Source organism: Heteronotia binoei, chromosome 2, assembly GCF_032191835.1.
Source record: "Heteronotia binoei isolate CCM8104 ecotype False Entrance Well chromosome 2, APGP_CSIRO_Hbin_v1, whole genome shotgun sequence".
In the NCBI taxonomy this organism is placed as follows: Eukaryota; Metazoa; Chordata; class Lepidosauria; order Squamata; family Gekkonidae; genus Heteronotia; species Heteronotia binoei.
Window position 1 is genome coordinate 86,649,508 of NC_083224.1, and position 267,210 is coordinate 86,916,717.

The following is a 267,210-nucleotide window of genomic DNA, read 5'->3' on the forward strand; positions in this document are numbered from 1 at the left end:
TCCTGCCTATATAAGACAGGATCTACAGAATAATAGTGGTTTGATTTCATTTCAATGTAAAAATCATATGAATTCATGAAGATCCATGTAGATCCGACTTTTACCCAGACCCAGTAGGTAGCTTTGGTCAAAGCAATGCATCTCTTGATGCCTGCTTTCACAGTGCTGCTGTGAAAATACCATAACATGTTTTACAGATTAAGTGTCTTCCCGGCAAGAGCTGCAGGCTAAGAGTATGAGCCATCAATATCTCCCCCACTTCAAACACAAACTTACTGTTACCCTCTGACAACCTGAAAATCTCAAAGCATTATGAAATCCAATATACATATTAGAGACGAATTTCCCAGTCTCAGAGGGATTGTGTGTTCTTGTGATTGCGTTACTTATAGATGTAACAACGCGAGACACGCTGTGATCTACAGCTTTCTTGTATGAGTTTTCAAAATTCGGTTTCTGACCGCTGGGAATACCTAGTAACCAAGGTGCTTTACTTAGGAAAGAAGTACAACAAATTCTCAAACTTGGAAAAAAATCAAATCTATAGTAAATCTCGATACTTCTCTATAATACCCCAGAGACCAACCAAAAAAAAAAAACCACCTCGCTTTCCCTTCTCAAGAAAACCTTCCTATACCAGATGCTCAATCGCACTACTCTGCCCTTTGCCAGCACTTCACGCGCCTCCTTTAAGAACAGCGGCGGAGTCACAGAACACCCTACGCATGCGCTATTCCCTTACTCTCCCCGTATGATTTTTACGCCTGTTTAATATCGGCTGTGCCGCAAATCCGCAGCGACAGCACGCCGGACATCATTCCCAAACGCGCCTGCGCAAATGCGCCAAAGTCTAGCGGCGCGAGCGGCTCGAGTTCTACCTTGCGCGGCCGTGATCGGCTTTCCCACAGTAACCCGTAGTGATTGGTGCTCTTCTCTATGGTCCATCCGCCCCATCAGGGATAGGAAGACAAATTACTACATTTGCGTAGTTAAGACCACGTGAGCAGTCTGCTGGGGTAACGGGATCGCGCCGCCCAAGATGGCGGTGACGCGGTACCGGCGCTTCTTGAAGCTTTGCGAGGAGTGGCCCGTGGAGGAAAGCAAGCGTGGGCGTGACTTGGGCACTTTATTGCGGCAGCGAGTGGCTCAAGCCTTCCGGGAGGGAGAGAACACGCAGGTGGGGGCGGTGGGGCAGCAGGGGCAGATCTAGGGGCTTTGAAGTTTACTCCGTGGGGCCTGCTGCCTAGTAAGGGTGTAAAGGATTATAGTCGCAGAATGCTTCTCAGTTCATATTGTTGTTCGTCCCCTCAAGATGCAGAATCAGCTTTATAATGGGGAGGGGCAAGGGTCTGAAGGATCCTCTATTTTCTTGCCCGTAAAATAGGATTCGCCTCCCTCGCGGGCGTCTAGTGAGAACACATTAATGTCCGTGATGTTAAAGTCCGCATACGGGCTTCCAAAATGTTTCTACGCATAATTGCTTCAGTTTAGGAGTGTTGCCATATAGTCATCTTTGGTGAGGGCCCGTGGGATGCTTACTTGTTTTGTTGTTGTTCAGTCGCACATTCGAGTCCGACTCTTTGCGACCCCAAGCACTAAATTGAGTATCAGGCACTGAGACAAATGAATGGGTTGCTTTTTGTAATCTCGTGAAGGTCTTTAGCTATTTATTGCCAACTTGTACTTAGTGTCATTGACATATCTGGATCCTTCTGCCCTCCAATATGGTAATTGGTTCAAGCATCCAGTTTTTGTGGATGAGTTTTCTGCTGTTCTCCTGCCTTTTAAGAGAGAAATCATGGTTTTCTTCTCTGCAAAGCTGGGGTGGGAATACATTTTGTTCTCCAGTTTGTGTGCTATGGCATGTAGCCTGGAGCAAGGAAAGTTTGCTGGATGACATGTCTTTGGCTGCTTATCTGATTAAGAATATGAGTATGCCCCCCACAATCCCAGGACAATATATGAGTATCCATTGTCACAAGACATCAACATGTAATGGATTCTTCATGGGAGAGCATATACTGTACAGTTGTTAATGACACAAGGTGCAACATCTTTTGACTGTCCTGAGTGTGCCACAGGAATTAATCTGACTCCCAAAAATCTCTATTGAGGGGTGGCCAACGGTAGCTCTCCAGATTTTTTTTGCCTACAACTCCCATCAACCGCAGCCATTGGCCATGCTGGCCAATGTTTAATATTTAAAATACGTCACTGGAACAGTCTTCTGTATGCATTTCAGATGGCACTATTCTATCATGATCAGAAAAATTCACTTCCACACTAACTTCTTAAAACTGCCATGCAGTTTTGAAAAACTTTTTTTGAAATACCATTTCTGCTTCCCATTTAATCACTATAGTGCTACAAGGGTTTTTCAATATAAATACAAAAATATGTAAAGGAGATTGTGCAGGCAGACTGCTCCATTTTCCTGAATTAAGTATTGACCAATATCCGATGCTGGGAAAGAGGAGCCCTTGTATAATATTCTGACTTGCATAATTTTTTTACTAGAGGATTGCTTTCCAAGGTGACATTATTTAGGGAATGAATTCCTGCCTAGCTAGTGATCATTCTAGTAATTGCATTCTATTTTCCCCTCCAGAAATAAATCTTACTCACAAAAATCTCTATTTTAAATATCTATTTTGTGTCACCAGGAGGCCAAAACAATAATAAGTTATAAACTAATGTATAAGTTAGACATATAGTTTTTTTTCTTTGACATGAATTCTACCTCCATGCCTGCATATGACCCTGGGGTCTGTTTTATCCACTTATCTAAGGCATCTAAGCCACAGCTAGACATTAGTGGGTTGCATGAAGTTATGGCCATTAAAGAAGATGGGTTTTACTTATAGTTATTGACTTGCTGTATTTATAGAGTGTGGCTTCTGGGTTTTTATTATATTTTCCCATTAAGTGTCGTCTAAACTTACTTGCTAGCATAATCTGGAATGTGGTACTATGCAAGCACATCCTAGCAGTACATCTGCTTTTTATGACATGTACACAGGATTGTGTAGACTGATCCATGGGAAATTGACCAATTGATAATCTTCCTTGGAGTAATGTGCTAGACTAGATGACTTTCTAGTTCATTTTTAACGTTGTTCTTCTGTAAATAGGAATGTAGATCAGAATTTGCATACATCATGTTAATTTTTGTCTAAAACATGTAACAATCTGTTCAGTGCACATTTTGTTATGGACATTCCAGGAAGAATGTGTTTTCTTGCAGATTGCTGATCCAGTGACTTGTGATGAAATGTATGAGAGTCTAGCTAGAATCCATACCAACTATTATAAAAACAAGGTAAACTCTGAACTTGGGGTAGGAAACTCATTACACTATGTTAGAAGTTGATGTGCAGCTTCTAGTTGCCCTTTTGTAATAGCAGTCTTAAGCAGGCTATACTGACTTTTGCTGTGCAAAAACTGTACATAAGACAAAATCAAGACAAAACGAAATGCCTCGGCTGCTTTCTATTATGTATTCTGTTTCAATAATGCTTCTTTCTGTGTATATGTTAAATCCCATTGGGTTCCATTTGTACGCTTGGAGATGCTAAGAGAATGTTGTATTATTTAACAGATTTCATTTATTTCAGCATGCAAGAGCAGTAGCAGTATGAGAAGGGAGAATAACATTACTAGGAGAAAAGGACAGTGCCATATTTATAACTTTTCCCCCATTTGTTTTGCAAGTATCCACGCTTGAAAGATACCAGCTTCACTGGAGTGACAGTGGAAGAATGCAAGATGGTCCTTGCATCAGGTATTTAGACCAGTTATTGCTTGATCAGTTGCTGTTTGGGATGCAGTTACTCTGAAGCAGGATTTTGTCCTCTGCAGAGCCATCCCATCCCCAGTCCATTGTGATAGGGCAGAAAACACAGAAAGTGCAATGTAGCTACTTCTGTATTTTCTTCCTACTGTTAAAATGCAGCTTTGTATACTTGTACTTCTTCCACTGATGTTGTCTTGCCTTGTGCAATTTTCTTACAAATGAAAAGCTGGACTTAGATTTTTTTAAAAGATGCTTATAAATAAGCAGCTGGATTAATTTATGACTAATAATATATTGGCTTAACATAGGTAACAAGCTAAGATTTTCTAAATGAATGTTGAGTTCCCACAACTCAGGGACTCTTGTCATACATAACATATGGGATGCCAGTTGATTCTGGCAGATACTTCAGAAGAAAGGACATGTACCCAGAGTTCATGCACCTCATACAAACTTTGTCACATACAGGTGCTAAATAGCATGGGGGGCAACCTCAGATGACCCATGGAGTCACTATTTGCAGGCATGTTTCCCCTAATAGGGTAACAGCAGCTTCAGGAGACTGTGTGAGATTATAGAAATGATCTTGGAGTAAGCTTAAATGCCTGCAATCTTGTTGGGGCTGTTATTTAGCAATCAAAATGTGCTGAAAGTCCAGTCATAGATCTTTCATCTAGTTTGACGTGGAGGCTGGAACACCACAAAGTATGGAAGAATGTGCCATCGGGTTGCCATGATGGCTCATGGCAACCCGAACCATGGAGCATTCAAGGCAAGAGGAACAGAGGTGGTTTACCATTGCCTTCCCTTATGTAGCAACCCACATTCAGTGTGCTTATGTTGGTTTCCTGTCTTTCTGTGTTTGTAACTTGTGCTTGGGACCAAAGTACTGGGTAAAATAGTCTAAATGCATACCTCTTCTTATAAGGAAGATGCATCTTTAGTTTGTTGTACAAGGCTTGAAAGTCTGCTGCTAAAATTCAGATGTATTATCTTGTTTTCTCTTGGCTTATTCTGATTTGCTTTAGTTTCTTTGTCTGCAAAATCATCCTATGAAATAAGCATCTGCCCTCTAAGTATACATGAAGTGGCAGATAGCTATAAGAGCTGCCGTTCCACCTGGTCCCTGACTTCAGTTGCAGCACGCCTGTTGCCAGTTGTTGCTGGCTTGGTGTGTGTCTGCTCTGAATAAAGAGAAAATGACAAAAGAAACTGATTAGGTTTAGAGCATCCCGTATTTAACAAGCTGAGGGCTAGCTTAATCACCCCTCTACTTAAAAATACAGAATTGCCTAATATGACAGTTCAGGTGATCTGGTTACTATAGGATACAAATGATTCTGTTACCCTTCCTGTGGCAAAATATATAGGGGCAGTAATGAAACACGAAGGAAATAACATTAAGTAAGGTTTTTCCCATTTTAATTTCTGCTTAAGGCAGTAGATGTATGAGCATGGATGAATGGATGGATACTGATTGGGAAGAAAATTAATGACTGCTTCACATTTTATGTTTTTAAGGTATACCTGTAAAATATTTTATGGATACCTGAGTGTTAATTACATAGGCACACATATCAGGGTTGTGGTTGCCTATTCCATGTATAAATAGTGGCAAACATGCACTTGCCTCCATGTATTGGGTGAAACAGCCTTTAGAAGAAGCAGGCAGGAAATATAGAACTGTTTTTACAATGAACATTACATTTCTTTGTCTGACTTTTCTCTGTCTCCTTCCCCTGGTCACAGATAGTTTGAAACAGATGGAAGAAGCAAATAAAGGAAAATGGACCAAACTGCGTGAGAAATTCTCTGCCAAGCTTCCTGAAGAGGATTCCAAGTGATAATTTTAGTGTTTATAAGTCACTGTATTTTGCCTGTATAGATAAACCTTCTTAAAACAGTGTGTTCTTCACTTACAAATGTTGCCAGCTTCCTTAATCAGAGAATCAGTTTTGGAATCTTAGGGACTGTGCTGGAATGTTGGTAAAACATGATGAAAAGTTATTCTGGAAGAGCAATGTAACAGCTACATAGATTTAGGGAGATTATTGTTTGTTATATTTATAATACACAGAGTTGACATGGTTGTCAATATGATTAGGTGTTTCTGCATTCTGCCGATTGTCTGCAATGTGGGATGTTACTCTCTTGCAGCTGAGATGATAATTCAGTCCCTGATAACTGGATTCAAAATTCAAAGAACCTTCCTGTGAAACACATGGGTGTGGGAATGCTGGTAGCCCTTTAAAGAATATTACATAATACTACGAAAAATCCAAAGTGGCCATAGCACAAGGGTTTTCCAACTGCTCTATGGATTCTTGTAGTTTTTGCATTAAGAAAATCAGCAATCACGGGTTGCTCATGGTTACAAGCTTTTCTTTGCTGTATAGATGAAGGGTATTCTCAGTTCATATAGGACATGTGTAGAGGACTAAGTGGCAGAGCATCTGTTTTGAATGTAGAAAGTACTAGGTTCAGACTTTGACAGCTCCAGTTAAAAGGATCTGGTAGCAGGTGATGTGAAAAGATCTCTAAATGAAACACTAGAGAGCTGCTGCCAGCCAGAATAAACAGTATTGACCTCCATGAGCCAATGGTCTGACTTGGTATAAGTTTTGTGTGTTCCACAGCGAAGCCCAATAGGGCCTTGCCCTCATTCTGCAAGCTGAAAGTGTACATGCTTCTGCATATGTTTAGCTGGGAAACAGATAAATGGAATAATTAATTCCTTTCCAGTAAAGAATTTGATGAAAATTTGCAGAAAAGTACTCCTTAATGAGACTAAGCAAAATCTGTACCTGCCTATGTGACTCTAATCAAACCTAGTCTTTCATAAACTTAACATACCACTCAGTCCAGCTTATGCTCTTATGGTGTATCAAGGAAGGGGGGGGGGGTCATTAACCTCCACTTACTTTTATTATATTTGCTAACTTAAAGAACTTTTGCACATTATTCTTTGAAACATTGTTTGTACAATATACAATGTTTTGTAAAAGAAAATGACAAAGCTGGATCCTTAACTAGTGACATTCCTCCCTTTAAATCTTTGTGATAGTCTGTACACTTGAGACTCCTGGCTGGAGTAAGAAACCAGGCATTCCTGATCCTCTGAAGTCTCACCAAGCAGAATGCCACTCTGGAAAAGTGACCAAAGTTGCTTGCAGAGCCAACCTAAAGTATACCTAATAAAGCCTTGCTTTGCTTACAGTTTGGGCTGACTGCAGTCCAGTAAGAAAATGGGTTTTCCCATTCTCTTCAACTGGACAGTGGTCCAGTCAGTAAGGTTGGTACATAACTGCAACACAAGGAAACTGAATTCATGCCTTGAGTTTTTCTAGCATCACCCTTAGAATCCTTTTATGTTAAAAGGTGTTTTTCCCACATAGTCATCTCTTCCTTGTGTCCTAAACTCTACACAATGGTGCTTTAGTACCAATTCTAACTGAGTATTAGAGTTAGCGAAGGCATATTAGTACTGTGCTTGAAATATTTCAGTTTTGCAAGCTCTAATTGACTAGAAGTAGGACATATCCTAAATGTACAGTCTGGTACTCTACTGGATTTGGGGGGGGGGGGGGGGTCTTTCATGGTGTAAAAAACATGCAATCTTTCCCACTTAATGTCCACAGGATCTCTATGAGAGCAAAAGTTCTTTTCATTTCCAAAAGATGGAATCTGCCTCCCATCTTCATTTGAAGAGTGAAACTAATAGTAGTTTTCTTGTAGTTGCTTGTTGGATTACATAGGATTTTTCACATGAAGGAAAATGCCACTGACTCCAGAGGATTTGAGATGATAAACTTGTAGAGGTCCATTTATGTTCATGTTCCTTGAGCACTCCTGGAATAAGTTAAAATGTAGCAAAAGGCTAATTACTTAGTAACATTATTCTGTTTGCACCTGGCTCAATAGCCATCAAAATGTAGTGCAGCATGGGGGAAAGGTCAGGTTCCTGCAATGAAGTTGTTACAGCAATTCCCAGCTGCCTGGTAAACTATATATCCATATGAAGCAAAGAATCCTACTAGTCATTAGCTTCTCCACTCACTGAATGTGATGTCTGCAGTCAACCCTAAAAAAGATGTACAGAAGCTTGTGCTGAAGTTCTGCTGTATGAATCGTACAACATGGATCAGCTTTCCTTGGTGGTGACAAGATCTGTGCAGGGATGCTAGTACCAAATGTCCTCCTCAGGACACATTCAGGTAGAGATTACAGTTCTGAGCTGGTGAAGCTGACTGCTGCTTCAGTTGTTCAGAGTGTTCTGGACATCCACAAAACCCATCCGCTGCCTTCGTTTCCTTTGCTCTGTCATCTGAAATTAAAAGCAAATTTAGGGGCTGGTTTGGTTCTGACCCATTTTCCACTTTCCCCATTCCAAGCCTTTATTGAATATACAATTGTCAGGGGCTCACAAAATGGTTTTCAGGCTTTCTGACAATTGTCTTTACACTGACCCACCTGCCACAGAACCTGAATGCTGGAGAGGTTTCATAGGTGCACTGTAGCTCCATACAGCATGCTAACTCAATGCCTCATATTTGTGTAAATCCTAGAAAAATATTGGTACTTCCCTGTCATCATTTATTTCAAAGGACGATACAGGTTATTCACTATTCAGAGGAATGGTAAACAAGCTGTCCTTGTCCACTGTTGTTTTTCACTCTAAGGGGAACATCTAACTTAACGCCAATCTGGGTTTTCCATGAAACAAAGTTGGAAAACAATTGTTAAGATGATGCAAATAGCCTATTGGCTGGATTATGTACTTGTTTTAGGAAGAAGGGAAGGTCAGTTTGAAATTTAAGGACGTTAGGAGACCCTCGGGTAGTGTCCTGGAATTCTGGTTGTGAAATAAATTTACTAATTCACAATTCTTATTGTGAATGACCAGGCTTGCTCAGAAATGAATATATTTACTTGGCACATTTATCTTGTGCCTCTCTACAAGCTTAAGGCAGCAGATCTGTAGTGAAAAGTTTTCTGTTAATCCTGAGCCTTGACACTCAACTTGACATCATAGCCAGATCCACAACACACAGTGTAACTGAGATGTTACAAAAGTGGCCCGTATTACCTGACCCTTTTCTGGAAGTGAGGTCCAAAAACACTTGTATCATAAATGTAATCAGCTGCTTAGTTGTCAGGTAGTTGGCTCCAGGATGTCATGATTGCCCTGCAGTTTATCTAAAAACAACTGAATGTGGTCCAAAATAATTACGTTTAGTTAAGGGGCTCACAAACAGCCGGTTTTATGACAATGTGTCTGAAGATCTACTTTTGTTTGGCCTGTTGTGTGGTCACTGATTGGCTGGACAAAAATGTACACACCAACAAGCAGTCCTTTTCTTGAAACTTCTGTTACCTGCTCCTTCAGCTCGTTCAGTTGTGATGTAAGGTAGGATACCAGCTTCATAGTGGAATTCAGTTTATCTTGTAGACAGCGGATCTCATTCTGTTCCCCTTCTCCTTCATTGCTGACTAATGACATGGCTCGCATTCGAGGGAACCAGTCTAGATTCCTATTCTGAAATGGTTAATGAGAAAACAACACTTTAAAGGAAGAAAAGGCTAACCATGAAGAATAATCTATCCAGAGGATTGAGGTAGTGCGTGCATGTCTATGTTAAACTAATCTCAGGTCTTGAAAGTTCCACTTGTAATGTGTAGATCAAGATCGTAGCCGTGTCAGTCTGTCTAGCAGTAGAAAAAAGCAATAGTCCAGTAGCACCTTAAAGACTAAAAATGTGAGGAAGTGAGCACTGACTCACAAAAGTTCATACCCTTCCACAAGTTCTGCTAGGCTTTAAGGCACTACTGGATTCCTATAATTTCTAGATACTCTTAATCAAGTTTCTAGTAATTTGAGGATGTTTGCATGCAGACACTCAAAATTATTTTTCAAATTCTGTCTTTTTCTGGGTGGGCAGGAGGGAGGTGGTAAGCCTTCACCCACTCACATCTTATTTCCATTCTCTCTCAGTTGGGCTGCAGTTCTGGAAGTGAGTTCAGTTGGGGGGAAAAGGCTGGGAAGTGAGACTATATGGAAGTAAGCTACACGTGGGTGGAGGGTTCATACCCCCCATGCCGCCTTTCAATGTAGACCCTGCTTTAATTTTGATTTAATAGATTAATATCCAATTAATATGAATTCGTTTGAATCTTATGGATACAGTCAGTGTTCTTGCACGGCTTCATTTCAGCAGGGACTATCCAGGAGAATCTCCACTACATCGTACCTGTACAATAAAGTCAAAATTGCTCATTATTGATCATTATTCTGATACTATATTGCAGTCTTAACTTATAGATAATGGCTTATTGGCAATATCTGAATTAGAAGGGATCAACCAGAGGTTTACTTTTAAGGTAGGCATGACTAATCTGTATCAAGTATTTTTCAATATACTGTCTTAACATCATAAGTTCCTTGCTGGATCAGATTAAAACAGCAACAGCTGGCACTGCATGATCTAACAGTGAACCATAATCTACCTTCTGCCCATTCTTCACCCACTTCTTAAACATCTTGCAAAAAATGCCTTTTCTCAACGTGAATATTTTCGCATCATGTGAGTATGCATCCTGTTATGCATAGTTCACACCTTTATCATCTGTGCTACGTAGCTCTCAGGTCCTGTGTAGTCAGTCTTGTTCTTCACTCGCACCAACACAATGAAGTACAGGTAATTCCACATGTTATGCTCAAATTTAATGTGTTCTTCAAAGGACACTGTCTTGTTGTCAAATTTGTCTCTTTCAAGCCCTAAGGAGGCAATGAAGAAAAGAAAACTGGTGTTTATGCACTCCTGTGCCCCTCCATAACGTCAATTCAAAGCAACTTGTTCTGCAAGTGTATTTCTGTAGGGCACCTGCTATGACATGTAATCTGAATACCACAGGCCTAGCATCCCCAATCTCGGAGAGCCTGTTTTTGGATTTTTCAAATGGGAAATGAGCATCATTGCTACCACGGAGGATTAGAGTCAATCACAAAATGTTGGGAGGTTGCCTGATGGAGGCAGTCGTTTCTGAACTGGTGCTCCTTGTAGACACAGAGGTGATATTTCCTAGGTCATATTTCTTCCAAAGCATCTCCTGCTCCAGTGACAATATGCTTTGGAGAAGAGATGCTTTGCAGACAATGGGGTTGATTAGGCATTCTCCTAGACTGTTTGCAGTGGAGCATTACCTTTCAGGCAGTTGTACATAGATTTTGCAGAGAAATTATTAGAGGCATGACTTAAACAATAAATGGATGAAGCAGAGTATGCCCACTTTAAAATAAGATTTAAGATTTAAATGTAAAAAGAATAACGTAGGAAATGTAAGATCTCAAACACAGTGTATGCGAGGAAACCTATCCTGCCCACAAGCCAGCTGAAGCAAAATGTTGTGATTTGAGAATTGCAATGGGACCTCTACCTCTGGATTTACTGGGATGTGGCCATCTTTCAATATATTCTGGACACAAATAGAACTTTGAAGTACCATGCCCATGTGTTACAAGTAATCTTACCTGCTGTAGACACATCACAAAGTATGCCGTGGCTTACAAAGCATACCTACTCCTTGTGGCATGCTGCCACAATCCATGCCTTGCATTTTTAGTTTCATATTAGAGAAGGAGACTTTTCCCTCTTGTTCTAATAATGGATTGAAGGATCTTGGGTGGTGCTAGTTGACTACACAGAGAAATCTGGTAAAGATATTTTGTTGGGTACATACCACATACAAAACATGTTGTTTTCAGGATCTCTTCTTTTTTCTGCTTCTCACTCCTTAGATCTGCAAAAGTGTCTATAATGACACCAAAGATGAGGTTGAGGACTATGATGATGACAATGAAGAAGAAGAGGAGGTCGTATATCACTCGAGCAGGGAACAGAGATTCCTTTAGGACAGAAACATGGGCAGTTGTTAAAGCAAGCATAGATTTCTCTTTCCCTGTGTTATACTCTGATATCAAACTTCTCTGCCCTCTAGAAATTTAGAAGGCTATCCAGTTGTCCTAACAAGTAGGGCTAGATAGAAAGTAAAGAATATGACAGGTTGTCAGAATACCACAGACCACAGGGTGTGTAGATTTGGTAATGTAAAAACTGAAGCAGGTAGCTGCAGAGTGATTATACAAGATGTGTAAAGTAGGACTGGCAATATTTCACAAAAGGCTAGGAAAAGCAAATCATATTGCTCTGGCAGCAAATGGAAATGTGATGCATCTGGTCCTCTTCTCAGTATCAGGGATGAGAACCTTGTAAGGGCATATCTATGTCAAAGCACAGCATTCAGTCTGGCACTCCATTAAACATTTCAGTGGGATATAATCCCACTTTACAGTGCACTGGACTATACAGGCATCTTTTACTTATATATAGATTGCTCCAAGTGAACTCACTTCCTTGGATGGCTTCCTGAGGATGTCACCCACACCACCTCCATTTCTGAGGCCATGATTCAGGACTGTGACAATGCACATGAGCAGCGTGTCACAGGCACGTTCTGTATTATCTCCATCCTCTTCTGGAACAAACAAAAGCACGCTCAGCAGAAGAACAGACCAGTAACCCATGGCTAGCCTTCAGAATGCTGTTTTTTTTCCTGTCTCTTTTAGCTGTATTGCTGATGTCTACAGAATGTTTGGCTGCTCTGCCTAACTGCTTGTTGCTAAAAGACATGAAAGTAAATATTGGGGTAGCTCTCAAGACCCTGATGTAACAGTTCTACTTGTTCCAGTGAGTTTTTGGAAATCCTTTCTGTGCTCTACTACCTGCTGTCCTTGATCCAGAAGAACCTGTCGTTCTTTCCCATTAAGTGTTAGGAATGTGCCAGCAAAGCACCTTGGACTCAAACTAGGAAATCAGCCTCCATCTTGGGCCAGATCACAAAAAGCAATAATTGCTTCTTGTGCTAATTTCAGGATTCACTATCACAAAGCACGTTGTAGTGGTTAAAGTGCCTGATTAGTTCCTGGGAAACCCAGCTTGTTATCCCCACTCATGCTATGGATGACCATGCTGGGTGACCTTGGGCCAGTCACATCCTCTCAGCCTCACAGGATTGTGAGGATAACACAGAGGAGAGGAGAAAGAGATAAGTCGCCTTCAGTTCCCATTGGGGAGAAAAACAGGATACAAATAAAGTAAGTAAATCTTCACATCCTCAAACACCTCTACTAGAGTAAGCTGCCAAATGATCCTAATTACCTGCCCTGCCCTGGATAGCCCAGGCAAACCGAACCTCATCAGATCTTGGAAGCTAAGCAGATTCAACCCTGGCAAGTACTGGGATGGGAAACCTCCAAAGAAGCAGGCATTAGAAAGCCACCTCTGATGTCCAAGCCCCAGTAGGGGTCGCCAGAAGTCAACTATGACTTCCAGGCATGCATGCATGCACACACACAAAATACCTCCCCCCAAAAAGAAAGAATCCCATTTACCTTCTGTCACTTCAGGCATAACAGTACCAGAGGTACAGCTAATTTTGTCACTGCTGCATGACTCCATAAAAGCATCTACATTTCTTTGCATTTCAAAAGGTGTAGCTGTAAACAAAAGAGACCATAGCATTATCCAAATATTGCCTTTTGAGCATAACAAAAGTTCACTGTAACTAAAGTTATGCCAAAAAGCATTTCAAATCAAACAAAAGTATTTTGTTTAACCTTGGTATTCCATTTTGCCTTCTAACCAGTGCCACTGACCGCCATTAATGGCATTCCTCCAATGGTAAATCAAAATGTGGCCTGTTCTAACCCACTGAAACCATATTCCATTACACTTGACCAGAAATGTCCTCCTAGTAAAAGAATGTTACAGAGTACTGTCAAGCAAGATTCTCATGTTGCATCTCCTTAACTTACGTGCCAAGATCTTCAAGTTAGTACCTTTTGGAACATGGAGAAGCTAGCAAGGACTGAGCATTTAGTAGTTATTTATCCTTAGTTATAAGGTCCAGTGCAAAGCCAAGGTGAAAACACTTTACAGTAGATGTACCAGAATAACACACAGTACCAACTGGAGCTGTTTCAGGAGCTGCTGCATCTATAAGTCCTTTTTATTTAAATCTTTATTCATTTTCATCCTTCTCCCATTTTAAGACATAACCAACTAATTGTGAACCCAAGTCCAAACCTTTGCCCTGTTAAAAACTGAAGTCGCAGGATTGCAAGGGATTTAGCTTAACATAATTTAGCGAGACCACCCTGTTCTATGATGCAGTCCTGTGCACAATTAGGGTTGGATCCAGATTAAAGTAATAGAATGGAACTTTTCTTCTGCCCACTCACCTCCACAAAAATCCTGCTGATAGGGAAAAGGGGTCCCCAGGAACATCAGGGGATGGGATCTGCCATATGAAAGGGAGTTGGTGGAAAATGACTATTTAGTCTGGATCCAGTGTTTACTTGGGAGTAAGCGTGACTGAATTAAGTGGGGCTTACTTCTGAGTAAACATGGATAAGATGAGCTACAAGTGAAAAATTCTTAAATTTCTGACTTGGGCATGAAATATTTCATGAAATTAGCAACACCATTGTTTCAAATAATGCAGATATTGCAGACGGTTGTTAAACCTCATTCATTGGTATTTCAGAATCAAGTGGGGAGGGGTTGTCTTGAGAAGTGGATGGGGGCAAAGACCTTTAGATTTGATGTTGGGCAGTGGATCCACTTCCATGATGAAGTCATCTTTTAGAAAGAGAAAGCCTACAATGGAGAAGAGGTAAACGAGGATGAGGGCCAGGAGGGCTGTCAGGAGAATGGAGCGTCCATTGCGTGTCACGCTTTTGATGACATTAAATAAGGTCTCCTCTCGATAGATTAAGTCAAACAGCTGAAACATAAAAGAAAAAAATAAAATAATTAAACCAAAGAGGAGGGGAGAAGAAAGAATTCCTCTTTTATCCTCAGGATGATGGGCTGCTGTTTATTAGATCATTCTATTGGACATTAGCATTCCACTTTGCTGATAAATCAGGTGAATCAACATGAACAGCTTTCACACAAAAGAATGAGACCACCTTTGGAGTCTGGCATTCTGATTCCCAGTTTTTTCCTTGGCTGCACAATTTCCCTGAATGTGAACCAGTTTTTGTTCTGCTCTGCCAAACTTGCCAATCTAACCATCAGAATGCATTTCTCTCCAGCAAGCTAAGAAAAACAAATATTTACAGCCTCAGCTATCTTCAGAAAACAACAGACATAGATAAAATAGCTTTGTAAAACAGGTAATCCAAAGCAAGAAAGAAAACTCACTACTTTCATTAATAAACCACCACTATGTAGACATGATTACCGTACCAAGATGCTGTAGAAGAGTTCGTGTACAAAAAGCCCCAAAACGCTGGTCAGGATGTAGGCGACATGATAGAGAAATTCCACATCCATGATCATGGCCTTATAGCCTCGGATGAATGTCCCACGGTTACCCACAAAGCTCACCACAAATACAATCTTATTTGTTAGCTGTAAACAATCACAAAGCAGATAGAGTAGGTGAAGGCAATGAATTATTTTGTAGTGGATTTACTACTTTGCCTTTATGATCCACAAAAATCAGTCAGGCTCAGGTTCTGCATTCTATTAATACTGAGGTAAATTCCCTGCCACTAGATCTGTACAGACAATAATCAAGGCTCAGAAATAGGAATAATCTCAGTTCCTGCAGCCCAGTTGCTGTAAAGGCAGCTAGTTCTTTTGGTGGACTGTTTCAGAAAGCTTTGACTAAGATGCTGAAAGGTTCACTTCTGACCTCGTGTTAGCCAAACAACTTACATTGAGAGCTCCCAATATGTTCAAAGTGAGGCCAATGCCCAGGTGGTAGATGGAGCGCAGGATCAATGCCACAAGGAGTGGTCTGATACCATAGCGCCGGGTAAACAGAGCCATAACAGAGAAGCAGATTAAGGACCAGGAGAGCAGTGGGATTAGTGGAGAATCCAACAATCCTAGAAAATGATATACATATTAATTAAACAGTCCCCTTTGTTAAAATAAGTTGTTTATTGTAGTCACTTTATGCAGCAATCTATTCAGAGAATGAGAGAAAATCTTGGGAGAGCAGTTAATGACTGTGCTTTAAATGAATATCATGGAGAAAAGCACACTTATCAGAATATTAGCAGTAAAATACAGTGGGAAGCACTAAACAGCCTCCAGTGCAGAGCAGTGACCAAGAGGAAAAGGAACTCTATACTCTTACCAGCAGGCATCTGCTGAAGACAGTCAAAGAAGCAGACAACCTGCACAACCCATGCAGTGCCAGTGTATGGTCAGTGGATCCAAGTATTGCTGATGGCATCATCACCCTGCATCCATGTAGAGTACTACTGGGCTGGCCATTCATCAACAGTGCATCTGCCCAGTGCTATGCCTCTGCTCTGAGATGCTTTCAGAACATTTATTGCTTTTGGCTTCACCTAACCAGGCACAGCAGCCACTGATGTCTCTCTGTACCAAAATCTAAAGCATTTGCTTTAGGGGATCACAGCAAGCTGTATGCAACCAAGCAGCTATTAGACTCCTAGCATTATTTACATGTTTTGCTCTCTATGGCCAAGTGAAGGATATTCACTTAATTCAGCCCCTAAGCTGTCTCATGGTAACACATCCATGGAATAGGTCTTCTAAGAGCCAATTCAGTGTAGTGGTTAAGTGCATGGACTCTAATCTGGGAGAACTAGGTTTGATTCCCCACTCCTCCACATGTACCTGCTGGTGTGACCTTGGGTCAACCACAAGTTCTCAGAAGTATTCTCTCAAGAGCAGTTCTTGAGAGAGCTCTCTCAGTCACATCTTCCTCACAGGTAAGGGGAGAGGAAGGGAAGGAGATTGTAAGCCGCTCTGAGACTCCAAGGGAAAGGAGGGGTATAAATCCGATTTCCTCTTCTTCTTGCTATGATCTGGCTTACTAAGAACATGCTGACTGACTGTGCAGAAAGGCTATTTGTGGAGGGGGAGGGGGGTTGGTGGGGCTAGGGGGGAGGGGTTTACTGACCACAGAAGAAAAATCATTGGCTAGTCATTTCATTAGAGCTATAAAAATGCCAACCAGTTGACAGCAAAGCCCTAGTTACCAAAGTTTGCTGAAGCTTCTCAGCAAGCCAGATGATATATTTTGCAGAGGATATTAATGGGAAAAAACATGTCTACAAAGGGGTCAGTGAATGTCAATGGTGTTTGTGTAAGAGGACTACTGTGCTCCTGAAAGTGATCATGACTGAGTACATACCCATTGAAGTGACCTCGACATAAGGATAGAAAAAAGCAATGATGATGTTGATGAAGACCGCCAGATTGAAGGAGATACTTCCCCAGAGTGTCATTCGGCGGGAAAACCAATACATCAGTGGATTGCCTATGGGGAGAGAGAGAAGCAAAGCTGAGTAAATCTCACCCTTTCCTTGAGGTGGCATTGGCCTCTCTCCACAGAGACCCAGAAGCTTCAGTGCAATTAGTCACAGAGATTAATACTCCTGTGTCCTCAGCTCAGCAGCTAACGCTATCAATTGCCAGAAACTGGGACATGTTAGATTTAATCTAGTTTATTTTAAGTTCTTCAGAAATTTAGTCATGTGGCACACAGAATGATGTCCTCTTCTTTCCTTGTTTCCGTATCTGGGTTGGAACTGTTATTTGTAGTAAAAATCTATGACAGTTTTCATAACTTCCCATGACTTCCACAGAAACTGCTCAATTTGTAATATGACAGGTAGAAGCTGTCAAAAACACATTTGGGAACAGATCATCACATACTGGCATTGTGGAATGTCTGAGTTAGGACGCTTCACTATCCACAGTCAAGAGCAACTGATACCACACAGGACGGTAAGGACCTAAGCAGTTAGATATTCCAGATAATATTTGGTTATGAACAGCAATCCTAAGAAAGCCCTCATCCATGCCCTCAGCTTACTGCGTAGTTTCCTCTGCCACTCCATCTCATTATGGAGAAAGGATGACTGCTCAAAGAAATCACTGACTTTGCTGCCCTGCTCATCTTGCTCTGTAGTGGTAAACAGTCGATACTTTGTTTCTTTGGTCAGGAACTCGCAAATGCTGGGCACTGGGAAGATTATCTGTTCCATGCTCCGATCCAGGCGCACAATCTGGAAGAAACAATTGGCTAATTTTTATCTGCAATTCATATACAGATGAAGTGGAAGGGATCCTTTTGGCCTACCACATCCCAAAAGTACATAGCAGGTAAGAGTATTTTAAAACATCAATATGTATAAAATACCTTGTTAAAAATGACTGCATCCTTTTATCCAATAAATATCACAACATTAAATAAGTATTTATGATGGATGTGAGCAGTGGCTCAGTGGTAGAGCATCTGCTTAGCATGCAGAACATCCCAGGTTCAATCCCCGGCATATCCATTTAAAAGGACCCGGCAGCTGGTGATGTGAAAGACCTCTGCCGGAGATCTTGGAGAGTCACTGCCAGTCTGAGTCGACAATACTGACCATGATGGAACAATGGTTTGATTCAGTATAAGGCAGCAATGTTAATATGCACCTAGTGCCACCAGACATGGGAGGAGGGTTCCTCCCATAGGGAGGCTGCAATTCTTTCAACTGAGTTGCATAGGTCAATGGAAGTAGTGAGGCATTTTCCTCCTGCAGTGGAGAATCTGCAACCATTCCAGCTAAATTATTCCTGGAATGAGGTTTCTCTTTATGGATCATCACAGTAGTGACTTAGGGGCATTGTAGAGAGCGTGATGTGTTTGCCCTTGCTTCACACATGCTCCTGATGATTGACAGGGCAGCCAGCATCCAAGGCTGCTAGGCACTAGCAAACTGACTACAGCAAGTAGTCCAGCCTGCTGCCTGGGAACAGTAGACGTTGAGCATTGCCAACTCACAACTAATTGTTGGGGAACTTGAGACTCCAGACAGTCACTCAACCATGACATGGCTGGGCCCAATGTCAAGCCTATGGCACTTGTTAGTAGAGGAGACACCAAAAGAAAATACATTAACACTCTCCAAGACAGAAAAAAATGCCATAATGCAGAAATCCAAGTAAAAATTAAAACAGACTGACTAAATCTGAATGGGAAGAGGAGGTCAAAGGAAAGACAATCATGCTATGTCAAATAATTGTGCTATACCAAGCAAGTGTTATCTGTCTGTGGCCAATGGCTTTTCACCGAAAACTCAATAACTGTGCAACTAATTTGTACCAATACATTGTCACTCAAAAGCCCTTGGTATGTAAGACAGTATATATACAATTTAACTGACTACAGAATTTCAATTCTCCCGAGACTACCTGAGAGCTCATTTGCTTAGTCCCATGCTGCTCTCTTGCTCTGTGACATCAAAGCAATTAAGCCGTGGTGGACAGGGAGGGTTATTTATTTAAAACATGTACTAACCACTTGCAGAACTCAAGGCAGCTTACAATGTAAATAAAACAATGATGATTTTTTAAAAATACCTAAAAGACCACAATGTAAACTCAATTACAACTGCCAATAAATAAAAACTAAAATTAGTCAAAGGCAGTTGCAAATAAAACTCTCTTCAACTGCTTCCTGAAGGCTGAAAGTGAGGAGCTCAGGCACACCTCTCTGGGGAGGTTGTTCCATAATCATGGGGCTGCCAACAAAAAGGCCCTCTCTCAAGTGCCCACCAGAATAGCTTCTTTGCTTGGTGAGACAGTCAGGAGGGCCTCTCTGTGTGATGCTAATTCCTGGGCAGGAACTTATGGGAGAAGATGGACCTTCAGATACCTTTGTATTGTACCTGCAAAGCTCACTGTGAATTCAGAACAATCAGCCCCTTACTGTCAGACAGAAAATAATGTTTCACATAAATCAGATTATTCTAAATGGAAGCCTGGATATCAGACATGAAAAAAATAAGTCTGAAATAATGAACTGTAAACCTAAAGAGGCTGCTGTAGAAAAATGAATTCTACCTCTATCTGGGATGTGTGCTTCTCATAATATGCTAATGGGTCTTCCTCTTCCTCTTGGACAGGAGTTGTTGATTTCAGCATTTGAGTCAGTTGCTTGTTGTGCAGAATAAGCTGGGTGGAGGAAGAAGGAAAAGTTAGATATCCTCAGAGAGCTTCAGCTGGAAAAAGCCTAAGGGAATCTCCTTCAACTACATATTAACAACACATTTTCTTGTATTTACCAGGCCCAAAAAATTTAGGAGAAAAGAGGAACAAATAAAGATTGTATAAACAGGGCCAGTGATTCCTCTGGGGAGACAGTTATTCAATTTTGCCATACTAATTACAGCCAAAGACCACTAATCCCGAGATTATAAATCAGTGCCCATAAATCTCCATAGAAATAAAATTACTGCTGAATAGTAATCATGTTCTCAGACTAAGCTATGCAAGCAAATACACTGTCAGCCAAATAGCTGATTTTCCTGTCTCAAATAGCAAAGAGCAAGACACAGACAAATCTCACCTACAAATGCACAGGGAAATTAGGGAATGTGTATCAAGAGGCCCATGTGTCCCTGTGAAAGGGGCACAAGGATCCAGCAAATTCTAATGCTGGGTTTTCTGATTTCTTTTTCAATCTATAGCCAGATACCAAGTAGCCACACACCCCTCCCAGTTTCCCTCACTCCTGTAATAATTATGGCTTGAGTACAAGATTCAAGATTCTTTGGCAGTGGCAGTACCTGATGAATTCCTACTGTAAGAGACATCATCATGTTTTAGAAAATGAAAATGTTTTAACTTTGCACATATAACCTAGTAAACTAGGTGTCTTTCAAATATCTCTGATAAGGGGATGCCATGCATGGAGTGTTTCCACAGATAAGGCCTTAGGAACCAGCTGTTCCACTATAGCCTATACATGGAATATGACCTGTGAATGCAGGGCCATTGAGATGATTTCAAATATCAGGCAGGTTCATGTGTGAACAAACAGTCCTTAGAAACTCTGGTCCCAAGACAGTTGGGTTTCACATGCCTCTGAGTTCCCTCAACAAATTGATATTTCACTTCTTTCTTAGCAACTGGACTATTGGCAAACTTTCCATTCTGAACAGTTTCATTCCTTCAGCAGTTAAGATGTTTATGAACATTCATGATACAGAAGTAGGGGTGTGCATTAGGTATAAAAGTAGGGGTGCAAGCTTGGTATAAACCCATATCAATATTTTTCAGGTATTACTTGAACCACATACAGATCAAAAAGCTGTATTCAACTACTGATATCACTGAGCCTGAAAAAAATATTTTGTTTTTTTTTTAGTTGGATCAACTACCAGATGGCTGACTCCTCTTACACCTTAGTTGAAAACAAACTGCAAACAGGAGCCAGGCAGGCAGCAGGAGCCAGCTCTGTGCCACCTCAGTTGATCCTCTCTTGCAGCTACAAGCTACAAGAAAGGATCAGCTGGGGCAGTGTGGAGCTGATGGGGCTGGCTCCTCCTTGCAGCTTGGTTTCAACTTTTGCAAGCCATGCACAACTGAACTCCAAGGTGCACTTTGCAAAATGTATTTAAAGGGACCATGTGCCTTTAAATGCCTTTTCCCCCTCTCCACTGGAAACAATGGAGGATGGGGGCACTTTCTCTGGGGGTGAAATATAATTGGAATCCCTGGTCCAATCTTTTTGAAACTTGGCGGGGGGGGAGTGAGGAGACGCCCCAGCAGCTGTGCTGCAAATTTGGTGTCTCTACCTCAAGAAACAGCCCCCCCCCCAGAGCCCCAGATATCCCCAGAACAATTTTCCATTATAGCCTGTGCGGATCACATTGCTATAGTACCATAGCAATACTGGGATTTGGGAATATCAGGAAATACCAATATTTTGGGGGATCAATATACCCAAACCCAGAAAATGCTGATTTTTTTTCTGTGTTAATCCCTATACAGAAGTACATCAGCCAATTTCTGCCAGACCAAAACACTTCAGCGCAATACAATATAGCTTTAACAATATCCATTGTCAGCCCAGATAGTGACTATGACCCTTAGTCACTGTCATTAAGGGTTCAGATCTTTGAAGTATGAAGTATCACTGTCTTCACATTGCAACTCATTGGAACATATAAAAAGATTAAAAAAATTAAAACCATGGCAGAGTCATAAAACTCTACCTAGCCAAAACTGGCTAGGACATTATGTGGTTGTTTCTGTTGCTTCTTTTTTTCCAATGAAGACACTCAGGGTAAGTACTTACCATAGAAGAAATCCCTTCCTCCTCCTCCTCCTGGATCCGTTTCACAGGTTTCAAGAGATGCTGGAGTTGCTTGTTGTGCCGAGACAACTGGAGGGGGGGGGGAGGATTAGTTACAATCCAAGAGCCCAATAGCTTACTGATAGATGGGTCAGAACTTGCTTGTACTAAAACCAAAATTTCTAGCAGTTCCAACCGAGTGTCAAAACTTTCAGCTGCCCTTACATCAATGCACAATCCAGTGAAATCAAAAAGGCCAGTTAAAAACACTGGCTACCATGGGCTAAAAGTATACCATGGATCACTGCTATATATAGTCATTAACCATGCACTGGAGAAATCACTGTTAGCCTTGCATTTGATTCTAAGGGGAGGATATCACAGTAAGAGTAGTTTAGCAGTGGGATCAGCTGCTTAAGGAGGTGGTGAGCTCCCCCTCACTGGCAGTCTTCAAGTAGCAGCTGCACAAACACTTGTCAGGGATGCTGATTCTGCATTGAACCCCCTGGATGGATTAGATGGACTGTATGGCCCATATCAACTCTGTGATTCTATGATTTGGACACTGCAGAGAACTAGAGGAAGGGAGAAAGTGCAAGTGACCCTCCATTCCTCTTCCCATGCTTCATTTCAGTGTTTAAAGTGGTAGTTCACATCTTATTATACAAGAACAAAGTTCCTATTTCTTTCCATAGGAAATGGTTTATAGCCCACTAGTTATATTAGCATTTCAATCATGGCAGCTTCCAGAAAGAAGGTTGCTGGGTTGGAAAAAATAGTTTAATTAGTCCTAATGCATGTTAAAGTAGAATCTCTGTAACAGCATGGGGACATCCAAAGAGTGTCTACCTGTAGGGCTAAAATGTAGATGTTGTGCCCAACTTCCCGGGGAGAAACTTCAGAGTTCTCACACTCCTCTTCCTGAAGATAGGCTCTCTTAATGACATCAACCTGTGAGACATTTTGCACACCAGAATTAGTAATGGAAGCAGGGACCTGATATAGGCAAAGCTTGGATCTATAAGTCTGATATAAGCATAATGTATTCTGCATGCCTGTGGCCAGCATTCTGTGCTATGTGGAATCTAGCCCTTAGTAAAGAGTTTGGTATCCTGAGAATTCCATTGCTCATTTGTTAGAAGCAAATTTCTATTTCTAGTTTTCGTACAGCAATTATTGAAAATCTCAGACTTCAGAAATTAGAGCCTAGAATTTTCAGTGGTTAGAAAGGAAAACTAATGTTCTAGACAGATCCTTATTTGATCCATATGGCAACTCTGTCCCTTACTCTAGAGTCTAGAAATTCCCAGTCTCCACACCAGCCCTTTATTTTGTCCTTCTGTTCCTTGCCAAACCTTTGGAAACCATAATGGATGGACAGGAAATCGCAAACTCCCCTCCATTGTTCTGCAAGAGTGCATCAAATTCTATCCAGAGGAAACGGTACAGTTACCCATTTGTCCCTTGGCACTTCTGCTAAGGAGTTTCCAGTACTCATCTATTATGTCACAGCCTCACACAAGCTGCTTGGGAAAAACCCTATTCCACATGACTGAAGTAGAGCCATCTGTACTCTTTTCACAACTCTAGCAAAAGGAAATATGTTGCAAAACTGATATAAATATAAGAGGAGGGGGGCTGTTTGGGAACATATGTTCCATATTCCAGTGTATCTCCATTTGCTGAAAGAATAGTGTGTAATTCTAAGTTCCTTACTCCCTTTCCATCCTATTGAGAAGTGCAGCACATCTTCCAAAAGGAGCCAGGCTACAAACAGAATGTACAAAGCCTCCTGACTTCCTTATTCTTCTTACCAATTCTTGGGGACGAAGGCTGATGAGAATCCGCTCAGCATTCTCACTGTCATGCCTGCTCTCCATCAGGGCCAGCAGAAGTTTGGAAGCATTGTCCTGGTGAAAAGACACCACACCAATGGGAAATGGTATAGACTCTCCCTACATAGGAACAAGGGTCTGTAACACTTCAGTCCTATGTAATTTACTCCTATCTAAGCGCATTTATTTTGATGAGGTTACTGGAGTAACTGCATAGGACTGCATTGAAATTTACTTTGCAGAGAATCAAACCTCCATCAAGATTACAACAGAGAATTAGAAATTTAGTTCAATCAGAAATCAAAAAGGGTAGGGAGAGGCAGAGAGGAGGGAAGTCAGCAGAACCCAATAAAGTAGGCCAGACCAGTGGGTGGAGTTGATGCATCACTGATTTCCTCAAGCGAGGATTCCTAACCTATCTGCATATAGGGGGCAAAGCTTTGTGCTGGAGCATATCCTTCGCAGGCATTAGATCTCAGTTCAATCCAGGCCTGTAGACACAGGGGGCCCTGGCCCCTCTATTAAACCCTCTCTTCCCCCTGTAGGGCCCCTCCATTCAGTGCCTCCTCTTCTGGCCCACCGCCCCTCACCCCTTCCATTCCCTTTGCAACCCCCCCACCCAGCGTGCCACCTGCTCGCCCGCCACCACGGCCTGTGCCTTCTTCGCCGGCTCGCCATGGCCGCTACCGCCACCTGCCCCTCCTTTCCCATCCCTTCCCTTCCCGTCGCCTCCTCCCCCCGCATGATCACAGCAGGGCCCTGGGATCATGCGGGGGGAAGGGGAAGAGATGGGAAAGAAGGGGCGGGTGCCAGTGGCGGCCACGGTGAAGGAGGCACAGGCCGTGGTGGCAGGCGAGCAGACAGCATGCTGGGGGGGGGGGGAAGGAAAGGGTGGGCGGCAGCAGGCCAGTGGAGGAGGCACAGGCTGCAATGGTGGGAGGGCGGATGGCTCACTGGGGTGGAGGGAAGGGAAAGGAGGGTTTGACAGCATCTGGCGGGTGGGCGGAGGAGGCAGGGAAACTCGTGGAGTTTGCACGAAGGGCTCCTCAAGAGAAGCCCTCCATGCAAATGGGGCCATCTGGCGTTATGCCCCCCCCACACCAAATTTCTTACCTCGGGGGCCCCTCCACCTAAAATTTTCTGGCTATGAGCCTGGTTCAATCTATGACATCTTCAGTTTAAAAGTACAGAGACAGATGAGAAAATGATCTGGCAGAGTAAATAGGCTCATGTGCCCTGGGGGCTGCCAGTGTATTACCCTTGTTCTTGGGTATTAGAGATAACCCTGAGCAGAGATAGCCTACTCAGTGGGAGCATCTTGGTACATGTTTCTGTATCATTTGCAAGATCTGACTGATAAGGATATTTGAAGCTTGGAAGAAAATTTCCCATGCATTGTATTTGTTAGCACCCATAAAGAGCTTTTTGCCTTCCCTTGTACTACATGATTTGGCTTCCATGCTTGAATCCATTCCTTAATCTGTTTCTTAAATCATACAGGCAGCCCTAGTATGCAATACCGCTATTTGCTCTTGTCCTTTACACACTGTGATAAAGAGGGTAATCTGCTGTGTGTTTACGGGAGGGGAAGTGGGAGTATTTTGTAGCTCCTGCCATGCTACAAGCAGCTAGACTATGATTTTCAAACCCCTTCCACTTCAGTGAGTCTGTGATCATAAAAATTTTGCATCCAGGGCCACTTCAGTACTGCAGCCATTAATGTAGTCCCCCTCCCTCCCCACCTCACCATCACCTTTCAAGCTGCCCAATCTACCTTCAGCTGAAGAACCAGGTCCATTCTGTATTTGCAGAGGGGACTGATGTCATTGAGGATCAGGGCTGTGATGATGTCAATGCCATTTGATTCATGTGTCACAATGCAGCTCTGTAGATTAAATCACGAAGTTATCCAGTGGGCTCCAACCTTCTTCCAGATCCCTGCTCCAACTCAGGTGGTCAGGAGGGCCTGGGAACACTGGTGGTGTATTCAGCAACTACCCATTCTGAGCAAGGGACCCTAACTTAGCCTTCTCCACCCAATCAGCAGTTTCACCAAGTGACATTACTGGATTATATCCACAGGTGGGCTGGTGTTACCTGATTCTCATGGCATGGCCCCTGGCAATATTCTGTCAGTGTCTCCAGAGTCTGAGTAATGAGGGCCACATTGTATTCATTAATGTAGAGACCCAACAAGCCCAGCCGTCCTGTGGTGCTGCCACACATGATATCTAGAAACTGCAGCGTCTCACACACCAGGTTGTAGTTGGTCTTATTGTTCTGGCAGCGGAGAAAATTCTGTAAAACACAACAGCATTTAAATTGCATCTAGCAAGCAGACTGTTTTCCACAGCACTTGTGTGGGATTCACACCAATGGCAGGTTTAAATGTAATTTCCAGAGGCATAGCCTTATGTGACTATTGTAGCAATATAAAACAGAAGTCTAGTAGTACCTGAAAGACTAACAATATAAGGCACCCATTTCACTGCAGGATAACTCACCTGGAGGTCCCGGTTGTGATTCTCACAAAGCAGCTGTAGGAAGCGAAGAATTGGCTCCATGATCAAGACTGACATGCCCATTTCATTACTCTGGCTTCTCTCTCGTGACTCATGGCCAGTACGGAAACCTACACCCACTGGGTAACGGGAAGGAGCACTAGGTAGCATGAAGGTTGTTACCCGTCCTGCAAAGAAATCCATGTTTGATCAATTGACAGCACTTGATTCATCCAGAATGATTAAAGTCAGGTTGAAGGAACTCAACCTGCTTGTCTCTTCAGACAAAAAGCCACCTGAATGCTTCCCTCTTTGCTACTCTCAGCCTTTCCATTCCTATATGCATCATTCAGATAGGCAATTCCTTGGCATTCCAGAAAATTGGCCCATAAAACCCATGGAAAGTGTAAAAATATAAGGCTGGCTTATATGTTATTCTGGGGACATGGCTGAACTATGCAGTTATAGAGGGCTATCTATGTGAATCAGAGTAGCCACACCAAGGGAAGCCTCTCCTCCCACCTTATAATCATTATGTATTTTCCTATATGATTCCTGAGCCACATAGGCTAAACAGGTATCAATTTGTCTTTCTGTCTGTAACCTGCATTTGCTGGAGTTTTTGCATACTGATGACTGGTTTAACCCAGCTTTGCTTGAACACATAAGATAACAGTCAATGGGAGAAGGAAAATAAGGCTAAAGTGCTTCTGTTCTGCATTTTTCAAGAAGGAATCACCACTCCTCAGTCCAGAGGCTGAGCGCCTGTACCAGTTCCAGAGACTCTTACTGATCTAATACAAAAAACACTACTTCCCTACTACTGCTCAGAATGACTCCTCTGTTTAGAATGAAATCCACATTTTCCACATTACCTTTGCTCCCATGATCTGGGGAGTCTTTATCCTCATGGGGCTTGTTGCCAATATCACTCATGTTCACAGTCACAGTTGACTTGACTTCCTGCTGTGCCTTCTTCATCCGGTCATGCAGAACTTTGAAGAACTTCTCTGACTTCTTGTCACTGTTCATCAAATTATAAAAGGATTTCTATGAAAAGGAGCAAGGGATAAAACAGGATCAACAGTTAGACATACCCCTGGTAGCAGCCACCATTTCTTTCATGCCTCTTCTACATATTTAGCAAACAATGAAGTCTTACAATATGCGGCTGAAGTTTAGCACTGCTGTTCTCAAATTCCAAGGTATCCCTGCCCTGCAAAGGCCAATAAGCAAGTCTCATGCCGAAATAAAGTTTAATTATATATGTATCCTTTTCTTCCTTTCAAGAGCACAAAGTGGCATACTTTCTCTTTTTTATCTTCACAACAACCCTTTGAGGTAGGTGAGATTCAGTTAAGTGAGGGACTCGCTCAGAATCACCTGATGAACTTCATGGCTGATTAGAGACTTATATTCATGGTTCCCTAGCCCAAATTAAACCTCTAATCATAAATTCAAGATGATGTTCAGTGTGGTACAATGGTTAGAGTATCAAACTATAATAAAGGAGACCCAAGTTCAAATCCTAACTCTGCCATGGAAGCTTTCAGGGTCACATCGGGTCAGTCACAGACTCTCACCCTACATTGCAGGGTTGTTGTGAGGATAAAATGAATGAGAGGGTAACAATATAAACCATTTTAGGTCCCCAATGTAGGAAAGGTGGGGTGTAAATGAAGGGGGGAAATCACTATACCACACTGGTTCATATTTCCCATAATAATAAATGATAGCAACAGAAGAAGGAAATATGTTTAACAGAACAAGTGGCTTGTTCCACTCTTGTTAGCCTTATGCTATAGTCTCATTTTTAAAGTCACCAATTTCTCCTTGACGTAGCTCAGTTAGAAGGTACATGAACTCCTTATAATGGATGAAAACTATAGCCCCATTAGTTTCGTCATTTATTTTGCATGCTTCCACCTTCAATGAAACCTTAAAAGCTTAAATTAGAACAATTCCAGAAACATGCATTTCAGAAAAGGATCATATTTCTGAAATAATTTTAAAAGGGCAAAGCCAAATAGCCTCTGCAGTTTCCTATAGCATGCAATTATTAAAAAGGCCCAGCAGAGGGAGTGAGAGTTATTTTTAAAAAATGGTTAATACAGTTAACCCTCTCAAACGAGGGATAAAAAAAAAAATCTAGCTACAAGTCTTACCAAAAGTTTGCTTCTAGTTCTGCCATCAACCAACTGCCCCTGTAATATTTTGAGGCAAGTTCCCACAAAGGGATGTTTTTGCATCTGCTATTCTGGGGCACAAACCACGCAATAAAACAATGTCTAATTTCAAAAAATGTTATCAATAACTTATGCATGGAGTCACATTTGTTACCCCTGTCCCTGATATAAATTCTTGTATCATACAGCTCCTGTATGTCATTACACATTCAGCTATGTCTACAATGTGTGAGGTAAACTCTTCTGAGATCTTTTAAAGATAAATTACAGCCATGTGGGACCCCAGTTCACATAAGGGCCATGTGAAAAGAGAAAAGGTTTAACCCTGCACAGTTTTGCTAATCAAAACCACACACACAAAGATATGCTCTGATAACCCTTACAAGAAAATAACATGAGTTCTTTTTTTCTTTTAAAAGCTAATAACAACATTGGGAGAGGCTTTTTTGGGGGGAGGGGTTTTGTAATTTTGTCTATTTGTGTATGTGTGCATGTGTGTGTCTGCACCCGGAAGTCATGGTGACCTCTGGTGACTGACCCCTACTGGGAGCCTGGAGGATATTCAGGCTCTCTCAACTGAATATTTCAAGGGGAGTCTCCCATCTAAGTATCAGGAGGTGGTGGCGGCTACAAGCATAGCCAGCTTCAACAGGGGGTTAGATAAAAATATGGAGCAGAGGTCTATCAGTGGCTATTAGCCACAGTGTGTGTGTGTGAGTGTGTGTATGACACAGAGTGTTGGACTGGATGGGCCATTGGCCTGATTTAACATGGTTTCTCTTATGTTCAATCACAGTTCCACCCTGTGTAACTTCCAAGATCTGATGAGACTGGCTTGCCTGTTCTGATTAGTAAAAACATGTGGGGACAGAAGGGCTATACTCCCTCTCCTACAACGTCACAGCCCTGCATGGCTGTACTTCAGGCTTAAAAGATGTTGGGACAATCCAATCATGGATCCACCCCCAACAGTGTTTTGACAATTTGGCAGAAGTCCCACTATCAGCAGAAGCTATCACAAACACAATACTTGTATCTCTGTGTTTCCCCCATCAAGTAATCGGATGGCTAAGCGGATGCTTTCTTGAAAAATCTTCTCATTTTTGGTGTTCATGATAAGATCCGAAACCAGCTTGGTGGCCCCTTCTCTGTCCAGCCGGCACTGAACAGCTGCAATGACCGACCAATCCTGATCTGGGCCTGTGGGGAGTGGGAAAGAATATTATGGTGAGAGCAGAATGACGTTGCTGAACAGCTTAACATTTTATAGTTAAACTAATATAAGGAGAGGAAGGCTGACTCAGTAATTGATCACTGTTGGACATGGAGAATATGGAGTTCAATTTAATTCTTTCCTTCAGGCAGTTTATGTGACAGGCCAAAAAAAATGTGAAAACCTTTGGTGTGATTAAACTTTTGGAGGTCTCTATATTAGCACAGGTAGATGATAATGAATAATTTGTGTTAATAAATCACATTTGCAACTTCAGCCACTCTGGGCACCATTTTCCTTACTGTTTGGCTAGGGGGAACAACATTCATCTGCATCACAGGAACAATTTGATGGACAGGTACTAAAAGCCTTCACTGAAGCTTTGACAACTTAAAACACATCAAACTGAATGCTACCTACCAGCCCTATATGGCCGACCACCACAGGCTTGTTACCTTGAAACCTTGGCATTTATTTATTTTCATGTGAGAAGTTGCAATTAAATGCAAACCAGGGAGAGTCAGAAAAACAGGAATTGGGGTTCAACAGGGAAAAGTCCATTTGACCTATATGCCAAACGGAGGAGATGAATGCCAGTCATAAAACCCTGATGCAAGGGTATTGGGCCAGCATGGAGAAGGAGAGCCAGTGTGATGTTGTGCTTAAAGTGTCAGCCTAAGATCTAGGTTCAAATCCCCACTTGTGCCATGGAAGCTTGCTGAGCAACTTTGGGCGAGTCACACATTCTCAGCTTAAGGGTTGTTATGAGAATAAAACAGAGGAGAGGAAAATTATGTAAGCCACTTTAGGTCCCCACTGAGGTGCAAGGCAGGATATAAATACAGTGAATAAACAAATAAATGAATGACCTGATTGGGAGAGCTTGGAGTGTATCCTACGAAGGGCAGAATTCCTAACTCTGGATTGGGGGAGTGGGTTGTCACCCAAGCAGGTAGAAGGTTTAAAAGGAATCTTCCTTTGTTCTTTGTTCAAATAATTTGCCCAGATGCTGTAATCTACTCTGGTAACTGCATTCCTCTGCAAAGGCTCAGTAGGGAGTTTGTGGAGTGTTTGCTCCATCTTAGGTAGCTTGTCTTGTGTTGTAACTTAGCTAGACTCCTATTTATGTTTTCTTTTCCTTAGATATGTGCTCTAGTTTAATCTTTAGTAATAAAGCTTTTTTCCTATTTGAAAAAGCAGACTGTGACTCAGGATCACTCATACCTGCCAAAGACATGCATGCACAGCGGATGGAAGCTAAAGTTATTGGAAGCTCTGCCCTTTGTACCTGCTCAGAGGCAGCCTTACCAAGGTTCTCCAAGGCCCTGGTTATATGATAGGCTATCATGTATTTTATATCTTGCGGTGGTGGCATATGCTTTCACATGCAGGCGAACATGCAACTCGCATGTGAAAACACAGACCCAGGGCGAGTTTCTCATAAGGCTTAATAAACATCCCATATTTACTGCCTACCTAGGACAGAAGAACTAGGACTTTTCAAGCACCTGGCAGGCCACAATGCATGGCTGGAATGGCCTGTCTGGCACAGTGGGTCACTATTTGCAGAAAGATGCTTTAGGTCCTAAAAGCTAGCTTACATCTCTAAAGTGGCAAACAAACATTAACAGGAGCCCTAGTCTTTGAGGGGCTGCCAGACTCCTGTTTATTTTTCCTGCCAAAAACTAACATGGCTACCCTTTTTGGAACATTTATTGCTTTATGTGCCTTATAAACAACAGCACTGTAGAAGCTGCCATATGACTATAAGAAAGGATGGGGAGGAAAGCCTGCAAGAAGAAGAGGTGATAAACCACACCTGCAGGCTACTTACCACTTCCAGAAGAGTCAACAATCTCCCCTTTGGAGCCAGCCCTTTTGGGTTGCAAGTAATTTGTCAAAAGCATCTTCCTCAATGCATTGCCCTAGCATGAGAAATAAACTAGATAAATCATGAATTTTCAACTAAACTTTTTTCATTAATAATTACAAAACAAAGCAGCCAGTATGATGACTCTGTATAAATCAACAGTGCAGCCCCATTTGGAATACTATGCACAGTTCTGGTCACCACACCTAAAAAAAAAATAGCATTGGAAAAAGTGCAGAAAAGGGCAACTAAAATGATTAGGGGGATGGAATACCTTCCCTATGAAGAAAGGTTAAAAAGGTCAGGGCTCTGTAGTGTAGAGAAATGATGATTGAGGAGTAACATGACAGAGGTTTACAAAATTACACATGGGTTAAAGAAGGCAGAGAAATAAGTACTTTTCTCCCTTTCTCACAATATGTGAATTTATGGGCCCTCAATGAAATTAATGAGCAGTAAGCTTAGAATAGATAAAAGGAAGTACTTCTTCACCCACAGAGTAATTGACACATGAAATTCACTGCAACAAGAAGTTGTGGTGGCTACAAGCGTAGACAGCTTCAAGAGGGGATTGAATAAACATGTGGAGCAGATGCCCATCAGCAACTATTAGCTACAAGGTATAGATGGAACACAGTGTTTGGGGGCAGTGATGCTCTGTATTCTTGGAGCCTGGAGGACAAAAATGGGAGGGATTCTAGAGTTCTGGCCCTGCTGGTGGACCTCCTGATAGCACCTGGGGTTTGGCTACTGTGTGACACAGAGTATTGGACTAGATGGGCCATTGGCATGATCCAACATGGTTTGTCTTATGTTCTTATAGTCCTTTAAAATAAGAAACTCAAGGCTAACTTGTTTATGTGAGAGCAAAAGCCTCTCAGCTACTCACCCTGTCTCCATATTTGTTCCTCTTCACCAACATCTGCTGTAGTGTCCTTAGCACTTTAATGCACAGTTTCTCCTCAGTTTCCATCAGGTCTTTCGTGTGCTGGATCAACCTAACCATCGACAAAAAGCAATTAACATTCCTTATTTCTATTACACATTTATACACCATGTGTAGAACTAACACTCAAAAATATCTGCAACATTGTTCCTAAATATACTGTTTGTGAGCCACCTTGGCCTTGCCAGGTTTTTGGTTGAAGTTCCAAAACAGTAGGTCAAGGGATGGGACTGATTGACCCAACAGTTTTACTGAGCAACAGAGACCTAGGATTTTGGATTACTCCTCAAAGGATGTTAGAATACCATCTTTCAGGACTCACTTACTTGGAGAGGAAACCACCACTTTCACATCGCTGGTAGGCCTCAGTACCTTCCATGAAAAGCAGTTCTGGACGGTGCAGGACATCCACCAAGACTGAAAGTTCAGCTTCAACCAATGGTTGCAGACGCTCCTCTAAAGAATTGATGATGTCCTGTGAAAGCACAGTGGTCTCATGCATTTTGTGATTCCAAGATTATGTTCTGCAAGTGTGGAATTCAGCTCTGAATGAATTCAGAGTGTTGAAAATCTTATGGTTTTTTTTTAAAAAGCAAGTTTCTCTTCTTTAAGCCTACAAAATTTAGTGTGTATCTTGAAAGTGTATGAGCAAAGTCAGAGAATGGAACACCCAGTATCAATGTATATCAGAACTTTCATGCAGGCATAAATGTTTGGCCGTCCCCAAGAATAACAGAAGTAAAATAAAGAACACAAAAGAAACAAATTAGACACATAGCACATGAAAATAAGCAAAGCCACTTGATCAATATTCATAATATATGTTATATGACAGAAAATATGGTCTCCATTTTGAAGAAGAGGACAGACATTTCTATAGAGAGCCCCACTATCTTAGGCACTCAGAGAAGGTAACAAAAGGCTGGAACAAGCAATCTATGTTCCTCATCACTTGGCCAGTTGCAGGAGCCAACAAATGACCAAGAATCAAGGTATGTTTGTTGGAATTGTTTTCAGGTTCATTTTATATGTAATGGGCTCTAGTTTCTTCACAGAAGCTCTCTATTTTTTTCTTCAAGACTCTTGCTTCATAACCCATTGCTGCCTCAGTCAACTGCATTATTCCTTCCTCCTTATCCTTACTGTTCCAAAGGCTGAAAGCTGTACTCCTCCAAGACAGGGTTTCTCATCTTCCCCAGGTCCTACTAGGGCAGTTTGTGGTGAGATTCAAGGTTCATTTTCCTTATGCTTCCTTATGCCAGTTTGGTGTGGAGAGCCAGTTTGGTGTAGTGGTTAAGTGTGCGGACTCTTATCTGGGAGAACCGGGTTTGATTCCCCACTCCTCCACTTGCAGCAGCTAGCATGGCCTTGGGTCAGCCATAGTTATCACAGAGGTTGTCCTTGAAAGGGCAGCTGCTGTGAGAGCCCTCTCCAGCCCCACCCACCTCACAGGGTGTTTGTTGTGGGGGAGGAAGGTAAAGGAGATTGTGAGCCGCTCTGAGACTCTTCGGAGTGGAGGGCGGGATATAAATCCAATATCATCTTCTTCTTCTTATCTTCTATGTCTACTGTCTCCACTGACCCACCCACCTCTAACAGGTTCAGCTTTGTGCTTAGAAGGAAAAAAACAATGTTTCATCCTTGTGGAGCCAAATTACATGGGCACTGCAAGTCTATAACAATGGCTTAATGGTTGCTAAACATCTGGCCTCCTCTGGACAGTCCAACCTCAGTCATAGAATAACTAAAACATCTAGGACTAGCTAATGACAAGACATTTGGCAGGTCATTAGTTTACAGGATGGCCATAAGTTGGGAACATACACACACTAGGACCAGCTTGCCAGCCCCATCTCTACTACACCATGGAAACTGTTTCTGTTAGACTTTTGACCTTCCTTGCAGAGCCCCTTATGGACCTGCCCATGATATCCAGGCCCTAGTTTTGCCACAAGAAGAGGATTTCCATGCCCAGCACTGAGCTCCAACACCACTACAAAGAGCCTGAAGATTCCACGTAACCAATAAATGCATTGTCACCCCCCACCTGCAGCTTTTCAATAATGTTCTTGTAGTCCCACTGGTTGGCTGGAGCTGAGACACGAGGGAAAGTGCGTGAGGCTGTCTTGTAGCTGGAAGCATTCCTCTGTGCATTGCTGATGGCACTGCTGTTCAGCAGGGAGCTGACATGGGCATCGAGGTCCATGGGTAATAAAATGGAGCGGCTCTTCGCTGAAAGAAGAAAAGTCTTATATAAAGGAAGGAACTCCAGGGTAGTAGCCCAGTCCTAGTAGAATGCTCATGATTATACCCCAAAGCAGAGCCACATATAGCACTGCTCTCATACTGCACACTGCTCCCAAGAGCAAACAGGTTCCTTAATAGAGGCCATAGTTACAACCTGCACAATTGCTGCCATGCAAATTCTTGCAAAACCCAGTATGCAACTGTGTAAATTTTGATCCAATAAAGCAGCTCAAATCAGATGAGTGTAAAGTGAGATTTATAGTTCTGGTGGCTGCCACACCTTCCTTGCATTACTCCAGATTAAATCCCATGCACACCACCCCTCTCTCTTTTCCTAAAGCAGCTTCTGCTATATATGGCTACGGCTCCGAGTCCTTACCGACCATAGCCAGAGTGCGAATGCAGACTTCCACTGAGCTTTTGTGCTGCTGCTGCAGCCAAGGGCACTCCAGGAGCCTTGTTGTAGACTGAAGAAGCTGCACCACAATAGTCTGATGGGTCTGCAAGAGCAAGAAGGCAAAGCCTCATGAGGTGGGAAGCATCTGTTAGGGCCATATGCTACTTCTAATGCAAGTAAGCCTGACTCAAGTGAGACAGCTTCTAGCTAGGCAGATGCTTTGGCTTTAGACTTTAAGATTTACTCAACTGCTGCTTGCTGTCTTGCTTTAAATGGTTTAAACTTTAAAAGAAAAAATATATACAACATGCACACTGAACCTGTGTATGGCTACCATGAATACCCTGCTTCTCCCTCAGTAGGAGATACTTTGCTTCTCAGGGATTTCCCTGGACCTTTTTGCCAACATTTTCCATTCTGGCATGAAGCCTAATCCAGGTGATCCATGCATCAGTTCCTCAAGACAGAGAAAAGAAGCTTGATGTATCAGTCTTGTGTAGCCACAAAACTATGGGATAAGATTTTGTTCCTCGCTGTCTCTGTGTAATCCTCTAGTCTTTATATCAGTGGCTCCAAAGAACTGTGAGACATGGGGAAATGATTCAAGATCCAGCCTATCTGTACCTGTAGAGAGGTGCTGTTCTCAGAAAAAGGGGAACTGAAGAAGGCATTGATTGTGTCCAGCACCACAGTGAGCACATACTTCTCCAAGGCAGAATCTGACAGGCGCTTCTCACGTTTCTTGCACACCTGGGGAGGTGGAGAAGTAAGAACAGCATTTTAATAGTACATTTTGAATATTCAAAGCACATGCCATGCATTATCATGGAAATATAATCAAGTCAACCACTGTAATTTTACTATTTTAATCTTATTTTAATGTGAACCTGGCTGTTTTATTCTTCGCCGTACATCATTCTGAAACCTGTTTATTAGGAAGAGCAGTATAAAATGGAAACAAATAAATAATCCTTACAACAATCTTATGGGGTAGGTGAATATAATGATGCAGGGAAAATTGAGGCTGGGAGATTAAGCAGCCTGATTCTGGGCACCTTGTGAGTTCACAGACAAAGTGAGCTTTGATTTGGGAAATCAAAATGAGCTTCTAGCTCAGGCTTTTGCCTCCTGTACAATACCTGATCTGTAGAAGACAGAAGGTTCTGTTACTTGTCCAGACATGTCAAACATACAGCCCAGGGACCAGAATTGGCCCATCCAGGCTTTTATCTGTCCTCTGACCAACTGGGAGGGAAACCAGTGTGAATGCTCCAGCTCATAAAAAACTTCTAAAATGTGTTAATCTTTAAAGAGCCACGAGAGTCTCTGCTTGTCACACCTCTGCTTGTCTCTGCTTGTCAAACAATAGTTCTCTGTGTTGTGGAAAACATCTTGTGCATACTGAGTAAATGGTGTTTAGTCAGGTCCTGAAGAGAAGTGTGGGTCACAGTCAATGATAAAATATCTCCAGTACCTTGCATTAAGAGCCCCGTGGCGCAGAGTGGTAAAGCAGCAGTACTGCAGTCCAAACTCTCTGCTCACAACCTGAGTTCGATCCTGGCAGAAGCTGGGTTCTGATAGCCGGCTCGAGATTGACTCAGCCTTCCAACCTTCCGAGATTGATAAAATGAGTACCCAGCTTGCTGGGGGGGCGGGGGGAAGTGTAGATGACTGGGGAAGGCAATGGCAAACCACCCCATAAAATGTCTGCCATGAAAACGTCATGATGCAACGTCACCCCAGAGTCAGAAACGACTGGTGCTTGCACAGGGGACTACCTTTTTTTTTTAACCTGGCATTACATTTTATGGCACACTTAGCCAGCCTGGCACTCATAACACATGAGTTCAACACCTCTAATCTAGACAGCCCTGTACAATATATCCTAATTTAGTGGTTAGAAAGAGAGGTCAATCTTCTGCTTCTCAGCTACATCTCAGTCTAGAAATATTAGCTTCATGTTATTTTCCCTTCAGCCTGGTGTGAGTTGACACAGATTCTCTAATAACTGGCTCTGGCACACAGTCCCTAATACTAAAACTATTTGCCAAGCAGGAAAAATGATGACTATGTGCAGTCATAATAGTGCAATATAATCTGAGAAAGTAATTCTTTGTCACACAGAATATAATGACAATAAAACATCATCTAGCTTAGAGAATGGCACACAGAGCTACAGCACGAATGCAAGAAAGCCGAATCCATCTAGCTAGGCACTTCATCTTCCAATGGTTGCTGGCTATATACCAGAGGATGTTCGTAAGCAGGGTATGATGGTGATATCTATTCCCAGCTGACAGCCTCTAGCATTTGACAGAGTTTTAGTGTCTCAAAACATGGACGTTGCGCCAAATATTTCAGCTAATAACTTGCAGTACATCTATCCTTCATGTGGTCATTAAATCCCTTTTAAACAAAGACAACAAGCAAACCATTTTTGCTAATGGCTCTTAAAGTACTTTTAGCAATGAGTATCTCAAATAGAGGTGTTCTTGTACAAGAAATCACCCTTCCACCAATTTCTCCAATTAGCTTCTCATGGAGCTACTATCTGCAAACCACCAGCCTACACTAGAAATTAAATGGCTTCCATTTCCTAGAGTACTTTTTCCTTATTATTTCAAAAACATTTTAGGGCCCAGCACCCACCCTGGCCATGTCAAGGGTGAAGTTCTCAAAAAGCATCCAGATGTGGTTGCTAGTGTAGATCTCCTTCATCTCCACCTCGGTGTCCACATAGCAGTGGTTGACAAAGTTGACATAAGCATTCTTCACCTGAAACAAGGCAGCAAGAGAGATGAGGGTTCAGAGTCCCTGTACATAGTGTGAGCAGCAAGATAGAGAATACCCTCCACATTCATTAGACTCTCCTTTCTATTCGCTCTCCAGAACTAAACTTCCAACTCTACAAGGTGACTTGACCACCTGCACTTCCAACATTCAAGACCCCAAAATAGTTTTTATTTCAGGCAGCATTCAGTGGAGGGTTAATTGTCTGGGCAAATGCATCTGTGTCTTTATCTTGTTGATGGACTGTTATATTTTTGTAGGTTCACAACATAAAGCCTTGAGTCTAAGAAAATCAAGCAGGATACAAACATTTAAAACAAAATAAATAAAATGTGGCAACAGCTTCATCATCCCATTCTCCCTTTCCTCCAAAACGCTCAGGGCCAAGATAGAATTTTAAGAGGTCTGTCCTCCCCAGCTGTTTTTAAAGGAAAAGAGCAGCCATAGAGCAGTGGTCGAAGTGTGATAGGGACTGTGGAGGAAGGCTGCAAAGAAGGGGCTTAAGCCTTCCTCCATATGTGGTCTCTTAAGGTCTGGAAGGGACACAAGCAGTCATTTTCTCTTTCTCTGTCTTCTTTTGCCTAACAGAGCTATTAATAGCATGGGGAGTTAGTTTCAATTGGTGAACCCACCAGCACAGACAGCCATGATCTAAATCTAGACTCTACATGCCTGCTATTTCTCTTTAAAATGCCAGAGATATCTGTTCACCGAATCTCTCACTATCACATTTAGTATGGTCCTCATGGTTAACAAACAGGAACACTAATCTAATTCATTCTCAGAGCCACCTTGTGAGTGAGTTCAGATTGAATGGGCCAAGATTATTGAGTAGCTGAGTCTGACACTTCACCCATTATTCTACCACTTGTTTGGAGCAAACCTGGGCTGGCAAATGTATTTTTGAGATACATTTTTTCAGGTAGCACAAGGACTTAAACACAAGAGATATCAGCTAAGAACATCATGGATTTCTTCCATAAAGCCACAGCTTTTGACTGCCCAAATCTATGACAGCTACCTGCATCCTGCCATTACCTCTGTGATACAGTCTTCATGAGTGACTACTCGTACCACATCCTCCAGTGGAAGTAGAGATGTGCACTTGATCTCTGTGTATACATTTTTGCCCTCAGCACAGGCTGCCAGTAGATCCACCAGAGAGATATGATACATGAGGGGGCTGTTCTCCTCTACGCCATCCTGGGCCGCTGTCATCATCTCTAACATATTGGCAAGGGAGGTCTTATCATTATAGAACACCACCACATCATCTCCAGCATTGGTCAACTATAGAAAAGGGACAAAAATTCTAAGAAATATGACTCCATGGGGACATCAGTGGCAATCATTTGCCCAGGAATAATCACAATCCAACCTCTCCTACCTCACCTGCTATAAAAAGGCCAGAGAAAAACTGAAGAGTGCGCTGGTTCTGCACAATGTGCAGATGTCTGAGAGTATGAAATCTCCTTTCCCTCAGCTCCCTAACAAACTTGCCTCTTGATCTGTCCCTCCACTCCACCCTTTTTCCCTGAGTTTTTCCACTCATCTCCTGTCGCAGAAGTGAAGCCTCACCTCAGTCATTATCATATCCTGGCACTTCTTGATGTATTTGCCCTCAGCTTTGATGATAGTGTGCAGAAAGTCGAGATATTGCACATGGCGCCCATGTGTGGCCAGACAGTGGATGAAGTGCTGCAGCACAGTCTCACTGATCTCTGAGCACAACTGGTAGTTGTTCAGGAAGATGTGCTGCATTGTCTCTGCCTCCAGCAGCTGTTAAGAACAGGAAGAAAAAAGAATGGAGGTGGAACTACAGGAGGCACAATGGCTAGCATAGCCCATGCCTTTCTAGACTTTCCTCAAGATAAGAAGCCCCAATCTTTCTCCAGAGAACTATTACACCATCATCTAGAATTTCTCATTTCTTTACTCATTCCAATACCATCTACTAATTTTATTCATATTGTTCCTCAGAGCTGCAAACATGGGGTGGGATACTCTTGTTATTTAGAAAATGTATATGCCACCTCTGCAGAGAACAGCTTGAGTCAACTCACAAGATATACCAACACAATAAAATCATTAAAATCACAGCATACAATTATCAAGCATAAGTCATGAAAATTAGGCAGGGTACAAAACCAGCACAAAACAACGATTCATCAGCCAGGTATCCTATAGGGTAAATTATGCGGAATGACAGTGACTACCCCAGCTCCTCTTATTCAATGGCAGTTAATCCTCACATCCCAGTTGAAGCAATGGCGCTATTATAGGATTACGAAGCCTGTTCTGGCAATGTCTGGTAGCATTATGTGGTCTGTCAAAATAAATCTTTTTCCCAGCTGCATGCAACTATACATTTGCTAGCCTGATTCACTTTGCCCTTTTCTCTTACCCCAGGAGTGAGGAACAAGCTGAGATGTTTGTGCAAAAGGGCTTGGTTTTCTTGGTTGCCAGCACAGAATTTCTGTAGGAATTGGTGGGTCAGTTTCAGAATCTCCAGCATCTTGGTGTCACCCTGTACAGGTAAAAAACAAGTCCCTGATATAAAGGAGCCTGATCCTTTGGGAAAAGAAGGCTGGATCCTTTACATCCCTTAAAATATTGCAATTTTCTTGTTCTATCAAAAATCAATAACAGTTAGCTACTCTATCTGGACTGCCAATCTTCTTCCCACCTTTTCATAGGGGATCTGCAATAGGTCCAGCATCACTTTGTGGGCATCCATATTCTTCAATAAGCGCTGCTGCTTTTTTCGCATCTGCTCACCCACCCCACACATTTTATTTAGCCGTTCCAAAATCTGGAAAAAAACAAAGAGAAAATTCAACCAAACTGAAGATAAACTAATGGCACAGCAGATTCAGTAATCTTAACCCAACATCTAGAGATGGAGATGGTGGTGCTATCCCATGTCCAAACCCCTGCAGAACTGAGAGACATGGCTCAGCTCAAGGTGCCTCGGGGCTGGAGACATCCCAGCTCAGTCTATGATAAGGTGTTCTTCCATCTCACAGGACATCATCTGACATCCTTCTCTGTCGTAGCCCATTTAACCAAAAGTTGGATGATAGTCTCAGCCATTAAGAGACTGAGTTGTATTAGGCTTTGTAGCATAAATCTCTTTATACGTGATGTGCTCTAAAGATTCCCCAGTCTTTTCTGACAGATTCCCTAAGGAGAATGGCAAATGCAACTGCTTACCCCTTTAACCAGTTGATAGTTCTCACTGCTTTTCTCTCCAGGGGTCCCAGGATCCTCATCTGTAGTACGCTGAGGGTGGGGCAGGAGAAGAAAGGATCATTAAGGTGGCTGGACAAAAGCTAAACCAGAGGAATATCCATTCTGATTCAATATCCATTGTCCCTCCTGCTACTATATAGAAGTCAAAAACTAAGGTAGCCTACATTTTATTCACACTAATGTATTAGAGATATATCATGGCATGGAGTAAATAAATAAAGAGTGACTCACCTGGGTTTACACCATTACAGTAAAGCAATTCTTGTCTGTTGGTGTTACATAGTGTAACCCTGTGCAGAGTTACTCCTGTTTTCAGCCCACTAATTACAATGGTCTGGAAAACTCTGCATAAAAGTGACTGTGTCCAGAGGTCTTCATGGCTGTATTGAACTGTGATTCTCTGCTGGTCTACAGCCAATTCAGTCATAAGGAAGCAACTACTTTTCAAACTCACCCAGTCAGTTCTGCCCCCTCCCAAAGATTTAAGGTACCAAGAAGGGCAAGGGTCATACATGCAAGTAGTAGTTTTTTTGATTAAAACAATTTTATTGGTAACATATGGTAATAAATCTATTTCTTACATCTTTAAAAACTTCTTTTATCTACTCCATATATTACTTTCTACCCACCCCTCCCCCCGTTACTTGACCCCCACCGGTGTTATTTACTTAAAATGCCAATATTTAAAGGTACCCTTAATTATTAAAACAAAAATTTATATTCTTCTTTTTTCTTTTAAACTTAATCATTATCAAAAATTGTTCAATGTCCTTTTATTTTCCACTCTTTTTCTACATATCTCCTAAACTTTTTCCACTCCATCTTAAAAACTTCTAAATCATAGTCTCTTAATATTCTTGTTAATTTGTCCATTTCACTCCATGTCATAACTTTTATAATCCAATCCCATTTCTCTGGTATTTTTTCTTGCTTCCACAACTGCGCATATAATGTCCTAGCAGCTGAAAGCAAGTACCAAATTACAGTTCTATCTTCTTTTGGAAATTTTTCCATTTGTAATCCCAACAGAAAAGTCTCTGCAACTTTCTTGAATTCATATACCAAGATCTTAGAAATTTCTTGCTGAATCATCTGCCAATACTTTTTTGCTCTTTCACAAGTCCACCACATATGGTAGAAACAACCTTCATGTTTTTTACATTTCCAACATCTATCTGGCATCTTATTGTTCATCTTTGCCAATTTTTTAGGAGTCCTATACCATCTATACATCATTTTAAAACAGTTCTCTTTAATACTATGACACGTCGAAAGCTTCATAGAATTCTTCCACAAGTATTCTCAAGTTTCCATCTGCATTTCTTTATTTACGTTAATTGCCCATTTAATCATTTGAGATTTCACTACTTCATCCTCCGTAGACCATTTTAAAAGTAATTTATATATTTTTGAAATTAATTTTTCATTATCTCCAAGCAGAACTTTTTCCATTTCCATTTGTTCTCATCTTATTCCTTCAGTTTTAAGATCACTTTCCACCAAACTCTTTATTTGTTGCATTTGAAACCAGTCATACTTATAATTCAGTTGAAATAAAGAAAGTTGGAAAGACACCTGGACCAGATGGATATACAGCAAAAAATTTTAAAATGCTTAAAGAAGAATTAGTACCGAAACTTCAAAAATTGATGAATGCAATAAGATCAGATGGGAAAATACCTAATACATGAAAAGAAACTGTAATTTCACTGATTCCAAAGGAAGATAGAGATGTCACGAATGTAAAGAATTATAGACCAATTTCATTATTAAATAATGATTATAATATATATACAAGAATCTTGGCAGAATGGTTTAAACAACATTTGATAAATTTTATAATGGAAGATCAAGCGGGGTTTCTTCCCAAAACGCAAATAAGAGACAATATCAGAACTGTTGTAAATATTGTAGAATATTATGAAAGACATCCAGAAAAGGAAGTAGCATTATTCTTTGCGGATGCAGAGAAAGCATTTGACAATTTAAACTGGGACTTTATGTTTGCAGTAATGGAGAAAATGGAGCTGGGAGAAAGCTTTACAAGAATGATAAAAGCAATATACACTGAACAATGTGCAAGGCTATGTATAAATGCAGATCTTACAGAAGATATGATAATCAGCAAAGGTACAAGACAAGGTTGTCCGCTTTCCCCATTGTTGTTTATAATGACTCTTGAAATATTACTGATGCAGATCCAAGAAGAAAAAGAAATAGAAGGATTTAAAATAAAAGGATTTACTTATAAATATAGAGCATTTGCAGATGATATAATGTTTATAAATGAAAACCCCATACAAGCTACACCTTTGTTAGCTAAAATACAAGAATATGGGGAGTTGGCAGGACTTTGTATTAATAAAGAAAAATCAAAACTTCTATGCAAAAATATGCAAATAAAAAAGCAACAAGAATTGCAGAGACTAACGGGCTGTGAAGTCACCTCCAAGGTAAAATATTTAGGTGTGGAAATAACAATGAAGAAATTGATCTGTTTAAAAATAATTATGAGAAGTTATGGCGTAAAATGGATAAAGATATGTTAAAATGGAATAAACTTAATTTGTCACTGCTGGGTAGAATAGCTGCAATTAAAATGAATGTTTTACCAAGAATAATGTATTTGTTTCAAACTATTCCCATTGTGAAAGATAGTAAACAATTTGATAAATTGCAAAGGAAAATTTCAGAATTTGTGTGGGCTGGGAAAAAACCAAGGATCAAAATGAAAATTTTGACAGATGCAGAAGAGAGAGGTGGATTTCAACTACCGAATTTAAAATTATATCAGGAAGCAGTTTGTTTAGTGTGGATAAAAGAATGGATAACACTGTTAAACAAAAAATTCTTAGTGTTGGAAGGTCACGGAAATAAATTTGGCTGGCACACCTATTTGTATTATGGAAAAAAGAAGATAGACTTTTTTTCTCTCACCATTACATAAGAAATAGTTTGCTAAATACATGGATGAAATATAAGAAATATGGAGATGAGAGAAGACCGTTATGGATAGTGCCAGCTGAGGTAATAAAAATAACGGCTGAGATAGGTGAAGAAAAGTGGTTGTCATATAATCAATTATTAAAAATACAAATTGGCAAAATAGAATTGAAAACTGCTGAAGAGTTGAATAATAAATATGATTGGTTCCAAATGCAACAAATAAAGAGCTTGGTGGATAATGATATTAAAACTGAAGGAAAAAGAAAAGAACAAACATGCAAGTAGTAGTTTTCACCCCCTTCTTCCCATCTGTTCCTCATCTCTCCCAACCTTCTGTTGAAGACACTTACCAAGAGCTAGGATTCACTGCAACTCTCTGGCCAGTCCAGTGTGCATATAACTGATTAGATCCATATAGCATGTAACTGATTAGATATGTGGAATGATGCATTAGGTGCCTCTATGACTTATGGCTGTTCAGCTCTTACCTCTTTCTTCTCCTTCTTCTCTCCTTCCTGTCCATCGTCTCCCTTGGAGCTTCCTTTCTTTTCTACCCAGAGCTCTGACTTCTCCACCATCATTCGCAGTTTGTCAAGCTCTGACTTGATCACTTTATAGTTCTCGACATCCTGAGCAGAGATAAGCAGCTGGACCTGGATTAAGATACCATAAAGAACATCAGCCTAATCTTTTTATGGTGCTAGCTGCCAAAAGAAAAAAACCTGGGAAGGCTTAGGTTTATTAAAATGGAACATGAGACTATTATCTTTCTCAATTATTCAAGGGTTCCTCATATTGTTATCATACAAGCCATGAAGGCCAAAATCCAGTGCTGCATGTATGCAAAACAGTGCTGTAAGCAGAACAGAAAATATCTCGTGCAGGGATGTTGAAGTTGCTTAGTCACATGATTATGTACTTGTGCACATGTCAGCACACATGTCTTTTCTCAGTGAAAGTCTAGAGCATGTAAGACCTATTGGTGGTCTGAGATGATGCCAATATATTGGCAGTGATATGCAAAAGATCCAAAATGCCCCAATGATGACCCTGTAACTTTGACTGCCACGCTCCAACTTGACATTTCTGATATTTCCTGCAAAAATGACTCACGGTTTTGTGTTGTTACTGTTATCACACCATCTGAACTATTCAACAATGATAAAAGATTGACCCCATTTCTCATACTTAAACCACTACGGTGAGCTGAGGAGCCACCTCGCACCATTTTAAATTTTTTTACACTATATGTTAGAATTCCAGGACCATAGTAATGGGGCCTTTGTGGATGAAATGCCACAAGTAAAAAACATTTTTTCTTTGTCAGCCATAGGTGGATCCACAAAGACAGAGTTTGCATTTAACAGTGACAGAAAGGTAGCCACCACATGTCAGCTGTCACACTAGTTACTCTGAAGAAGAAATGTTCAAAATATGAATATAAGAATATAAGAAGATCCCTGCTGGACCAGACCAATGGTCCATCTAGTCCAGCATCCTGTCTCACACAGTGGCCAATCAGTTCCTCTGCACAGCCAACAACAGGGCATAGATGCCAAGGCCTTCTCCTGATGCTATCTCCTGGCTCTGGGATTCAGCAGCTTAGTACTTCTGAATGTGGAGGTTTCCCTCAGTCACCATGGCTAATAACCATTGATAGGCTTGTCCTCCATGAATCTATCTAATCCCCTTTTAAAGCTGTTTATTCCTGTGGCCATCACTACATCCTCTGGCAGCAAATTCTACATTTTAATCAATTAACAGGTGATGGGGTGGAATTTATTGATCTGTAGTTCATACAGCACTAACAGTTACCTGCTTAAAGGTGTGCAAGACCTCCTGCCTTTGGCTGAAATGTTTGAAGAGGAGTTGCAGGGAGCCTGACACAAGTGGGGGATAGTCATGCATCGTCAAGTGGATCAGCACACGAAGAAACATCCGTCCTCCTTCATCATCCACTTCTAACATGCTGCTTGTTTTCCTTTGATCAAATTGAAAATAAAATCACCTTGAGGTCTTCAGAATAATGAGACTGAATTGGTTTAATGAGACTGATTTCCCTTCATCTGCATGTATTAGTAAATAGCAGATAATATCCTTGATAACTTTTTAAAAATAGCATCTTCTGGTTGTCCTTGTTACCCATGCTTTGACTTCAACCAAATTTGTACTTTATGGAAAAAAGGATTAACGTGTCTAATGGAAGAGTTACAATACAACAGACTTACCCAATTCCAAACATGGCTTCAGCCTGCTCACCAATCCGGTCCAGGTTCATTGCTGCAGCTGAAGGAAAAGGGAAAACATGAGATGGGAAACAAACTATCTAAGATGCCAAACTTAGGAAAGTTCTAGGACCCACTTAATTGCAAGAATGGTAATGTGACACCACAGTCACATGACAGGAAAAGTCCTGACTTTGTTAAAAATAAATCTTCTCCATGATCAAATGAACTCACTTCACCATTCTGGTGCTCCTCTAAATATATGTCTGTGTTCTCTATGGATATGCACAAACAAGAAATCCTTCCAAAACCAAAAAAACCCCAACCATGGCGGATCTATAAAGGCTGGTGGCCCAGAAAGTGGTGCTCTGTGACCCACCTATATGTTCTGAGTCTGACTCACAGGATGCCTCATTGTGTTAGTACATCCTGCATTCCCACCTTTTCTTTCTAAGCATTATATCCAGCTGTTTTTGTACATACAGTCTACAAACACAGCCAAGTGGTTAAAGCCATACATAGAAGAGGATGGAATAACCTGGCAGAACTCACTAGAGATAAAGAGAAGAAGTACTTCTATTAAAAAACACTTCTTTTTTAAAAGTGTGTGTGGGGGGGGGGGGTGAAGATGAAGATCAGAATCCTGACCAACCATAACATCCTTCCATCTGTCTTTTCTAAAATAGCTTGCATTAGCACAACCAAGAAACAGACCCCGGGTGGAGCTATGCAGAAAGGAACATACTTTATTCTCCTTAACTGGGGTTATTAGAAACAGATTTACCTCCCCAACACAGACATCCTAATAGTTTCCCTAAGAGTACCATTTGGTCTTCTGCCATAGAAAAAAAGGTGGTTTCTGTTTATTCCTGTTGAGAAAACTAAAGCACTGCATTGGAGACACTGCTCCAATGAAGGTAAAACTACTCTTCAGCCCTAAGAGTAGGTAATTTGGGTACTGCTAACAGCAAACCCAAAAAATGTGCACAGCTGCACTGCATCCCACCCTCTAAGACTGAGCAGTAAACAAGGCTTCTTTCTAAACACTCACTACTCAACATAACAATGGGCATTTTGCTACTCAGAAATACTAGACAAGATGATCATTAGCCAACAGATAACTTATGCCATCATGCATCTCCTGGACTATTCTGTGATGCTCTTTAGAAGAATTTTACCTTCCCTTGATCCTTTGGGCTTTTGATTGAGTACAGATGTAGAGTAAAAATTCTGTTCACAATGTTGGAGATAGGTTGAAGATGACCTATTTATCACATAAAAACCTACACACCAAGGTAACTTACCCACTGAAAAACAGTAATCAGTATACATCCACTATCGCACTGCTATCTTTTATTCACCTTCTTTGTTGTTGTTCGGTCGCACGGTCGAGTTCAACTCTTTGCAGCCCCATGGACCAAGTCACAGCAGGCCCTCCTGTCTTCCACCATCCTCCGAAGTCTGCTCAAATTTGTGTTAGTTACATCAGTAACGCTGTCCAGCCATCTCATCTTTTGCCGTTCCCTTCTTCTTTTGCCTTCTGTCTTTCCCAGCATCAGGGTCCTCTCCAGTCAGTGCTCCATTCTCATTTGATGGTCAAAGTATCTGAGCTTCAGCTTCAGCATCTGACCTTCCAGGGAACAGTCAGAGTTTATTTCCCTTAGGACTGACTGATTTGATCTTCTTGCAGTCCAAGGGACTCTCAAGGTTCTTCTCCAGCACCACAGCTCGAAAGCATCTATTCTTCTGCGCTCGGCCTTCCTTATGGTCCAACTCTCACAGCCATACATTACTACTGGGAATACCATTGCTTTAACTATACGGACTTTTGTTGGCAGGGTGATGTCTCTACTTTTTATTATACTGCCTAGGTTCACCATAGCTGTCCTTCCAAGGAGCAAATGACTTTTAATTTCATGACTACAGTAACCATCTGCAGTGATCTTGGATCCCAGAAATATGAAGTCTGCAACTACTTCCATGTCTTCCCCTTCTATTTGTCAAGGAGTGATGGGGCCTGATGCCATGATCTTATTTTTTTTGATGTTGAGTTTCAAGCTTACTTTTGTGCTCTCCTCTTTCACCTTCAACAAGAGGTTCTTTAGGTCCTCCTCACTTTCTGCCATTAGAGTGGTGTCATCTGCATATCTGAGGTTGTTGATATTTTTCCCAGCAATCTTAATTCTGGTTTGTGCTTCATCCAGGCCGGCATTCCGCATGATATACTCTACATATAAATTAAATAAGCAGGATGACAATATACATCCTTGTCGAACTCCTTTTCCTATTCTAAACCAATCAGTTGTTCTATATCCTGTTCTGACAGTTGCTTCTTGACCCTTATATAGGTTTCTCAGGAGACATGTGAGGTGGTCTAGTACTCCCATCTCTTTAAGGACTTGCCACAGTTTGTTGTGATTCACACAATCAAAGGCTTTAGCATAGTCAATGAAGCAGAGATAGAAGTTTTTCTGATATTCACATTCTTTCTCCATAATCCAGCGAATGTTGGCAATTTGATCTCTAGTTCCTCTACATCTCCAAAACCCAGCTTGAATTTCTGGTAGTTCCCGATCTACATACTGCTGAAGCCTAGCTTGTAGGATCTTTAACATGACCTTGCTGGCATGTGAAATGAGTGCAATGGTGCGATAATTTGAACACTCCTTGGCATTACCCTTCTCTGGGACTGGAATATAAACTGACCTTTTCCAGTCCTGTGGCCACTGCTGTGTTTTTCTTCTACTTTCTCCACTAATAGATGAACTTCTCTACCACCTGTGTGAGGTGTACAGGGACATGCCAAAAAGCAACCATGTGCAAGATGGTACTAGCAGTTTTTAAGGATACACCATTAAAGACATAGACTTTCATTTAGAAATTTAGCATATCTGTTTTTGTACTATTAAGGCAAAACAGAGTCAAAAGGAATTCCATAGCACACTTGAAAGAGAGAGAACATAAAGAAAGAAGCATAGATTTACTTGTTGAGTCAAAGGCTGGAGCTGTTCCATCAGCCCCACTGTCTTGCATGGGGTAGACTTCCACAAACTCTTTCTTGAAAACAGAGAGCAAATAGGAAATTCTGTAATCCAGCCGTACATTCAGGATGAACTGGGGAAGAGAAAAGAGGATGGAATCATTCAATCTTTTCCACTTTTATGCTTTCTAGTATTTTATCAGATCTTCCCATTCCATTCAAGTTCCAAGCCCATGTTGATTAAAGGATCATCAGAAGCAGCTGCTATGTCACAGGATCACACAGTGCGAAACTCATATTGTGGTTGTCTAGAATGATGGACTTTCCCTTACCTGTAAAATCTCCAGTATTTTCAGCTTAGTTTCCATCACCACGATATTTTCATTTTCTATGCTCCTTCCTCTGTCTACTGGCTCAGGAACCACCACAGTATTCATAGTTGAGGGACCAAAGATTGATTGTTTCCTGCTCAGCACCATAGTAGACATCATCTGACCAACACCATGGATGGATCTCCGGACGTTCTTTCCTGGAAGAGCAAGCAAATTCAATGAAAGCAGGAGCTAGCTCGAAATTGAAAATATTTGTTCCATGTCCTTAAGGACAAAAATGGTTTTATTCTTACAGTGATTTACAGGATTTTTTTAATTACATTGTTCCTATACATTTTTATAAGATTATCCCATGCAAATTCATATAGGATGTCTGCCAAATTATATACTGGATGTAGAGGACAAAGCCGATGTTAATGCTGTGTTTATTAGATGCCTGCATGAATTATCAAGAATATATCATGTAGACTAACTTTTCTATTGAATTACATGTTTAGTAAATGAGAGGGAAACTATGAGTGTAATATTTATTTTTTTCTATTTATAATAATAATAATAATAATAATAATAATAATAATAATAATAATAATAATAATAATAATAGATTTTATTTGTATCCCGCCCTCCCCGCCTAGGCGGCACAGGGCGGCTAACAACATTTTATGCATTTACATTGATAGATAAAAACTTTAAATTTAACAATTAAAATTAAACATATAAAAACCAATTAATTGAATTAAAATACATGATTTAAGTTAAATTAAATATATCTGGCAGCAATAAAGATATTCTGGCGCTGGTTCTGCCAGTTTAAATAGTTCCATAGTAATATAGATGGCGGTTCATTATTCAGAGTAATTCAGCAGTCGATGTCAATGTACGCTTGTTTAAAAAGGACGGTCTTGCAGGCCCTGCGGAACTGGTCAAGGTTCCGCAGGGTCCGCACTTCCTCCGGAAGCTGGTTCCACAGTGCAGGGGCCGCAACTGAAAAGGCCCGTGCTCTGGTGTTTTGGAGCTTGACCTCTCTTGGCCCGAGGATAGTCATTTTGTTTTTTCCAACTGACCTCAGTGCCCTCTGGGGTTCATATGGGGAGAGACGGTCCCTTAGGTAGGCTGGTCCTCGGCCATATAAGGCTTTAAAGGTAATGACCAACACTTTGTACTGGACTCGGTATGTAATTGGCAGCCAGTGCAGTCCGCACATCCCCGGCCGTATGTGCTCCCGTTTCGAGAGCCCCAATAGTAGCCTGGCTGACGCGTTCTGCACTAGCTGCAACTTCCGGGTCCGGCACAAAGGTAGCCCCAAGTAGAGGGCATTACAGTAGTCCAATCTTGAGGTGACCGTTGCATGGATCACTGTTGCAAGGTCGCGACGCTCCAGGAAGGGGGCCAACTGTCTTGCCCGCTTCAGATGGAAAAATGCTGACTTGGCAGTGGCTGCTATCTGGGCCTCCATTGATAATGAAGGCTCCAGTAAAACACCCAAACTCTTTACCTGGCGCGCTGATTTCAATGGTGCGCCGTCGAAGGTTGGGAGAGCTATTCCCCTTCCTAGGGCGCCGCGACCAATACAAAGGACCTCTGTCTTCGCTGGGTTCAGCTTCAGCCCACTCAATCTGAGCCACGTCGCTACACCCTGTAAAGCCCGATCTAGGTTCCCCGGGGCAGAGCCGGGCCGGCCGTCCATTAGTAGATAGAGCTGGGTGTCATTTGCATATTGATGGCAACCCAGCCCAAACCTCCGGACAATCTGGGCAAGGGGTTGCATATAAATGTTAAACAGCATTGGGGAGAGAACTGCTCCCTGAGGCACTCCACAATCTAGTGTGCGTCTCTGGGATCGCTCACCCCCAATAGCCACCCTTTGTCCCCGACCAGAGAGGAAGGAGGAAAGCCATTGCAAGGCCAACCCCCCAACCCCGATGTCGGCGAGGCGGCGCTTTAGCAACTGATGGTCGACTGTGTCAAATGCCGCCGACAGGTCTAATAACATCAGTACCGCAGCGCCGCCCCGATCCAGTTGCCGCTGAAGGTCATACACCAAGGCGACCAGCACCGTCTCCATCCCATGGCCCGGTCAGAAACCAGACTGGCACGGGTCAAGAACGGAAGCGTCATCTAGGAACCTCTGTAGCTGCAACGCCACTGCCCTCTCAATGATTTTACCTAAAAATGGTAAATTAGACACCGGACGGTAATTCGCCAATTCAGCCGGGTCTGCTGTACATTTTTTTAAGAGAGGGCAAACCAACGCCTCTTTCAGAGGCGTTGAGAAATGCCCCTCTGTGAGGGATCTGTTTATGATGTCCCGTAAAGGACATCTAAGCTCCCTCTGGCAAGATTTAATCAGCCAAGAGGGGCAAGGATCCAAATCACATGTTGTTGGGCGAGCAGCGGAGAGGATCCCATCGACTTCCTCCAGGTTGAGTGGGTCAAAGTGATCCAGTACCAAACCTGAAGACAGGCACGGAGCCTCAATTTCGCTCACTGTTTCCAAAGTGGTAGGCAGGTCTTGGCGGAGCAATGAAATTTTATCTGCAAAATATTTCGCAAATGCCTCACAGCCAATCTCCAATTCTCTAATATTTGGTTTGCCTTGTGGCAATGTTATAAGAGCCCCAATTATTCTAAACAGTTGTGCTGGGCGCGAATTTGCAGATGCAATCTTGGTTGCAAAGTAGTTTTTCTTACTTTTTATTTACTTAAAACTTTTCTACACCACTTTTCCACCCAAATGGGGTCCCATGATGGCAAACATCAAAACCTGAAAATATTTCAAAATTAAAACATTTAAGACATGAACACAGCAGAGTGTATATATAAAACTTGTAAACAATTCAAAAAAATCATAAACCTACAACATACATAACAGAATCAGAGAGAAGGGCCAATAAGTTTTGGGGGGTATGCAAAAAAAAAGGCTTCACCCACTGACAGAAGACAATGATAGAGGGAGAAAGATATTTGTAGCTAGAAACCTGCTCTAATGAGTCTCCATTAATAGCCCAAAGTCTCTTCTTTTGTCTATTCCCAAAGGCCATAACCTTGGTTTTTTGATAATTTATTTCTTGTTGGTTCTCGCTACAAAAATCAGCAAATTTTGAAAGAGCTCTCCTAAGACTGATTGGTGTCTTAGCTAGGATCACAGCCACACTAAGCCGCCCTGAGTCCGCTTGCGGAGAGGGCGGGATATAAATGTAAAGTAATAAATAAATAAATAAATAAATATGTTACTGCCAAGGTGAGTTGATTATAAGGTATTCCAGACATCTTGTGTGGCAAAAGAAATGGTTTGTGTGAGGGCTATCCTAAACTTTTAAGCACACCCATCCAAAGAATGCAGGTTTAGTAGTTCTTTCTGACCATGGCTGTCATAAACTCTTGGAGTGTGCATATATGTACCAACTTCTAACAGAAGATCTAGGGATTATAGTAGGTCACAGACTGAATATAAGTCATCAGCATTGTGTAGTTGTGGATTTGGGGATGTACTGACTCAGGTTGCCAGGTCTCTTCGCTGTCATGGCAGGGGCATTTGGGGGGCATTCTGAGGGTGAGCATTACATTAAATGTAATGTCCCCAACAAATGACATCACCTGGAAGTGACATCATCACATTGGTGACATCACTCATGACACTCTGGTTTTGGGGCAAAACTATACAATGTCACTTCTGGGTGATGTCATCATGTTGGGGACATTGTGCACCCACCCCCAGAATGATTTCCCCTGCCAGCCAGCTGGCAGCAGTGGATCAATGCCCCCAATAGCAGAGGAACTCCCACTGGGACTTTGGAGCTGGCAACCCTAGTACTGATCCAAATTTCCAAATCACTGTGATGCTACTTGTAGGTACTAAGTACCAGCACTTTCTGGGGAGGGGGCTCTTCTGAATTTTGAAGGAGGAATTGGTGGAGATCAGTAAACCCTTATACATGAGAGCTTGCACCTCTTTTTCTCTTGCTTTTTTAAACAAAAAAGCACTGCTAGAAGTAATAGTTCTTCTTTATTGTCCAATGGTCAGACCTTATCCAGAGAACTATATTCACTTCCAGATACTACATTTTAGAGAGAACATTGATAAGCTGGAACAGTTTCAGAGGAAGACAGCAACGAAGATCAGGTGCCTGGAAACCAAGTACTGTAACAAAGGGCTAGGAAAGTGGCTCATTTAATTTAAATAGCAGACAATTAAGGGGAAATATGCATGCAGTCTTCAGATATCTGAAGGGCTGGTTTCCTGTTGCTTCTGAGGGCAAGACTTGGAATAGTGAGTTCCAATAACAGGAAAGCAAATCTTGTCTTGCTGTTGGGATGAACTTACTAGTGGTGATTGCTATGAAATATGATGGGCTCAATTTTGCTAGAGCAAAAGCTGGTCAGCCATGTCAGAGATGCTGCTAGCAGGAATTTCCGGTACCAGGCAGGGATCAGACTAGATGATCTTTGACATCCCTTGCAATTCTGTGATTCTAATGTTTATGATATACATAAATGTAATGAACCAAAAACAAAATTTAGAAGACTGTATAAGCTGGGGTTTGATGGTCCAAAGTCACTGCCCTGATCAATTAATGTTTATTTAACTAAGTTTATCTTCTAGCACAGTAGCCTTTAAAGCTAAGAGAACCTAGGGACATATTGTGTCAACTGACTTTAAGTACAAGAAATCTAAATTAAAATAGGGCATATCTTCTTTGAAAAAATGAAAAGTGATTCATACAACTGATGACTCTAACATTCAACTCAATAAAATCTATCTTCCTTTAAGGCTTCCTAACTTACCAGTCATATCATCATTGTACATTGTCTGCATCAACAGTTGAGGGTTCTGGACACAGTCTATGATGCCAAGAAGAGTCCGTGTCAGGCGCAGCAGTTCACTAAAGCTATAGAAGCCAAAGTAGATAAGGTTGTGGGCGAGACTGACAACCTGGGAAAAAAGACAACACTGGGTAGGTGAGGCTGAAAATACCCCAAAGGTTAAAAATGCTGTACATCTATCAATAATATAAATCAGAACAGGTCTATTAAAAACTTCAGAGCTGCAGTTGACACTAATTCGACCAGACAAAGGCAGCAGCAGGAGCAAGTGTCTCTTTGGTCTCAATGTTAGGGCTCAAGTCATGAACCTTTTGCCTTAGGAATATCAGGTCAGGGATCCAATCTGTGCACAAAAACCAAGTTCTGCCCAAATAAGGGAACTGCAGGCTAGACAATCAGAGCAGCAAAGAAGTGTCTGGCACAGCAATGGATCAGAGGTGGCCGTGTGATAATGCCTGAGTCAAGCTTGATTTCTGGTATCAGTAGCAAGAGGACTCAGCTTGCAATCATTCTCTGGCACAGGCTCACTTGCATCTTCATCTCTGCTTTGCTATCCTCCAAGGAGTTTATTCTCTGCTTGCTAAAAGCAAAATCAGAGAGTAACCTCTGAAGCCATTTTACTGAAAGTTTGTGGTAACTGAACACATATTCAATATTCATGAGTAACAGAAGAAATATCTGGAAAATGTTGTTTGGATTATAGGACTACACTAAAAATTCTACTATTCTGAGGAGAGACAGATTTCTATATTTCAAAGAGGAAGAGGGGAGTCTCTTCTCTGTTTGTTTTAACAGTTCGTCTACAGTTCATTTTTTTCCAGTATGCTACAAATTATTGTGAGAAATGCACTTAAAAGAATGAGAAACAAAACAAACACACTACACTATACAACGGAAAATGCCACAAGTATCCAATGTGGACATGGGGTGCATTGGGAGGTGCATATGACAGGAAGCAGGCAAAACAGATGCAACAGCAGCAGGTATGAACACATGAAGCATCAAGCCAGACCACTGGTCTATCTAGTTCATAACTGTCTACTCTCAGCTGGCAGACCTTCTTCATGCAAAGCACGGACTGCATGAGAAAGGCTTGCCTTAGGCTACCAAGTGAGTTTTGGGCAGAGATCAAATATGTACCAGGACCTCCTGAATTGTTCATTCTGCCAACCACAATGCAACACTTTTAAGGAGTCAATGTCTACATTAAATGACCTTGTCTCAGAAGTGGGTAAACTCTCCCACCCTGTAGCAAAGGCAGGTTCCTCACCTCAAAAGTGAGCTTGTTCTTCTCCTCATTAGCAAAGGGCACTGCCTCACTGACCACATTGTTGAGATAGTCCTCCACAAATTCCATGGTGCTGGCAAATTTGTTCTTCTTGTCATCCCGTGAACTATTTAGATTGGAGTCATAACTGCATATGTGAGAGAAAAACTGAATGAATCAAAGCAGTACCTTATCTCCAGCACATACTATCTCTAAGCCTTCATGAATACATTGAATTATGCCACTTGTGCAGATTTTTTTTTATATCAGATACAAACACAGACACAACTTTCAGCAAGGTTATTACACCTGATTACAACACACCCCTTTGTTTGTCACCAGTGAAAAGGTGGTATAAAGAACTAGAAGACTCTCCTAGGTGCTATGTTCTCCCCTAATATTCCTGATATTCTTTATGTGCCTTACTCTTTGATTGTGATGGCTGTAGGAATCTCAGTCCACAGACGTGCAAACTTCACTGGCATAACTTTCTCCTGCGGGTCCCTATCTACATGTACATGCAGCATCAGATGACAGAAGGAAGCCCTGAGGTCAAAAGGCAACATTTCATCTGCCATGCACAGGAAGATTAACTCTACTCCCAATTGCTTGGAAATTTCTTTAATGGCCAAATATTGCCGGTCCATGCACATTCGAGCAAACAGCTTCAGTTGGTATCTGTGAAGAGAGAAAAAAGTGTTAAGCACTGTAGGAGAGTCAACAAATTAAAAGGAAAGGGTAAAGAAAACATGAATGAGAGCAGAAGGAAAGGGGGCAGAAGAAATTCATCACTAAAAGGACAAGATTTCTCCAAAGCAGTTCCTTGCCTCTTAAGTACCACACAAGCAGTGCCATCCTAAACAAAATTATATCTTCCTAAGCCCATTGACTTTAATGAATTTAGAAGCATATAACTGTGTCTGATGGCACTGATGGGCTACTAAATGGTATAATGGTTGGTCAAGGACCAGGCACCATAAACACAGCTGAACAACAAGAAGCAATATAAGAACTGTTGTGATTCAACAGCAGGAGATACAAAATCAAGATCTTTCATGGCATCTTTCCCTAGCTTCCATAGGGTGAAGTCTCTGGCATAAGTAGTACTTATAGCATTTTCAGGACTGCAAATACATACAGGAGAAGTGGAGAAAGAGCACTTTTAGGTCAATTGTTTGACTCCTCCTACATATTGACCTTGCTTGAGAAGGCTGTTGTGCCTATGTAGGAAAAACAGGGACTCACACAACAGTCTGAAGAGATCCATGGCTAACACTTCCTAAACCAGCTGCCCGCTCAGACAGCTGGCACTTAATATATTTTATTTAGTGTCAAATGCAATACTCCAAGGTCATGCAGCCCCAGAATAGAGCAAATTTTAGGTTGGGAAAATGGAACCCCTTCTCATCCCATGCCACAGCCCCTATCCAAATTGTGTCCTGGCATGTTTAGGAATTTAGTTTCCTGCACACATTGTGATAGAATCCGAGCCAGACTGTGATAGAATTAGAGCCAGTTAAGGTCCAAAGTAGATGAGACTAACTAATTAAAAATAGCAGTAAAGGACTGAATCTATTCTGGAGTTCAACACACCCTTTTGTCATCATTCTCCCCAAAAGTGAATAGACAGAAACATCATGCCTCCTCATTACCTGTAGTAACTCAGAACATTCTCATCATGAGCATTGCCTGCTCGTGCTTCCTGGGCCAGCTGTCGGATGCTCTTCTCATGGTGTTCATTATTCCTGTCGCTCCAAGTCAGCCAGACCTCCTCCTCAGAAAACTCAATACTCAAGTACTCATGAGTCTGGGACATCTCCTTCACAGGCCTCAACCTGAAAATCAAAGGGGAAGGATTGAACCAAAGAGAATGTTTCACTTCACTATTCAGACAGAGCAAAAGTTGTAAGAGAAAGGAGGGGAGGGTATAATTTAAAACTTGCCAGTGCCAAGCCAGTAAATAACTCCCTCTCAAATTCATTTATGATATTCTAACTTGCATTTCAGGCACAGAATGGGCCCTCCTAATAGGTAGATACCTAATTATTGAGGGGGGTAGTTGCATTAGTCTGTTGCGGCAACAATAAACAGGAGACTTGTAGCACCTAACAACCGCCTAGTAAATTTACAGTGCAGTCCTAAACAAAACTACTTTTTTCTAAGCCCACTGACTTCAATGGACTTGGAAGGCTGTAACCCTGCTCAGGATTGCACTGATGACTGAGTTACTCTTTTAGAATACAGTGGATCTTTTGTAACTGATGTTGTGTGTTTCTTCCCTATAATTAATACTGCAATATATTAAAGGCTGTAAAAACAAATTTGTAAGAAATTCATCTTAATGGAAGTTTCATCTACATTTCTGAGAATGATTCCCAGTAGACAGCCATATCGGAGCTCTGAAGAAGCAAAATAAGACAGGAATCCACTAGTAGCACCTTAAACAAAATTTATTTTAGCATAAGCTTTAGAGTGCCAGGGCTCACTGTGTTCAATACATGAATTGTACATTCATTAAGGCAATCCATTAAGAAGATCCAACCAGAAGGCAGGAGGGTTGTTATGGGAAAAGGCAGCTCTACTCTTTTTTGGCTTAATCTCTTTCTCAACTAGCTTTTCTTTATAACTGCACCTCTTTGCACACAAACATACACTTTACAGTTGTTTGTGCATCTGATTAAGTGAACTCTGACTCACTGAAGTTTATGCTAGAATAAATTTTGTTGGTCTTGAAGGAGCCACTGGACTACAGTTCTATTTATTACCAAGAATGGTATTTGGAAGACAGCCATCACACATTTGTGTTTGTTTTGCATCATAACTTGTGGCTGGAACACATCCATGGCAGGTGAATATACAGCAAGTTCAACTAAGCAGCACTTCTCTCAGAGACACTTTAGCAAACCAATTTCACAATATCTTCACTAATCTGAGACCATCAGTGTTAAAAATCTACAAGTCTCACCTCCACTTCTTTCCCAGTCACTATCTCTGGAAGTTACTTCTTAGAAGAGAGGATGATAATATCTTAACAGAAGAGGAAGATGGATTCAATGTTCAAAATACAAGGGGCTCTTTGTATACTCACTCAGTTTGGATCAGGATGTCAGTGTTCTTGGGGTCTAATACACACTTGCAGATCAGCTCCTGAGTGACGGGAATGGCTACATGATTTGACACACACAAGTCCGATAAATAGTCTAGAAACCTGTGATGCATATGAGAGATTCTGATATTACCCGCCATCCAATGCACTGGGGATAAGGCCCTTTTGCCCGGTCAACTGCAGAGCTTCCTGAGCCGCCCACAGCTAAGCAAATCAATCCTTCTCATCACATTTCACACAGCAATCAAAACATTATAATTCCCAATCAAAACTTCTCCAAAGAATTGTTTTGGAAAAAATCCACCTCAAACACAAATTTTCTATGGGGAAAAAATTGACCATGGAGCAGCAAATCATGCTGAAAAGTTTTAGTCATTCCTATAGCTTTTTGTCTAAGAAATAAATGTGAATATCATTTCCACTAGATATGCTCTCTAGATAGGTCATTTTCTACTAGGCCTACTGCAGCCCAGTCTGCTAATCCCACCCCCAAACATTGAATAACCAGCATATCATTGATTCTTCTTACTTTGTAGCTGCTGCCCCTTACTGACCATGATCAGCACCTTCAGCAATGTAAATAACACATTTATTTTTCAGCAGTCTCCAACCAGACCAGTCCTACTATATTTAAAGCTGTTTTAGATATTTTCTTCTAACATAGTGACTAACTTGTGAACTTTCACAACAAGCATTTAAGAAACAAAAGAAGGAATGAATGCAGTTCCTGAGTGTGGCAAACAGCATTCTCCCAGGGCCATTTCAGGTTGGGAAAATGATGGGGGGAATTGAAGCCCCTTCTTCTTCCAGGTCATGGAATCAATCCAATCCAGAGCCTCAATAAGTTTCCTCATACCTGATCTGTGGCTGTCTAAGTCAGGTCAGGAGAACCCAGGCAATAACTTAGAAATCACAACATGTAGTGTAGCCCTTGGTGAACTCCCTTACACTCACCTGGGCTCTCGATTCTTGCGCACCAGGCTCACAAAGGTCTCCACCTCCGTCTTGGTGATGTGCTTCTCCAGCAATTTGCGGTTGTTGTGCAAAAGGGCAGTGATGGTATCCTCAGCCAAGATGTCATAGCCAATCTGGGACTGCATCATGCCAAACTGCTTGGCAATGTGTTCCTGAAAGAGAAGAGGTCACATGCAGACAAACTCATCAGCCCTATTTAAAACTACTTGCCTACATCAACAGCAGCTGAATTTTAAGAGCCCCCAATTTAGACACAAGATAAGGGAGTTCCACAAATATTATTGCTCAAATGATGTTCTTTTTACAGACTAACTGAGGAAATGGATGTCTTGAGTAACTGAAGTTTATTTGTTTTGTTTCCCACAAGGATCATCTTCTTTTTATGCCTACTGCCCCAGACAAACAGCCTTTAAATCTAATCTCTCCCACCAGTTTATTACTTACTGCCAGCCAACCCATATACCCTGAAGTAAAGGCCCACCTGGTTCTTCCGATAGTCCTCCTGGGAGTGTCGCAATACCCTATAGCAGAGCCGGAACATGTATTGGTAGGGAGCATTCTTTTGATCAGACAGTTCCTCCAGTCGTACCAATGGACCTTCCCCACCTTTGTCCTTGAAAGGAGCCTTCAGAATTCCAAAGATCTACGCAGCCCAGAAGGAAAGTTATCGGTCAGACTGAAAAGTACCTTCTACGGATTTCTTTTCCACGATCAGAGCTGTGATTTTAAGATGTTTCATGTGCTTTCTGTATGCATTCATGAATAAATTCATCCAAGTTGACTGTATGAAATCAATATGTGACTGTAGTATGGACTGGGTGAGAACAACAAGCCCTAACAGGGCTCAGATCTAAATGATTTAAAATTCAAACCACTGGTGTAATTCTATAGGTAGAGATGCAGCAGGTTCAATAATGCAAACAACTGAAGAAAAATCTCAAGGATGTTTGCAGAAAACCCTGGTCAGTTTGCATTTCCATATATTCTCAGCTCTCAGAAGAGTCTCTTATTTCACATTAAGGTTTACCACAACATTTCAATGGCTACTCTTTATTTATGCCTGACACCACCACTCCAGCTTTTATAAATGAGCCTCTACACACACAGCTCAGCCAACACACACCACCACACAGAACTTTCTTTGCAAGTTCAGTAAACAGGTAGGAATACAAGGTCAGAGTGATTTCAAAGGGCATTCATTCAGAAATCAGTGATCAGTCCATCAGGAACAGCATTCAGGTTTAGAAAAGGAAGGATTCTAGCCAGTGAGTTTGGGGGGGAATGAAGTCAGGGTGGAATTCAGAGTGGCCCATTCTGGTAGTGGAAAGTGCCATCAAGTCACAGCCGACTTATGGCTACCCCACAAGGTTTTCAAGGCAAGAGACATTCAGAGATAGTTTGCTACTGCTTGCCTCTGTGTAGGATCCCTGGAATCCTTGGTGGTCTCCCACTCAAATACTAACCAGGGCCAACTCTGCTAAGCTTCTGAGATCTGATGAGATTGGGCTAGCCTGGGCTGGGCCCATCTAATCTGATTGTTATGACTTCATTTAAATCTTTACTTGCACTAGGCTAATAGAAAACAATAGAAATGTTTAGAAAAGTAAATTTCAGTTTATTTTATATTAATCAAAACATTAGACTAGAGACTATTAAGCAGACTATAGTGGTTAGTTGTGTGTATATTTCTAGTTTTCAGGCCTCGGATTCAGTGGGAGCTCACAGGAGCACAGCTCCTGAACCTTTCTGAGAGTTCCACCTCCTTGTCCATTGAATAGTATGTGCAGCTGCATAACAATCCCTGGATGAGCTCCACCACCTATTTCTCTACAAAATGACCTCTGCTAGTTCTTGTTTTATGCTCATAGCCGACCGTGCTTGTCTGGATAATGGCAAATTGGGAGAAGTAGTCTCATATCTGTGGGGGCCCAGTTTCTCCTTGAGTTAGAATTCCACCCCTCAGCGAAGTACAATGCCCAAGAAGCTCTTGTACGGAACTCTATGTCCAGTAGTTAGAACAGGGAAGAAGCTAACTTTGTGACTCAGGTCAAGGAGTCCAAACATCAGTTCAGCCTTGAACTCATGTCAGCAACTCAACCCAAACCTGTGATAACACTGACTTATTCTAATACATTTCTTCTATGGATAACTGAATCAGTATATGAAAAATATTTTGATAACTCAGGAAAAGTGCTATTCAGATGCTACTATTATTGATTGTAGTAGAAGTAAAGTTAAAGTCTGTGACCTGAAAAATGCTTGTGTGTGTGTGTGTGTATGCATGGGAAATGTAGTATTAAACTGCCTACCTGCATGTTATTCTCCACACTCTCCCTCTCAGCCATTCTAAGGTCCCTTTCAGAAGGCTCTATAAACCATCTAATGAAACCTTAATCCAGGCTTTCCAAAATTTGTTTTGAGCCATGTTTGTTGTTGTACTTTATCCTTTAGATATCCTATTTTAAAAATCTGTTTGCCTTTAGAAGCCAAAGTTCCTATGAAAGGAACTTAAATCTTGCAGTACAAAATTCACTTCTGGAACTTTCAGCACTGCTCACACCAGAAGGCAGTGCTGTTCCATGTGTGTTAATTCTGTATTTATTTATTTATTTTTCAATAAAACTGTTGAAGGGGGGTGAGGGGAGTAAGATATTATTTAGAAAAGCTCTTCAGCTGCAAAGGAGCACAGAACTCTCAGGCTTAATGCTACCATGCTGATCTCCAGCCTTTCTCTTCAGCCTCTTCTCCCAGTCACCTGTTTCAGAATATTCTGCTCCCTCATGAGTTTCTGTCTCTCCCGGTTGGGCTTGGTAACAACAATATCCAAAACATTCTGTCCATTGTTGGATACATCACTGACAAAGAATACCAAGTCCTCCAGCAGTTGGATCACAAACCTGCCAGACAATCCAGAGTTAGAATCATTGACAAATGAGCTCCATCTCCTTCAATGTTATAAACATTTGAGAGCCCTGAATATGTAGTTCATGGGAAACTAAAATAAAACAAAGGCAATCTATAGCCCTAATTAATTCCCCAGTTCCTTATGACAAAGCAATTCTCAATCAAAGTTTCCCACACTGTATAGCAAGGCTTTCAAAACATGTGTCCAAGATAAACTATGTAAATCAACACAATATACACAGGCTACCTCATGGACATAAAAGATTCCCACTCACAGAACATAGGATTCTTTTTTGCAAAAGAGAACTTGTCCTGGCTTCTAGTTAATTTCAAGGAGATATTCTGACTGCCACAGTTACTGATTTGATCTGTCAGCGGCTCCTATTCTTCTATCAACCTCCATACAGCATTCCACTAAGTCTCCACTTAATGGAGCATTTGGTCCTTTTACCTTCGGTCATTTTGGCTGAGGAACCCTTCATTCATCTTCTCCACCACACTGGCTAGCATGTAGCTGGCATCATTGGCAAAGTCCAGGTCTCGGATTTCTGACACAGGCACCGAGACAATAGCAAAAGCCTCTTTGTCCTCCTTGGTGGGGCATGTGCCAAGCTGGGGAGAGGGGGAAAGAAGCCAATCATCCAGTGATATTATTTGCTTTCTCCCTATCAGGGTAAAACATAAATTGTGGATTTATGTCACCATTTCTATGCCAATAATCTGTCTAGCCTAGGAAACTCCAATCATGTTGTGTTGGTGCACACTTCTAGAGTGTAAAAAAAGGGTACAAGAAATCACCATATAATGATTGCCATGAAGGGGCAGGACTTACCACAAAATGGCTGCCTTTGGGGATCTAGCTACTTGCTTTAGTAAACAGCTTCAGTTTGGTTAAATTTCCAAAGAAAAGGGAGGGTTTGCTTCCAATATCATGGAGAGGTTGCCAAGCTCATAGATGTAAGAAAACCTGTGCTGGTGAACAAGCCAAGTCATGATGTGCCTGCCCGAGATGAGTTCAGTGCTTTGCTAGTTAGCTGGCTGGTAGGAAAAGACTCCCTTTTCCCCTGTTTAATTCAAGATCCTTTGGATTTCATTCTCAAGACTCAAGAAGTATCTAGGCACTAGAAATACATTGAAGGAAGCCATGGTGCACATGAAGGCATAACTGGAGTTTGCTGCAAGCTGCAACCAGTATTAGACATTTCAGTGGAAGTTTTCAAAACATACAAGGGTTAAGGGTTAAGAGTTAGTTTTACAGTAGCTGAGCTTGGTTTTTATTTTTGTGTTTTTATGTTGTAATCCACCCTGAACCCGCTTGCAGGAAGGGTAGGATAGAAATTAAAGATTGATGATGATAATGGTGATGGTGATGACAGTGACGACAATAAATACAACACTAACAGTTTCTTGCACAACACTAACAGTTTCTCGCACACACCACTGTACAAATAGTTTAAGAATGAAGTTGCATCTAAGACTTGAAGATTTTATTAAAGTACAGATTATAAAAGTACAAAAGTTACAGAAGAGATACTGAATCACCATGAAGTATGTTTTATAAAGAATGGCAGCTTCTCCTGACATGGCGCTACAGTGGTGGGAGAAAGCACACCTACCAAACTTCTCCTTTCTAGATTCTATGAAATACATCCTGTCACTTACTGGCACCTTTCCACTGGGGCCAATCCCTCTTTATAGATGAACCATAATGGAGAAACATACCATGAGGCGAATGGGCCGCTCTTCATCAACATCAATGGGCACGTTAGTGCTTTGGATCCAGGTGTTGGTGCAAAGGTGACGTAGTCGGACATAGGAATTCCTGAAATCACCACAGAATGGTTTATACATTTCTATGGTGCCTTCTATAGGTATCTGAGGCCCTGTTCACACAGCATGTTGAGTCCGTGTTAAACTGACCCAGTTCTGTTCTGAATATCTTTGTTCCAGATATTATCGATCAGACTGCCATACTGCAATTCAAATCACTCCACAGTGAAACCACCTTCTGCCATCCACACGATGGCACCATGCAGTTTTTTTTCTTCCACTATTATGTACATGTGTGCATTATGTGCATATGCGCATATGTGCATGCGTATAGGTTAAAACATTATGTGGTTATGCGGTTATACGCATATCGCTAAGGTAAAAAAAATGGCGACCGTAAACCGGATGTCTGAGGCTCCTTTTGCTCTGGGACAGCCTTCAGAAGTTGGCTAATATCGCAGTAGAACTATCCAAACAGAGAAAACTACGAGGTGAAACTGAAGAACTCAAAAAACACCGCAAAAGAGCAGGTAACAAAATAATCCGGTTCCAAGAAGGATTGGTAGGGCTACCACGAGTTAATACCGGGAGGCCGATGTTGCTGTCTGATCAGCCACTTTAAATCCAGAAGGAAACAGCAGTGACATCTGATTATACTGTGTGCCTGAACAGGGCCTGAGAGTAGTTTTTGGATTGTAAGCTTGTGACCTGCATCTTCTCCTCCAATGAGAAACATTCAGTTCAGAGGCACATCATCACCAAGCCTATATATGAGATTTGTGGGACCAAAAGAAGTCATGAAGGCCTTGTAAGTCCCACTGACATGAACATGACTCAAGCAGGTCACAGCATAAATTCCATTGATTTCAATGGGATTATACATACTCTCTGAATTTATCAACTATCCATTGAAGTGATAGTCTTTTCATTACGTGGGTGTCTGTGCATGCATATACATATTGGAATTTGGAGAAGTGACTTCTGACATGCTTCTTTTATTAATTGTTACAGCCAACCTGTGTCTGTGGTCCTACCTTCCTAATTCCACTTTAACTCAGAGTGTATTGAAGCTGAGCAGTTCATTCTGAGTCCTAGCTTCTTGTCAGTATCTCATGACATTTACTCTGATGCATATATTTTCTTCCTGTTCCACCTCTGCTCTACACGGGTTGATAGATTTACATGCAGAAATTGCTCATTTCCTACTCAGACTCCAATCTAGCTCAACAGGGTCAGATAAGGGTGTGACAGATAGAGCATTTACCGGGGAACAAAGGAGTCAGTCTTCTGCAATGTGGTAGGATCCAGTTCAAAGAGGGAAGCTATGTCATTGCCATGGGGCACAGCTACCAGCCGGTACTTGATCTTCTCCCCTGTGTTCCTCCGACTGGAGCGACTGGCTCCACCCTGTCATAAGGGAAGCAGCTTTTCAGTCTTGTGTTAGAACGGTCACCAAATTTCATACACCGTATCATAACAAATATGCTCTGGGAACTTGAAGAATATCCAAGGCATGGTTTGCAACTTCTTGTTCTTGGCGCTGAACTGGGACTGAGCAACAACAACCACCATCCAACAGTTAATATCTGGCAAAACCTCTTATTTTGATGGGGGTTTTATAAATGTTTTTACATTAAAGTTTGACATTTCTACATTGTAGTGAAAATGTGCAGTGGTTCGTACCCTGATAAAACTTACATCAAAACATGATTCCTAACTTTTGGTGATTTTGCTGGCTGTAAAAATACCTATGCTGTCTTCTGCCATTGTGCAAGTTTTGGACATGTCATTCTCTTGCCCTGTTGCCACAATTCCCTGAAGCTCTAAGCACTGGTAAAGGCTTTCTGAGCTACACTTCCCAATCCTAGTCAGATGTAGCCTCATTTAACTTTTTTTCTGTGCAAAGCTTTGGGAACCCAAATTGGGTGGAAAGGCAGCATCAAAATGTTTAAATAAATTAATAAATCAACAGTACAGTCTTCAGCAGAGTTAAACCAATTGAAGACAATGGTCTTAGAAGAGTATAACTGTTGAGGATAGCACTATAATGCATGCATTTCAGTGGGTTTAGACATGCCTGCCTTGGCATTGGACTGGGTGGTTAAAAGGTATCCAGACAGCAGTAGGTCAAACCATCCGCAAGCAATTCAGATGCAGCTGAAAGCTTACCGAACTCTTGGGCTCTCCTGTGTCACCTTTGTAACTGGGGTTTTCCTTAAAAGTTAAAGAAAAAGAGCATTTTTTAAAAAAAAAGCACAAACCAACTGATCTCAACCTTTTCAGTTTCCAAACATGGAGACTACTTTTCTCACACTATTATTATGTCTTTCATCAGGCAGTGGAAACCTACAGAGAATAGATGGTCCGATTAGATGATTAGAGAGTCCCCAAACTTTTTCTGTGCCAGCTGCTCAATGTATCAGAGTGCCAGTATGCTGAAATATTTGGGAATCAATATATGAAGGTTAAGGAAGCATGACTATGCTCAAAATTCTAATGACTGGTGGCAAATTTTCCTGCCTCAAATATAGCTCTCATGCCTTCAACTGGATGTTTGGAGAGGGGCTGTGACTCACTAGAAGAGCATCTAGTTGGCATGCAGGTTCAATCCCAGTTAAAAGAAGGTGATGTGTGAAAGACCTCAGCTGAGACCCTGAGAGCCACTGCTGGTCTGAGTAGACAATACTGACTTTGATCAACCAAGAGTCTGATTCAGTGTAAGGCAGTATAAGGCAGCTTCATATAGAATCATAGAATTACGGAATTGGAAGGGACCTCCAGTCAACTCCCTTGCACAGTGCAGGAACTTCACAAATACCTTCCCCCCACACACACATCCCCAGTGACCCCTGCTCCCTGCCCAGAAAATGGCAAAAATTTCCAAGATCCCTTGCCAAACTGGGCTGGAGAAAAAAAATGCTGACTGACCCCAAAGTGGCAATCAGCATTTCCCTGGGCATGTAAGAAAGGGTCATGAGAACTAAGTACTGATGCAACCCTTCCTGCCCTCCTCCCTCTCATGATCTGCCTAATTCACAAAATGAGCATTGTTGTCAGATGGCCATCTAACCTCTGTTTAAAAACCCACCACCTCCCAAGGAACCCTGTTCCACTGAGGAACCACTCTAACGGTCAGGAAGTTCTTCCTAATGTTAGCTGGAAATTCTTCTGATTTAATTTCAACTCTTCTGATTTAATTTCAACCTGTTAAACATATGTTCATCATATCTTAGCTGTTGCCTGTGTGCAAAACTGATTGCTTTCTTAGTCTTCTTTCTGACTCAGTTATCTCTGCTTTAAATTTTTTGGATATAGAGAACTAGTTGCATGATTCTTGGGATCCTGATGTATGACTGAAGCTCTCCAACCATATTACTAAGTAGTCAAAAGTAATCATTTTAAAATCAATGGAGTTACTCTTAGCCAAATTAGGTGTGAAATTTTAAAGAAGAATTTGGTCATTCATGAGCCTTGATCAGGTCTGTAGCATGGCACTGCCATTTTGTTTCCAACACTGCATATTTTAAAGTGACCCCTACTGGGGGCCTGGAGGATATTCAGAGAGGCAGTTTTAAAAGAAGCAAGAAATGAAACAAGATCACTTGTTGGCACCATGCCATGGGCAGGATCACGATCAAGCCCTCATGTCAATTTTTAAATGGTTAAATTATTGCTCTAACATGGATAGCCCAGGCAAGCCCAGTATTGTCAGATCTCAGAAGTTAAGCAGGGTCGATTTTGGCAAGTACTTGGATGGGAGATCTCCTTGGAATACCAGAGCAAGGAGAGCAGGGGCAGTCTTTATTCAGCCACCTCTCCAAATATCCTCCAGGCCCTGAATAGGGGTCAGTCACCAGAGGTCACCATGAATTTCAGGTGCACATACACACTCACACAGGTGCATGCACACAAAAAAATACCCTCAAAAGAAAAGGTTAAAGTATCCTTTAAAATGGCATTGGCAACCATGGGTAGAACTTATCACGTCTAGTTTGGCTCTCATCCAAGAGGCACCTGTAAAAACTCATAGTTGTTTCCATTGTCTTGCCTAGATCACTGTGCTATCCTAGCACGCAAGGAAACTGGATTTGAGCAAGAGAACTTTGATGTGAACCTGCCAAGCTACATTTTTAAAGCTACCTAAACACTGGAAATAATGCACGAGGAGAACAGATTTTAGCTTAAAGTGAACAAATAAGAAAAGGGGGGAAAGTCCAAAGTCAAGGACTTTGTAGAGAGAGTTTGATGAAAGAGCTTGTAATAGAGTCTGCCATGGAGGGAAAGAGCTGGATTTTAGCAACAACTATTCTTTATAGACTGAGTCCCAGGGCTTCGCAGAGTTGGCAACCCTATGAATAATCTCTATGAGAGTACTATTTGCATATGCTTAAATGCGAGCAAGGTCTATGTGTGAATTTAGTATATACACATTGTTGGATCAGACCAATAGTGCATTTAGTTCAACATCTTTTATTCCCTGTGGTGATCAATTAGATGCTTTTGGAAGGCCTACATACAGAGCACAGAGTCCAAAGCCTTCTCGCTGCTGCCCCCAGCAGATAGTTACAGAGATGTACTGCCACTGAGTGCTGCTCAGAAGTCTAAATGCAGCATTTCAGCTACTGGAACAAAGAAAACTATTATAATAACCAGTATAAGGAAATGGAAGAGAACGATCAAAAAGGAGAATCAGAGATCTGTTCCATAAGATCCAAGAAATCAAGGGGCAGTTTAAAGCACAGTTAGGCATGATGAAAGAGCAACACTGAAATAATTAACTGAATGCAACAAAATAAAGAAAAGAGATTGAGATTGGGAAAGGGAAAGGGAGCCAATAAACAATAAAAGATTCTTAAGGATAAGAATACATCAGTGGTGACCAAGATCAAAATAATTCATATATGATAGCATTCCCCATTTCTATGTATGGATGTGAAAGTTGTACAATGAAGAAAGCTGACAGGAAAAAAGTTGATTCATTTGAAATGTGGTTTTGGATGAGAGTTTTACAGATACCAAGAACCACCCAAAGACAAATAAGTAGATTCTAGATCAAATCAAGCCTGAACTCTCCCTAGTAGGGGTGGCCAAACTGTGGTTTACAAGCTACATGTGGCTGTTTCACACATATTGTGTGGCTCCTGGAGGTCAAGGAGGAACTTAATGCAGGCTTACTCTCAAGTAAGAGTGCTTAGCACTGGGACCTCAGTTAGCCTCTAAGCGCTGATGTAAGGGTAGGCAACTATTTCTGCTATGTGTGAAGCAGGGGTGGAGGAGGAAATAGGCAGGCTTGCAAGCTCTTCACCACCACCAGAGGTCACCAGGAGACTTAGACCAGGGAAAGGGAGCACAAGAGCCGAAGGAGGGATGGAATTAAAGAGGGCACCACAGAGTTCCCCTAGTTTCATAGCTCTTGTTGGAGCTGTTTTTACTAACCTTGGTGTCATGGCAAAGAGAGATGCATAATGATGCAAATAGTGGTCTGTGATTTATACAATACACATGTGTTTCCTTCTCCCACTGGTGCCAAAAAATAATTCCCTAACCTTTCCCTATGCTAGACTTATAGGGACTGTTATAGCCAGCATTTGTTTTTTAAAACTAGTCTCCTCCTAGCATGGTCATGTTGTAAAGTGCATACATATGTATTTTATATTTCTGTGCAAAGGAAGTATTAACAGTCTTAATAAAAACTTGTGTAATATTTGTTCATGTCTTGCAGCTTTCAAACATCTGACGTTTATTCGATGGGCCTCTTACGTTAAGGAAGTTTGGCCACCCTTGAGCTATAATGACTAAATTGAGGTTACTGTACTTTGGTCACATTATGAGAAGACAATATTCACTGGAAAAGACAATAATGGTATGAAAAGTTGAAGGCAGGAAGAGAAGAGGAAGACCCTGCATGAAATTGATTGATTTATTCAAAGAAGTCACAGCCTTCAGTTTGAAAGACCTGAACAAGGCTGTTAATGATAGCACGTTTTGGAGGTTATTAATTCATAGGGTCACCATAAGTCAGAAGCAACTTGATGGCATATAATGCACGACACACAGTACTGATGACTTTTTTCCCTTTCAAAATCTCCCAAACTGGATGTTCAAAAGTAATAAATAAGAAAAAAATTACCACCACCATGGAATAATGTCATTATATCTTGAATCAACTAAACATACCTTAAAAACAAAAATTCAGGTCAATGACAAGTACATCAGTTTTTTGAAAGTAGAATCACAACTAAGCAACAAAAACAATAACTGTCCCTCTCCCCAACCCACATTAAGTAGAATCAGATATTCTAAACATTTGGCAAGAAAATTTGGCAGAAGTCCCACTTTTGGTGTGAGGAATAACGAATATCTGAAAATGGATAGTGGCTCTGAGCATGGGAAAGCAAATTATAGCAACATGCTTTCATTCTAGAAAGTCAAAATAAAACCAGTATATGATTTTGTTGTTGTTGGTTTGTTTCAGATAACAGGGAGATCATGTCAAGAACCGGTTCTTGCCAACACTGTATCAAATGTTTCTGTGTAGTTCTAAGATCATTTATATCAAATGCGTCTGTGTAGTCCTGCTTTTTGAGCTAAGCCTGTGTATTATGTCTTTGGAATGATATCATAAGTACTTTCTCTACCCTGGCTGCAGAAAGACTCTCTGTGAGCTAAGACACATTTCTCAGTGCAGCTGTGAAGGTCATCTGTTACCTGTACAGCCAGATACAGTAACTTTTGGTTCTTCTGAAAGCAGTCTAGGCCAGGGCAGGGGGCCGGGGGTATTCTGTCTAAGTATACCTTTTGCATTTTCTTCCCACATTCACTTTGTGCCTAGTTGCTTATGTGACTAACAGTTGGGATAAGGAATAGATGTAAGTTATTGGATGATTGGCTACATAGGAGGGGTGTGGCCTAATATGCAAATGAGTTCCTGCTACAAAAAAGCCCTGAATATACCCAATGTTATAGTAAAAAATCCAAGGAAAAATAGTTGGCACTTTTAATACCAAAATTACCATTCACTTTGTAATGTTTCCTACTTGTGCTTTTGTTTGCTTTGCAATACAAGGAAGCAACAAAAGACAAGCTGTTAAAAATTGAAACCAGCAGAATTTTAAGACCTTGTGTCTCTGAAGCCAGTGAGATTGTGCCCATGGCTTTCAAAGAAACCCAAACACACAGCTATGACAGTTCCTCTCACCTCTGCTGCTAGATAGTTCCCAGTGGCCAGGTGTTTGAAGCGGTATAAGCCATTCCAGTGTCCTGCTCCACCACGGCAGGGATCATGATGGACCACCTGAAAAGAGAAATCCAAGCTGTAAGTCATATATATGTACTGTATTTGTACTTTCCTCTGCATAAGTTCCAGCAAAAGTACGGAAATCTGTCCAGGCCATTTGACTCCATGGCTGAACAACCCATCAAAGTGTTGGTCAGCACAGCAATAATGTGTTTTTAATCAGACTACAAATGGTCTGTACATTTCATTGAGGGGTACTATAAATCTTCCCTGCTAGGTAATAGATCAGATGATGTCTTGATGAGCCTCTGACTGAAAAGGGTGGAATCCTTCTTTTGTGTTCTGTACAATAAACTCACACATCCTCACATGAACAGTTGCTGAGATAATGGGAAATTGTTATTTTTGCTAAATTGGCCTTCCCTTTTTATTATTAAACTCTGAGTTCTGAAGTCCCAGGATTCAAACTATGACTTTTTCTTTCCATTTCAGCAAAGCAAAGAGTTCAGATTTACTTGGCAGAAATCTGATCTTACCACTTGCACCTCCAAGGAACCATCATCTCCAGGACCAGTGATCTCCCCCCTCCTCCCTTCTACATCAATGGTAGCCAACCATTGCCTCCTGCTCATGAGGAATAAGTCGTCCCTATATAACACATATGATTTCAAAGTTGTGAACTGACTGGTTTTAGTTACCTTTTGGTCTGGAAACACTGCCCCTTAATCTTGGATATGCAAAGACTTTGTCTACTTATCCTGTAGTGAGTGAAATGCTCTCCTCACCATGTTCAGGGGCACTTTCATATAGTCTTGGGCCATCTGTTCCAGGGTTAATCTTTGGCATTCAGAACAGATGTTGAGGTTGAACTATGATGCAAATTAAATCCTTTATGAACCCTGATTTAAGCCAACTCAGAAAGAAGTGATGTTTTCTGTCTTTCTTTCTATGAGATTGCCTTTTCCATTATTGGTCAACAGTAGGAGTTACAGTAGGGAAATCAGCCACAATATCTACCATGTAATCTAAATTTTAGAGTAGATCCAATGCATTCAGATTAGATCTAATCCAACATGGGATGAAACCAGGGCTTTCTTTGTAGAAAAAGCCCAGCAGGAACTCATTTGCAAATTAGGCCATACCCCCTGATGTCACAATTGATTCACACAGGGCTTTTTGTAGAAAAAGCCCAGCAGGGACTCATTTGCATGTTAGGCCACACACCCTGATGCCAAGCCAGTCAGAACTGCGTTCCTGCTCAAAAAAAGCCCTGGATGAAACTACTTGCAAGCATGCTGAACCTGCAAACACTTCTGCTACTCACTTCAACTTCCCAGAGGGCATTGGAGCTTGTGGCAGACGTGGCTGACTGTCGCAACGTGGTTCGAAGAAAAACGTGTAGTTTGCCTTTGTACTCATCACAGGTGAGAAATTTCTCCTGTTCAGCATGGAAAAGCCTGACCACATCCCCCTATCAGGGAAATACAGATATTATGAATTGCTGCCTTGATTAACATAAGATTCATTGAGACAGTGAAAGCAGAAAATAAGTCTAGTCTGACACTGGTATCTCCAAACCTAAACCACTTTAGGAACAATATCAAACATGTGAATCATATATCACATCTGGCAGTTCATTGCGAATAGTTGTGCTGAGTTTTGTTATGTGATGTTTATATATACTATGTGTTAAACTTCTCTGGAGGCCAGACAATAATATAGTTAATTGATTAAAATTTGCTGAGAATCCTCAATCCTTGAATCTTCCAAAAGAAGGAAAGAGAATTTCCTCCATTCATCAGAGAATACCAGGGCTTTTTTTGTAGCAGAAACTCCTTTGCATATTAGGCCACACACACCCTGATGTAGCCAATTCTCCAAGAGCTGACAAGGCTCTTAGTATAGGGCCGACTGTAAACTCCAGGAGAATTGGCTACATCAGGAGGTGTGGCCTAATATGTAAAGGAGTTCCTAGTACAAAAAACCCATGGATAATACTAAAAACTATCAAAAAGGCAGCTTCTAATATCATATGTTATATACCTCCTTCGTACTATCATCAAATTAGAAGCTGCCTTTTACTAAGTCACACCATCAGTCCCTCCACCATTTGAAACTGTAATTATTGAATTTTAATTGTGAATTGGTTTGGTTTTATGCTTTTTGTTTAATTTCTGTAATTGTTTTATCTCTGATGTGACCCGCCCTGAGCCCATTCGGGAAGGGCAGGATAGAAATGGGAAGAAATTAAAAAAAACAGAAGTTTCTCCCAGCTCCGCAATCTAAGATCATTTAAGTAGACAAGCTATGGGGCATTGATTGTCAGACAACTTTAAACTTAAATGGCTTTCCTCTGCTTTCTGCCTTTCAATAATCACATTCTTACATGTCACACAGAGACTAAAAGTTGTTTGTGAAAATGCCCGTTTAAAATACACAAAAGGAACAGTATACTATGAAGCATGTACGCAACTGCCTTCCACATCTGCTAAAAAAAAACAATAGATACATGTTCATTACCCCCTTAAGCACTTCCTCCATGTGGTCCCGGAACTGCATGAACAAGCTGATCTTCCAGCTGGTGTTGCAATTGACAGAGTTTACCTAGGCAAACAAAGACATGCTATGCATCAGAAATTAAATCCCACAAAGACAAAGAAAAATCCAAAACAAGTTAATTGTAATCATTATAACGCACTCTCCATCTTCAGAACCCTTTCCTCCCACTCTGCTCTCAATACCTCTTTGCATCCAGGATTGTCAGCAAGTTCAAAGTTGCTGGCGTGCAATGGCTGCCCAGCATTCACAGGATTCAGGATCACTTTGTCTCCAACAACTACCTGAGAAAACATGGTAAAGGGGTTAAGAATGCTGGCCTGTGGCAAAGAAGGCTGCCATACTCTTTTCCCAAATGAACAAGCAAGGGTTTGAGGTCTGATGAACTAGGAAGCCTACATTCCCTTTCCACATCAGTTTTAATTATTTTGTCCTTTGCAGATGTTTTTATTGACAGATTTCAGCCTGATGACCATTTTACATTTAAGGTTGTTTAATGGCTTGTTTCATATTTATAAATGTATGGTTGCTTTTATGATTGAACTGTATTTGTTTTACTTGGTGAGCTACCTCTAGCAGGTGTCTGGAGTGGTGGCACACAAATGAATAAAATTATACCTGCACATTCCAGTTTCAGGCTAGTTCACACATGCAATTGCATTACCCAATAGTTGATCAGCTGGAGAACCAATGTGGTATAGTGATGTTAGACTAGGACTCAGGAAGTCCAGGTTTAAATACTCATTTGTCCATGAAACTCATTGGATGCACGGGACCAGTCACTCTCCTTTGGCCTAATCTACCACATAAAGTAGCTGGGAGAAAACATCAGGAACGAAAAAAACATGTATGCATATCAAAGCTCTTTGGAGGAATGCTGGGATTTTTAAAAGAAGTTACACTCACATTATCTCCATTGCTCCTCAGTTTCCAGAAAGGTTGGATGAAGAGCCAAGAGCCTTCATTGCCTGTAGCATCAAGTGTCACCCTCATGGCATTCTTCTCCAATAGGGCAGGGAGGCGCTTATTCACAGTTAGATATTTATTACTCTTCATATGGAGAAGCTGGAAAACCAAATTTAGAGCAGAGCAGTTCCTAATTAGAACACTGCACAGTTCATATGAGAGGAAATTGGGTCTGCCCATGATCAACAACCTCAGTGAAGAGAACTCTCTGTAATCTTAAATTTAATTTCATAATTATGGGGAACACCCTGCCTATTAGCCTTGACTTCATATGTTAACCAGTTTATCTCTTTTTATTGCCTCATCTTATCCTAAACCAAATCAAAATCACCAAACAGACATGGATTCTTTGCACAACATGAAGTTGATTTCAAGGACAGTTAACAACAGTGTTTGCAAGAAAGCAAATTCCCTCCCTAACCTTCCATTTGATTTAACAGTTGACAGGTACACGACCTCCTTCCTTTTAAACAGAGGCTAGATGGCCATCTGACAGCAATGAAGATCCTGGGAATTTAGGGAGAGGTATTTGTGGGTTTCCTGCATTGTTCAGGGAGTTGGACTAGATGACCCTGGAGGTCCCTTCCAACTCTGATTCTATGAACTAACCTGCAGCCATTCCCACACATATCAGTGTCTCACAATCAATATCTCCCTCTATTCCTTCAATAAGACAAGGCCATGTTTTCCAATGAGAGTTTCCCAGGAGATAAATTTTCAGCCAAACATAGATAAAGAAAGGATTAAGTGAGGACTGTATCCAAACAATCAATGGCCAAACCCAAGAGAAAGGTTGTTCCCACCTTCACTGCCTAATGCAACTTCCCAAGTGCAGAGGATGACCTGAGTCACACAGTCAATATCTTACAGGTAAGTATCACTCACTGACTTTCAGTCGAGCATATGAACTATTTCTACTGAAAAGTCATTCAGTGAGATGATGTGACAGATTCATATATGATGGTCCAATCCATGAGGGCTGTTTCACATATCCATCAGTTTTCCAACCAACCTTACCAGAAGGTGAAATGAGAAGGCTACCTCAGGCTGTAAGTCTGCCCTAATGGCAAACATTTAAATCTCTACCTAAGACATGCTCTGACCCAATGGTTGAAGTTAGAGTCTCCATTGGTATACGTGCTTTGTGGTGGAGGCAAGAAATAATGGGAGGGAGCTGCATAGCTGATATCTTTATGCTCTATCTTCTCTGAAATTATGGGGCATAGACTGGGCAGTGAGAGGAAAGATATCAAAGTCTGTACCTGTATGACACTTCCATACTTCACCACATCCCCATGCACCTTCTTGTTCTCCGTTTCATTCTGTTTCTGTTCCATCTGAGCCGCATGCTGTTGGGAAACAGAAACCATTTCAGAATGATTCTCAGTCTGGAAAGGAGAAACTGCAGAAAGTATTTGACAGAAGAGAATCAGAAGTTGGGCACTATATACTGAGCGGATAAATGTATGAGAAAACAAGCTTTTATATGCATTTCTAGCTGGAGGAAGGCCAAAATGTGCAAATGTTCTATGTTCATAGTTCCATCCGTGGTCCAGCAACCACTACCCACACAGAGACCATCCAAAAAAATCTACAATCCTGTTAATGTGGGGGGGGTGGGGAAGCTGGATGCAGTTTTCACTTGCACCCTCCACTGAAACAAACAGATGACTGGTTGGATTTTAGTCCCTCTCATGGATTGCTGCCTTGACATGGCGAGAGGGCTTGTGCAGTTCAGTGAGGCTGTGGGCTATGCCATGCAGGGCCATCCAAGATGGACAGGGCACAGCTGAGAAACCAGACAAAATGCGATCCACTGGAGAAGGAAATGGCAACCAACTCCAGTATCCTTGCCAAGAAAACCCCATGAACAGGAACAAAAGGCTAAAAATATGACACTGGAAGATGAGCCCTTCAGGTCAGAAGGTGCCCAATATGCTACTGGGGAAGAGCGGAGGGCAAGTACAAGTAACCACAGAAAGAATGAAGTGGCTGGGCCAAAGCCGAAAGGATGCTCAGCTGTGGATGTGTCTAATGGTGAAAGAACAGTCCGATGCTGCAAAGAACAATACTGCATTAGAATGTGGAATGTAAGATCTATGAATCAAGGTAAGCTGGATGTGGTCAAACAAGTGATGGCAAGACTGAACATCGACATCTTGGGAATCAGTGAACTAAAATGGACAAGAATGGGTGAATTTAGCTCAGAGGATCACTACATCTATTACTGTGGGTAAGAGTCCTGTAGAAGAAATGGTGTGGCCTTTATAGTTAACAAGAGACTGAGGAAAGCTGTAATGGGATACAATCTCAAAAATGACAGAATGATCTTGGTCTGCATACAAGGCAAACCATTCAATATCACAGAAATCCAAGTCTATGCCCCAACCACTGATGCAGAAGAGGCTGAAGTGGACCAGTTCTATGAAGATCTACAACACCTTATAGAATTAAAACCAAAAAAAGATGTCCTCCTCATCATAGGGGACTGGAATGCCAAAGTAGGAAGTCAAAAGGTAACCAGAACAACTGACAAGTTTGGTCTTGGAGAATAAAATGAAGCCAGGCAAAGGCTAATAGAGTTGTGTCAAGAAAACAAGTTGGTCATAGCAAACATCTTCTTCCAACAACCTAAAAGGTGACTCTACACATAGACATCACCTAATGGGCAACACAGAAATCAGACTGATTATACTCTTTAGTCAAAGATGGAGAAGCTCCTTACAGTCAGCAAAAACAAGACCAGGAGCTGACTGCGGCTCAGATCATGATCAAGAGCTGCTCATTGCAAAATTCAGGCTTAAACTGAAGAAAACTGGCGGAAATATTAGGCCATTCAGGTTTGACCTTGATTGCATCCCTTATGAATATACAGTGGAGGTGAAGAATAGGTTTAAGGAACTAGAGTTGATAGACAGAGTGCCTGAAGAACTATGGACGGAGGTTTGTGACATTGTACAGAAGACAGCAATCAGTAAAAAAACAAAGTGGCTGTCTGATGAGGCTTTACAAATAGCTGAGGAAAGAAGGAAAGCGAAAGGCAAATGTAAAAAGGAAAAATTCACCCAATTGAATGCAGATTTCCAGAGAATAGCAAGGAGAGATAAGGAGGCCTTCCTGAAGGAACAATGCAAAGTGATAAAGAAAAATAGTAAAATGGGAAGCACGAGAGATCTCTTCAGGAAAATTGGAGAAATCTAGGGAACGTTTCATGCAAATATGGCCATGATAAAGGACAAAAATGGTAGGGACCTAACAGAAGCAGATTAGGAAGAGGTAGCAAGAACACACAGAAGAATTATACAAGAAGGATCTCAATGTCCTTGACAACCATGATGGTGAAATCACTGAAGTCGAGCCAGACATTCTGGAGTGTGAAGTCAAATGGACCTTAGAAAGCATTACTAACAAAAATGATGGTATCCCAGTTGAGCTAGTCAAAGTCCTAAAAGATGATCTGTAAGGGATGTACACATTATATCAGCAAATTTGGAAAACGCAAAAGTGACCACAGAATTCCCCCAACTAAATCTTGGGGGAAAGCCGACAAGAGATGAAATGTCTCTGGTTCGGGAGGACTCGTCTCAAAGAGATGAAGGGTTGGCTACTATCTTTCTACTGGGTAACGGATCAGAGTTGTCCACTGTGATGGTGACAAGCAGTATGGACAGAGTCTCTGCCAGAGTCTCGAGGCGGCAGGAGGAAGGTGGCGGGCCTAGCTTGCCTGGGAAATTATAGATGTTTGTATGCAAATGCTAGAAGTGTTCGAAGTAAAATTGGTGAATTGAAATGCTTAGTGTTGGAAGAAAACATAGACATTGTGGGAATTTCAGAAACTTGGTGGAATGAGGAGAATCAGTGGGACACGGTGATTCCTGGATATAAGTTATATCGGAAGGATAGGGAGGGAAGGGTTGGAGGTGGGGTGGCTCTGTATGTCAGAGAGGATATACAATCCAGTAAGACTGAGGTCAGAGAATTAGATTTCCTTTTAGAAATGCTTTGGGTTGAAATAGAGGGACGAAAAGGAAATTTAACTATGGGAGTTTGTTATCGCCCACCAAATCAAAAGAGAGAGGACGATTATAATATGATGGAAGGATTAAAGATAGCGGCTAAACGTAAAAACTGTGTCGTAATAGGTGATTTTAACTACCCGCAGATTGATTGGGTCAATATGTGTTCTGGTCGAGAGAAAGAGATTGAGTTTCTTGATGCTCTCAATGACTGTGCTATGGAGCAGATGGTCTCAGAACCTACCAGGGGTGGGGCGATCCTGGATTTGGTCCTAAGTAATGCCCAAGACTTGGTGAGAGATGTAAAAGTGATTGCGCCGCTTGGGAGCAGTGACCATAATGTTATTGATTTCACCATTTGTATAAATAGGAAGTTGCCCAAAAAGACCAGCACAACCACGTTTAACTTTTAAAGGGGTAAATTCTCTGAGATGAGGAGGCATGTGAGGAGGAAACTGAACGGAAAGGTAAATACGGTCAAAACCCTTGGGGAAGCTTGGAGACTATTTAAAACTATAATCCTAGAAGCTCAGATAAAATACATACCACAAGTTAGGAAAGGCACAAACAGGCATAAGAAAAGGCCTGCATGGTTAACAAACAAAGTAATGGAAGCTGTAAAAGGTAAGAAGGACTCCTTTAAGCAGTGGAAAACCAGTTCAAGTGAGATTAGTAAAAGGGAACACAGGCTGTGGCAAATCAAATGCAAGACTGTGATCAGGCAGGCAAAAAGGGACTATGAGGAGCATATTGCAAAAAACATAAAGACCAACAATAAAAAATTCTTCAAATATATTAGAAGTAGGAAACCAGCCAGGGAGGCAGTGGGGCCTTTGGATGACCATGGGGTAAAAGGATTACTGAAGGAGGATAGGGAAATGGCTGAGAAGCTGAATGCATTTTTTGCCTCCGTCTTCACTGTGGAAGATGAGAACTTTTTGCCCACCCCAGAACCACTAATTTTGGAAGGAGTGTTGAAAGACCTGAGTCAGATTGAGGTGACAAAAGAGGAGGTCCTACAACTGATAGACAAATTAAAAACTAATAAGTCACCGGGTCCGGATGGCATACATCCAAGAGTTCTGAAAGAACTCAAAGTTGAACTTGTGGATCTTTTGACAAAAATCTGTAATCTTTCATTGAAATCTGCCTCCGTTCCTGAGGACTGGAAGGTAGCAAATGTCACCCCCATCTTTAAAAAGGGTTCCAGAGGAGATCCAGGAAATTACAGGCCAATCAGTCTGACTTCAATACCGGGAAAGTTGGTAGAAACCATTATCAAGGACATAATGAGTAGGCACATTGATGAACACGGGTTATTGAGGAAGACTCAGCATGGGTTCTGTAAGGGAAGATCTTGCCTCACTAACCTGTTACATTTCTTTGAGGGGGTGAACAAACATGTGGACAAAGGAGACCCGATAGATGTTGTTTACCTTGACTTCCAGAAAGCTTTTGATAAAGTTCCTCATCAAAGGCTCCTTAGAAAGCTTGATGGTCATGGAGTAAAAGGACAGGTCCTCTTGTGGATCAAAAACTGGCTGAGTAATAGGAAGCAGAGAGTGAGTATAAATGGGCAGTCTTCGCAATGGAAGACGGTAAGCAGTGGGGTGCCGCAGGGCTCGGTACTGGGTCCCATGCTCTTTAACTTGTTCATAAATGATTTGGAGTTGGGAGTGAGCAGTGAAGTGGCCAAGTTTGTGGATGACACTAAATTGTTCAGGGTGGTGAGAACCAGAGAGGATTGTGAGGAACTCCAAAGGGACCTGTTGAGGCTGTGTGAGTGGGCGTCAACGTGGCAGATGCAGTTCAGTGTGGCCAAGTGCAAAGTAATGCACATTGGGGCCAAGAATCCCAGCTACAAATACAAGTTGATGGGGTGTGAACTGGCAGAGACTGACCAAGAGAGAGATCTTGGGGTCGTTGTAGATAACTCACTGAAAATGTCAAGACAGTGTGCGTTTGCAATAAAAAAGTCCAACGCCATGCTGGGAATTATTAGGAAGGGAATTGAAAACAAATCAGCCAGTATCATAATGCCCCTGTATAAATCGATGGTGTGGTCTCATTTGGAGTACTGTGTGCAGTTCTTTTTTTTTTTTTGAATAAACAATTTTATTAGTAACATATGGTAGTAGAACTATAACTACAACTTATAAAAAGCTTAATATATATTAAGAAAAAGACCATCATTCTACCCCACATCTTACTTTCTCCCACCCCTCCCCCAATTACTTGACCCCCGCCAGTGTTATTTTCTTTAAAAAAACAGATATTAAAGGTACCCTTAACTATCAAGAAAAAAAACGAAACAAAAAAGAAACATAGGGAAGAAGAACCCCCTTCAAGAATTGTATTGTTATCTTAAAAATCTTAATCCTCAAAAATTGTCCAATGTCCTTTTATTTTCCACTCTTTCTCTACATATCTTCTGAATTTCTTCCACTCTTGGTTAAAAAGTTCTAAATCACAGTCTCTTAATTTTCTTGTTAATTTGTCCATTTCACTCCATGACATAACTTTCATAATCCAGTCCCATTTTTCTGGTATTTTTTCTTGCTTCCACAACTGCGCATACAATGTCCTAGCAGCTGAGAGCAAGTACCATATTAATGTTCTATCTTCTTTTGGAAATTTTTCCATTTGTAATCCCAGCAGAAAAGTCTCTGCCTCTTTATTGAATTCATATCCCAGGATCTTAGATATCTCTTGTTGAATCATTTGCCAAAACATTTTAGCTCTTTCACAAGTCCACCACATATGGTAGAAAGAACCTTCATGCTTTTTACATTTCCAGCACCTATCTGGCATCTTATTGTTCATCTTTGCTAATTTTTTTGGAGTCATATACCATCTATACATCATCTTAAAACAGTTCTCTTTAATACTATGACATGTTGCGAGTTTCATGGAATTTTTCCACAGATATTCCCAAGATTCCATCTTTATTTCTTTATTTACATTAATTGCCCATTTTATCATTTGAGATTTCACTACTTCATCTTCTGTAGCCCATTGTAAAAGTAATTTGTACACTTTTGAAATTAATTTCTCATTATCTCCAAGCAGAACTCTTTCCATTTCTGTTTGTTCTTTCCTTATTCCTTCAGCTTTGATATCATTCTCCATCAAACTTTTTATTTGTTGCATTTGAAACCAATCATATTTATAGTTTAGTTCTTCTGCAGTTTTCAATTCTATTTTCCCGCTTTGTATTTTTAGTAACTGGTTGTATGATAGTTGTTTTTCCTTGACTGTTTTGGCCGTTAACTTTATCACTTCAGCCGGCACTATCCATAAAGGTCTCCTCTCATCACCATATTTCTTGTACTTTATCCACACATTTAATAAGCTACTCCTTATATAATGGTGAGAGAAAAGACCGTCCATCTTCTTTTTTCCATAGTACAAATATGCATGCCAGCCGAATTTTTTTCCATGGCCTTCTAACATTAGAAGTTTTTTATTTAATAACGTTATCCATTCTTTTAACCATACTAAACAAATTGCTTCATGATACAGTTTCAAATCTGGTAATTGGAATCCACCTCTCTCTTTCGCATCTATCAGGACTTTCATTTTAATTCTAGGTTTCCTCCCGGCCCACACGAATTCCGAAATTTTTCTTCGCCATTTATCAAATTGCTTAGCATCTTTCACAATGGGGATGGTTTGAAACAGATACATAATCCTTGGTAAAATATTCATTTTTACTGCAGCTATTCTACCCAACAGTGACAAATTGAGCTTGTTCCACTTTAGCATGTCTTCTTCTATTTTACGCCATAGCTTTTCATAATTGTTCTTAAACAAATCAATATTTTTCATTGTTATCTCTACCCCTAGGTATTTTACCTTAGAGGTAACTTCACAACCCGTTAGTCTTTGTAGTTCTTGTTGTCTATTTTTCTGCATATTCTTACATAAGATTTTTGATTTTTCTTTGTTTATATAAAGTCCCGCCAACTCCCCAAACTCTTGTATTCTCATTAACAACAAAGGTGTAACTTGTAAAGGATTTTCATTTATAAACATTATATCATCTGCAAATGCTCTGTATTTATAGGTAAATCCTTTTATTTGTAGTCCTTCTAAATCTTTTTCTTCTTGAATCTGCATTAGTAAAATTTCAAGAGTCATTATAAACAGCAATGGCGAAAGCGGGCAGCCTTGTCTGGTACCTTTACTAATTTTCATTTCATCTGTAAGATCTGCGTTGATGCACAGCCTTGCACTTTGTTCAGAATATATTGCCTTTATCATTCTTATAAAACTTTCTCCAAGCTCCATTTTTTCCATCACTGCAAACATAAAGTCCCAATTTAAATTGTCAAATGCTTTTTCTGCATCCGCAAAGAATAGCGCTACTTCCTTTTCTGGATGTCTTTCATAATATTCTACAATATTTACAACAGTTCTAATATTGTCTCTTATTTGTCTTTTGGGAAGAAAACCGGCTTGGTCCTCTTTTATAAAATTTATCAAATATTGCTTAAGACGTTCTGCCAGAATTCTTGTAAATATTTTATAATCATTGTTCAAAAGTGAAATTGGTCTGTAATTTTTCACATTTGTAACATCTCTTTCTTCTTTAGGTATCAAAGAAATAACAGCTTCTTTCCATGTATTTGGTACCTTCCCTTTGACTCTTATTGCATTCATCAGCTTCTGTAATTTTGGTATTAATTCATCTTTAAACATTTTAAAATACTTGGCTGTATAACCGTCTGGCCCGGGAGCTTTATCATTTTTCATCACGTTGATTGCTGCCTCAATTTCTATTTTTTCAATTGGGTCATTCAAAATTTTTCTCATATTCTCAGTTAATGGCTCAATTTTTATTTTCTGTAGATATTCATCTATCTTTTTTCTCTTTACTTCAGCACCTTTAAACAGCTTGGCATAATACTTAAAAAATTCTCTTTTTATTCCCTCTTGAGTAACTACGTCTCTTTCATCTATCACAATTCTATTAATTATTTTATTTTCCCTCTTTTTTTTCAGCTGCCACGCCAAGTATTTCCCCGTCTTATTTGCTCCTTCAAACGATTTTTGCTGGAGCCTTTTCAAGTTCCATTCTACTTCTTTGTTTAATAAATGTCTTAGTTGAGTTTGCAATATTGAAATTTCCCTTAGAATTTTCTTTTTCCCTGGTCTTTTCCTCAGCTCTCCTTCTTTTTTCTTTATTTCATTTTGAATATCCAGTAGTTGTTTTTCTTTTTCCCTTTTATCTTTATTGTTCAAAGTAATCAGCAACCCTCTCATTACTGCTTTATAAGCATCCCAGACCGTCTGAAAATCGATATCTTCTTTATCATTCACTTGGAAAAATTCTTTAGTTTCTTTTCCTAGGAAAGTCACTGTTTCTTTGTTCTGTAGCAAGTCTTCATTCAATCTCCATCTTCTCAATCTTTTGGACAGTTTTGTAATCCACATTATTGGGTTATGGTCAGTGCCAATTTTAGGCAAAATCTCTATCTTTCTTGTTATGAGGCCTAAATCTCTGGTTCCCCATAGCATGTCAATTCTAGAAAATGTCTTATGTCTTGCAGAAAAAAAAGTATAGTCCCGCACTTCAGGGTTAAACTTTCTCCATATGTCCTCCAAATTTTCCTGTTTTACTAATTCAAAAAAAGACTTTGGCAATTTTCCTTCTTTTCCACTATTTTTTTTCCCTCCGGATCTATCCAATGAGTTCTCAACTGTTCCATTAAAATCTCCCATTAAGAGTATTTGATCGTAGGTCAACTCATCTAGTTGTTGTGTAATGTCTTTAAAAAAAACATCTTTTGCACCATTAGGTGCATATAGTCCCAATAACAGCGTTTTTTTCCCATTTGATGTTATTTCCACTGCTACAAATCTTCCATCCTTATCTTTAAATACCAATTTTGGCTCCAGGTCTTGTTTAATATAAAAAACTACTCCCCTTTTTTTCTGGTCAGCTAACGAAAAAAATTCCCTTCCCAATTGTTTGTTCCATAAAAATTTATAATCCTTTTGTTTAATGTGGACTTCTTGCAAACAAATTATATTACAATTTTGCTTTTTAATCCAATGAAAGGTTGCCCTTCTTTTTTGTGGTGAATTTAGTCCATTAACATTCCAAGACAATAGTTTGTAATCCATCATGGTGCAAATTCTTTATTTTCTTCAAAAAATCTCCTCAGTTCTCGGGCATTTGTGATCGTGACTCTCTTCCCCTGAAGTTCAAAGCTCACACCCTCGGGGATTATCCATCTATACCTTGTGCCATTGTCTTTCAATTTTTCTGTCAACTTTTTATATGTTCTCCTGTCATTTATCACTTCTTTCGGTAGCTCCTTCATAATTCTCACTCTGCTACCTCTTACTATCAATGATTGTTCAAAGTTTTTCTTCATAATCCTTCCCACCATTTCCTTTGTCATGAATCTTACAACCACATCTCTTGGTAAGTTATTTTTTTTGGCATATAGCGAGTTGACTCTATACATGTGATCATACATGCTTTTAGTCTTATCAGGGTCTTCTTCTAAGAATTCTGCGATTATGTTTGTTATATATCCTTTCAAATCATCATTCTCTTCCTCAGGTACTCCTCTCAAACGTAGCTGATTTTCCATTAATTTGCAGTCGTGAATCGTCACTTTTTCTTGTACTTTCAGCAAGGTGGTATCATGTATTTTAACTTTCTCCTCCACCTCCTGTACTTTCTTGTCTATTTTCCCAATTTGGTTTTTGAGGTCATCCACTTCTTTTTTAATCACTGTAGTAAGTTCTTCCTTCAACTCTTCCATCATTTTCTTAACTCCTTTCATAATCCTGGCTTCCATAGCCTCCATTTGGTCTTGCATTTTATCTAATGAAAGGGCTCTTGTTCGGGGCTGCCTGGGCTCTGACATTTAAGCAAAGAGCAAGGGGGATGCAATTAAAATACCAAAAATTTCCGTCGCACAATTTGCAAGTTTGACTACCAAGTTCAGAAGGTCTAAATTTTCTCTCTCAATTAAACTTTGTTCTGTTTTCTTCTGAGCTTCCCAGGCCCAGATATAAATTTTTGAAGAATTTTTCCCCTTTAAAAAAATGACGAAATTTTTGACCTCACCAATTTAAAATCTGACAGTCAGGTTCAATAGAGCAGGGCTTGCCCTTTCCAGCAAGCCCAATTTCGCTGGTTTCTGAGCCCCCAAAGCAAAGATATTTAACAAAAAAGTCTTTAAAAAATCCAAAATGGCGGCCGCGATTTTTTTTCCTTTTAAAGATTTTTTTTCCCCTTTTAAAATCACCCCAGGAGCCCACCAATAATGTAGTCAATAGTTCTTATCTTCTTACCCTTTTCCCTGTCGTTTCTGTCACTTTTTAAAGTCCCAAATCTTTTTAAAACGATGTTTTAAATTGGACCTCCCAGCAATGGCTGCCGATGTTTCTCTATGATGTAGAGTAGGCTTTTTTCTTTACTGCTTCCTGTCTCTGTCACCTTCAACCTTATAGATTGCTTGACGCACTTCCTGTCTTGCTCAGTAGAGTTAAAGGACTGTTCCAGTATATTCCTGCGCAGTATGGTTGTTTACATTCCACAAATCGTAAGTAGACACAACAATGATTTCTCTTCAATTTTTAGCAGTTTTTAACACTGTCTTTTATGTCAAAATAGTCCAAACTTCACCCTTCCCTTCTTCTACTTGCAAGTTTTATATTTTCCCCTTATTTCCACCTTTAAAACGTCTCTTTAGTCTGTAAATAGCTCCGGAGTGAAAGAAGAGTTTCTGTACCTTTTTTCCTCTGTTTATCCAAGTTCCACTGGTCTTCCAAGACTTTAGTTGTTTAAAAATGTCCCAGAAGGTTAGGATCGTGACGAGCTTATGCCAAATCCATGGCTCTGAGAGATCTTGCAGACGATAATTTTGCAAACTTCTGAGACTCCTCAAAGCCTCAAAGGACCCTTCTCCAAAGCTCCTTTTCAGCCAAGGTAAATCTCTTCTAAAGTTTTTAGTGCAAGTCTTGGACCTTTCTCTCACTGAGAAAGGTAGGCAGTGGGCTTTGGTTTGCCCTCCACTACCCCGAACAAGACCTTCAGCTTGCTCCCGTTACGAGAGACAACTCAGCTCGCCATTTTCCTCCCCGGAAGTCTGTGGAGTACTGTGTGCAGTTCTGGTCGCCGCACCTCAAAAAGGATATTATAGCATTGGAGAAAGTCCAGAAAAGGGCAACTAGAATGATTAAAGGGCTGGAACACTTTCCCTATGAAGAACGGTTGAAACGCTTGGGACTCTTTAGCTTGGAGAAACGTCGACTGCGGGGTGACATGACAGAGGTTTACAAGATAATGCAGGGGATGGAGAAAGTAGAGAAAGAGGTACTTTTCTCCCTTTCTCACAATACAAGAACTCATGGGCATTCGATGAAATTGCTGAGCAGACAGGTTAAAACAGATAAAAGGAAGTACTTCTTCACCCAAAGGGTGATTAACATGTGGAATTCACTGCCACAGGAGGTGGTGGCGGCCACAAGCATGGCCACCTTCAAGAGGGGTTTAGATAAAAATATGGAGCAGAGGTCCATCAGTGGCTATTAGCCACAGTGTGTGTGTGTGTATAAAAAGAAATTTGGCCACTGTGTGACACAGAGTGTTGGACTGGATGGGCCATTGGCCTGATCCAATATGGCTTCTTATGTTCTTAATTGGAAAAGATCAGTTTATATTCCAATCCCAAAGAAGGGAAACACCAAGGAACGTTCAAACTATTGCACCATTGCACTCATTTCACATGCCAGCAAGGTCATGTTAAAGATCCTACAAGCTAGGCTTCAGCAGTATGTAGATCATCAACTACCAGAAGTTCAAGCTGGGTTTCAGAGAGGTAGAGGAACTAGAGATCAAATTGTCAACATGCGCTGGATTATGGAGAAAGCATCAGAGTATCAGAAAAAAATGTCTATTTCTGCTTCATTGACTATGCTAAAGCTTTGATTGTGTGGATCACAACAAACTGTGGCAAGTCCTTAAAGAGACGGGAGTACCAGATCACCTCATATGTCTCTTGAGAAACCTATATAAGGGTCAAGAAGCAACTGTCAGAACGGGATATGGAGCAACTGATTGGTTTAGAATAAGAAAGGGAATTCGACAAGGATGTATATTGTCACCCTGCTTATTTAATTCATATGCAAAATACATCATGCAGAATGCCAGCCTGGATGAAGCACAAACCAGAATTAAGATTGCCGGAAAAAACATCAACAACCTCAGATATGCAGATGACACCACTCTAATGGCAGAAAGTGAAAAGGACCTAAAGAACCTCTTGTTGAGGGTGAAAGAGGAGAGCACAAAAGTAAGCTTGAAACTCAACATCAAAAAAACTAAAATCATGGCATCCGGCCCCATCACTCCTTGGCAAATAGAAGGGAAAGACATGGAAGTAGTGACAGATTTCACATTTCTGGGATCCAAGATCACTGCAGATGGTGACTGTAGCCATGAAATTAAAAGATGCTTGCTCCTTGGGAGGACAGCTATGGCGAACCTAGGCAGTATAATAAAAAGCAGAGACATCACCCTGCCAACAAAAGTCCATATAGTTAAAGCGATGGTATTCCCAGTAGTAATGTATGGCTGTGAGAGTTGGACCATAAGGAAGGCCGAGTGCAAAAGAATAGATGCTTTCGAGCTGCGGCACTGGAGAAGACTCTTGAGAGTCCCTTGGACTGCAAGATCAAATCAGTCAGTCCTAAGGGAAATCAACCCTGACTGTTTCCTAGAAGGTCAGATGCTGAAGCTGAAGCCCAAATACTTTGGCCACCAAATGAGAAGGGAACACTCACTGGAGAAGATCCTGATGCTGGGAAAGATAGAAGGCAAAAGAAGAAGGGGACGGCAAAAGATTAGATGGCTGGACAGCACAACTAACACAAATTTGAGCAGACTTCAGAGGATGGTAGAAGACAGGAGGGCCTGGCGTGACTTTGTCCATGGGGTCACAAAGAGTTGGACTCGACTATGCAACTGAACAACAACAACAAAGGATTTTAGCTTTTAAAGAAAACCCTAGTGCACTATCTTGGATTAGAGCCAATGTGAATTAGACCCTGATATTCTTAGACGCCCAACACATTCAAGATGGGCAGAAAGAGATACTAGTTAAATTGTGGGATTTACTGCCAATTGATTAATAATTATTGTATGACATTGTATGTAGTATAGCCAGGAGATCCAAAGACTGTCTGGAAGCCTTAAGTTCTAGCTCTTTTTTAGCATTATGCACAAGCTTGACTTATTTTGTGGAGGCTGAGAGAGCTCTAAAAGACCTGTGACTGACCCAAGGTCACCCATCTTGCTTCATGTGGAGCTGTATAAACTCAAACCCCATTCTCCAGATTAGAGTCCAAAGCTCTTAACTACTACACCATGCAGGCTCTCACTGCCAGTGGATGTAGTGATAGCTATCAGCACGTGAGGCTTTAAAAGGGGATTACACAAATTCATGGAGAATAAATCCATCAATATCAGCTAATTGTGATGACTAAAGGGAACCTCCACATCCAGAGTCAATAAAACTCTGAATTCCAGTGCTAGGAGGCAACATCAGGGGAAGGCTTTGGCCTCTATGTCCTGTTTGTTGACCCCTTAAGGCAACTGGTTGGCCACTGTGTGAGGCAAGATGCTGGACTAATGCAAGAAGGCACCTGTTATGTTCCTAAGTCTGTATTCATTAACAAATTAGGAAATAACTGATTTTCATCATTCACATAAAATTCAGTTTATTTGAAACAGAAGTCCATGAACATTGTAGGTTCCCAGCCATAACTGGGAAATGTGTGTTCATTTTACATTGTGAAGCAGTTCCTAAGACACTTTGAAGATGAGCTCCTAAATATATGTACTCCCAAAGTGAAATCTTAACTGAAATTACGTTGTGCCCTTTCTGCCAGTTTCTTCTATCAATGAACTGGGGGTGATCAACTAGAGCAGAGATGGCCAAACTGTGGCTCAGGAGCCATATGTGGCTCTTTCACATATTGTGTGGCTCTCAAAGTCCCCACTGCCCTGTCCGCCAGCTTAGAGAAGGCATTTGTCTCTTTAAATCAGTTCACCAAGCTAGCCAGCAACTTTCAACCTCTCCCTCCCTCCTCCCTTTCCTCATCTATTTGCCTGCCTGCCTGCCTTCCTTCCTTGTGGCTCTCAAACATCTGCTATGTATTCTCTGTGGTTCTTATGTTTAAAAAGTTTGGCCACCCCTGAACTAAAGCTTCTTGAGTTACATCCAGCCCCCGATGTGTGATGCTGAGACCCCAATTGCTAATCCACAGGTAAGTAATGCACAGGCATTGACAACTGCAACAGTGGATGTTTCAGCAAGCTACTTTATGTTGGATATATGTATCTGTTTTGTATGTCCTTTGCAATGTTCTAAAGTTCCAGTCATTATAGGGTTAACACTGTGCCTGATTCCCTATTGTCTGCATGACCTAGGAAGAAGATACTGACTGCTGTCAATCAAGGTCTAGAAGCTGGAAAATCTATTTTGTCTGTTTGGTCAGTTAGTCAGGTGACTTCCTTTGTTCAGGCAGAGAGGACAAGAAGAAGGAGATCTCACTTTGTCCCAAAGATCTCACTTTGCCTCCACTGAGCACATGATCTTGTTGGAAGCCGCCCTGAGCCATTCGTGGGAAGGGCGGGATAGAAATCCCAAATAAATAAATAAATAAATAAATAAATAAAATCTTCTAGTGTAAGCATGTAGTTCTATAGTGTTTATTGTTTTATCTCCCAGTACCCTTTCCCTGTAGAAATAAATATGTTTTCGCTTTCATGTTAAATGCCTCTCAATTATTATTTGATCCAGTGATCCATCACACTGAGATAAAGAAATAGAATTTCAAACAGAATTCCCTAACAAAAATTGATAGCAGAGCAGATGGTTCTTGGTTTTACAGATTTTATAATTTTTATTAATTTTAACTACAAAAAGAAAAGGCATAAGCACAAGTACAGAAACATCAAGAGGGATGGGAAAATACAGAATGGGAGATCAGAAACAAAGAAAGCTGCAAATATATCAGTTACATTTTTACCTCAAAACAAAATACCTAATCCTTTCTACCCGCATTGAGTTTTCCCTTTATATTCTACCGTCTTCATTTTCCATTGTACATTTTTTACTAATCGGAAGCTTGCAGCCTGCAGCGTAGCTGCTAGGCTGCTTCTGCGCTGTTTGCCTCCCTGGGAGGGAGGAGTCAGAAGTCGCCCGTTTGGGCGCCCAATGTGAGGGGCAGGGCTAGCCGTTTTAACGGCTAGCTCCACGTTCCCCTCAGTTCTCTCCATCGTTGATCGTTACAGCAGCTTCGGGGAGGCTTTGTTGCAGGCTCTTCCGATCGGATGGTCGGGAGCCTGTCGCTGCATCAGCGGGCCGTTCCTTCGGCTGAGGATCGTATTAGGCGGCGTTTTGGCAGCGGCGTCTGGCTGAGTCTCCAGGAGTTTGAGCTGCGTTGGGCTGGGGGTGGTCAGCCTTTCTGTGAGGGGGTCATTGGTGTTTGAGCGAGCTGTCTGGCTACAAGGGTCTCTGAATGGGGGGTTTTCTTGAGAGGTGGGGTGGTCTGCCTCCCCCCCCCCCTTTTTTATTTTTCGGGAAGAGGACAGCCTGGAGGGATGTGGGCTCTGTGGTCAATCTCCAGCATCTCCAGCTATAAAGGGTGCAGGCAGATAGGCGTGAAAAACCTCAGCCTGCTACCCTGATGGCCAGGAGGGACAGGGGCTCAGTGGTCATCTCTAGCATCTCCAACTATAAGGGGTGCAGGCAGTTAGGCATGAAAGACCTTAGCCTGCGATCCTGAAGTGGTCATTTTGAGGCTATGGTCTGCCTCCCCCCGGCCCCAGTTTTTTAAGGGAGTAGTTTGCCTTGGCGGGTTGGAGTGGACCTTTGGTGGCCATTTTAGTACTGTTGCTAGGGAGAAGATAGTACTGTTGCTAGGGAGGCTATGGTCTGCCTCCCCCCCCCCCCAGTTTTTTAAGGGAGTAGTTTGCCTTGGCAGGTTGGAGGGGACCATTGGTGGTAGGGTTGCCAAGTCCAATTCAAGAAATATCTGGGGACTTTGGGGGTGGAGCCAGGAGACTTTGGGGGCGGAGCCATGAGCAAGGGTGTGACAAGCATAATTGAACTCAAAGGGAGTTCTGGCCATCGCATTTAAAGGGACAGCACACCTTTTAGAATGCCTTCCTTCCATAGAAAATAATGAAGGATAGGGGCACCTTCTTTTGGGGCTCATAGAATTGGACCCCCTGGTCCAATCCTTTTGAAACTTGGGAGGTATTTTGGGGAGAGGCACTACATGCTATATGGAAAATTTGGACCTCTACCTCAAAAAACAGCCCCCCCAGAGCCCCTGACACCCGCGGATCAATTCCCCATCATTCCCTACGGGAATTGTTCCTGGAGGTGCATAATGACTGTGGGGGTGGAGCTTCCCCCGCCGGCCAGCTGGCTGGGGGAGGGGGGAAGCCTGTAAAACCAGGGGATCCCCTGCTGGGACCTGGGGATTGGGAAGCCTATTTGGTGGCAATTTTAGTACTGTTGTTAGGTGGCCATTTTATGCCCTTTCTTGGAGTGAGATAGGGCATTTAAGAGGCTAGTGGCAGCCATTTTGTGTGTCTTCCCTGGGGAAAGGGTGTGCAGCCATTTTTCTTACTTGGTGAGAGAGTGGAGCGGCCATCTTAAGTCTCCTTTCTTGTAGGGTGCGGTGGCCATTTTAGGACTGGATTAGAGCCCCGTGGCGCAGAGTGGTAAAGTTGTAGTACTGCAGTCGGAGCCCTCTGCGCACGACCTGAGTTCGATCCCAGCGGAAGCTGGGTTTAGATAGCCGGCTCCAGGCTGACTCAGCTTTCCATCTTGGGGAGGGAGGGTTGCTCAGTGGTAGAGCATCTGCTTGGTAAGCAAAAGGTCCCAGGTTCAATCCCCAGCATCTCCTACTTAAAGGGTCCAGGCAAATAGGTGTGAAAACCTTAACTTGAGACCCTGGAGAGCCACTGCCAGTCGGAGGAGATAATGCTGTCTTTGGCGTACCGAGGGTCTGATTCAGTATAAGGCAGCGTCATATGTTCATATGTTTTATTTCGGAGGTGATTGTTTGGTCAGACAATTCTGTGGCAATATGGCTGGGGGTATGGGCGCAGGCAAGCCTAATGGCAGAAGCCTGCACCGAGGCCACCATCCCCGTCATCATCGGAGGATGAAGATGGAGCAGCAGTAGAACCTAGTATACTGCACAGGCTGAGGGTGCTTGAGCAGGTGTCAGGTGTCCCTTCTCCAAGTGGGGGGAAAGGGATGAGGTAATCCAGGAAGGCAAGGCAACATTCTCACCAGGCTGTCTATTCTTGAGAGCAGGTATGGTGGAGTTGTGCCTGGCAGGGATGCCGGTCTCAGTGGTCCTGATGCAGGTGCGGTGGATGCAGCTGGGACATCCGGTGTTTGTTTGCCAGTGGTTCCTGCTGGCCTTGGAGGTAGGTGTTGTGATAACTTACAGGTGGGGCCAGGGCAGGTTTGGCCATGGGGTGTATGGGGGCCTGCTTTGGCAGCTGGGCAGGGTGCTTCAGGAGTGAATACGGTGGTGCCTGCTTCTTCCAGGGTGTGAGTACCGCTAAATTAGGCATGGACAGGTATGCATATCTTGTCGGGGATCAGGTGCAGGGCAGATGAACTTGGCGGGACCAGTTAGGGGGCACCTTCTCCTTATGGGATGGTGCCTTTTGCAGCCTTGCCCTTTGGGGAGGTTGCTTTACCGCTTGGGGATCGTCTGCTTCCTGCCACCAGGGAGAAACTTTAAAGGGGGAATAGGTGGACTGTATCCGTCTTTTCAATGGGATCGGATCCATCAGCAGCTTTGGCTGCAGGTGATGTCCCCGCTTGCTCTGTTGGGAATTAAGAGCCCCTGGGGTATGTAATAGGAAAGCATGCCAGCTTAAGCACGAATGCCCATGTGTAGGGGATCCCACTCTTTTGATGACTGTCCTAAAGCTCGGGGGGGGGGGTAGGAGTGCAAAGTAGCCTGGAGGAGATGGAGGAGCCTTTCCGGCTAAGAAAGGGACCCAGCCCGATATGGGTGGAACCTCTTGAGCAGTGGCTGGCGAGGTACCCTCGAAGGGTTGATAGTTGGTATTTGTTAGAGGGTTTTAAAGTTGGTTTCAGATCCCTTTCCAGGGTCCTCGAGTTCCGTTTACATCAGGTAACCTTTAAGTTTGTTTGGGGTTTGGAATAGGTTGTGAGGGATAAGATGGCCAAGGGGCTGGCTGAGGGAAGGATTAAAGTGGTCATTCCCGGAAGGGTTTTTCTTAGGAGGCTTTGTGATGCTTTGGCAGGATTAAGCTTGCCTCAGCATAGGGCTAGGGTTACTTGCAGCATGAGGGATGATTCGAGGGTTTGGCAGGAATTTTTGGAGTCTTTTAATGGAGTCTCCTTTTGGGGGGAGGAATTGAGGCTGAGCTCCGTGGACATTGGTGCGCGGCTAGCTGGCCTGATTTGTGGGCAAGGGTGGGGGTGAACCGGGATCTCACGTTTCTCAAGTTCTTTCCCACCTTAGTTGCAGTTTGGCTGTGGGGGAAGGATATGGCCAATCACACCATTCATTTTGGTGTGATAATATGGCAGTGGTCCATGTCATTAATTCCCTCTCATCCAAATCTGGGTAGGTTATGAGATTGGTGAGGGCCTTCACTCTGCGTTGTTTGCGGCTTAATATTCTGTTTTTAGCCAAGCATGTTCCTGGGGTTAGTAATGGGGTGGCAACAGATGGAGAGATTTCATCAGCTGGCCCCAGAGGCAGACCGGTGCCAATGCCCCAGGAGCTATGGCTGATGGGAGAGCCGAGGCCTGCAGAGCGATAGGTCTAGCCATTGCGCCTAGCACACGGAAGTCTTTCGAACGGGCTGTGCAGCAGTTTGAAGACTTTAGGGCTGAGGTAGGGTACCGCAGGGTGTGGCCTCTTACGGTGGAGGAATTACTCCATTACTGTGTTTTGCTGAGAGGTAAGGGGTTGGCAGTGCGATCCATTAGGGGGCGCCTGCCTGCGTTGGCTTTTGCCAGCAAGGCACTAGGGTTATAGGGAGGACACGGCGGACTTTGGTCTGCAAAAGATGTAGGAGGGGTGGTCTAGAAAGGCCAGTCCCAGGGTTGATACGTGGAGTCCCGTGTCTCCTTCGATTCTATGTGGTTTGATGAGGTTCTTGGACGTGTGTGCTTCGCCTTTGAAGCATGTTTGCTGCGTTCTTGTTAGCCTTTTTGGGGGGCTCTTAGGGTGAGCGAGCTGTTGACGAGACACCAGTCTTGGGCGGTGGCGGCCCGGGCTTTTTGTGAGCTGGGGTTGTCAGGGGTGCAGTTTTGGGACCCACTCCTTTGGACTGGGGCGGCCTCTACAGCAGTGGACATGGGGTATCCTGCTACTTCTATTCGGAGGCTGGGTCGGTGGCATTCATTGACCTATAAGGCTATGTACAACCTTTTCGCAGGCTGTGAGTAACTTTGGTTGTTGGAATGCTATTGGTTCTGTTTGTGTTAACTGTTTTTTCTCTTTAGATGCTGCTGTTCCTGGCCAGAGGAGCCAGAGCCGAGTTCTCATCTGCGGCCATAGACACGTGTTTTGGGCCGCTCTTCAGGGACGGAGAACTGCGGTCGGCTCTCAGCTGGGACTCAGCCAGCATGCCATTATCAAATGGCAGGGGCGCCGGGGCCTTCAGTGGCCGGGCTTGCTACCATTTTGGTTCAATCATAGAGCGGGTCCTCCTCCTCAGATCTTAATTGTTCACCTGGGAGGTAATGGTCTGGGGTTGTTGAAGGGCAAGGCCTTGGTATGGCAAGCCCGTGATGATTTCCAGCACATTGGGAGTGATGGCCGGGGACCATCGTAGTGTGGTCAGCCATGCTGCCCCGCCTGGTATGGCGTTGTGCTTTGGACCCCACAGTTATAGAAAGGGCTAGATACAAGGCCAACAAGGAACTTAAAAAACTGCTAGAAAGGGCATTGGGCCACTATTTGCCCCATCCGGATATTTTGGTAAATGTCCTGGCCTCTACAGAGGGGATGGGGTCCTTCTCTCAGAAAAGGGTAATATGCTTTTCCTGAGAGATTTGCAGCAAGGGTTGCGGGTGGCTTTGGGCCTCCCGGTGGGCGCTAAGCCCTAAGTAGAGACTTGGCCTTAGCAGTGGCAGGTTTTTGGGGTTTAGGACACTATGCAGCTAGGGGAGGACTGCGAAGCATCCCCCTTTTAGGGAATTTGGGGTCTGGCATGAACAACCTGGGGTTTGGAGACCCGGGTTTGGAGATTGCAGACTGTCCAGGAGGCTCGGCTAGAGGGTGCCTTTCTGGCGAGACGTGCGTCTGGGTTTGGGGCCCTCTGGTGCGTGCCTCCCTGCTGGGCCTGCCTGGAGGGAGCTGAGTTGCTCAGCTCTGGCTGGGGGGCTGGGTCTCTCGCCCGTTAATGGCAGGGGAGCAGTTGCGGTGACCCCTAGCCCTGACCAGGCCACTGGTGGGGTACCCTTGCTGTTTATGCTGTTAGTTAATAAAGTGGCCCAATTTTATTCCAATGCATTGTGTCTGACTCTTTATTCCGACCTTGGGGGGCAAACTATTACTTAAAATACATCTGAACTACTCTTCTTCAGCAAACATAGATAAAAAAAAATGTCACCAAGGTCTCAACACAGAACTAACTGGATAAGCTAACTATATTAAAAATACAAACTGACTTGTTCTTTTAACAATGTCATCATTTAGATAGGCATAAAAAACAAATATTTCTTTATCCTTCTAACTTACATATTTCAAACGGATAGAAAAAAAGATCAAATTTAAAATAACGTAAAAAGTGGAGAGATAAGAAAGAAAAATGGTAAACAAGGAGCATATTAGTTTATCTATCTCAATATGAGCAATTTCTCCAAACAAACATATTAAGAACAGGTCTACCAGATTACAAAATAATTGTGTTGTCTGTCTTCTTAAAAATTAATCCAAGTTAACTGTTTATTTATCTAAATTTTTTTTCAGAACTTTTCAATCCTTTAGCTATTATGTCCATATTAATCAGAGCGGAACAAACCTATTATGTCCCTTTTAAAATCGCATATCTTGCTGAGAGTTTCATATTATCCAATTACCTACAGAGAGGAAAAACAATTTAAAATACCTTCTTCCTGAAAGTTTTCCACATTTTGATTTTTTTAATGAAATGTGCATCCTCTCTCCTTAATGCAAGCACCCCTCTCAGTAACAATAGTAAAAATCCCACGCCATTAGATCCTCTCAAAAAAACTTCAAACAGCCTTTACTTCCGGTTCTTCTTAGTAACTGTGCCATAAGGTTCCATTTTAGTTTTCTTCTTTTTGTTTCCCAACGTATCTTTTTCCATTTCCAACTCCATAGATATCACCAAGATCTCTTTGTCACTCTGCCCATGTAGATTCAAGTTTTCGCTAGCTTTCAACATAAAACCTCCCATTTGCATTTTTATCAGCTCTGTTAATAAACCAAGGTCCTGCTTTAGAGAAAATATGATATCCATTGTATCTTTTTTATGAAACATTTCGCTTTGTGATGCCATTTTACTCCACAGAACAACTCAGTAATAATCAAAGTTGAAAAGTAACTCAGAGATCCAGTTAGTCTATCCTTCCAAATCTCTACCAGCCGTATATCTTGATTGTTGCCATTTCAGTTGCACTCAGACAACAAATACCAATCTCTTTGAAATATATTTCATTTGTTCAAACCAAATTATAACCAAATAACAGTCTCTTTATCACTTATTCAATCATAATCCGGGTCAATTTAAGTATCTATATTCAGTCAAATTCAGATTGTTGCAGGCATTCAAAGTTGTTCTTTTTATCTTTTGGAAGCTGGATTCATGGGAAAGGGGGGGGGGATTCACCTCTTTCCCTTCCTTTGAACTGACCCATTTGTTGTTATGTAAAATGACCCATTAGCCAATGGTATGAAAAGCAAACTTACTTGCAAAGTAGAATTACCGTGTTTGAGATAGGAAAGCAATACATCAAAGGCTGGTTAGCAGCAAAGAAAGCAAGCGGTCAGGTGTTCACCTCTTTCTGCCATAATGGCGATCAAGGCATCAGAGCATTGAAGCGCACAAGAAGAGCAGGAACAGCCGCCGCTATATCCCTGTCTTCCTGTAAAAGCCCCACACTGAAAGGAAACCCATCCATCCACATCTGTGGCACTCCTCCAACTGCCCAATTCAGGGGGGCCACAAGAGACTAGATTGGCGGACCCCCGCTAAGCTCAAGGCAACAAAACCCGGAAATGGTGGTTCTTGGTTTTTGCCATCAAGCTGATAGCTTATAGCATGGACTGTTTTTTGAACTCTAAATGTTTTTTTTAATCTGGATCGCCTTTGAGAGCATTTAGGAAACAATAGGCAAAAGGCTGCAATGCTGTGCAGACAAGCTTCAATTTTAAAACGATGCCTTTTTTTTTCTCTTGCCATTACTGAGAGCATTCTGACTTAAATGAGCTTTGAATTCAGATTATCTCGATCTGGAAACGCTGCTACTTTTGTCTAAAAGCCTCAGATGTGCTAGAAAGAATTTTTGGAGCTTTTTAACCCTTTTTCTGTGGATTATGTCAGAGACCTTGGAAGAGCCTTGCTGCAACCATGCGCGCACATTCAGCCACCTTTTCTCTCTAGTGAGAAAGGAAGAATCTTTAACCCTGTCCTGCCTGATTGCTGTGCAAAATGTCAAGCTCAGAGAGAGGAGCCACTGGACCTTCTGTTTCCACATCTTCAGGAGCAGCCACTGCAAATCTTGGTTTTGGAATCGTGAGTAATCTATGACAGGATTTAGTACCCTGAAGTTAACCAAGAATAATTTCTCATTCTGGCTCTCGCTCCTAACGCAAAGATTTGAGAGTTATGCATCTGAACGAGTTTTGTCTAAAAATCCCCCTGAAGATGAGCAGGAAAAATTAAATTTTAAACGGCTAGATGGTTTTGCAAACACTCTCATTTTAGAATCTCTTGAGCCATATGAAATTCTTGAATTACATAATCTTAAAATTGCAAAAAAAATGAATCATAGAGTTGGAAGGGACCTCTAGGGTCATCTAGTCCAACCCCCTGCACAATGCAGGAAACTCACAAACACTTCCCCCTAAATTCAACACACAAACACTTCCCCCTAAATTCAAATGCTTGAATGCCTTAAAAATAAATATAACAAAACTCCCATAAGCACTATTCATGATTTAAAGGGCAAAATATTTGGTTTTCAAGTGCAAGAAAGGGAGAATGTGACTAAACGTCTGAAGGAATTTACGTGCATGCAATCCAGACTACAGGAGCTTGGTGAATCTATTGCAGAACGAGACTTATTCTCAACTATATTAGAAGCTCTACCAAACAGCTACAAGCCAATTAAGATGATTTTGAGACTGCAAACAGATTTTAGTCTGGAAGGCCTGTTAAATGCTATCAAGGAGGAAGCAGCCTCCAATATGGGGACAAGGACACTGAACAAAGGAATGTTAAAGCACATGTTTCAAATGTGGGAATACAGGTTCCATCTCGTGGCCATAGAAATAATAGCAGCCAGAAATTTTTAAAGCAGAAATTTTCCAAGCCACATGGCCCAGGTGGGAACAAAGAAAAGAACAGAGAAAGTACTATGCATGTTAATAATGTGAATTTTATTGGTGAAAGAGGAAGATTTTTGATTGATAATGGATCTTCTATGCGTATTTGTTGATATGAAGGCATGTTTTCAGAGCTGGATGAAAGTCAGAGACCTTAAATGTTAGGTGCCAACCAGAAACCCTTACAAGTTTGTGGTGTGGGTGAGATCAAAATGAAATTGCTTACCACTGATGGAGATTTAATGCCAGTAAGACTGAAAAATGTAGCTTATGCACCTGAATCGAGAATTTACTTTCAAGCCAAGTGCTTATAAGAAAAAATCATGCTGTATATCTTGATAAAGGAGATGATGGTGAAATTATTCAGAAGAATTTTGGAATTAGTTTTAAACTGGATGAAAGAAATGGAGCTCATTATATTATGGACTTAAGTGAAAGGTCAGATGCTGTTGATGTTGTGGAAAAGACTGTTTGCCAGACTGAAGGCAGAAAGTGTGACCACAAAAGATGTGTTTATGCTTGCCATGTTAAGTTAGCACACAGAAGCATGCAGAGTGTTGAGAAGTTGCTAAAGGATTGTGGACTTGATGTTGTGCATTGTGATAAATCCAAGGAAATATGTGATGTTTGTCTGAGAGCAAAAGGAACTGCACCTTGCTTCACTGGAAAAAGCAGTGTGCATAATGAAAGGTTTTTGGGGACAATATTCAGTGATGTTTTTTGGCCTATAAAAGTTTCTATTGGGAGAAATAAATTCTTTTCAGTATTCACAGAAGCAGACAAAATATAGCACTGTCTATATGCTCAAATCAAAAGATGAGACTCTTGATAAATTTAAAGAATATGTTGCCATGGTTAAAAACAGATTTGGCCATGCACCTCAAAGCTTGCTGACAGATGGAGGTGGTGAATATTGCAAAAATGGGTTTAAGAAATTTCTGAAAGCAGAAGGGATTGAACACAAAGTAACTGTCCCATACACTCCACAGGAGAATGGGAGTGCAGAAAGACTTAATCATGTGTTACAGGAAATGACCAGAGCAATGCTCATGCATTCTGGATTACCTAAAGGCTTGTGGGCTGAAGCTGTAAACACAGCAGTGTATATTAATAATAGAATATCTTCAAAAGTAATAGAAATTACTCCGTTCCAGGCTTGGTTTGGCAAGAAGCCAGGACTTAAGTATATTAAAACTTTTGGAGCAAAAGCCCATGCATATGTTCCTAGAGAAAATAGAGGGAAGTTTGATGCAAGAATTGAGATTGGGTTCATAGTAGGATATCCCTCAATGGTAAAAGGCTACAGAGTCTATGATCCAAAGCTGAATAAGACCAAACATTGTAATGTTGTGTTTGTGGATGACAGTGATTTACCTAGAGCACCCTGTGTACCTGAATCTAATCCTGAGGTTACTGATGATGCTTCTGAAGATTCGTGTACCTGATTACCTGTAGTGACCACCAGTGAACCGGCAAGTCTACCTTCTGAAGACTCTACTGAACCAGAAGGGGAAATGGGGACCACACCACAGGGAGCGACAGATCCTCCACTCTTGTTAAGATGATCAGAAAGGAGCACAAAAAGGGCAACCACCACAGAAATATGGATACTGTGACACTGTGAGATCTATAGAGATTGTGAAACCTAAAGAGGAACCCAAGAGCTGGAAACAAGTGTGTGATTTACTTAATGAAGAAAAGGAGAAATGGATTCAAGCAATGGAACAAGAGATACTATCCATTTATGAAAAAGATGTTTGGACTCTTACAAAGCTACCTGCAGGAAGAAAGCCTGTTGGATGCAAATGGGTCTTCAAAATAAAGTACAAAGATGATGGAACTATAGACTTGTACAAAGCAAGGCTAGTAGTCAAAAGCTATGCACAAGAATTTGGAACTGATTATTCTGAGACTTTTGCACCAGTTATCAATAGTGCTACACTTAAAACACTACTGAGTGTGGCATCATCTAGAAATATGCTTGTAAAGCACCTAGACATTAAGACAGTGTTTCTTAATGGTGAGTTATCAGAGGAAATCTATATGGAAATATCTGAAGGTTTTCAAGTCCCTGGCAAAGAGAACTATGTTTCAAACTCAACAAAGGACTGCATGGTTTGAAACAGGCCGTGAAAAGTTGATATGACAAAATAACTGGACTACTACAGCAACAAGGATTTGAGCAAGGGAAAGCAGAACCCTGCATGTACACTAGACTCAAAGATGTAGAATATCAATACATTCTGGTTTACATTGACGATTTGGTCATGAGCTGCAAGAACAAAGAAGACATTGAAGACATTGTTGAAAAGCTGAACAAAGAGGTTGAAGGCAAAAGACTTGGAGATATTAAACATTATCTAGGGATACAGATTGAGAGACTCGAGGATGGAACCTTTCAGTGGACTTTATAGAATCTCTTGGCATGAGAGACTGTACAGAATCTAATATATCTCTTGAACCTGCATACCTGAGAGCTCAGGGTGGTCAACCACTTAAAGACATTGGAGAGTACAGAGAAGCTATAGGAAAACTCCTGTACCTGAGTAAAACTACCAGACCTGATATAACAGCCGCTATTGGAATACTGAACAGAAAAGTAAGTTCACCTAATCACCATGATTGGAATGCAGTAAAGAAACTTGCCAGATACTTAAAAGGGACTATGGACTTAAGACTGATCATTGAACCTTCTGAGAATCCCAGACTAGTTGGATACATGGATGCCAACTATGCAGAAGAATAGTGCAATTACAGATCAACCAGCAAATATTTGTTCTTCTATAGAAATGGACTTGTAGAATGGACTATAGAAAACAGACTATAGAGGCACAATCTACAGCAGAAGCTGAGTGTGTGTCAGCAGCCAGTGCCTGCAGTGAACTTGAATGGATTTTTCATCTGCTGAAATACTTCAAGATAAAATAACCTGTACCTATTGTAATGTTTGAGGATAATCAAGATTGTATTGCTATATGTCAGGGGTGGCCAATGGTAGCTCTCCAGATGTTTTTTACCTACAACTCCCATCAGCCCCAGCCAGCATGGTCAATGGCTAGGGCTGATGGGAGTTGTAGGCAAAAAACATCTGGAGAGCTATCTGTTAGAGTATTTTGCACGCAGCAGAAGAGCTGAAGGAGAGGGACAGGCAAAACACAGGAATTAATAGACAAGAGAAACAGCTGTATTCAATGGTAGATATATTTACCAGTGATAGTATCCAATATTCAGAGTCGTTGCCAGGCCAAGGTCATACACAGTAATCAGTACACACTTCAGTAGATAACAGTATACAGCAGTAAGTATACACAGCCCGATCCAAGCACAGTAGCATAGGATCCAACACCAGCAGTGATCGCTGCCACCCAGATAGCGGGCCTCACAGAACCCACAATCCTTACAGGCAGACAGAGCAGGCTCACTGAGCTTCCCTAAGTACACGTACCAATCATGCAATCTTACCAGAAGGTTGCATCAGCTCTGTGAGTCAGCAAAAAGCCTAATTACAGGTGAGGTCATCCCACCTTACCTCAGTAACAGGTAACAGCTGGATCATGATGCAGCATGACTCAGCATGACATTGCAGAAACAACATTACTATTACTAAGATGGAGTCAGTCAGCCATTTTAGGACTGAGTTCCAACACTATCGTTGGCCACTCCTGCTATATGTAAAGGGGAAAGTAGAACAGCCAGAAGTAGATCTATTGGTATTAAATGGGAGCTAGTGAAAGATCTACACCAGAAGGGGCTGATTAAGATAGAATACTGTTGTACAGAAGCTATGGTAGCTGATATACTTACTAAGCCATTACCTAGAGCTAGATTTGAACGTTTACATGAAATGATTAATCTAGTTGATGTGAATGTTACAGTGAATAACGAGTAATGACTATAGAATATATAATGACTTGCACATTAGGCATTGAGAAGAGGTGTTGGAAATATGTATCTGTTTTGTATGTCCTTTGCAATGTTCTAAAGTTTCAGTCATTATAAGGTTAACACTGTGCCAGATTCCCTATTGTCTACATGACCTAGGAAGAAGATACTGACTGCTGTCAATCAAGGTCTAGAAGCAGGAAAACCTGTTTTGCCTGTTTGGTCAGTTAGTCAGGTGACATCCTTTGTTCAGGCAGAGGTCAAGAAGAAGGAGGAAGTAGCCTCCATTAAGCACATGATCTTCTAGTGTACGCATGTAGTTCTATAGTGTTTATTGTTCTATCTCCCAGTACCCTTTTCCTGTAGAAATAAATGTTTTTGCTTTCATGTTAAATGCCTCTCAATGATTATTTGATCCAGTGATCCATCGCACTGTTTGAGATAAAGAAATAGAATTTCAAACAGAATTCCCTAACACTTTAAGGCATGGAGATGGTGCCTCAGTCCATCACCTCCCACTCCCTTCTCGAAATGGCCCTCTGACAAGAGCCACTCACTAAAAGTAATTGAGCAGTAAAGATTCTTTGTGCTCCAAATAGTTCATCAGTCTCTGCATGCAGACTACAAAGAATCTGCATCCTAGTTAGGGTTGCCAATCCCCAGGTGGGGGCAGGGGATCCCCCGGTTTGGAGGCCCTCCCCCCGCTTCAGAGTCATCAGAAAGCGGGGGGAGGGGAGGGAAATGTCTGCTCGGGACTGTTATTCCCTATGAAGATTTATTCCCATAGAAAATCATGGAGAATTGATCCACGGGTATCTGGGGCTCTAGGGGGGCTGTCGTTTGAGGTAGATGCATCAAATTTTCAGTATAGCATCCAGTGCCTCTCCCCAAAATACCCCCCAAGTTTCAAAAAGATTGGACCAGGGGGTCCAATTCTATGAGCCCCAAAAGAAGGTGCCCCTATCCTTCACTATTTCCTATGGAAGGAAGGCATTGAAAAGGTGAGCCGTCCCTTTCAATGTGAGAGCCAGAACTCCCTTTGGAGTTCAATTATGCTTGTCACAGCCTTGATCTTGGCTCCACCCCTAATGTCTCCTGGCACCACCCCCAAAGTCTCCTGGCTCCACCCCCAGAATCCCCAGATATTCCTTGAATTGGCAACCCTAATCCTAGTGCAAAATTCCTTTCCTAAGAATCATGTTATCTAGTTCACATGGCTACAGAGAAATTCCATGGGCAGTAAATGCTCAAGCCTCAGAAGGCAGGTAGAAGGCAGGTATTATGCTGGTAGTCCAATATTCTGTGCCTTATATGAACCCTACCCTTATTTTTCATAATATTCTGAATTTTAAAAAAGTTGCATACGTTGTGCACCAGATACAGCAGTCTCAGATACTATTGTGTTCAAACAAATATAACAACTCCATAAAACTATGTAATGGGACAGAATATCTTGTGTGCAGAGAATCTCTGATTTCTTAGGGGGGGAATCTGGATGTAGATTTCTTTTTATGTCATCCTGTCCTTGATTATTCATCTATACTTGGAAGCAGGGCAAGTCAGGTCACTCTGTCTGCAGCTGTGGTTCAATATCCTCTGGTGCTACAGCAAAAATAATAATTAAAATCATAATGTTTTGAAAGCACTTAGGGCTGTCAAGCTTAAGGTTGGGCCTGAAGATCTCCAAAATTACAGCTGAACTTCAGACTACAGAGATCAGTGCCCATAGAGAAAATGGCAATTAGGAAGGTGACCTCTGTGGCATCGAAGTCCATCCCTAATCCTCTTCAAATCCCACCCTCCACAGGCTCACCTCCAAGCTTCAAATCCAGAGCTGACAACCATACCAAGAAACCAAAAGCAGGGGAGGAAAGTTCAATTCCTAGTACCTCCGGATAAAGGATCTCCGGTAGCAGGTGCTAAGACATGCCCTTCTCTGTTAGAGAGCTACTGCCAGTCAAAATAGATATTACTGAGCTAGATGGATCAGTGTTCTGACTTAGTATACTGCTGTGTAGTGCATTTACCTACTAAATATCCACAGTTGTATGTAACATGGTTCCAGTTTTTTAAAAAGTCTTTCTACCTGCTAACCGTAATGGGGAGTGGTTGCTTGGGCACACACCTTAGTTAATGGTTGTGAAATGTTTCTTAAGTAGCATGTACTGGATTGTGTATTAGATCACAGTTAATGCTGGAGCTTGTCTATTTTAAACAGCTTGATTCTTATTGAAAAGGCTTTTTGTTATGGCCAAGGGCAAAACAAATAAAACTTAACTTGTATGTAGTTTCAGGTGGATAGCTGTGCCACTGGCTCAAGCTCTGTTCTTTTAATGTGTGTGTGTGTGTGTGCAATAAGGGCAGTAAATCTGCTTTTATTTCATGAGCATTTTTTCCTACTTAGGCAACCACAAATCCTAAGTGTTTTCCATATGGGAACAGGCTGTGTGTTTACCAGTAGTTACTGTGGCTAATGATACAGCATAGCTAGGGCTTTTTTGTAGAAAAAGCCCAGCAGGAACTCACCAGCCACAGGGCATCCACATGGTAGATCTCCCTGCCCCAATCTCCCAGCAGCAGTCATTCTTCAGCCCCCGTGGCTTTTTCAGCTTGTTTTTTTTTTTTAAAAAAATTGGTAATTGAATATTGTTATTCAATTATATTGTTATTCAATTGTTATTGTTATTCAATTGTTAGGAAACAGTCTTGTGGGCCCTGTTCCTGTTTGTCTGGAAGCTTGCAAAGCTCTGCTGCCGTCCCAGGTCTCCACCCAAAGAGGCACCCCTTTCCCTCACTCCTGGTTTACAACTTCTCTCTGCATATTGTCCACTAGCACTAACTAATCTAGAAGAATATTTTCTGCTAAAAGGATTAGTATTTTAGCACACTTTACCATGTTGCCATCAAAAGGCTTGGCTTATTTGCCACATCTGCCACTTCACATAGGTACTAGCTAGCTCTGGGAAGACACATCACACTTTCACACCATCATACTTTGGGGATGGCAAACTTAACAGCTGCCCCTCCCCTTCACTGTTCTTTGAAAAGCATGACTGAATTAGGTGTGGCATGAGTACAGAGATCAGGCTTTGGGCATTCAAATGACCAGAAACTTAATAAACAAATAAAAAGTATATGCATGGTCCATTCATCCACCAGGCTAAGCAAAGATAAACAAAATGAAATAAACACACAGTTCTCTAACTCTATACATACCCTAAACAATATTGAATCAGGACAGGCTATTTATTTGTTATTTAATTGTATGGCAGAGCTACACACAGGGAACAGAACAAAGTTTGAGTCCAGTGGCACCTGTAAGGCCAGCAAAGTTTAAATCTGGGCATAGGTTCTTATGTGCATGCACACTTCTTCAGATACTCAGACTTTGTTCTGTTGCTTCAGACCAACATGCTTACCCACCTGACTCTATTAGAATTATGCATGACCTCACTACCTGTTGGCTCCATCTCTTGCCGCCAGACTGGAAGCCATGTCCAATGCTAATCCACTGTTTTGGAGAACAGGGTTTAATTAAATAAAAGTGGCAGTAGCCACTTTGTTGTTGCACTCACCATCCTGTGCCAGAATTTCAAAGATACCCATAGACTGAAAAAGGTCAGGTACCCCTGATCTATGGTAAGAACATCCAACAAGTAGCTACTGGTAGCTTACCAGGTGATGCTGAATAACTTGCACAGCCCCGATGCACCCAGGAAAAGATTGCAAAAAATTTTTTTTTCTAGACTTTTCTTTGTTAAAAGTATATTTCATTGGATTTTTAAGGTGGCAGCTTCATTTCTGCTGCTCTTCCTGGTTCATTTTGCTTTCTGGAACAGAACAAAACTTGGCAATATGTTGGGGTGGTAGGAAGTAGTAGCTTACAAACTAGTGTGGTGTGTAGTGTAAAGGTTATAGTGGGTCAAACCCCCTCTCATGTCATGGAAGCTTGCTGGATAGGGTTGCCAAGTCCAATTCAAGAAATATCTGGGGACTTTGGGGGTGGAGCCAGGAGACACTGGGGGCGGAGCCAGGAACAAGGGTGTGACAAGCATAATTGAACTCCAAGAGAGTTCTGGCCATCACATTTAAAGGGACAGCATACCTTTTTAAATGTCTTCCTTCCATAGGAAATAATGAAGGATAGGGGCACCTTCTTTTGGGGCTCATAGAATTGGACCCCCTGGTCCAATCGTTTTGAAACTTGGGGGGTACTTTGGGAAGAGGCACTAGATACTATATTGAAAATTTGGTGCCTCTACCTCAAAAAACAGCTCCCCCAGAGCCCCCGAAACCTCCAGAACAATTCCCCATTATACCCTATGAGAATCGATCACATAGGAAATAATGAAGACGTTTCCCTCTCTCCCCCCCCCCTCTTTCTGGCCAGTCTGAAGCAGCGGATCAGCCTCTCAACTCACCATTTGCTGCCAGCTTCTTCACAGAAACACACACAGACACACCATCCTAAATGGAAGCCTTTCAAGTCAAGCCTCTGGAGGTGCAAAGGCACATGGTCCTTTGCAGGCGGGGCTCCCTCTCTCCCCCCCCTCTCCCGCCAGCCAGCTGATTGGGACCGGAAGCAGCCTGGGAAAACTGAAGAAAGGCTGCTGCGATCGGGGCTGGGTGGGAAGGGCAGGGCAAGGAAAAGTTGCTGAGATCGGGGCTGGGTGGGAAGGGCCGCTATTCCCCCCCCCCCCCGCTTTCCAGAGTTTTGGCTAGCAGGAGAAGAAGGCTTCAAATCGGGGGTCACCAGGCAAAGCGGGGGATTTGGGAAGCCTATTGCTGGATGACCTTGGGCCAGTCATAGTTTCTCAGCCTAACTGACCTCACAGAGTTCTTGTGAGGATGAAATGGATGAGAGAAGAATGATGTAAACTGCTTTGGGTCCCTACTAGAGAGAAAGATGGGGTATAAATAAAATAAATGAATAAGTAAATAAGATTTTTCTAATTAATCAGGAGCTCTCATAAAAGACAAGGTATGCAGCCCTTAATCTATGTCAAGGGTTGTTAATGAATTTGTCACCTAAAACAGACAATAGTAACTAGTTAATGGTTTCTCCAGTTATAATTGTCCAGAAGACTACACTATACGCTGTAGTAAGGTATGTTTTTGAACAATGCCCAAAGTACAGTGTGCAAAACTTACATGACCTTGGGAAAAGTTGTTTTATTGGTCTTGGTTTCCTGGTAGGAACATTTGCTTAAACCTCCCACTATCTAATTATATAAGGCCAACTCCTTTCCCCCAAACCCATATGATGGTTGTGATTTGCAGCCTTTATTCATTGGAACATTCACTGAAGACCATCCCATATTGGAAGAGGTGTGAGTAATGGCCAATGAAGATGTGGATATTTTAGTAAGAAACTGTCTTTATTTTCTTTCTGCATCCCTTTCCTTTTTGTCCTTCCTCCTTATATCTCTATTTTTAGAATAAACTTTAAAGACTGGTTCAGAGCCTTTGATAGACATCATCTGCTAACTTTCCCCTGATGAGTAGATCTGCTTGGCTAATTGCTGCTTAAAGGTCTGAGTGGCTAGACTGACATAGACTGGAACAGTCAGTTGGGGCCTCAAAGTTTCCAGGTGATGGCAGGTTTCAAGCTCACCAGTAATAAGGAAAGCCCATAGAGATATACCCAAATTTTTGGTGACATCCAAATCAAAAAGTTTAATAGGATCCATCCTTTAGCCACAAGGCAGGCAGGAGCCAAAGAAAGGCAGGGAATTTTCAGTTGCAGCACCTCACCTTTGGAATTTCATCCTTCCTGCAGCTCTCCTGGAGCCTATTATACTATTTCAGGCATGAGGTCAGGCCAAAATATTTCTTTTTAACCCAGCTTTTAAACAAAGAGGTTTTTAGCTTTTTTAAGCAATTTTATAGTCTACTTTTGGTTAGAGGTCTGCTTTATGGATATTTGTACGGTGTTTTAATAGCCTGTTTGGGTTTTAAGTGATTTTATGATATTGTTTTTACTTGTAAACTGCCTGCAGCAAGGCTCTGGAGAGGTGTCGCAATTATTATAGATAAATAAAGGCTCTATGCAGTCTACTGTCTTGGTGGATTGTGTATTGGAGTTCATGTTCATATAACTGATAATCAAAGCAGCATCAGCATAGGGGAAACTATCAGGCTATCCTTTCACCAGATTGCTTAGGTCTTTCCTTCTTCTTATGTCATTCAAGCATAATGACAATTTAATTAAACTGCTGGGCCCAACAGTATCTACTAAGTGAAGAAGCGGAGAAGAAGGATTTCTGCCTCTGCCCTGGTAGAAAGAAAAGGGCTGGTGTGCAGAATGTCTTATGGTGGAGAGGAACCTCTACTACTGTGAGTCAGCTGCTACAATGAAATGGCATAAAAACGTCTTCCAAGTAGGTGGTGCCACAACCACAAATCCATCCTGGCAAAGTCTACTGCTTTCAGGATGTTTCACTGACAATTCAAAGCCTTTAAATATGCTACTGCCACTTTTATTTAATTAAACCCTAATCTCCGAAACAATGGATTAGCATGGAACTTGGCTTCCAGTTTGGCAGCAAAGGAAATGAAAGCAGAGCATGCATGGTTTGCAATAGACCTAAAATATGGAAGGCAAAGGAAACTGTGGAGAATAATCTCTGAGACTGCTGGGCATGGTTAGTGCACAGAAACATAGGGAAAAGAAGCAGATACTGAAATGGATCCAGGTATACAAAGCCACCAAAATGAGCCCAGTTAGCTGATTCTACTCCTAAAAAGGGATCAGTAACAGCAGCAAATTAAGGCACAATTATAATCTCTCTGTGGTTCCAGGCCTTTGCTTCCTGTACCCCTACTGGATATGATGGTATATTCTCCAAATGTGTCAAGCCCCTAACTTCGCACAGGTACAGAATTCAGCCTTGGAATTTCAAAAAAGAGAACTGTCTAGCCTTCAAAGCTATGAAAGTATCACAGGCAGGTAGGCAACAAAATGCTTCAGAAACTAAGGCTGCCAACCACCAGGATCCCAGCGAGGATTCCCCAATCCTTGAGGACTCCAATCCACTCCTGGCCAGCTGGCTGGTGGTGGAAACCCTACCCTCAAACAAGGACATCAACTTGTGACATCCCTGATGGGATGATGACACCTGGAAGAGATGTCATCGCACTGGAAATACAATGTTCTGGTATTTGGGCAAGCTCAGTGGTTCTGTAGCAAAAACACAACAGATTTTCTGCCCCAAACCTAGAGCATTGTGTGCAACATTAGCTCCAGGATGCCCCCAACAGCAGCCAGGTTGGATCTGCCAACACTATCAGAAATTCAAAATATCACAGAAAGAGATCCCCAAAAGAGCTCAGTGTGCCACAGTTTCTTGCCCCCAAAGAAAGAGAAGAGGGACAGCACCAAAGAGTCATTTATGAATTTTATTATTACTTCTTATATAGTACAGTCAGTACAACATTCAACATTTAGTTTTCCTCAGAGGCAAAACCCCAAAAATCTACCATTATCTTGGAACACATAAATGTCAAAATACACTGGGCACATTACATGTAATAAATTTCCATTTTTATAAGCATCACTTTGAAGCTTTGCTTCTCTTTTTTGGATTTTTGGCTTCTTGTCCCACATCATGACAAGCAAAAGCACAAAAAATGCACACAAAATTTATGTGGCAACATTGCACATTTACTTTTATTTGTGTACTTCTTTTCAATCTTAATGGTTCTCAAAACAATAATTAAACGAGCACATAGGTAAGTATTATTGCTCTGATGGTGACAGTAACCTCTAAAGTGTGTTTAAGCATTTGAGAAGATACTTTCTGAACACTGTTGTCTTGTTAGTCTGAGGGTGCAGTCACACATCACATTAAAAGAGGGCATGCAGAGCTCTAATTTGAACTGCTGAATATTAATTTGATGCAGGGCCGAATGTGACTCGTCCCGATATTGTCCTGTTGTTGAACGATCAGACATATTGAATGCTATCACACACACAACCAATCAAACAGATTCAAAGTCGTCTCACTCAGTTGCTGACCAATCATACAGCGATTTCTGCCGTGGTGTTTTCATTAAACATGCACCCAACATTGGGAGGTGGGAAATCAAACGTTGCTTCAAAGGAAGGGGGAATTCTGGGAATTAATGCTGCTGATTCAAACTAGGAGACTGCTGGGAACTACTTTTCTGAAAATGGGCAGTGACAATAATATCTGGAAATCCTCTAAATTGAAAAAAGATTTTTTTTCCCCTGTTCTTCCACTCATGTGGATTCTCTGTTGATCAGAGAAGCAGAAGCCTCACCTCAGATTCCCAATGACATGGTTGTGCACATGTCTCCTGGGGCTTTAAAAAAAAAAAGATGGGAGGGGCAGAAAGCAGATGCCAAACATCCCAAGGGGTAGCATCCCGCATGAGCTGTCCAAACAGGAATAACTCAATAGTGTGCCGCTTCTGCGGAAAAGGACCTGACTTTCTCCGGTGTCTAATAATGCCAACATCAAACTGGGGCAAGTCGGGATGCTGCTGAGTTGCACTCAAGGGACAGATGTGGTTGTCTGGATATGCTAATAAAATCCAAACAGGAACTGTGGGTAAGACAGAGCTAAAGGCACGTGTGAATGCACCCTGAGAGAACATCTGAGGCAAAAGGAGATGAACCTCCTCTTTAAACAATTTGTCCTGTCAAAGACTACAAATGAACCCAGGCTGTTGTCCAAATGCAGCAGCTCCTGGATCTTCCCCAACAGTAGTAACAGCAATGTGACTACAAGCGGAGGTAGACGTTCATCTATGTACTCCCCTCAGCCTTCAAGGTGTTCTGCCACCATGGCTGCTGCAGATCCTCTGAGCTGACAACATCAGTGGTTATCTTTCCTTCCCACTTTTTTTGATGGTGTTGTGTCATTGGGTCTTTAGTACTGGCTATGGGGGAAATAGCTCCCTTGCCTATTAGGCTGCTAGATTATGCCTTGCAGCTGACTGGTTTCTTCCTCAGTGGGGATGAGGCTTTCTCACCCAGGGGGCTGGTCGACTGCCATGAGTACTGGCTCTGTTCCTCCTCAACTACTATTCTAGTAAATATTAGCCATAAAGTGCTGGAAGATGTTCTTCAGAGTCCTCTTCCCAATCCTCCAGGTGTCGCAACCACTACTGTTGCTGCAACTGCTCTCACAGTGTTCGTAAATCACATTTTTCATGCAGATTTTTTGCTAACTTGACATAGAATTTGGGGATTTATTTTAGTCCAGAGTATCCTTAGCCCCTCACTTCCAAACAGAATCCTGAGGGACCTTTCAGCAGCTGCCTGGGGCTGCACTTCTGTTGAATCAACAGATGGCTTGACTTAGTAGCATCTGGAGAAAGAACTTTGTTGCTTCATGGTGGCAAGGAAAGCAAAATTAACAGGCAAGTTTCAGCAGGGTGGGCCAGGAATGCAGTTTAGACAATGAGCACAGTGTGTGGGAGAAAGGCAGCATCTAGGGCCTGGCCTTCTAAAGTGGCACATCAAGAAGAAGGGAGAATGATTATTGAATTATAAAATGTGTACCCTGTATTTCTAGCCCACTGGGTTCTCAAGATGGTTAACCATTTATTTCACACACACCACAACATAAAATCACAGTATCAGTTCACACAGACAACAGGAAATGCAGACAAGACCAAGAATTCAATAAATAGCCTCAATCTTCCACACATGCTTGGGTTGCCAACCTCCAGGTAGGACCTGGTATTCTCTCAGAGTTATATCTTATCTCCAGATTACAGCGATTGGCCCGCTGGGGAAAAAGGTGAACCATTATATAGGGTTGCCTGGTCCGACTCAATAAATATCTGAGGACTTTGGGGGTGGAGCCAGGAGCAAGGGTGTAACAACCACAATTGAACTCTTAAGGGAGTTCTGGCCATCACATATAAAGGGACTGTATGCATTTTAAATGCCTTCCCTCCATTTGGAAATAATAAAGGACAGAGGCACTTTCTTTTGGGGCTCACAGAATTGAACCCCCTGGTCTAATCTTTTTGAAACTGGGGGCAGGGGTGTTTTGAGGAAAGGCATCAGATACTATGCTGAAAATTTGGTGCCTCTGGTAAAGGACTGGTAAAAATGAGTTGCCATTAAATAAAATGAATTCAGACCAGATCTGGAAGCGGTACTCTTTTCAAAGACTTTCAAAAATAACCTGAAAGTCCTTCAAACTGTTGTTTTGGGACTCGACTTCCGCTCTTTATTTCTGGGCTCCTACTATTTTAGGAAATTATTTCCTGTGTTTGAAATACAATTATCAGCCTAACCTAGTGGGGGATGTGTCTCAAGATTTAACAATGAATCTATTATTTCTTAAATTATCTGCAGAAAGCTGTTAGAGCTGCTGCCACTCCAAATATATGAGCACTTTTTTGAAAGAGCAAATGAATTATGGAAGAAGAAGAAGAAGAAGAAGAAGAAGAAGAAGAAGAAGAAGAAGAAGAAGAAGAAGAAGAAGAAGAAGAAGAAGAAGAAGAAGAAGAAGAAGAAGAAGAAGAAGAAGAAGAAGAAGAAGAAGATGATATTGGATTTATATCCCACCCTCCACTCCGAAGAGTCTCAGAGCGGCTCACAATCTTCTTTACCTTCCGCTGGAATCAAACTGGGATCAAACTCAGGTCATGAGCAGAGGGTTCCGACTGCAGTACTGCAGCTTTACCACTCTGCGCCATGGGGCTCTTCTGTGTAATTTAGTTTGGTCCTATTGGAGCTCTTGTTTCAGTTTCTAGCAGGGCTTTTTTTGTAGAAAAAGCCCAGCAGGAACTCATTAGTATGTGAGGCCACACCTCTGACATCACCGTCATTTGCATACTAGGCCACACCTCGAGCCCTGCCGGCCAGCTGGACATTGGGAGGCCCCACCCCAGGCCTCCCTGAGCCCTGCCAGGGAGCGCGACGTCAGGAGGCCCCTGTGCAAGCGCTGCAGGCCTTCCCGAGCCCCACCAGACACCCGGACGTCAGGAGGCCCCAGAGCAAGTGCAGCAGGCCTCTCTAAGCCCGGCCAGACAGCGTGACATTGGGAGGCCCCCGCACAAGTGCAACAGGCCTCCCTGAGCCCTGCCAGGCAGCGCAACATCCGGAGGCCCCCATGCAAGCGTGGCAGGCCTCTCTGAGCCCCACCAGCCCCAGACGTTGGGAGGCCCCCGCGCAAGCACAACTAGCCTCCCTGAGTCCCTCCAGGCAGCGGGGGAAGTCGATGAGGCCGAGCCGGAACACTGCACAGGCCAGCCAGAACGGTGTTCCAGTGTGTTCTGGCTCAAAAAAAGCCCTGGTTTCTAGATTTTTATATTAGCTGAAGCTGTTGGTGGTTGGAGTTGTTTCTTTGCAAATAAACAGCTGATGTTTTGAGCCAGCTTCTCTCTGCTGAATGGACTTCAGAATGGGTGCCTGAGTGAATATTCTAACCCGGGAACCCACAGCCAAGGGGGATATTACAGGAACACAAATTAGAAACATGATCAGCACACTGGGAATTTCTTAGCAAATTCTAAGCCCTCCCTCAACTTGGGGCTGCCAGCTCAAAGTAGGGTTGCCAAGTCCAAATCAAGAAACATTTGGGGACTTTGGGAGTGGAGTCAGGAGACTTTAGGGGTGGAGCCAGGAGCAAGGGTGTGACAAGCATGATTGAACTCTGAAAGGAATTTTGGCCAACACATTTAAAGAGACTGCACACCATTTAGAAATAATGAAGGATAGGGGCACTTTCTTCTGGGGTTCCTAGAATTGGACCCCCTTGTCCAATCTTTTTGAAACTTGGAGGGTGTTTTGAGGAGAGGTACTATATGTTATGCTGAAAATATGGTGTGTCTTCCTCAAAACAGCCCCCCTAGAGCCCCAGATACCCATGGATCAATTCTCCATTACAACCTATGGGAATTGGTCTCCAAAAAGTATAATGGAGTGCCCAGCAGTCATTTCCCTTCCTCCCCCCTCCCACTTTCTGATGCCCCTGAAGCAGAGGGAGGGCTTCCAAACAGGGGGATCCCCTGCCCCCACCTGGGGATTGGCAACCCTAGTTCAAAGGCAGGAAATTTCTTGAGATTTGGGAGGTGAAGTCTGGAGACAGCCAACTTTTGAGAGAGGAGGGAACCTCAGCAGAGAATAATGCTAACCTCCAAACCACAATACAAGCCCACCCTCCAAAGCAGCCATTTTCTCTAGGGGAACTGATGGTCAGTTGTCATTCCAGGGGATTCCCAGGCCCTATCTGGAGGCTGGCAACCCCACCTCAGCCCAATATCATCAGAGACTGCCACCCTGTTGATCACCAGTATTTCTACTGATAGAGAAAATTCACCATCACACAAGGCAATTCCAATTCTTCAGTTATTACATACATTTATTATGTATGTGTTATGCAAAAACACCTGATTTGCTTTACATTCTAGTTGCAGAACTGACATTTTTTGTGGCAGAATCTGCAATGGTACCAATAATAAAAATACATAAAATCAGCAGACCAAACAATGTAACACTGCTTTGGAGTCACTGTCCATTTCAAATGGGGACACAAGGATAAATGGTGCAACAGGGGCCACAACAAGAAGAAACAGAAGCTTACATGGGCTTTGTTGTCATTTGATTGACGAGGAGGCAAAATACTTTGGTTAACATATAGTTGGGGCTTGTTGTACCTGAAGTTTCTGCAAGAGTACCACATCAGCTATCTTGTCTTTGTCCTGCTTAGTTTGTTTGGCTTTCCAGTATTGCTTCTGGGCAGAATAGCGGTTCATGGGACATACTCTGAAGAGACAATCTGCAAGAAGAGGAGACCTAGGAGTCAGATTTGGCTCACATTAATGTCATAATTCATCCTTCAAATACTTCCTATTTATTATTAAGAGTTGCTACTTGCTGCTCTCTGACTTGGCTGTTGCATACTCCTGGAATAAGGAAAGAGTACAAATGGAAGTTTATCTTCCTTCATAGTATTTAAATGCTACTTCAATTTTCATAACTTTCTTAGTGCCCAAAAAAGCATGATGCAGATTTTCCTAAAGACTAACAAAATTTATTCCAGCATAAACCCTTATGAGTCAGAACTCACTTCAGCAATGCATAAAGTATTCATTCATTAGGCATGCATATTGCAATCTTCTAGATGCCAGAAAATAGAGCAGATTTTCTTGTAGTCAACTCTCCTGCAGCTTAGAAGCCAGGAAACCAGCAATCCACATTGATAGAATTGAGTGTTTAGCTTTAAGGCAGAGAACAGAAAAGTTCAAGCATGAAGTGAGAATTCACCTCCCCACACACACACACACCCCTTTGTCAGTACAAAGTATATATCAAGTCACAAAGAAAATAGGAAGGGTGAAAATTACCACTGGAATTTATAGATAAGTTGCAGTTAACCAATGTTGAGGCTGCACAGATGCTTCCCATGTCCATTGTTCTGGGGACTGAAAGCAAACACTACACAACTGCCTAGAGATCCTGTTGATGGATCACAAGGTCAGGCGGTAGGATTGCCAGATCCAATTTGGGAAATTCCGGGGGATTTGGGGGTAGAGCCTGGGAAAGGTCTTCAGTGGGGTATAATGCCAGAGCATCCATTCTTCAAGATGCCATTTCCTCTCTACCATCTGGAGATCAGTTGTAATTTTGGAGAGGAGGATGTACCTGGAAGATGGCAACCTAACCAAGAGGAAGACTATGGTAAGCTGGAGGCTCCATGCCAAACTTGGGTTTGATACTGTGTAATGCGTGAAGTGGTCATGAAATACAGCCTGTTGTTCAGTTATATATTTAAAAATATAACCATAATAAAATAAAAATGTGTTCAGTCCTAACTGATGTGAGATGCAAATATGTTATGAGAAGAATGCAAGTCACATGGAGGTACTTAGCAAGTGGTGAGTTCCAAAAATCACAGTAAGTTTAGAAATGTGCTCCACTTCAGAAAGTTTGAGAACCACAGGCCTAGAGTCAAGAATAATATCAGAGGAATACAGAATAACCTCCTCTCATTAGTTACTGTGCAGCATTCAGCTTAGAAGTGGAAAACACACAGTTCCTTCCCTGAGCACCAGAACTCCCATCACACCAGAGCAAGTAGAAAGGCAGAAGCATCGCAACTCTCTCTCATGTGCACTCCCTGCTTAATGGACTGCTGTGTGATAAAGATGCCCTACATAAATGAAGGCAAGGCTGTCCTTCCTCCTCAATCATAATCAAGGCCATTTGCACCTTTGGTGGCTGCTATTTCAACAGGCTTTGGAAATTGTTTGTAGGAGGAAAGGTCCCGGGTGGATGAGATCAAAGCCCTTGATATCTCTAATTGCTCTTGAAATAGAAGTGCAGAAACTTCAGAGAAATCACTTCCATTCTTGGATCCCATCCCAAGGTGCTGGCAAACAAGCAATCAGTTATATATCAGAGAACGATGAATAAACAGGGCACACCACACAGATTAAGGGACAAAGCCAGTTTTTCATGTCTAATTTTACAGGGCAATTTGTTTTTGCTACTGGCAGGCCCAAAGGAGCTCTCCCAGGAAGCCCTGTTAGCATCTCCTCATGGAAGTAGGGTAGGTAGATTTTGGGGAGGGGAAGGCGGTCAGCAGGGATGTGATGCCATAGAGTCCCCCCCCCCTCCAGATCTGCCTTTTTAACCAGGAAAACTGATCTCTAATCTGAAGGTCAGTTGTAATTCTGGGAAAACTCCAGACCCCACCTAGAGGATGGCCCTGGCAACACAAGGCATGGCCAGGAACAGATTCTCCTAGGGGCAAACTACTGGTGACGTTATGGATCCCCAGATATGAAAATCAATTGCAAAAGTAAAACATGGGGAAGGGTGCAATATGGATGGGGCCACAGTGCTTGTCAAGATCAAATGCTCATTGCCCACACAACATTTTTGTGTTTGAAAATCCATCATCCCAAAACTATTCCTAGTCCTGATATGGAAAAAAGTCGTACCCATTTTCCATATCAGAAGCAGAGTTAGTCTGTAGCAGTAAAATAAAGGAGCCCAATGGCACCCTAAAGACTAACAAAATTTATTCCAGCATAAACCCTTATGAGTCAGAACTCACTTCAGCAATGCATAAAGTATTCATTCATTAGGCATGCATATTGCAATAAATTTAGTTAGTCCTGAAGGTGCCACTGGACACCTGTTTGATTTAGATACTGGTATTGTTGTGTCCGTATCTCTTTCCTCTACAGAGGAAGGTGATACACACTGGGACAAAAAAAACTCCATCATCTTCAAGTATAGGCTAATGGGGTCTGAATTTGCTGATACTGAAAGAGAAAAAGATCTTAGGGTTATAGTAGATAGCTCAATGAAAGCATCAACCCAGTGTGCTGCAGCAAGGAAAAAGGCAAGCTTTATGTTAAGAAATTGTTAGAAAAGGGACTGAAAATAAAATGGCTCATATTATAAATGCCCCTGTATAAATCTATGATGCAGCCTTATTTGGAATACAGTGTGAAGTTCTGGTCACCTCACCACATCTCAAAAAGGACATCGCAGAGCTAGGAAAAAAGTACAGAGAAGGGTGACCAAGATGATTACAGGAAAAGACTACAGAGTAGGGCTGCCAAGCCCCTGGGGCCAGGTGGGGGTTCTCCTGCCCTGGAGGTTCCCAACCTGCCAGTCCACATTGAGCTGGCGGGGGGAACCTCCCCCGATGTCGCCAGCACGATGACATCATCCGGAAGTGCCATCATCGTGCTGGCGATGACACGCGCCAGCTGCTCTAGGCATTTCTGTGAAAATTCTGCTCTAGGCATTTCTATGGTTTTTTGCTCTAGGCATTTCTATGGTTTTTCCAAATGCTCTAGCAATTTGGGAGGGAAAACTCTATGGTACAACAAAAAAAAAGTCCCCCACCGGAGGCCACAGGGGACTTGGCAACCCTACTAAAGAGGATGGAACTTTTCAGTTTAGAAAAGAGACAATAAAAGTTTATATAATTATACATGGGATGGAGACAGTTTAGTGAACAGGCTGTGTCTCAGAGGAAGAGTCTCTGCTTGGCATGCAGAAGATCCCAGATTCAATCCCCAGTACCTTCAGTTAAAGGAGCTGGTAGTACATGATGTGAGAGAATTCTGTCTGAGACCCAAGAGGGCCCCTGCCAGTCTTGAGTAGACAATACTGACCTTGATAGACCAATGGTTTGATTCAGTATAAGGCAGTTTAATATACGTTTGTGTAACTCATATAGAGTTGACTAAGAGAAATATTTCTCCCTTTCCCAAAATACTAGAGCTTGACAGCATCCAATGAAGCTGATGGACTGCAGAGTCAGGACAGAGAGAAAGAAATACTTTACACAGAGTATGATTAAAATGTGGAATTCGCTGCCAGAGAAAAAAGTGATATCTACAGGAATAAACAGCTTTAAAAAGGGATTCGACAGATTTCATGAATAAGCTACTAGCCATGATGACTGAGGGGAACCTCCACATTCAGAGGCACTAAACCTCAAAATTCCAGAGCCAGGAGGCAACATCAGGCAAAGGTCTCAGCTGCTATGCCCTGTTATTAGCCATCCAGCGGAACTGGTTGGCTACTGTGTGAGACAAGATGCTGGACTAGATGGACCACTGATCTGATCCAGCAGGGCTCTTCTTGTGTTCTTAAGACTTAAAGCAACCAGGATGGGATTTCCAATTGGAGAAACAGTGCTAGAACAGAGTTACTCCCCTTTCCCCAGCAATATGACCCCAAGCTATGTTACCCTCTTACCCCTTTGCTGTTTTTTGCAATTTTGTTGCACATCTGGGAAGTGTACATATAAACATATGAAGCTGCCTTATACTTAATCAGACCCTCGGTCCATCAAAGTCAGTATTGTCTACTCAGACTGGCAGCGGCTCTCCAGGGTCTCAAGCTGAGGTTTTTCATGCCTATATGCCTGGACCCTTTTTTGTTGGAGATGCCAGGGATTGAACCTGGGACCTTCTGCTTACCAAGCAGATGCTCTACCACTGAGCCACCATCCCTCTAGCCACAGACCTCTACCATGTGGCAGTAGTATATGTGAAAAAGATTTACAGGTCATAGCAGACTTGTCATTGAACATGAGTTAGCAGTGTGATGAGGTAGCTAACAAGGCAAATGCAATTTTGGGCTGTATCAATAAAAGTAGTGTCCAGATCACATGAAGTGATGGTATCGCTTTACTGTGCTCTGATTAGACCTCACCTAGAGTATTGCGTTCAGTGCTGGCCACCACAATTTAAGAAGGATATAGGCAAGCTAGAACCCATCCAGAGCAGAGCAACAAAGATGGTGAGGGGTCTGGAGACCAAGTCCTACAAGGAAATGTTGAAAGAGCTCGGTACGTTTAGCCTAGAGAGGAGATAACTGAGAGGTGATCTGATAACCGTCTTCAAATACTTGAAAGGCTGTCATATAGAAAATGGTGCAGACTTGTTTTCTGTTGCCCCAAAAGGTTGGACCAGAACCAACAAGTTGAAATTAAATCAAAAGAGTTTTTGGCTAAACATTAGGAAGAACTTCCTGACAAAGGAGTACCTCAGTGGAACAGGCTTCCTTGGGAGGTGGTGGTCTCTCCTTCCTTGGAGGTTTTTAAACAGAGGCTAGATGGCCATTTGACAGCAATGTTGATTCTGTGAACTTAGGCAAATCATGAGATGGAGGGCAGGAAGGGTTGCATCAAGTGCTTAGTTCTCATGGCCCCTTCTTACACACCCAGGGAAATAGAGAAGATTGGATTTATATCCCACTCTTCATTCAGTCTCAGAGCAGCTTATAATCTCCTTCCATCCACAACAGACACCCTGTGAGGTAGGTGGGGCTGAGAGAGCTCTTCGAGAACTGCTCTTGAGAGAACAGCTCTGAGAGAACTGTGACTGGCCCAAGGTTACCCAGCAGCTGCATGTGGAGGAGTGAGGAATCAAATCCGGTTCTCCAAACTAGAGTTTGCCACTCTTAACCACTACATCAAACTGACTCTTAACCACTACACCAAATGCTGATTGCCACTTTAGAATCAGGAAGCAATTTTCTCCAGGCCAGATTGATCAGGGATCCTGGAGGTTTTCTGCCATCTTCTGGGCATGGAGCAGTGGTCGCTGGGGGTGTGAGGGGGATGTATTTGTGAATTTCCTACATTGTACAGTGGGTTTGACTAGATGACTCTGGAGATCCCTTCCAACTCTATGATTTTATGTGACCCTTTCACAGTTCTACTCCTGCCTCCACCATAATGATTGAAGGAATGTGTATCACATCAGATAATTCAAGGAGTTAGCAGGAGCTACAATAAAAGAATGAATGCTTTACTAAAATGGCTTCTGTCTTGGGCTGGACCTGCGAATTGCTTAATTTCTTCTGACTGGTTCCTACAAATAACACCAACTATGAGGCTAGAGTGTTCCTCATAGTACACATGCATGTGCATACAGAAAAAAAATATGCTCTGCAATTATGCCATTATATCCATCCACACAAGCACCGATTAAACAAGCTACACCATTATTGTCATCTCCCATATAGTACAGGATCTGAACACCTTCTTTGCTTTTTCCTAACATGTCCAAACATGGGGCTCCAAGTTGTTGAAAGAGCCTCAAGGGAAACCACAAAAAGAGCAGGAACTGCCAAGCTCTGTTCAAACGCTTCTGTTGGCCTAGCCAAGTTCAAACACTTCATAGCTGAACTATGTGCTTGCAGAATGCTTCTAGGAGCTGCTGTAAAATTACCTAGCAGATCTTATAACCCAATTCCTAAGGTGGGTGAAACATATATGTTCAGAGGCTGTAAACATATATGTTTAGCAAATCTCCAGAAACCAGACATATTAATGTGCATTTTTGCACATTGTACACAACCCTGCTTAAGTGGTATTTATGCATGCATTTAAAAACTAATGCCCAATAAGCCCTCAGTTTTACTATGTTGGGGATTTAGACTCTTGGGGAACCTCAAAGGTCAGGTTTCAAAGGGGACTGTAGGAAGATCAGAAAAGCAGCATGTGGGGCCAGCTCAGGATATCTAAGAAAAAGAAACTCATGTTTCAGAATTATCTATTTATATTTATTTAATAAATACATCTTACCACAGATGCCAAAAGCTAGGTCAGACTATGAAATCCAATAAAAACAAGGAGAAACTGGTGTTGAGACTATGCAGAAACCAACAGCAACCAATAGGGGGCGAGCGGGAGAGAAAGAAGACTGGACCTTGGAATGGGAGTTGTGCAATGCAGAACAGTGTGGAATGCAACCAAGGAAAGATCAGACTGATCTTTAAAGTATTTATAGAAATTGCTGGCCATCTAAATTGGGAACAACAAAGAAGGAAGCAATATGAAGTGTTTTACGATCAAAGGCAGTGCCTACAATCTACCCGCATGGCCAGATTGGTTTTTTTGCAGAGATAAGAACAGTAGTTCAGGATTCAAACCCCAACCACACTACATTCCATTTGCACTTGTCTCCTAAGTGCCATCTTCCAATGGTTCCTCATGAAATAATTTTGAAGAGCTACTACAGGTCAGCCTCAGCTTGTGGCACTTGGAGAACAGACCATCTGTTCCTTTTCAATCAAAGAATGTTTTTGTCTCTAAGGAAGAACAGGAGATTGGGTTTGTCTCCCCCCCCCCTCTTTTTTTTATTTTAAAGAAATGGCCCAGTGAGCCCTTGGACAGAAGAACCCCTAAATAGCCTAAACATCTGGTGAACCATGCCAAAGCAACCAATGCGACTGTTAATCCTGTAAATGTGCATTAATGTGACAAAACGTCAACATGTTTCACCATCTCCTTTTGCTGTTGATAAGACAGCACAGCTGGTTATAGTAATCCTGTGTTTCTTGTGGACAAAGGCTGCAGTTAGCCACACACAAGACTTCAATTTGGGCAGCTTTCCATTCCACAATATAACATTTTTCTGGGTGCTGACCAACCACAGTAGGAACCAGAGGCTGTTGTTACTGAAATCCTATGACATCAAGAGAAGGACCCCTAAAGCAGTGCAGTTCCTAATGGGTTTACATTTGAGGGTCAAATATACTAAATCCTACAATGACAACACTTGCATATGTAAAAACAAGATTTATTCCACTTCAAAAGCTCACTGTATTGCCAACATCACAAAATTATGAAAGTCTCCTTAAAAGAAATTTAGCATGAAATGACATGGACACAATCTGCCAGCCATTCTGTTTCAACCTACGATTAGCGGAAAGATACTTCCATCCCATGAGCATTATACAATATTGCAAAATGAGTAAACTGCTTGGAATGTAGATCATTTCTTCCCTTTTGAGCAATAGGTCAAAAGTTTGTGTTTCAAAAGAATTCAGGTTATGCTTGTGCTTTTCCTGTGTTTTTTTCCCTCCCTTTCGGGGTTTCCTTCCTTTCGAAGTTCAGCAGTCTCTTTAACATGGAGATGAAAAAATGTAAACATAACAAGGGGCTGTAAGGAGTTAATGAGCTGTAGAGAGTCCTAAGAAAAGTCTTTACAAAAATTTATATAGTGAAGACACTAGCATTGCATTGCCAGCTCCAGACAACAGCTTCTTCTTTAGCTTTGTATATATCAACAGGTAAGGAACTCCACAGAAGAGAAACAACAACTGTGCTGTTTATTACATTTCTACCTGTGAACTCTGTCAAAAGAGCAAGATTTGGGAAGAAAGTGGCATGTTATAACGTATTCTCCACTATCATGCACTGTTGCTTCTCCTTGCACTCTGACACAGGATAATTCCATTTCAAATGCATTAGGAGGTCACTCAGACCAAGGAGCCCTGTGACAGGAAAGATCAGAAAACCAATGGGAGAGGGGGTGTCAATATGGAGAGACCCTAAAGCTGTCAGGTTTGGACAAGAAAAGAAAGCACTGGAAAATGGGGTGAATTTAGGAGTGGGGAAGCTGCATCCTGTTTCCCAGGCTAAGGTTTGTCCTGCCCTTTCATTGACTCATCACCTGTTCCCTCTGGATCAGGACATTAGGCAGCTGCACACAGAGACAGAATTTAAGAATGGGCAGCTCTCACCACAAAAGGGAAATGGTTACCAAAACCCTAGTCACAGAAGAGAAGGTTGAAGCGTGCCGGATAGGAGTGACTCAGATTTAATGCATTTTCCTAAATCCTGTCTGCATCGTCAAAAGGTTATTTAATCTCCACCTTTATCTTACCTTTCCCCATTTTAATTGAAAAACCAATGCTGCTATTTCCATAGGAAAAACTAAGGGAGTTGCTAGCCTGATTTTTCCTGCACTGTAACACCATCACTACACATGTCCAGAGGGTGGTACTGCAGCTTCCAGCCCTGCCCTAACAAATCCCTAATTAAACTCAGGGCAAGACAACAGACACTCCAATTCTAAATATTTGCACAAATATTGATAGCTGTCAGAATTATAAAGATGGAGCAAAAGTTGGGTGGAACACAAGGACCAGACTACATGTTAAATCACAGAAAAGGCTTCGAGCAGCAGGTAAATCAACTCTCTGCCATTTTTTTAGCCATCTATGTCTTAGTTTCCATTCATGTTAAAGTGGAAGCATCCATTACATGTAAAAGAAACTCTATCTATGGCTGGGGAGGTGGGATGTTCCTTGAACTGAAACAAAGTTTAACTTGTCCAGCTATACACTCTACAATTTGTCCATACTTTCCCACCAAGTTCCTGATTTAGTGGTTGATAACATACAAAGTAACTGCTGACTCTTGTTTTATTTATTTAGAGCCCACCTTTCTCACTGTTGCTATTAAGGTGACAGAACTTCCACACCAAAGACTAAAATCCAGTTATGTAACATAATAAATATGAAGCTTAGCTAAAAGAGCTATATTCCTTGAGCATCCCACCTGTGCTAACTCTGCTCTTTTACTATTCTACCAACTCATCTAATTTTACCAAGGACAGGATTTGTTCTTTTGGTTTAAGGGATAGTACTTGGACTTGTTTCAAAGGCTTAAGGATCACAACATACCTCTTTCTTAATTTAAACATGCAGAACAATGTTCAAGTTTCTTTTAAAAAAAATGAAAGGGTTTTTTTTACTTGGTTGGCTTTCAAATAATTATTCAATAGTGTTGATGTGTAAAGTAGAGATATTGAATAATCTAGTCAGTGAAAAAAACCATCTGAGTGATTTGCAGTGCAATTCTAAATTCAGTTTCCTAATTACTTTACTGAGTAGATTTCTTAGCTGTGTCATAGATAGGCAGAGAATAGTGCAGAGCAGCCTTTCTTAAGATGCTGGTGTAGCCATCCCCTTCCCTAGCAGGGTACCTCTACAACTCGCACATTGCTTGCATGCTAATCATGCTATGATCAGTAGGACTTCTAAACCAGAGGCCCCTTCCTCTCTTATCCTATAACTTACTCTTGCCCAGCCCTGCCCTACCCTCTACTTTGGTTGCAACATGAAGAGAAACAGGCTACTAGGTGCCATACCATGAACCATGAAGGAGACTCCATTTACAAACAAGGACCTTCAAAGGTGCCACACAGAGCCGCTGCCAGTCTGAGAAGACAATACTGACATTGATGGACCGAGGGTCTGATTCAGTATAAAGCAGCTTCATATGTTCATATGTTTATATGTTCACACATTCAGGGTTGGCCCTAGAGCATTTTGCACCCTAGGCAAAACTAACTCTGTGCACCCCTCTGCAGCTCCACACCAGAGAAGGGCTTTAAAGTTTAAATCCCCTTCTCTAGAGTCGCGCAACAGCAGCCCAATCCCTCCATTCTATCCTATTGGCCCATAGGAAAGAAAGAATGGAGTCCATTCCATCCTATAGGCCCACAGAATAGAATGGAGGGATTGGGCTGCCACTGTGGCGTGACACTAGAGAAGAGGATTTAAACTTTAAAGCCCTTCTCTGGCGTCACTCCACAGAGGCGGCCCAATCCCTCCACCCTATCCTATGGACTCATAGAAAAGAATGGGCCAATAGGATAGAATGAAGTGGGGAGAGATCTTCTCCCTGTTTTTGCAATGGCAGGAAGAAAGCCCCTGCACCTCTCAGGAAACTCCCCAGAGGCACTAGGGGGGGAGAGATTCTCTCCCAGCTTTTGCATCCCAGCAGTGCAAAACCAGGGGAAAGCCCCTGCCTCTGCACCTCTTGGAAGACTCCCAAGAGGCGCAGGGAACTCAGAGAGGCAGCCACTAGGCTGGTGCCTCACCAAGTCACCTGGGGGGCATCCAATTCGATGTTCCCATCCAGCGGGCCCTAGGCAACTGCCTAGTTTGCCTAGTGGCAGGGCTAGCCCTGCACACACTTGGCACAACACCAATACCCTCAGCAGAAGCATCTTGTTGCAGGTGAAACTATACTAGTTTATAAGATGTTGTTCTGAACCGTACTCAATTTGAGCAAGGGAGCAAGATTGCAGCCACATTTTGTTCACTCTCTCCTCCTTTGTCCCTTTGACCCAACAGTGGAAAAAAAAGTGTCAACAAAATTTCAAGTTATGCAGTCAGCTTCAATTAAAGGGCTAAAATAAAACTAAGCCTGGCATAACCTGTGGTTGTTGGAGTAATGTTGAATAAATGTGAATAAAATAAAGCAGGGCTTGACAAATCCCAGGCGCACTTAGAAATTTCATTGTGGCACCTAGTATTCTCAGCAGTCATAGGTGCCTCTTGGTGATTCTCAGCTGAAGTGGGAAGCTTATTTAGTGAAGGGTAGAGGTTAGCTTTTTGTTATGATGGCAATCAAGGTCACCCATTATTTATTCATATGCTACAACACTTTCATTATAACTTTTAAAACATGTCAAGAAACTTTGAAGAGTTTAGGATTAGGTTTTGTTGTAGCAATTATTAATAAGTATGGTAACTAAATTTAAAACTCTAAAGGCTAAAAAATAAGTCTGGCTCCTCATTTTGGGGGAAGACTCATAAAGCTGAAGAAAACCTGTTAAGGCCTAAGATAATGAACTACCAAAATATCAGATTATATGGGCACATCTCAAATATAACACATCTGCACACGTCAACAATAAACAGCTGCCTGACGCAACCTTCTTGTGTTTCATTCATCAATTCAGACAGAAAAAGTATTTAAGTTCATTGGATCATTCAACAGACAACCTTTTTGCTGAAGCTCCCAAAAGTACACTCAAACTAGAACCACTGGTAGTGGACTTACCGCTATAATTGCTAAAATAAACTGCTCACTGCTGCCTAAATAAAGATGAACTATGAACTAGGGAACTTATAACAGTAACTTGTCCACCAAAGAAACTGTTTGATCTCTTACCTCGAAATTTCTTGGGTGGATTGTCTAGATCACCAGCAGCAGGTTCTACCACGCAACGATCATCCACCAGCCTGAAAAATAAACAAGCACACATTCAATGATAATTTACATTGGCCCTAGGGTTGCCAAGTTCTACTTTGGCTGTAGCAGGGTAGTGCTCATGTGATGTGCTGGGCACAATGACATCACCCAGAAGTGACATCATTGCCCCAGGCACGTCACACAAAGGACGCTCTAGCATTTGGGGTAAAAACTCCATGGTACCATAGAGTTTTTACTCCAAATGCTAGAGAATCCCCGATTGCAATGATGCAGCTTCCAGGTGATGTCATTGCACCGGATAAGTCACATGACAATGGAATTATTTGGGGGTGGGGATCCCCCAGCTGCCGACTTCACGGTGGCAGGTTGGGGGGGTCCAAACTGGGGAAAGCTCCACCCCCAGCAGGAGCTTGGCAGTCATATTTGACTTACAGTTATTTCAGTGGCCTCACCTAAAAATCCTTTACCTTTAACACCTCCTGTTCCATTTCAGCTAGCATTACAGACCAGAAGCCATGCAACTGTTTCCCTGTTTTCTATCTTTCAAAGGACAGAAAAATAATTCAAATTTCTAGTACTAGTCTATTTCTTTTAGAGACATGATAAAGTAATTGAACACTAGTCTTGCACACAGCTGAAAATTTTCAGATTTCTGGGTGTTAACATGAAGTTTCTTGATGACCATTGGTATTAGCCTTGTATAGCAATGTCAAACATAGTGGTAAGCAGTCCAACAGAGCTGTAATGAACCTTTGGGTGGTTGTATTTTCTCCACTCTACCATTATGGTTTTACCCAGGACAAATGGTGGGCAATTTACAGCTCAATGATCTAATATTTTTTCAAAACTAAATAAATTAGGAGAAATAAATTTGAACAAGACTGTCATCTGAGCAGAGGTTCTAAAACAGGTAACTCTTAAAAAGTACTATGTGCTAAAATCTCAGAATCATTGTTAGACTAATCTTTTTGCCTTGAGGGAATAGAATCATGATTTTGATGATTCAGGGTTAGACATACCAGACTTTGAGTCACTAAAGATACCAACATTTGGTGTAATGTCTTTCTGGCAACGCACAGGGTGTGATCAGACAGAAAGTTAGCCATGGCAGTCTCTCAGCTTTAAAAAAGCCGATCCTGTATGAGACATACCACAGCAATCAGACACTGCCAGCAACACAGTCCCAGTTCCATAAGGTCTGGACAGGCCACACACACACACTGAGAGGAGCAATCATACCATTCCTGCACATGCACAGTGTGCCCAGGCCGATCATGTGGCCAGAAACGTGCCATGGAAGCACCACAACTTTGCCACTGGGAAGTTCCCAGTGGCTCTTTACATCTTTCCTGGGCCATCTTAAAATGAGGTAAGGACGAACAGGCTGTGGGAGACAGATGAGAGCATGTGATTGTACACATTAAATCCAGAGGTGGTAGTGACTATGGCCAAAATGCCCATCTGATTGCAACCACAGTTTTAACAGAAGGGGCCTTCAGCATCAACTGACACCACCATTAAACTATGCTTATTTCTGTGCCTTCCTAAGAATTACAATTTCTTGCTTTGCACTAGATTACTATCATTTTCTATTAACTAAGTGCAGGTTTCTGCTTCTGATCAGGTATGATGGCTGTTAATCTTCCTCTAATTCACATAGTCTCTATGGTTCAGCTCAGATGTCTTATTCCTGATCCTCTCAAACAAGGTTTTGAGGATCAGGATCATTCTGCAGAACTTACACACTCCTTCCATCTTTTTGATTCAAAGATTCCTCCCATACCTCTAGATAAAAAGCTTGTGCTGCAATCCTAAGCAAGTTGGCTGTGATCTCCGAAACCATACTGGCCTGCATAATGCATGAATGCATTAGTGCACTCCTGCCATTTGCAGTTCAGCAGTCACACATTGTTACAGGGCTTCCACATTGTGTAAACATCAGAAAACCTTTCCTGTGTACTCATTAACGGGTCCTCTGTCTTATTCAGAAATACATACCAAGTGGCTTAGGAACACAGCATTAGTAGCAGCAGCCCTAATTACAAAGCTTTCCGCTATTCTCTATAGCATCAAAAAATGAACACAAATCTTTACGTATTTATTCTCTGCATCATAAATAACTCAATGGATGTCTGGGTGCAACGCCCAAGTAGGGTTGCCAAGTCCAATTAAAGAAAAATCTGGGGACTTTGGGGGCGGAGCCAGGAGACTTTGGGGGTGGAGCCAGGAACAAGGATGTGACAAGCATAATTGAACTCCAAGGGAGTTCTGGCCATCACATTTAAAGGGACAGCACGCCTTTTTAAATGCCTTTCTTCCATAGGAAATAATTAAGGATAGGGGCACCATCTTTTGGGGCTCATAGAATTGGACCCTCTGGTCCAATCGTTTTGAAACTTGGGAGGTACTTTGGGGAGAGGCACTAGATGCTATACTAAAAATCTGGTGCCTCTACCTCAAAAAATAGCCCCCCCAGAGCCCCCAATACTTATGGATCAATTCCCTATTATTCCCTATGGGAATCGTTCTCCATAGGGAATAATAGAGTGCCCAGTAGACATTTCCCTCCCCCCCCATGCTTTCTAAAGGGGGGGAGGGCCTCCAAACCAGGGGATCCCCTGCCCCCTCCCTCTCTCTTACACACAAATACTTACTGGGTCTTCTTCCTGCAGAACTTTGCTTGCTGTGAAAAGGAAAGCAAAAGAAAGGGAGGGGCTGTTCTCCATGGAAACTTACTGACCCTTTCCAATGAAGCCCTTCCTGTTTCCTGCGCAGCCTTAAAGGGGCATACATTTTACAAATGGATCAGAAGCTCTACAACAACATGATGCCTACAGGTATGTTCTCTCTCCCTCCCCCCCCCCCCCCGTCGCTTCCGGATTTTTTGAGAGCGGGGGAGGAGGCTGCAAATTCAGGGGTCCCCTGCCAGGACGGTTTGGAAGCCTACGCTCAAGCAAGGGAGGGGGAGAAATGAATACAATTTACTTGAACTCAGGTGACTAGCCTAGGCTACAATCCTATTATCATGATACAGTCTTTGTCATTTCAGAAATAAAAAATTTCTTCTTTCACTTCTCATGAGAGTATATGTATGCAAAAGGATTACTCATAAGCAGGTGGCCACACAAGCTTACACCAGACCCAGATAAATGGTGCTTGAGTCCAATATTTATGAGAATATGGGAAGGTTTTACACCATCAGACCATTGGCCCAGCTAGCCCAGTATTGTCTCCTTTCACTAGTAGTGGCTATGCATGATCTTAGACAGAAAACAGTCTTTCCAACACTGGCTCTTCTGAGGTCTTTTGCCATGCCAGAGATGGGATCTAGGATTTGCAAAATACTCCCTCACTGAACTCGCAAACTCTCCCTTTGTGTCATTACATAATAACTCTAATTTAATATATTCAGGGAACTGTACCTAATAAATAATTCCAAAATCCCGATTTAAAAGTCATTCCTTTTTTGTTAACAAAATCTCTTTGCACTATGATAATCTATTTTTAATTTTATCTATTTATAACAATTTTATGTCAACTTTCTACCCAAAGAGAGTGGTCAAGGTGGTTAGGGTCCTCACAGCAATGGCTTGGTAACTAGCCATTAACCATCTTGGTATTTTAAAAAATAGAATTCTTAAATGTATTTTGGCATATATGCTATCAATTGCAATACAATTCAAGAAATTTTCAGCATAAATCAAGATAGGCTAATGACAGATACAGGTGTTTTTTAATCAGATGCTTGGTTTTGATTACAACAGTCACAATAACCCTCCATATGTCTACACATTTTTATTTTTTTTAAAAAATATTTTAATTAGTGTTGTAAATTTTTATTGATTTAATATGCAGATTAGCCAAACAGCCATTCTAGACCACTTTTCTCTTATGCCCAATTTGATTAAAAGGGTCTTTCCCTGCCAATTAGTAGCCAAAGGTACCAGATATTTTTGCATTTTAACTTTGGCTTTCCTTATAGCACTATGAAAACTGAGCCTGAAAATTTTCTGTAAAAATCAAGGGCAAAATGTCTTCTGAAATCAGAATTTCTACAACCCCAATAAGAACTAAACTTGTTCATTTTTAAGTGATTTCAGATCTTGCATATTAATGTAATAAGTATTCTGTATTCCAGAAGTTATGAGCATATTTTGTGTAATATACATTCATGGTAATTGGCACCTAGGGTCTGAGTGGCAAGTATTTTTTCCTGAGCAGGCAGACAAGGCATTCTCCTGAAGAAGTCCAGGTTAGATTCTATGATGGATGTCTGGCTGATAGGGCTGCCGTCCAATCTGCTCTCCAGTGGGGGACTTTCACACACGTGCAAAGCACACATGTGATGCAATGATGTCATCCGGAAGTGACATCATCACACCAGCCCCAGCACTTGCAGCCACTCTAGGAGTTTCCGGGGAAACTCAATGGTTTTCCTGGATGCTCTAGTCATTTGGGAGGGGAAAACTCTGTTACTTATTGTACCATAGAGTCCCCCCCCAAAATGGCTACAGCGTCCAGGAAAACCATAGAGTTTTGCTGGAAATGCCTAAAGCGGCCACCGTGCACCAGCACGATGGTGTGACTTCTGGGTGATGTCATCGCGCCAATGTCGGGAGAGTTTCCCCCTGCAAGGCCAATGTGGGCTGGCAGGTTGGGAACCTCCCAGGTAGGAGAACCCCTGCCCAGACCGGGGGCTTGGCAGCCCTACTGGCTGAGGCTTTGGGAGCTGCAGTTCAAATAAAGTAGATTTATACCTTTGACCTGCTGGTGCAGACTCCAGATTTCTTACTGACCACAAGGATAAAGTGGCTACAACAGACTCACCTGTTTCTATACACCAGGGGTTCCCAGTATGGTGCCTAGAAAAATCATGACACCTGCCAAATTTTTTTAGACAGTGGGTAGAGCCAGGTGTCGCTTTTGCCCAGCAAGGCTTCTGACTGGTAGACTCCTTAGGGCAAAGAAAAGCAGGATATGAAAGCCAACTCTTCAACTTTTTCCATAGTAGCAGTCACTCCACCTTTAGGCTTCTCCTTTCCCCAGCTCAACCGATTGATTCTCCACCAGTTGCTGCACAGCTGCATTTTGACTTGCATCTCCCTTCAAATACCCCCACCCAGCGTCTTTCTGAGCAGAAGCCTGAAGTTGGAGCGACTGCTACAGAGGAAAAGGTTTTCTTCTTCTACAAGGATCTCCACCATGTGATTGAAGGTAAACTGTGTAAGCCATTTTGTAGCTGGCTACACTTCCTGTGTCAACCATGTTATGGCAGCAGTTTTGTGGCTGCACCCACCATGCCCTGTCAGAATTCCATAGGTGCCCACCGGCTCTAAAGTCCAGGGATCCCTGCTCTATATGATGTAAGCACAAGTGCAAAATGGCTGCTATGGAATTAGGAAGGAGTTTGATGCTGATCAGGAGGATTTGGTCTGGTATGCGGAGAGGCTCACCTACCATTTCATTACTAATAATATTAATGTTGTCATCTTCTTCTTCTTACATTGTAATATATAATAAAATAATTACACAACTCACTGCCCGGTTGCTAACAGGCCACGGACTGGTACCAGTCCACGGCCTGGGGGTTGGGGACCCCTGCTCTAAGGGACTACTTCATTACAGCCAGCTCCCTTTTGGGGTTTCAGTGAAGCTCCTGGGATTTTTCGAAGTGCTATGGACAATCTACTCCAAGGGATGTCACATATCTGTGGCTATGCTAATGGCATCCTGATTACAGCAGAAATTAAGGCAGAACACATGCAAAATCTAAATAAAGTGTTGACACAATTGTATTCTATAGGCAAGTGCCTAAAAATTAGAAGTATACCTTCCAGGCCTCTGAAGCAGTATACTTTGGTCACAAGACTGATGCAGCGAGTTTATATCCAGAAAAGGAGAAAGTATGTGCCATTACAGAGGCACAATCACCAAAATCAATGTCAGAACTGAAGTCCTTTCTGGGTTTACTAAATTATTATGGTAACTTTTTTGTAAATCTAGCTCCAGTACTGGCCCCATCATGCAAGCTTTTGCAGAAAGGAGGAAAATTCCACTGCATTTAAGAATGAGAAACAGCTTTTTTTAGAACCAAAGACAAACTTGAAGTCCTCCACACTTCTAAGTCACTAAGATTATTATATCTTTAGGGAGGGAAGAATTAATAGTGGAGGTAATGGTGATCACAAGAACTGTGTTTACTGGAACACAACAGCCAACTAACAGGCCACAATTAGGCTTCAATAATGCTAACTCCTCCTCTAGTTATGGTCACAAGACCTTAGTCCAGGGGTGTCAAACATGCAGCCCCCAGAGGGCTCCTATCAGGCCCTGAGCAACTGTCTGTTATTGGCTGAGGTTCCTTCCCCTCCTAGTCCCCTGGGGAAGGAAGGGAAGAACCAGAGCTTCCTTGGCCCAGTTCCCTGGATCCCATGGGAGATATACAAAGAAAGCACCTTTAAGACCAATGAGTGTGAATATTTTAAGGATGTTTAAAGGTTTTTAAAAATTAATTCTGTTTGTCTCTGTCCTCTGCTACCTAATCTTAAATAGGTACACACATGGCCTGGCCGGACATGGCCCAGCCCAGCCCAACATGACCTGACTTGACAAAGTCTCATTTATGTCAGATTCAGTCCTCACAACAAATGAGTTTGACACTGAAGCAGAGAAATAACGAGGTCCACACAGACTTACTGGTTTGAAGTGAGGTTTACTTTATGGTACCATAAGCAGAACCCAGTCAGGCATGGGCCCCCAAAATGACTTGAGTTACAATCATTCTACATACAGACAGTTTTAGTCACACAGAAAACAAGTAGGCAGGTATATAGGCTTATCTGATTTCAAAAGTCCCGCCTTACAGAACTCTTTCTGGTAAAATTTCCATGACCACATTTCCTTACTTATCTATATACAGCAAGTCACCTGTAGGAGGATGTTTCCTTATCTAATCTTACAGCTGGAGCTCACACCCACTGGGCAGTAAAGTCAGTTTCTAACAGCAGTTTTACAACAGACCCCTTTGAAGGGGTTTGAAGACAAAGCAGAGGCATCACTAGGGTGGGTTGCACCCTGGGGTGTAACTGATTCAAGTCACCCCCCCCCATTGGGCATCACCCCTTTTGGAGGGCTGTGTCACCCCCTCCGCACACAACCCCGCCCACTTCACATGGCCCCTCCCTCATCCACCCTCTGGTCACATGACCAGCCCCCGTAATCCAAGATACCAGTTTTGCAGCATTTAAGTTTCCCCCACTCACCCACACACTTTTAGCTGAGCCGGCAGCAGCGCGGCCCCGGTTTCAGAATCCCGGCCAGCCCACACACAGCAGCGTTCTAGTCCCAGGGCCAGCCCCTTCCTGTTGGGGGGGGTCATGGGTCAGTGCCTGGGGCCAATGAGAATGCTCTGGGGGAGGGCCGATGGCCCTTTTGGCCCCGCCCTAGTGACGCCGCTGAGACAAAGCATATGTTTACTCAATATGACAAATATTATTATTATTGGGGTCTTCAAGTGTTACATCTAACACAATTTTCTATCTTACTTTGAACTGCTTCCCAATTTTTCATTCATTTAAATCTGGAAATTCCTTTTGTTGTTGGTACTGAATTTTTATTTCTGAAAAAAACAGTGTTTTAAAATTCTACCTCACAAATTTTGGTTCTTACAAGACCTCTTGAAGTTATAGCATGTGTTATAGAAGAACATCTGTACCCTTCCTTGGGTAAAACTACCCTCTCACTGTGCATCTTCTCTCTTAAGTCTTGAGAAACTAATACTTTGTTTTACCAGTGATCCAGTTATTCTCAGTGTCGTGTTTCCTACAGAAAAACCTTTTTCTAGATTTGTTGGTAATTCACTAGGCAGAATTCCTGAAAACTCTTGGTCTTCATTAGAAATCTGGACTTTAATAATGTTCTGCATTCCTCAAATGTATATCTTCATTTGCTCTCTTAATGTCTTTTTTAGTTATGTGCCATCTATGAACTGTGCATATCAATCTTCCTACTTAATTATTTGGTGAACCTCTTACCTGTGGAAAGGCATCTATATGCTTATTTATCTTAATTTATGCCTCCATCTATAGTATCCTGTTAGAGCTTGGTCTTTTCTGAGTGTTTTGTTTAGAAAATCCTTTCTATATTTCATGTTCTTACCATGGTAGGACACCAATTCTGCTTGATTTTGTGTTTCAATCCAGTCTCCAGAACTGACCAGGCTTGCTACTGGATAACACATTTCTATTTGCTTGTTTTAAGTTTCTGCCTCTCCGTTATTTCAACCTTCTTTGTCAAGGTGTATTAACCAGAATTTGTTTTCCAGGATTGTTTTGTTATATAGAAAGGAAGCCCAGACCTGCAATTCAAGTTTAGTGCATGTTCATTATTATATAGTAGTTTTAAGAATTGCTGGTATGTCTGCTAAGAATTGTTTGTTTAAGGATTAACTATTATTTGCTTTTAGGATTTTGTTGTTAAAAGTTTGTTGAAACCCACTCTCACATCTATGTGAGACCCACAGAACAAATTTTGGATGAGCTGGCACAGAGGAAAATGGGGTTCAGTGGGACTTGAACACCCCACTGATTTCCAATGGTTTAAATTCTCTGATCCAGTTCTCTAATCATTTGGGGTCTGATTCCTTGCATACATGTATGCTAAAGCTGGCATTGTTCTATTGAGGCCTCAGTTTTGTTTTGTTTATTTGTTTTTGAAGTTTTTCTTATTATTGACAATTTCATATATTCCAAAGCTATAGCAAAAGTTTTTCTTCCCTTTTTGTGACCATTTTCATAATCCAGGGGTAACCCCAACTCTGATAATCTCTTATTGGAGCTTCAATTTTGTGCACATTTTCATGTTTTCTTTTTTTAAGATTCCTATCTGTTGCAACAAAGCAAAAAGCCTCTCATGAACCTCTAGGTGCACGCTTTCTATATGGATATGCACTAGCCTGAATCATGAGAAGTGATGCATAGGTTTATATTGTGGGTTTGTGTTCTGCATAATGTATAGTGTATGAAATCTGCCCTTTAACACTGCCCTTTAACACTGGAAGGGTAGAGACCTTGTCAAACTGAAAGGAGGAGGAAGTCTCCAATCGAAAGCAAGTATGGTAATTTAGATAACGTGTGCAACCCTATTTTAATAGGGTTGGACTCAAGTTATGGCAATTTGTGGACAGCCAAGGAAAGCTTTAAAGGGGAAAAGCACCTACTATTGTTGTTTTGTTTGTTTGTTTCTCCAAGGGTGTTTTCCAGGCTCTTCCATATTTACTCAGAGGTCCTGAAATTTGCCTGGCCATGCCTCACTGATGTTGGAAGGAAGGCCTCTCCCAGAACTAGGGCTGCCAATCCCCAGGTGGGGGAAGGGGATCCCCTGGTTTGGAGACCCTCCCCCCCACTTCAGGGGCATCAGAAAGTGGGGGGAGGGGAGGGAAATGTCTGCTGGGAACTCTATTATTCCCTATGGAGATTTATTCCCATAGAAAATAATGGATAATTGATTTGCAGGCATCTGGGGCTTGGGGGTGGCTGTTTTTTGAGTTAGAGGCACCAAATTTTCAGTAAAAGACCAAGTGTCTTTTCTTTCCTAAAACAGCTAAAGAGGGCCTGCAAAAGTTTTCCTAGCCAGAATCCAGTGAAAGATGCTAGGACAAAAGTTCTTTGCAAAAGAGAAAACTTTGACTCTTTGCAAAGATGTTGGCAATTTACTTCTCTTAAGGAGACTGGATTAGCTTTGTATCAGATGCAAGATTTCCTTTCTGATTATGAGAGGAGAAAATTCAAGCTCTGGGTGTTTCCTTATTTGCATGTGAAAAACATGATACTTGGAGTTTTTCATCAACTTAGTCACATAGTTAAGATTTTCAAACAACCAAATTTCTTCTTCCCTAGCTTGTTATGGATCTGATTTATAAAAGAGGACAGGTCTCTTTCTCTAAAGACAGCTGGTTGCTTGTGCTTTAAGAGGAGAGACTTGAGGTGAAAATTTTCTTTCCTTCTTAATGTCTCAGGGCACTTTCCTTCTTAATGTCTCAGGGCATTCTCAAAAAAATATATTATTATTCCTTTTGTCTTTTCTGGTTCTGTTAAAGATTTCAGATTGAGTAAGGAGAAGAGAACTGGCATTCCTTCCCTTCGGGGGAAGGGCAGGAGGACTGCAATGTATGCTAAATGTAGGCCACAACAATATGCAATGTAGGCCACAACAATTTGCAATCTTTAACTTCTCTAGGCCAAGCTCCAATTTGGGCTGATCTTAGGCACTCTCTGTACATGCTCAGAGGCCTTTCCTTGAGCCTGAAATTTATAGAACTGAAGCAGTAAATATTTAACAAAACTAGTTTAATCTCTCTTTCTCAGAGGTATTTGGTTCTGGCATTTTAAATAAAGGTACAACTCTCTGAATCTCTCTCTCAGTCATGGCAATAAGTTGTATTTGTTTAATTTGCATCCTGGCTGCATTTTAAAAGAGCTGAACCTAAGTTCTTTTGGGCTAACTGTAATGCAGTAGCCATGCACCAACTGAATTTTAGCGCTGAGATAGCTGAATAGCCTTAATTGGCTAGACCACAAGGGTCTGGCAGGCATAAAAATAACATCATGAATGCATTTCTTTGCCTAGCCTAACCAAGACTAGAGCCTATTATGCTGAACAGCCTCCTGATGTGATTCCATTTGGGGAAACCCTTGGATTCCATCTGGACATTTGGACTCTGTATGATAATAGCAAGCTCTCTGAATTTATACCCAGTTAGCTAGTTATACTGAACAATGTTGTTATTTTGTATGGCTCACTAAAACCAATGCTTTCATGCCTATTTTGTAAAATAAACTTTCTTTCAGTTTATTTTTGTGGTTATTTGCTTTCAGGGCCACAACAATCCAAGCCAAACTTACCCACTAGCCTTTGGAAGTGCCTACTACCAATTTGTGAAAACTGACTTGGGGAACCCCTTGCTGCAGTGGTGTGGCTTGGTTTTCTCTAGAGTTTTCCTAATAGGCAGAGGCTTGACTGGGGCCTCTGTGCTAAAGGATTTATCCAGTCTGGTGGTGTGGAGAAACGCCATTTTAGTCAGTGGTGGTGCTTCATTTGGCAGGGGTCAGTAAATCCCTCAGCAGGCTTTGTAGCCTTCCCCTCACTCCCCCCCTCCCTTCCAGAGCCAAACCAACAACGCTAGGGGGAAAATCTCCTAGAGAGGCAGGAAGTGCTTTTGTTCTTGGCATGTGTGTTAGCAGGAAAAGAAGGGCAGTTGGAAGCCAGCGCTCGAGCGAGCATGTGGTGAGCAATGGAGGCTCCTGCCTGGGAGGCCCCCAGGCAGGCAGACTAAGTAAGTAATTCACAAGACAGGGCAAGTTTAGATCAGGGCCAGCAGGACGCGTTTATAACACCTTTAGTTTGTTATGCTGTTTGCTGTGCGTGTGCTGTGCTGTGCTAACTTTTTAAAGGCAACTGTTTTTGTTTTGTTTTTCTTTCCCTATCTTTTTCTCTTTTAAATAAATGTTTTTTCTGTTTTAAATACTGGCAGTCAATCTCTGTACCACATAGATCCCCAACCGCTCTAGACCACGCGGTGTTGAGAAGGGGGCCCCGGGGAAGGGGGAAGGCATGCAGTTGGATAAGGTGCCAATCCTCCAGGGGTGCCCCAAAGAAGCGCTGAGGTCTCTGTGAAACCCAAGTGCAGGGTGGCAGAGGACCTGGAGGCCTAGCCTCATAGCGGGAGAGGGGGATTGGGAGTCCTGTTCCTCTCGATCTGAACCCCGGGACTGAGCAGGTGGTGGCAGCGAGCCCAAGGGGCAGGAGGAGAAATAGCTCCCTCCAGGAGTTGGCGACTCAATAGGGAGCTGACGGGACCGGGTCTGAAGGCAGAATCGGGCCGGTTCCGCCACAGGTGGCAACCTACTTCCCTGGTGTTTCTGGGGGAAATACCAGACTTTGGACCTGTGTTGGACTATCAGTTGGCAAGTCTGCTGACCCACCTCGGCCAGACAGGTGGCAGACTTCATCACACTAACAGAGACCTGATCTTTTGGGCAAGGCCACATTCTCTGCAGTTTGTTTTATTTCCTGAATGGGGTTGCCATATCCAGACAGGACAGATTGCTAGAGATCTAGAATGGAAGTCTAAAGAAAGATGAGATCCCAAGGGAACCAGGCTCTGAGCTCTCACTCACACCAAACTTCCATTACCCTGCAGAGAAAACTGAGTCTGCAGCTTGGAACTTTGTGCTGTGATTCCAGGAGATCTCCAGGTCTCACCCTTGAGAATGGCCTCATTTAATTTTAATCCAAATCACTGCTTTTCTGTTTCTTTATTTTGTTAAGGGGAGAGAGGTCTTTGTTACCTTACAAAGCCAGGTTTCTCTATTCTAAGAGACATTCAAATTTAAAAGTTAGATTTTTCTTATGGGGCGGGGGGAGGTTTAGGGAGAAAGGAGCCTCGCCTGCCCATGTGGAACATTCTCTGACATTTCCCAGAATTCTGGCTTAAGTTCCCCATGGCACCAGACTAGGGGTCCCAACCCACCCGCCCAGGTTTTCCAGCCTCTTCCCCCGCTCCCCCAAAAAAGGGAAGCGGGGGAGGAGGGGAAACGGCGCCAAGGAGCGTGGCCGCCTTGTCTCGCCGCTTTCGGGATCTGTTTCTCGGGCTGCTTTGGGGGACTCTGCCGGGAAAGGTGCTCTTTGGAGAGCTGGCGGTCCTAGACACCTTCCTGACCCCCTCGCCCTCCCCGCCCGCCTGGCCTTTCTTCGGCTTGGAGCTCGCCGAGTTCCCTGGTGCACTGATGAACCGCCGCGGCCCCGACGGCAAAGCAGGAGGCACCTCCAGCCACGCGACTCCCCTGCTGCTGCCGCCGCTGCCTTCCCCAACAGCTGCCCCTTTGCCCTGGAAGGCAGCGAGGGATGCCAGCGGAGCCGTCTTCAGGAGCCCCCAAGGGAAGGAAGCGGCGTCCGCCGACGCAGCCAAGAGCGAGCCCGCCTTTGCGCCGCGGGAGCCTGACTTGGAGGCGGCTGCCTCCGGCAGCGGCAACAGGCTGGGGCCCACTGTGCCGTCCAGGCGCGTCCCGGGGGCCGCCTCCTGCGCTTCCTCCTCCTTGTCCAACAACGCGGACTTCGTCAGCGTGCCCCTCCTGCCCCTCAACTCGGCCTACTTGGCCGCCAGGACTCAGCAGCTGCTGGACGTGGAGGAATACGAGCTCGGCGGCCCCCAGCAGCAGCAGCAGCGCCTGACCTCGCCGCCCGCCTGCAGCCTGCCGCCCTTCGCCCCCTACGCCTACTCGCCCAAGGAGGGCCAGCAGCAGCAGCCCCAGCCGCACTACTTGTTCGCCACCGGCGACTTCCAGCTGGGCCTCAAGATCAAAGAAGAAAGCCTGGGTGTGCCCCCCCCCTCCACAGCCCAGTGACGACGGCGCCTATTTCGGCGGGAAAAGCTCACCGCTGGCCCTCACCGTTCCCTGCACAGACTACACGCCCCCGCCGTCCAAAAGCGCGGGAAGTGGCGGGGGGCACCACAAGGCCTCCTCCTCCTCCTCTTCGCTGGAGTCCGTCCTCTACAAAGCGGAGGTCGCGGCAGCCGCAGCGGCCGCGGGTGCTGCGGCTGCCTCTTACGGCCCAGCGCCTTGCTGCATCATGGCCAGCTGCATCGTGGCCAGGGACAGCCTCAGGCTGCCCTCAACCTCCAGCACGGCGCCTCCAGCCTTGTACCAGCCCCTGGCCTTCTACAGGCCGCCGCAGCTGGCCTTACCGCCCACCGGCCTCAAAGACAGCTTCCCCCAACTCTACCCGCCTTATCTGAGCTATATAAGGTAGGAGGGGTGATCTCCCCCGGAAAGGTTTGCATTCTCCCCCCAACCCCGCAAATGCCACACCACTTTTAAGCACCACAGCGTATTGTTGGAGGGAAGGAAGGCATTTAAAAAGTTGTGAGGTCCCTTTAATTTTGATGGACAGAACTCCCTTTGGAGTTCAATTGTGCTTGTCACACTCTTGCTCCTAGCTCCACCCCAGTGTCTCCTGGCTCCACCCCCAAAGTCCCCAGATATTTCTGGAATTGGACTTGGCAACCCTACACCAGACTTTAGACAAGACACTTCTAGGGAACCAGAAAACAGGAGCTGCCAGTAAGGGGTCTGGCAGCCAGGGAGCCCTGGGGGTTTTCACTCCCTCTCTCTCATGACCCAGTGAGGTCACCCTACTGGGAACTGCACAAGAGAAAATCCCTCTCGCTTAGAGGCTTCATCTCCTCTCATTCACACACACCACAGAAATCCTTCCAGATCCTAGTTTCTGTGCTTCAGCTCCAAAGCAAAGCCTAACAGACAGAGCTTAAGGTGTGATCAGACCCTTCTTCTCTCCTAAGGAGAGGTAATCAGAATTCCCAGACAGTTCATACTCACAATCCTGAAGATCTTCCAATTCCCTGGACACGTCAGTTCAACCAGGCGCAAGATCTTGGTTTAGCAAACCAGACACCTTCTCCCACCAGGGTGGAGAGAGCCAGACTCGATCAAAAATGTGACTGTGGTGCCTAGTCTGGTCTTCCCGCCACAAGAGTGGAAGGCAGATGGTTATACAACCAGCCAAGGGGGAGGAAATATTCTAACTCCATTCATTTCCCGGCAGTCAATGCACCAAAATGAAGCAGAGAAATAATGAGCTCCGCACAGACTTACTGGTTTGAAGCGAGGTTTACTTTATGGTACCATAAGCAGAACCCAGTCGGGCATAGGCCCCCAAAATGACTGAGTTACAATCATTCTACATACAGACACTTTTAGTCACACAGAAAACAAGCAGGCAGACATACAGGCTTATCTGATTTCAAAAGTCCCACCTTACAGAACTCCTGGTAAAATTTCCATGATGAAGTTTCCTTACTTACCTATACACAGCAAGTCGCCTGTAGGAGGCTGTTCCCTTATCTAATCTTACAGCTGGAGTTCACACCCACTGGGCAGTATAGTCAATTTCTAACGGCAGTTTTACAACAGACCCCTTTGTTTGAAGACAAAGCATATTTTTACTCAATATGACAAATATTATTATTATTATTATTATTGTTATTATTATTATTATTAGGGGTATTAATTAATTATTCAGGGGCTCTCCTTCAACACCCCTGCCTTAGCCTTTCCTTTCTAGGGAGCCTCTGGGAGTTGTCCTTAAAGCAATGCTACTAATATACCACAAAGATAGCCATAAAAAAATTATTTGTCCTGTAATGGAGTGGGAACAATGCTAGCTAAATAAACACCGGATGGATTGCAGCACCCCCATGTGGGGCTGCCAACCTCCAAGCAGGGCATAAAGGCCTCCCAAAATTAGAAATGATGTCTACGGGACAGAGGTCACTTCCCCTGGAGAAACTGGCTGTTTTGGAAGGTGAAATCTATGACACTACACCCTACTAAGACATTATACCCTTCCTGAAACTCCTCCTTCCCCAAGCTCCACCTTTAAAATCTTCAGGTACTTCTCAACACAGACCTGGCAACCCTAGATCTCTGCCTCCAGAAAGGGGAAAAAACTATTCACAACTATAATATGAAGGACTAGCAATGGGTTTCAGAGTAAAGAAATTATCTCTATGGCAGACATCTTACCATTCAATCAGATCACAAACTTCTGCAGGGCTAATCTTCCTAAATTCCCACTGGGGGGAGAGGTTTCCCTGATTTTGGGGTCTCCAAACCAACACCCCGTAACAAGCCAGAGAGGAGAGCCCCCCCCCCCAAAGAGCTACAGCATGGTGCAGTGTGCCTGGCACAATGACATCACCCGGAAGTGATGTTATTGTGCCATACACAATGTTTGCACGACACTCTAGCAACCCAATTGCTAGAGCACTTTGCACACAACATGCCCAGCATGATAACGTCACTTCCAGGTGTAGTCATCATGCCATACATGCAAAGCAACACAAAAGCAATCCCCCATCTGGAGCCAGGTAAGACTTGGCAACCGTAGCAGAGCCTACTAGGAGTGAACAAACCAGTACTACTGATGGTATCTGCTGTGATTCAGAGATGGGTCCCCTGATACTGTCTGCTTACAACAACAAATCTGAATACAAGCCAGAACATGTTTTGTACAATTCTGATGCCCTTCACGTACTGCCTTTACCAGATATTCCACAGTCAATACCACAGCCTACTGAAACCATTCTTCTGACTGAACAGGTATCTGCCTCTTGAATAGATGCAGCACAGATTTTAAAAAGCAACTGATCAGGATTCACTGTTGTCCATGGTGAGAAAGATGGTTACAAATGGATGAAATGAGAGGGTAGGTAAAACCCATTTATCAACCCAAGGAGTCTTCATTATCCAGAATGGATGTCTGTTATTAAGGTCCCAAGTAGTTATACCATCTCATTGTACATATGAATTGGCTAGCTCTTAGTTATGTGTGATGGCTTGGGACAGTTCAACAGATTGAAGCAGTAGTGTGACAATGTCAATCCAATCATCTTGATGCTCCAAAAACATCCCTGCATCCATGGGAATGTTGAACAAGAAACTCCTTTCACATCCGGCCAGGGCTTTTTTTGTAGCAGGAACTCCTTTGCATATTAGGCTACACCCCCCCTCCCGATGTAGCCAATCCTCCAAGAGCTTACAGGGCTCTTAGTACAGGACTTACTGTAAGCTCTTGGAGGATTGGCTACATCAGGGGGGTGTAGCCTAATATGCAAATAAGTTCCTGCTACAAAAAAAAGCCCTGACCACACTTCTCCAGTCAATGAGGCTCCACCTGCCAGACCACGTCTTTCTAGCTGCCTCCATTCCAATTCTTCCTAAATTCAGGAAACAAAAAGCTAGACCTAGCCTGCTTCTGTCACTTAGGGAAGCGAATCAAGGAGTCAAGACTTAAAATGCACAGCACAACTCAGTGGATACAGCATTCATTGGACAATATACCCAAAAGGAAGATCAGAAAGTTCCACAACAAAAATCCTTTACCATAAACCAGTGAGTCCAAAATTATAGGCATAGGCCTGTCACCACATAGTAGCCCTCTGGGTAGTTCCTAAGGCTACTGGTGGTGCTATCAGCTCACGTCATTTAGAGTGGCAGCTACTGCTTTGCCAATAGTTTTAAAGTTTAACTGAAGTAACCAGATTCATGGTGACATTAGCTTTCCTTGAAACATACCCAAATCAAAAGGCTTTTTTCTTCCATCACTAAAGTTGCCAGCCTTCCAGGATTGTTAATTACTGATAGAACATGGCTTTAACTGCTTGGGAGAACCTTTTGAACTTGTGAAATTGACTACTGTGCTTTGTGCTCACAATGAATTGAGCCTTGGTTCCAGAATAATCAAGTAATTTGTTGGACAAAGGACATTACCAAAACACACTTATTTTTACTGGAAGTGTGTCACTTTCACTTATTCTGGAGAGAATCGCTAGCACCTTTTGAATACTCAGCATAAGAAGAGGAACTATTCCTTAGTGCTAGTGGACTCTGTGTATATAATCCAACCAATAGAATTTATGAATGTCTTTAATATATTGTCATAATATCTTGTCAATCTTTGTACTGTGATATAATGTGTGTGTTAAGTTGTATCATATTCTTTATTAAACACACAAATTGATCTATTTAAGCAGCAAGCCTATTAGTAGAGTGTTCAGTGAATATTTATTATTGAGTAAATATTTCAAAATGGTTATCTTCAGGTCCACAACCTCACCATGTTTCTTTCCCTTATTTACCAAACCTCCAGGTGGAGTCTGAAGATCTCCCAGTATAAACTCCAGACAATAGAGATCAGTTCCCCTGGAGTAAGTGGGAGCTTGGCCAGGTGGACTCTGTGGCATTATACACCAAAGTCCCATCTCTACCCAAACTTTACCCTCCTCAGGCTCCACCCCCCCCCAAAAAAAATCTCCAGGTATTTCCAAACCTAGAGCTGGCAACCCTGTCCATCACAAAAGGTAATTACTTTTAGTCATAGAATATTTCAGCAGTGAATTTTGGTGTCAAAGCAGCAGAAGAGACTGTTGTTACAAGTGACATTTAAATGGCATGAGATGCTCAACCATATGCATTATACTCCCTGGCTCAAGGAAAGAGCGTTTTTTTTGGGGGGGGGGGGGGGAGACTGCTAATTTGTTTTACATTTAAATTCAAAATACCCTCCTGGCAGCTGTATTTCCGACCACAGAGCAAAACATACAGGATTACAAAATATTCTTAGGGTATTTTCACAAGAGATGCTGAGTGTGTGGGGGGGTGTCCCTTGTTATTCTGCAGGACAGAAAAAGGCAGGCACCCATTTTCAGATTGAAAATACATTCTAGTCAAGACAGGTTTTGCATTCAAATTGGAGGCATGAGAAATGCAAAAACTAATTTTAGAGTCACATGTGAACACACCCTAATGGGAATGGGTGTCGACATTGAGGTTAGACAGTGTAGCACAATTTAAAAACAAAAAACACAATGATTTTGTAGAGGAACTTTTCCTTGCAAGGAGTTAGGAGTCTGACAGTAGTCACACACACTAAATAATGCACTTTAAATCCACTTTCCAACTGAATTTTGCTGTGTGAAATAGCAAAATCCATTTTCGATTAGTTACTGAAGTGGATTGAAACTGCATTATTTAGTGTATGTGACCACACAACATGTCTTATATTAGCCCATCCCATCAGTCGATGCATCGTTAGTTTTCTGTCATATAACCTTGAGCTCTCAACATAGAAAACAAAGTATAAAAAAATACTGGCTTGAGCACCCAAAGAGATAGATTTTATATAAATATAATTAATTGACTAAAAAAATTTTCCCACCTCTCTGACATACAAAGGGTCAAGCAGTGTTTCATCATGAGCTGAACTGTTACTGCTCTGAAGTGACTTAAGAGGAGGGAAATAAATGCAAGCCCTTACCAGCAATGGCTTCTGAGTACTTTGGAACAAGCCCAACAAAAGCACATTGTTTGCTTTTAGTCTTAATCAAGGAAAATAGACTGACTAAAGTTTCTTAGTTCAACACTGTGGAGTTGTTACAAATGGGGACGATTACACAGGAACCCCTTCTTCCTCGCTCTCGCACTTAGGGGGTTCAGATGAGGAAAGCTTTCCTTTCTATTGCTCCATCAATAGGAATTTGGACTTGTGTCCTCTAATTCACTTGGCCCCTGAGACCCCAATGTGAAAAGAATGCTGCAGTGCCCCTGATATAAGAGGTGCAAGGAAGCAAACATCAGAGCTGATGAAGCAAAGTGGAAGGGATGTCACTGGACTCAGAATGTGACCCAAAGTTATTACCAAGTACATCATTTATATGTCCTTGATCTTTTCATTGCACCAATTCCTCTTCTGTGAGACAGTGAGGAAGCAATATTCTGTTTATTAGCTTTGGACTTTTTATTTTATTAAGCAAGTGAAAAGCTCAAAAAACAAACAAAAGACAAAGGAAGAACACAGGCAAATGGGATGTGAAAGAGGTCCATGTGAGCAGCCAAAAAAGGGAAAAGGAGGAAGAGGGAGGGAAGGAAAGTAGAGGAAAATCAATAGCAATTTATGTTGTCTAGGGAAGTTATATAAGTTTCATTAGTTTGTTCTGGTTTATTAACATTTGTTTAATTTCAGATCTCCTGCACCTCATGAGACAAGGTTCTCAAGGAAATGTCCTTTTGTGCTTCACCCACATGGCAAGGCAGGTTTCCAATTATACACGAATCTGTCAGTGTGCCAGTGTATGAATGTCTCCGTTCAGCAATCAAGCTTGGAAGAATATTGTATTTCTGTGTTTTTAGCAAGACTCTTCGGATTACCAAAAAGGCATGTCTTGACAAAGCAACATCTCCAGAATTTAAATCCCTGTATTGGTACCACATATAACAAAGTTTTCAAAACCATATTTAAATTCCTACACAATTCTGTCTATAATTATTATACTACTTGGTATTAACAGGGGCAGTCTTGGTGATTCTAGGGCCTGGTGCAAAACTCAAATATGGGACCCACAAACCTTTTATTCCACTCAACCCATCCTGAACAAGAATAAAGCGTTCAATTTCCACAATGTATGTCCCTTCCAAAATGCAGCAGTTTGGATTCTGACTTTACACTGTTTTTGGCCACCATTTTCTACCACTATCATGTTGAATGCCCTTTACCTCCCGTTCAGAATGGAGTCCTGAGTAACTGCTCAGCCTGCCCCATAAGTAAAACTACCCCTAAGCATAAATACTGTATTACAGGTCCAAGTGATATGGATACACCTATGTTGGAACCGCATCTCCTTATTGCAAGCCAATAAGGGCTCCAATATATTTTTGACAGATCAGTTTGAACCCAATTCCAAGTAAAGATTGTTAGATGGGTAATAGCATCACTTTCCACATACAGTTATGTAAATGTCATCTTGGATATCTTAAAAACTATTTTAGAATATTAGAGATTTTTAAAGTACAGACTACCTTTTTATTAGGGTTGCCAGGTCTGACTCAAGAAATATCTGGGGATTTTGGGGGTGGAGCCAGGAGCAAGGGTGTGACAAGCACGATTGAACTCCAAAGGGAGTTCTGGCCATCACATCAAAAGGGATTGTGCTCCTTTTAAATGTCTTCCCTTCATTGAAAATAATGGAGGATGGGGGCACCTTCTTTTGGGACTCATAGAATTGGACCCCCGATACAATCTTTTTGAAACTTGGGGGGGTTTTGAGGAGAGGCATCAGATCCTGTGCTGAAAATTTGGTGCTTCTATCCCAATAAAGAGCCTCCTCAGAGCCCCAGTTACGCAGATTGATTCTCCATTATACCCTAGGGGGACCAGTCTCTATAGGGCAGGGATGGCCAAACTTGCTTGATATATACATACAATAAATGTCAGATGTCTGAGAGCTGCAATACCTGAACATCAGATGTTTGAGAGAGGAAAATAGATAGGGAGAGGTGGAAAGAAAGCAACTTTAAGTACATCATCCAAGCCACCAGCTGATTTGGCTTGGCTTGGAGAAGTGATTTAAAGAGGCAAATGCCTTCTCCAAGCTGACCAATGGGGCTGTGGGGGCTTTGAGAGCCACACAATATATGTGAAAGAGCTGTATGTGGCTCCTGAGCTGCAGTTTGGCCACCCCTGCCATAGTGTATAACGGACAGCCCAGGAGACATTTAACCCCCTCCCTCCCCCACTTTTTGATGACCCTGAAGCCGGGGGAGGGCCTCCAAACTGGGGGATCCTGTGCCTCCAATTGGGGATTGTCAACCCTACTTTTTATTAAAGGAAATATTTTCAAAATCAACAGTATTAAAACATTTATTTACCATAGAATTATGAACCTCAGAACAATATGTTACCTTAAAGATTCCTACAAAGGATCAGGATCAGAAAGTAATATGAGAGCTCTCTGCCTCAAACCCCAAAGAGCCACTGTCAGTCAGAACAAACTATACTAGCCTTCATAAACCAAGCATCTGATGAAGTATAAGGCAGTATCGCATCTACAAAAAAAAGGTTTTATTCTTCAAGTCAATACTTTCAGTTTCAGGAACCACTAAAAAAAAGCCTATCACAGTTACATGAAAGAAGGGAACGATCAGCACCACTGAGTATCAGGCTGTCCATGCATAAATTCTTTTAGTAGTTATAAGCTGTCATGTTATGTTTTAAAGAGTTAAAGCATGTCACATTATATTTTAAAACTATGGAACTTCTATTCCTTGTAAAATTGAGATCATTTGTCCTGTTACTAGGACATTCGGTGTGGAGGATCTTTTGCAATAAGGGTAAAAACTGGCCAAACTTCAGAGAAATGAGATTAAAAACAAGAAAGGGGATTAGGGTTTCCAGACCCCACAGTGGAGGCAGGGGTCCCCCACCAATAATTGACATCCAGATGACGCTTTGGTATTTGGGCAAAAACTCTATGGCAGCATCACCTGGACATCCCTGGTGTTATTACATCGTTTCCTGTGCAGTGCTGGCAACCAGGCCTGGGCCTTTCTCTTTCTCCAGGCAAGCACCACCACCCCCCTTCCCTGCCAGTGGTCAGGAGAGATCTGGCAACTTTAAGGGGAGGGGAGAATGGCAGGAATATGTACAACTCATGACTACGGTGCTCGCTCACAGCAGTTAGAAAAACAAAAACTTTTGTCTAAATACAAAAGGTTGGGCCTTTACAAGAGTGTGATTTAAAGGATAGATGTTGCAACCAGTGTTCACTCCAGGATTTAGTAACTTTGTTGCCAGCTGTCACCTGTGAAAGGCAACTGTCCTTGATGGGAGAAAGGACAGTTACAGTGAAAAGCATATTATTGTGTCAGCTGCTAAAAATATACAAATAGGATACTTCTTTTTGTGCTGTTTGTAACTGAGAAGGAAGTAATGGCATGGAAAGGGATCAGCCTGATAAAATATTCTATTATTTGTTCAACTTCCTATAAAATATGATGAGTTTTTATCCAGATTTAAAATGGAAATTATATACACGAATGAGAAAAGGCCACATACAGATCTACACACAAATTTGACTACACACTAAAATTAATAATACAAAGTGTATTTGAGAAGGAAAGGATCCAATAGCAATGACATTTTCGAAAGAAATCCTGTTCTCTTTCACATATCCCATCAAGTAAATGTGAACAGATACATTGGAGCTATTGAAGAGGATTCAGCAAGCCATGTCTGCAATGCTAAAGTGATATTTCTATTCCCTTTTCTTACTCAGTATCCCAGAGCTACCTAGCCCACCACAGATTTTATAATGCATTAAATGGACTTTGAACAGTACTAGAGAACAGTTTGTGTGAACATATATGAAAATGGATGTTCCTGACAGTGCTAACAATGTTAAATATAATAAATAAATATCAAGAGCTTGATCTTTCTGAAGTACACAATACCCCTATGTCATGTATTTGTGTTAACTCTGCCTTTTACTAGCTTTGATGATACAAGATCATACCAGGTACCATTTCTGATCAATTCTTTAGTGTAGCTTTTTAAATAAAACAAACAACAGTACCTTTACGCTGAATTAAAAGCTACAATAGCATAAATATTTACTTCAGACAATTGGGATTAATTGGCTTGCATAAGGATGCCACCTCCCATCCTTATCAGTTATAACCCAAGTTCCTTGTGTATACACACTTACACCAAGCCCTTCAATTACCTTCTTTCTGTCCATTTTCCATCTGGAACAGAAATAGAAAGGCAAAGCAAGGTATTAGAGATAGGAAATAAAGCTGCGTGTATATAAGCTGTGCTTCCTTTTGGGCCTCCATGCAAATTCCAAGCCCTGCTCACCTTGAAACCATCATGCAGTTCATCATATTGAAGCACAAACTCTACTGATTTCAGGTAGGGCTGTTTATTTAAATCATTTATTAGGTGCTTTTCTCCCTCACAGAACTCAATGCTGCTTAATAAAACATTATAAAAACACAACAAAAACAATAATTATAAACCCATAAAAGTCACAGTTTAAAAACTCCAATAACAAAAGCTAAATGAATTAAAATGCAGTCCTAAATAAAACTGCCTTCAACTGCCTCCTGAAGATTGACAATGAGGGGGCCAGGTGCACCTCCCTGGGGAGACTGTTCCATAATTGTGGGACTGCCACAGAAAAAGCCCTCTCTCGTGTACCCACCAGACAAGAATCTTTAATTGGTGGAACAGTCAGGATAGCATCTCCCCATGATCCTGAACATTCAGGAGAAGATGGTCCTTCAGGAACCCCAGTCTCAAGTCATATAGGGCTTTAAAAGACAAATCAAGCAACTTTAAACTGAGCCAAGGGCAGACTGGTAGCCAGTGTAATTGCTGCAGTATAGGGGACATATGCTCCCAATACCAGGCCCTGACCAACAGGCTAGATGCAGCATTCTGAACACTCTTCAAGGGTAGCCCCAAGAAGAATGTTCTACTAGATATGCTACTATTCTATGTGGAGGAAAAAATTATATAGAGGAGAATTCAACTATGTGGGTCCATCCACAGTCACTAATGGTACAACCAAGACCAAGGTTTACCACCTTAACAAGGACTTCACAATGAGGACAACAGGATTGGTCTGATAGAAGTGTTTTAATTTCAGGTTTCCAGAAACAGCTTAACAAAATCCTATAGTGAGACCCAAGGGAAGTGGGGAGAGTCACTTGAGACTTTACTCACTTCCAGGTCTGGTTGGGGGACAGCGAAGATGGCTAGGCTGGCTTCTCTTGCCACCGTGATTAGCTCGGGCCTTCATTCCATCCTCTTGAACAGTTGGTGGTGTTGCCTTCTCTTCTTGAGAGCTGGCCCTTTGCTGCCATGGGCAGTTGCTTAGGTCTCTGCCCAGCAAACCTGGCTCTCCTGCCCACAGCTGTGTCTGTTTCACCTATGGGTTCAGCTGGGCAGCTACTGTTCTATCGGGCTTCAAGGGATTGCTTCCCTGCAGTCCTGCTGACCCCTCACATTCCCCTCTTTTTTCCCTCCCCTTTTCTTCAACTGCAACACAGGGATAATGATGATGATGATATTGGATTTATATCCCGCCCTCAACTCCGAAGAGTCTCAGAGCGGCTCACAATCTCCTTTACCTTCCTCCCCCACAACAGACACCCTGTGAGGTGGGCGGGACTGAGAGAGCTCTCAAAGCATCTGCCCTTTCAAGGACAACCTCTGCCAGAGCTATGGCTGACCCAAGGCCATTCCAGCAGCTGCAAGTGGAGGAGTGGGGAATCAAACCCTATTGCTATAACTTAAAATGTAATTTCAAAAATTACTGAGATAATGCATATAAAGTACTGTTCTAAAATATTTAATTTATGTCTTGTGCATTACAAACCCACCCCCATCCCCCAAATAATTCACCAAGCTGGAAAGGTTATTTAAACAAAAATATATCCACCCATCCCACCCACTTCACTGGAATAGACCCAATGACTTAAGAATCAAAAGATAGGGCCAAATATTTTCACTCTTAATATTACCAGTGTTCTGAAAACAGCAAGCACTGTTAGTTTTATTTTCGTCTTTTATTATATTGACACAATGGAACAATCTACAATAAAAGCATACAAAACAAAGACATCTCTGATTCTACTAACATGAGTCATTAGTACTCATTTTGCAAAGATAAAAACAGTGATGACTAAGGTGTGCCTAGCACTTAGCTCAGGGACCACCTCTTCCCCCAGTTACATAGTCTTATATGGGTGCTTCCTAATACTGCTTGCTCTCCACACATTTTCAAGTATGAACAGCAAAAACACTCCTGAGATTTGAAATTCACTGCCTACAGAGATCCTCTGAAGCCAAAACCTAGATACCTTTGGAGGGGAGGGGGACCCACAAGGAGCCTTTTTTCACCACAATGTATGTTTAAAGTGCAAGGAAGCACATGCAGTTAATTGTGGATATCTATAATATTTCTAGCAAGTTTTTTATTTCAGTTCACTCTAATTCTTGATGTACACCATGAGCTCAAACAATGAAGTGGCCTTCAAAAACTTAGCCTGTAGGCTAAGATGGTTGCTAAAAATAAATGATGCACAGCTCAAAAAGAACGCTAGCCCTAGAATCATAAGAAACATTTTAGATACATAGAATTGTCCCATAAAGAAAACAGCCACCTGAGATTTATAAAGCCTCAGTTTCATTTATTGCATTGTGCCTTTAATAGTATATACTCTTATCACTGCAAATCAGGAGTAAACAAACTACTCAGCATCAAGAATCATGTCAGAAGCTTTTACTGAAATAAACATGTCATTTAACTTGCTTTAAAGGTCTTTAAGAGGCTCCTAAAAAGTGCCAGAGGACATATTTGACATGGCATGTAAGTGACTTTTTAAATTGTTGAGCACTAGACATATAGTGTACTATTAGCTATGAAAGACAGGTGTTCTCTGAATATGTTAGTAAACCAGCAGTTAACTATGCTTCAATGTACACTTGGGTTACTAACCTCCAAGTGGAGCCTGGCGCTCCCAGAGAATCGCAACTGATCTCCAGGCCACAGAGCTGAATTCCCCTAAAGGAGGATGACATTACATCCTGCCAGGGCTTTTTTGGTATAAAAAATCCAGCAGGAAGTTACTTGCATACCAGGCCACACACCCCTGATGTCACCATTGTTTCACATAGAGCTTTTGTGTAGAAAAAACCCAGCAGGAACTCATTTGCTTATTAGGCCACATCCCCTGATGCCAAGCCAGCCAGAACTGCATTCCTGTGCGTTCCTGCTGGGAAAAAAACCCCTGCATCCTTCTAAGAGCCCTCTCAACCCCAAATTCTGCTGTCCCAGGTGCCACTCCCAAATCTCCAGGAGTTTCTCAAGACAGAGTTGGCAACCATAATGTACATTTATGAAGTTATAAAGGTCTGCACACTGCTGAACAATTTGTTATATAACAATTTGTTATATAAATTATTTGGATGAAGGAATAGAGGGAATGCTTATTAAATTTGCAGATGATACTAAATTGGGAGGGGTTGCAAACATAGAAGAAGACAGAAACAGGATACAGGAAACCTTGACAGGCTAGAAAAACTGGGCTAAAATCAATAAAATGAATTTTAACAGGGATAAATGTAAAGTTCTGCATTTAGGTAGGAAAAATCCAATGCATGATTATAGGATGCCGAAGACTTGTCTTAGCAGTAGTATGTGCAAAAAGGATCTAGGGGTCTTAGTGGATCATACGCTGAACATGAGTCAACAGTGTGATGCGGTGGCTAAAAAGGCATATGCAATTCTGGGCTATATCAACAGAAGTATAGTGTCCAGATCACATGATGAGATGATATCGCTTTACTCTACTCTAGTACTCTCACCTGGAATATTGAGTTCAGTTTGGGCACCACATTTTAAGATGGATATAGACAAGCTGGAACAGGTCCAGAGGAAGGCGACAAAGATGGTGAGGGGGCTGGAGACCAAGTCCTATGAGGAAAGGTTGAGGGAACTGGGGATATTTAGCCTGGAGAGGAGGCGACTGAGAGCTGATATGATCACCATCAAGTACTTGAAGGGCTGCCATATAGAGGATGGTGTGGAATTGTTTTTTGTTGCCCCAGAAGGTCAGACCAGAACCAAGGGTTGAAATTAAATCAGAAGAGTTTCCTGCTCAACATTAGGAAGAACTTCCTGACAGTTAGAGTGATTCCTCAGCAGAACAGGCTTCCTTGGAAGGTGGTGGGCTCTCCTTCCTTGGAGTTTTTAAACAGAGGCTAGATGGCCATCTGACAGCAATGAAGATCCTGTGAATTTAGGGGGAGGTGTTTGTGACTTTCCTGCATTGTGCGGGGGTTGGACTAGATGACCTTGGAGGTCCCTTCCAACTCTATGATTCTAAGTTGGCACCTAATTTGCCCATTGGATGTCAGGAATACAGCGTAAGTATTGTACGAAAGCTGTGTCAGAGATGACTTTATTTTATGTTATTGGTTCCCAGTTCTATTTTATAGGGCCAGAATTGCTGTCATGGGCAGTGATCATTACAATTTAAGTGAAGAGAATACTGCAGTCAGTTTGCAGCATTCTTAAGGCATCCAGAAATGATATAGCAACAAGGTCAGAAAACAGAATATATTTTCTGCTTTCCTTTGACCCTTGATAAATGTCCTTCATATATCAGAAGTAGTTTATCTTTTACTCTCAAGCCACATATGCATGAATGGTATAGATGTGAAATAGTTAACATGGTGCTTGATATGAGCAGATGTATGAATATAACAATTTAAGCACAAATACAGCCAAAGAATAAGAATTTGTCAGTAATTAGGTCAAAAATAATTCTTTATCTAGACACTATGGTCAGGCAATTAGTGCAGCATAATCTAAGGAAGTTTGGTGAGTGTTAATTAGCACAGACCCTGACTGAGTCACTGCTGTCCTTCATTTTGGTGTTACACTGGGCTTTTAGACCTTGTACTTTGTTTTCAACATTAGATTGATCTTGTCTAAGTGAACTGTACGGACATGTCATGGTTGTAATTGTAAGCATTAAATAAAGTTTGTTTAAATTTTTTTTTAAAAGCCACAGCTGACCTATGGCAACCCCATAGAGTTTCCAAGGCAAGAGACATTCATAGGTGGTTTGCCGTTGCCTGCATAGCGAATCTGGATTTCCTGGGTGGTCTCCCATCCAAGTGCTAATCAGGGCTGACCCTAGGGTTGCCAGATGTGTGTTGGAAAATACCTGATGACTTTGGGGGGTGGAGCCAGGAGAGGGTGGGGTATGGGGAGGGGAGGGGCCTCAACAGGGTACACTGCCCTTCAAACAGCCATTTTCTCCAGGAGAGCTGATCTCTGCCAGCCAGAGAACAGCTGTAAAAGCGGAAGATCTCCAGGCCCCACCTGGAAGCTGGCAACACTAGCTGACCCTGATGAGGGCTGACTGGTGAGATAAAATACAAATCCAAAAAAGTAGAGAAACAATTTTCACAGCATGATGAAAAGACTGAAGTCTGCTTCTTGTAGTGTTTTAAAACTGACCCATTTCAGGCCATGTTCTGAATAGGGGAGCCAACACCAGATTGGGAATTTCCTGGAGATTTTGGAAATAGCACCTGAAGAGGATGGGGTCTGGGGTGCGGAAGAACTTTAGCTGGGTATAATATCACAGAACCCACCCTCCAAAGGGCTCTTTTCTCCAGGGGAATGGATCTCTGTAATCTGGAGATCAGTTGTAATTCCAGGAGAACTCCAGTCCAGATCCTACCTGAAAGCTGGCAACTCCCTGCATTCCTCCTCAGTTTGTTTTCTTTTTGAATTTTTTCAGGTATGCAATTGCATTATCATCATCCCCAGATATGTGTACCTGACTAGGGTACAATTCAAATGAGGTCTCTTAAGTACATCCCTGCCTTGTATTCACAGATATGGCTTAGCAGTAATCCTAAATAAAATATCTTTAAACATTTTAATGTCATAAAAATAATATAAATCAGGGTTTCCCAAACTTTTCTTTCCCGTGGCTCGGTTATTTTTACACTTCTCCTTCATGGCCCACTAAAATTTGGGGGTGGAGCCAGGAGACTTTGGGGGTGGAGCCGTGAGACAGGAATTATGTCATTTCCTGTGGTGTCAAGGACCAAGTGATGTCACTTCTGGGGCACACTGAACCAAAACCCACCTTTTCCTGTGATGTCACTTCCAGGGCACTCCCCCAAACCTGCCTCTTCTTCGGAAGTAAATTCATTTTCACAAAAATCTCTCTGAAACTCATGCTGAGCCAAAATGGGGATAGAAAGTGGGCGGTCCTCTCTTTTCACCCCCACACCTGCATGCACCTATCTGTTTGTGTATTCGTCTCCAGCTTGCAAGCACTCCTAATGCCATGTTCAATTGCCTGCACCACCTACCCATCCCTTCCTCAACAGCACTGGCCAGTGTATGCAATTGGGAGTGCTGTTGCCATTGCCATCAGGAATGGCAGCACTGTCTACCACCTACACTGGGCCCTGGCAGCTGTTCTACGTCAAAATATGCTGACACATTTAGTAGGCCCTTCCTTCAGCTGCTACTACTAGAACCCTGCCTCAAGCTACAACCAAGCTTGCTTGGTTTCAAAAAAATCTTTCGACAGCTATTTTTCATACTTTTCTTTGGTTGAAACACAGGGAAATTGCTGTGAAAGGTAGCAGAGAACTGTATTGCAATTAATGAATTAATTTCAAGTTATATGAAGTTCATACAAGCTTTTCTGCAGTTATCCCAAAAACGATATTTATGAGGGGTTTGCAGCTTTTTACTGGCTGTGTTTCCTATGCCTTTAAAAGCAACCTGTTGTGCAGATACTTAGCCAGTGAACTACTTTCATCCTTTTTAATATCTACAGGAGGAGTTTAATTTTGGTGTCAGACAGCTGTTAAAAGCAGGACCAGTAAAATGGAGCCAAGTTCATAGTAACATCTCTTCCAGTGCTGTTGAGATATACCGCAATAATCTCCAATAATCTCTTTCTGTCCCACACCTCTTACTCTCACTCACTCACACAGAAATCTCATAGAAGGCCACCTGGCTACAACTGGGGGTGCCAACTTTTCATTGGCAGAGCTCCTATGTCTGCAACAATGGTATGATGAACAGAAAAGTTTCATCCATTAAAAATGGAAGGAAAGAAAGAAAGAAAAAGGGAAAGAATGAAATGGAAGGAAAGGAAAGGAAAATAAAGATATGGAAAGAAAAAAACATAAACATAAGAGGAGCCATGTTGGATCAGGCCAGTGGACTATCCAGTCCATAATTCCTTCATACAATGCCCAAAAAGCACCAGAATGTCCACCAGTGGGGGTAGGGCACTAGAAGCCCTCCCACTGTTACTCCCCCTCCTCCCAGCACCAAGAATACAGACAGAGCATCACTTGCAGGGAAAGAAAGAAAAGAAAGAAAAGAAAGAAAAGAAAGGGAGAGAGAAAGGGAGAAAGGGAGAAAGGGAGAAAGGAAGAAAGAAAGAAAGAAAGAAAGAAAGAAAGAAAGAAAGAAAGAAAGAAAGAAAGAAAGAAAGAAAGAAAGAAAGAAAGAAAGAAAGAAAGAAAGAAAGAGAAGAGGGGGCAGAGGGAAAAAAAAGCCTTCCTCACCAACAGATGACCCCAGCCAGCAAAAATTCTGGCCAGGGGTCATTTGGTTAAAAAAAATAGCTACTGGAATGCCCACTCCCCACCCCTCCTGGCTAAAAAAAACACACACACCCTTCTTTGCCGCCCAGGCCTCCCGGGGAAATCTCCCCAAAAGAACATACTGCAAGGCACATGGAAGCTCATACCTTGAAGAACACTTAATGGGTCAAATGTGCCAGTGGATGCTAGCTTTTCTCTCAAACACTGGGAAAAGGAAGGAGAGGCAGCCCAGCTTCTCTCTGCACAACACAGAGATGGGGCAGGGCTAGCTTTGCTGGGGACAGGGCTAGCGTTGGCTTTTCTTATGACCCGGTAGTGAGGCTTCCGTGACCCGGTAGTGAGGCTTCCGTGGCCCGGTACCAGGTCACGACCCTGCAAATGGAAAACACTGATATAAATATTGTACCAAATTCAATAATACAAAATTTCTTTTTTTCCTTACTTTCTTCTTTAGCACAATCCCAACTGAGTCCTTTATTAACTATTTATTGTAATATTATTGCAATGTCTGAGGAAGGTAGTCTTCAAGAACACGGTGCTGGCTATACCCTCTACTGGTCGGGTAAGTCAAAGGCTGAGAGCCGCCTTTCTGGCGTTGGCTTCATGGTCAGGAACTCCATTGCCTCCAAACTCGAAAACCTGCCAACAGGTCACTCAGATCGCATCATGTCCATGCGCCTCCCACTTCAAAAAAAGCAGCATGCAACACTCTTCAGTGTGTATGCCCCAACCCTTCAAGCAGATCCTGCAGAAAAGAACAAGTTCTATGCTGATCTACGCAACCTCGTACGGAAGACCCCTACAGAGGACAAGGTGATCATCCTTGGCGACTTCAATGCCAGAGTAGGTAAAGACTCAGAAGCCTGGAAAGGAGTACTTGGCAAACACGGCATTGGCAACTGCAATGACAACGGGTGCCTCCTACTAGAATTCTGCATGGAGCACCAGCTCACCATCACCAACACTATCTTCCAGCAGAAGAACAGTCTGAAGACAACCTGGATGCACCCACGGTCCAAGCATTGGCACCTTATCGACTACATTCTGGTGCGCCAGAGAGACCTTCGAGATGTCTTACACACCTGAGTAATGCCCAGCGCAGAATGTCATACGGATCATCGTCTTGTACGCTGCAATCTCCGTCTTCACTTTAAACCCACACCCAGGAGAGGAGGTATCCCTCGGAGGAAGTTTCAGGTTGGCAGCCTCCAGTCAGCCGAAGTTAGAGCTGCCTTCCAGGCAAAACTCCAGTCAAGAATTGAGGACCCCAGTTGCCCCACAGACCCTTCTCCAGAAGCACTCTGGGAACACCTAAAAACTACCGTCCTGCAGATCTCTGAAGAAGTCCTTGGGTTCTCCACAAGGAAGAACAAGGACTGGTTTGATGAGAACAATCAAGAGATCCAAGAATTACTGGCAAAAAAGAGATCTGCCTACCAAGCACATCTTGCTCAGCCCTCCTGTCCTGGGAAAAAAGCAGCCTTTCGCGCTGCATGTAGCAACCTCCAGCGCAAGCTTCGAGACATTCAGAATGAGTGGTGGACCAAGCTTGCAGAGAGAACCCAGCTGTGTGCAGACACTGGTGATTTAAGAGGGTTCTACGAAGCCCTGAAGGCAGTATATGGTCCATCATATCAGGCTCAGAGTCCCTTGCATAGTGCAGACGGCCAAGTGCTCCTCACAGACAAGGCATCCATACTGAACCGGTGGTCGGAGTATTTTCAGGTTCTCTTCAGTGCCAACCGCGTAGTTCAAGATTCAGCAATCCACCTCACCTCACTTCAACCGGTGAAAACAGAGTTGGATGAGATCCCCACCCTAGAAGAGACTGTTAAAGCCATCAAGCAACTGAAAAGTGGCAAGGCAGCGGGAGTTGATGGAATCCCACCAGAGATCTGGAAGCATGGGGGCACAGTACTACATAGCTCACTTCACAAAGTACTTGTCACCTGCTGGGAACAAGGCAAATTACCACAGGACTTTCGCGATGCAATCATCATCACCCTATACAAGAACAAAGGGGAAAAATCAGACTGCTCCAACTACCGGGGGATAACCCTGCTCTCCATCGCAGGCAAAATCCTTGTCAGAATACTCCTGAACAGACTGGTGCCCGCCATTGCAGAAGAACTCCTCCCAGAGAGCCAGTGCGGCTTCAGAGCTAACAGGAGCACCACCGACATGGTATTTGTTCTCAGGCAGCTCCAAGAGAAATGCAGGGAACAGAACAAGGCTCTGTATGTGACTTTTGTCGACCTTACCAAAGCTTTCGATACCGTTAGCAGGAAAGGCCTGTGGCAAATCTTGGAACGTTTAGGATGTCCCCCAAGGTTCCTCAGCATGATCATCCAGCTACACGAAGACCAGCGAGGCCAAGTCAGACACTGCAACGACCTCTCGGAGCCCTTCCCAATAGGCACAGGTGTAAAGCAAGGCTGCGTTCTCGCGCCAACTCTCTTTACGATCTTCTTTAGCATGATGCTTCAAAGAGCCGCAGTAGATCTAGATGATGACGATGGTGTATACATCCGCTATCGCACTGATGGCAGCCTGTTCAACCTGAGGCGACTAAAGGCACACTCCAATACAATGGAAAAACTCATCCGAGAGCTACTGTTTGCTGATGATGCTGCACTCGTCTCCCACTCGGTATCAGCTCTGCAGCATATGACGTCCTGCTTTGCAGAGGCTGCCAAGCTATTCGGCCTAGAAGTTAGTCTGAAGAAGACAGAAGTTCTCCACCAGCCTGCACCCCAGGAAGATTATCACCCCCCCTGCATCACTGTGGGTGAATCAGTTCTGAAGACAGTCCAGCAGTTCAGCTACCTGGGGTGCATCATCTCCTCAGATGCCAAGATCAACAAGGAGATTGACAACAGGCTGGCAAAGGCAAACCGTGCATTTGGCCGACTGCACAAAAGAGTGTGGAGCAACAAGCATCTGAAAAAAGGCACAAAGATCAATGTTTACAAAGCGGTTGTGATGACAACCCTCATCTACGGCTCCGAATCGTAGGTTTTATACCGTCATCACCTGCGACTCCTTGAGCGCTTTCATCAGCGCTGCCTTCGCACCATCCTCAACATCCACTGGAGTGACTTTGTGACCAACACTGAAGTCCTCAAGCGGGCGGAGGTTACCAGCATTGAGGCACTGCTGTTGAAGACGCAGCTGCGCTGGGCAGGGCATATTTCTAGGATGGAAAACCACCGCCTTCCCAAGATTGCCCTGTATGGCGAACTCTCCACCGGCCATCGAAATAGAGGGGCACCAAAGAAGAGGTACAAGGACTCCTTGAAGAAATCCCTTAGCACCTGTCACATCAACCATCACCAGTGGTCTGACCTAGCCTCAGATCGCAAAGCATGGAGGCACATCATCCACCAGGCTGTCTCTTCCTTTGAGAACGCACGCATAGCTGGTCTTGAGGACAAAAGGAGATTGAGGAAGAATCGCACTGCTACAGGACCAACCCTAAATCAGACTTTTCCCTGCAGCCGCTGTGGCCGGACCTGCCTGTCCCACATTGGTCTTGTCAGCCACCAGCGAGCCTGCAGCAAACGTGGACTATTGCACCCTTCTTAAATCTTCGTTCGTGAAGCCAAGCCGAGAGAGAGATTGCAATGTCTGAAGTAATAGCTATGTTTGACCACTGAAGAAGACCATTAAGCCAAAACATGTCTGGACAGGGTCACATAAGGACTATGTTTGACATCATTGCATGATTTTAATTTGAATTGACACTATATTTGGGCCTGTAATTTTTTTTAACTGTTTTGTAATAAATACATGTATTTTTGTATAATCGATATATTTATGTTATACATTTAGCTATTTTATAGTGGGCCCTCTAATTTGGATCCATTTAATCTTAATGCTTTGTGTCCATGTGCTCTTTAAGATCTAATCTTGAATCTCCAATTCAAGTAAAGTATCTTGTTTATTATTCCTAGACTGTGTGGACTTGGTCACTCTGGTGAGCTCTGGGCGCTGGCTAACAGCTCTCTCTCTTGGAATGTGAGTGCACAGGTGGCTTTCATTGCATTTGCTGCCATCTCCTCAGCCCACCCCCTGCCCAGCCCTCTCCTGCCTCAGAGGGCTGAGAAGCGGCTAGCCGCATCCTTCTTCCTTCGCTCTAAGCAATCGTTCTTCTTTAAGGCCTTGCGCGACCTGGAAACAACATACCTACGGGTTCGTCTCCTCCCATATATGCCCAGAGGTTGCTTCGTTTGGCCTCCCAAGATCTTCCGATAGTCCCCGGCCCAAGAGATGCCCGTCTTGCCTCTACCAGGGCCAGGATTTTCTCGGTCCTGGCCCCGACCTGGTGGAATCAGCTCCCTATGGAGATCCGGGCCCTACCTGGCTTGCTGGCCTTTCATAGGGCCTGCAAAATGGAGCTGTTCCCCCAGGTCTTTGGATGAGGCAGCGGGCATCTATTTGTAATTGGTTTTATTATGATTTTATTGTGATTTTATTTCTATTTGCTGTACTCCGCTCTGAGCCCTCAATGGGGGAATGGGCGGAATATAAATAAACAAATAATAATAATTTCCCAGAGTGAAGAAAGAATACTTGGCCCGCCCATCGCCCAAGTCCTCTCCTGCTACAGAGGGAGCTAGGCAGGGACTGTGTCCTTCTTTCTTCACTTCAACAATCGGAGCACAGAAAGAATGACGCGGAGTACTGGGATCGGCGTGAGCAGGGATGGGGCACCTGCCCCCATGGCAAGGTGGCACCCTAGGTATCCGCCTACCTCACCTACTCCCACACGCTGGCCCTGAATACATTCAAAAGTGCTGCAACGCAGACTGCCATTCTGATTTGCTTAAAACAGCACAATTTTTCTTCTGCATTCCAGAACATTAAGAGAATATCTTCTTTAATGAACACCCAGCGGACAGATGAAAGGAACAGATTTACCACTGACGCTATAATGGGTGTTTGGTTACTACAGTATATCCTATGTGTCTATTCATACCTTTAGTTCTACAAATAATTAAACAACCAAGTCTACTTAAGGAGATAAAATCATCCAACAAGTATTCATATGCCGCTTCACAGTTATACTGGTACTAATGTTGTAAGCATAGAAATACTTACTCTTGTTGTTAACCATTCAGTCAAGTCTCACTCTTGGGGTGCGGTCAGACGAAACATTAACCGCGATTCACCCACGCCCCAATGCGGAGTTAAAGCAGACGTTCAGACATGCACATCTGTCAACCGATGTGGAGTCGTGATCATCCCGGCTTGCACCGCATGTATATCGGGATAATTTGACTGTAGAAAAAGTCCGGTCCTTTTTCGAAGACCCACAACAAGGTCGGGTTTTTACAGTGTGGATGTTCGGCGCGGGATACAGGCGTGACAGAACACCACCCTTGCCTTAGCGCTCACTGTCATAGTTTGCGTATTCTTCCACTCAACGAACCAAAAGGCATATTCCTCAAATTAATATAAAATTAAATGCCAAGGCATTAAAAAAAAGGAAATGTAACCTTTTCCCAGATGTAAAGAATATAAGAAATGCGTTTCTCTCTCGTTTTAAATCGACTGCACAATGAAGTAGTCCCCCGCCAAAACTTGATTTGAAATCCACTGGCTGGTTGACGGAACTACTTGTTTTCCCACCTATCGCTCAAAGCACTTTTGTCCGGCTTGCACAGAACGTTTTGAACACACTGCACAATATGGCTGGAGTTTGGGGCTTATCATGGAGGAGAGAGGAGGTTTTGGACTTGCTCGCACTCTGGGGGGAAAGCAGGGTGCAAAGAGTGCTCAAGCAATCCCACTGAAATATCGACATCTACGAGGAGATTGTGAAGGGGATGGTGGTAAGGGGCCACAAGAGGACGGCGTTAGAGTGCCGCACCAAGACCAAGGCGCTTCGTTCGGAGTATCAAAAAGTCATTGTGGCTAATGCGAAATCGGGATCCAACAAGAAAAGCTGCCTGTACTTCGAGGAGCTTGATGCCATTCTACACGGAGAGGCAGACATTCGCCTGAACCATGTGACGCAGAGAACTAGACGCCAGAGCTCTTGCTCTGGGTTGGAGGGGGGGCAGGGAGGTGAGCCTCCAGACTCCATTCTTCTGTTCTCCCAGGAGGAAAGCACTACCAGAGAGATGCAGGGCGAGGCTGCAAGAGAACCCGTCATATCAGGTAAAAATCGTGACTATCTCGTCTACCTGTAAGCATCCCCATGATGTTTGGGGAGGGGGGTTCTCAAAACAGGATTGGTGGCCGTGAGATTGAATGGAAAGCCTTGTTTCCCCAAGGCTTTGGTGCTCTGGGACACGGGGAGTGGGCCTCACATTTTTTGGTCGGGGGGGCATTCAGCGGGGCGATCAACTCTCTCTCCTTCCCTCTTGGCCTACTGCCCCCCCCCACCCATGATCACATGCTGATTTATTTCTTTTTCTGCAGATTCCTCCGGTTCTCCAGCAATGGATGATGTGGAGGCATAGATCCTGGATAGTGACGCCACGCAGGTGGACTTCCCAGAGAGTTTGGGTGAGTTTAACCTGGTATGATTACTTCTCAGCTACTCCGTTTCTAGATGTCCTAGTTGTCGAGCTATGTCATGCGCTATGCTATAATGTGTGTTTTGACCAGTGCTTGACTATTGGGATTCTGCTCGCCATGCTCCTAATCCAACATGTGTGGTGCATGATTAACTCTAAGTGATAATTTCCTCACATCACTCCTCCAAGACTTGGACTAAGGGAGACTTAATTCTCTCTACAGAACACACAATCACACTGGACCTGGTTCGGGTGGATGTGAATGGGAGTGTTGGCACGGGTGAGGGGCTTGTTGAAGGTGAGTTAGCGAGGGTTGCCCTTGCTAAAAGCTTGGTTAAATGTTTACAGAAAATAGATTGCTGTCTTCCCCTGGGGCCCTCGGCCTGGGGGGGGGGGTGTTAGGTGGGAGCACTGTGAGACGGGGAATCATCACAGTATTTAACCATGCCCTTTGAGAGGGCCAGCCATTTCACCCTTGCTCCCTTGTCTTTCCCCTAGCTGCTGTCGTTTCCGCAACGCCACCAACCACGCCTATGAGGGAGAAATTTGCTGTGAGTGACAGGAACCCTGACAGTAAGTTTGCAAGTGGAGGAGGTGATCTGACCCTCGAATAAAACTGCTAATATTGACTCTTATCTGGGAGAACAGGGTATCTCTGATGGGATAATCCTGGCCCTTTTTGGCAAAGATTTTTAAGACTTGCCTGAAAAGTTTCCTTCACCACTGTCCATGTTATAGACTCTCTCACACTCAGCCTTCAGCAACCATGCTGCATGTCTTTATTCCCTTCAAAAACTCCATAGCTGGCTACTGAGTTTGGAATGGAGGGAGTTTTGGAGGATTTCTCTTGCCCAAAAGGTGACCATGGGCTAACCAATGATAAGTCCAATCCTCTTCATAATTTCAGCCTGTTACTCATGCTACACAATCATTCCATCAGCCTTTATTTATGTCTTTCCCCTATAACTTCCTTCTCATCCCGTGCCCTAGTTCAGTTTCAGTAGTTCTCACAATTTTGGGGGGCAATGTAAGAACCTGCTTTGTGGAGTTCTACATTTACACCGCAGGTTTAACAGGTTACTGTATCATTTTATTCAACTTCAGATATTCCACCAGGAGCACTAATGTCGGAGCTGATCCCTAGGTCACGCGCGGCCGTTTTGAGGGCTAGGAGGAAGAAGGTATCGGCACTTCAGAAGGTGGGAGAGCACCTTGCGCAGCAGGCCGCACGTGACGAGTCCATGATTGCGTCCTCACGACAGGAGCACCTGGAGGTTCTGGAGGAAATGCGGGCCTCTCGGCAGCAGCAGGGAGCCTCTAGGGAAACCATGGAAGGCTTTATGAAAGCTGCAGTCACCACTATGGGGGACATCTCGAAGACCTTGGTTCCCTTGGTCCAGTTGATAACAGCACGTCAACTGGACTTCAATGGAAATGATGCCACCTTGAACAGGGTGGGTGATGGTGATTTGAGAGGGGCCTCTGTGGGTGATGCTGCCCGAGAGCCAGGATCCCCTAAGGACTCCAGCATTAGTGGCAACAGTCAAGGCTCCAGGCGTGCCCCTAAAAGGAAAACCCCCTACACGCCACCAAGCTGAAATGTCATGCTGATGGTGCAGTGGAGTTTGGCTATCAAAAGTACATTGGCTATAGAGCAATCACAACTAAGTTATTGGCAAAACGATCTTAAGATTCCTCTAACGTCATGCCATGGCAACACGAATGAGAGAGGCTACCCAGGAAAAGCCATACTCCCTGGTTGGTGTTGTTTCCCCACAGTCCATGCAGGGTTTGGCCTAAACTGAAATCTTCAATTGTGCTGGTTTTCTTAAAATAAAGGCTCCTGAACCTGCCATTTCGTAGTAGGTTTTTATTTAAACATCTACATTGAAGCTGTGGTTGTGAGTGGGTGTGGCACGGGCCCTCACTAAGTCGCAAAGATTGAGAACTCCACCCTATATGAAAAGGCCAAAGCATGACAAAAACTATACAGGGAACTGTATATCAAATTCAGGGAGTGCCTCGAGGACCAACACTGTCTGCCTATGCGCTCCTCTTAGACTGAGGACAACTAGACCAGATACCAGACTTTCCAGATACCACAATGTGAGGGAATGCTCCTTACAGAACATAGAGAACCCTTCCCCTCTTTTCTCTTTTCTTAAAACACCGTGCACACACGCACACTCACTGTACATGCATCCACACACGTAGAAGACCGCACAGCTGGGCAGTTAACGGATCAGCTCTGGGCAGCACATAAATCAAGTCCTTAAAACCTGGACAAGGTTCAGTTTTAAGGCACTTGTTTAAGTCCCGAGGGCCCGCTAGGAAAAGCGCCACGCACCCTCACCACAGCAAAACTTCTGTTTAACCACATTTGGACTCGCTGGGGGATCCCTCGAGTCATGGACTCATATTTAGGCTCGTGTTTCATAGGGGAGGTAACCAAAGAACTTTGCAAAGCCTTAGGGGTAGAGCGGCGCTTCCATATTGCAAGACACCCACAAGTGTCCGGAGCAATCGAACGGACTAACCGGACCATTACAGAGGCACTGCCTAAACTAGTCCAGTCAACAGGCAGGGATTGGGATAACGGTCTGTATCCCAAGGAACTCATGCTGTGCAAAGTAATTAAGTCTAGGTACAGAGACAATGACAGCAGATTCCTCGTTTGCAGTTACGATATTCGTGTTTGTGACGAGGAATGGGTCAGACCCCCAAATGTGATTTCATTATGTGTAGGAACCAGAATAACAACTCAGCAGTTGTATTGCTTCTCTCATGAAGACACACTAAGACCTTTGGTAGCAATGAACTGTGCGTATGTCCCAAAAGGCCCACGCGGACTGCCAACATCTCCAAAGACAACCCCAAACGTCAGTCCAGCCTCTAAAGGGTTTACAGAGGATATGGGGCCATACTGTGACATAGCCATTGTGTCAACCGCGGGACAGAAGGAAGGGGATCCCTTTAAAATTATGATATCAGTTGGCTCTAGTGAAGAAAAAGGGGTAGCTCTCTCTATAAGCTCGGCCACAGGAGAGATATTCCGATACAATATAACCACATGGAAAGACCAGAATTGGATAGTTACTAAGACACAACTAGAGAAACAAGGTCCTCCAGACTGGTTTTTAAAAATAGACAACCTGTGCCACGAGAAGCAGGTGGCAGCCACGAAGTATGCTAAATTGGGAGCTTTTACTGCAAACCTTCACTTCAAGCCCAATCCATGAATGTAGCCATGGCTATGGGAATAATTAGACAGGCAGTGGAAGGACATGTTCCTGTAGAGATTAAGCAAGTACTCACACCCAAAATTTCAACCTTGGAACTGGAACTAGAAGCATGGTGGACCTAGTAAATACCTCTTTCATGGCTGAGACCCAGGAATTAAGACTTCTCCTTTTATTAATTTATGCAAACAGTTTCTTTTATGTGCATCCCATCATCTCACCAGGACTACAAACGGGACCTAACGAAGTCCTGCACTCTCTAGACTCAGAGAAATGGGCTAGAAGTGACAACGGAGAATGGGAAGCAGTGAACTTGCAAGCATGGGAATACTCTTCCCTGACACAGGAGAAAGTATAATAATTACATCTTCTCCCCAAAGCTTTCATTGAAGGTCAATTTTTGGTCTGTGTTTTCTCTAGCTTTTAGTTTTTCTGTCTTTTACTGTAATAAGGCAGGGCTAAAGAGCCCTAGAGTTATGGGTCCGAACCAGAGAGTATGTCAGCAAGAAGGAGACAAACTCCAAATGCCCAGGCAGTTTAGAAGTGATGGATCACAGAGACAACACACAACGGACATTTCCGTCTTATGAAGGATTTGGATCAGACCCTTTGAGACCCTGGTAATGCAGCCCTAAATGCATAACTGCATAAGGGACCAGTCTGGTCATAGCCTAAATTCCACAGCGTTCCTCTGCTGACCCTGTCCTATCTACTGACTGTAAGGTCAAAAGGAGGACAAAGTCAGGTGGGTTCCTTTCCAAGTATTTCCCTACCTTGCCTAAAGGTTTTGGGAAGCTCCTCCTCCTTACTCCCGCCCCAAGCAGAGTTTTTTTGGGGGGGAAAGACCATTGCTTCACCGCTCCCAATCAGCCGCAGGCTTGAGGCATTTGCATGATCCCACTCTGCACATGCTCCAACCTGAAGCCAGGGCGCAAGGAAAGATGAGAAATGGAGTCCGTCTCCCATTCACCAATTCTTGCAAGTTCAAGGTTAGCCTTATTGGACTGAGCAGCACGGAGAAACTTTTAGTTTTTCTTTCTTTTACCGCAATAAGGAAGGGCTGAAGAGCCCTAGAGTTATGGGTCCGAACCAGAGAGTATGTCAGCAAGAAGGAGACAAACTCCAAAGGCCCAGGCAGTTTAGAAGGCATTGGATCATGGAGCCAACACACAACAAACAATCATTTCCGGGCGCTCCAAATCGGCACCTGGAAAGACGCTGTTCTGACCCATTGAGCCAACAAGAGTCTGAGGGAGTTGACTAAGGAAACGCATCTGACCTTTTAAGCCTCTGGTAATGCAGCCCTTCTCTGCATAACTGCAGAAGGGACCAGAGTGGCCGTAAGATCCAGCCAGAATAGCGAAAATAGGCAGTCTTTTTCTGTTGACCTGACTACGGTGACTAGCCGTATGGTCATCAGGAGACCAGAGCTATGTGGGTTCCTTATAGCTATGGATTTCGCTTATGGTTAAAAGAAGTCCCCATTCTTTTCCATCTTTTTTTCCACCCCCGAAACGTGTCTTAATTTAAATGAAATTACTAGCAGTCTTGCTTCCAGAGAGCTGCGGGCTTGAGGCATTTGCATGATCCCACTCTGCACATGCTCCAACCTGAAGCCAGGGCGCGAGGAAAGATGGGGAATGGAGTCCACTCCCATTCACCAATTGTTGCAAGTTCAAGGTCTATATTTTACTGAGTAAAAGGAGGGCTTAAGAGCCCCAGGATGTTGTGACAAGAGAACATGCCTTTCCAGACTCCAGATACCCTAGCAGTAAGAATTGCTGCATTTAGACTCCAATAGCATCTTTGGAGCACCAGCATCCAGCAAGCAATTCATTACTGCAGGGTCTGGAGTTGACACATTGGCAGAAACTGTCTTGGCCCTTTGAGGCGCCCAGTAATCTGGCAGTCAACCCAACTTCTTCCCTAGTGATCCATGATCCTGAGGTATTAGAGGGATCTGGAGAGGGAAAGAATTTGCAGCCAAAAGTGCCAACTCAGGGAACCTGGCAATGAGTTTGTTCTGACCCAAAGAGCCATCTGGGAGTGCAGCCCTTGCTCACATAACTGCAGAAGGGACCCAGAATGGATATAGGGCACCGAACCAGGAAGCTTGGCGCAGTGACTTTCCGCGACCAGCCCTTGTCTACGAACTAGCTTTCAGGTCCGAGCGAGGGTCCTGTACTGACAGCATTCCCCACGCAGCATGTTTTCACAAGGCCATAGACCCTAAGTGTAGACCTCCTTCTTGAAGCAATGAATGTGTGTATGTTTCTTTTTGATAGGACCGTCATTTGCCCCTCGTTCCCAGCCTGCCTCGGTTTTGGCTCATTTGCATGACCATACTCAGCACATGCTCCAACTCGACGCATAGGAACGGGTGAAGCCGGGAAAGAGTTCTTTTTTCTTGGTTTTTTTTAAATATATTTTTCACCAAAAGGTTGGGCCGACCAGCAGCCCTGAGGATTAAAAGAGGGCAGGCAGTGAAACTTGCCCCCCGGAGCACGGGCGCCCCTTCTAAAAGTTCCGCCCCTCCAGGGTCTCAAAGGGCCAGAAAAGAGTCTCCTCAGATGCCAAACTGCAAGGGCACCCGGAGTCTAACTGGCACGCGAGCCCCTGAACGGGGAAGAATGACTTGGCCCGCCCTCTCCGAGCAAAGTCAAACTACGCAAGGTTCTAATAAGTTGCAGTGACTACCAATTAACACGTCTTGTCTAATGGGAAGAGGAAAAATCTGCATAGGTTCTCCTCCTCAGACCCTAGTGCACAACCCCTTCCATAGTTTCCTCGTAAATCGCCTCACCCACCAGTGGGAGGCAGCGCCAATTAGGAATCATGACATGTCAGGTTGAGGGGTGCCATCTCCCGGGCGGGAAACATACTCAAAATGTCACCTTCGGACACTCATGGTTGTGCCTATATAGTTGTGAGTCTATTTTTCAACAAGAGATGTGTGCCAGCCCTAAAAAGGGCCAGCTTTGAGGTAGTTGCCTTGTCCGAACCGAGGAGTGTGAGTCTTATCTGTTGTCACCTTTGCGGTGCATATTTCTTGAGGTGTGTTAATGTGATGTCATCACGGAGTCACCGAGAACAGAAGCAAGGAGGGAGAGCCCCTGCTCTTGCAAACTGGGTTCGGAGCAGTTCGCCCCAAGCTTCAGCAACCCCTCTCGAAGGGCCAATGAACCTTTACCCCCATAGGCGGTTAGGTCTATGTGTCACAAGTTACCCCAAAAAGGGAAAGAGCCCCTACCTAAACAGCAGCAGTCCAGCATGACTTGAGGTCCAAAACAAGTGACCCGTCTAGATTTATGATCCTGGTTATGGATATTTTATGAAATATATGTACCAGCATGCCTTGCATGATTTCATTAGCATTACCCAGCCCATGTTCCAGATATATCTAGTAGACGCTGGTAATGTCTGCACGTGGACAGGAAGTATGCAACATGAGATTACACGCCCCCCCCCTTCCAGCAAAAAAGTCTGGTTGAGGGACGGACCCTATGTGGAGTGACAGGATGGGTTGAGAAGTGGAATGTTCTATCTTTCACCATGTAAAGGGGGAATCCCCCCCTCCCCGACAGGGAGGGATTCCAAATATGCCCTAAAAGAGGACCCAGCTTTATGGCCGGCCCTCCAGAGCCACAAAGGCTCTAGTTTAAAAAGGAGAAATTGGCGCACTGAGCTAACTTCCCCGAACCCAGTGCAAGGGGAGAGGCTACCCAGGAAGAGCCATACTCCCTGGTTCGGCCTGTTAACTCAGTGGCCAGTGACTCCTGGAAACATGACCTTCCGCATGAAATAGTGCATGAAGTATGCCAAGTAATGAACTTTTAAATTAGAGTGTGTGAACAATGCAAATGAAAATGTAACCCTAGAACTGAAATGTTGAAAGGCACTGCACTTATTGTCATGTGTGTGTGAGGAAAATAGGTTAATCACGTACAAGAAAGCATGCACATTTTACCCAGAATCCCTCAGCTTGTTAATGTTTGCATATATGTATGGGAGCCCCTTAATGATAGGGCATCACTAAGGCATGTGGGCCCAAGATTGAGGGTGGCGGAAAGACCCGATTGGACTCGGAGAACTCCGCGTTGAGCAGGCTCTTCGGAAAATTTGGCTTCAGTCCCGGATAGGGGAGGGACGGTGGCTCAGTGGTAGAGCATCTGCTTGGGAAGCAGAAGGTCCCAGGTTCAATCCCTGGCATCTCCAAAAAAGGGTCCAGGCAAATAGGTGTGAAAAACCTCAGCTTGAGACCCTGGAGAGCCGCTGCCAGTCTGAGAAGACAATACTGACTTTGATGGACCAAAGGTCTGATTCAGTATAAGGCAGTTTCATATGTTCATATATTCTTCCCTACGAGTGGGGGGGTGAGACGACTAAGGGCCTCCGAAGGACGTTTTTATATTTCACCCTCATCGGGACTCTTGTTTACTGAAATGGTACATTGAAGAAGAACCTCTCCAAACCCCAGCATAAGGAATCTTTCAAGGGGGGGGAAGACAAAATGAGAATTCGATAGTAGTAAGGAATTGCAATGTATTAGAATAGATATAGAATAAAATATGAATTTAACTTGTAATCTTGGATTCTAATATGAATGTATGCTTTTATACGGTGATAAATTGTGTGCTTTAACCAATCGAATATTGCCGCTTTCCCGTCGTCCCACATGACGCCCATCTCGGCCATGGAGCGCAAGAAGTTGTGCCGCCAGGAGCTGTCCATGCGAATGGCTTTCAGCACCGCAGGGAGCTGTCCAGGCGAACTTTTTTCAGCAGTGAACATGGAATCCACCATGGAAGGCTAACACCACTTGCAGCTATCTTCCTGCCAGACCAGACTACATCACAATGAAGCGAGAGACTCACGTACTCACCAAATGTCACCTTTGTACACAGTGACCAGCATTGCCTGTGAGTAGAAAGCTGAGCCAAAGGGAACATTGACAGACTCAAGGAATGCATTTTCATTGGGAAAGGGGAGATCAACGACCACCACGGTCAGGATGACAGCGCAAATGGGGGCTTGAGAGCTCCCTGGATTAGATTAGATTGGGTGGTAGACCGCTTAAGGGTCCACCTTGACAGGGAGAAAAGGGAGGTTTGTGGACTCTGGGACACGATAAATTGGCAATACAGGAAATTTAAAACCTCCAAGGACACATTGAAATGCGCAAAGCGAGATTGACAGCAAGCTGAGTCAAAATATCAACTTAGTTTAATAAACACTTGTAAAACCTGGGGATTGGAACAAGTGAGGATTGGGGAAGGAGAAACACCAGAGAAAAACTAAAAACCAATCTTGGTGACAGGCATGCCTCACTGGCTTGTAGCTCATAGTTAGCGATGACGTTGGGACGCTGGGCGGCATGGCACATCCCTAGGCGTTCGGTGTCAACTCCACGAACCCACGATCCATGCTGTATTGCAAGGCATGTCAAGGCGCATGCCTAGAGTTATGGGTCTGAACCAGAGAGTACGTCAGCAAGAAGGAGACAAACTCCAAATGCCCAGCCAGTTTAGAAGTGATGGATCACAGAGACAACACACAACGGACATTTCCGTCTGATGAAGGCATGTCAAGGCGCACGCCTATGCACACACTGAAAGTGTGCGATTAGCGCTGCACGTACAGCATGACCCATCTCCAGCTGCCGCTCATTCACATGGTTGTCCACTCCATCATCATCCTGAACTACCACTGGAGGGGTGTCTTCTGGGAGCATCACAGCACCATGGCCTCTCGCGTCACAGAGGTTGTGTAAAATGACACAGGAGGCAACTATAGCATTGACATTGCTAATGTCCACAGGGATCTCCGAGTTCAGGCAACGCCATCATGCCTTCAACCTTCCGAAGGCACGTTCCACGACATTTCTGCACTTGTTATGCGCCGCATTGTACCTAGCCTGCTCTGGTGTCAGGTGCCCAGTGTAAGGCGTCATTAGCCACATCACAGAGGGTAGGCTGCGTCAGCCAGGATCAGAGGAGGAACCTGCACATTCTGGATTGTCACAGTGGGATTGCCAGGGACCCAATCACCAGAATCCATCAGGTCTATCAGGTTGGAGCACCGTAGAACATAGGCATCATGGCACTTGCCACTGTAACCTATCACCACATCCATGAAGTGACCAGTGTGGTCCACTGTGCCCTGAAGAAGAATGGAGTAGAAACGTTTCCGGTTGATGTAGTCGTCTGCAAGTCTGGGCGGGGCGCGGATTGGTAAATGACACCCATCCAGAGCACCCACGCAATTTGGGAAACCCATCAGCGCGAAAGCTTGCATAATCTGTGGGTGGGGGGGAGAGCTGTGAGCTACCAGAGGCCGCCCTTTTATCATCAATCAGGAGGAAACAACTGTCCCCCAAGCTCAATGTAAATGTGAGGTCTGACTATCCCACACATTGCACATGGCCATCATGATGGGAGTGCTGCAGCACGTGTTTCTGGAAGATCACTTTGATAGGTGGCCGACACAAGGGAGACATCTGTGGACTATTTTCTACAAGAAATGGATCTGCACTCAGCGTCACGCCATCGAAACCATGAGGGCTGTGAAACCGTTCCTCTCATTGTTGTAGCGTTTCGGCCAACCCTCATTGTGATACTCTGTGTGCTGCATGTTGCACCATCTCCCTAATCACCCTTCCCAACATCTCCCAAAAAACATAACCCGGGGCATACCCGATCGTGAGAACCAAGGTAGACTGCACGGTCAAGCAGATCCTCCTCCATAGCCTATGTGACCTCTTGCACGATGCATGCCACCGTCAAGCGAGCCAGGCCAAATTGGTTTCCCACCAGCCTGTAGTTTGTGGTGTTGGCCAGCCACCAGATCACAATAGCAACCCTTTCCTCAACAGGGAATGGCTGCCGCATGCACATAGTCTGCCGCTCCAATCTTGGTCTCAGGCAGCAGACCAGCCACGCAAATGTTCCCCTGCAAACAACACATGGCATTTAGTTTCTGCAGGTTCAACGGGAGCATGGTCAAATGGATCTCTGGCCCACTCAAGCATTGTTAAACGAGATCCCTCATGATGGCATCTCGCTGCTCCCCTCACACCAGTCATTAAGCATGTGGTGGTGATCCACCTTCCCCCATACATGTGCAGTTTTTTCACAAAACTGAAACCATACCCACCCCTTAGAGAGCAGGTGGGGGGAATGTTTGATGGCCAGCACATCATTCGCCATGAAGAAATACTCCCAGGGTTAACACTGGATAAGTCACCCTTGGGAACCTGTGCGGGGGAGACATGAACTGGGGGCAGCTGATCTTTACATTGGCAGGAATTGACTCCTTCAAGACCACTCAAGAAGCTTGAAGAACATCTGCCCCTGGAGTAAACCTGTAGGTTCCACGAAGGGAAGAAACTCATCCATCATTTTCACAACTGGAGGGAAGGCTTAAAAAAGGAGTGTGGTGGCTCACATTGTGATGGCCACAGGTCCCATGGAAGATCATTCATATCAGCATTCACCAGCACCCATTCTCCTTTCCTAGCATCTGTCTTTTAGCTTGAAGGACTTCCCAGGTAGCGCAGGCCACTGTAAGTGTAGACCTTTATCCCATGACATCAGTGGCTCCTCCACAGCCCATCCTTCCAGAAATCATATTAAACGCTTTCTCACACCCCAGCGTGAGTCGTCATGTCGTGTGCTTCCTGGTTTATCTGAAGCCGTGCAGCATTGCGGAGACAGGTCCCTTTCATTGGACATCAGTGCGCAGATGAGTGTCAGCGCTGAGTCCACAAGGATGGGGTGGGACATTGGAAGCAGACCAACCCTGGGGTGGTGGAGTAATCCTTTAATGCACACAGCATCACGATACTCCGAGACATTGGGGATGGAATCATAACTGAGGGGACCTGAGGGAAGGGCACTAATAGCGGCGTGTGTCAATCTCGAGTGGTCAACTGTTACCACATTTACCTGGACATCCTAAAGTGGAGTATCCACTGCTCATCCTCCCACACATGTGTTGCAAAGACACGCCACCACTCCGTGGACCGTGGGTAGGTCCACCATCTCCGGTGACATGTCAGCGCTGCGAGTCGGCAAACGTTAGCGACGTTGGGTGAGCCGCCTAAGCCGTCTATGCCACCTTCGTAGGCAGCTGCAGGCAGTTGATAACCTCACTCTCCTTGCACTCGCTGGCTCATCCAGACCATCGTATACAGCCAGCATAATTGTGAAAATCACAGGCAATGTCTCGGCCAACGGACCGAGCACAGTAGCCAAGATTTCCAGCTCCATCTTTCAAATTTAGGTTGGAAGCCTGGCGCCTGCCCATACACAACACATGCGAGCGGAGAAATTCTGACATTGTTTCAAAGCGGGCCCATTCAACCAATCAGATCTCTGCATGAAGCGGAAGGGCATTTTGAGCGAGATCAGCACACATCTTCGTGAGCGGTTCATCCACGACATTAGGTTGATTCCTGCGCATGCTCAGAAGGAAAACCCAACACACAATCCAACGTGTGATCACTGAAAAGCGGGACACTGCCACGATGCAACGGTGTGCTCGCGCAACCCCCACGGCATTGATGCGCGGCAAAGCTTCTCGTGTGATCGATCAACTTCTTTTCACTAACGGGACCAACCCTTTATATGACCGTTCGTGTGAATGCCGCCACGTCGGATTTTTCTGCCCCGGTCCAGAAAAAGGCTCTTCCGTCTCACTTTAAGTGGTACGTCTGACCGCACCCTTGGTGATTCTACAGGACCACCTCCTCTCCATGTTTTCTGATTGCATACTGTTATTTTGAATTGTTCCATGAACAGGCTGATGTCAATTTTTATGGTGTTGTCTAGTTCTTTAGTGGCCTGGTTTCCTTTTGCCGCAAACCAATCCAAGCATAATTGCTTAGTGATAGGTAAATTAATATGAGGGGGCATTTCTTCTGTTATTTGCTTACTGTGTAATTCCTTTCCGCTTCAGTGCAAACTTGGCATTTCAGTAAAAATAAGCAGTTTCAGTTATATATATAAAGTTATAATAAATAGTTTTCCATATGTGTTTGCCCATCCCATCCACAATGGTTGGGTGATTTCGGCAGCCTTTTTTCATTTGTCAGCAAGAAATTCTTACTTATCTGGGCATCTGAGGGGTAGGGTTGGTGAGCAATGTCTCACTGTTGGTGAGCAGTGTCTGGTCACCCTAGCCTGAGATAAGAAAAAGAAATAAACAATCATTGCTCCTGATGCAAGTATCATGTTAAACATTCAAATTAGCAAGCAATAACTGCAATTAGGTCTGTAAATTAAGTTCAAATTGCTGCAAGCAAATTGCCAAGGACCGCAATATTCCATTACATGCTCTGTGGTGTTCCACCCTATTTTTCCTATCAAAGTGTCAGATAAAAGGCTGCAGGCTAGATGGAGCCACAACTCCAACCAAGTAAGGCTGTTTATGTATTCTTATGAAATGTGGCTAAAAGTATAAACATTGTTTTATGTCTGTACAGGAAAGGAATGTGAATTTACTTGTATGTTTTGTTATTATACTTTCACAAAATATCTGCACCAAAATCTGACCTTACCCAAACCGAGGGTGTAGTCCTTGGTGCCTAAGGCAATGGTTTGTATATATAAAATAGTTTATCTCAGAATGCATTTAACCCAAAAGCTACATTCATATTTCAGTAGCCCAAGAATCACCATTCCTGCTCAAAGTTCCCTTCCACATTCATTGGCCTGGGCAGCAGTGCACGTGTGGTATAAATCCCAGATTGGAATGAAAGGGAGGAGGATGAAGCAGGCCTATTTTGCATGGTATAGGATGAACCACTACCAGCTCTAGTACCTAAAGTCAGTGGTGCCATTGCCCCATTTGGGGCACACAGTCCCCCCACCCAAACCTCTGTTGCCCAGGGGAAGGGGAGAGAGAATAGAATGATGGCATTACATTTGTGAAAAACCCAAAATGACAGCAGGTAGCTCTAGGAATTGCCAGGAACTCTGTAGTTTTGATGTACAGTTTCCAGCAAATCTTAGAGCTACCCACCATCAGCTCTGGGTTTTCCCCAGAAGTGACATCATCATACCTGTGACATATCCCCACCCCCCAGCCCCACATAAACCTCTAATTAGGATAGAGTTTTTAAGGGAAGAGAAATGTCTCTTACAAATGCTCATGCTAAAAGAGGAAGCTCTCTAGAGTGACTTGACCTGGCCTTGCTGCCTTTTGGCATGCATACACAGAGAAACAGAAGACATGGCACTCTGACTCTCCATGCATGAACACTAGTAGCAGTCCTTCCGAAAAATAAAGAAAATGGCAAATCTAGAGGAGTTCCATGGAGTATGTCCCACTTGAAGGTTGACCCATTGACCGAAGACCATGATTCAATAGAGGAGTTTAAATAAGTAGGTTTGATTTTCATGTTTCATTTTGGTTCTAGGTGATGCTGTCCAAGGAAGAAAATGTCTTGTAGAAACTGAGAATCATGTGGGCATACCCACTAGCAGGAGCTCCTTTGCATATTAGGCCACACCCCCTGATGTAGCCAATCCTCCAAGAGCTTACAAAAAGAGCCTTGTAAACTCTTGGAGGATTGGCTATTTCAGGGCGTGTGGCCTAATATGCAAAGGACTTCCTGCTAGAATTCCACCCCTGCCCACTGCTACAATCGCAAAACTTCTCCTCATAAACACATCAATTAAAAGGACTCAGAAACCACTGCATGGAGACAAAATAGGCAATGGAAACCTTACAGTATATCTAATGCCCCGTTTAGGACCTGATAGAAGTTTTCCACTGGAAGGAAGACTGCAGAAACTGAAAAGCTTTCACCTTCTCTTGCGGCTTGTGTCAAGTTTCACCTACTAAAACCAACATGATAAGATGCTGTACAGTAAATGAATTTCTAAAAAGAACAAACTCTTCTTTTATGATTACAACAAGATAAGAATGCAAGACTCTAAGGACAGAAGGAAGTCAAAAAGGGGAGGAGAGGCAGAGATGAAAGTTTAAAGGTTCAGCAGTAGACTTTCAAACACCATTTAACCAAATGTAAGAAAACAGGGCTGCAGATTGTTTATGTATTTAGCATATGGCAGAGTTACACACAGAAAGCATATAATAGTATAAAATATGTAACCAAGTTGATATAATGGGTATGCAAACTGATAGGGCAATCCCCTTAAATACTAATATCTAAATTTTCAATCCATTCAATCACAACTGGGGAGAGTTCAAAGATCTCCATCACATCTCTCTGGAAGCACAACACTCACATTTGTGGGACAGTAGTTTGGCAGGCTGCACCACAATCGCATTTGAGTTCTGGTATTTTGCCCCATTTAAAGAGCAGGTCTGTACAACTGCCAAAGCCTGTTCATATTCTATTAACCATCTTTCACAATAGTTTACATGGCAAGTCAAATCCTGCAGGCCTCTTGGGACTTCTGGAATCGGAAAATGGCGAGCTGAGCTGCTTTCCTTAACGGGGGCAGGCTGGCACTTCTGTTCGGGGTAGTAAAAGGCAAACTAATGCCTTCTGCCTACTTTTCTCAGCTAGAGAATTGTCCAAGATATGCACAGATACTTTGAGGAGACTTACCTTGGCTGAAAGGGAGTTCCAGAGGGGGCTCCTTTGAGGCTTTGAGGGATCTCCGGAGAGAAGTTGCATATTCATCATCTACAGAAGTTTCCAGAGTCTTTGACTTAAGCTCGACAGGATCCGAGTCTTCTTTTACAACTTTAAACATCTAATCTACAAAAGACTGGTGTAGATTTGGATAAACTACAAAAAGAAGGTATTGATTGCTATCTTTTCACTCCGGGACTAATTAAAGCTAAACAAAACAAAATTAAAAGGTGGGAGTTGGATATAATGGAAGCCTGAAAGGAGAAGAAAAGGGGCTAAATTTGAACTTTGTAAATTTAAAAGACAGTGCTAAATGGAGAAAGGAATTTATTGTTTTGTCTATCTGCGGTTGAGGAAATAGCCCCATCGCCATAGATCTGCAACACTCACAGTCAACACAGGAAGTACGTCAGACATCGCAAGATTTCTCTACCAGCAAAACGAGACTTGGTGGCAGGAAAAGCAGGAAGTACCAGAGGAAGAAGAAGCAAGCAAGAGAAGCAAACAGCCTACTCTAGGATTATAATATCAGAGAGAAACATCGGCGGCCATTGTTGGGAGGACAAAGTTCTAACAGCGTTTTTAAAGTGACTGGGACATTAAAAATTGGTGGAGTTAATTGAGTTGGTAATTTTAAAATAAGGACTATTGGACAGTGGTGAAGAAAATTTGAATTGGATTAAGGGAAAAGAAGGAAAATTTTTAAAGTGAAGCAAAAGTTGCATCCGCCATTTTGGGGAAAATAAAAACTTTAAACATTAATATCTGAGCCTGGGAGGCTCAGAAAATGGCAAAATTGGGTTCATTGGAAAGGGCAAGCTTCATTCTATTAAACCTGATGGTCCAAATTTAATTTGGTGAGATAAAAATTCTCGATCTTTTTTATATGTCAGATCCGAAGCAAATTTGTACTAGGTCTGGTTTGATGGAGAAAATGCAAGCCCAATTAGATGCAATGGAAGCCAGGATAAAGAAGAGGGTAAAGAAATGATAACTGCCTCTAAAAAAGAAATAAGAAAAAATATTGAGGACTCAAAAAAAGAATTAAAAAAAGAGATAGAGAATCTCAGAAATGAGACTGTAGTAATAACAAAAAAAGTACAGGAGGTGGAAGAGAGTGAAAACACATGATTCCACCTTATTAAAATTACAAGAAAAGGTGATAATACATGACTGCAAGTTGGAGACACAGATTCGTCTGAAAGGTGTACCAGAAGACGTAGAATCTGACTTGAAAGAATACATAATAAAAATAATTGCAGAATTTTTGGAGGAAGATCCTGAAGGGAATAGAAATATGTACGGTTATATGTATAGAGTGAATTCACTTTATGCAAAAAAGAACACTCTGACAAGAGACGTGGTCATAAGATTTATGACAAAAGAAATGGTGGGAAAAATTATGAAAAACTTTGAAAAAACATTGATAGTGGGAGGTAGTAGGATAAGAATTATGAAAGAGTTGCCAAGGCAAGTGTTAAATGACAGGAATGCATATAAAAAACTGACAGAAAAATTACGTGACAACAGAATGAGATATAGATGGATAATACCTGAAGGTTTGAGCTTTGAACTTCAAGGGGAAAGGATTACAATTACAAACACACAGAAACTGCATAGATTTTATGGAGAAAACAAAGAATTCGCACCATGATAGATTACAAATTAATATCTTGGAATGTAAATTCACCACAAAAAAGAAGGGCAACATTTCATTGGCTAAAACCAAAATTGTAAGATAGTTTGTTTACAAGAAGTGCATATTAGACAAAAGGATTATAAATTTTTATGGAATAAGCACTTGGGACTAGAATTTTATACATTGGCTGAACAGAAGAAGAGAGGAGTAATATTTTATATTAAAAAAGAATTGGATCCGAAATTGGTTTTTAAAGATAAAGATGAAAGGTACATTGCGGTGGAAATTTTTTTGAATGCTAAAAAAACTTTGTTGGTGGAACTTTATGCTCCAAATGGTGCAAAGGACACTTTCTTTAAAAATATTACGCAACATATTGATGAACTGACTTATGAGCAAATTTTGTTGATGGGGGACTTTAATGGAACAATTCAGAATACACTAGATAGATCTGGGAAGAAAAAAATTGATAAAGAAGGGAAATTGCCAAAATCATTTTCTGAGCTGGTTGAACAAGAGAATTTGGAGGATATATGGAGGAAGTTCAATCCTGAAGTACGGGACTATACCTTTTTCTCAGCCAGACAAAATTCTTTTTCTAGAATCAACATGTTGTGGGGTACCAAAGACTTGGGACTTATAACAAAGAAGATAGAGATTTTACCCAAAATAGGAGCTGACCATAACTCAATAATGTGGATTACAAAATTGTCTAAAAAGTCGAGAAGATGGAGAATAAATGAAGATTTACTACAGAATAAAGAAATAGTGACATCTCTAGAAAATGAAACTAAAGCTTTCTTCCAAATAAACGATAAAGAAGAAATAGAATTTCAGATGGTGTGGGATGCTTATAAAGCAGTAATGAGAGGAATATTAATAACATTGAATAATAAATATAAGAGAGCAAAAGATAAACAGATCTTGGACATTCAAAATGAAATTAAGAAAAAAGGTGAATTAAGAAAAAGGCCAGGGAAAAAGAAAATTATAAGGGAGATTACAATATTGCAAACTCAAATGAGACATTTGTTAAATAAGGAAATGGAATGGAATTTGAAAAAAATTACAACAGAAATCTTTTGAGGGAGCAAATAAACCTGGAAAGTACCTGGCTTGGCAACTGAAGAAAAAAAGAGAAAGTAAAATTATTAACAAAATTGTGGTTGATGGAAAAGAAGGTGGATCAAGAAGGAATAAAGTGAGAATTTTTAAGTATTATGCTAATTTATGTAAGGGTGTTAAAATAAAGAAAGAAAGGATTGAAACACATTTGCAAAAAATCAAAATAGCACCCTTAACTGAATATATGGAAAAAATTTTGAACGATCCAATTGAAGAAATAGAAATTGAAGCAGCGATTAATGTAATGAAAGTTGGAAAGACACCTGGACCAGATTGATATACGGCAAAAATTTTTAAAATGCTTAAAGAAGAATTAGTACCGAAACTTCAAAAATTTATGAATGCAATAAGATCAGATGGGAAAATACCTAATACATGGAAAGAAGCTGTAATTTCGCTGATTCCAAAGGAAGATAGAGATGTACGAGTGTAAAGAATTATAGACCAATTTCATTATTAAACAATGATTATAAGACATATACAAGAATCCTGGCAGAACGGCTTAAACAATATTTAATAAATTTTATAAAGGAAGATCAAGCAGGTTTTCTTCCCAAAAGGCAAATAAGAGACAATATTAGAACTGTTGTTAATATTGTAGAATATTATGAGGGACATCCAGAGAAGGAAGTTGCATTATTTTTTGGGGATGAAGAAAGCTTTTGATAATCTGAACTGGGACTTTATGTTTGCAGTAATGGAAAAAATAAAGTTGGGGGAGAACTTTATAAGAATGATAAAGGCAATATATATTGAACAACATGCAAGGTTATGTATAAACACAGATCTCACAGATGAAATGAAAATTAGCAAAGGTACAAGACAAGGTTGTCCACTTTCTCCATTGTTATTTATAATGACTCTTGAAATCTTACTGATGCAAATACAAGATGATGAAGAAATAGAAGGAATGAGAATTAAAAGTTTTACCTATAAATACAGAGCATTTGCAGGATATAATGTTTATAAATGAAAATCCTATACAAGTTACCCCTTTGTTATTAGCTAAAATACAAATTTTGGAGAATTGGCAGGACTTTATGTTAATAAAGAAAAATCAAAACTTATGTAAAAATATGCAAGTAAATAAAAGGAACTGCAGAGCCTAACGGGATGCGAGGTTACTTCTAAAGTAAAATATTTGGGTGTGGAAATAACAATGAAGAATATTGATTTGTTCAAAAATAATTATGAAAAGTTATGGTGGAAAATGGATGAAGATATGATAAAGTGGAACAAGCTTAATTTGTCATTGCTTGGGAGAATAGCTGCAATTAAGATGAACATTTTGCCGAGAATAATGTATTTATTCCAAACAATCCCGATTGTGAAAGACAGCAAACAATTTAATAAATGGCAAAGAAAGATTTCAGAATTTATATGGGCTGGGAAGAAACCAAGGATTAAAATGAAAGTTTTAACAGACACTAAAGAAAGAGGAAGTTTTCACTACCAGATTTAAGACTATATCATGAAGCAGTTTGTTTGGTGTAGATAAAAGATTGGGTGACGTTATTGAATAAAAAACTTTTAACATTGAAAGGTCATGGAAATAAATTTGGCTGGCACGCTTATATGTATTATGGGAAGAAAAAGAGGGATGTTTTTTTCTCTCACCATTATATAAGAAACGACTTGCTAAATATTTGGATGAAGTATAAGAAATATGGCGATGAGAGAAAACCACTATGGATAGTGCCTGCAGAAGTAATAAAAATAGCTGAGTTAGGAGAGGGGAAATGGATGTCATACAATCAATTATTAAAAATACAAAGCGGGAAAGTAGAGTTGAAAACTGCTGAGGAGCTGAATTATAAGTATGACTGGTTTCAAATGCAACAAATAAAGAGTTTGGTGGAAAGTGATCTTAAAACTGAAGGAATAAGACGAGAACAAACGGAAATGGAAAAAGTTCTGCTTGGAGATAATGAAAAATTAATTGCAAAAATTTATAAGTTACTTTTAAAATGGTCTACATAAGAACATAAGAGAAGCCATGTTAGATCAAGCCAATGGCCCATCCAGTCCAACACTCTGTTTCACACAGTGGCCAAAAAAAAATTATATATATAATATACACACATATACACACTGTGGCTAATAGCCACTGATGGACCTCTGCTCCATATTTTTATCTAACTCCCTCTTGAAGGTGGCTGTGCTTGTGGCCGCCACCACCTCCTGTGGCAGTGACTTCCACATGTTAATCACCCTTTGGATGAAGAAGTACTTCCTTTTATCCGTTTTAACCTGTCTGCTCAGCAATTTCATCGAATGCCCATGAGTTCTTGTATTGTGCGAAAGGGAGAAAAGTACTTCTTTCTCTGCTTTCTCCATCCCATGCATTATCTTGTAAACCTCTATCATGTCACCCCGCAGTCGACGTTTCTCCAAGCTAAAGAGCCCCAAGCGTTTCAACCTTTCTTCATAGGGAAACTGTTCCAGCCCTTTAATCATTCTAGTTGCCCTTTTCTGGACTTTCTCCAATGCTGTAATATCCTTTTTGAGGTGCGGCGACCAGAACTGCACACAGTACTCCAAATGAGACCGCACCATCGATTTATACAGGGGCATTATGATACTGACTGATTTGTTTTCAATTCCCTTCCTAATAATTCCCAGCATGGCGTTGGCCTTTTTTATTGCAAACGCACACTGTCTTGACATTTTCAGTGAGTTATCTACCACAACCCCAAGATCTCTCTCTTGGTCAGTCTCTGGCAGTTCACACCCCATCAACTTGTATTTGTAGCTGGGATTCTTGGCCCCAATGTGCATTACTTTGCACTTGGCCACATTGAACCGCATCTGCCACGTTGACGCCCACTCACTCAGCCTCAACAGATCCCTTTGGAGTTCCTCACAATCCTCTCTGGTTCTCACCACCCGGAACAATTTAGTGTCATCCACAAACTTGGCCACTTCACTGCTCACTCCCAACTCCAAATCATTTATGAATAAGTTAAAGAGCATGGGACCCAGTACTGAGCCCTGCGGCACCTCACTGCTTACCGTCCTCCACTGCAAAGACTGCCCATTTATACTCATTTTCTGGTTCCTATTAATTAGACAGTTTTTGATCCACAAGAGGATCTGTCTTTTTACTCCATGACTCTCAAGCTTTCTAAGGAGCCTTTGATGAGGAACTTTATCAAAAGCTTTCTGGAAGTCAAGGTAAACAACATCTATCGGGTCTCCTTTGTCCACATGTTTGTTCACCCCCTCAAAGAAATGTAACAGGTTAGTGAGTCAAGATATTCCCTTACAGAACCCATGCTGAGTCTTCCTCAATAACCCGTGTCCATCAATGTGCCTACTCATTTTGTCCTTGATAATGCTTTCTACCAACTTTCCCGGTATTGAAGTCAGACTGACTGGCCTGTAATTTCCCGGATCTCCTCTGGAACCCTTTTTAAAGATGGGAGTGACATCTGCTACCTTCCAGTCCTCAGGAACGGGGGCAGATTTCAATGAAAGATTACAGATTTTTGTTAGAAGATCCACAAGTTCAACTTTGAGTTCTTTCAGAACTCTCGGATGTATGCCATCCGGCCCCAGTGACTTATTCGTTTTTAATCCGTCTTTTAGTTGTAGGACCTCCTCTTTTGTCACCTCAATCTGACTCAGGTCTTTCAACACTCCTTCCAAAATTAGTGGTTCTGGGGTGGGCAAAAAGTTCTCATCTTCCATAGTAAAGACGGAGGCAAAAAATACAGAAGATGAAGTAGTGAAATCTCAAATGATTAAATGGGCAATTAATGTAAATAAAGAAATTCAGATGGACACATTGGAATATTTGTGGAAGAACTCTATGAAACTCTCAACATGTCAGAGTATCAAAGAAAATTGTTTTAAGATGATGTACAGATGGTATATGACTCCTAAAAAATTGGCAAAGATGAACGATAAGATGCCGGACAGATGTTGGAAATGTAAAAAACATGAAGGTTCTTTCTACCGTATGTGGTGGACTTGTGAAAAAGTGAAAAAGTTTTGGCAGATGATTCAACAAGAGATTTCTAAGATCTTGGAATACGAATTCAACAAAATGGCAGAGACTTTTCTGTTGGGATTACAAATGGAAAAATTTCCAAAAGAAGATAGGACTTTAATCTGGTACTTGCTCTCAGCTGCTAGGACATTGTATGCGGAGTTGTGGAAGTAAGAAAAAATACCAGAGAAATGGGATTGGATTGTAAAAGTCATGACATGGAGTGAAATGGATAAGTTTACAAGAACCTTAAGAGACTATGATTTAGAAGTATTTAAGATGGAGTGGAAAAAGTTCAGAAGATACGTAGAGAAAGAGTGGAAAATAAAAGGACACTGGGAAATTTTTGATAAAGACTAAGTATAAGAGGGAGAAGGATATGAGTTTTGGTTCTTATTAATTAAGGGTACCTTTAATACTAATGTTTTAAGCATAGTACACCGGCGGGGGTCAAGTAACGGGAAGAGGGGTGGGTAGAGAGTAATATATGGGATAGAGGGGGGGAGTAGTTATTAATGATGTAAGGAATTGAATATACTACCATATGTTACCAATAAAATGGTTTGAAACGGAAATCCTGCAGGCCTCTCATTGGTGTTTATCAAGTTATGGAGGTCAGATGGAACCACGTTTGCCACCATTCATTCCCTAAATCAAAATTTTGGGATTGCAGGATTTGTGTAGATCTTTTTGCTGGATGCTGGAAACTTAGTCTGGATAGGCCCGCATCAGCCATGTCTTAGTGGATGTTTTCACAATTTCTATATTCTGTTTTCACAATTTCTATATTCACAAAGAAGAGCATCTTGTCTTTGGAGATGCAGGAAAATGATATGGCACAACATGGGTAGCCAATAGGTTGGAGTGGGTTTAATACATCTGCTGATGGTTCTCATTGTTATATTGAGTTGAACATCAAGTTTGTGGACATGGGGGCTGTTGAGCCAAACTGAAGCAACATATTCCACAATAATATACACCAACTCCAAAGTTGAGCATCTAAGTATTTTAGCAGATGCATCTCAAATTGTACCATATAATTTTTTGAGAATGTTGTTTCGCATACATATTTTCACTGCTACATTGGTAAGATGGTCTTTATAGCTCAAGGTCCTGTCCAATGCCAAGGTACTTAATTGTATGGTTGTGTACTTCTCAAGATATTAAATGTCAGTAAACTCTAGAGCAGGGGTGACCAAACTGCAGCTCAGGAGCCACATGTGGCTCTTTCACACACATTGTGTGGTTATTGAGGCCCGCACCACCCCAATTGGCTGGATTGGAAAAGGCATTTGTCTCACTTTCCCAGGCCAAGTCAGCTGGCAGCTTGGAGAATGCATTTAGTTGCTTTCTTTCTACATTTCCTCCCTCCACTTATTCCCTCCCTCCCTCTTTCCTTCCTTTCCTCAAACATCTTTCATGTCTTATGGCTCTCAAACATCTGCCGTTTATTCTGTGTGGCTCTTACATTGAGCAAGTTTGGCCACCCCTGCTCTAGAAGAAAGAGTTAACAAGACAGGAATTGCTGTGATGCGAAATAGAAGAAATCCATGGCTTAGCCAAGAAGAAAAGATCAGCACCAAAAAGATAATGGGAAAGTAAACTAGGAGAGAAAAGAGATTATTGATAAAGGGCAAACAAAATGAAGGTATTTAAAATCAAAATGTATCAATTTTAAATGACTCAGGTAATGAAATGGATGCCAATGAAGACAATATAAAAAAGAAGAAACACCCACAATATGGGGGGTCCCTACCCTAAAGGACAAAAAAGTTAGGGGGGTCCAGGATCTCTGCCTGATGGTACACCACTCTCCTGAGCCCCCCCCCCCCCAACTACAAGAGTGGTTCCTTGCTGGGTATCTATGCTGTCCCCAGATGGTTGATTAGAGTATTTCCCACTAAGAGGGCCAGCCCTCCTCACACTGTCTGCATTACCATTTACCGGCTCTGCCTAGTGCATGCAGCTTCTGCTTTCACTCCAACTAGCATTTGCAAGGACATCTACTGACCAACTGCCTTATAGTACACCCTATAGTAGCACCCTTATAGTAACATGTTCGAGTGGGGCTTATCATGGTACAAAGAACAAACTTGCAGCATCAAGAAATGTATTTAAAATAAAAAGTCCACACATATGGTCTGCACAGCAATGGATCAAACAAGGTTACAAAGGAACAGTAGGTTCTAGGGATAGGCATGAACCAGAAAATTCCGGTTCAGTTCAGTGTGTGTCCAAATTGAACCCTGAACTGAATGGAGTAAAAATTGCCTGAAGCAGCCACTTTAGGCCACCTTTCTCCAGGGCCACAGTAAACCGCAGCCAGGAGAAATGGGGGGGGGGGGGATTGCCCAGGGAAGTGAAAGGGATCTCTGAAACGGTTTCCATTAATTTCAGACTAACAGCAGGGCTAGTGCACCCATCAGCTGTTAGGATGAAACAGATGCACTTTTCACTCCTCATTTTGTATGGGTGGGTTTGCCCAACAGCTGTTAGGTTTAAATGGCTCTGAGCCATTAAACCCCCGTTTTGCTTATAAGTGGGGTAGGGGAGATAAATGAATTGCTGAAATGGCTTGCATCCAGGGCCGTAGCCAGGATTTCATGTTTGGTGGGGCCCACAGCAGGATTTAATTTGGGGGGGGGGGCTGGTGGCCACCCAGTTTGGTGACTCTGGGCTTTCAGCACTGTAAACTGCCTTGAGCTCCACAAGCTAAACCTCACCCCCCCCCCCCCATTTCTCCACAGCTTAAATTAAAAAAAAGAGGGAGAGAAAAGCAGACACACAAAAGTTCAGACCAGTAACTCAGTTTAAAACAAATTATATATTGGATGATGAGAAGACATCCAATCAGAAAACAATTACCATTGAAACACAGGGGATATCCATTAATTGATACAGAAAAAGAATCCTCAGAAAAATAAGAAAGAAAGCAAAAGAGCATGGGTCCATTAGAACAGAAGAAAATATAATTATTAATGAATGTGATTTAGCAATTAAGAAACCATGAGAAGTACAGATCCCTCTACCTTATACAGATTGACCAGGTTGCTGACTGTGTATGTGAGGACTGTGGATGATCTGACAAGCTGAAGATTTCACTGAATCCTGGTTCAGTCCAGTCTCTTCTGGAGCTGAGCTAGTTTCCAGTCTCTTCCGCCCTCCAGTTCCATGATCATATTTCTTTAGTACATCAATCACAGGACAAAAATTCTACAAATCTTCAGAAGAGTGAGGACTTTTTCTAGTCCAATCAATGTATTCCAGCTTCACAAGGAGGTAAAAGGGCACTCCCCCCCCAATAGCAGCATGCTCAATTCTCTTCTTTGCCAAGGCTGACACCTAAATACTACCAAATCCATTTAATTTACACCAAGAAGCAGTCACCACAGGACACTAAATAGCAGTCACGGTCAGCAGGAAAAGGTTTATAACAAGAATCTCAAGTACATTACTTGCCCTCTGACCCTTACATTTGCCTTTTTACTAGCCATCTGGAACAGAACTCATTCTTCCTTAATACTAGGGTAGTAGGCACATGAAACCATGCCTGCAGGAGCAAAAGTACAGTGCACTTTAATTGTTATATAGAAGGAAATTATGCATTGGCATCCTTTCCAGAGCAATGTGTACTGCCCCATAGAGCTCCACCCTTCAAATCTACACACAACCACAATAATGGTTATCTTAAGGTGTGATTGAAAACTAAATAGCAGTCACTTATTCAGTAGTGTTGACTCAATGCCCTTCCCCTTTGACAGAGTCAGAGTGTGCATGCAAACTGCACATAATCATACTCCCTATCTGACATGCTGTTTGCATGCACCTTTCCTCGCATTTCCTCACAAACATCATAACCACTGGAGTGGTTATAAGTCTGCAGTTTGTAAATGTGAAGAATTATGAATTCAGATCCTCATATGTGTGCCTATAATATTTGTCTAAATAATACATGTGCTTCCCAAAATACATTCTATAACAGAAATTCTTAATAAGCATTACAGTGCAACCCTAAGCAGAAATAACCCTTCTAAGCCTTCTAAAACTTCTAAAACTTCAATGGTTTTAGAAGGGTGTTACCAGGGCTTTTTTTTTTGGTAGAAAAAGCCCAGCGGAAATTCATTTGCATATTAAGCCACACCCCCAACACTAAGCCAGCCGGAGCTGCATTCCTGTGCGCTCCTGCTCAAAAAAAGCACTGGGTATTACTCTGCTTAAGACGGGACTTTTAGCCTACCACTCCCACAGCAAAATTTTGGAACACACAAAAAAAAACCCCAGTAATTTTCACCATATTGTTTATCCCAAATCTTAAAAGGATAATACTTTTGATGATACCTTATATCAACACAGTGAAACCCAAGATCAGTTCCCTGCTCACCCCTTTTCCTCTGGCCAAATCCTGCTCATTGGAACCCAGTGAAGCTTCAGTTCACTTTCATTTCACATCTATTACTTGATTCTTACCCAGAATTATCCATTCATTTTTAAACATTTTGTGCAGTTTCTCAAAAATAGACACCAAGATGTTGCTGTATTTATCAGCGTACTACACCAACCCACTATTCAACCTTAGTCCCTGTTATTCATGGGTTGCAGAAACACCTGTACCAAAGTGGTTCTGGGAAGCCAAATTTTCCTATCTCTGCTACCACCACCTAATTTGGTCTGCATGAAGCAGCCAGTGATTAGAATCATAGGTTTGGTAGTGAAATTTAATGAGCAGTAGCATTAAAAGTCTCTGAAAAAGACAAAATGCTAGGAAAAGTTGAAGGCAGTGGGAAATGAGATGCAACCCAAGATAGATTGACTCAATAAAGGAAGCCACAACCATCAGTTCACAAGATCTGAGCAAGGCAGTTAATTACAGGATGTTTTGGAAGTCATTAATCCATTGGGTTGGTCATAAACCAGAAGCAACCTGACAGTACTTAATCCACATACATAATATCTATCTGCCATCTCCTCCTTTGACATGCCATCCAATTCCCATACTTTTTTGCCAATATGCATGTATGGATCCAGCATGAGATGGGCCAACCATACTGTACACTTTTAAAAGTCTTTTTCATAGCAAAATACATGGCATGTGCAACTGTGACCTCCCATGGATGCACACTGCTGTTTCCTTAGCCATGGAAACATCAAGCTACTTTAACTGAAGTCACACAATAACTGCTCCTTTCTGGATGCAGCTGAATCCTAATTGGTTTAAAAGAAAGCACAAAATCAGGACTTGAGTCTACCAATACAATCAAGCCCCACATTTAGGAATTTGTTCGTACTGTTGAAAACCACTTGTGGCTACAGCTTTAATTGGTAGCATTGTTTTTCATACCTGCCTCTCTCCAGGAGATTCATGCAAAGCCTTCATTACTAAAATATGTAGTAGCTAAGGAGTATAACTGGCAGTTTTATTTAGCCTTGGGGCAATTCTCTTGACGTGTTTGGTCACCAGCAGATTTTTTTTTCTTACAGAAGAGTACCCTTTCATTTCTGCAGGGAGTCTTTAATTTTCTCTTGCATTCATTCCAACCTTGTAATTTCAAAAATTTTGGCTAGTTTTCAACCCTGATCTTAGCCAATAAATAAGCTAGAACAGAAATTTATGCACAAAAATATAATCCAGCAAAGTTAACAACCAAGTCCAATGAAGAAAAACTGAATAGTTAAATAGTTTTTAAACTGTTTGGCAATCAAATTGAATGCAAAAATATCAGGCTCTGCCCATTTGCTTCACAGAAATTAGAAAACAGAGGAAACAAGAACCATGTATGCTGCCCCAGGCACTTTGGAGGAAAGGTGGGATAAAAGTGTTTACACTGCACAGGGTCTTTGCCATATGTGCACAGAGAAGTCAATGGGGGGGGGGGGGGATATACAGGAAATCAAGATATTGAGTATTTCCAAGCAGCAAGCAAATATAACAGCAGTGAAATACCACTTTTTTATATCTTCCACATTTTAAGGGCTTAAAGACAGAGACTGGAATTCTCAGACCTTCTGCTTCAAATGGAATCTCTCCATTTAGAGAAGTGACATACGTTTCCTCAAATAAATTAAAACAAATAGAATCCTCTCTAGTTGCCAATTGTCTGGAGAAAGACTGCCCTGTTCTTCCAATAGAGGCTTCATGGGATGTTATTTAACCTCCATGCCACAAAAAAAAAAAGCTTCAACTGCCCATTTCCACACATTAAGCTCCTTCTAGAGGGAGAAAACATTTTTCTCCAGTCCTGTTGGTAACCCTAGCTATATCCCTCTCACTGAGTCAAAACATCTAATATTTGTAGACTCCACTAAACTGCAATGGCTTTATTAATTCATTTAAGGCAAACTGCATTTTCTCCTTTTCTGCTTTACAAGGGCACCTGTATGTTCCCAGCGGTGCTACCTGATTAACTGCAGGTTTTCACTGGCTGCCCTATTTTAGTTGGCTTCTGTATCCCAGTAATGTTTCGTGCATCTTGAAATTTATTTTCTACCCAGCATCATCAAACCCAATTAAGTCTGCAACACACCTTGCACTCCATTTTAAGAGCACCTCCATTACACCCTGAAACTGCTTTCTCCCCTTCCCCCCCCCCCCCACCTTTTTTAACTCAACTGAACTAATGAAGAATTCCAGGGAAGACTACTTTGTAATATTTTGGTATTAAAGGATATTGTATTTTTAATCAATCAGCTAAATACCGCCAGATATTTATCCACCTTCCCATGGACTTTAATCAATGGTAGATTTATGTAGGTATTTCAGGGGCAAAAGTAAGGTGGTATGGGCTGGTACAGTATACTGACTAAAAAGTGGCATCTCCTATCTTCTGCTTCAAGTCCTCAAGAAAGGCTGTACCAGTTCACACCTAGGACATCCCACCCAAAGTGTTCTTGCATACCATTTTACCCAAAGAACTACAGAAAAGCTCTCTGCCCATGTGGCTGGCTATAAATATTCTGAGTATGTTTTTCCCAAAGCCCCTGATATCCACAGATCAATTCTCCATTATACCCTATGGGAATTGGTCTCCATAAGGATTGCCCAGCAGACATTTCCCTCCCCCGCACCCTGCCGCCGCTTTCTGATGACCCTGAAGTGGGGGGAGGGCCTCCAAATCAGGGGATCCCCTGCCCCCAACTGGGGATTGGCAACCCCAGGATCAACCTTTAAGCAAAAAATGCACATGCTTAGAGCACCAAGGGAAGAAGGCATCACAGAGGTTTTTTTGCTTAAGTTGCTTACTAACATTCAGTGTTAATTAAATAAAAATTTAAAAGTTTATATTTAATATGGTTGTAGGGGATGGCCTGAGGGACAGCCTGGAAGACAACTGAATTTTTAATCTCTTATTTCACCTTTAGCATTTATTGAATCTTAATATCTTATTAGATAAGTAGTGAAATGGTCGAGTTGTCCCTTTGGTGGGCTGTGCTTAGGGCATTAGTTGGCCTTAATATGGCCCTGCCAGTCCCCCCTCTCCAGCCTCCACCTGCAAATCTTCATGAACTTCCTAACCCACAGCTGGCAACCCTAACTCAAAGCTGTCTGTTGCTATTTACTAATGGGAACTAAATCTAGAGAATGATGCTCAACTGGTTTAACAACAATGTATTTTAATTGCATTTCTACAGCTGATCCATACTGCTGATTTGCCACATCTTTTCCTACCAGGGATCTTGGATCTTCATACTAAGAAACTAACAGCATTAGCTTCATTGTATAAAGACATTAAGACGTGATACATGCATCCCAAATATGCTGCAACAACTACTTCACAAACAACATTCTAGCCTATCAGATAAGTGGCGAAATTTCATTTTTCTGAGTTGTGGCTCACTTTTTTTAAAAAGCTGATCTCTTGCTTCAGATGACAGAGCTGTTAAAGGATGGTCTACGGAACTAATGCTGAGGCCAAATCATAGAAAATATCTTACAGAAGAACACATACTGATTCTATCTACAGCCTGTAGATAGAATCTGTGTGTGTTCTTCTGTAGACCTCAGCAAACAATGGCAATGCTGGTAAACAACAGACATCCTAAAACAGAAATAGCCATAAAAAGCTAAAAACAGCATACACCTGAAGGAAATAATCTAAAACAAAAGACACAAACAGAAACAGCACCAACACAATACCATAGAGCAGCAGCAAAGTTTGCTGGAATTTAAAAAAAAAATCAAATTGATGTCAAAAGTTATATGACAGTACCAGACACGGGGAGAGAAAGGGCATTCCACAATTGTATGTGGATACCTGGTGTGCAGAATCATTAGACTCCATTCCTTGAATCTGAAATAATAATCATATCCTTATAGTTAGTTAGGGCCAAACTTTTCAAAGGAGTTGAGTTCAGATTCCTTGCAGCCTCAAAGCATGTGCGAGGAATGACCGTTCACAAATAAAGCAGAGCCCATTTGAGCACAAAATGCCACTGAAGGGTAAGGAGTGGCTCCTGCCTCCCCTCCACCATTTTCAATGCCAAAATAGTTCTGGGGAGGGGAGGTATTTTCCTGTTTTTGCTACTCCACATGAAACAAGGAAATAACTCCCCAAAACAGCCAGGAGGAAGGAAGGAGCCTCTTCTCCCCCCACAGTGGAGTTCCAAGTCCAAATGGGATCTCCTTTTTTTTAAAATAGCCATTTTCTACATAGTGAAAATCTCATTCAGTTCTTCATGGTTACAGCATCAGACTAGAATCTGGAAGATGGAAATATATAAGAACCAACAGTCAAATATAAATTTACTGGATCTATTTGCAGTAGAGTAACAGGGATCCACAATTTATTTGAACATAAACAGTGAATACACAAGAATGAATGTCCTGGCTGCTCCTAGCACTGCCCTAATTTTCCAGTTTTCTGAATGATTTCTTCCTTCTTCTTCTTTTGTTTGTTTCCAATCCCCCTTTTGTCATGAAGTTTGCTGGGTGTCCTTAGGACAGTCATTCTTTCTCTCAGCCCAACCTACTTCACAGACCTGGTGTGAGGATAAAATGGAGAAGGGTGAACTTTGTATATCATGCTGATATTATTGGAGGAAGGGAGAGATAAAAATAAACTAAATCAACCAATCAGTAAATATTCTGAATCACAAGAACCTGAGATTAATTTTGGACACAATAGCAACTGCTCCTCTTTCCTGTTATATCCAGCCACTTCTGGATAAGTTCCTTACAAATTTTCCTTTACAGCTAAATTAAGAAATGGTATCTATCCTTTGGCATAGGGTTTGACCTGTTTGCCCTATGTAGAAAACTGAGAGGCTTTGTTGACTTTTAATATTTATTTATTTAATTAATTTATATTCCGCCCTCCCCACCAAAGGCAATCTCAAGGCGGCTCACAAACCAAGGGTCAACAGAAGCACATTAGTGCGACCGGTAAAATAAACAACAATAAAAACATAAAAACAATTGGTTAAAACATTTTGCATGTGTTACTATAATAGTTTCAGGCAGCGATTGAATTCTGGTGGTTAGCTGTACTCAGAGGTCTCAGGATCACCATAGCGTGATAAGATAGACCATTGGTGGTGTTCTTATGGGCCAGTCCCATTGTTGCAGTTGTTACCATCATATAAATGCCTGGCAGAAGAGTGCCGTTTTGCAGGCTCGGCGGAACTGTAAAAGTTCTTGCAGGGCCCTAACCTCCTCTGGCAACTCATTCCACCAGCTAGGGACAGCAACGGAAAAGGCCCTGACTCTCGTTATTTTGAGCCTCGTTTCTCTGATGCTGGGGACTCTCAACAGGTTTTGAGACCCTGACCGAAGTGCTCGCTGGGGCACGTGCAGGGAAAGGCAGTCCCTAAGGTATACAGAACCCTGGCCATATAGGGCTTTAAAGGTAATGACCAGTGAATCCGGTACACAATTGGTAGCCAGTGCAGTGCTTACAGCACAGGCCGAATGTGCTCCCGTAAAGGAACTCCCATTAACAACCTGGCTGCAGCATTATGCACTAGCTGGAGTCACCGGATTTGGTACAAGGGCAGCCCCATGTAGAGGGCATTGCAGTAATCTAATTGAGGTGACCATAGTATGGATCACAGTAGTTAAGTTGTCACAATCAAGAAAGGAAACCAACTGACTTACCATCCGCAGATGGTAAAAAGCTGACCTGGCAGTGGCAGCTACTTGGGCCTCCATCGTTAAGGAGGCATCCAAGAGCACTCCTAAGCTTTTAACCTTGGGCACCGGCATAAGCTGCGCCCCATCGAAGGTCGGTAAACGGACCTCCAGTCCCAAACCGTGGCGACTTAGGTACAGGACCTCCGTCTTCGTCGGATTTAATTTCAGTCCGCTCAGCCTGAGCCACCCTACCACAGCTTGTAATGCAGCGGACAGATCTCCTAGGGTGGAATTGGACTGACCACCCATCAACAGGTAGAGCTGGATGTCATCAGCGTACTGGTGACAACCCAGCCCATGCCTCTGGGCAACCTGGGCGAGGGGGCGCATGTAGATGTTAAATAACATCGGAGAAAGAACCACTCCCTGCGGCACACCACATATAAGTGGGTGTCATCGGGATAGTTTGTCTCCTAGCGCCACCCTCTGTCCCCAACCCTGGAGGAAGGAGGAAAGCCAGTTCAAGGCCAATCCCTGAATCCCAGCGTCAGCGAGGCAATAGGTCAGTAGCTGATGGTCGACCATGTCGAATGCCGCCGACAGGTCTAACAGCATCAGAACTGCCAAGCCACCTCTGTCCAGGTGCCTCTGGAGGTCATCTGTGAGGGCAATCAGAACCGTCTCCATCCTGTAACCCAGATAAAAACCAGATTGATGAGGATGAAGCATGGAAGAATCATCCAGAAAACTCTGAAGCTGCACTGCCACAGCCCTTTCAATAATCTTGCCTAAGAATGGCAAGTTAGACACCGGCCGGTAATTAGCCAATTCAGCTGGGTCCAGAGATGGCTTTTTAAAAAGGGGGCAAACCACTGCCTCTTTTAGAGGCTGGGGGAAGGTTTCTTCGAGAAGGGACCCATTGACAATTTCCTTTAGGGGAACCCATAGCTCCTCTAGGCCAGCTTTTATTAGCCAAGAGGAGCATGGGCCAACCTACAGGTGGTTGGGCGCACAGTGGAGAGTACTCTGTCAACTTCCTCTAGGCTGAGTGGAGTGAAAGAATCCAAAACTTGACTAGGAGACATGGTCAGGGCCTCGAGTTCATTTACTGTTTTCCAAGGTGGCAGGGAGGTCACAGCAGAGTGACAGGACTTTATCTGTGAAAAAGCTTGCAAATGCCTCACAGCCAATATTCAATTCCCTAGCATTTGATATACCCTGACATAGGGTAGTTAAAGACCGAATTGTCCTTAATAATTGTGCTGGGTACAAGTTCGCAGACGCAATCATGGTCGCAAGATATATTTTCTTAGCGGCCTTGACTGCCACCTCATAGGTTCTCATATACGACCTATACGCTGTTCTTGTCACTTCGTCGCAGGCTCGATGCCACTGCCTCTCTAGCCATTTGAGCCTCCATTTCATCTGCCATAGTCCCGGCGTATACCAGGGCATCAGCTTTATACGGGGGCGCAGAGGGTGCTGGGGAGCGATTTTGTCGATGGCTGTGGCGAGCCTACTATGCTAGGTCTCCATGAGCTCATCTAGGGAATAGCCAAGGATCCCAAAGAGCCATCTGGAACTGCATAGGGTCCATTTGGTTCTGTGGGCGGGCTAAAATACACCCACCGCCCAAACAGGGTTGGAGCGGGATATTCAAGCGGGCCTTCAGAGCACAGTGGTCCGACCACAGCACTGCATCAGCAGTAATACAGTCCACTGTCATTCCCACTGCAAAGATCAAATCCAGAATGTGTCCAGCTTGATGGGTGGGAGTTGTTACATATTGAGAGAGTCCCAGTGCCGCCATGGATGACACCAGGTCTGACGCCAATGTGCAGCCCACATCATCTGCACGGACATTGAAGTCACCCAGGACCAGAAGTCTAGGGTGCTGCAGCACCTATACAATGTTGGAAGATGAGCAAGTGAATGAGCCTGAGATGGGTTCTTATCTCGCTGTACATGCTAAGTCACTCAGTTCTCACATCTATTTAACTTTTAACTGTATTCCTATTTGCTGCTATTTAAGGTCTTACCAACTATTAGTCTTACCAACTATAAGTCTTAGCTATACTTATCACCTAGTTACTTATGTATAATGATTCTACGTAGCCCCTCCTGGCAACTACCCCCCACACCCTCTCACTACCTATATGTAATGGTTGGTGAGGCTTGTTTCAATGTATCTGAAAAACTGTGCATGCATACATACGTTTATACCCAGAATTAAACTTAGTTGGTCTTAAAGATGCCCATGGACTCAAACTTTGTTAGGTTTATTGAATGACTTTTGAAGTAAGCAGGAAAACAATCCAGTCCACTGTGCAGGCAATAGCTTGCATACATGTCAGCTATTTTGTTTTGGCACCTGAGAGCAGTTTCCACCACTCAGGATGATTCAGATTCTCTGTCAGCAGTAATTCCAAAGATGTAGATGTGTTAGTCTGTCTGTTGCAGGAAAAATAAATAGGAGTCTTGTGGCACCTTAAAGACTAAAAAGAGGTTTTTCATGTGTGTGGGAGGGAGGGTGTTTTCTCAGATTCCAGCATGAGCTTTTGTAGCAGTCCTCTCTCCAAAACTGCAAGTTACACCCCTCTCTCCTCACAAAGTTCATATATGAATGGAGAGCTTCCAAGCTTTTCTGAGCCAAGCAGATGCACATGGAAGTGGAACTAATGTTGCATGTGTATGTCCGCTTGGAAGCTTTGCTGATCTTGGTCGGTGATTTGACTATCAAATGAATCATGGTGCACAAAGCAAAGAGGGCTTTCCAAACAAAAACATGTCTTTATCACTTAAATTTGTTTGTGTTCAACCACTGCCTCAATCCAGTAACCTGTTCCAAGCAGTTAGGAGCCTCTTTCTACATCAAAATCCCAAACTATACAGCATCGGAATTTAAGATTTAGAAAACAGAAGGATTGTGGTCTGATCAAGTAATCAAATTATTCGGACATCAACAGTCCAATCCTAAAAACAGAGTTAAAACCTTCCACCAGTGTTCCCTCTAAGCTGAGTTCATGTGAGCTAGCTCACAGTTTTTTAGCCTCTGGCTCACACATTTTTCTCTTAGTTCAGCCTGCTCAGGAAGGATGGCCCCTGAGCACACCAATTTATGCAGCAGCTCACAAAGTAGAATTTTTGCTCACAAGACTCCACAGCTTAGAGAGAACATTTTTTAGAAGGAAGCAACTCTGTTTAAGATTTGTATTTATTTATTTATTTTATCTATTTTGTAGGCTTATATTCCGCCTTTTCCCATAAACGGGCTCAGGCGGATCACAACATATAAAAATAACAATAAAAACCTACATATCAATGTTAAAACACCAAATTAAAATTAACAGGAAAAACAATAAATAAAACGCACCCCCGGCGGACAGGCCAAAGCATATCAATAACCAGTTGTAGTCCCACCTTCAACTATGGTAATAACAATAGGATGGCACTGTAATAAAGCATGTCACAACAAGGGAGGCCAAATGATGGAATAATAGGACACCCGCTGCCTCAACCATAGGCCTGGCGGAACAGCTCCATCTTGCAGGCCCTACGAAATGGCAGTAATTCAGGTAGGGCCCGGATCTCCACAGGGAGCTGATTCCACCAGGCAGGGCCAGGGCTGAAAATGTCCTGGCCCTGGTTGAGGCAAGTCGGACATCCTTAGGGTCAGAAGTGACCAGGAGGTGTTGCGCAGCTGATCGCAACAACCTCTGGGGCGTATATGGGGAAAGGCGGTACCTTAGGTATGTTGGTCCCAGACCACGTAAGGCTTTAAATGTCAGTACCAAAACCTTGAAGTGGATCCAGTACTCAATAGGTAGCCAGTGCAGTTGGCGCAGCACTGGCTGAATGCTTGCCCATAAAGGCAATGCAGTTAACAGCTGTGCTGCCGCATTCTGCACTAGCTGGAGTTTCCGGATCAGCCGCAAGGGTAAGCCTGCGTAGAGCGAGTTACAGTAATGCAACCTGGAAGTGACCGTTGCATGGATCACAGAAGCTAAATTCTGGGGGGACAGGTAGGGCGCCAGCTGCCTGGCCTGCCGAAGGTGGTGAAAGGCAGATCAAGCAACTGATGTGACCTGGGCCTCCATGGTAAGTGAGGCATCCAGTATCACTCCCAAACTCCTCACCTTCTGAACTGGTGCAAGAGATGCACTGTCCAGGGTTGGGAGTCGGAGGCTCCCCCAACTCTAGTCCCCCACGGTTCAGGACCTCCGCCTTGGTTGGATTGAGTTTCAGCCAGCTTTGCCGCAACCATCCAGCCACGGCTTCCAAGGTCAAATGCTCCAGAGTGATGTCTGAATGGCCATCCATTAACAGATAGAGCTGGGTGTCATCCGCATATTGGTGACAGCCCAGCCCAAAACCTCAAGCAATCTGGGCAAGGGGGCACATATAGCTGTTAAACATCATTGGTGAGAGAATAGCTCCTTGTGGTACACCACACTCTAGTGGGTGTCACAAAGAGGTCTGCTCACCAAGGGCCACCCTTTGTCCCCAACCACAGAGAAAGGAGGAAAACCCCCTGTAAGGCAATCCCCTGGACTCCTATGTCAACAAGGCAGTGGGGTCATTAAATCGTAGTCGACCAAGTCAAACGCTGCTGAAAGATCTAGCGCTGATCTGCTTTGATCCAGATGCCTTCTAAGGTCATCTGTGAGGGCAACCAAGACAGTCTCCATGCCATGCCCAGGGTGGAAGCCAGACTGGAAAGGGTCGAGGATAGAGGTGTCCTCCAGGAAAGCTTGAAACTGCTACACCACCACTTACTCAATTACCTTACCCAGAAACGGAAGATTCGAGACTGGGTTGTAATTGGTCGGGACCATAGGGTCCAAAGATGGCTTCTTCAAAAGTGGACGTACCACTGCCTCTTTTAGCCTAACTGGGAAAGTTCCTTATGACAGGGACAGATTAATAATATCTACCAAAGGGCTCCAGACTTCAGCACCACCTGCTTTAACAAGCCAGATTGGGCATGGGTCTAGAGGGCAAGTGGTAGGCTTCACTGCAGCCAAGATCCTGTCCATGTCTTCCAGAGAAAGCTGGCTGAAGTGGTCCAAAGAAGGGCCCAAGGACAGACAACAGGCTTCCAGTTAACGTACTGTATCAACTGTGACTGGAAGATCTCGGCAAAGAGCCAAGACATTGTTTGCAAAACAAGTCGCAAAAGCCTCATAGCCAAAATCCAATTCCCTAACCCTTTGGTTGCCTATTGGCACTGTAGTTAATGATCGAATTCTCCTAAACAATTGGGCTGGGCGCAACTTCACAGATGCAATGGAGGCCGCCTTCTCATAGAGCTGCCTTCTCATAGAGCTTCATAAATGTTCTTTAAGACTTTCTTGACTCCTCGTCATAAGAGCGCTGCCACACTCGCTCTAGCTGTCTAAGTTGCCTAAGATAGCTATGTGAGGTGGCTATTCTAAGAACATTTTCCTAGAAGCAAGCCTCACTGAATAAAACAACACTTACTTGTAAATAGACCTGCTTAGGATTTCTCTCTTAGTGTATGTTATTTGTTCACATTTCACACAAGCCCACATTTAGCAGCCTATCTACAAACAGGACCCTAAACCATTGAGATGGGACTATCATGGGCATATCATGATGACTATAATGAAAACATTTATATCCCAACTTTCCTCATGGTTCAAGGTGGCTGCTCTACTTCAGCGTGCTCAAAGCAGAACCACCTCAAGGAATTTAGTTTCCCAAATGACCCAAGCTATTTTTCTGTCACTTCAGCAGCAATGCATATCTAGGACGGGATGACAGGCATTTACTATGTTTCTGCTATTGCTAATCAGGCCCTTGCAAACTACAGAGGCACTGCCAGCAATGTTGTAGCAATGGGAGAAGACGGCTGAGACTGAGCCACAAGCTGCGGCTAAGTCACAAAGCCTGTCTGAGCTTATTTCAGTTGGAATATGTCTCCACTTCTGCTTGAACACTTAGTAGGCAACATATGTTGGATACAAGCTTGCGACATTTTGTAACCAAAATTATTTTCTACAGAAATGCAGCAGCATCCACCAAATTGTGCAACACACTCTGGATCCCACCTGGCTTTAGACTTAGACAACTACCTGTGTGTAGCTCAGCTCATGCCTAGAAGGAGGAGGATTTATATCCTGCCCTATACTCTGAATCTCAGTCTCAGAGCGGTCACAATATCCTTTACCTCCACCCCCCACCAAAACAGACACCCTGTGAGGTGGGTGGGGCTGTGAGAGCTCTTACAGCAGCTGCCCTTTCAAGGACAACTCCTGTGAAATCTATGGCTGATTCAAGGCCATTCCAGCAGGTGCAAGTGGAGGAGCGGAGGAATCAAACCTGGTTCTCCCAGATAAGAGTCCACGCACTTAACCACTACACCAAACTGGCTCTCCATGTAGGTATCTGGTGTTCTATTTATGCATGTGGATAGATGGCTACAACTAGCAAATGACTGTATGAATCTGTACTGAGGAAAGCACCTACCTGGCCAGTATCTTTAAAAGAAAAAAGAGTGGCGTGATGCTGCAGGTTGTGGGTCAGTCAGAAATTTTTCTCTAGGCCAGATTGGCAAGGGATTCTGGAGGTTTTGTCCATCTTCTGGGCATAGAGCAGGGGTCACTGGGGATGTATGTGTGTGGGGAAGGTATTCATGAATTTCTTGCATTGTGCAGGGGGTTGGACTAGATGACCCTGGATGTCCCTTCCAACTCTATGATTCTAAATATTTTACATTGTCCTGTGTGGGGCACAAATAATGTTACAGTGATTTTATATAGGTTAGCATAATACCCCAACACCAATAGACACATTTGCATGTTTGGCTGAACAGTATTTGGATGGCAGACCACCAAGGAAGTCCAGGGTCATGTCAAGGAGGCAGGCAATGGCAAACCACCTCTGAACATCTCTTTGCCTTGAAAACCCTACAGAATTGCCATGTCAGCTGTGACTTGACAGCACTTTCCACCACCACAACTAAGGCTAAGAGAAGAGCAAGCACAGAAGACCCACTTTTCAGAGACCAGTGCCTCTTGCTACTTAGAGACAGATCAAGATGGGTAACCATGTTAGTCTGCCTGTAGCAATAGAAAAGACCAAGAGTCCAGCATCACCTTAAAGACTAACACATTTGTGGCAGGGTATAAGCTCTTTTCTACTTTTGCTATTTAGGTCCACCTACATCAGTTCATCTAGTCTACAGTATTGTCTACAGTATGCATCTGGTATGGCTACTCTTCCCTGTGCTTTGTGCTGGACCTCCTCCCATCTGCATCATAGACTGGCATAAGCTCAGAGGGTTGTTCTGTTTTGTTTGTTTGGCAATCTGCATGGAAGTAGCAGCAATGTCAACACACCATTCATCCCACCACTTCATTTATTCTAAAAAGGGATCCCCCCCCCTCTTGTTCTCATCCATTGACTACATAAAGGCACAGTAGGAGCATAGCAAGCATCCATGTAAACAGGCTGCTACAGTAACCCACATAAGGCTCTGCTTTCTAACTACAAGAGGGCTGACAAAAAAGAATGGCTTGATGCTGCAGGTTGTGGGAGGTACCATCAAACTGAGTTGACTGCTGCTTAGAATTTACAGGCATCCTAACTAGTTTTAATTCAACAAGCCACATAGCTCTAAGTAAGGTCAGGAAGAGAAAAGCCAATGATCTACCCACACCCAGTCAGTAGCATTATTGTTTCTTTTCTTCTCTCAGGGAACACTTTAAAGTCTGCTAGGATGTAAAGGGCTCACCAGAGCTAAGAAGAAATTAGCACAGCAGGATGGCAGTCTTTAGCAGTCTCTGAGTACTGTATGCGAACAAGCTACGAGGATTATATCACAATTTGCAGGCAGCGATTCATGACTGCCAATTAGCATTTAGCAAGCACCAGCCATGCACTAAGTGTTGCACAGAACATAGAAGGGACACTGTCCATGCCCAGCAAGGTTACAGTCCAAGCAGAAAATCGCTTCACTTTTAACCTATCAGTTCTGAGAAAGGAGGGATAAGATAACTGAGCTGACACAGCATAAAATAGGCAAGGGCATGGTGACTCAGGAAAGGTGTCTATAGCTCATGATTCAGATTGCTTTTTTAAAAGAAAAGCAAAAACACAGTTTCTATTTCTTGGATATTAGCAATAGCCTATAATACTAGTCATATTAAATAAATCTACATTACTGAGGCCATGAATGGCAGGGTGAGATCCAAAGCAGCATGAGTTTTGAATACCATGGGAGAGGGACAATTAGCAGGGAAAGCAATGGAGGGAAGATTGGTAATGTATCACTTTGTATAACAAAAAATAGGTTGTTGCTTATGAATGCATTTGCAATTAATAATACTTTATTTAGGGCTGGTCCATTCAACCCATTGTACCCATGCAAACAGACCTGATTTTTCACAAGTACACCACTTTTCAGATATACACAAAATGTGTTAATCAGAGAATCCCATAATGGGTGGCATCAATTTCCACAACTATCAGAATACTTTTTCTCCATAGCCACAGGCATGAGAATTTCTATTAATTATACCCATATACCATACTCAGTACATATTATACATGCTCATGTGAATACATGCCCAAGAACTATTAGTCCTGAGTCTCTAAGATGCCATAGCATTTTTACTTATGAATCTTATCGCTGCTATGTAATCCTGTTGTTAAAGCCAAACTACCTGCTCACCAAGTTCCCAAACACCAAAGAGGTTCAACCAGGCCTTCCCATCAAAGTGACCTGGCTGTTTCTGTCATGCAGCCTGGCCCCCTGCTGGTTAGGGACCAGACTGCAGACCATAACAGGAAGACATCTCATCTACACATAACTCGGATCTAGCTTTGATCACACTTGTAAGTAGATCCCCTCCATATCCCGGTAGGCAAGCACTAAATTCACCTTCAACCTATCCATATCAAATTCACAGAACAATTCCCAAGTGCCACTGATCAAGTGCTTGTGTGTGCGCGCGCGCAAACAATTCTAAGGTTGTAGAGTGAGAACTTAGGCACCTTCAAGAACTTCAGAACAACTTCAACCTCGAACTCAAAGTTATCAGTCCAGTTCTCTTAAATACTTTAGAACTGCTCCCATTTCCATCCTCGTGGGCAAGAGTGCCCTGCTGATTTTCACCGGCGAAGTGATGCAGCCTCCACATTAGAGAAACAGCTCCATTTCCTTTGGAGACCAGCAGCCAAACTCATTTCCGAAGCAGGACTTTTTCCCCGTTCCCCCCCTCCCCCCCGCTGTGAGAGGGCGTTGCTCACTCACCCCAACGTGCTGATGAAACCATTGACCGACCCTTCGGCATACAAGGAGACGATGTCCCCAATGTGCAAGAAGCTGGACATCTCATTCATGATTCCAACTGCTTGTCCCGATGTCTTTTCTTCTTGTCTCCTATCTGCCTGTTAAGAGTTCCACCATGTGGCTGGCGGGATATCGGGAACGAATGGTGCAAAGGCTTTCCCACACTGTGCACTAGACAACAATTGTAGAGATCAGGCACGAGATCCCGGTTCGCACGTGCTTATACTTATCCTGAACGCGGTTCGTCTCGCCAAAACTAAGAAGGCAGGGCTGGATCCAGAAGTAGTGTATGTGCGGGGGGGGGGGGGGAGGGGGGAAGGCTCGATCAGAGATTTGCATGAGTTCCCACTAACACTCTCCCTTTCCTACAGCGTTCTACCTGCAGCCAATAGAAAGCGATCAGGAAGTCCTGATGAACTATTTGATGCAAATTGTGCCTGCGAAGGATACGGACAAAAAAACCACACCTCTGCTGGCCACGCCTTCCACCCACAGAAGAAACTTTTCCGCCAGCGAGCTGAATTTTGCTTTAAGAGCTTCTCGTGCCTGTAAGCGAGAAGAAACCGGGGGGGGGGGGGCGGGATGCGGATGGCGGTGCTTTCCAATTGCATGCGCGCGCGCACATCTAAAATGTGTGCACTCGGCGAGGGTTCCAGTAAGGAATATTATCCCTCTTGCCAGAACTGTGCGCGATAGGTAGAAAGGCTATGGCGCGCGGTTAGTTGCAAGACCATGAGAAGTTCAAATAGTATATAACCCTCTCGTTTTTTTAGCAAGATTAGCTACAAATAAGTCGTCTTTAGATATTTTTCGTCCACCTTCCTTCAAAGGAGCTGAGGGTGGTATATATGCTTTCCCCCATTTTATACCCCCCATAGCCCTATGAGGAGGACAAGATGATAGTGCCTGGCATAAATTTACCAAGGGAGTTTCATGGCAGACTACAGATTGACACTAGATTTCTCAAATTCTATTTACACACTCTGACTGCTAAACTACCCTGGCAATGGCTAAAGCCCCCCCCCCCCTTTTTTTAAAAAAAAATTACAACTCAAATATCAGTCACTTCACCCCTAGCTAGAACGAGTTCTTTAGAGACGGAATTCACGCATACACATATTATGTATGTTGATCATACACTTCCCAGTCTGTTCTGGGGCAAGTTGCAGTAGATCGGAGGAGAGGAAGGGGCTGTCTTTGTCTTCAACGCTGCGGATTCACGTGGAGCGGGACCGGTGCGAGGAGGGAGGGGGGCTGCCAAGGGCGGTCCAGATAGCAGCACGGGCATGCAGGCTTCCTGTAGGTAGGAGCTGCTAATCAGCCCCCAGCTCTAGAATAAAGGCGGAAAGAAATACCCGCTGTGGCTGACTCTCCCTTTTGTTTCGCTAGCAGATTATCGGCAGCAATCTTTATTTTTAAAGGGGCCGCGGCCCATTCTATAATCACTTTGGGCTAGGGAAAACTAGCGATTTAAGGAGGAAGGGAAATTAAAACCATTCTTTGTAATGAGAAAATCCTGACGGAATCTGTTTAGATCAACGATGTTTTCTTTGGGGCTGTACCAAAACTTCTTGTGAGGAAAAACAGTTATAGTGTTCTGCCCTCTCGCCAATATTTTTCTCACAAAACTCCTATGTCACTAACAGATAGCGACTCAGCCGATGCATCTTTCCTCCATACCCATGCATTGAATAGGATGACTATATGCGATTCAGCCCATTGATCCGTCTACTTCAGCATTATTTAAACTGACTGGCAAAGGCTCTCCAGGGTCGTCTGGGAAAAGTCTTACCTGGCACCTACTTTTTGAAATCATTTCACTGGAGATGCGCCAGGGATTCCGCTTTTTGTGCCCTAAGCTGTTCAACCAGTGAGCTGCTGCTGCTGCTGCATCCTTTCCTCCAACACCCTGACTACTGCATCATAACAAATTCTGAAACTTTTGTTGGTCTTAAAGGTGCCATTATACTCAAAATTTGTTCTACAGCTTCAGACCGAGGCAACTGCCCACCTGTAACTACTGCAGTATACTGGCTGTCAGCAGAAATGAGGGGAACTTTGTCAGTTGACTATTTAACATTTAACTGTGGAACACACAGGAACCCTCCCTAATGCACAAAATATGGCAAACATTCTTTTTTCTTGATCTAGATTAGAAAATCCTCACAGAACTGCCCTAATTTCCAGTCTGCTTCCCTCTCTTGCATGATTCCTGCTTTGTTCTCCTCAGGGAAAGTGTTTTGATTCAAATGATCCAGGCTGACTTGTAAGAAAAAGCTCCCTACTTTTCATACACATGGACATCATGATCACCAGTATGGTTGCCAGGGTACCTGGAGTTTTGACTCGCACACATCTGCTCTAAGAAGTGGACTTTGCCCACGGTTTCTAAGGCTTATGTGGATACTATAAGCCTCAGCTTTGCAGCAGCATTCTACATCTCTGGATGGATGTTAGCCAGAACTACAGATGAGCTTCCAGCTGCTCCTTGCGTGCCCAGTCTTGGCCACTGCAGTGGAAGAAGCCACGCTGCCATGAACTGTACAGGCAAACAGTTTCAAGCCTGTTTCCATGAACCAAAGACTAAAACCACCAGAATCCATCTTGTTTTCCTGACTCCATTACAGCAAAGCAAGAGACTCACATATCCAACAGCTGCTTCAACTTCTGCATAAGGCAATCAAGCTTATCTTAGGCGTGGATCCTGCCGGACTGCCTAAGCCTTTGTCTAACGGAACTCAAGACAAAGACTGGTGCCAAGAAGAAGACTGAAGAAGAGGAAGACCATCTTCAGCCAGAGCCAAGTTCCTTTGTATAAACCGGGTGTTACCTTAGGTAGCAATTTGGCCATCTATTGTCACCTTTTTAGATAAGTTTGGTAAACTCAAACACACCTCTGCCCAGTAATTTCCCCCATTTTTCTCCCCAACTGTCATTTTGGAGCCTCCCCCTTGGCCCATGGGTATCTGTACAGCCAATCAGGTAACCCGGGCCCAAGCTTGTTCATTGGTCAGTTATGGGTACCCAATTAGGTGCCACCAATCAACTTGATATTGGCTACTTCAGAAGTCCAAGAAGAAGAAGATATTGGATTTATATCCCGCCCTCCACTCCAAAGAGTCTCAGAGCGGCTCACAATCTCCTTTACCTTCCTCCCCCACAACAGACACCCTGTGAGGTGGGTGGGGCTGGAGAGGGCACGCACAGCAGCTGCCCTTTCAAGGACAACCTCTGCCAGGGCTATGGCTGACCCAAGGCCATGGTAGCAGGTGCAAGTGGAGGAGTGGGGAATCAAACCCGGTTCTCCCAGATAAGAGTCCGCACACTTAACCACTACACCAAACTGGCTCTCCAGCCCTTATGGTCACTGCAGAGCCTCCCCTTTCTCCTCCCCTGTACCTCCCATCCCCTGAGGGTCTAAGGTAGTCTATTTAACCTCTGACCCAGCTCCCCACATGTGTGAATCTAGCAGTACCCTATCTCCGCTGTCTAGATCCATCCCCGATTCTTGGCCAGTTGAGGGTCCCTTTTCCCCTGTCCTCTTTCGTTGCCATTGGAGCCTTCCTTGAAGACTACGATCTGTAATTATCACCCTGTTTGTCTACCCATGTGTTGTCTCGATATCTCTCTCTATTTTTCTTAGGACTGTATGTATGATTTTATGAGTATTTTATCTTGTATGTAAGCCTATATTTTCTGGAATAAATTTTAATTGTTTTACTTAATTAGAGTCCCTAATATTTTTAAGCATTAATTTCTGGACGTGGGATCCTGTATACACAGGTAAAAGATCCTGATTAAGCCAGGTGCCCACCTGACAATTCCCCGTACCTTGTTTTGAGGGCATTTTGGCTTACAGACTTGGGTTAATCAGAAACAAGCAGCATTTACTGTATTTTGTGATCATTGGTAAATTGATACTGTTCACTGATCAAGATCTAAGCATCATAGAGACTTTATTGGAGGAAAGGAAATTTGAGCCATGGTGGCAAATTAATAAATGTTTAAGTACATTTTTATTTTGTACATTTTTATACCTCCCTTCTTTCAAGGTGCTCAAAGTGGATTACATGGTTCTTCTCTCCTCCATTTTATCCTCAAAACAACACTGTGAATTACATTAGTATGATCCAGTGTCTGATCTAAGATCAGCCAGTAAACTTCATGGCAGAGTGAGGATTTGAATTCCCATATTGTATCCTAGTAACACTGTAGTGCTGGAGAAGAATCTTGAGAGTCCCTTGACTGCAAGAAGATCAAATCAGTCAGTCCTAATGGAAATCAACCCAGACTGTTCCCTGAAAGGTCAGATGCTGAAGCTCAAATATTTTGGCCACCAAATGAGAAGGGAGCACTCACTGAAGAAGATCCTGACGCTGGGAAAGACAAAAGAAGAAGGGGACGGCAAAAGATGAGATGTTTGGACAGCATTACTGATGTAACTAACACAAATTTGAGCAGACTTCGAAGGATGGTGGAAGACAGGAGGGCCTGGCGTGACTTTGCCCATGGGGTCTCAAAAGGTCGGACTCAACCGTGTGACTGAACAACAAAAACACTGTAAGACTAATATATTTGTGGTAGGGTATGAGAGTTTGTGAGTCACTGCTGATTTCTTCAGATACCAGTGACTCTTGAAAGCTCACCCTACCACAAATTTTGTTAATCTTTAACGTACTCTTTTCTGCTGCTACAAATAGACTCACACTTGATCTATCCCACCTTGATCTATCCACATTGTGGCCTGACACTATAACTATTATACCAATGTTGAAGCTCTGCATATGAATTCATTTTCATTTTTACCCCACCTTTTGCCCCCTAGACAGCACCCATGGGCTTCCCTAGTACTGACAAAATGCAAACTTGTTTAGATTCAGCAGCTTTGCCTCTATCATGTGTCTTCATACCAGCAAGCACATTAACTCTTAGACTAGCGTAGGAACTTGGGAAATCACTGGTCTCTCCCTCTTTTGGCATTCGGAGGCTTAGAGATAATTTGAATCTTTGGCTACGCAGCTGCATAAAACAGTTCATAAAAATCTGGATTCCCAACCCACTGAAACACTATAATTGTCACATAGGAGCTGTCGTGTTGTTAAAGACCTCTGGGATATCTTTGAAAGAAAAATGCAATGTGCTTTTTAATTAATGAAGATTTAAGTCTTCATCTGCATCTTTGGAAAAGTAGATATATATTTCATTTTCTCTATTTCACATGAACACAAGAAACTGCCTCATACTGAAATATTGGTCTATCAAGGTCATATAGTGATTCTCCAAGGTCTACTATCTGGTCCTTTTTAACTGGAGGCACTCATGATTGGACTTGGAACCTTTTGCATGCAAAGCAGATGCTCTACCACCAGGACACATCTCAGCCCATACATTGCCTTTGAAATGTAGCTATTGGCTGTACTGTAACATAATGCATTTATAGTGCTTGCGTTCATTTCTGGAGCACAAAAGACTTTTAAACTTTAAGATATTTCAGAGTGGTGGTGGTGGTGGTGTTTTGCTTCCTAATATGTGACAGTGATGGGAAATCAAGCAATGCTTTCTGTGAAGAAAGTGCAAACTGAAGTCTGTCAAGAAATGCTGAAGTTTTTAGAACAAGGCAAATTTAGACATTTTTATCCCAGGCGGAGAGGAAGAATAAACTTACCTGATTGTAGCCACAGTGCTGCTCATAAAACTGGGTCTTTTCAAAAGAACTTCATGGAGCTTTATCTTCCTCCTAATTATTTCACATCTCTCAAGTTTATATCCCGTACTTCCTCCAAGAAACTAAGGAACATGTTTTCTTCTCACACACATTTTTCCTCACATCCTATGTGGTAAATTAGACTAAGGGAGATAGTGACTGGTCACCCAATGAGCTTCCACGGTGAATATAGCATTGAACCCAGATTTCCCCAGTCAAGTTCTTCATGTTATTTTATTCTTTCACATAAAGAATATTGGGGTACCACATGGGATTGAGTGCCACTTATTCCCAATTTAAAAGCTCTTTGTAGTTCTTCTTGAGTGAATAAATGAACAGGATTATTTGGTTCTAACTTTTCTTTTCCAGAGACAGCACTCACAATACAGCTATTCCTCCCAACCCCTGCTTTAACAAACCTATAATGATCTACATCCATAATGGGAACACTCCTTTTGTACTGTCAGTTATTGCTGCTGTAATGCCATTTTATTACTTCTTCATTGTCTTAGCTGTATTTACAGTTAACTAGCCATGTACATAAACATATACCTTCTTAGATCTACATCCCAGAGCTGTTCTTTATTAAACTTAATATAGAGTCAAAGAGTTCAGACTGAGTTGAAGGCTCATGTGTTTAAGAACTGTTTTTGATAGAGAAAGGTGTCTGTCAAAAGTCTTCTTTGATATCAAGGATATCAGAGATTCTCTCTTGCTGGAAGTGTTAAATTAACACAGCCAAGCTAGAAAGACTTGTGTTATCACCAATTCTTGTAAACAGTCACTGTTCTTATCAGGTCTACATTTGAGTTTTGCATACAAATCTCTTGCCTTTGCTTTAAGTGCACATAGTCTCCCACTAGCTCCTTAAATCTTTAAACAAATCAGAGATCAGAAAGATAAGGAGAACTTAGATTCAACAAACTAATTTGTTTAACAGGAATAGTTATTTTTGTATTGTAGGTAAGGGTCTGTAGTTATGTGTGGAGACAAAGAAGTTGCTTGTGAGAACTTTCTTTAAAAAGAAAGGGATCAGAAAAATTGAAAGGGCTGATGGCAGAGGAGGTCACTCAGGAGAAAAGAGGAAGAATTGTAGAAGATATGTTACTTCAAGAAAAATCCATGACAACACAGCATAGTTAAAGTGCTTGTCTAGGTCTGGGAGACCCAGCTTCAAATTCCACTCTATCACAGAAACTTACTAAGTGACATTACACACACTGCTGTCAGCGTTACCTAACTCACAGGGTTGTTATTATGAAGGTATAATGAAAGAGCCTTTTTGGGTCCCCACCAGGGAGAACAATACAGTATACTTAGCTGAATAAACCATGCCTTATCCTTGATTCTAATGCAGTGTGAACAAAATGAGCAAAAAGACCAAAGTCTCAGACGGCCTGAAGTCAGTGGGAACTGGGGTGGGGGGCTGAGTCATCAAGCCAGTAGCAAAATAAACAGAACAGGGTGTGTCACTATGAGATGATATTACAGGCATTTCTGTTCCTGTGCACAGCATTTGTGTGCTCACTGCTCTGCTATTTCTGCCTCCAGTTCCATAGTTCAAGGGAGAAGAAGATACAAATTTGTTTCCTTCCTCAATGCACACGCACAAGAGGATAAATTAAAGTGGGAGTCTTTTTTGAGAAGGGAAATAACTGCTAGAGTGGATTTAAGTGTGGTTGTAGCAGTAGAATCATCTCTCTGCAAGGTCCATAAGGTCCATTTTCTGTTCTTGGCTGCACTACATCATTTTTCCATGCTGCAATTCTTCAGTGGGAATCTTTTCAAGCCACAGATTCCCCCTACTGGAGTTTCCTCTGGCAGCAGATCCTTTCCACCCACTCTCAGTGCACACACCCTTCCTTGGATCAGCTTTGGTCTCGTCATGTTTTTCACACCATTTGAAATGGATGTCTTTTCTTTGACTATACAGACCCTTCCAGCAGGCTCAGACAGCACAGATACCTTCTTTCTGCTGTGTTGTCACAGAGGAAAGAATGATGCCCAGCCTTGGCTGTCATGCTGGACCATGTGCAAAGCAAAGATCCTTTCAAAGCAGGGTACCACTGAAGATTGTGTGGGGCTTCAAATGCAGAAAAGTGGGGGGTCAAAACCAGAGGCTGGGAGGAAAAGGAGCAGGGTGTGAGTGTGGGTGGGTGTGTTAAAAGTAGAATAAATAGGGCCTTGATTATGACTAAAAATTACCCTAGATTTTTTCCCTATAAATGAGCATCTTGACACTGCAGAATATGCTTGAGAAAGGCATAGGTGAGGGCAGGAAAAGACAAGAACTTGTAAATTCTTGGAAGAAGAGCTCTGCATAGGGGAAACCATTTTATTGAAGAAAAGTATAATCTCAGTACCACTGCATCCTGCTATATTTGTGAAGATCCTGATGAACCAAAGGCTGCTCCATAGACCATTAAGAAAACAAAGGCTGATAACTAAAGGATGAATGAAACAGAATTAAATTGGGAACCTTATAAAAAGCAAGGTTAGCATGGGCATGCCTCTGTGTGTGCTAAACCAAAGGTCAGATTAAATGGCCTTCGTGATTAATTATTCCTTTTGAATATAACAAGCAAAAAAAATGCTTCCTCAACTCTTGGTGCTTCTCATTTACCTGCTGCAATAGTCTTCAGGTACCCACACATTGAATTATGGTGCAATCCCAGTTATGCCATTCTAAATTCATTGAAGTCAATGGGCTGCTTAGGACTGCCCTGCTATTCTACTGATTTTAAGGATATTTGCACACATATACATCCATACACTTGATCAGCTTCATGGTCAGTAATACATTGCCTTATATTTTTTACACAAAAAATTATCTACCCATCGTTAAACCAGCCACTGCCAAACTTTGAAGATGAAGTTGTCCATAATGTGAAAGTGAGAATGACTCCAACTGCTTTGTGTTAAAAGGAGAAAATGAGACACTGAGTCCTTTGTTTTTGTAGCCAAGTCAGCAAGCAGAGGAATTCTTGAGGGAGAGAAAATGTAAAACAAGGGATTATTAGGCTGCGAGACAAATCTTCTCCCACCCCACTGACCTCAGCTTCTGCCCCAGAAGCACAATGCAGGCTAAGAAGACTGGATTATCTATAGCATCTTTCATGTCTGTTCACCCTCCCCCTTGAACCTGCTTTGGGTGATGAGATCCCAAAGAAAACCGAAACAGATCACATTCTGGTCCAGAGTTCTTCCAAGTTTTTCCAAGTAAAGTTTGGCATGACTGTTCCAACTAAAAAATTGTAAGGAAAACTTAAGGGAAAATGGGGCAGGTTTCATACAATAAATATGGTCTAAAACACCATACACACAACACACTTCAGAAATTGTGCTAGAATAATGCACTCCTGTATCTCTTACAATGGCAGAGAGGATCTGGTGTAACTTGCAGACATGCAATCCGATAAATATGTTCCAGAGACCCCTGTGACATTGCAACTTCAGATGGGACACATAATAGATCACTTACAAGGTTGAGAGTAGAGAATGGCCATTGTATTGATAATGCTGGAGATTAAGGCAAGTTGATGCAGAAAGTAGAGTCAATGGAAGCCAAAGTGGAGTTTCCTTAATGACAAGATCAGTAACAGGACAAAATTTCTGAAGGTCAGTCACTTCCAACCTTCCTTGCAGTGTAGAGTTGCAAGAAGGGTTGGATTATTTTAGGTGAAATTCTCCATTCATGTGAAGTTATTGTGAAATTGCACAGGTCTGGCCCACATGAACTGTGAATGGGTATCCTAACACAGTGGCCCTTAGTTATAGGGGCCAGACCTATAGCTATAGTTGTGCCACTTGGTTGGGTCTCATAAACACCACCAGCTGGGTTGCAAGTGAACCCCAGAGAGCAGTCAATTTTTGCAGTGTTTTGGAAGGATTAGGGGTTAATGGGCAGGCAAGGGTGCCACACTCCTGCTGCACACCCTGCTGAGGAGCAGGGCAAGGGAAAATCACTCAGCTGGGTAGAAGATTCCCTTTGAGCACAGGCAGGTTCAGAGGAACACCTCTTCCAAGAACACTCTCTCGCTTGCATTCTCTCTCTCTTTGACTCCTTCCACTACTCGGCCTGGTCTAGCTGATCCCACCAGTTGGGCTTCCAGTACTTTATAAATGCTAGCAATGCAGAGCCCCTTCATCTTATAAAAGCACCCTACAAAGTAATCCCCCCAAATGTAACTAATTAGTGTAACCTATGGCACTGTAGTGGGAGGAGAGTGGGGAGAGCCCAACAACTTCACAATGCATTGTATGTGGTAAGGCACAGCAGATGAACTTCTAATTTCTCAAATCTGTTGAGGTATTTAGAATCATTCCACTTGCCTCTTCCTCCTGTCACATGATTCTGTTATGTATCTTCCTGTAAGGTTGCTTGCAGCTCAGTGTTCCCTAAATTGTTGCATAAAGGTGGGCCTCTGATCTGGGAAGACTGAAGACTAATGCTCTGTAACATGTGTTATGTGTCCTCTTAAGGTAAAAAGTATGACAACCAGGGCTTTTTTTTTTTGTAGAAAAAGCCCAGCAGAATCATTTGCATACTAGGCCACATCCCCTGACTTCACCATAGTTTCACACAGGGCTTTTTTGTAGAAAAGGTCCAGCAGGAACTCAATTGCATATTAGGCCACACCCACTATGCCATGCCAGCCAGAACTGCATACCTGTGTGTTCCTGCTTAAAAAAAAACAAAAAAAAACCCTGGTGAAAACTATTGCACTTCAGTGACACAGACCTAATTTGAATTACTGGCTGAGATTATCTTGCACCTATAGGAATAGTAAAAAGGTCAGAGTTAAAATCAGGCACATGTTGTTACCAGAGACCCTGTATTTACTGAAGTCAGTTAGTATTTATGCTGAAGTTCTTTGAATTCTGCAAGCCACTAGCTGATCTTTGGGAAATAGGGCAGTCACTGGGTTACTAAGCAAAGGAATACTATGAAGAAGGAATTTTCCATTCCAAAGAGGTTCCTGCCTCAGTCCTCAACACTTGCTGGTCTGCATTTTTTGTCTGAGGTAATTCCTGTCCCATATCTAACAGCAGCTAGCACACTGCAAGCATTACATAGAACTGGCCAGCTTGATTCTATCTAATGGTAACAAGCAAGGGGCCTGCAAGGAATTGTTGAGAATGGGATTTGAAAACTCCATTTAATCATATCTCTCAAAATCTCACCCTCCAGAACTCCATAAATTCTCTGGGGCTTTCCACCTTTAACTGCCTTTTAACTGCTCACAACATTCCATGCCCCTGGACAGTGCTGGATTAAACCCTGTGGAGTCCCCTAGGCAGTCAAAATCTTGGGGGCCCCCTTGCAAATTATCTCAGAGTCAGAGCACCCATGGCCCCCACTGCAGCCTGCAGGCACCTTCTCAAAAGCCCCTTTGACAAAGCTGCAGAAAGAGGCAGAGACAGGCAAAACTTGGCAACGCCGCCAGCTAGGCTTGCCAATCCCCAGGTCCCAGCGGGGGTTCTTCCTCTTTCCCAGACTCCTTCCCACCCCCAGTCAGCTGGCCAGTGGGGGGGAAGCCCCGCCCCCAAAGGACCATGTGCCTTTGCACCTCCGGAGGCTTCAGTCTCCGATTGAAAGGCTTCCTCTTGGGATGGTGTGTCCGTGTTACTGTGAAGAAGCTGGCAGCAACTTGTGAGTAGAGAGGCCAGTCCCCTGCTTCAGAGTTGCCAGAAATGGGGGGGGGGGGAAACGTCTGCTGAGCACTTCATTATTCCCTATGTGGAGATCGATTCTCATAGGATATAATGGGGAATTGATCTGGAGGTTTTGGGGGCTCTGGGGGAGCTGTTTTTTGAGGTAGAGGCACCACATTTTCAGTATAGTATCTAGTGCCTCTCCCCAAAGTATCCCCCAAGTTTCAAAATGATTGGACCAGGGGGTCCAATTCTATGAGCTCCAAAAGAAAGTGCCCCTATCCTTCATTATTTCCTATGGAAGGAAGACATTTAAAAAGGTGTGCTGTCCCTTTAAATGTGATGGCCAGAACTCCCTTGGAGTTCAATTATGCTTGTCACACCTTGTTTCTGGCTCTGCCCCCAATGTCTCCTGGCTCCACCCCCAAAGTCCCCAGATATTTCTTGAATTGGACTCGGCAACCCTACCGCCAGCAGCAGCCACACCAGGCAAGTAGGGCGAAGAGCAGTTCAGTTACTGGCTGCATGTGCAGGCTGGAAGGGCTGCAAGCAGGGGAGGAAATGGGGGGGGGGAAGCTGGCCCAGGGCCCCTAAAGGCATGGGGGCCCATAGGCCAGTGCCTATTTGGCCTAATTATTAATCCAGCTCTGCCCCTGGAACATATTCTCATCAACGGAGGGGAGGGTTTCCTTCTGTTGATTTAGAATGTCACTTTTTTCTGCATACCTGGGGATCACCCAGAGACTGTATAGACCCCGTCTTGTTTTTGAGTGGCCTCATTTGCTACTTTTGTGACTAAAATAGGGGTCAGGCACTTTCCTATTAGTATAGATATACATCCTCTTATAAACAATGTATTTTTTACAAATATAGTACACATACTGGGCACTCATCTGCCACCGACAGTCACAAGTTCAGTGAATATATCTCTGAGCAGAGGAGAAATTGACATCCTAGAGAGCCTGTCAACAGCAACTGGAAAATGGGAGGGGGGCAATTTAAAAAGCCAAGGAAGTGGAAATGTTACATTGAGAAAAATAATTTTGAACCAGAACACAACAGAGTACATTTCCTACACTGCTGGGTAACTACAATATGCTTACATGACTGGGATTATAAAAGTGTGGTTTCTGTGTAAACTGCATCTCATCGTCCATCTTTTTCCAAAGTAACCAGCTGTTGGTTCCATTTATAGACTAAAATCAGGAAGGAAACAAAATGCACCCAAATTCTCCTTCCCTATGTTCTAAGGAGTTAAATGATCTCAAATATAAATTCACTTTGAGTTCTGGGTTGAAGATATATTCAATTCCTTCTTGGCATAACTGTGTATGATTTGCAGGTAAGTTTCCATAGTTGAGGCCATAACCTTCCCTTGGGAAATTCAAGGTTTTTTTAATATGATTAGGAAGGGTAAAAAATTAGTGAGGAGTTAAATATAGAACAAAGTAGAAAAGCAATTAATGCTGTACTTAGCAACACTGGGCCAGCAGAGTCCGCAACTGGAAGGAAAAGGACAAAGGCTGAGGAAAGGAGACTGGCATTAGCCAACAGCTTTCGGAAATCATAGCCAGCTTCATTTGGCATGGAGAATTCAGCTCCATATAGATTAGATTGCACAACTAGACTGGGGATACCCTACATTCAGAATTACCAGGAACTGCACTGGCAGCTTGCCCAGAATCCTACTTAGCATGCTATTGTTTTGCCTCAATGATGTCAAAAGCAGACATAGGCCCTTTTCACACTTACCAATGGAAGCCGGAAGGGAGTCGGTATTGTGCCGCCTTGCAGTAATCCGAGACAGGGATGGGAGTTTTCAGACACATGTTTTTTTTCCCGGTAGGGTTCCGTGATTGAAGCAAGCCATTTCACACTGTTCCGCTTTTATCTCGCTTCCACCAGCGCCAGCCATTTTTGCCTGCCGGCGCGCGATCTCCGGCTTTTTTTTTTTTTTTGGAACGTCGGGCAAATGCTATAGCATTGTATCACAACAGCACCACCATAGAGATGGCTAGGCTCCATTGAGATAAGTTACCAAGTTTCAGCGGCGGCGATCTCTGGCATCTTAATGCAATCCAGGCATCCCTATGGTGCTGCTGTTGTGATATGTCGCTATAGCACTATAGCGATCTTAGCCCGACGTTCCAAAAAAAAAAAAAGCCGGAGATCGTGCACCGGTGGGCAAAAAAGGGCGCGAAAACTGCTCCCGGGTTAGATACTGGACATTTCACACAGCACCCCATAGCGATTTCAACCCGGAAGGAGGGGTTGAAAAGTGGAAGAAGCTGCTCTTTGTTTGTAACGACTCAGGCACGCCTCACTACCGGGACAGCTGCGGGAGTGTGTGAAAAGGTGAGAGTATTCCGGTAGCAGCCAGTTACTGAATCGGGTCTGTCTGAAATGCCAGCAGAAACCCGTTACTGTTCAGTAACTGACCAGCTTCCATACCAGAATACATAGACTGTGTGAAAAAGCTCATACACTCACATCTTACTTGGAAGATAAATAAGAAGTCATAACTCCATCCAATATCATGTTGCAAAATTGTCAAAAGTACTATCAGAAGCTCTCTTGCAGGAGTTAACACTAGAAGCGATATAACAAAAGATCTTGCGGAGTGTATAGTGCTGTTCCCCATCCAACATAGTAGTTATATAGCTTCCACTGGTGTTCTATCTCTTGTTAAAATCAATCAGATTAATGAAGTCAAGGCTGCAACAGTGGAATAGATTACAATCCTATTATAAAAGTTCCTTTCTGAACCATTCCACTATATTAAATCCCTATTCCTTTATAAAAATACTCTATTGAACAATTCTGTTTTACACAGATGCAGAATGACTGATGTGTGGGAACTTTACTGACCTCAGGCAGAGCATTCCACAAGGACAGAGCCTTGAGAGAGAATTCACATGTACAAACCACTACTGAACATACACATTTAAAGGGTGGCACCTTCAGAAGGCTTTGCTCCAATGGATGAAGCTGTCACTCTAAGTGTAGCAGGAGAGGTGATCCTTCAGGTATGCTGATCCAAGGCAATGAAGAGCTTCACAAGTATTCACAAGTGCAAAGACAAAAGCAGCTTTAATATATTACAAGAACAGCATATTCTAATAACGTATTGTTAGTATTGTGGCACATCAATATGCCATTTTCTTATGGTCTTCTTATGTGTTGCTTATAGGGTTGCCAGGTCTCCCCTGGCCACCAGTGGGAGATGGGGATGGTTCCAGCTCCAGGTTAAAAAGGTACTGGAAATTTGAGGCTGGAGGCTGGAAAGGACAGGGACCTCAGTAGGGTACAATGCCACACAGTCCACCTTTAAAGCATACATTTTCTCCAGAGAACTAATCTCTGTAGTGTGGAGATGAGCTGTAATTATTCCCATGTTCCACCTAGTGGCCAGCATCACTAGTTGCTTATTTTGAAACTCTTCAAAATGGCAACCACATCATCCAAGTTTCACTTTATCTTGGTCTATCACCTACTTTGAGCGTTATACCTTCATATTCCTCCTGTCATATTGTCCCCACATCACCTTGGAATCCATTACTTGTGCCTCTTCCACCTCACTGCAGGTAGCACTTACTCTTCCGTTTGCCTTGACTACCTTTTCCACACAAGTAAAATATATATATTTGATTAGTTTTCTTCCTGGTTCCTCACCTTCACAATTTAACCTCATCACTACAGGAAAATAAATTGTAATGAATTTGAGATCTTCTAGAAGAAAAAATTAGCAAGGAGGAGCCACATGATTTGATTTACCCACTGTATAGGAAACCTTTTTTTTTCTGGGTTTTGCAGAAAGACACTTAGAAAGTTTTGTGTCGATTATTAACCAAAACAAGAGAGCCTCAATAATAGCCCTCTTGTCTCCTTACACATCAGTAGCCTTGGATGATCAGTCTGCAAATATGAACTGATTACTTGACATGGGAGTTAGTGGCATGCACAGCATTGTGTCAGGATGCAGTGTGTGAACTCCAGTTTAAATTCTCTACAGTTCTGCAATCTTTTTAAAAAACTATTATCAGACATCTTACCCCTGTGAAGAACTTCCTCACATTTCAGTCCACAGCCGGCCTAATTATTTTCTTTTTTTCACCCTTGCTTTTGGCCTTCTCACCTTAGAGAGTTGCCTTCTCCCCTGATTTCTCACTGACACTGCTCTTGACCAGCACCTTGTTGGCATGTCTTACTCAACCATCCGGTAATCTCTAATTCTTCTTACACTTTTTGCTCAAGTACCTAATACGTCATGTTAATACTTAAATTATACTTCAGTTCTTTCTGGTGGTTTCCAGACTTTTACAAGCCTAATACATTGTTTATTAGATGTCCCATTTTATTGATTCTACTGACTTAATACATGTAATCTGCCTTAAATCCCTGTGAGAAAGGTGGGCTATATATAACGTAAATACGTAAAATAATAAATAAAAGCACTCATCCTTTCGGGGGGTTGTACACATGCGTTAACTAAGCCGGCTGTGTGCTCGTCCTCCCCTTCGAACTGGAATTTTAAATAGCTCAAAAGAATGTAAATAGCTCTTTGGCAAGTCTATTTGAAGAACGAGCTTACTTACGAAGGTCTGAAGATCATAAGAATTCCTTTCTGGGGTCCCAGAGGGTAAGACAACAACTTTTACTATCAAATTAACGAGGCAACGCCCTGGTTAATTACTCAGCGGTCGCGGGTAACTCCGGAAAATAATCATCATGGCTAAGACAATTAAAGAATTATCTGAGCAGATATCAGCTTTCCAGACTTTAATAATGTCGTCCCAGGACCAGATGAGATCTGAAATTAAATCACTCAGGGAGGCTTTTACAGAGTTGAGTGCAGAGCTCAAGGACACACGGAACATTGCAATCTCTGCTAATGAGCTGGCCTTATCTAATAAACAAAAAATACTCCAGCTGAATTCGCAACTTACAGAGCTCTCTGATCGTAACAGAAGAGCGAATCTGATCCTGGGTGGAATTTCAGAGGAAATAAATAATAAGCTCCTGGAAGGAACCCTTATAGACTGGATGGGTGAGCAAGGAGTCACTCTGCAATCTCAGGATATTGAGAGAGCTCATAGACTGCAAAGGAGACAAGATGGGGGTGCCCCAAGGGAAGTCATAATTAAATTTTCAAGGGAAAAGACTCAGCAGACAGTTTTCAAGACTTTGAAAAAAAGGAAAGACCTTTCTTTTAGAGGAAGGAAAGTTTGGGTGAGAGAAGACTTCTGCCAGGAAACCATCAGAAAGAGAAGGCTAATGAGACCCTTTGGGCAAAAATTATATGACAACAAGATTAAATTCTCTTGGGGGTACCCCTCCTCAATAATTATTTTTAAAGACGAAAAAAGGCTGGTGGCCCGCAACCCTAAAGAAGCAAGAGATCTCACTCGCCTGGGCATCGCCACAGACGACCTGAGAGACCCGAGAGAGGAAGAAGAAGAAGAAGAAGAAGAAGAAGAAGAAGAAACAGTGGAGCTCGGTGTGGACCCGGGAGAAGGAAGCTCAAGTAGACAAGAGAAAAGGCCAAGAACGGACTACTAAAGGGAAGTATAAAATATTTTGAGCTAAATTTAGCTATAAGCTAGAAGGGGAGGGCGGGATGCGTGCCCCCTGGAAGGTGGAAGACAGGATGATGGTTTCATCCAGGAAGTTGTCTGTGCCACAGGGGAAGGGAATGGGGGGGGGGGGTTCAGTAAGAAGTATAGAAAATTACCCTCAGCCATTAGGGCCCAAGTCTGTTACATATAAAGAGAATGGATAGATCTTTAAGAGTCCTTTCACTGAATGCGAATGGTCTATCATCAAATCTTAAGAGATTCAGAGTAATTAAAATGGCTAAAGAACAAAGAATAGATTTGTTGTGCCTACAGGAAACTCACAAAAAAATAAATGATAGAAAACCATTGATAAAAGATCTGAGGTGGCAGGTTTTAGCAGAAGCAAGAGGGTCTTCCAAAGCTAGAGGCGTGGCTACATTGATTCGTAAGGATATTAAGGTGGAAAACATGGAAAAATTAGTAGATAAGGAAGGTAGATACCTCTTAGTTAAGTTTAAGCTGGAAGCCATAAAAATCACTATAGTAAATGTTTATGCACCAAATAAAAGACAAAGGAAATTCTTAAACTTGGTTTTTAAGAAGATACAACAGTTTTCAGAGGGCGAACTAATTGTAGTGGGCGATCTAAATATGGACATAACCAAGAACAATAGTATTAAACTAAGAGATTGGGGCTTGAAGGACGCTCATGAGTTCATCAATACGAGACCCAGCCCAACACATATTTCTTGTAGACATAAAACAGCATCCCGCTTAGATTATATAATTTTGGAAAAAAATAATAATATGGTGGTTAAAGAAATCAAGACCCATCCAATTTTGATTTCTGACCATGCCCCTCTAAGTATTGAATTAGAATTAAATCTTCCCTCGAAAAATAGACCTTGGAGGTATAACAACTTGGTAATGACAAAAGAAGAGGATAGGGAATACTTAATGACACAGTTAAAATTATATTTTAAGGAAAATAGAGGAACTGTGTCAACTAATATATTGTGGGACGCTGCTAAAGCAGTAATAAGGGGCCATTTGGTTAGAAAGGAAAAAGACATAAAAAGTGAATGGCATAAAAAAAGGCAAACAAAACTTAAGGAATTGGAGAAGTTACAAAAAGAAATAGTGGGAAAGTGTAATCCTAGTTTACAGATTAGAATTAAAGAGATTCAAAAACAGTTGGAGGCCCTAGATATGGCAACAATGTGGAAAAAGGAAATAATGGTTAAGAACGACTTCCAGAGGAATAGCATTAATACAGCAAAAAGATTAGCTAATTATTTGAAAGTTAAAAAGGCAAAACAATCAATTAGAACTATTAAAATTAATAATAGTACAACTCAAAACTCTAAGGAAATCACTAAGGCATTTGAAGACTTCTATAAAAATTAATATATGAAAAAGAATATAACGGAGGTGTGGGACGCACCTAAGCTAATCATAGAGGAGGAAGCAAAAGCCTCACTGGGTGCTGAGATTACACTCCAAGAGATAAAGGAAGTAATAAAAGCGCTCAAAAAGGGTAAATCACCAGGGCTGGATGGCTTTACTTCTGACTTTTATAAAGAAATGGTAGAAATTATAGCACCTGAATTGCAGCTAGTTTTTAACGAAGTCTTGGAAGGAAAGAAAGCCCCGGACTCATGGAAGGAAACAGAAATAATTTTGATATTAAAGCACCAGAAAGATCCGGAAGAAGTAGGTTCATATAGGCCCATTAGTTTACTAAATCAAGATTATAAGATTTTTGCTAAGGTTTTAGCAAATAGACTTAAGAGAGTTATCCCGTCAATCATAAAAGGGGACCAATACGGTTTTATTGAGGGTAGATCTATTGCCCATCCTATTAGAAATATCTTAAATGTATTGCACCATGGCCAAAAGAAAAAAATAGCTCTGTTAAAGTTGGATGTTTATAAAGCCTTTGATACTCTCTCACATGAATTCTTGTGGCAAATATTAAAGAAGATAGGTTTAGAGGAACGGTTCTTACACGCTATAAAGGAAATATACAACGGAGGTAAGGCCAAAGTTAGAGTCAACACTGACCACTCACAAGCGTTCCCAATTCAAGGGGGGGTAAGACAAGGCTGTCCACTATCCCCGCTTATATTTATAATAGCTATAGAGCAACTAGCAGAGCGAATTAGGAAAGCCGGGAGAATAGAGGGGTATAAGTCAGGTATTGAAGAAATGAAAATTAATTTATTTGCGGATGATATCATAGTAATTATGTCTAGCCCAAAAGACGGAGTTAAAGAGATTAAGATAATTTTAGATGATTTTGAAAAGTGTTCAGGGCTCGGAGTGAATATGGCAAAATCAGAAATTCTATACCTTAATGTTAATAGAGAGGAAAAACAGGAAATAAATAGGATTACGAATATAGGAATGGGAGCCAAGAGATTAAAATATTTAGGGATAGTCCTGCAAAAAAATATGGACAAAATGATAAAGGAGAACTATGGTAAAATATGGAAGAAAATAGAGAGGGATATGAATAATTGGAATCATAAAATACTAGGGATATCATCTAGAATAAGATCTCTTAAAATGTTCATGATACCAAAGTTAATGTATTTATTCCAAACGTTACCCTTAGGTTTGAGGAAAAATCAAATTGAACAATGGAATAAAGCAATCAAAGTGTGGATTTTTAATAATAAAAACAGTAGGTTTCATAAGAGAATTCTATACAACTTAAATCAGAATTAGGTTGGGGAATCCCAAATTTAAGTAAATATTATGAGGCCTTCCAACTAAGAGCGTTACTAGATTTGAGTGAGGATAAGGTACAGAAGTGGATTAAATTCGAGAATGCGGTCAACAGTGCCATTGGAAGATTTGGATTTTTTTCCACAGTGTCGACAAAAGATCTAAAATTAGCTATAGGGCCCAGAAGAGCAGCATTAGAAACCTGGATGAAATGGTACCCACAGTGGCTAGGGAAGGTTTCAAGGTGGAGCCCCCTAGAAGCTATTGTTAAGGAGGTGCATGCTATAAAATGGTGGGAAAGGCTTAAAAACAAAGGCTATTTTAGAGTGGACGATATGTTTAGGTGTGGTAAGCTAAAACCCTTACAGGAAATTATAGAAGATTTAGGTAATCAATACTGGTTAAACATAGCAGGCTTGCATAAGAGAGTTAAGATGATCAGTGAAAAGGGAGAGCTTTGGTTAGACACTCCAATGGAAGAGATATATAAGGTAATGGCCAAACAAAGGAAGGGTCTAGTGGGGTTACTATACAGAAAAATGATTTCAAATAAAGATAAAATAATAGTACATTTACAAAAGATTTGGAGTCATGAAGGTCAGTTAACAGAGGGGTTGGCTGGGAAAATCTTGGATGGTCTAGAAAGGATTAAAGTAACCAAATTTAAAGAACTGGAATATAAATTTTTCACAAAATGGTACAAAACTCCCGCACAAATAGCCAATATATTCCCAGGAGTGAGCTCTAAGTGCTGGCATTGCAAACAATTTAAGGGTTGGTTTGCACATATGTGGTGGGAGTGTGAAGAGGTTAAACCCTTTTGGGGGGAAATTATTCAATTTATTAGAAAAGTCTGCAATGTACCATTAACCATTGGCTTTAATATGATGTTGTTAAGCACAATAGGAAGTCCGGCACTAAGTAGACCCATGCAAAACCTTGTCAAGGCAATGATACTAGCGGGGAAGGCGGTCATCGCTTTGGGGTGGAAAGATAAAAGTAAATGGTCAATAGAAAGCTGGCACAGCTATTTGTTTGATTACATACAGTCTGACATCGTGGCAACAATCAACAAGGATTCCACGTGGGAAGATAAAGTCAAGGAAATCGAGACCAGATGGAACACTTATTTAGAGGATCTCAGGAGAAGCAAGGAAGGACATTCAGTGGAAGATCAGGACTCTGTGCCCTTGGCTGAGGGGAAAAGACTAAAAGAAGAAGGGGAGGGTTGGGGGGGGGAGGGTTATTTGTAATTTCAACATCCATATGCTGTAATGGCCAATTGTACTAAAGTCAATAAAACATAAAAATATTTATTAAAAAAAAAAAAAAGCACTCATCCTTTCACACTACCTTCCTATTTGTGCACCAGGTCACAAAGTTATCAGCCACAACCTGACATAGAACCATAGAGTTCTATGTCAGGTTGCCTATTGCATACCGGGTTCATTTCAAGGTGTTGGTTCTTACCTTCAAGGCGCTTTATGGCCAGCTGCCTGCATACCTGAGGGACCGCCTTTCCCCACATGATCCCCGGAGAGCACTTCAGTCTGGATCACAAAATCTACTTACAATCCCTAGCCTTAAGGAGGTCAAGCTTATGTCAACTAGAGCCATAGCCTGCTCTGTAGTGGCCCTATGCTGGTAGAATGAGTTGCCAGAAGAGGTCAGGGCCCTGCGAGAACTCATAAAGTTCCACAGGACCTGTAAGACGGCACTCTTCCACCAGACATTTGTGAACTAGGCTGCTAGCCACTACAGTTTAAAGCAACTTATGAACCACCACCAACAATCTGCTGTATAGCAGCTGCAGAGAGGATATCTTAAGATCCACTATACAGAGAACTATAAAACTGGAAAATGTAAGATCATGGCACCGAAACATTTTTTAATGTATTTTGTGTTTATTTTTACTCTATGTTTTATGGTTTTAATGCTGTACTACCATGTTGAATCATGCATATGCATGTCTGTGTGATCCGCCCTGAGCCCGCCTTGGTGGGGAGGGTGGGATATAAATGGAATAAAATAATAAATAAATAAATAAATAAAATAGAGTTGAAAGGGGCCATTCAGGCTATCTAGTCCAACCCCGTGCTCAGTGAAGGATCAACCTAAAGCAGGGGTGTCAAACATGTGGCCTAGGGGCCAAATTATGCCCCCAGAGGGCTTCTATCCATCCCCCAAATAACTGGCTGTCATCTGCTTCCTTCTCTCTCCTTTGCTTTCTTCTGAATCACAGCTTGCTTTGCAGACTTGCTCAATCGCACAGGAGCAACAGAGCAAAGTCTTCATTTTCTCCATTGGCTGAGACTTCTCCCTTAGGGAGGAAGGAGGGAGGAATAGCTTGCTTTGCCAGGCACTCTCAATCACACAGCAGAGCTACTGAGCCAAGCCTCTCTTCCTTCTATTGACTGAGGCTCCTCCCCCTCCTGGTCTCCTGGGGAAGGAAGGAAGGAGCCAAAGCTTCCTTTACCTGGGGAACTGGATTGCACGGGAGAGATACAAAGGGAGCACCTTTAAGACTAACGAGCGCTAATGTTTTGAGCATGTTTTATTTTAAGTTTTTTAAAAAGTCTGTGTGTTTGTCTGTGCCCTTTATACCAACTGGTTTCCCCATCACCTCACCACCATGTTAACTGTGTAGTTTGATAGTTTTCAGCCTATACTTTATTGTATGGTTCTGCCACCTGTGTCTGAGATTGTATTGTATCGATTTTATACCGTCTGTTTTTATGAGATTAATTTTTAATCTGTAACATGTCTTGAAATTTGCTGCTGTAAGTTGCCCTGAGCCCGCTTGGGGGTTAGGGCAGAATATAAATCCAAAAATTAAATTAAATTGTAATGTTTACATCTCTACTACTGGCATTACATTTTATGACACACATGGCCTGGCTTGACAAGGTCTCATTTGTGTCAGATCCAGCCTTCATAACAAATGAGTTCGACACCCCCGGCCTAGAGCATCCCGTACAAGTGTTCATCCAGCTGCTGCTTAAAGATTGCGATTGAGGGAAAGCTCACAACCTCCCTCAGTACCTGATGCCACTGTCAAACAACTCTTACTATAAAAAAAGGTTTTCCTAATATCCAGTCAATACCTTCCCACCCTTAATTTAAACCCATTATTATGAGTCCTCTCCTCTGCTGCCAACAGGAATAGCTCGCTGCCCTCCTCTAAGTGACAGCCCTTCAAATACTTATACAGAGCAATCATGCCCCTCCTCAACCTCCTCTTCAGTCTGAACTTTCCCAAGTCCATCAGCCTTTCCTCATAGGGTTGGTCTCCAGGCCCCTGATCATCCTTGTCACTCTCCTCCGCACCACCCCATTCTGTCCACATCCTTCTTGAAGTGAGGCCTCCAGAATTGCACACAATACTCCAGATGTGGCCTGACCAATGCAGTGTGCAGTGGATCTATGACATCTTGTGATCTGGAAGATATGCCTCTGTTGATACACCCCAAGATGGCATTTGCTTTTTTTGTCGTTGCATCACACTGGCTGCTCACATTTAACTTATGGTCCAAGACAGGCCCATAGCCAGAAAATTTTGGGCGGAGGGGCCCCTGAGGTAAGAAATTTGGTAGTGGGGCCATGAGGCAAGATGGCCCCGTTTGCACCAAAGGCTCCTCTTGAGGAACCCTTCATGCAAACTCCACCCCTGCTGGGCTTTCCTGTGGTGCAGAAAAGGCCAGCAGGGCCAGATTGCCTTTTTTGCACCAAGGTCGTGCAAATGCCACCCCCACTGAGCAGCAGCAACCCTGGAGGCCCTCCAATGGAGGGGCCCTACAGGGAGAAGGGGGGGTTAATAGAGGGGCTGTGCCCCCCAACTCCCGTGGCTACGGGCCTGCCTCCAAAATCTTGTTCATACACACTGCTGCCCTGAAGTATATCCCCCATCCAGTATGTGTGTTTCTCATTTTTGTTACCAAAATGTAGAACTTGGCACTTATCCTTGTTAAATTGCATCTTGTTCACTTCCGCCCACTTTTCCAGCATGTTCAGATCTCATTGAATTCTAACTCTATCTTCTGGTGTATTCCCTGCTTCTCCCAATTTGATATCATCTGTAAATTTAATGAGTAGCCCCTCCACACCCTCATCCAGATCATTGATAAAAATACTGAAAAGAAATGGCCCAAAATTAAGCCCTGTGGCACACCTCTGGACACCTCCCTCCATTTAGATATAATGCCATTGACAACTACTCTTTGAGTGCTGTTTCTCCAACCTGTTCCCTATCCACCTAACTATCAGCATACAGAACCAAACCTTTGTACTATTCAATTTGCTAATTACATAGGTGTTACTTGTTACAAAACCTCTCAGAGCTGACATATACATTAGTTTAGAATTGTAAATGTTTTATTGTGAGCCGCCCTGAGCCTGCTTTGGTGGGGAGGGCAGGATATAAATTCAATAAATAAATAAATTATATGAATGCCACATGAAACATTTAATTCAATAGCGCTTACTTCAGAATAAGCATATAGGATCATTCTGAACTTAAGCCTGCAGAAAGTCTTGAATTGGTTTGGGCCAAGGATTTGACCTGTGATCATCACCCAAATCTGGCCAAGAATATCGGTTACAGCAGCCAAGGAAATCTCCTGGCACTATTAGGTTAGAGTGGGCCATATGATACTTCAAAGGTCCTACTCAGATTTATAGATCAGATTTGCTCACTGGTTTGAACAATTAGCAGCCTCTGCTCTTGCTAATTAGTTACAAGCTACTTTTGCCAGTCCTAATGTTTAGCATTGTGTGTTTCATGTAGCTGTCCATTTCTCACATAGATACTGTTTCAAGCATCTTTCACCTTACATATTATATATACCTCTCTTAAGCCACTTTATACTGATTTCTTTGGGGTAGAGACAATACACAAATTGTTGTAACACATATATACATTTACAAAGAAATCATAGAGGATCTTGCCAGTCTGCTTCTGCATTAGAAACAGGAAAAATTCCCCTAGTGAGCCAGCTATGAAGTTACATTTTCAAAGGTGGGGTCTCTCCCTTACCTTGGGCTAGGGATGTAACACAGGATTTATGCCAAAGTTCCTGCCAAGAAGGCTTATATCATGAATCAGGCACAGAGAACATGTTGCTCCTCTTTTGTCTCCCAGTTAGCTTTCAAGCCCAGTTAAAAGAGTGCAGGTTGTTACCTACAAAGCCCTAAAAGAGCCATATCTATGGGAACACTCATTCCTTTGTGATCTCTGAAAGTTCTAAGATTAATAAGTGGGATTTTGCTTCAAATGCCATTCCTTAGGGATGGAGGGATGCCCAGATCAGATCTTTTTCACGAGTGGTACCACTGCACAACTGCTGTAGTCATGCAATACTCTCCTACCCTCGCTGTGGTGCTGTTTTAAGGAGCAAGTAAAAGCATTGTTCTTCAGCAAGCTTTTAAGTTGCAACTGTTGCTGGTTGCTACTGGTACTGCTTTTTGAATGGTTGGTTTTTCAATTCTTGTATGTTCATTTTTATTTGCTTATATAAGATTAGGTAGGTAGGTAGGTAGGTAGGTAAGTAGGTATCCCACACTACCTCAGATGCAGATGACACCACTCTAATGGCAGAAAGTGAAAAGGATATAAAGAACCTCTTGTTGAGGGTGAAAGAGGAGAGCACAAAACTAGGCTTGAAACTCAACATCAAAAAAACCAAGATCATGACATCCGGCCCCATAACTCCTTGGCAAATAGAAGGGGAAGACATGGAAGTATCTTGGGATCCAAGATCACTGCAGATGGTGACTGTAGACATGAAATTAAAAGACGTTTGCTCCTTGGGAGGACAGCTATGGCAGACCTAGGCAGTATAATAAAAAGTAGAGACATTACCCTGCCAAGAAAAGTCCATATAGTCAAAGCAATGGTATTCCCAGTCAAGGCCAGCTTGCCCACAAGGCAAATTAGGCATTTGCCTAGGGCACTGGGGGGGGGGCGCTGGATTGGACTCCCTCCCCTCCAGACAAATACCTAATTTAAACCCCCCTGTTGTCGCCACCGCCGCCACTGTCATTACTGATTGTCCACCAGGCGGCAGCAGTGAGCCAGCTTCTGTGCCCCTCTGCCCCACCCCACCCCCTCAAAGGAGCATAGCTAGCCCCGACCCTGCCCACTTCATCACAGCCAGGTATCTGAGCGCTGGAGGAGCGGTTCTGGAAAGGAGTGGGAGCGAAACCTCCTCCAGTGCTCAGATGCCAGGTCGCAATGAAGCAGACAGGGCCGGGGCTAGCTGCACTCCTCTGAGTGCACAGGGGGCAGCAGAGTGCAGCACCACATTGTGGCACTGAAGGGAGGGGGCGGGTGGTGACAGCAGCGGCAGTGGCAGGCAGCCCAGCCTGGGTTGTGCACACATATGAGCACACATCTAGGGCCCCCTGAGGGGCACGGGGCGGCCGGCAGTGAGTCTGCCTGGGGCATCATGTGCCCTAGGGCCAGCCCTGTTCCCTGTAGTAATGTATGACTGTGAGAGTTGGACCATAAGGAAGGTCAAGAGCAGAAGAATAGATGCTTTTGAACTGTGGTGCTGGAGAAGACTCTTGAGTCCCTTGGACTGCAAGAAGATCCAATCAGTCAGTCCTAAGGGAAATCAACCCTGACTGTTCCCTGGAAGGTCAGATGCTGAAGCTCAAATAGTTTGGCCACCAAATGAGAAGAGAACTCACTGGAGAAGACCCTGATGCTAGGAAAGACAGAAGGCAAAAGAAGAAGGGGATGACAAAAGATGAGATGGCTAGACAGTGTTACTGATGTAACTAACATGAATTTGAATGGACTTCAGAGGATGGTGGAAGACAGGAGGGCCTGGTGTGACTTGGTCCATAGGGTCACAAAGAATTGGACTTGACTGCAACTGAACAACACCAACATCTCACACTACACTGAGTGATTTTCAGAGCAATCCAGAGGGGGGTGGGGGCTGAAAGCGCTGTGGAAGTGGACTTAGCACTACACCGGTGGTCTGGAGACCTATGCTGATGGGTCCTCCTCTGCACTGGTGGAAATGGGGCGTGCGCCACTTTCTGGCCGCTGCAGCATGCCACCGCGTCGCACTTGGGGCACAGCAGAGGCGCAGGGCAGCACATCGGCGTAGGAGGCGGCCAACCCAGGAGCGTGGCCACTGCTGGTCGGCTCCCACAGAGCTTTTGGTGAGAGAATGCCCCCCCCCGCGAGGCGCAAACTTGCGCAACACAAAATGCTGGTGTACCCCATAGGCACTAGTGAAAACAAGAAGCACATGCAGGCGGCGCCAGCATGGCAGCGTGGAAACCCCTTTGAGAGCCGTGTTATCGCCCCACCAATCCCGTCCCGCTGCAGGCTGGGCACAGCCCCCCTCCCACACCCAATCAGTGCCCCCCCCCACCCTACAAAGTTTTTAACTCCAGCCACCACAACTCCCCAGGGAGGACAGTACGCATGGCACTCTGCTCCGGAGGGCCACGCCATGCGGACTTAGCGCGAGGAGGGGGGCACTTGGTGGCAGAAACGGCACATAGAAGGATGTTACTTAAGTTAGAGATGCTGGACTTGTGGGGAGGTGAGCTAAGTCTGGGCTGCCTGCTTAACCATTTGTGCTTCCTAGCCCTAACAGGTCTCACTTCCGGAGCCCCCTGTATGGATGAGTCCGGCTAGGAGTCCCCGCAGCCCCCAGCCCCCAAAACCGCCCTGCGTGTGGGGGTGCGCTCTGGCCACCCATCCCGCTGGCGGCCCTCCCCACCCCGTGTCTCGGGCATCCCTGTGCCGGGGCGAAGGGGATACAACACATGTTCCGGCTTTCCACAGCCCAGCCAGCAACTCGCCATCTAGGGCAGGTCCTGCTGCTTACATCACCCTCCACCACAGCTGCTGTGATTGCAGGCTCACATGCGATGTAGCTGGCCCGTGATGCAGGATAGCTGGAAATGTGTGGGATGGCTCCACTGGAGGCAGCCGGGACGCTCATCCTGCTCGCCACAGGCTCGTCCAGAGTTGAAGTCCTGTGCCTACAGCCGGCAAGGCTCCCTCCCGTCTCTTTGTCTTTCAGGTGTGTGCACCGCACACCACCCTTTGCAGCCACCAGAGCACAGCCGCCCGGCTCCAGCAGCCCCGAAGTTGTGGGTGCATCCTCCGGCAACAGCATCTCAGACTGCTGGAGCCAGGAACCACCATGGATGAGCTTGCTCTCCCCGCTAGAAATCAATAAACTTAGCCCAGCACGCCCATCTCATCTTCTGTGTCTTTCACTTTTCCACCTCACCCCGGCTCCCTGTATCCCCTGCGCACTCTGCTCGTGGCCATCCCAAGAGCATGGCTCTGTGGCCGGGGGGACTCTCAGGGCACCCACTTAGTGCATATGTGTGGGAACTGTAGTGGGCGATAGTGCTGAAGGGTGGGGGCTGATAGGCGGCGAGGCAAACACTTGTCCGGGGCTACACCATGTGTTCACGTCGCCTGGGTCTGTGATGCAGCTGACAGGAGTGCTGCGGTCGGGGTGGGTGCCCACAGAAAAAGGGGGGCAGCCCAGGGTGGGGACTTGGCCCACCAAAAATAATGGCGGCTGGATGGCAGCCTCAATAAAAAGGGAAGCTGGCCGTGTGAGCATTCCTGCAGCAGGGAGGCCTCGAACCCATGGGCTCAGCATTATGAGGTGGGAAATTAGCTCGCTAAGCCAAGCTGCCTCCACTGTGTGCTGAGGTGGCTTATAGCCGCTACATGCCGGGGGCGGGGTTGGTCCTGGCTGAGAGTGTTGGCATGATCGGCTCCTCCTGGCCCCCTTTGGAGCAGCCTCAGTGGGGTCACGCAGGATATGCAGATGAGAGAAACCTGTGGACTTGAAGGTGCGCCTACTCAGTCCAGGGAGCACATGGGGAAGTGTGAGTGGCGGCTATACTGGGAGTTGAGTCTGTGGCCACTCACACCTCACAGAATGCCTGCAACGCCCTGTCTGACAGTTCCACAGCCAAGGCATGTGGGAACCCTGCCAAGGCACTCGCAGCATTGCACTGGGGTTCCCGGGTCTCCTCCCTAAATTTTTCTACCTTGTCATTGTTTTTTGTGTCTCCCCCCAGGACTTCAGCTCTGCCTGCCATTTTATTGTCTTCCCCATGCCTTTTCCAACAGGTGCATAAATTTTTGAAGGGATCCCGAGAGTGGTCCCGACAATTCTAGTTTAAGAATAGAAGCGGTCCAGACAGGTGGCATCCTTGAGATGCAAACTGCTCAGCCGCTCCCAGAATCTGCATGCCCAACGGTGTCTCCGTCGCCACTGCGCAACCCACACATAGAGAGCAGCGTCCGCACCCTGGGGGACTCTGGCAGCAGGATAAGGGGGCACCACCTGCCACGGGCCCCCATGGTTTGCGTGATGTGGTGTGGGCTGCAGTGCCCTTGCTGTCGCCCTGACGCGCTCCACCACAGCTTCCAGACACCGCTGGAGCTGTGAGGTGCCCTGCAAGAGCGGCAGCATGGGGCCGTAGAGACCCCCGGATGCCGTGCGGGTGTACTATGGAAAAGCTGGGCAGGGTGGCATGAGAACGCCCACTATCAGCCAGCTGCGGTCAGCAGCCCCTGCATTCCACTGCCCGTAGGAGGAATGGCAGCAGACAGAGCAGCACCAACTGAGAGTCACCACCAGCCGAACTGTACTGAGGCAGAGAAGGCACTCCTCTTTGGCTTGGTGGCTGAGAACGCCACGGTGGTGCTTGCTGGCACAAGAGCCGGGGGGGGGGCAACTCCCGTCAGTGGGGCTTCTGGCGTATGGCAGTGGAGCAAGTGTCTGCTGTGAGCCAGGTCCCCCGCACAGAGCAGTCCACCCTGAAGCGTTGGAACGACTCATTCGGCCCTGCCAAGAAGTGGGTCCGGTGTCTCATCGCTGAGGGCTCGACCTCTGAGGAGGCGGTGGCCCCGGCCCTGACCGGCTTTGAGGCAATCATGGGACCTCTCATCCACCCGGTGGCTGTAGCTGACCACAGCATTGAGGTGATCCGCAGTAGGTTGGCACCCTCCCCTGCCTCTCCTCGCCACCATGGGACTGCCACAATCTGATGGCGACACCCTTCCCCACCCAGGTTACTCCCAGGAATCATCGCGGACTGGCACGAGCTCCACTGTGGACTCGGAGGTGGGCGGCCGCTCTAGCGAGACAGCCGAGGATTGGAACTGGCCACCCAGCACCTGCGCGATGGGAGGTTGACAGGTCCAGCGCCCCCCACTGCCCCCAGAACGTCCGGACAGCTGTCAGGAGGCGCCAAGTCAGGGAGGACACATCGAGGAAGGAGGTCATGGATGCCATGGTGGGTAACCTCCGTCTGTCCACAGGTGATGAGCGGCCTGAGTCCCCTCAAGGTGCGGCAATGAGCGCAGGGCATGGGGCGTCCACAAGTGGCTGCTCGTGCCAGCATCTGACTCCTATCCCGTTCTGTAGGTAGCCACACCATGACCCTGACGGCCGACGTGGTGGAGAACCTATGAAAGGCATCCCCACGCAGACAGTCGGCCCTAGCAGCCTCCCTCATGCTGCAAACCCTGGATCTGCCCTCATCCCCTCCCCATGCCCTGGGGCCCAGGAATCTGGAGGGGCCAGCCCTGACAGACTTGTGTGCAGGGTGGCCTCCAGCCCCCCCCCCGAACCTGGCCCCTAACCAGGGGGAGCCGCTGGAGGATCCGGAAGGTGGCAGCGATGCAAAAGACTGTGCAGGTGGCGGAGACCCGGGACCCAGGGCTTGGGGACCACGGCCAGCTCAAAGTATCCCCGCCACCCTGTCCTCCATGTGGGCAGCCATAGAGCGGGACCGGCTGGAGGGGCACCGGGAATGGCAGGAGGCCACGTCCGTGGGCCAACGCTGGATGGCGGGGATGGATGGGACCGTGTCCACGGCCACTGGCCACCTGTCCAGTCTCCTGGCCATGACGAGGCAGTCGCAGGAGTGGGGTGCAAGGGTGGAGCGGCTGCTTGCAAATATCGATCAGTTTCTGGTCGGTGCCAAGAGGGCTGGTCCTGCCGCTCCCGAGGTGTCCCCCCCCCCGGCAAGGTGGGCAGGGAGACGCAGCACACTGCAGCTGCCCCTGACAGGGGACCGCCTGCCCTACCAGCCAATCCCTGCCATCCCGTGGAAGTGCCCCTTCCTGTCCCCGCCCTCACGCCACTCAGGGAGGCCACACTCCAGCATACTTTACACATCTACTGGTGGCAGCTCTTTGGCTGCGCTCCATGCTGTGCTCCAGCACCCCGAACCCCTTTGGAAGCCGACTAGCACCGCCATAGATCCGCCCATGCCCGAGTGGCCAGCCGCCACATGTGTCTGAATTGGGCTTCTAATGTTGTTTATAAATGCTACAATTATTGTGGATCATCCAGTCCCTCGCCTCATAGTTTCCCTATATTCCAGTCCCCAATCTCCTATAGCAGGAGGACTCTAACAAAAGGAAGGGAACAGTTTGCATAACAAGTAAGTGTCCAACATGCCTGTAACTTTGCACTGCCAGATTTCATGTGCTGATGCTTTAAAAAGAGCCATGGTTTGGTGTTCTTTACTCTACTCATTATTTTTAAATTCAATTGAATTTTTCTGAAAGAAAAATTATTCAGATTTCAAATTAGGAATTTCCATTGTCACATTCACTTTTATATCTTGATCCTAAACACATTTGCTAGGCAAAAATCAGCAATTTCCATGCTCAGGAATGCAGTTGTAATCATTGATATATTCAGCTCTTCATAAAAAATGGATACAAGCTTTTTATTGCCTGAATGCACAGAAAGTGCCATCAGGGGAGGGCAGCATATAAATCTGATAAAATAAATAAAAAATAAATCTGATAAAACAAATAAAAAATAAAATAAAGTCAAACAGTGAGTGGAAATGAGAGGGACAGAAAGACACTGGACAGTGTCCTTGATCTTAGGTGTAAACTATGGGGGGCTCAGGGGCTCAAGCCCCTTCCAGATTTTTCCGGGGGGGTGGGCTGAGCCCCCTCGGGGGAACCAACAGAGGACTTGGGAACTCAGGGGCTCAGGCCTCCCCCAGGCTACCAGTGCCAGGCATACACTCCTTTGAGTGTATGACAATATTTTCCAATCCACTTTAGATTTTCAAGGTGAGATAATGATCTTCAGAGGCATGAATGGGGTAGTGAATCCTGTGAAGAAATGCATTTTTCTCCTGACACACTGCGAGGCAGGAAAACCTCCCTGTGTGTGTTTTTTCCTCTTGACTGGAAAGAAGGGAACCAGTGGTGTGATGATCTTCCAAGCTCACTTTCTTACAAATGCTAATTAAGCTAGCAGAACAGACAATGGATAGATGGATGGATACATAAACACTCTCCTTCTCTCCCCTCCCTTCTCCAAGCAGGAAACATATATGTGAAGGTATCAAATAGAAAGACTATCTCCGGAGACAGGAAAAGCTGTTTTGACCTGAGCAGATCTGGGCCAAAAGGGTGGGGAAAGAGCTTTGATAGTGGTTCTGGGAAATAGAAAGAGAAGCTCTCTTGTTGCTGGATCCACCAGGGAGGACAGATCTCTCACCTGAAATCTAGAAAAGGTGGCTATTTTGTCAGTCCATCCATCTGGCCAGCCTAGAGGGCTGAAGGATGTTTGATATTGTAAAAGGTAATTGTGATCTGCAAAAGTTTTTGGCTGTATCTTTGGAGTCTATAGATTAATTACTAAGGTTTTGATATCTAGGACACATCAATACTTAAATATATTTGGTGTCTGTTGGAAAAGAAAGTATAGTCCTTAACTCTGGCTGGCAGCATCCACTTTCAGTGTGGCAACGATCAAACTGCAAGGCCTTTGCTGGGTTCAACATACTTGCTTGATTCCAATTTTCATTTGGGGGAAAGTGAGATTATATTGAGGGGAAATGAAGATCAGAGACCTTTTAAAATTTCCTTTTGTCCTGTGTGCAGTCCAGAGACAACATTGCCAAGGAATGTGCACTCTGTACACGTTCATGTTTTTCATTTTGCAGTTACCTGAAATTGTGTGGTACAGGTTCAAAGGGGCAACAAACTAGCTAATGGGTTAAGGTGGAGTAGCCATGTTGGTCTGAAGCAGCAGAACAAAGTCCAGTGGCACCTTTAAGACCAACTAAATTTAATTCTAGGTATAAGCTTTTGTGTGCATACACACTGTTTTATTTAGAATCAGGTGGGTAGCCATGTTGTTCTGAAGCAATAAAATTCGAGTCCAGTGGAACCTTTAAGTCCAACAAAGTTTTATTCTAGGTATTGTCAGAACTTAAGAACTTCAGACGGATCCCATACTTGGTTACAAAGCTAGGATTTTATTAGAGAGAACTAAGTACTGGAAGAGACGAGATAACAGTGATGGCGAGGGCCAGCACCAGCGCAGTTTTATACACTAAAGCAAACACATCACAAAGCCACAATTCACACCGTTACAAGCACATCTGTCTTCCCACCATCCACTATCAGCGGGGAGGTTGCCTCCTCGCTCTGAAGGCCACACGGCTTGGCTTCAAAGGGCACCAGTGTGAGAATGTACAGAGACACATCATAATTCAGTCTACAGCCCTAAATATTTTGGATACCAGTAGGGCAAGGTTAATTGCTACATAGGCACTTGGGGTTATTAGGAGGTTACAACATGGAGTCAGTTTGGTTCAGTAATACGGCATACATAAGCAATACTGAGATCACAAGGCAAGTACTGGTTACAAGGCAGTAAAGCAACAGCAATAGTTACAAGTTCTGACATACTGCCCCCCCTAAGCGCCCCCCCCCCGGGGAGCCAACTTGGGCTTGTGCGGGTACAGTAGGTGAAACTTTTTCAGCAGTTGCGGTGCGGATACATCTTGTGACTTGACCCACTCGTCACAGCTGGGAGGGAAGTGTTTCCATCTGATCAAGTAATACAACTGGCCCCTTTTTACTTTGGAATCCAGAATCTCCTGGACCTCATGGTGACTCTGACCCCTCACTGTCGTCGGAGGGGGCGGCGGGGCCCTGGGATGGAATGACGTAGCACCAGGGTCTTTCCGAAGGAGGCTGCAATGAAAAACAGGATGGATCTTACTTAGAGACTTGGGCAGGTCGAGTTCTACGGTCACTTTATTTATGACCCTTTTGATTTTAAAGGGCCCCAGGAACTTTAGTGCAAGCTTGCGGCATGTTTGCGGGAGGGGGAGGTTCTTTGTAGATAAGAAGACCGTATCCCCCACCCTCAATTCCCACTCGGGGGAATGTTTCTTGTCAAACTGCTTTTTGTATGCCTTTTTCGCTTCCTCCAGGTTTTCCTGAATACCCTTCCAGCCTTCACGAAGGCCCTCCCACCATTGCTGGCAAGACGTGGGTTCGGAGGGGCTGGCGGGGAGGGCGAGCGTGGGGAACGGCTTGCTCTCGTAGCCGTTAATGATCTGGAAGGGAGAAGTTTTGGTAGAGCTGTGGAGGCTGTTGTTATAGCCATATTCAGCAAAGGGGAGGAGGTCTACCCAGTTGGATTGTTGGAAATTAATAAAACAGCGGAGATATTGCTCAAGAAGGCCATTAACCCTCTCCGTCTGTCCGTCCGACTGGGGGTGGTAGGCAGAGCTGAGTCCTTGCTCAATGCCTGCAAGTTTGCAGAACTCCCGCCAGAAGTTGGCAACGAACTGCGTTCCGCGGTCACTAATGACCTTGTCTGGGAATGAGTGTAGGCGTACGATGTGAGTGAAAAAGAGCTGAGCGAGCTTTTTTGCTGTGGGGAGTTGTTTACAAGGGATGAAGTGGGCTTGTTTTGAAAAAGTATCGACCACAACGAGAACGACCGTCTTGCCATGTGAGGGGGGGAGTTCGATGATAAAGTCCATCGAGACTACCGACCAAGGCCGGTTGGCCGTGGGGAGGGGAACAAGGTGGCCGGGGGGCTTACCCCCCCTACGTTTTGCCATGAGGCAAGTGGGACAGGCGAGAACAAATTCGGAGACGTCTTTCTTGAGTTTTGGCCACCAAAATTGTCGGGCGAGTAAGTTGAGCGTTTTAACATAGCCAAAATGGCCTGCTAGGCGACTAGAATGGCAGCGTTCGAGGACTTCCCTTCGGAGGGGGCTGGGCACATAGATTTTGCCATTGTGGAACCAGAGACCGTTTTCGCCTTTAGTTAAATTAGGCGGGAGGTCAGTTTCGCGGTTCGATTCCGTGAGAAATCGGGGCAGAAGGTCTGCGTCCGGAGGGCTGGTTTGTTTTCCTGAGCGGGTGGTGACCCCGCCCGATATAGCGGAGGGGGGGATGAGTGAGTCAACCACTTCCTCTTTGAGGCTGTCGTGTTGAGGCATACGGGAGAGGGCGTCTGCCAAAAATTTTTTTGAGCCTGGGATGTGTTTCAACACAAAGTCAAATTTTGCAAAGAAGCCTGCCCACCGGATTTGTTTTGCAGTCATTTTGCGGCGCCCGGTGAGGGCTTCGAGATTCTTGTGATCGGTCCAAATTTCAAAAGGGACCCTCGCTCCTTCTAGCCAGGAGCGCCAGGTTTTGAGGGCAAACATGACTGCAAAAGCTTCCTTGTCCCAGACTGACCAATTTCTTTGCTCATTAGAAAATTTTCTAGAAATGTAGACACATGGCCGGAGCACCCCGGTTTCTCCTTTTTGCATTAATATGGCTCCGATTGCGGCGTCGGAGGCGTCGCATTGGACCACAAAGGGTTTCAACTCGTCAGGATGTGCTAACACGGGTTCTGAGGTGAAGAGGCGTTTTAGTTCGGTGAAAGCTTTTTGGCAGTCAGGCGTCCACGTTAGGCGTGCGCCTGGCTTTTTCGCCTCCTCACTTTTGCCCTTGGTTTTTAGGAGTTCGGTTAGGGGAAGCATGACTGTGGCGAACCCTTTGATGAACTCGCGGTAAAAATTTGCGAACCCGATGAAACTTTGGAGCTGTTTGCGGGTCCGGGGGGGTTCCCAATCCAGTACTGCTTGGACCTTTGCGGGGTCCATTGACAGTCCCTCCCCCGACACGCGGAAGCCCAGATAGTCAAGCTCGGTTTTGTGAAATTCACATTTTGCCAACTTGGCGTACAATTTGTGTTTACAGAGGGTGCTTAACACTTTTCGGACCAGCGGCACATGAGATTTAAGATCTTGCGAATAGATAATGATGTCATCAAGGTACACCACCACCCCCTTAAAGAGGAAGTCTCGTAGCACTTCATTGATAAAGTTCATGAATACCCCGGGGGCCCCCTGCAGTCCGAACGGCATGACTAGGTACTCGAATTGTCCTAGAGGGGTGTTGAAAGCCGTTTTCCACTCGTCCCCCTCCTTGATGCGGACGCGGAAGTACGCGTCTCGAAGGTCAAGTTTGGTGAATATCTTCCCTTTCGCTACAGTGTTCAATAAGTCTTTTATCAACGGGATCGGGTAGGCGTTGGACATTGAAATCCCGTTTATCGCACGAAAATCTGTGCAAAGTCTAAGCGTCCCGTCCTTCTTCTTTCGGAAGAGGACGGGGGCGGCGTGGGGGGCTGTGGCTGGTCGTATGAACCCACGCTTAAGGTTTTCTTGTCAAACTGCTTTTTGTATGCCTTTTTCGCTTCCTCCAGGTTTTCCTGAATACCCAAAAAGGGGCCAGGGATCGCCGGGGGTCCCCCTGGGAGCGGGGCCTGGGGTACCGCCGGCGGCGGCACCGGGCTCGGCGGGGCCGGCAGCATCGGGGCGGGTGGCGCCGGTTGCACCGGAACGGGTGGTGCCGGTGGCGCCGGGGCAGGCGGTGCTGGTGGCGGCAGGGCCGGCGGAGCCGGGGCGGGTGCCACCGGCGGTACTGGGGCCGGCGGGACCGGTGGAGCTGCGGGCGGCGGCCCCAGCGGCAGCCCTCCTCCTAAAGCCGGGATCCCCAGGACCGCAGTTTGCAGGGTTCGAAGTTGGTCGTAGATCGCGCCCAGATTCTGCTGCATGTCCTCCGCCATCGACACGCGGGACCGGTGCACGTCGTCGTGAATTTCCCGCACCCAGTCGAACAAGTCGTTGCGGAGGGTCCGGATCGGGTCGTCCCCACTTCGCGCCCCCGGACCTTCTCCTTGGTCCTCGTCGTCGTCTCCAGTTCCCCCTTCGCCCAACATGCTTCGGTACCGTTGCTCCGCGGCGTCGATCGCTGCCGTGGACTTCCGCGGGCTCCAGGGTCGCGGGGCGGGGAACGCGTCGACCGAGAAAGGCGCTGGGACCTTAACTTTGCGCCTAACCCCCGTCACCTTCGGGTCGAGCGGCGGATCGTCTGTAGGGGTGGTGGGCTCTCCGCTGTCTGGAACTTTTGCCGCCATCAGACCAGGTTTCCAGTTCAGATAAGCCCCAAGACAATGGGATCACTGTTATAATGTCAGAACTTAAGAACTTCAGACGGATCCCATACTTGGTTACAAAGCTAGGATTTTATTAGAGAGAACTAAGTACTGGAAGAGACGAGATAACAGTGATGGCGAGGGCCAGCACCAGCGCAGTTTTATACACTAAAGCAAACACATCACAAAGCCACAATTCACACCGTTACAAGCACATCTGTCTTCCCACCATCCACTATCAGCGGGGAGGTTGCCTCCTCGCTCTGAAGGCCACACGGCTTGGCTTCAAAGGGCACCAGTGTGAGAATGTACAGAGACACATCATAATTCAGTCTACAGCCCTAAATATTTTGGATACCAGTAGGGCAAGGTTAATTGCTACATAGGCACTTGGGGTTATTAGGAGGTTACAACATGGAGTCAGTTTGGTTCAGTAATACGGCATACATAAGCAATACTGAGATCACAAGGCAAGTACTGGTTACAAGGCAGTAAAGCAACAGCAATAGTTACAAGTTCTGACAGGTATAAGCTTTTGTGTGCAAGCACACTTCATCAGATACAAGTGAAAAAGAATTTAGAGTCAAGATGCATAAGTACTAAGTGATTATAGCTGAGATTGGATGTGTGAGAGATCTGTGAATGGCAGTAAATTAGCAAGGAAATACAAGAGTTAAGCAGATGTGGGAACAAGGTTTGAGTCCAGTGGTACCTATAAGTCAAGTAAAGTTCCATTAAAAACTGAGAGACTAACAGCACAATCCGAGGGGGGGGGCGAAAGCGCTTTGGGAGTGGACTTTCCACTACGTTGGCGGAAGTGGCATATACGCCAGTGGAAGAGCAGTGGTGCCACAGTGGAGGGGAGTTACTTGAGCGCAGTTCCACTCAAGTGCCGCCCCACCCGAGTGCAGCGGTGCCTGAGGGCTGCGCCTGAGTGGAGGCTTAAGTTTGGGGGAGCAGACCATAGCGGCGGAAGAGGGAGAGGAGTCAGCGGCGCGACCAGGCTTAGGTGGCTTCCTAAGGACTTTGGGCTATGACACGCCCTCCCCGAGAGGCGTACAGTTACGCCCATGAAAACAGTGGCGTATCCCATAGGTACTCATTGAAACCAAAAACAAAGGTTGTCCCCACCACCGCAGGAGCTCGCAAACCCCTTAGGGAGCGGTGTAATTGCCTCACCAATCCCGTCGCGCTCTGGGCTGGCGAGCCCCCTCCCCAGCTGCCAATCACTGTCCCCGCCCCCCCCCCCCCTAGAAATACCTCCACTCTGCCTCGCTCAACTCAGTTGTTAGGGAGAGAAGCGCATGGCGAGGGGATCTGCCGGTGAGCTCCTAGCCATGCTGACTTAGAATGAGGGACAGGCAGGCACATTGGTGCCAGATTTTTCAGTGCGCGGTAGCTCTGACAGTATCTTTGACTTGTGAGGGGAAGAGCGAGGTCTCTCCCCTGGTGCTAACTGCTCTTGTTTCCTGGTCTCCACAGGTTCCGGGCTTGCGGAGGCTCTGCATGCGAGCGAGGACTGTCGCCCATGGCTGGGTAAGTTCCACTGTGTCCTCCCCCCCCCCATTCTCCCCTTCCCCTTGCTCTCAGCTGCTTGGTATGCGAGCGTCTCTGGCTCTTGAACCAGGCAGTGGGCTCAGGCAGGGGGCATTTGCTGTCCCTGCTACCCTGTGCTGCCGCCTGCTCCCTTCTCTTCATCTGCCCTCTGCCGCTTTCCCAACCCCTGGGAGGGCACAGAGGGGTGGGGGTGTGTGGCAGCTGCCCCGTTGCATGGAGGAGGGTCAGAGACTGTCCCTTTAAGAAAGCGCCCAGCTGAAACACAGCCTGCTCTTCCAGCCACCACCCCTGCAGGTGCTCTTGATCTCTGTCTCTGTTTTGCAGGTGGGACTCCAACACAGAGGCTTCCACGTGTGTCGCTCCATCGCCCATCCCTCTCCCTCAGCTGTTTCTGCCCGCTGCTCTGAATGGAGCCCCGCCCATGGCGAGACTGCCCAGCATGCACCAGGGAGACTGTTGCACTCTGTTCCAGAGAAATAAAGTCTGAACTGTGCCCTCTGTTGCCTCTCCTGCTTGACGTCTGCTGCATGTTTCCTGGGCAACCCCCCCCCCTCTGTCAGTGGCCTCTCTGAGGGAATGCCTGGGAGGGTGGGCAGACTTGGTTCTGGGAAAGGTAATGGTCTATGAGCCACCGCGCTGCCCCCCACATGGCTGGACAGGGGAGCGGGGTGCCACCCCTCAGCCTGCCTGGGCTGACAGCCTACCTGACCCCACAGTGCTGTTGTGCACAGTGCACTAAGGAGGGGGGCTGCTGAAGTGGATGCATGCCCAGCGGTTCGCATTCTGAGTTCTGCAACCCCCAGGGGAGGTGTTCCTTGTACATAGCAGGGGGCAGAAGCAGGGCAACATCGAGGGGCTCCAGGGGGTGTCTTTTGGACTTGGTCTGGCCGCTCTCAGACACACATTCCAGCTGCTGTCTAGGACAGCGAACTCCTGCACTTGGCACTTCCTCCTTGTCCACACATGCCTCTGCCCACCTGCCTGCCATTGGCAGAGTCTCTGACAGCGGAAGGGAGTGAGGGGATTGATGGCCTCTCAGGCGCAGGCTTTCTGCCCCCTCACCCGGTCACATAAAATGAGCTGGCCAATATCATGGTCCCGCACGAGCCTGTGCCTCCCCCACCCCGCCTTGGTAGCGGGCCAATGGTGTGTGCCTGGGTGGAATCACCATGGCGATGAGTTCTCTCTCGCTCATAAGGCCGCTTTCCCCCTCCAAGTATGGCGTAACGTCTCCCCTTTGGAAGCCGGAGGAGCCGGTGGTCGTGGTACATGTTGGCACCAACGATGTGGGGAAATGCAGTCGTGAGGTCCTGGAGGAAAAATTTAGACTGCTAGGTGGGAGACTTAAGTCCAGGACCTCCAAGGTGGCCTTCTCGGAAGTGCTACCTGTTCCACGTGCAGGGCAGGAGAGACAGGCACAAATTAGAAGTCTCAATGTGTGGATGAGACGATGGTGTAAGGAGGAAGGGTTTAAGTTTGTTAGGCACTGGGATGCTTTCTGGAACAAGCGGGAGCTGTACAAAAGAGACTGTCTCCACTTGTGTCCGGATGGAACCAGGCTGCTGATGCTTAAAATCAAAAAGGTAGCAGAGCAGTTTTTAAACTAAATCTTGGGGGAAAGCCGACAGGAGATGAAATGTCTCTGGTTCGGGAGGACTCGTCTCAAAGAGATGAAGGGTTGGCTGCTATTTTTCTACCGGGTAACAGATCTGAGTTGTCCACTGAGATGGTGACAAACAGTATGGACTGTCTGCCAGAGTCTCGAGGCGGCAGGAGGGAGGTGGCGGGCCTAGCTTGCCTGGGAAATTATAGATGTTTGTATGCAAATGCTAGAAGTGTTCGAAGTAAAATTGGTGAATTGGAATGTTTAGTGTTGGGAGAAAACATAGACATTGTGGGAATTTCAGAAACTTGGTGGAATGAGGAGAATCAGTGGGACACGGTAATTCCTGGATATAAGTTATATCGGAAGGATAGGGAGGGAAGGGTTGGAGGTGGGGTGGCTCTATATGTCAGAGAGGATATACGGTCCAGTAAGACTGAGGTCAGAGAATTAGATTCCCTTTTAGAAATGCTTTGGGTTGAAATAGAGGGCCCCAAAGGAAATTTAACTATGGGAGTTTGTTATCGCCCACCAAATCAGAAGAGAGAGGACGATTATAATATGATGGAAGGATTAAAGATAGTGGCTAAACGTAAAAACTGTGTCGTAATAGGTGATTTTAACTACCTGCAGATTGATTGAGTCAATATGTGTTCTGGTCGAGAGAAAGAGATTGAGTTTCTTGATGCTCTCAATGACTGTGCTATGGAGCAGATGGTCTCAGAACCTACCAGGGGTGGGGCACTCCTGGATTTGGTCCTAAGTAATGTCCAAGACTTGGTGAGAGATGTAAAAGTGATTGCGCCATTTGGGAGCAGTGACCATAATGTTATTGATTTCACCGTTTGTATAAATACAGAGTTGCCCAAAAAGACTGCCACAACCACATTTAACTTTAAAAGGGGTAAATTCTCTGAGATGAAAAGGCATGTGAGGAGGAAACTGAAAGGAAAGGTAAATATGGTCAAAACCCTTGGGGAAGCTTGGAGACTATTTACACCAGTTTGGTGTAGTGGTTAAGTGCATGGACTCTTACCTGGGAGAACCAAGTTTGATTCCCCACTCCTCACCTTGCAGCTGCTGGAATGGCCTTGGGTCAGCCATAGCTCTGGCAGAGGTTGTCCTTGAAAGGGCAGCTGCTGTGAGAGCCCTCTCAGCCCCACCCACCTCACAGGGTGTCTGTTGTGGGGGGAGAAGATATAGGAGATTGTAAGCCGCTCTGAGTCTCTGATACAGAGAGAAGGGCGGGGAATAAATCTGCAATTCTTCTTCTTCTTCTTCTATAATCCTAGAAGCTCAGATAAAATACATACCACAAGTTAGGAAAGGCACAAACAGGTATAAGGAGAGGCCAGCATGGTTAACAAACAAAGTAATGGAAGCTGTAAAAGGTAAGAAGGACACCTTTTAGCGGTGGAAAACCAGTCCAAGTGAGATTAATAAAAGGGAACACAGGCTGTGGCAAATCAAATGCAAGACTGTGATCAGTCAGGCAAAAAGGGACTATGAGGAGCATATTGCAAAAAACATAAAGACCAACAATAAAAATTTCTTCCAATATATTTGAAGTAGGAAACCAGCCAGGGAAGCAGTGGGGCCCTTGGATGACCATGGGGTAAAAGGATTACTGAAGGAGGATAGGGAAATGGCTGAGAAGCTGAATGCATTTTTTACCTCCGTCTTCACTGTGGAAGATGAGAAGTGTTTGCCCGCCCCAGAACCACTAATGTTGGAAGGGGTGTTGAAAGACCTGAGTCAGATTGAGGTGACAAAAGAGGAGGTCCTACAACTAATAGACGAATTAAAAACTAATAAGTCACCGGGTCCGGATGGCATACATCCGAGAGTTCTGAAAGAACTCAAAGTTGAACTTGTGGATCTTCTAACAAAATCTGTAATCTTTCATTGAAATCTACCTCCATTCCTGAGGACTGGAAGGTAGCAAATGTCAACCCCATCTTTAAAAAGGGTTCCAGAGGAGATCCAGGAAATTACAGGCCAGTCAGTCTGACTTCAATACTGGGAAAATTGGTAGAAACCATTATCAAGGACAGAATGAGTAGGCACATTGATGAACACAGGTTATTGAGGAAGACTCAGCATGGGTTCTGTAGGGGAAGATCTTGCCTCACTAACCTGCTACATTTCTTTGAGGGGGTGAACAAACATGTGGACAAAGGAGACCAGATAGATGTTGTTTACCTTGACTTCCAGAAAGCTTTTGATAAAGTTCCTCATCAAAGGCTCCTTAGAAAGCTTGAGAGTCATGGAGTAAAAGGACAGATCCTCTTGTGGATCAAAAACTGTCTAATTAATAGGAAGCAGAGAGTGAGTATAAATGGGCAGTCTTTGCAGTGGAGGACGGTAAGCAGTGGGGTGCCGCAGGGCTCGGTACTGGGTCCCATGCTCTTTAACTTGTTCATAAATGATTTAGAGTTGGGAGTGAGCAGTGAAGTGGCCAAGTTTGCGGATGACACTAAATTGTTCAGGGTGCTGAGAACCAGAGAGGATTGTGAGGAACTCCAAAGGGATCTGTTGAGGCTGGGTGAGTGGGCGTCAACGTGGTAGATGCGGTTCAATGTGGCCAAGTGCAAAGTAATGCACATTGGGGCCAAGAATCCCAACTGCAAATACAAGTTGATGGGGTGTGAACTGGCAGAAACTGACCAAGAGAGAGATCTTTGGGTCATGGTAGATACTTCACTGAAAATGTCAAGGCAGTGTGCGTTTGCAGTAAAAAAGGCCAACGCCATGCTGGGAATTATTAGGAAGGGAATTGAAAACAAATCAGCCAGTATCATAATGCCCCTGTATAAATCAATGGTGCAGTCTCATTTGGAGTACTGTGTGCAGTTCTGGTCGCCGCACCTCAAAAAGGATATTATAGCATCGGAGAAAGTCCAGAAAAGGGCAACTAGAATGATTAAAGGGCTGGAACAGTTTCCCTATGAAGAAAGGTTGAAACGCTTGGGGCTCTTTAGCTTGGAGAAACGTCGACTGCGGGGTGACCTGATAGAGGTTTACAAGATTATGCATGGGATGGAGAAAGCAGAGAAAGAAGTACTTTTCTCCCTTTCTCACAATACAAGAACTCATGGGCATTCGATGAAATTGCTGAGCAGTTTGGTTAAAACGGATAAAAGGAAGTACTTCTTCACCCAAAGGGTGATTAACATGTGGAATTCGCTGCCACAGGAGGTGGTGGCGGCCACAAGCATAGCCACCTTCAAGAGGGGGTTAGATAAAAATATGGAGCAGAGGTCCATCAGTGGCTATTAGCCACAGTGTGTGTGTGTGTGTGTGTGTGTATATATATTGGCCGCTGTGTGACACAGAATGTTTGACTGGATGGGCCATTGGCCTGATCTAACATGGCTTCTCTTATGTTCTTACGGTCACCGATGCTAGTTCTGCACTCGAGCGCAGCTACACGGCGGTTCTCTGGATTGGGCTGCCAGGGCACTTTCACACATGCTAAATAATGCATTTTCAATCCATTTTCAATACACTGTTAATTTATAAATTGCTGCTGATTTTTACAACTCACTGAGCCTGATTAGAGATAAATTTAATCAATTGGAATGAAATTGATACTAAATTTATTATATGTATTTGCTAATTTGAAATTAATTGTATTTTTGTTAGTACTGATTGACATTTATTAATTGGCTGTTGGGAGGGCTTTAGTAATTGATTTAGTCGGTTAGTATTATTCTGTCAATTTAATTAAATGTTGAGAATTTTTAGACACTAAATTAATATGATTGAATTGCTGATTAATTAGATTTAATTTATTAATTTATTGCACTACTAAATTAAGAGGGAGAAATTAGCATTGGGTAGGGCAGGGGTGGCCAACGGTAGCTCTCCAGATGTTTTTTGCCTACAACTTCCATCAGCCCCAGCCAGCACAGCCAATGGCTGGGGCTGATGGGAGTTGTAGGCAAAAAACATCTGGAGAGCTACCGTTGGCCACCCCTGGGGTAGCGATTTATATTAATTTAGTAGGTAGACATAAATTGGGAATCTAATCAGACTTAGTGGGAATTAGGAAAAATGAAACTAGTGCAATATTATATTACCAATTTGGAGTATACCAGATATTGAACGGTTGGTTTAATAGTGTGGTTACTCAGTGCTCCATCTTGATTGGTCTGAGGCCCCTGTGAAGGCCACTGATGTGAGATGACTGAGCTGGGAATCCCGGTGCTCCTGGGGAGGGGAAGGTATAGCAGTGGAACAGGCGTTTATATAAGGGACGGAGGTCGAGATGCATGAATGCTCGACCTCCTTCAAGCCTGCGTCCCATCCCAACAGTTGCAAGCAGTGGGACCAAGTTAAAGCATTTGCCTCCATCATTGGTGTTGTGCAATGCCAGGTCTGTTAATAATAAGACCTCTGTAGAATACCTGCAGGAGCAGAATATAGACCTGGATTGTGTGACTGAGAGAGTCTGAGACCTGGGTGTGAGAGGGGGAGACAGTCGCTCTCTCCCAAGTAGCTCCTCCTGGGTTCTCAGTCCTCCATCAATCACGGACCAGCGGATGGGGGGAAGGAGTTGCGAATGTTCATTTGGGAGGCTTACTCCTTCCGGGCACTTCCGGCCTCAGGATCACCAGTGTTGAATGTGCCAGCATGTTGGTTGAGGTGCAAGAGAGTTTGGCTATTTGGCTGGTGTACCGACCACCCTCTGCACCAGCCAATGCCCTGCCGGCCCTTGTGGAAGCTAGGACTCTCTCAATATGTAACAACATCCACCCTCCAGCCGGTCACATCCTGGATTTGATCTTTGTGGCAAGAATGACAGTGGACTGAATTACTGCAGATGCAGTGCCATGGTCCTGAAGGCCCGTCTGAATGTTCCGCTTCAACCCTGCTTGGGTGGTGAGCGTATTTTAGCTCGCCCACAGAGCCAAATGGAACCTATGCTGTTTCAGATGGCTCTTTGGGATCCTTGGCCCCCTGGCAATTCCCTAGATGAGCTAGTGGAGACCTGGCAAAACAGGCTCACCACGGCCATTGATGAAATTGCTCCCAGGCGCCCTCTGCGTCCCCGTACAAAGCTGGGCCCTGGTATACGGCGGGGCTACAGCAAATGAAACGGAGGCTCAGATGACTAGAGAGGCAGTGGCGATGAGCCCGCGACAAAGTGGCAAGAGCAGCTTATAGGGCATTTATGAGAACCTATGAGATGGCAGTCAAGGCCACTAAGAAAATATACTTTACAGCCATGATTGCGTCTGCAAACTCGCACCCAACACAATTATTTAGAACAATTGGGTCTCTAACTACCCTACTGACGAGTATACCAAATGCTAGGGAATTGGATATCGGCTGCAAGGTCTTTGCAAGCTTCTTAGCAGATAATGTCCTGTCACTCCGCTGCGACCTCCTAGTCACTTTAGAAACAGTAACAGAACTCAAGGCTCTGAGCACATCTTCTAGTCCAGTTTTGGATTCTTTCACTCCACTCAGCCTGGAGGAAGTTGACAGAATACTCTCTACTGTACCCCCAACTACCTGTCGGTGGCATTCGACACGGTCGACCATCAGCTACTGACCTGTTGCCTCGCTGACGCTGGGATTCAGGGATTGGCCTTGAACTGGCTTTCCTCCTTCCTCCAGGGTTGGGGACAGAGGGTGGCGCTAGGAGATGAACTATCCCGATGACACCCACTTATATGTGGTGTGCCGCAGGGAGTGGTTCTTTCTCCGATGTTATTTAACATCTACATGCGCCCCCTCGCCCAGGTTGCCCAGAGGCATGGGCTGGGTTGTCACCAGTATGCTGATGACACCCAGCTCTACCTGTTGATGGGTGGCCAGTCCGATTCCACACTAGGAGATCTGTCCACTGCATTACAAGCTGTGGCGGGGTGGCTCAGGCTGAGTGGACTGAAATTAAATCCGACGAAGATGGAGGTCCTGTACCTAAGTCGCCACGGTCTGGGACTGGAGGTCCGTTTACCGACCTTCGATGGGGCGCAGCTTATGCCGGTGCCCAAGGTTAAAAGCTTAGGAGTGCTCTTGGATGCCTCCTTAACGATGGAGGCCCAAGTAGCTGCCACTGCCAGGTCAGCTTTTTACCATCTGCGGATGGTAAGGCAGTTGGTTCCCTTTCTTGATTGTGACGACTTAGCTACTGTGATCCATGCTACAGTCACCTTCAAGATTAGATTACTGCAATGCCCTTTACATGGGGCTGCCCTTGTACTAAATCTGGTTACTCCAGCTAGTGCAGAATGCTGCAGCCAGGTTGTTAATGGGAGTTCCTTTATGGGAGCACATTCGGCCTGTGCTGAAAGCACTGCACTGGCTACCGATAGTGTACCGGATTTGCTTCAAGGTGCTGGTTATCACCTTTAAAGCCCTATATGGCCAGGGTCCTGCATGCCTTAGGGACCGCCTTTCCCCATATATGCCCCAGCGAGCACTTCACTCCAGAACCCAAAACCGGTTGATGGTCCCCAGCATCAAAGAAGCTATGCTTGCGTCAAAAAGATCCAGGGCTTTTTCCATCGCTGCTCCTAGCTGGTGGAATGAGTTGCCGGAGGAGGTGAGAGCCCTGCGAGAGCTCACACAGTTCTGCAGGGTCTGCAAAATGGCACTCTTCCACCACACTTTTTCATAATGACAGCTACAGCAATGGATTGGGCCCAGAAACACCATCAGTGGCTTGTCTGGGACCTCCAGAAGTTTAAAAATCAACCGGTCTGATTACCATCACTAATATCTTGTTGTTCGGATACATCGGATTAGCACCAGATGTTTTAAATGTTTTAATGTTTAACATTTTATATTTAATATTGTTTATATTTACTGTTAAATGGTTAGGCATGCTATTACTGACCCTCATATTGTTAGCTGCCCTGAGCCTGCCTTGGCAGGGAGGGCAGGATATAAATTAAATTTTTAAAAAAAATTGCAACTGGATTTTATTGTGTGAAATGGCAAAATCCACTTGCAAACGGTCACTGAAGTGGATTGAAACTGCATTTTTTTTACCATGTGTGAAAGTGTCAGCAGTATGTTCACTTCCTAAGAGTAATTGAAACAGATTTTTTCAAATATTACATATAGGTAAAGGGGAGGGGGTTTAAATTGCCAGGAAGAGCAAATTGGAGTAGAAATGCCCAGGTCAGAGCAATACATAAGATTGGAATAACACATTAGGTAAGATGTGAAAATTGCAGTAAATTGGTATACTGATAATAAAGCAATTAACAATGGATGTAAGAACTAATTTTGAATCCAGTGGTACCATTTAGAACAACATAGTTTGATTTCTGGGTATACGTGACAACTGAGTGACTTAGCATGTATAGTGAGAGAAGAAGCCACAATCTTTGTTATGTCCTGGGGGTTCCATTGTTCTGAGTGCTGTAATGGCTTGCAATTCAGCAATCTCCTATTCCCATCTGTTTCTATAAAGAAATAAAGCAGTTACTTTGCAGTCCCCCATTGAGTGTCCCGGAAAGGTAAAGTGTTCTTCTGTTCTTGCATACTGTCACACAGCCAGACCTAGCAGGACCTTCTACTGGCTGCCACCACTCTGGTAAGGGTCTGTATGGAAGGGCCCAGAGCACCCAACCACCCTTGTCTTCCTTATTAAGAAATATCTCTTAACTAAAAACATAAGAGAAGCCATGTTGGATCAGGCCATGTTGCATCCAGTCCAACACTCTGTGTCACACAGTGGCCAATATATATTTATATATATAGGCTATTAGCCACAGTGTGGCTAAAGAGCCCCAAGCGTTTTAACCTTTCTTCATAGGGAAAGTGTTCCAACCCTATAATCATTCTAGTTGCCCCTTTCTGGACTTTTTCCAATGCTATAATATTTTTTTTTACCAGAATTGTACATAGTATTCCAAATGAGACCGCACCATCGATTTATACAGGGGCATTATGATACTGGCTGATTTGTTTTCAATTCCCTTCCTAATAATTCCCAGCATGGTGTTGGCCTTTTTTATTGCAATCGCACACTGTCTTGACATTTTCAGTGAGTTATCTACCACGACACCAAGATCTCTCTCTTGGTCGGTCTCTGCCAGTTCACACCCCATCAACTTGTATTTGTAGCTGGGATTCTTGGCCCCAATGTGCATTACTTTGCACTTGGCCACATTGAACCGCATCTGCTACGTTGACAGCCACTCACCCAGCCTCAACAGATCCTTTTGGAGTGCCTCACAATCCTTTCTGGTTCTCAGCACCCTGAACAATTTAGTGTCATCTGCAAACTTGGCCACTTCACTGCTTACTCCCAACTCCAAATCATTTATGAACAAGTTAAAGAGCATGGGACCCAGTACTGAGCCCTGCGGCACCCCACTGCTTACCGTCCTCCACTGCGAAGACTGCCCATTTATACTCACTCTCTGCTTCCTATTAATTAGACAGTTGTTGATCCACAAGAGGATCTGTCCTTTTACTCCATGACTCTCAAGCTTTCTAAGGAGCCTTTGATGAGGAACTTTATCAAAAGCTTCTGGAAGTCAAGGTAAACAACATCTATTGGGTCTCCTTTGTCCACATGTTTGTTCACCCCTTCAAAGAAATGTAACAGGTTAGTGAGGCAAGATCTTCCCTTACAGAACCCATGCTGAGTCTTCCTCAATAACCCGTGTTCATCGATGTGTCTACTCATTCTGTCCTTGATAATGGTTTCTACCAACTTTCCTGGTATTGAAGTCAGACTGATTGGCCTATAATTTCCCGGATCTCCTCTGGAACCCTTTTTAAAGATGGGGGTGACATTTGCTACCTTCCAGTCCTCAGGAACGGAGGCAGATTTCAATGAAAGATAGTATATTTTTGTCAGAACATCCACAAGTTCAACTTTGAGTTCTTTCAGAACTCTTGGATGTATGCCATCCGGATCCGGTGACTTATTAGTTTTTAATACATCTATCAATTGTAGGACCTCTTCTTTTTTCACCTCAATCTGACTCAGGTCTTTCAAAACCCTTTTTAAAATAAATGGTTTTGGAGCGGGCAAACATGTCTCATCTTCTACAGTGAAGACGGAGGCAAAAAATGCATTCAGCTTCTCAGTCATTTCCCTATCCTCCTTCAGTAATCCTTTTACCCCTTGGTCATCCAAGGGCCCCACTGCCTCCCTGGCTGGTTTCCTGCTTCTAATATATTTGAAGAAATTTTTATTGTTGGTCTTTATGTTTTTTGCAATATGCTCCTCATAGTCCCTTTTTGCCTGCCTGATCACAGTCTTGCATTTGATTTGCCACAGCCTGTGTTCCCTTTTATTAATCTCACTTGGACTGGTTTTCCACCGCTTAAAGTAGTCCTTCTTACCTTTTACAGCTTCCATTACTTTGTTTGTTAACCATGCAGGCCTTTTCTTATACCTGTTTGTGCCTTTCTGTGACCAAGGAAATGTGAGGACCCAAGGAGTATAACAACAACAGTTTATTTACAGTGCTCAGATAATAAGTGGGTAAAACAGTAAAGTATATATACAATAAAGGTTGATGCAAATAAATAAAAAACCCTGACACGTTTTATCTATACAGTCCCTACTCTAATAACCAACACTTACCCCTTGGGTAAGGAAACTTTCCCCTGCTGCAAGCTCTCTAGGCTACAGCCTGCCTCCAGCTCAGCCTTTCAGGAAAAGAACACCCCCTGCCTGGGCTTGGCCCTTTTATGTTCTCCTCCCAGGCCCCACCCCTCTCTGGGCCAGTTTCCCTCCAAAACCTAGCCACCCAATCAGAGGGACAGAAGGGATCCTGGGAAATGTAGGCTCTTTTATAACTCTCTGGAGCTCCTAGGTCTCTTTTATAACTCTCTGGAACCTGCAGGCCTCACTAGGCCCAGGATCATGACACATATGTTGGAAGTACTTCTTCAGGCATAGGTGGCAGAAAAAGTCTTTCAGATCCCCAGACACAATGGACACAAATCTGACGTCAAGATTGAGAAGTCTGTAGGAGAACACTTGAACCTTCCAGAACACCCAGTGAGGAACTCGTAGCTGTTTTATTGCACAATTGCTTTGAATGCGCAACTGTTTTCTATTTGCCCTAACTCAAGGTACTCCAAACATTCATTTACCAAATGAAGGTATTTGTGATGCCATAATTTTGTAAATTTCAGTACAATGTTACCCTTATGAGTAAGGCAGAAACAAGACACCTGTAAAAGAACATCCAGAGAAACTTCCCCTGAAGGCTTTTCTGTGTTGCCTTTTACTGTCAAATTTGTGACCATTAGTTTATTCTATGCACATGATATGCATGAATGCAGATCTTAAAGTGACTATTCATTCTGAAAATGAATTTCAAAAACAGGACTCAGCAGGAGACTGCTGAAATACCACTATAACCACTGGCCAACTCCCACCTTTTCCTGGGTTTAGCCCAGCCCAGGGGCATTGTTAGTGGGGTCCCCACTAAATTTCTGGGGAGCTTCTCCCTAAATCGCCAACAGCCCCACCTCCTTAGGTAGTGATAATGGAGGACCCTCCCTGTGATGTCACTGGCTTCTCACTATGAGGTCATTGGATCTTAGTTCTTTTAGGGACCTATCATAGCGATGCTTCTGGCTGAGCCCCAGCCCCGCCCCGGGAAATTGGAATGCTACGCTCCTGTCCTTGATCTCAAACTACAGCCCATGCTTATGTTTGTCTTTAGTAATCAACATCTGCAAATGTTCAAAAAGAGAAGTAAGTTCATTTTAATTCCCAACCAACTAACAAAAATTAGCCAATCAAAAGGATTTTTAAAAAAAAATTATCTGGAAAAGCATCTGCCAAGTACTTAAATATTTCCTGTTCTGTGATCAGGCTCCTTTTTGCTCCTACTGCATGGTGCACCGGAACCCAATAAAAAAGGGCAGACAGGCTGGGTGCTGCAGATGTTCAGCAGATAAGGAAACATGAACCATTTGCTCCCAGCCACATTGCAGATGGAAGGCTGCTTCACACATTACAGTTGTCTGACCCAGGTGCAGGGGAGAAATTGCACACTGCTGTGTGTTAAACCAGCAAAGTAATGCATTTGCCATGTGTGCTTATGTTCAGAAACTGCAGCATTAAAGAAAGGGGGCAGAAAGTTCTGCAGAGGATATGCCCAAGGGTAACTAACCACATTTGTCTAAGTACTTACATGACTATGTACTACAATTTCACTCCTGTTATTAGCTCTACTTAGTGTGCAATCCTATGCAGAGTTCCTCAGAGGAAGGAACTGATGCTGTTGGAGCAAGAATCTACATAAACCCAGTCTGACAGCTACAGTATGACAGCTGGTGATCTAGCTGCCAGGCTAGGTCACAGTGACCTGATCAGCAGACCGGCTTGAGCCGGCAGAAGCCAAGTGATGCAATCTGCTGAGTCAGCACGGCCAGGATTGGCTGCTTGGACTATATATGATCTGTGTGTGCACCACACAGGTCTCTCCCTGTGAGATGGTGGTTAGGCGAAGCACTTTGTCCGTGGAGGTGATATTGTATAGACTGCACAAGAGAGCACTTGTTGTGTATATATGTTAATACACCTTTTGGCACTAGTTGCACGTGTCTGCCTGATTTTCTTTCCTGAAGCCCTGTGTCGGGCAAGTCATCTCCCTCACTCTGCTACTCCCGCTCCGACAGGGTTATGGGCCCAGGGCGGTTCCGCTGCGCGGAGGAGAGAGTTGAGAGTTGAGCTGACTGTGAGTTTGGAAAGAGCCGGAGGCGAGGAACGCCGGTGCAGGACACAGAAGCACCACCGTTCTCTGTTTGAGAGCCAGAGGGACGTCGGCAGCCAGCTGTGAGGAGGAGTCGGCACGATGGCTCAGCAACAGCTTGGAGTAGCCGTTGAGAAGCTCACCTCAGCCAACTACGCGGTGTGGAGCCTGAGAATGCAACACTACCTCAAGCGTGAAGGGCAATGGCTGTTCGTGAGTAACCCCCCTGCTGACTTATCTCCTGCCGAGACTGTGTTATCGGATAAGGCACTGGCCAACATAGTGCTATCTATAGGAGATGACCAGCTGGTTTATGTGCGAGGGAAGGACACTCCCAAGGCTGCCTGGGACGCGTTGAGTGCGGTGCATGTTAGCACCACTGCTGGTTCCCTCATGGCCTTGACAAGGAGGATGTTCCGCACCGTTATGCCGGCTGGAGGGTGTGTGAAAGATCACATCAAACGGCTAACGGACTGTTTCGTTGAGCTGGAGGCAAGAGGCAAGACTGTAGCTCCAGACGACAGAGTGTACATTTTGCTGTCGTCGTTGCCACCTGAGTACACTCCCCTGATAACTTCTCTGGAGACGGTGGACGTAGCGACCCTGACCATGGAATACGTCTGTGCCCACCTGCTTGACTTCCAAGAGAGAATTGCGGCCGTGAGCTGTCCGGGGGTGTCGGCCGGGCAGCGTGCTGTTATCGGTGTGTCCGGGAAGACAGCCAAGAATGAGCCAGCTTTTGCTGCTGGCAGGCGTCCGAAGGTGGAGGAAGTGGAGCCGACTGCGTTTGCAGTCCGTCGCTGCTATGGATGCGGGTCGTCGCAGCACCTGCTCCGAGCCTGCCCTGAGAGGGAGAAGAGGCGGGGGCGTGTGCGGCGAGAGCGGAGGACCGCCAGCCCGTGTGAGGAAGCAACCCGGCTGGTCACGTCTGCAGTAGAGAGCACAGGGTCTGCTTGGATTTTAGACTCCGGGGCAACGAGCCATCTCTGCTGCGAGAAGGAGTTGTTGAAAAACATTGACAGTCCTGAGCATAAGCATGTGAGATTGGCTGATGGGACCACTGCCAATTCTGTTTGCTCAGGCAATGTGGAATTTCCTGCACTGAAATGTATGTTGCAAAATGTGTTGTATGTACCCTCACTGCAGTCTAACCTGTTGAGTGTTAGCACACTGTTTGACCAGGGATACCAGGTGAGATTTGAGAAAACCTGCTGCAAAATCCTGGGAGGTGGGGGAAAGTTGCTTGTGACAGGAAAGAGGGAAGGTAAACTGTATGTGGTCCAGAGTGATTGTGCCCAGGTGGCTCAGGTGTCGAATGAGCCTGTGCACAATAATTGTATACATTTGCTCCATAGGAGACTTGGGCACTGCGGATTTAGGGCGTTAAAGAAAACCCTGGAGCTTGTGCCTAGTTCGAAAGTAAATCCTTGCAAATGTTACTTGGATTGCCAGGTCTGCAAGAAGACCAAAAGCAAGGCGTGTGCTGTTGCTAAAGAAAGCTCAAGGGAAAGCACACGAGCCCTGGAACTAGTCCATTTAGACGTTATTGGCCCATTGCCAAAGAGTCTGTCGGGGAGGAGATACTGCTTGGTGGCCACCGACGACCACACGAGGTACGCGTGGGTTTTCACCATGGTGCATAAGTCTGAGGTGTATAAGACATTCACCAAGTGGGTCAAAGCAGTGGAGAGACAATTAGGGGTTAATCTCCTGGCTGTACAAACCGACAGAGGGGGGGAATTCTTATCTAACCCGATGAAACGTTGGCTGGAGAACAAGGGCATCGCCCACCGTCTGACGAACCCGGCAACGCCCCGAGAAAATGGGCATGGGGCTGTATTGCAGAATGTGATGTATTGCATGTTAGAGGATGCACAACTGCCAATGACCTATTGGGCAGAAACCATACATGCAGCTGTTTTTTTGCAAAATAGGGTTTGGTGTAATACTGTGAAAAATGTGCCTTACAGGTTACTGTTGAACAAGACCCCAGATTTGAGTTCTTTAAAAGTCTTTGGGTCACGGGCTCGGGTTGGCATCCACTCCACGAGTAGCGGGGAGGGGGATGTCCGGGCAGAGAGCCTAATTTTTCTGGGCTACAAGCCAAGGGCCAGGTGTTATCGTTTCTGCAATAGCAAAAGCCAGATAACACTTAGTAAGAGTGCCCAGTTCAATGAAGAAAGCAGCTGGCCAAGGTTGCACTCCTTGCAGAAACAATTTGTCCTGCTGCCAAGTAGCGATAACGATGTTGGAGCGCAGCCCAGAACTCCAGCCCAGGAGGTGGCACCCAGTGGGGCTGGAGAAGGTGAGCCGAATGCTGGCACAGAGCCTGACGAGCAGAGTCAGGAGGCAGAGCCTCAAATGCAGGAACTGGAGGTAAAGTGTGAGAGTCAGGAGGTTCAACACCCAATTACAGGGGCAGAGCAACCAGCCCAGGAGGTGGGAACAGAGCAACCCGAAGAAGACAAAGCTGGTCCAAGCACAGGGCCACGGGTGTCTGCCAGGTCCACCAAAGGCCAACGTCCCGCTAGGTACAAGTGTCCCTATGTCACTCTGACTGTCAATCCAGACCCACCCGGATTTGAGGAAATGTTAAAAGAAAAGGCTAAGAAATGGAAAGCCTGGGTGGCAGAGTGCGAGGCAAGGGAGAAGGAGGCTGAAGCCAAGCGTCTGAAAGAGCTGGCTGAACAGGAACACGATGATGTGTTTTACAATCATGATGAGTTCCTGAACGAATTCCGGAAAGGGTTCCGAGCTACGTAAATATGAACTGTAATGTTGCTGGTGGACATGTATGTAAACTGTGTAAAGTGTTTTGGTGCACTGGGTTTAAATAGATTAGGAGGTGTGTTGGAGCAAGAATCTACATAAACCCAGTCTGACAGCTACAGTATGACAGCTGGTGATCTAGCTGCCAGGCTAGGTCACAGTGACCTGATCAGCAGACCGGCTTGAGCCGGCAGAAGCCAAGTGATGCAATCTGCTGAGTCAGCACGGCCAGGATTGGCTGCTTGGACTATATATGATCTGTGTGTGCATCACACAGGTCTCTCCCTGTGAGATGGTGGTTAGGCGAAGCACTTTGTCCGTGGAGGTGATATTGTATAGACTGCACAAGAGAGCACTTGTTGTGTATATATGTTAATACACCTTTTGGCACTAGTTGCACGTGTCTGCCTGATTTTCTTTCCTGAAGCCCTGTGTCGGGCAAGTCATCTCCCTCACTCTGCTACTCCCGCTCCGACAGATGCAGAGTCTTTTAACACTATATCTAGGCTGTGTGCCATGTCTACTGCAAGCCAACCAGATGAGCAGTACACATCTGCTGCATTTTAAAATAAATGTGTGCAGGAGTATAGAGAGGAAACAGGCCCTAGTATGCTGACTCCAAACCTACCTTCACATATTCCATGCAGAGCATATACATACAAGCAAGCAAGCTGTAGATTCTGTCTACATGCATGCACACACATCTCTTGAATGCATGTGAGTGAAGGGGACAGAGCCAGTCCCCCTGCTCACCTTGTATTTGAACTGATGCTGCATTGACACTGTACATGGATATGTTATATGTACTAGACTCCTGTTTATACTTCACCCTCCTAGATGAAGTCCTATTCTAGAGCCACCATCCCATGTTCTTTTTAGTTATTCAAATGAGGGCTGATCATGTGTGATGTACACTGAAGCAAACATCTGCTCAGCACAGGGCAAGTCACATGAAACCTGCTTTTGTGGCAATATGAGCTGTGCTACACTAAACTATCTCAGGTACACAGGGACACACTTTACCTGGACATAGTCCAGACAGCTAGACAAACACATGGTGACTTTTTATGTATGCAGTTGTACAAATACACAAGTTTAAACTATTCATAGCTTTTAAAATTAAACAGAAAGTACTGGGGTAGAAGTCATGTGTGACAACCAAAATTATATATGGTATGTTAGAACCTGTATTAGTGGAGGCAGAATTGTGTGGAAACAGTTATTCTTTGTGATGGAGTCCAGTGGGCTTTATCAGAATGCATGCCCTTAGTGTGCCAGTGCATCTTATTTCAAAAAGCTTTTGTTTTCATTTTAATCTAGATTTCACTTTTGGATAAATCAATTAGCCAAAAATGTGCATGAACATAATGTGGAAAGTGATAACAGTTTCAATAGATCAAATAATCTAAGTCATACTTCCAGTTTATTTGTGACTTGTGGTTAGACCCTTGCCAGGGGTAAATAAGTTCTGGGCAAGCAGGTTGACAACCTAACTGATCAAAATGCTTGTGACACCTGGTTGCAGATTGACAAGTGGGCTAGTATAGTGGGGGATTTAAAATATACCTATGCGCTGAGCTGATTGGTCCCAAGTCAAGATGGAACCCTTTGGCTAGATGACTCAGGGTGGGGGGTGGGGGCAGGAAGGTCTGGGAGCCTTAAAACACCAGTCCTGGATATTGCTGGAATTTTTCAGGACCAAATCACTGGTATTCCAGAAAACCTAAACTGATATTCTAAAACTCTAATATCATTCTTGATCCCCAAAGACATCTGGAAAATAGCAATAAGGTATTAGGACCAGAAATATTCAAATGCACACCCCTATTTCTAATACGATTTTTCAGTTTCAAACTATAGTTTGTGATTATCCCAAAACACAGCCTAATCCTGTGAAAACTACCAGGAACATCCCTTTGCTGTGGGATATATACTGAACACAAGAACTTGCCTGTAGGCTCTTGAGAGTGTACACATCTGCTTTTCTGCCTGCTCTGGGTGTAACACCTACATGATATGCCTGACATATGCCAAGTCATGGGTGCACAATCAGACTCATAGTCAGACATACACTGGGGGAACTCACCTGAAAAAGGACTCATTTGATCAGTCCTATGAGGGAGTGCAGCAACAAAGGAAGAGGAACTTCCATTTTCCCTCCTACTCTGCTTCTACTAGTGGGAAAGTAGGTGGGGTGGGGGCTTTTCACACCTTTTCTATGGCTCCATGTGTCCTTCTTTGGTGTAAGGGGAACTGGAATCTCCTTCTCCTCCCTTGCAGTGGCAAACAAGTGCTTTTCAAAATGGATGAAAGTCACTTTGCAATGGTATACTATTGAGTCCAAAAGGAAGCTGAGAATCCAGCCTTACACCCAAGCATATGTTTACAATCTATATGCTAAATCATGGGTGCACAACATATGGCCTGTGGGCTGCAGGCAGCCCAGCAGGGCCATGCTGTGCGGCTCACATCTCCCTTCCATAAGACTGAGGAGGTAAGTACTAGCAGCTCATCAGTGTTCCCCATCTCCTCCCCAATTTAATGCTGTGTTCCTGTGCCTATTATGCACAGATGTTTTGCCTTACTTTCACCATGCATGTCTATCAGGTTTTCTTTTTCATTCTGCATTGTTTTTCCTCCCTTTAGCACTCAGCCTGCTCTCTGGTTGCTGTTTCCACAAGTGTTCTGAGACTGCTTTTGTGCTGGAATTCCCTTGCTTCACTTCCAAACCAAAGGTAATTCTAAAGCATACAAATCCCCTTGGATTTCCTCCCTCCCCTGTCCCCATCCCTTATAAGCCCCACCCACATTTTAATTTATTTTACAAGACATATGAGACTATCACTAGTCTCAGTTCACTGTAAAAAAAATTACTCCCAGTTGGGCCACCCTCTCCTGCCACCTGGTTTAAACCAGGCGGCAGGAGGAAGCAGCACAGAGCTGTGCATGTGGGGAGCCATCAGCTCCCTGCAGATACAGCAAGCCCAGCTGGGCTGCCTTTTTCTCCTGGTGTATTTATTCTGGATGAAAAAGAATGGTGCATATTGTAGGAACAGAATCCAAAGTCAAACTTAAAGGCTTGACTGCTTGAATTCTCTGTGTGCATAAAGGGTCCTGCTCTCAGATATAAATAAAATAATAAATGAATAAATATGACCAGATGTTCAGGGGGGTTAGAACACCAATTCTCAGCTGTTATCTGGGCTGAGAGTTGGCAGTCTAACATACACACCCTAGCAGTTTCATGGGTCTTTGTGGAGCCAAGTGACTTCACAAGACAGCCCTCTTTACTTGAGTCAAGATCTATTAAGGGCCAACTTACCTCCCTCTCAATACTCACAGTTGTAACCAGGCATGGCACCTGTAAATACTGGTCTGTGGTCTGTTTGACATGGATCAAAGATTGGATAATGCTGTTAGATAAAAAACCTTTATGGTTAGAAGCTCATGGGAATAAATTCGTCTGGCACGCATATATGTGTTATGGAAAGAAGAAGATGGACGGCTTTTTCTCTCACCATTATATCAGAAATAGTTTGTTAAACACTTGGATAAAATACAAGAAATATGGCGACGAGAGAAAGCCGCTTTGGATAGTGCCAGCGGAAGTAATAAAAGTAACAGCTGAGTCTGATGAAGAAAGAGCGATGTCATACAATCAACTGCTTAAGATTCAAGGAGACAAAATTGAATTAAAATCTGCAGAAGAGTTAAATAATAAATATGATTGGTTTCAGATGCAACAAATTAAAAGCTTGATGGAAAATGATATTAAAATGGATGGAATTAGACGCGAGCAAATAGAATTGGAAAGGATCCTGCTTGGAGATAATGAAAAATTAATATCAAAAGTATATAAATTACTGTTGAAATGGTTTACAGAAGAAGAAGTAGTAAAACCTCAAATGGTAAAATGGGCAATTAATGTGAATAGAGAAATACAAATGGATACATGGGAGCACCTTTGGAAGAACTCGATGAAGATTTCAACCTGTCAGAGTATTAAGGAGAACTGTTTTAAGATGATGTATAGGTGGTACATGACTCCGAAAAAGCTAGCTAGGATGAGCAAAAAGATGTCGGATAGATGTTGGAAATGTAAAAAACATGAAGGCTCTTTCTTCCATATGTGGTGGACTTGTGAAAAAGCGAAGGAGTATTGGAATATGATACAACAAGAAATCTTCAAATTTTGGGCTATGACTTTAAGAAAATTGCAGAGACTTTTTTGCTTGGATTACAATTAGAAAAATTTCCAAAGGAAGACAGGACTTTAATTTGGTACTTGCTCTCAGCTGCTAGGACATTGTATGCGCAGCTTTGGAAACAAGGAACAATACCAGAGAAATGGGACTGGATTGTGAAAGTTTTATCGTGGAGTGAGATGGACAAATTAACCAAAACTTTTAGAGACTATGATTTAGACTTATTCAAAAAGGAGTGGAAGAAATTCAAAGGATATATGGAGAAAGAGTGGAACGTAAAAGGACATTGGACAATTTTTTAGTATAAATCAAAAGTATTATATTTTGATAGATTAGTGGTACCTTTAGAATTAACTGGAAATTTATAACTTCGGGGAAGTCAACATTGGAGGGAGGGGGGGTGAAATATCATATGGTTTAGTATAAGAAAAAGTTAATTAAATATTGTAACCATGTGTTATTAATAAATTGTTAAAACACAAATACTGGTAGCCTGCTCCTGGAGGGAGGGGGTTGTATCCCCACCTCCTTGCATTAGTATTTAAGACATCAGTTCATCACTGTCTTTGTGGGAACAATGCTCATGATATAGTACCATTGGCTCCAGTACCTTGACTCTGGCCCCTCCTCAACCTTGACCAAGGCAAAAGTAACGTCCACCTAAATACTGAAGGTTATTTATATGCCAATAGTACATATTTGGTTGGCACAGTTAATTCCATTTTAGAACTGCTCCAGCATGTTACAAACAAGAGTGCTGTGCTCACAATGACTTCTGAATTCACAGGAAAGCATTCATATGCTTGCTTAAGCATGATCACAAATCATGTTGCCACTTTCTACTTTAGGAAGGTTTGTGAAGAGATGATGAGGTTATAGTGAATTAGCATGATAAACTGGACATTCACATGGTATGCCATCCCTGATGTGAATAAAACAAGACTTTGACACAGACCTAATTATCACTAACAACACTGCAAACATATCCACGCCAGAAAAGGTCAGTGAACTGATAGATGTGCTGCTATAATATCTTACTCCCCCCAGATGCTAAAATCTTGTCAGGTCCATTTGTAGAAAAAAATAAACGAAACTATGACATCTGTGGAAGTAATGAGGAACAATACATGCTTCCATACAGTAATATTAATCATTCTTAGCTAAAGTGAAGGCAAATGTAACTTGAGGAAGAAACGTCAGAGGTTTCACTAGCTAAAGTACAATGATCTTTCATTCACTGGCAGAATATTGTGGTAATGCACAAAATACTTCCCAGTTTGAATGAGATTTCTTTATCTTTTTTTTAAAGCCATAGCTGGGGGAAGGGCTTGGGAAAACTTTGTGGTTTAGGGGTCAGAATCTCCACTTAATGCACTTAACCCCTACATAAACAAACGCATGGAACTGAGCATCCTTGCCATTTTTTTTAAAGTGAAAAACCACTTTAAAGAAGTTAGTTTAGAGAGGAGGGAGGAGGCATTTAAATGTTTCTTGGCCTGCCATTTCTTCATTCCAAATAGCCCCCAAGAAGCTTTTAACTTCAATAAACAGCAGTGGGGCTCAGTTGCATTTCTGACTGACACAGCGTTAGCCCCTGAGCCTCTTCTGAATTGTATGCATCACATATGAATGTTGTTAATGAGGAGAGAGAAATCCAATGAACACTGCATCCATATTCAGTTGAGCACTCATATGAGCAAACACATGTAAATTCTTATCTGGCACTGTGTACTTCATCACTGTGACCTGAGTTGCCATTGGTTGGTCCAGTGTAGTGCTGAGAGGAATACACATGAACATGAATGAAGCTGCTTTATATTGGATCAGACCATTAGTGCATTAGTGCCTGCATACAAATAATCGTTGCTCTATGGAACCCCCTGGGAATCAGCATGTATGTTCACCAGTTTGTCTTCTAATATTCAGCAGGGTGGGGGCTTCATCTCAGAATTCCTAGATTAGCAGGGGCCCTGGGCTTTGAGAACTGTTCCAGCTCAGCTCACACAACTTGTGGTTGAAAAGGGCTGCGCCTGAGTTTTCACTTAGCAGCAGCTCAAGTTCCAAGGAGAAGTACACAGTCCATTGAGACCACTGGTTCAAAGCCACATGCTATCTGAAACAGAGTTAAAGGATCTCAGTGGGGTTGAAACAGTCCTCTTCCTGTGAGACTGGTGAGCCATCGCTAGGCAGAGTAGAGTGGGCAGTACTGAGCAAGGTGGACCAATGATTGGACTCGCTGCTAGGCTGCTACATGTCTAGTTGTTCCTATAGTGGAGCTCAATCATAAAGAGCCCTCTGCCTATACAACAGCCTGAATCA

General features: G+C 43.5%; 2 protein-coding genes and 1 non-coding gene across 4 annotated transcripts; 2 read left to right on the forward strand and 1 right to left on the reverse strand.

The window, feature by feature from the left end:
- Window positions 1-795: 795 nt before the first annotated feature.
- On the forward strand, window positions 796-5,716 carry LOC132566449 (ubiquinol-cytochrome-c reductase complex assembly factor 2). Its single transcript, XM_060231498.1, has 4 exons — window positions 796-1,177; window positions 3,245-3,319; window positions 3,712-3,781; window positions 5,543-5,716. Exons 1-4 carry the CDS (start codon window positions 1,040-1,042, stop codon window positions 5,635-5,637), a joined length of 378 nt encoding a protein of 125 aa, XP_060087481.1. The 5' UTR covers window positions 796-1,039; the 3' UTR covers window positions 5,638-5,716.
- A 983-nt stretch (window positions 5,717-6,699) lies between these two features.
- ITPR3 (inositol 1,4,5-trisphosphate receptor type 3) lies at window positions 6,700-207,473 on the reverse strand. Of its 2 annotated transcripts, XM_060231494.1 has the most exons (59): window positions 207,262-207,473; window positions 206,109-206,318; window positions 128,031-128,101; window positions 116,455-116,576; window positions 76,558-76,644; window positions 75,236-75,394; window positions 74,515-74,613; window positions 74,294-74,377; window positions 73,098-73,244; window positions 71,735-71,830; window positions 66,706-66,750; window positions 65,801-65,943; window positions 64,489-64,588; window positions 63,218-63,378; window positions 62,618-62,759; window positions 60,344-60,505; window positions 59,842-60,014; window positions 58,870-58,989; window positions 57,434-57,616; window positions 56,208-56,459; window positions 55,785-55,929; window positions 54,476-54,623; window positions 49,691-49,887; window positions 49,363-49,492; window positions 46,382-46,439; window positions 45,969-46,134; window positions 44,642-44,806; window positions 41,169-41,237; window positions 40,642-40,767; window positions 40,360-40,482; window positions 39,534-39,734; window positions 38,994-39,245; window positions 37,815-37,940; window positions 35,790-35,915; window positions 35,148-35,268; window positions 34,569-34,753; window positions 32,848-32,996; window positions 32,465-32,573; window positions 31,540-31,630; window positions 29,523-29,692; window positions 27,182-27,356; window positions 26,310-26,494; window positions 25,903-26,103; window positions 25,580-25,690; window positions 23,785-23,880; window positions 22,820-22,921; window positions 21,974-22,060; window positions 19,735-19,845; window positions 17,717-17,909; window positions 17,033-17,158; window positions 15,577-15,749; window positions 15,103-15,267; window positions 14,443-14,635; window positions 13,242-13,346; window positions 12,201-12,325; window positions 11,531-11,696; window positions 10,408-10,568; window positions 9,168-9,329; window positions 6,700-8,117 (listed from the first exon to the last, which is right to left on the reverse strand). In XM_060231494.1, the coding sequence occupies exons 2-59, from the start codon at window positions 206,195-206,197 to the stop codon at window positions 8,049-8,051; spliced, it is 7,998 nt and encodes a 2,665-aa protein (XP_060087477.1). In that variant the 5' UTR covers window positions 206,198-206,318; window positions 207,262-207,473; the 3' UTR covers window positions 6,700-8,048. The 2 variants fall into 2 exon arrangements, with proteins under 2 accessions (XP_060087477.1, XP_060087478.1); XM_060231495.1 differs by lacking the exon at window positions 207,262-207,473 and having other exon boundaries at window positions 7,497-8,117; window positions 12,201-12,322; window positions 206,109-206,395.
- On the forward strand, window positions 18,109-18,185 carry TRNAA-AGC (transfer RNA alanine (anticodon AGC)). Its single transcript has one exon. It is a non-coding gene; the product is annotated as a tRNA-Ala (tRNA).
- Window positions 207,474-267,210: the final 59,737 nt, after the last annotated feature.

Bases quoted from the DNA above. Each gene is read 5' to 3' on its own strand.
- LOC132566449 (XM_060231498.1), top strand. From the start codon at position 1,040: ATGGCGGTGACGCGGTACCGGCGCTTCTTGAAGCTTTGCGAGGAGTGG. The intron at 3,320-3,711 runs GTAAACTCTGAA...TTGTTTTGCAAG, and splicing joins CCAACTATTATAAAAACAAG to TATCCACGCTTGAAAGATAC. The intron at 3,782-5,542 runs GTATTTAGACCA...CCCTGGTCACAG, and splicing joins CAAGATGGTCCTTGCATCAG to ATAGTTTGAAACAGATGGAA.
- ITPR3 (XM_060231494.1), bottom strand. From the start codon at position 206,197: ATGAATGAGATGTCCAGCTTCTTGCACATTGGGGACATCGTCTCCTTG. The intron at 71,831-73,097 runs GTGAGTAGCAGA...TTCTCTTTTCAG, and splicing joins ATGCCCTCTGGGAAGTTGAA to GTGGTCCATCATGATCCCTG. The intron at 32,574-32,847 runs GTAAGTGAGTCC...GTCGATGGTTAG, and splicing joins AGTGGTGGTTTCCTCTCCAA to GTTGATCCAGCACACGAAAG.